We start from the raw sequence: 288,358 nt of genomic DNA, 5'->3' as shown, positions 1-288,358 counted from the left end.
CAAATCTTTAGAAAAAAAAATTGACATACTTGTCTGTGCTTGTCTTTACACTGATGTTGATTAACCCAACTGTAGTAGATCAGTAACTTCTCACTCATCTCTTGTCTTGTAAGTAGAGATCTTTGTAAGTATTTTTTCAAATTATACTTTCAGGTTGAAAGTGGTGAGAACTCCTTAGGGGGTCTTTAATCTCAAGATTATGGGTCTAGCTAAATATAATTAAAAGACTGCCTCCTCTATCTACTGCTGAATAATGATGGGAAACAATAGTGTAACTTCTTGAATGTTTGCTAACTATTTTCTCCACAGACCACTTTAGTCAGTGATAATAATATTGTAACGATATCTCCAAATTTAAAGAGCCAGGAAAGGAAAGTATTTGCATCTTGAGTTGATCCAATTAGACCAGCTCAGAAGGCTGTCCTGTATCTCTCTGGTCCAAAATGTTATTTTGTGGCTTTCAAATGTTTCTCAACTTCTGTACCCTTCTGATCATTATCCCACCAGGAGAAAAATTTTATCTCGGAAGCTCATTCAATGCAGAATTTTAAAATCTTGAAAATAAAAAAAAAATCAAGTTAAGCAAAAAGTATGATTTGTTCCCTCCTTGTATAAATTTCTGGCTTTTAATGATTGAAACTAAGTTTGGCTTTATAAAGCAAAATTTTATTATCTCCAGGCTCACTAGGGAGGCATTTCTCAGTAGTATATCAAAGCTTAAGCTAACCACAAGAGAATAAGTATATTTCCCTATCATATTAGTGCAATTTTGAAAAAAAATAAAAATATGTGCTAATTTGAATGAATTGAACACAGATTGAATAATCCATGTGGCCTGCCAGGTACTGTTCTTAGTGTTTTGGATTGAAAAATATCTGGCCCAAGACATCAATGAGCTCACAATTACATATTTTAGATCTCTGACTTAAAAGGCTTCCATAAGACCTTAATTTGAAGGATTCATCTGGTTCCAGCTTAAAACTGTGCAATTTAGATTCTATCTCCAGATAAAACCCTCATAACTTGTAACACAACACTTGCTTACTTTGACTTTGTAATCCATTGTTACATATGCCTGACTAGTGAGTTTTCATGTTGTTATGATTCTCACACTGTTTTTTTTTTTAACATCCCCCCCACCCCTGCTTATCACTATAGTTAAGAATTCATCCAACTGTCTCCAGTGGAACAAGATGAGATTTTTGTGTTTGATGCCCATCCAGTATTATAAAATACAGAGAAATTTTGTAAATCAATGGATGCCAAGATGTAGATGAGAAATATTGCTTTGCACAATAATGCTCTTGCTTGGGGCGCCTGGGTGGCTCTGTCGGTTAAGCGGCTGCCTTCAGCTTGGGTCATGATCCCAGGGTTTTGGAATCGAGCCCCGAACTGGGCTCCTTGCGCAGCAGGGAGCCTGCTTCTCCCTCTCCCTGCCGTTCCCCCTGCTTGTGCTCTCTCTCTCTGACAAATAAATAAATAAAATCTTTAAAAAAATAATGCTCTTGCTTTGTCAGATTTTTAAAAATGAAACATGATCCGCTGCTCTAGATGGCTTATATGATTCCTAAGGATTTTTCCCCATTTCCTCCGTTATTTTTTGTGCATTATGCAAATAAGTCATGATTCTGTAAAGAAATAAAACATAGGGGGTTTTGTTAGTGAACAGAACAAAATATCTGCCTCGTTCCCCCTTAGAAACTTTGTGAAAGAGGTGGAAAGAATAAAATGGGTATGGCATGAATCACGTGTGCTTTCCTGGAGAACTTGAAGGGGAAAAACTCAGAGATGAAAATCATGAATGTTAGATCAGCCCAGGTGAGCCCTGGAGTAGTTTATCTGTGTGTGCTCCCTGCCTGGGTGGTTTTGTGCAAGTCTGACTCATGAGACTGAGAGGCCTGGTAGACTCCTTGTGAAGAATACCTTGTGATCCAAGTGCTCAGACCTGCTGGGCTGGTGGCCCTGCTGTTCTTACGTGAAGTGTAGATCAGAATGATTATTATAGGAGCTGGGTCAGGTTGGGGGCCCTAGAACTCAAACAAAATGGAAAACTTGGAGAGACATCAGAGATTAATAATAACGGTGATTAATATAGGTTGGAAAACTGAGTGTTTATGAGAAAAACAGCAGAAGTGGCTGAGAGATGTGGAAGGCTATATGTATTTGAAGGGTTAGCATAGGAAGAATATTTACTAATTGTGCTCTCTCTACTGAAGGTAAAAATATTGTCACCCCTTCTTTAAAACCCTACAATGACTTCTGATTACACTTAGAATAAACACCTTACTCTAGCTTGCAAAGCCCAGCAGGATCTAAGCTCTCTGACCACCACACTAGACACACCTCATTTTGTCATATCCCGTCATCCTCCAGTAGAGTGACCAGCTGTCCCCATTTGTTCAGGATTCAGGTCCTTCTTAGGAGGTGGGACCTGTAATTTTAAAACCAAGACAGTGCCAGGTAAACAGATGGACAGTCATCCTATCCTCCTGGCATGTGGATTGTCTTTGTGGTTTTTAGTATTTCTCCTTCCAGCGTTCTTTTGCCTGAAATGCCTTTCTTCTGAGTGGCATTTAGGGCCAAATCTGAAATTTGTGTTGTGTATAAGAACTTAGTTATTTTACTTTTCAATTTCCTGTCATGTAATGATTGTCTTGGCAAAAACTCTTCGTAAATCAGAAGGAAGGACATGCCATAACGGTGGATTCCTTGGTACTTTCCTCTTCTTGCCACAGTATTGTTTGTGATCCAAGCAAGAAGCTTTACACTAATATTATAAGCAGCTTCAGTTCCTGGGAAACCCACAGCCCATGGAACATGTGTTTTGATTCAGCAATTCTTTACACTGGAATCTTATGAGAAGTGTGTGGGTAGGGTGCACATGTGCCCCAGGTGTTTACAAGGAGCTGGATATGGAAGGGGAGTGTCTCCATTTTGCTGTTTACTTAAATCAAATAAAAACGTATCTTGGGTTCCAAAATATCTCTCAAATACAGAAAAAAAATACTTTTGATTCTTCTTAGAAAGAGGTTATTGTCATTTTAGCAGAGATTGGTTATGGCAAGGATATAAATATTAAAAATTAAAATTGAATGTTTTAGAAATCTCTAGAGTTAGTAATGATTAGTAATGTAAGTTTTCAACCCTGAGCATCATAAGACTGAGCTTAGGTATCAATTTGATAGTGAGATACAGATCCTTTCCATCATGTCAGCCACTTTTAAAGACCATCAAGAAGTAAATTGTTCCAGCTTCCTGGTTAGAGATATCATCATTCACACTTTACATAATAGAAACTTGGTCCCAAAGAATAATAAGTAGCTTACCCAAGATAGCATGGTTTGTTACAATGTAAATACTATTTATACATGGAAAAATAATTGTCACATGTAAACACTGTCAATAAGATAATGATCTTTACCTGAAGGAGGAAATAAATCTAGAATTAATCAAATTCACTTACCAGAGTAGTTTCAGCTCATTTTTCTTTAAATCTGTGCTTTTATACCACAATGATAGTGTCATGTTTTTATTCTTTAAGAAACATACTGGCATAATCTCCCGAAGCTGACTATATCATGATTTAGTACACCAATGACAATAACAGGAAATGAGAAAATTAGTGGAATCTTGAGAAATACTATATTAAATTATTGTCTGCTATTTTACAACATGACAGTTTAATAGTTTTGAACACTGGTGATATCTCTGAATATGAAACTACCATGTTCCAAAGTAACATCTCAAAGGTTATTTTGTTTTGTTCTAAGAAAATGGCATTTATATCCCCCACCCCCAGGCCAGTCACTGGAGATACAAGTGTTATTTATCCAGCCATGATAATCTTTGAGAAATTCATTACTTATCTTCCAAATTCACCTGTTTTTTCCTGCAGCTTGACGACTGGAGTATAAAGCTGTTGACTATTACCAAAGTATATTGTAAGCCATTTTAATTATAAATGGCTTAACATTAAGGATAATACATATGATTGTTATTTCAGAATCAAAATACTCTGTTAGTGAGGATTAAAGATGTATTAGTTCTGCTAAACCTATTCAACCAGATCATTAATTATTTTTCCAGAGGATGTGAAGTTCATATTGAAAGCATACATTGTGAGAGCTAGAGGGCTTCTTTTTCATCATGCAGCCAGGCGTTTGTTTCTCTGGAGTGGAAGTTGTGTTGGTTACCTGCAGAAACATCATCGGAACTGGGGTCTTGTGACTCCTAGTTCATTTTTATCTTTCCCATACATTATTGAAATATACGTGGCCTTCAATCATTCTTCTCTTGTTGGCCTAGGCGTGATTTTACATGTTCTAAAACGTTTTCCACCAGGTACTTTGCAAGCCACCCGTGCTTTGATGGTGATCGGCATCCTGCTGGGCCTTATAGCCATCTTTGTGGCCACAATTGGCATGAAGTGTATGAAGTGCTTGGAAGACGATGAGGTGCAGAAGATGCGGATGGCTGTCATTGGGGGCGTGATATTTCTTATTGCAGGTAAGAGAGGCCCTGCCTCCTTCACCTCACTAATCTGTCTCTGGCATGGGTAAAGACCTAGGTTTGAGTTTCCTTAGATTTTGTTGGATTTGTTACACTTGGGTTGATTTTTTCAGTTCCTTTAAAATCTTGAAGACATAAAAACCTTAAGTCTAGTTGACTTTCACATTCTCAAATAGGATCCAAATGTAAATTTGATATCTGTGTTCCCGGTGGGCAGGTCTATTCATTGAGGTTCCAGGTGCCAGCTGATTTGCTAGAAGCAGTCTCCCAGGTGAAGAGAGATATTTTTTATTTAGCAAGCATTCAGGAACAATTCTATAAAATTCAAAAAATTTCTGGAGTGTCCCCATAGACATTATGTGGCAAAGATGGGTAGTTTTGACAGAGAACATAAAGAAGGTGTGAATCAAACAGGTCTATGAGGAACGGATGGAATTGGGATTCTTGGAGAAAAATGAGGACAGCATTCCGGACAGACAGATCTGATTCCAAATAAACAGGATGTACTATAGACAAGTGAAAAGAAAGGCCAAATGGAGTGGAGGTAGAGGTTGGAACGGCAGGAAATTAGGTTAGATGAGTTAAGAAAGAGAAAATCTTGATAAAGGAATGAAGTTATGTTTTCCATAGAAAATACATATGTGTTTGTTTCTTTATTCAAGTGTTGACTGAGGAGTTACATATGTGACCTTTGAGAAAATGAGTACCAGGAAAAGACATGGATGGTTCCATTATGAAACCCTATTATAAGGACTATATTAGATAAGGTAGTGTGTATGTGTGCAGATAAAATAGTATGTGTGTGTAAACACATAAAATAATAGACTACTATATGCATTATATATAACGTATATACAGTATATGCTATATGCAGTCTATTGTTTTTGAAAATGAGACCAGTGATACAATCTACCCCTGGGAAGAGGTAGAATTAGAATTTCTTTTCTCATTTTCTCTTTGGAAAAAGACTTTCTAGGAGCCTTTAGCCCAGCATCATATGTGGACTTAACCAATAATGAAGGAAAAGAGTCTGTGGCTTTGCTGAAGATTTGGTTAAAGGGATCAATCTTTCCGTTTATTCAAATTAGCTCCTGTCAGAAAAAGCATGAATGGCATTTTATTCCCAATGGTTTGATCCCAAAGGCTGTGAATAAACGTACTGCATAGCACCCTTCCTTTGCTTGCCTTCTTGTAACTCCTGTAAGTGACTGCAGCACCCCCACTTCCGTTTCAGGGACTTCCTAGGGAGTAAGGGTGTCAAGTTCCAGACCATTCTCATGGTGTATCTGAGCAGCCAAAAGCAGTAGTGTTTTCTGTCAAGTATTAGAGGCAATTAGATTGGACCAGTTTTTTTTTTGGTGGGGGGAGGGGAGAGAAAGAGGAAATAGCATGGAAATATTTAATCTGTTTATATTGATGGTTTTGTATAATTACTATACAAAGAAGTTATTTAATTTCCTTGGATAAGAAATATTGAGATATTTTACACTTCTTATAAATGATAGAAGTAATTATGTTGACTAGTTTCTGTGGTATTACTGAAATATGAAATCCGTGGGAAATTATGAGAGGTTGCTGTGCAAATTGATCTGGTTTGGCACCTCAGCAAATCTCCAGGCAGTACCTGGCATGTCTGGCCAGGGGGCTGGTAGGATTTCGGTGGTCTGGTCCGTACTGAGACAGGTCCTGCTCTTCTCTGCTATCTAGTTGTTTACTTCCCTTTTGATCCTGCAGAAATGTAAATTTTGAATTTTGGTTAAGAAAAATGTAGAAGGGTTTACATCTTCCCTTTTGTAAGTGACTCTGTGTATACTAATAAGGACATTGGTTTTATTAAAAGTAGTTTAGTACACTGCTGTGTAACAATATCTTTGAAGGAGCTCTTAATTGACATCAACCTGTTGAATTGTTTTGGAAAAAAGCATTATGTGTGCCCGTGACCTTGGACTGTAAGTGAATAAGGTGACATGAAGAGTATAAACCATGCCCAACTTCAACCTAATATTTTTGTCTGTCTTAATAGAATGTTTGGAATAAACCATGTCTGAATCTCTAATCTCCCTAAGTTAAAATTGTCTAAATTGAAACTGACTAAATTAAAAATGTCAACACTATTGATGGGATTTAATTCTTGTAAAATGCTTATAAATTTAATGGGCTGTATATTTATGCTCATTGTTCCATAGTGATTAACTGTCTTTTGTTTTGAATTTCTGTAGGTCTGGCTGTTTTAGTTGCCACAGCATGGTATGGCAATAGAATTGTTCAAGAATTTTATGACCCCATGACCCCGGTCAATGCCAGGTAATGCTATTCATGCGTAAAACTATTTTATTATTTATTTGTCAGAGAAAATACCCTATTTATCTCCTGCAAAGTTCAGCTAGTGCCATAACTTCTCAGATTTGCTTTGTAGAACTTTGTGAAATTTTAGTCAAACTTGAAAATAATCTGAAAGGCCTGTGACTCATGTTAAAATGAGTTTGATAATTGCTTTAACAGCCTATATTGATGACAAAATGCACTTAAAAGTAGAAAATTCTCAAGCTCTGTACTTTCAACTGTATACTGGACCTTTTTCCTGGTTCATTTTTTTAAATATCAATAAAGATGTTAACATATTTAAAATTTCCTTTTTGAGGTATGTCCCAATACTTCCAACACTTAATTAAGTGATTTTTTTGTAACTTAACACACGGTTTATGATTGATTGAAAAAAAAAATACTACTACTCTAGGGGTTAATGAATATAACTTCATTCCCAATAGTTTAATTTTATTTAGGAAAACATAATTTAACTTATTTATGAAAAAAAACAAGTTGAGATGCCACTTTTAAATTTTATGTTCCATCACAACTATAAAATTGGCTTTGCTAAAGTCATTTTTATTTATATTATGAGTTGTAGAAATAAAAGAGCTGATTCTGGGCTCTCATGTAACAACACTCTTTGATCAGGGTCAAGGCTCTTTTGTCTCACTGTGTTCGCATCATTAAAGCCTAACAACTTCATTCAGAGTCAGGACTTTAAGGCATAATTATTGTTTGTTGAGTGCTAGCATGAATGGATGCAGAATCTCCGTGGTCAGAGAGATAAGGTGTGCTTCTTTTCATATAATCACCCACACTAGGAGAACATTTACTGCAGTGATTGTGATCATGTTGGAGCCTTAGATCTATAAGACTTGTAACATAGGGACAGAAACTGCAAGAGGTCAATAGGCTAATTTTTTACCAGTAAAAATTATCAAGTGAAAGCACTTTATAAATTGCTTGGTACTGTTTATGTGTTATTTACATTGTCTCCCATGATCCTGAAAGCAATCCAGTGAGGCAGGTGGGATTATTGTGCTTTAAGAGAAGCAGAAATTTAAGGTTGGGAGGTGAAGTTACTAGCCAAGAGTGCAGCAGTAGAGAGTTTGCATCAGGACTCAACGCTAGGCCTGCTCTGCCCTATTGTCTGCCATCATTCACAAAGCCTCTCCCCAGAAGTTCGGCTCCATACACCAAGCTGTATCAGCTTAATCTGGAATGGTCCGTGGATTGTTTAGAAGTCTTTTTTACGAAACCATACGTTTCTGATTTCCGTGTACCTAGGATCAAGTATTGGAAATTCTAATAGTCTCCATCACTTGCCAGCAATTTTCTTTATAGGATATGGTTGCTACTTGGCAATAGCATAATTGTTAAGTTTTAGCCTGGGAATCATGGTCCAAACCCAACTTCTAAAATACAGAAACATGCTTCACAAGTCTCCTGCATGTGGTAAAGTCTTTGGAAATATTTGTGTGATTACCCTGGTGTTGCGGGCCATATTGCCTGAGTTACTATTGCAAAGTGTCTACAACTGCAACGTAAACATTCTGGTGTGTCTGTGTTCATGAACCTTAGAGTACTTCCTCCAGGGGATCAAGGGTTTTTTTTTTTTTTCCCCCCAGTGGAAAAAAATATATAATGTATACGATATTGATTTCCTTCCTTAATTATATTACAAAAGTTCCCAATGATTCATTGATGAAACAAATGCATTGTCTTTTCAGGTATGAATTTGGTCAGGCTCTCTTCACTGGCTGGGCTGCCGCCTCTCTCTGCCTTCTGGGAGGTGCCCTACTTTGCTGCTCCTGTCCCCGAAAAACAACATCTTACCCAACACCACGGCCCTATCCCAAACCTGCACCTTCCAGTGGGAAAGACTACGTGTGACACAAAAGCAAAAGGAGACAACACTGTTGAAATAAATAGAAAATGGACATTGAAATACTGTCATTGACATTAGGACCTTAGACTTTTGACTACTGGAGTCTGAACTGTGGTATTGCAAAAAACAACAACAGCAAACAAATGCAAAAACAAAAAAAAAAAACATATTTTTTTAAAATACGCTTTGCTAAAAATGGCTTAGTCTTATTTTATCTCCTTTCCTCAATAAGGGAGGGAAGCCTTTTCCATTTTTATTACTGCTTCCCACTGAGTAATCATCTCAAATGTGGGGAGAAGGGGTCCTTTAATTATATATATAGATATGTACATATATATGTTTTTCTATAAAAAGCTAGATAGCAAAAGCTCTTCTCATTATGTTGGTACCAGTATACTTAAAATATGTCTAAAAAAACGAAAAATATATTTAATTCTATATTGATTAAGAAAGCAGTTTATTTGGTATATTTTTCTTCTATATGGACACATGTATAATAGGTGGAATTTCATTTTCCCTCTTTCATGAGCTTTTAGTGTCTTTGACAAAAGACCTAATCTGCTTTACCACGTTTGAACTTTTTTCAGTTCTTCACATGTGCTCTTTTCATGTGCTTCTTTGATAGTATTTTGATTATGATCTTATAGCCTGTGCTTTCATCATCCTTTGTGCCTTCTTTTTTATGAGGCTGAGTTTAAATCTTGAATCTGATAACACATTTCATATGCCTACAATAAAATTCCTAGAGTCAGGAAGAATCTCTTACAAATCAGAACTTCGGGAGCATGTCTTTCTGCAAGACCAGATGATATATTCCTGTTGACCTTCCCACACGATTTCTGTACCCTGACCTACAACTCTCTTGTTTGCTTTGAAAATATTTGTCTGATACAGTTGCTGTATGCTGCTTTCCCAAGTGTTGTAACACAGATGTACTGATTGAATTTTTAAGCTACTTATTCACAGTTGTATATCCCCTCAAACTATCCATTTCTCCCTCTCAATTGTATTGTTTTCTCATATGTAATTATCGCATAGTTTACCTCTTTCTAGAGAAAAAATGGCTCATATATCTGTTTGTCTGAATGAAGTACAAGACTTCCTGTAGTGATAATATGATGACAGATATTCTCTCTCTAGCTGTAAGCAAGTCACTTAATCTTTCTCCTCTTTTCCCATCTGTCAAAATGAGATAATGATACTTAACCAGCTGGTAGAGGCAGTGTGAGTATTAATTAGTTGATATTATGCTCATTCTTTGAACATGAACTATGCCTAAGTAGTGTCTTTATTTGTTCAGTTGGCTGTTAAGTCACTGAATCAAACCTATGCACATGTTTTTATACGGGTCAGCACCTTCCTTTCTTCATGGCCCATTTCCTTTCTATGAGCTGTGTCTAGGATGCTATTGGTTCTCTGTTCCATTTTAACAATTGCTGTTAGTTTTCCTGTCTACAAAATTGCTACTTCACTTGAGCAAGATGATGTAATGGAAAGGTGTTGGCTTTGGTGTCTGAAGACCTGGTTTGAGTCTTGGTGCTATCAATTACTATGTGAGTTTGGGCAAGGCACTTGGCTGCCCTAGATTTAGTGCCTCATCTGTAAAAAGGTGATTGTAATTCCTGACCTGCCTACTTCACAGGGCTGTTGTGGGGATCCAGTAAGATGGGATACATGCAAATGTGGTTTTATAAGGTAAAAAAAAAAAATGTATACTGTACTTGGGAAAGAATTAAGGATTTAAATGCATTGGGTTTTGGATTACTTTTCAAATTCCTGAAAAGAGAGAGATTCTAAGAAATGGGTTTCTTGCCTTAATCTCTCACATGATGAGACACTAAAGTGAAATTCTACTTACTAAATGAAAAAGAGTCTAAGGAAGTCTTCGATTTCTTCAGTCAGTATGGCCTGATGCTTTTTGTGGCTAGGCTTTTCTCCTTTCAGTAATGCAGACTTGACCTAGGACAAGTTTGCAGATGTAATGGGTAAAACAGAAGTGTAAGCATCAGCAAAGCCAAAGTAGGAAAGGTTTTTTTGAATTATAATAATTTGCAAGGATATACAAGGTGAGTTTCTGTTAAGTGATGCTATCAGAGGTGTTGCTATTAGCTGGCAGCTAGCACTGCTCAAATAGGTAGTTTGGGAATGGTAATTCATAGTGAAACCACATCGGGGGAGTTATCCAAAGGACTGCATCATATGAAGTTATGAACCGGTAAAGTTTAGTATGTCTCCCAGACCTGAAACTCTATGTTCTTAGAAGGTATAATTCAAAGAGCCTTTGCTACATACAAAGGTTCTAATAATGTCTGAGTGTAAATGCATGGTGGTTACTAGTTGCTAAACTCTACAGAGAAATTGATAATCCAAAATGGCCAACAGAATTGGTACACCAGAATTTATCCAATTTTGATGTTTTTGTACTCTGCTTCTGTGCCTGGAAACAGACAAATATATATTTTGGAGTTTTGTAATGGGAATTTGTATAAAGCATTACTCTTTTTCAGTAAATTGTGTTTTTTTTAATAAAAAAATCCTTAGCTTGTTTTTCTAATTATTTATTTCAAGATCACCATGCTTAGAAGATGATATGGTTTGGGATAGGATCTGACTCACTGTCTGTTCCTGGGAAAGCGCTATTGTGCCTCTGGGCCAGCCGTCAAGTAGTTGAGTGGCTCTGCCCACTTGAATGTCCTATTTCTCTCAAACTGAGTTTCTTCCTCATCAAGGCTGGTGATAGAGGAGAATGCCAAGAGAAGTTACTTTATTTTCCTCATCCACAAACAGGGGATATGCTACAAAGAATGACTAAATGGTAAAAATAGCCAGATGGAAAGTATTGTCCAAGCTTAAGGTGGTTGTGCCCCTCAGAAGGTGGAAGAGTGACAGACGGTAGGCTAGAAATCCATTATCGTTTTTGTAATGATTATTATCAGAACTACCTCTGAGGAAAGCAAGTGATGAAACACATTCACTCACTATCTGAAAATATCAATAATTGATAAAGCCTTAATTGTAACCTCTCCCTGAGCAATTTTCATATTAAAGAGATAGGCTTGTCAACAAATGATTGCAGCTCTGTGTGGAATTTCAGGCATCAGCAGGTTGGGTGAGAGCCTAAGGCCAGTTTGATCTGAACTAATTAAGCAGGTGCATCAGAATCCGCACTCTTTCTGCAGAATTTAAATCTCTGGGGGTGTGGGCGCCTGGGTGGCTCAGATGGTTAAGCGTCTGCCTTCGGCTCAGGTCATGATCCCAGAGTCCTGGGATCGAGTCCCGCATCGGGCTCCCTGCTCCTTGGGAGCCTGCTTCTCCCTCTGCCTCTCTTTCTCTCTCTCTCTCCCCCTCTCTCTGTCTCTCATGAATAAATAAATAAAATTTAAAAAAAAAAAATAAAAAAATAAATCTCTGGGGGTGGGGTCCAGGCCCATGACGTTTGAGAGGAAATAAAATGCCTAGGTGCTCGTGACAAGAACTCTTAAGGGAAAAGCCCGGATTGTAAATCATACCAACTAGACATCCACTTCTGTGTGAGCTCATCCTTGTTGGATGCCATTATTCTGTGAACCATGCTGTTTCCGCTTTCCTCATGTAGCACTTCCCATGTGGATGTGTGCCCCAGGTTCAGGGAAAACTCCATGCCATTTTTATATTCCCCGTCTTTAAGCTTGTACCTAATCCTAATAAAATTTGGTAGTGAATTCTTTCCCTTCTTGCATGTAGCAGGGGGGTAAGATTTCCCAGTACCCTTCTTTCCCACCCCAGGCACACTCCATGTGCCCTCAGCCTGCCCTAAAATCTCTACAATTAGCTGGTACCATGGAAACTGATAGAAGGTCATTACAGATTCTAGGGTGATGTGGAGACAGCTTGTTGAGTCCAAAAATAAACAAAAACATTCTCAATGCTCTGAGCCTCTGCAACCCTCATGGTATTTTGTATACTTGACTTCCATAGATGGGTTTTTCCAACATGGCCAGTATTGGCAATTGGACATGAGATGGGAATTTATTCAATTAATATTTACTAAACGTCTATGATAGGCCCAGTGCCATTAAATGCAGACAAGGCTAAATGATGTAGGAAATGAGTGAGACCCTCATCCTGGGCCTGCACAAGGTGAATGATGTTGAGTGGGAAGAGAACTGAACTTGAAATCTAGCACTGGTTCTGCTATTGATCAGCCACAATGAGCTATGGAGATCTCCATCCATTGTTTTTTAATCTATAAAATGAGGAGCTTGGCCTCATGTGGTGGTTCTTATCCAAACAAAATCAGAATCACCTGTGAAGTTTTGAAACTTCTCAATTCTAGGGCCTTACCCCAGGTCACAGCAATCAGAACCTCTGAGAGGAAGGTCCCAGGTAGTAGCTTCCCAAGAGATTCCAGAATGCATGATCTGGACTATAAACCACTGGGCTATGTCATCCTTTAGGATCAATGATGCACAAAAATTTTTCTGGCTAAACACATACCCAAGTACTTCATAGATTACATTGTTGTCTAATTACCCTTTCTCTAATGCTATGGTTTTATTTTCTGGCTCTAAGGGTTTTTGTTGTTGTTTGTTTTGGTGAGGAGGGAGGGAGTTAAAGGGAGGTGGTTTTCAGAGACTATAGTCAACATTTTTAGTAGATAACCTCTTTTCTTGTCATTTTCTATAATTTTAAATTACCCCCCTCAAAAGTCATTAATACAAAGCAAATTCTGTTTTAAAAAACAGCCTTCTATTTAACAAATAATATTATCTTAAGAGCATAAGTGATTATAGAGCAGAGCCTGAGTTATTTTCCTTTGTTATATGAAATTTTCAGGAAAGTCCTTAGCCAAACCATAATCTTGAAACATTTATTTTTAATTAATTAGTGATTTTATTTCATTTATTTCATCATCTCTATGACATATTGTTTTGATTCTCTTCATCCCCCCAAAAAAGAAAAAGTGAACACACACAAACACACACACATACACACGCACACACACACCCCAGTTTGGGAAAGGTAAAATTTGAAAACTGGACAAGTATTTCTTAATTAAGTCGACCTGAACTAAAGCACTTTATTCTCCCAAAGGGGCTTTTTTTTTTTTTTAATTTAACACAAAAATTCATTCCATATAGGTTAAGGACTTGAATGTGAAAACCGAAACTCAAAAAATTTCAGGAGGAAAAAAAATAGGAGAACCGAGTCTTTACCATTAATTACAGAAATTTTTTATTAAATAAAACAAAAGCAAGCAATTTTCAAAAAAGTATATATACAACTCCATCAAAATGAAGAACTTCTGCTCACCAAGAACATAATAGGGACATACCAAGACAGTCCATAATCAGGAGAAGATATCATATCACCACACAGCATATAATAAAAATTTAATATCCAGAATATAAAAAGAACACCAATAAATCAATTTAAAATATGCAACTCAATAGAAAAATAAGCAAAGTTCATAAAAAGGCATTTCACAAAAGATGAATGATGTAAGGTCATTAAGATATGAAAATATGCCCAACTTCATTAATAACTTTAATAATAAAAACTTATCAATAAAATTAGTGAGATGCAAATTTAGACAATAGGCATACTTTAAGAACTCTGATAATATAAATGTGGAAGGGGATGTGGATCAATCGTGGTGGGTCTCTCAATTGGTCCAACAAAGTTTGAAATATTGCTGTATTATAAATTTAAACATCCAAACTCACATAAAAATGCATTACTGGAGAAACTCTTACATATATACCAGGACACATGAACACAAAGGACCACCATAGTAACTATAACACCAGGAAAACTAGAATACTTTCAAATGTTCATTGATGAGAGAATAATAAATTGTGGTGCATTCATACGATGGAATATCTTATAGCAGTGAAAATGAATAAACTACAGCTATACAGAAAATAAATTATTTTATTCAATGACTATGTTATTTAGAAATGTAATTTTGAGTGATAAGAAAAAAAAAAAAACAAGTCCCACAGGGGCACACTGAGCATAATGCCATCTTTATAAAATGCAAACTAAGTAATATATTATTAAGACATATAGATGTAAGAGATGAAACTATGGAAAAAGAAAAGCATGGGAATGATAAACACAAGACCCAACACTGTGTTACCCATGGAAGAAGACAGGTGATGGGAGAGGTGAAGAACCTAGAGGCGTATGGATGTTGTCGGCTATGTTCTAGCCCTGGGTTAGGTAGAGGGTTTACAGGTATTCATTATATATAATTATTATTCTTTAAAACTTGCATATGTTATATATTCTTTTGTTTGTATCCAATAGTATATTAGAAAAGACAATGAAGAAATACGTTATGAAACAAAGAAATGTCAGTAGGCTTTCACTTTTATGTCTCATTGGATAGAATGGTGTTCCCTTGGCCCCATTCCATAGCGAGTTGGGAAGTTGAGTAGCACAGATAAGCACACTGCTCCCATCAATATCAGATTTTGCTTGCCTCTTTACTTATATCACTTCAGCCAACTTACTAATGTGTCTCAGCCTCAGTAATAATTTGTGTGTGACTTAACCCACAGAGTTTTAGTAGAAATCAAATGACATCATATATGTGAATGTCCTTTATAAACCAACAACACTGAAGAAATATATGGAATTATGGTTCTCAGGAATAATTCTCTTGGTAAAATGAAAGCCACTACCTTGACAATTTCAAGTGCACAGTTGATTGGATAGGCTCTTTTCTCTGATTTCATATATTAACCTACCTCTGTGTCTGCCTTCCAGAATAATACACGGACTCAGAGAGTCCCATATTACAAAATTAAAAAGCCAGGTTACCATTTCAGGCACATTTCCTGATGATATGACTTTAAAAAGTTGATAAAACATAAAATGCTCATATAATAAAAATGTCACTTTACTATTTTACTTCTTCATGAGATGTTGGAAGGGAAGCGATTTTGTTGAAATGTTATCAGTGAAACTATCCTCTCCTCAGTTTAGTGCTTACTCTGTGCCAAATCCTGATCCAAACAGAAAGTATAGGGATGAGTAAAACATAGTCTTTGCCTCAGGGCCACCTTTTTTGCAAAAACCCAGAATGACACCATTCTCAAGGTGGTCTATATGAATGATGTTCCCCTAGAGATTGTGCAGGGATAGCCCAGAAGCCCACACCAAGGACCTCAAAAACAGAAATCATGAGAAAAATAAAAGTAAATCAATGAGGATACAAGTCAGGTTGTGAGAAAAACCTTGAATGACCACTAATAATCAGAGAAAGATAATTAATTTCCTATTCTTCAGAGTGGTAAAAGTCTTAAGACCTACAAATACCAAGTGTTGGCTAGGATATAAAGAAATGGGTTCTCATCCTCATTTACAAGTGTAAATTGGTACACCACTAACTATAGAGAATCAATTTCAAAATATCTAAGAAAATTGATCGTTTCACTGTGATCCGGTGATGCTAACTTGAGACAGAAATCCTTGAGTAGCAAACGTACGTGTATATCATGGTGGTGTGTATGGTAGAGGTGAAACTCTTGGTGTTGAGAGCTAAGGGAAGCCCAGAGGCAGGGAGCAGGTTAAGATCCTTACAGAGTCCGAGAAAGCTGATAGAGAGGGAAGCACCTGACCAAGGCATGGTCAGGAATCTACCAGGTGGACAAAAGAAAGAAAGGCAGTCCCAGTGGAGAGCAGGGTATGCAGACGTAAGGGGTTTACATAGTGCAGTGAACGAAATGCAGGAGTTATGCTAAGTGACCCAGAATACTCAAAGCAAAAGTGGAAAAGAAAGTGTAATAGGGGCGCCTGGGTGGCTCAGTCGTTAAGTGTCTGTTTTCAGCCCAGGTCATGGTCCCAGTGTCCTGGGATCGAGCCCCGCATCAGGCTCCCTGCTCAGCAGAAGCCTGCTTCTTCCTCTCCCTCTCCCCCTGCTTGTGTTCCCGCTCTCGCTGTCTCTCTCTGTCAAATAAATAAATAAAATCTTAAAAAAAAAAAGTGTAATAAAGATGAGGCATATGCAAAGATTCAAACTTCAGAAGAAGGAATTTGGGTAGGTGCTTCACTATCTACAAACATTAACTTTTTTTTTCTGAGAATTAATGGGAAGATATGATACAAGCTTTAGAGTTTAAGAGAATTTTACACTAGACACCTTTTTATACTAGTCATCTTTAGTGATTTTTTTTAAGGTCCAGTATTCACTCCCCCCTTCTAATAAGAGCACTATGGTTTGTTTCAGAGAAATATCCTACATTACCCTCTGTGAGTATGGTTCAGATGGCCTGTCCTACCACCCAGCAAGATAAGAACAGTGGTGTATAAACATTTGCAATTTTTGGAACATCCATGTATTCCATATTCTTGGCAGAGCCGTAATAATCATGATGAATGTTATTATAGAATATAGAGGAAAAATAGCCAAGACTCCCTTAGACAAGCATATCCAATTTTCCATCTCCATTTCATCCCTAGGAAGATTGGTATGTCTGGTGGATTCTTCTTATATTGTGATTCTTGGTCTTTGTCTTGAAGAAAGATATTTAATCTATTAGTGACCCCTGCCAACTCTACCTTCAAAATTCGTCCCGAATCAGACCGTTTCTCTCCATCTGCTACTGTAGTCCAAACCACAATCCTCTCCTACCGAGACCAGTGGGGTAACCTCCCAAATGATTCCCTGCTTCCAGTCCTGTGCCCTAGAGTCTATTCTCCAAATAGTAAAAAGATTGAACTTTTGAAAATGTAGGTTGGCAAATTCTCCTGTCTTTTCACAATACTCCAAAATTTCCAACTAATGTAAAATAAAATCTTACACTAGCTATCTTCCCATCCTTGTAATTTACCACTGAACTCCTAAATCATTCTGCTCCAACCTCTGGTCTCCTCGCCAGCCCTGCGACACAACAAGCAAGCCTCTTCAATTTATTGTTTCGTTCCCAGTTTCTCTTTTCTCCCAGAAGAATCACAAATATCACCATATCAGAAAAGTCGTGTCTAATCACCCTATATGAAAAAGTGTCCTATCACTCTCTAGTCCCTTGTCCTGCTTCATGTTTTCTAACATGACAAGAATGGCAGAGTATTATACTGTATATTTATTCATGTGTTAGTGTATTGCCTGCCCCTCCCTCTGATTAAATAGTTGATGAAAGCAGGGGATTTATATATTTATATACTTGTTCACAACCATATCACAGATGTCTAGGGCCATAGGGCTTATCCCATAGTAGATCTCAAGTAGTTATTAGTAAATAAATTAATTAAACAAGTGAATAGTGACTATTTTAAGGCAGAGCCTATGAACCAAGTTGGACCAATGAGACTTCATTCTTGTTTTAGTCTTTATTATAATTATTAGGAAAAAAAAAACCTCTCTTTTTCTAGAACTTGCTAGATGAAGAAAGAAAAACCTAGGGCCAAAATAATAATAATAAATAAAGCCCTCTCTATGAGAAAAGCAGCACTGCAGGATGAAGAGGAACAGTGCCTAATAACACAATTCCAGCCCATAGATGCAGCCCTACCTAAAGTTAGCTGTGACTCTGGACTTTTCAGTCATGGGCACTGGTAAATTTCTTATTTTCTTAATGCTTTTGACTTAAATTTCTGTCATTTGCTTCTGAAAGAGTCCTGTCTAATATAATCACCAACCTCTTCATATACAAATAGATCAAGGTGTGGGAAGCCCAGATGTAGGCTTAGAATGTTTGAGTCCAATTCCTGGTCTTTTTCCACTCTATTGCTTAGCTGGTTGCACAAATATGTTCAAACCTCCCCCCTTCATGATCTCAGGTTATTGGACATTTACAAAACAGCCTAGTATTTGGGCCAAGAATCCTAGGAAATTAAGTAGATTGAGATGAAGTTCCTTGTGTTATTTAATCTTTGAAAATTTAAACAGCTCCCTCACCATGGGGTAGTCTAGCTCAGAAAAAAGAAAAAAATTCCTTAAAAAAAATATCAGGATTAATCCTCTCAAACATAAGCTATAGGTTCTCTAAAGAAAGGAAAATCGCTTTTATAAAGATTTGCTTTTCCTCAGAAACTTGTAACATTCATGCTTTTTTTCTTCCCCTGGGTTTATTGCACGTCATAAATCTCTTAATTCCCTGCATCCGGATGAATGTAACTGAATCATTTTTTCTGTGCACTACTGTGGATTGGCCAACCCCCACAAGTTCAACCCTGGGATGGTCAGAGAATCTAAGAAAGTGTTCAGCTCAGTATCTGGCATGTAGTAGGCATTTGAGATCTTCTGTTCTTGAAAAATGAACATGAAGGTGTCTTTTCCATAGTAATGAGGAAGTTTGTAGGGCAGTTTTCTTAATTTTTGTAATTTTCAAGCTCTGAACCAATCACTTCTATTGGAGTCCTATGGTTTTAATATATATTAGAAGATGATTAAAATAAAGCTAGAAAAGAGCAATCCCCACATTATATTTTGATTTCACCGGAGAAGAGAAAACATGAAATTTTGTAGATTTTACATAGAATTATTTTGTAGAATTTTGATAGACTTTCTGTTTTAATCCTCATTACTTTCTTATTGAATTTTAAGACATTTTCAAAAACTCTACTTACCTCAATTTCTATAAATAATGCAGTTTCTGGTTTATATTCAAGTATTTAATATAGTAAGAGAAATGTAAGTAACACCTGAATCTGTCAGAACCAATGACTTGGTTGTTGGGATAAAATTAGGTTAAAGAATGTTGTTCTTCAGATGGACTTTAGAGTTGACTGTTTTAAAATAAGGCATAAAAGTCATGTTTATTAAATATATCATTTGTACAAATATACCAGTTTGTATGAAAATACCAATTTTTTAACTCTTGAAGGAGATTATTTAGTCAATTGTTTAAACAGGGTACACTGAGATGATTTTACTACTAATGGCTTTTTAAACTCTCTTTATCCAGAAAGCAAAAAATATTACTGAATTCTCATTCTGTATTGAGATTTTGTAGCTCACATATTCACTTTATTAATATACTGTGCTTTTATACTAATCAGCCTTTTATTCAACCAAAATTATAAATTAAGTGCCCACAACAAACTATATATGGTGTATATATATAGTTTGAACTCTTACCTCACTTACCTCACACTAATAACTCTGAACACTGAACACTTACCTCACACTAATAACTTAAATTATTATCATTTTTTAAATTAAGCTGTCTGCTCTGACATAGTCAGAAAACCAGAACTTCCCTATGTAAAGATTATGAGACATGATTTTAGATTTCAAGTAGCCTAGTGTTTTCAGTTAAAAAACAAAAAACAAAAAAACTGCCCTAGCTGAAAAATCCTCCGGAGTGGGATAAATCTGAACAGGAAACAACTCTCAAAACTACTCATCCTCTTTTGGTTTCTCCTTTATGATTTGCTGTCAATTCCCTCTCAACTAAAACCATTTGAAATTTAAGGGCGCCTGGGTGGCTCAGTTGGTTAAGCGACTGCCTTCGGCTCAGGTCATGATCCTGGAGTCCCGGGATCGAGTCCCGCATCGGGGTCCCCACTCAGCGGTGAGTCTGCTTCTCCCTCTGACCCTTCCCCCTCTCATGTGCTTTCTCTCTCTCTCTCATTCTCGCTCTCTCAAATAAATAAATAAAATCTTCAAAAAAAAATAAATAGAACCATTTGAAATTTAAGACTCCGGACTCAATTTGTCTCAAAAACTCCAAACTTGATGTACGACTACTTACTCAACATCTCCACCAGGAGTCTAATAGGAATCTCAAAACATGGGCAAAAACAAAGTCTTGATACCAAAGCAAACCAAATGAAAACTTGAGATGGTCTCTCCCTTTTCAGTTTAAGTGTGACGGCTTTTTCAGTGTTCTGGGCCAACGTCTTAACTCTACCTTTGACTTCATTCTTTTGCTCACACAGTATGTTTAATCCATTATTGAATCCTGTCAAAATCTATCTCAAATCTAACTACCTCTCACCACCTGACTCCAAGTCCCAAAGTCTCTCATGTGGACTACGGATGGTTCATTAGACATTTTCATTCCTCACTGGCTTCAATCCTCATCTTCTTGTGTCTACTTTCTAGGCAGCAGCATGATTATCTTGAAACCCAATTCATATCATGTCATTCTGCTCGAAACCCTCCACAGCTTTTACATCTTACTCAGAATAAAATTCCAATCCCATACCTTGATCCACTGACTGTGAGGCCCCATATATTATATGACCTCTGTTTCCCTCTCTGATATCATCTCCTCCCCCTGGCTCACTCTTTCTGAAACACAAATATCCCTCGCATAGGAAAACCATATTCCCAACTTAGGACATTTACATCTGCCATATCATCTGACAACATAGCTTCTTCCTCAAAGAGCCATATGGTTAATTCATCCCTCATTACACTTGGGTTTTTGCTCAAATGTCACCTTGTTCAAAAAGCCTTCCTGACCAATCTAAACACAACATTTAACCAAGACCCCCTTCACTGATTAACATCCTACCTGCTTTCTATCCAAAATTCTTATCACAAACAGATACATTATATACATACTCGTTGTGGGCATATCTTTCATCTCTCCAACAGAATACGAGCTACCTAAAAGTGGAGGATGTTTCTGTTTTGTTCACTGCTATAGTTCTGACTTCTCTGACTGTGCCTGGCCCAGAGCAGGTATTCAATAACTTCTTAATTAATTAGTAATTAATTTTTCTTCTTTTCCTTTAACATTGTCATATAGCTTGTTCCGTGGATTCTTAACAAAGAAGAACCGTAATAATTCTTTATGTCTGATTTTTTCCACACCCCTTGTTTAGGATGTAGTATTACATTTCTGTTTTAAGATACTCATTGTGAGATAATAGAGGTATGGAATAAAAGATGAAATATCCTGCTTAGTTACATGTTTGTAAAATTCCAGGGATAAACTGACTACCAGGAAGGGAACTTATGGAAATGACAATGATAAGGAGGAAGGCGATATGTTTTCTTTGGTCAAAATTCTCCTCTACCTAAGCCTGAATGAGATCTTAGAGTGCTAGAATCTAGACGAGGCTGAATCCTCCTTCCAGCCTCCTTACAAGTGATCATCCCTTTTACCTCCAAAGGCAAGAAACTCATGGAAGTGCAAGGCCATGGATGTTCTTTTTTTTTTTTAATTTTTTATTGTTATGTTAATCACCATATATTACATCATTTGTTTTGGTGTAGTGTTCCATGATTCATTGTTTGTTCATAACACCCAGTGCTCCATGCAGAATGTGCCCTCTTTAATACCCATCACCAGGCTAACCCATCCCCCTACCCTCCTCCCCTCTAGAAACCTCAGTTTGTTTTTCAGAGTCCATCATCTCTCCTGGTTCGTCTCCCCCTCTGACTTACTCCCCTTCATTCTTCCTCTCCTGCTATCTTCTTCTTTTTCTTTTTTCTTAAAATATGTTGCATTATTTGTTTCAGAAGTACAGATCAAGGCCATGGATGTTCTAAGTCAGAAACTTCTCCCAAGTAAGCTCTGCCTTCTGGAGTACCTTTTAGCACATTATGAGGTTATACTCTGTTTGTCACTAGAGATTTTTTCCTGCCCAGTTCCCCAAAATCTACCTTCCAGATCCTCTGTCAGTCTTGACCCTTAACCAAGTGTCAAAACTGTCAGCATTTCTGAAGCTCAACAACAGGCCCTTCTCTCTCCGCCCAGCCTCAAGGTCTTGCAGCAATGTTGTCAGGCTTTCTGTAACTGTGACTCAGCTCCTAGATCACAGGAAAGAGACACTGGTGTCTGAGAACCTCCTGGGAGAGACTCTTTTGTCATGAATGTACAGGGTTAGATCATGTGAGGCTTGTCAGTGCCAGTGGATAGTAATCCCAGGTGCAGTTCAAAGAATGAGGAGCCAGCTACTTGGACATGAGCATTCTTAACTCTCTCTAACCAGTTCTGGAATCCACAATGACACTTAAATAGCTTTATGATTAAGTCTCTTCTATTTACTACCCTGTGACCTTGGTGAGGTCTTATCAACCCTCTCAAAGCCTCAACTTCCTCAGCTTTCATTGCAAATTATGAGTACTTAATTTATTGAGTTGATGTTAGTATTAAATAATTATACTTCTTGCTCATAATAGTCACTCAGTATGGCATGGGGAAAATAGTATCCAGATTTACCTTCTAGTATTCTTTGCTATTGGTTCAGTGAAAGTTCCCACTTAAAACTAACTAAAAGTTAAGATTTGTCAGAAATTGTAAAAAAAAATTGAGTTATCGATCATTCAGATAGAATTTTTATATTTTGCAAATATATTGTTCTATTAAAAGGTAATCAAGTACTTGAGGACATTCCTCTTAATAAATATATCATAATCACAAAAGACATTTTATTCAATTATTTAAACAGTTTGATAACTTTCATTTACATTTATCCTTTCTTGGCATTATTAGCAACATTTACTCTCCATGGTAACACTGGGTCTCTCAGATATAATAAGGTTGGATTTTTGCAGACATGGGATGGTCCTGTCAATGTGTTACAGAAAATCATAAAAGTAAAGTCTTCTCCAGTTCTGCAGCACAATGACTCAAATTCATAGGTTTTCAAAGTTTGATGTTCAGTCTTTTGGGGGACCCTGAGACTTGTTCAGGGATTTCTGACGTCAAAACTAGGGTACCGTTTTTGGCGATGGTGCGAAATTTCCAGTGTGTGAAAGTGGATCAAGACTTCAACATCAAACTGTATTCATAGTCACTGTATTCTTCTCTGTCACATCAGTTTCATTGAGGAATATTCTTCAGGAAGTGCTAGGGATTATTGATTTTGTTAAACCTCCACCCTTGGCAATATGCCTAGTTAGCATTCTGTGTGATGAAATGAGAAGTATGCATAAAGCACCTTTACTGCATACCAAAGTATGATAGCTCTCTCAAGGAAAAGCTTTTGTATGATTATTTGAGTTGAAAACTGAACCAGCTGCTGTTTTCATGGAACACCACTTTTACTGGAAAGAATGAGTAAAAGTCAAACTATGGTTATTCGAACGTGAGTATTAGGCAAACATTTTCCTGAAAATAAGTGAAGTGAGACTGTCACTTCACAACAAACAACTAAGATTATTTGTTGCCAATGATAACATCTGCACTTTCAAATGAAACTGTATATCCATTTGCAATTTGTAAAATGTTTATCTGCCCCCAAGAGCTTGACAGCTTACCAATACTTAGACTTTCCTGATGAAATTGGTGGTATTAACCAAGATGAGTTGTCAGTATTGTGGAATGACATGTACCATCTCTTTAAGAAGATCTACATAACTTGGTGATCTTAGTTACCTACATAACCACCGTATTTCCCATCATGGCTGTGCCAATTTACATTCCCACCAACAGTGTGTCAGGGTTCTTTTTCTCCAATTTCTGGCCTAATTGCTGGGGTTAAGACTTCCAGTAGTATGTTAAATAGAAGCGATGAGAGTGGGCATTCATGTCTTGTTCCTGAATTAAAGGAAAAGTTTTCAACCTTTCACTATTGAGTATGATGTTCACTCTGGGCTTGTCGTTTATGGTCCTTACCATGTTAAGGTACATTCTTACTATACATAATTTGTTGAGAGGTAGTTTTTTTTTTAATCATGAAAGAGTGTTGAATTTTGCCAAATGTTTTTTTTTTTTTTTTTTTTGCATCTATTCAGATGATCATAAGATTTTTATCCTTCATTTTGTTAATGTGGTGGCCACATTTATGGATTTGTATATGTTGAATTATCCTTGCATCCCACAGATAAATCTTAGTTGCTCATAGTATATGACCATTTTAATGTGCTGTTGAATTTGGTTTGCTAGTATTTTATTGAGGATTTTTGCATTTATGTCTTTTCTGTTTTTTCTTGAAGGTGGTAATCTTATCCCTGTTCTACCTAGACGAGAAAAAAAATTAAGACATGTCCTAGTCCTCTAGTATAAATCAATATATCAGCTTTTTGCTGTAAAGTTTGATTATAAAATACCTAATCAAGAACATCTTGAGCCCAGAAGAACATCCTATTTCTACCCCATAGAATTGATTTATGCACCTAGTCAGAGGCTGTCGAGTTGAAAAATGTCAGGAATTCTCCGCAGAGGCAAGGCCTGTCCCAGGATGCTAACCCATAGGAGGATGCTAGAGAAAAGGATGTCTGAAGCCTGAGCCTTGGCCAGGACCCAGAAAAGAGAAAAGGCTGGATTGTACAGGAGCAGTGACCTCTTTTCCCCAAATCACCAATCAGATAAATTACCCGTCTCTCATGGGTAAGGATGAGTGAGGGAAATGGAGAGAAGGCACACTTTCCCCCTGCAAAATTCCAACATGATAGTTCTTTTATGAGCTGCTGCAGAAAAGCAAGCCAACAGAAAGAAAGATGTTTACCATAATATCGTCCAGAGTCTGTCTATGGACAAATGATTTTTTTCACTGCTCTTGCCAGAATATACCTTTAATTTAGTGTTCTGTTTATTTCATTCAACATCGATTGTATTACTATCTTTTCATGGTTCTGCTTAGTCTCCATAATCATAATTTTATCACCTAATATTGTCCATTAAAAATGAGACATATTTTACGTAAATATTCTCTTACAACTGTACATTTTAGTTGTTTCCCATTTTCAATTTGGTGATGATCTTCTTGTATATAGCCCATGTCCTACTTTTAAATATTCTTTGCTACATTCACATAAATGGGATTACTGACTATTTTTATAGTACTTCATATGTTTTACCAAACTGCTATCTAATGGATGATGCACAAATGCCAGACTTTGGCCTAAACATCACAAGGTAAAGGACTTCAAATTTGAAAATGATGGTTTTTCGAGACTTTTTAAATCCCCTTTCTACCTCGTAAATATTTACACCTTTCCTTCTCTTATCTTCCTCCTCCCACTGACAAGTTTGCCAAAGCTCTAAAACAGATGACATCCCTTAGCTTTTATGGAGTTGAATAGAGCTGAAAACCCAAGGCCAAAGTCAAGGAACTTTCCAGAGAAAGAGACATGACATTACTCTGAATCTGCTCAGAAGCCCACACTTTCCTCTTTTCCTCTCCTGCCTCACTGTCTAACAAATCCTTTTGATTTGAGGACGTGCTTCTTGCTTGCTTAGAACGTCAAAATTTCTGACTGGACTCTGATTGTAGGTATCAAGTATCTTGGACAAGTCCTGGTTCTATCTGTAAATCTTTTAATTATCTCCCAATGTAGCTCTATTGTTTTTGTACCTGTAGAATGAGAGTTAGATGTTAATACCATCCACAAAATCAAAGATCTCAATCTCAGTAGTTTGGTCAACTTGCCCTTCGTATATTTTCCATCAAGACATTTGTATCTGCTTTTCAGATTCCCAGCACTGACAAGTCACCTGATTTCCTAACTGGTTTTCAATTATTTTCCTTTAAAGATCATCCAATTATTTTTATTATTATTATTCCTGATAGAGAAATACATCTCCTATAATTATCTTGTTGGTCTTTAGAGATCCTCTGCAGGTCAGGATAGCATTTGGGGGTTTTTCTGACATGACTAACTGTTTAATATCTCTTTGTCTGTCTCAAATTTCTCATTCATTCTAGTTTGATAATATCCACATTAAAATTATCTATTCAAATCCTGCAACCTATATACCTATATTAACTTTTTCTGATTCAAAAATTCATAGAGTCATAATTTTTTTTCCCACGAATGTAGATGGAAGTTTCAGTATATATGAGATCTCAATATGTACCAGGAAGGTGAATTTGCTGGGAATTCAGTGTTATTAGAGCTAATAAATTTCATTACTAAAATTAAAAATGAAAGGATTTTGTTGTAACTGTGCTGAAATTTGCCCTACATTTCTCTGTAGTCCTTTCAGGAGCTAGCATAAAATGCTCTGCATAGGGTAAGCACTTAAATAACGTCCCCTTAGTGGGCCATAGAGATACTTTATCATTATATACTTGGATTATTATTAATAAAATTGCTTCGATTATTTTTTGCTCACATTGTTACTAAAGTTTAAAATTTATAAAATAATAGTAATGGAAGCATCTCATGTCAGGTTTCTGGCTCTCTGCTGAGGACTTAGCAGGCAACAGCTGCTGACAGTGAGTCTAGGGACTACTGAGCTCTCTTGTCCACTCCACTTCACCCCCCCTTAAATGCAGGAACAGCTGCATGAAACAAGTCTGCAGCCATTTGTGTTCTGATCTGTGAATTCCTTAGCCACACCTTAGTCTCCACCTTTGTTCTGACACCTTGAACTTAAAACCTTATTTTTGGACTGCCTAATTGGCTCTTTATAGAAATTCTCAAGGTACTTTCAAGTACTTAATACACACACACACACACTCTCTCTCTCTCTCTTTCTCTCCTGGCAATTACCGTAACTGCTTGCTATGGTATCCTTTTCATTTTTCTAGTGAGCTGGTCTTTTTAACTAGTAAAACAATACTGCTTTTCAGTCTAAAGAGATATCCAGGAGATGTATTATTCCACAAATCCTCCATTCCTCGGTTATATAACTTGCTGTTCTCTTCTGTGGCTCCTGATAACAATAACCAATGACAATAACCGTGGTAACCCCAGCAGTAGCCAATCTCCTTCTTTCTCTGTGGTCCAACCAAATGCTGACCACTTTTTCTTGTTTGTTAATAATTGGAGGAAAAATGTGGATAAGCACTCAGGGATTTTTTTTTTGAGTGGCAGCCTTATTATTCTGCAGAAACTACAAAACAAACCCAATCAATGAACATGGTTAAAGTATTTCACAACACTTTCTTCCCCCTTAATTCTCAATCTAGTCGGTCACTAAGTCATGCTTTTTTTCTTCTCATAAATATACCTCAAACCATCTATTTTTTTCCATTTCTCTGCCACTACCTTAGTCTAAGCCACTGAACTATTTAAATACCTCCAAATATGTGACCCCTCACCCGTCTGTTCCCACCTCCTTTGCCAATCCCCTTAGATCAGTCCCTCCCTCTTACCATGTACTGCTTGACATTGTAGGAGGCTGACCCTTGCAGACCGTGATAACTAGGCTACCTGTCAGCCGTCTTCCTACTGGTTCTGCCAATGGGAGATAGTGGCAGGAGACTGAAGGATGAAAGAAGGGAGAAACCAGCTATTTCTCTCTTCCTTCTCTACCATGGGCAGCCTCTCTGGCACTGTCTCTCTTCTGTGATCTAGTTCCCATTTCCCATGTTTCCAGCTTCTGCCAGGAGACCCTGGACCCTAGGCACCGGTTTAACTAACACCTCCTTCCTTGGTCCTTTCAGCCTTGGCGTGTTAGAGACTTCCAGCTGTTGCTAACTCTGGGTTACCTTGTTGTCACCCGTTGACTTTAAAAAAATTTTTTTTAATTATTATTATTTTTTTAGAGAGAGAGAGTGCATGAGCAGGGAGGGGCAGAGAGAAAGAGTCAATCTTAAGCAGGCTCCATGCCCAGCACACATGGGACTCCATCTCACAACCCTGACATCATGACCTAGCCAAAATCAAGAGCCTGTTGACTTTTAATCCACTCCATCAACTGTCAACTGTCAGCAGACTCTTCCCAGACTCGACCTGTCAGGAGAGAAAGCTGACAACTATAACCAAGGAATTTTAGGGTCTAGCACTGTTGTCCTACTTTTTAACTCCAGTGGCACAAAGTAACAAAGCTATTATCATGATATACATCAAGAGCCAAGACTACAAACCCACCCCTGAAACTGAATAAAGTCACCAGTTAGAAGGAAAAATCAACAACATACCAAAAAAAAAAAAAAAAAAAAAATCAAAACCTGACTTTGAACTGTTTACTCCCCACATAGACTGCTAATGATTGTTTATCATGTGGATTCTCTCTGGCATTTAACTCTTTCTTTTTGAATATGATGACTGGTGGGAGCATCTGCGTCTGGCTAGACAGACTACATGAAGGTAGATGCAGATGCAGCAGTACACCAATGGTGTTAAAATGAAAGTCTCTGGTGAGCAGGGTCTTTTTTGTTCTGTTGTTTGTACAATTACTGAGCAAAGAGTACCAGTATGGGCTTCATCTTTAATTGTCAGATTCCTCTGCAGTGCACACAATTACCTTTCTGCAACCTTAGCAGTTTCTCAGCAATGCTGGTGGTCAAAAAACCCTGTACCATTCAAACACTTCAGACCACTGCATAATTTTAAAATGTACACACTTTTATATTTATATCCCATGGAAATCATACTTTGAAACTGGCTAGGTCTTCTTTCCTCACAGACTTAATTTCTTATAAACTCATTGCGACGAAACTGGAGAGAAGCAAAAAGGCCTGAAACTATATTCAGTCAGATGCCATGTAATGTTTATAGTTTAATAATTATGAATGGGAAACATCATGGTCTCCTTCCACTGGGGTTCTGACTACATGACTACCTATCTTCAAGCTGAGTTTTTCAGAAAAATGAATATATAAATATTTGGAAGACACAGTCCAGTCCTTAAGAAGTTCAAAATTAGACAGTTTCACAAATGATGATGCCCAATTATTTTTTTGAATAAAGTTACACAAGAAACACAAGAAATGTGTTATGCGGGTGCAAATAATTGGAAGAGATCACATCTTGTTAGAAAATTTAGAAAAGACTTCATGGAGGAGCCTTGAAAGATAATTATGGTTTCATCATGAAAAGATAAAAACAGCAAGAGCAAAGACATCCCAGGAATGTCAAAGGTATTTGTGGGGAGCACAGAATAGTCTATTGTCTGAGACTTCTCCTGAGTAAAGGTAATCAGTAGCTAAAAGTGAGAAAGGGGTTGGGACCATTTTGTGAAAGTTTAGAACATCAGAATGAACAATGTACATCTTATCTGATAGCCAATAAAGAAATTTGCAAGGCAAGATAGCAGTGTTTATTATTGTATTTTTGTATTTGCCTTTTACTTTGCTACCTAGGTTCAAATTCTAGAATATTTAGACATGAAATATAGCAACACTCAAAATCCAAGAATAAGATCTAGCCAGTTCTTTTACTTAAAATATGAACATCTGGATTATTGCTTGAAGATTTAAGCAAATGGTGCTTTTTGTGCTTTAAATTTTGGGGGCACAAAAATAAATATATTTATACCTGTATGTTTGCATATTTGTTTAGTTTCATTACAAGCCATAAGACATGTCAGAATAGCTCAAGTCACATTCTCCTGCCTCTTGTAAACATAAAGAGTTTTAGTTCAATTCACTTGATAGAGAATTGGGAAATTCCTGTCTTTTTATGGAACATCAAGGAAGAAAAGATTGTGTTCTCTATTATGTGTTAGAACATTTGGGGAAGATAAATACCTATTTTTTAAATCAGCAATTGAAAATTTTATGAGGAGTATCATAAATCCAGCTGCTATAGTGAATCCCTGTGGAAACGGTCGATCATTTATAAACAACTGCTTTGCCAAAAACCAATACGGCATTTGCTGACCCACATTTGCAAAGACACTGCCCACGGTAACAATCTTTTCTTCATTCTACCTTTCCTCCCTCTTTCCAATCATTAAAGTAAAACAAATCTATTTTCCTTCTTGTCTCTCTCTTCCCTTGCTAATCTTACCAAGGATTAGCAGTTTTATTAATTTTTCCAACAACTAACATTTGATTATTTTTGGAATCTTCTCTACAGTATAACTGTTTCTTATTTCATTGATCTCTGTATTCTCTTTTGTTCTACTTCATTTGGATTTGTTATTTTTTAAGAAAAAACAACTTCTCGGGGTGCCAGGGTGGCTCAGTCGGTTAAGCAGCTGCCTTCGGCTTGGGTCATGACCCCAGGGTCTTGGAATCGAGCCCCACATCCGGCTCCCTGATCAGCAGGGAGTCTGCTTCTCCCTCTCCCTCTGCCTGCCACTCCCCCTGCTTGTGCTCTCTCTCTCTGTCAAATAAATAAATAAAATAAAATAAAAAAAGATAAACAACTTCTTAAGATAGATGAGTTAGGGTTCATTGATTTCCTGCTTTACTTCTTTTCTAATACATAAATTTAAAGATAAAAATATCCCTCTAAGCACAGCTTTCCCTGAATCATCTAGGTTTTGAAACATAGTATTTTTGTTATCATTCAGTTACATGTATGTTGTAACGTCCATTTTTATTTTATTGCTCCATGGGTTAATTTGAAGCTCTTTTTTTTGAGACCCATTATAACAAAAGTTTAATTGAGAAAAAAAAGTGTATAGGACACTATTTTTTTTAAAGATTTTATTTATTTATTTGAGAGAGAGAGAATGAGAGATAGAGAGCACGAGAGGGAAGAGGGTCAGAGGGAGAAGCAGACTCCCTGCTGAGCAGGGAGCCCGATGTGGAACTCGATCCCAGGACTCCAGGATCATGACCTGAGCCGAAGGCAGTCGCTTAACCAACTGAGCCACCCAGGCACCCCTATAGGACACTATTGTAACCTATAGTTACCATGCTATGCTTTAGATTTTCAGAAGGTGGTCATCCTGTATAACAGAAACTTTGTGCCCTTGACCAATGTCTCCCATTCCAGCTCCACCTTGTCTATCTCTAAGTATCATTCCTCTCTTTCTTCTGTAAATTTGGCTTTTTTAGATTCCACACACAAGTGAGATCATACAGTATTTGTCTTTCTGTGTCTGGCTTATTTAGCATAATGTACTCCAGGTCTATCCATGTGGTTGCAAATAGCAAGATTTCCTTCTTTTTTTTAGACTAAGCAGTATTTCCTCATATGTATATACCACATTTTCTTTATCCATTCATCTGTCAATGGGCACTTGGGTTGTTTCCACATCTGGTTATTGTGAATAGTGCTCCTGCAGGAACGCAGGTATCTCTTTAAGATCCTGATTGATTATTTTGAATAAAAACTCAAAAGTAAAATTGCTGGATCACGTGGTAGGTAGTTCTATTTTTAATGTTTTGAAATACTGTTCTCCATAATAGCCTTACCATGAAGTTCATTTTTAATTTTAAAAAATGTGACAATTTTTGTTTTAGCTATCTCCCTTTTAAATCATTAATTTTTATTTTAACTGCATTTTGGTCAAAGGACCATACACTGTAATGTCAGTCCATAGAAATTTGCTGAGATTTACTTTATGATATAGAATATGATCAATTATTATAAATGTTCTTTTGGTGATTAAAAAGAATGCACCTTTTGAAGTTTGGAGTATAGTATTTTATGCATGTTAATTAGATCAAGTTTTTATCTATATTTTTCAAGTATTCATAGAGGAATTTTTAGCATTTTGTTAAATAGTTTTTATTTTATCTTATGTAGTTTGAGTTTGTGTTTTTAGTACAATGTGTGTAACTTGCATATGAACTTAAATTTATTATATCTTCTTTGTGAATTAAATCTTTAATCATTTTGAAGTGACTGTTTCTATCTCTAAAAATGTTTTATTTTTTTGCCTTGCAAATCGAGTTGTCTGATATCACAATACCTACATCAACTTTCTTTTGGTTAATATTTGCACGGTGTATGTTTTCCATCCTTCGACTTTCATTCTTTCTATATCCTTATGTTTTGTGTCTCTTGTAAACAGTAAAAAGTTTTATTTATCCAGTTTAATAGGCATTCTCTTCTAGTTGTGATTTAGACTCCAATTAGGTTTAATTTAAATATAATTTTGCTTGTTATATCTGCCAAAGATTTTGAGTCTTTCAATATGATTGTCATTTTATGTAATTTTAATTTTTTCCTTATATGTCATTCTAATATCATTCTATTAATAAAGGTTCTGTCTATTTAGTGTGGATTAAATTTTTTTCAACATAAAATGATGATTTTGATCCAGTATAATTCTTTTTGCTTCAAATTGTCATCATTTTTATTATTATTATCACCTTCCACCTCCCCTTTCTCTTGTTTGCCTTTGTCTGATTTATTTATTATAATTTTCATCCTTTAATTTTTAACCTTTGTATAACATTTTGCTGTAAGTTGGTCTCTTGCATAGTTAGACTTTATTTTATTTTTAAGTCTTTGTTTTTTCATAAGGAATCTAACCTACTTATATTTTTTATTCTTGCAAAAGCACAATATTTCTGCATAATGCTAAATTATCAATGGACTAGGAAAAGTAATAAATGTTCTCAAATATCACCTGCTCCTTTCAAAATGGGAAAGGCTAAATTACTTGATATATAAGGATAAGTGCCATCTTATACACAATAATATTTCTATATATTCGCATAGTAATTCATAATTTATAATGTATTTGTATAAACATTATATTAATCATTGTATAGAAAGCATCCAGCAAAATGTTTGCTACATAAAACATGTTAATACATTTTGTATTAGCCAACTTCTTGTAACATTGCTTTGAGTCATATTGTAAGTTCTTCCCAAAATCTTGTGAAGTAAGCAGGACACATCTTCTTATCTGATTATTTAGAAGAAACTGGTCACAAAAATGGCATGATTTGTACAGGAATGCACATCTTTTAATAAGGAGGACTAGGATTCAAACCCAATTCCAAAAATTTCAAGTACATCGCTTTGACCTTGAACTCTAAGTTTCAGCTTCATTTTTGTAGTTTTTATTAATGCATTCTTTCTCAACTAGATGTCATTGCATAACAATATGCTGATCTAGTGTCATCATTCAAATAAAAAAAAAGATCTTTTCAATAACACTGTCTACTGTTAAGAGGCCCAGATAAAACACATACTGTTTGTTAAACTTCTATGAAGATAGATAAAATTAAGCTATATTATTTTCTTATTTTTATCCCTCTCAATTGAATGATTCTGCTGTATTCTGACATGTATAGAAGAGTGGCAATGAGTTCATAGAAGTCAGATGTCATTTTCTAAAAAAAGGACTTTCCTGACCTGCAGACTTAGTCAGGCATTTTAGGGGGGTGACTGACATCAGCCAGCTTATTCCATAGGGTTGAACAGGAGCTGGGCTTGGCTTTTCTGAAAGGATAGTAACAAGGTGGCAAGTTTACTAAGACACAGAAAGGATTTCCTAATTCCATTTAGTATAATTTTTATGGATGAGACATGCACAAAATCATTTTCTAAAAGTGATGAGGTAGAGAAAATTCTCAGTGTTATGGGTTTCAGCTAACTTCAGTACTACTCTTATGTTGAACATTATAAACAAGCAGATGTTTTGGTTGGAATATTTAAATACTGAAATGCATTGAAAGCCTCTTCCTTTTTAGTTTAGTGCTATTTTAAAAACCCAACTTCTCTGTGACAACTGGTCAGATATATGGAGAAAGAAATCTTAGCTATAAAAAGGATGGCAGAACTGGAAAATTTCAATGCATCATAATTGTTGTTAATTCTGAGTGCATGGTGCTTATAGCTCTGTTCTAAAAGTATTTTCTCAAAGGTCCTTGAGAAAAATGCTAATAGGTGTTCTTATAAAACAATGATGAGAGAAATACTTTCCTTTTATAATTTAATTTTATACCATATTAAAAAATAACAAAGATATTTTGTATCTTTTTTTCTTTTTTTAGGGAGAGAGGAAACAGGGGGTGGGGGGCAGAGGGAGAGGGAGAGAGAGAGAATTTTAAGGAGGCTCCACACTCAGCCTGTCACTGGGCTCAATCTCACAAACCTGAGATCATGACCTGAGCAGAAATCAAGAGTCGGATGCTCAACAAACTGAGCCACCCAGGTGCCCCTGTATTCTTTTAGTATTAGAAAATGCAATGTCTTTTATGTTTATGTTGAATACCTACATTATACAAAAATAGATTCTGTGGAGAAAACTTAAAAAAATCTTGAGGTCCTCAAACTGTGACCAAATAGAATAAGCAAAAATCAGATTTCCCCAAATTCAAATTAAACAACCAGAGACTTTGTTTTAAAAAAAAAGGATGATGCCCAGGGGGTGGGGGTGGGGGGTGGGGGAGGATGGTGGGGATAGTGATGGTCTTTCCAAGATATAAGTATTGACAATGTTTGAAAAAAACTTAATTCAAGTCTGTTAGCTTATTGCTAAGTACTTCATTTCTTTTCCTCTTTACTATGACGGATATGCTATACTCTATACTATGCTATACCTCTATACTGTGACGGAAAATAGGACTTTCATATTGAGCGGTACTTAAATAAATATAAAATAATTTGAATTCTCTATTTTCCTTTGTTATAAGGTTGAAGGGAACACATTTGAAAATAAATTTTTATCATTTATTCTAATAATTCGGTTGTGAAATCATTTTTAGTGTCTACTGTATTCAAAGGATTTATTCTAACTCCTGATTCTCTGTTGGGTTTCTATCAATACGCTATAGCATTAAAAGTATTTTTGTGGTCTGCTAAGTTAGGAAAATGTACCTAAAATGTTGGGAAGCATTTATATAGGAAAGAAAGAAAAAAAAAGTACATATATGTTTATGTATACACACACACACACACACTTTGGGTTGAGACAGTCCTAGACTTTAATTTTAGTTCTGCTATCTATGACTTTGGGCAAATATATTAGCTTACACAAGGACCGTTATTATTGCAAGGAACACAAAGATGCTACAAGTGGGAGCACTGCCATGGACTCAGCACTGGAAGGAACATCAAGACAACTCTTTCAATACTTGGATACTGAAAAATTTTTTATAACATCTACACTTCAAGCAATATTGCTTGAAGTTCACTGATAGACCAAGCATCTACCAACTGAAAGAGGTATAAAGAAGAAAATATCTATGTGTCACAGAGTAAGATAGCTATTCAATGTATTATCATATTATTCAACTTTCACAAAAATGATAATATATTATTATTATTATGGCTTTAGGCTCAAGAACACTAGATGACTTGACCTAAATCATAAAGGTGAGAGAGTGAATATATAAAGGGACAATATCCAGACCATATATAAAAACAGGCCTCCTGGTCCACAAGCTGCAGGAACTTGCCCAGGAAATCGACATCTTATCTACAATAAATAGCCCAGAAAGCCAGCCTGCTACAATGGAGACTTGTAGGAAGCCAGATTTTTATCTCTAGTAATAATCCAGGAAGCTAAACAATAACTCCTCTAATAATTGACCCCAAGTGACCAAGACTCCATATTAATTGACAACTTCCTTAATTTTTCCCACTTCTACCTTTCAACCAACCAGAGAAAGTCAAATATGCACCCCTAACCAATCACATAGGATGGCTTGCTTCTAGTTAGCTCACTTACGGCTTCCACAGGCCAATAACCTACAATCATGGTACACCTGAAACCTTCCATTTTTTTCCACCACAAAGTTTTCCCACTCTGCATGCCTTTGAGTCTCTATCAGAATGCAAGTGATTGACTTGCATGGTGGTTGACTCATTGACTCCCTTACTATAGCAAAGTCTCAGTAAATAGGTTTGCTTTTCTTATTTAGTTGCTCTTCATTTATTTGCACAAGAGTTAATAAAAAGTAGGATTTAAGAAATTATTGCATGCGTACTATAGGCTACATGTGTAAGAACATTCATTTTGACATAGTTTATAATAGACAAATGTCCATCAATAAAAGACAAATAAATTGTGGTAGAGTTATACATTGGAAAACCTTACAATAACGAAAAATGAACAAACTACAACTACAGACAGCAACATGGATGACTCTTTCTTTCAGGGAACAGGTATTTGTGATTATTAGGAAGACACATATAGGGGATTACAGCATGCCAGCATCTGCAATATATTGACTTGGCCGGAGGTTTCATGAGACTTCCTTCATTCGTAATCCAGACTCCTTGGCTAGAACATATTCCATTCCTAGGATAAAATTCACAATTATTTATTAAACTTGCAGTTTGGGTGCAAAAGGTATGGGACATTCCAACTACTGGGAGACAGGTTCTTGTTTTATGCTGAGAAAAAAATTTTTCCTAGGAGCACCAACTCCCTTTAAATTCTACTCCTAAATTCCTATCTCAAACCAAATTTGTGCATTTCCCACAGCCAGAGCTTTTTGCTCCACAGCTGTTGGGAAAGAATGATCACTTAGCAAACTTGCTCTGGAACTCAACTGGATTCCTAAAGGAATTCTAACGCATGTATGCAGCAGGCAAGGAGTGAGGAGTCATTTCTTAGACGGTGACTAGGTTTCTCTTTCTTATCTAGGCTCCTTCTTAACTCATCCCATTAGGAATGAGAAAAACAGCTCTGAAATTATATCATAGAATTTCAAAATTCTGTTATATAATTTCCCCCATAAAGACTTATGGGTGAAAGGACAGATAGCTCCTGGTGGGGTTTTGGTGAAGGTTTCATGGAGAGGTCACGCTGACTTGGGCCTTCAAGTCATATGAAGTTCCTTTGTTTAATCATTTTAACATGTCATATGGCCTTTTCTAGCCTTTTTCTTTTCTTTTTTCCCTTTTATTTTGAAATAATTTTAGACTTACAGGAAAGTTGCAAAGATACGGTGGAGATTTCCCACATATCTCCACCCAGCATCCCCTGATGTTAATATATATTGACCAAGCATGTACATACTCTATGTTTACATTTCTGTATCTGTGTGTGTATGAACACCAGGAGTACATGCTGGTATCTTTGATCTGACCACAAGTTTCATTCTAATCTAAAATGGTAAGATTTTGATGGCAGAGGATCTTTCTATATGAATGCAAACAAAAACATAAAGGTTAATAAAACCCTTAACTCTGCTGAAGGCATGGCCAGGTTTTGGGTGGATCTGGTGGCAAGAGGAGAGTCATAGTGTGAAAAGTGTTGCCAATAGATGTACTGATATAAGGTAGAGCCACACAATGAAACCCATATAAAACATTTGTTTCATTTATTATTGAACATGGGACTCCAACATAAATCTACATCCTAATGAGTACTTCTTGCCTTATTAGGAATTCTGTCTCCATCATGAAGAAATTCTCTCCTCCTCATGTATTTTCCTCGTCTCCCAAGTCTACATTCTTTGAACACTCAGAAATGCAATGATCTTGCTTCCTGAAAGTTAGAATCAGCTACTTTAAGATTCATTTCCTCTCTCATGATCTTGGCAGCATCTGGGATGTTCTCTGCCAAAATTCCAGGCAGCTGTGTAAAGCATGGTGCTTGGGAATGAACAGACATGTGAATTAAGTGTGTGGGTGCTATTGTTTGGTGAAAATTTATAGGTTTCCCTTTTGAGTTTCAGATTTATAAGCAGCAGGAATAATAATGTGCTTGGTACAAGGTTGTAATTTTATTAAAAAATGCACATCTAACACTGCAAAATATTATTATGCTTTTGTATTGTATAAGTGTCTTCTATGACTTATGCAATTATTACGCTTAAGAATATTCACTGATTCTGGTGATTAACTTAATTATACCAGTTTCTTTGTCCCTTTCTGTTGACTCAACACTAACACTTTAAAATCTTGTGAGCTTCCACTCTATTTTGGGCATAAGATAAATACAAAGTTCAATAAGATACAACACATATATGCCTCTTTCATAAAGACATTCATTCTACATCCAGCAACTTCTGTCTTCAGCTCTGACAATATAAAGAACTTGGAAGTCATCACTCCTGAACTTACAACAACAACAACAACAATAACAAAAAGATGGACAAATTGAAAACCAATTATTTTTCCTGGACTCATCAGAAAAGTGAGATCCCAGGAAAACTACCACCCTGGAAAGACAGATAAATTCAGAGAGAAGCAGCTGAGCCACTTACCTGAAGTTGAGGGTACTAAACTAGTAGGAACACTTAAATGCTGATTTAAATGAATTGCTAGAGGCTGAGTATAAACTAGCACGAGAATGAGAAAATCCTGGGGGCTGCAGTCTTAGGAAGATTCCCACATTTTTGTAGGTTTTACTTCCAGGGACCGCACCAGGTTCTTAAGTTGAAGATCCAAGCAAGATGCTCTTATGGCTCTGTCAGGGGGAGGGGAAGTATAGTCATTGTGAAATATACAAACATTCCCCAGTAACAAAGGCCTGCTCTCAAGGGAAAAAGACTACCAGAACCTTCTAGTTGAGGGAGGTCATTCTTCCCACTCCAGTCCCCTCTAGCCTTCCTGTATCACCTGAGTGGGGGAAAGCTATATCACTGAAGAAACTCTCATGAAGATCACGGCCAGAAACAAAGACCCATTAAAAGACTGAGATTTAAATCATAGGATTATAGAATGTTTCCCTTCCCCCACACTTTACCTCCAACAAATTCCAGCACAATAACAGTGGATTAGAGCTGAAATAGCTACAAGACACAGACTTTCTCTGAGGACGAGTACTTGGGGAAGCCCAAAGTCAAGACAGGAAACAAAACAAGGACAGCACAGGAATTGGAAGCCTCTGGCACTTACAACTGCAACAAGCATTAAAAACAGTCTAATTCCTAGGCAGGCTAACATAAATCCGTACACTAAAGCACTATTTATCTCACTTCCTATTATGTGATACATGATATTCAGCTTTAAACAAAAAATTATAAGATATACCAAAAGGCAAAATATATATATATATACAAGCTTACAAGCTAAAGAGGCAAAACAAGTATCAGAACCAGACTCCGATGTAATCCAGATGTTGAAAGTATCAAGGAATTTAAAATAATTATGATTAATATGTTAGACTTTAATGGAAAAAGTAGACAACATGAGAAAAACAGATAGGTAAGGTAATCAGAAATATGGAAATTCTAAAAAAGAATCAAAAGTAAATAATAGAAGTAAAAAATGCTGTTACAGAAATGAAGAATGCCCTCGATGGTCCTACCAGAGACTGGACATGGATGAGGAAAGAATCGGCGAGCTTGGAGATAGATCAATAGAAACTTCCCACTCTGAAAAGCAAAGAGAAAAAAAAGAAAGAAAGAAAGAATAAAATAACAACCCCCGAACATTCAAGAACTGAGAACAATTTCAAACAGTGTAACCTATGCATAATTGCAATACCTCAAGGAGAAGAGAGATGATGAGTAGTTTATGTCTGAGGAAAGATGTCAAGATCCACTTTGAGGGCATGGAGGAAGCCACAGAGCCTTAATGAAACAGAAACAAAATATAACAGGTCAGAAATAGGATAAAGAGATGTGATAAGATTTCTTTTTTTTCCGTCCATTCCAGAATTTGCATTTTTTTTTTCAGCTGAATGACTGTAGGGGCTGCTACAGTAAGAGTGCCAGACAGGTTGGGCCAAAGCTTTACAGCTTCGTTTGTGCAAACACCTGCCATCTACAGCATTCTGCTCTGTTTCCCCTTGTTTTTCCCTATCAAAGCAACCTTCTCCAGAGACAGGATCATAGCAGGGATGAGGAATAAAAGAAGCTACTGCAACAAATACCTTGTTTGGCCCCTTCTCAAGCACCTTTGACATCCTTTGCATATATAGTACAATCCTTAGTTATACAGTTGAGAGGAAAGCATGAGTTTTTCCAATATTATTATATCCCACATAAAAAATTTCCTTATCCAGATCCCTGGCCTGTCTTTCAAGGCCCACTCGACTAACTTATTATCTAGCATAAATTAAAGGCTTCTTAGCAGCCTTGTTGAGATTGGCTTTTTGGGAGATAAGCCTGGCAGCAGAACAAGCAGGAAATACAAAAGGAATTCCTATGAAGGTGAAGAGAGTCTGAACTAAGACAGTGGTGATGTTGAGGAAGAGTAGACCGATGAGGGAGAGAGGCCGTGGGGCCAGAATGAATGCTGGGCAAAGATAGAAAGAGAAGCTTGTAAATGAAATAATATTCCCTAAAAAAGACACATTAGTATTATTGTTTATAGGAAACAAGACTTACAAACATGAGTGGAACAATGATGGGAATCGAGTTTATATTTTAAAGAGTCAGAGAACAGTTTTCCAAAGGTAAGGGCAGCAGGTTATGAAAAGCCACACAGGTTTGATGTATTTGAACCTGATGCCACAGACAGGAAGGAGCCAGTGGAGATGCTTGAATGACATCAGGCAGCAATTTGAAGGATGAGTGGGAGGAGGGGAGGTTGAAAGTAGAGATAAAAAAGCCTTTGCGGGATCTCAGGCTTGGAGGGAGCAGCACTAAAACCAGGTAGATGGAAAAGGGAAGTTGGAGAAGACTCCAGAGTAATCAAAGGCACACAACAAATACCTGTAGAACTCAGTTTCTCGTCTCTAAAGGAAGAGTGGCAATCTAACTATCACATCATTACTGCAAAGCTCAGAGCAGCCGTACAGCAGAATAGATGTGAGTACACAGTAGAAACCAGACTTTGTGGATTAAAGTCCCAACTCTGCTACTTACTAGTTGAATATCCTTGTGCAAGTTGCTGATCCTCATGTGCCTCCATTTCCTCATTTGTAGAATGGAACTTAAAACAGTACCTACTCCATAGGCTTGTGAGAAGGTTTATGGAATGTGTATACACAAAGAACTCCATTCAGTGCATAGTAAATGCTACAATTATATATAGAGAGAGAGAGTACCTTGCTCAGTACCTAATGCCCTGCTCAATAAATAATATAGCTTATATTTTTAAAATATAATAGTTGGGGAAAAGTATAATAGGTGAGGACTTAAAGGCCACTAGTTCAATTCCACCTGAGACTCTGCCTCTAAGACTCCCCTTACAGCATCCTTGTATCACACCTGTCTAGCCTCTGCTTGAACAATTCCAATAGCAAGGAGCTCTGAAAGACATTTCACGGAAAGTGCCCAAACTCCAGGGTAAAATTTGCTCTCTGCCTCAACCTCTCTCCGGCTTCTGGTTAATAACCCTGAGTCATTGCCCAGTTACTCTCATTAGGGATCATAAAACCAAGGCAGACTGCAAAAGGACCCTGCCCTTCCGCCAGTGGTCGCAGCCCTATTTTCTTTAGTCTGTGCTTCTCCTATAGACTGAAAGGATCTGCCTCCTTTTTCCCTGTGCAGGTCTCTTGGACATTGAGTTGGATCCTCTGTCTTCTATCACAACCCTATGAAAAGTGTAGACTTCCATATCCTTGTCTAATTAAGCAACTTCCTGCTGTACTAAGTGGGGATGATATATGTAAAAAGCCTAGAACTTGATAATTAAAATAATTCAACCAATACTTATTGAGCATACACCAAATATTAGGCACTGACTTAGAAGATGAGACTAGGATTAAATCAAATGTCACTCATCTCTTTGGGCAGGGTAACTGGGACGACTGGAGCAGGGCCCTTGACCTGCTGCCAGCATGGAGTGACTCCTCTTTACCTCAAAGGGAGAGCTTCAGATTTTATAGAGCTTGATGCTGCTTTCTGCTACCAGATTGCACAGCCCCTTTATTTTAAGAGATCCTTGATGCTGTACTGAAAGTTAATGTGTATTCTTTTTTGTGGAATTTTCCAACTGGACCCATATGTTCTGCCGCAGACTGGTCATATTTTCTAGACCTGGGTTACTTCTTAACCCATGCTATTATATTCAATTAATAGCTTTATGCTGAGTTCTGTGTGTTAGGCCCAACGCCATTGTGTGCCACTAAAAATATAGAATTTAATAAGGCATAACCCCTGACTCGTGGGGAAAAGATGCACAACAGATACCCAATGAGTTTGTACAGATGAATGTAAAGTATTGATAAAACACAGAAGATAGAGATGAATTGCCTGAAGGTTTGTCAACAGAAATTGTATTTTCTTCAGATAAGCTCCCAGTCCTGGAGCTCTTGCTCCCTTTCCCCTCCCCCTCCCTGTCCACACGAAGCTGTAGCTGTCTGTGGGTATTAAGTGTTCCTCTACAGGTGCAAAGACGTCATTTTAGGAGTATGTTCCTGATCTTCTTGACTTGCCAGTTAATGTACCATCTGACTCATGGTGCCACAGGTATTTATTGCTCAACAAGCCAGGTGTGATAGCTCTGGCAGATCCAAGTCCCACAGCCATAATAAAAGCTAGAATTTTCATTTAGTAAACAACCTGGTCTGTAATTTTGGTTTTGTTTTCTTACTTGATTGAGCTGTTGCCTAAAAATACAGCCTTTTCAAAGCACGTATTTTACTATAAATTTATTTCTAGAAAGTCTGCCAGCTTAACTGCAAAATGTGGAATACATTTTCCTACGCTATTTTCTTGAAAGTCTAATTAGATGCAGTGTTTCTTAGAATCTTGTAATATCTGCATAGGAGTGAACCTTAAAATGAGCTAATCTGGGCCTCCTATCTGATTCTCGAATCAGCTCTTCATCATTTCTACCACATGGACATCTGGCCTTCCAGTCACTCAACAGTGGGTGGCATGTAACTAGACTTATGATCAGTCCTTACTACTCTCTTTATGAAATGACCTATAACTTATTTTGTGTGTTATGTTTTCTGGATTTTAGAGCAGACGCCTCATCATAGCAATCCTATTATCTTAATGTTGCACAATTTTCAAATTGCTCTCACTTGCATTTACTCATATGATTCCTACATTACTGTGAAGAGGACAGAACTAGTATTATCACCATATCGCCAGGAAAACAGCCACCCAGGTCCCCAGTCCTACTTTATGCATACGACCTCATACTATGATGACTGTCAAAATCTTTTTCAACATACCCACATGACTGTCTCAAGGACTTTTATCATCCCTCAGCTTGTGCTGTTACAGATTCCTCAGGGACAAATGTATCATGCCCCTATGCTTAAATTAACTTGATGTTCCTTAATGTGGTTTTATGGAATTGACTAGGGAAAAAAAGAATTATATACTCAGGCTACTGTGCTTCACCATCATTGTGAGAAAAAGAACACTATAATTTTTCACTTGGGAATACATGTGGATCCTTCAAGCGGTCAAACCTTTTAAAGTGTTGCCAGAGTTTAGGCCAGGAGTCACATCAAATAATAGCCACTGTTGGTTTAGTGCCTACTATGTGGCAGTCACTGCGCCAAGTTCTCTGTACACATTACCTACCTTCACCCTGAACTAATGACCACTCTGCATTGAGTGTCATTAATTCTATTTCACAGTTGAAAAAACTAAAGCTTAAACAGTTTGAAGAACTCACCCAATGATGGATAGCAAGGGACTTCAGGTTCTGGGATTTAAACCTAGATTTTTCTAACTTGAAATCCTGAACTCTTAGATGCTGTGTTGGCATTTCTTAAAATGTGCTGTTGAGACCATGTGCCTTGGATTTTCTGAGTTATCTGTCAATAAATCAAAGCTACCGAATGGGAATTTCTGGAGATATGGTCCAGGCATCTTCACTTGGAACACTACGGTTTGAGAACCATTACAGTCTGCGATCCTCCCTCTCAAACACCTTTATAAAGGGGAGGAAAGGGTGAGGGGAAGCTCTGGCTTCATTGTACATATGAGTGCTGCCACATTGTAATGATTGTGACCAGTGTTTACTGAGTTTATAGCCATCAAAGGGTTTGTACTTGGCTATTTTGACACTGCATAGGATGGCATGAATAAAGCATTTAGAATTGGAAAGCGGAGAGTTTTTGCTGCTTTCCAGCCATGTTTAGAGACAATGAGGATAGATGAAGACTTAAAATCTCAGAACATTCTGTTTTTTAGAAAGGCTGCACAAATTTTTAAATAGCATCTCTTCTTCCTATTCCAAAGTCTCTACAAGAATGTTGTTACCATCTTCCTGGGCTACTCCTGCCACAGCACTTTCTCCAAAAATGGGGGAAAGAATGAGTATACCTCACTGAACCATTGAAGAGTGTTTATTGAAAAGAGAGATGCCAGGAGAAGAAAATCGTCATTTGCATTTGTCAGGAAGATAGTACAATGTAGAGAACACAACCCAAAAACTCTATGAAATGTACAAAAGGAGATGTCTATGGGGTGACACATAGGATGCCACAGTGTCTTCAGGGTTTAGAAATGCATCCAATATTATATATTAGAAGCCTTCATAATTAAATTATCAGTGTGAGTTTACACATCAAGATTGCTCCTTCCTGCCTGACTCTTGTGTGTAGGTTCTGCTTCTTTTAAAAAAAAAAATTAAGATTTTATTTATTTATTTGAGAGACAGAGTGAGAGACAGAGAGAGAGAGAGAGCATGAACGGGGTGAGGGGCAGAAGGAGAAGCAGACTCCCTGCTGAGAAGGGAGCCCGAAGCAGGCTCAATCCCAGGACTAGATCCTGGGATTCTATCCCAGGACTCCGGCATCATGACCTGACCTGAAGGCAGACACTTCACCAACTGAGCCACACAGGCGACCCTGTAGGTTTTGCTTCTCCCGTGAGCCCATCTGCCATACTTCTTTGTGACTCCACCAAGCCCTAGTGCAGTGAAATACACCCATTTGGTGTTTTGCTAATGTTGATTATGACAACCCAATTGTACTTTGGGTACAGTGCACTTTTTTTTTATTATGTTCAGTTAGCCAACGTATAGTACATCATTAGTTTTTGATATAAAGTGGAGAATCTTGATTTTCAAAGTTGAAGTGAAAGTGAGATATTACTTTTCTGTATGAATACATGGATCTATCTATCTATCTGTCTATCTATCTATCTGATTAGCCAGTCCAGAGGGCTGCCTCATGTAGGCAGTATACACCTCATTTTTACTGATGAGAAAACATGGCTCTGAGAAATAAAGGTAAAGTGATAGAGCTAATGCCAGAGTCAAAACAGTAATTTAAGTCACTCCAGACTGAGGGCACTTTTGTCTTCAAGAAACTTCCATGGGAAAAAAAAAATTCTTCAAAGGGGGATGGAAAGTATAAATTACCATTGTTATTGCTGTACACTATTGATATTATTATGCCTCATGTTGATTTAGCTTCTCTCCTTCTCAAATGCTGATGCCTGTGCCAGGGACTTCATGATAATAAACTGTAAAAGATTTCCTGCTTCTGAATGTTTTGAGATTAAAAGTGCAAAACCTGCTTGCGGGGCTAGGCATTGTTTTCATTTCTTTCCCGTGTTGGGTGGTCTGCTGTGATTCCCAAGACCACCACTATTGCCGAGCTGGAACACTAGCTGATGGTGCACTAGAGAATTAGGAACTGTTGTTTTGTCTTCCAAATCAACAGCTGAGCTAGCCAAGCCCAGGTCAACATGCACACACACACACACACACACACACACACACACACACTGACACACAAACACACACACCTGCATAAAGAGATTAGCCTCCAGATTCAACTCCACCCACTCAATCCTTTCATCAAAAGGAGCTTCCCTCGCCTTTCCAAGACTCCCACTCCCATCTGTAGACATCTAGAAATGTATGCATGCTGATAAATCAAGACACCAGGGACAGGTCTACAAAAGGAACCCCTAATTCAGGGACCCAGATTTCTCAAACAGCAGCCTGAGTGTAGGGTCAGGGAATTTACATTTCTCAGGGTAGTTAGTTCTGCTATCTTGAAAATGCAGTTACTCCAGAACTGCATCTACCCCAATTTCTGCCTTTCTGTCCTGAGACTCCTTGTATGCATTAAGCACAAAAAACAATTCCGCCACCCATCATGATACGCTGCCATCTGGCTATTTGGCATGCATCAGGTGTACTCAGCAAATCAGACGCAGGCCTGGAATCTGCCCAGCCTCTGGACTCTAATTTTCATATTTCAGTTTACCGTCTGTGCAGCTCTTTAGAGAAAAGCTCTACCAGTAATTACCCATAGAACTTTTACAGTGTGCCACTTTAAAGCCATGCTTTTGGTAAATCATGTTGTACAGTCCCCAGAGGAGATGCCAAGTTACTGAGGGAGTTAGCCATATTTCAACTTTCCAAGTGAGGGAGAACTAACTCAAGATTGGTGGAAGTACCTCTGACATGCTGGTTTTAGACAAACTTAAATTGAAAAAATGCAGTTGTATTTTCACTTCTTTTGTTTGCCCCAGTGAACTTTTGTTCCATTAGAACTGTTCTTTCTTCAGAATCTGGCATCTGCTGTTCAAACCACCCCCTCATGCTCAGACATGTTTATGAACTTTTCTCAGAAAGTTCTGACGTTACCTCTCTGGGAAATTTTGTCAGAAGCTTTTCCATGCAGCCAGACTTTAATGAATTCACAATGACTCTTCTAGCCACCCAGGGCCTCCCTCAGAAGCTGCAGTGACTAGAGTCAAGGTGGTCAATTTCTACCTTTTACAGAGAGAAATGGAGGAACAATAATGATCTTCAAAGATTAGTCTGAAGCTCATTCCTAGGATCACTCTCCTGTGAAAGGTGCAGCTTGGGACCTATATAACCTCACCCTAGGTTCAGAAATTCCCCTGGGAATGGGGAGAAGAGATGAGTAGCCTCAAAAGGTCATAATAGAGGCTGAGGGAAAAGGTAAAGATAGAAAGGATCATAGCGGAGAGCCCTGGTGGCTTAGTCAGTTAAGTGTCTGACTCTTGATTTTGTCTCAAGTCATGATCTCAGGGTTGTGAGATCAAGCCCCGAATTGGGCTTCATTTTGGGCATGGAGCCTGCTTCAGATTCTCTCTCTCCCTTAAAAAAAAAAAAAAAGGATCATAGCAAAGAACAGAAGGGAGTGTTTTGGGAGAAAAGTCAGCAATGAGGGTAGCACTATACAAAAGGAAGAAAACTCATGCCGTTAAATAGGTATTATGACTTAGGTCCTTGGGAAAGCATTTAAAGTGAGCATCAAATCTAATCTAATTTCCATAAGGAAGATTGAGTTGTTTCATATCACCCATCCCCCAAGTCCATTTGTTGAAGTCCTAACCCCCAGTACCTCATAATGGGACCTCACTTGGAAATAGCGTTATTGCAGATGCAATTAGTTAAGATGAGGTCTTTTGGGTGGACCCTAATCCAGTATGACTGGTGTTCTTATATAAAGGAGAAATTTGGTCCCAGACACCCCAAGAAGGAAGACAACGTGAAGTGACACAGGGAGAGGACAACTATCTACAAGCTAAGGAGAGAGACTTGGAACAGATCCTTTCTTCATAACCCTCAAAAGAAACCAACCCTCCTGACACCTTGATTTTGGACTTCTTGTCTCCAGAACTATGAGGTGGTTTATCTCTGTTGTTAAAGCTGCTATTTGTGGTAGTTTGTTACTGCAAGCCTAGCACACTAATACAGAAGGTGTAGGGGCCAAGGGCAGGCCAACCCAAGATGAGCCACTTTGGCATGAAGATTATTTTGAGTTAAAAGCAGTCAAAACCCAGCAGATTTGGAAAAAGCTCTTCACCATCCCCACAACTGCCTAAAAGGAATTGAGATAGAGGACCTGCTCATTTTGCCTGACTGTCTTTGGAATTTCCACATCCGTGTGGATTCCTTGTACATGCAAAACTAAATCTGATTTTCTCCTGTTAATCAATTTCATGTCAATTTGATTCTTACTCCAACTAGAAGGACCTTGAAGTGCAGGGAAAATTCTTCCTCCCTTCCTCCCTGTTTACATTTCACACAAGAGGAAAATAAGGCTTGAAGAGGTTACTCAGGCTCACTCATAAGTGAGTTGGAGCTTGAGCACAGATCTGCTTGAAGCCAAAGTCCAGTACTTTTTCCTGCCACCAAATTAGAGCTTGTTGCTAGAATAAAATATGGCCCCCTTTGAAAAGAACATGATAATTCTGTAGTTTTCAAGCATTTTGTCTGGAGACGCCTTTGTTCAGTGTAATGAAGAAGTTCTGTGCACTAAATCTGCAGTGGGTAACTGATGTCAGCCTCCTATGACTGTCTCCAGTGACCTCAAGGAGAAATAAAAAACGGGAAGAACTGGAAAACCAGTTAAGCAGACAGAGAAGCAATATTTTTAAAAAATCAGAATGATAGAAACATAACGTTATGTTCAGATGACATAAGGGTCTTTCTCCTGCCTATGTGGTGGAACAAATTATTACAATGATAACAAATTAGATCTTGTGATGTGCAAGTATTTGGAAAACTGCTTGTAAACACATATACCCCTTTCCCTTTTCATATGTATAATCCCCTGTAGCTAACAAGCTTTGAAGCAGTTCTTCAGAGCAATCAGAAGGACTGTCTTCCTGGGCTATCATCCTCACTAAGACAACAAAGAAAGCATTTACTAACCTACTTTTGGGGTTGGTTTTCCTTCAGTCGGCAGTTTGCTATGTAAAGCAGATAATGGCAAAGATGTTCCAGCTGGAGTGGGGATGGTGCCTATGATCTGACCTAATCATCCCTCTCCCCGTCACCACATTGTGATGGTCCTTCAGAGGCCCATGAAACCCACTGTTCGAGAACACTGCTTGAAAACCACTATATAAAGGGATACCAGATGGGCACTGACATAGTACCTACATTAGGCATGCCAGAGGGGGAAGAAATGGTCATTATTAAATTTTATGAAATGCATCATATAAAATCAGACATTATACCCCTTCTTCCAGCATACATAAAGGATGTAAAGCCTTAAAAACATCTTCCCGTCAGGCTGATGGATTATGTCAGAGAAGAAAGAGCATTAGACGGGAGGAAACGTGTCCCTTAACTAGCCATGTGATGCAGAGCAAGCTCTTTCCTCTCTGACTCTCTGTTTCCCTGCCTGTAAGGACTAGGTTATTGTGTGTGACCCGTGTACCTCACACGCTCAGAGAAATGACTAATGACTTGAGAAGAACATGCAAATCGTGGAACAAAGTGCCCCAACATGATGAGGATTATTCTTTTGGTGAATTCTCTAAGCATAAAGAAATTCTGTAAAGGAAGATCAATACTCAGTTAATCATGCTGAGGAATCAGGGAGGGACCGTGGGGTGAAGGCTCCTGATTCCCAAGCCAAACCAGTACGAGTTGGGCTGAACACCATGTCTGGGAGAGTCAGCACACCATGAAATTATGAAGTGTGATCGTTAACCGGGCCATTCTGCACAGGCCTTCATCTCTGCATTCAGCATTCTCTTTGAAGTCCATGACCTTCTATGTGTCACTGAACTGCTGAATGACTACTCGGAACTGAATCAAGCATCCCAGCCCACCCTGTTGATGCAATCAGACAAGGTCCACCCCGCACAGCCAGAGTCCCTGGTCTGCATTCAGCCTAGCAATTCAACTGGAGTGCGTCTGGCGTATTAAAACGTGTAAGACCTGCATTCGGGCATAAGCCACCGACTTCAGGAATAAGAACGACTAACCTATGGTTCATTTTTGTTCTTCTAGTCCTGTTAGAAACTCTTGGAGAGTCATTTGTTTTTCATGGGGAGTTCAACTAATACTCAGCTGATAACAACGAAAGGGCACCATTTCACCTTACAGCTAGATCTCAAAAATTCCAGAATTTAAGAGGAAGGGAACTTAGAGGTCATTTGGCCCAACTCTCTCATTTTATAGCTGGTCGAACTAAGTGCCCTCAGTGGGTAAGCAGGAGAGCAAGTTTTAGAACTCACATCAATGATCTCCCAACTTCACGTCGTATTTACGGACTACCAAAAGAATGAGCGTATTAGCATTACGGGGCTGCTCGGGAGGTTGAGAAGGTGAGATCTCATTTGTACAACATATTTGGAGCCTCAACAACACAAATTTCATTAAGTGCCTAAGTGTGTGGCTCTGTACTGGGCAGAGAAATTGTAGGTTGTGTTAGCTAACAGTACTTGTGAAATAATGTTTTGAATATACATTTCGAGTGGATGCATATATCAATAAGCTTAAAGTAAAATATTACACAGCTCAATATCAGTACATACATTTTCATAAATTGCCACCTGATGACTTAGTTTGTGGTTTCCAAACTTTGGTAAATCACATAAGAACAGCTTCTAAGACATCACCGGCATTCTAAATGAATTATATAAAAACGCAGCTCCTCACTGGAATGAACAATAGCTTCTCTATGTAGGTATGTATTCTTTATGTAAGCATCCACGTATCTATAGAATACACCTCAGCATCACCCTAGGAAAATCTTTATAAAATAAAACTTCACTTCTTCACATTTTATTCCAAGAAACTGAGAAGGGAAAAGACACATCCAGTTCTCACACTTGCTCGCTACACAACTATGGGCAGATGCCTGAACTAGTCTGTGCCTTAATTTCCTCCATGGAAAATGGGGACAGTAGCTCTATCTGCCTCACAGGATTGTGTGTGAAATAATGTGTGTATAGCACTTATTAGGGATGAACTCCCTTTGTCACTGTGCGTTCAGTTCAGACAGAGCAGAAGTTGTGCGGCTAAGACAAGAATCTGTGGTTTCTGACTCCAGTTTCTCTGCCCTTCCATTCTTCTGCTTTTCCTTTTCATCTTTGTCCCCTTGAAATGTTTTAAATTCTCAGTATTGTGTGGATATGTCTACCCTTGGAGAATTTCTTCCCCTCACTTTGGGGCACAGATGCCTCCCCATTTCCATTTTATTTTAAAGTAGACTTCATTTTAGAAGTAATTTGAACTTTTCTAAATATCTAAATAATTAAATTTAGGTATGGCCAGCTTTCATTGTGCAGTTATAAACTGATAATCTGAAGGCTTTTTTTTTTGGAAGGAAATAATATTTTACTGTTTTAGAGTACATTACCAAGATAAGATGCTTTCATACCCATTATTTAATGTTATTTTCAAAAGAACCCTGTGAACTACATACAGCACACATTTGATGGTTGAGGACCTGAGACCCAGAAAAGTTAAACAACTGCAAAGTCTCAAACAATCGTAAGTGGCAGAGTGAAGACTAGAATCTAGTTCAAGTGCCAAGAACTCAAGTTCCTATAAAGTCTGGACGGGAGCAATACAACAGGGAATAGGGAAGTCTGTGGAAAAGCAGAGAGCTCCAAACACAGAAATGTTGGATCAATGTTCCTTGGCCTTCTGATTTTTAAAGGGAAGCCGGAAGTATTTTTATGTGAGATCCAATTTTTAAAACATTTTGAATTCCAAATAAAACATATCCCTGGGCCACCTGAATGCAATTCTTGATCTAGACTGATAAATTCCACATATGTGTCTTTCTCCTGCTCGGACTGAATTTATTTCAGAAGAGATTATGCTTATCAAAATGTTTCTTTTTCTCTCAGACTAGAACAAGCCACGTCAACTTTTTCTAAGCTCAAAACCCAGACTCGGACGTCTAACAACCAAGTCAAACTTAACGTAGCACTCCCTAGTCCTCTGAATGATCCCCCCGTCCACCTGGTTGCTCACACGGAGACCCTAGGAGTCATCTTTGATTTCTGTCCTACTCTCACATCTCACAAGCAACATATCAGAAACTTCTGTTATTTGTCTCTGGAAACAAGCCCTAGTCCAGCTCTGTCTTGTCGTGACACAGCTGTGAACTACGCTCCAGCTACACTTAGTTCTACTTGTCCTGCGACAGCAACATTCTAAGTGCTCACTTTACCTCAATTTGGCCCCTGAGATTCCATCTTCTGCACAGCAGAGCTACCAAACAAAAGGCAGATAACATCACACACACCCTAGCTTAAAACCTCTTCAAAGCTTCCTATTGCAAGGAGAATAAAGCCCTGCGCCCTACATCATCAGGTTCCAGCCTAGCTCTTTTTTTTTTTTTTTTAAGATTCTATTTATTTATTTGATAGAGAGCGCAAGCAGGCAGAGAGAGAGAGGGAGCAGCAGGCTCCCAGCTGAGCAGGTAGCCCGACTCGGGCCTCAATCCTAGGACCCTAGGATCATGATTTGATCTGAAGGCCAACGCTAAGTGACTGAGCCACCCAGGCGCCCCACCCTAGCTCTTTTGCTTCTTCTTCTCTCCCCCTTGGTCGCTCGGCATCAGCCACATTGACCTTCTTTTGGTCTCTCAAACACATCACACTCATTGTGTGCTAAGACCTCCATTACTTGTATTTCTTCTTCCTAGAATATACTACTGGCCCAGCTTACTGAGTGAAGCTGTGGCAGAAGAGTGCAGGCTCTGGTGCTGGGCTTCCTAGTTCAAATTCCAGCTCTGTCACATCGGGCAAGTGGTTTCATGTCTCTGTGCTTCAGTATGTTCATGTGTGTAATATGGAGATAATAGATAATAGTACCCCCCTCCTAAGGGTTGCCATAAAGCTTAAGTTAGCTAGTAAAAGTGGAGCACTCACAGTCCTTGCACACAGTAGGCAGCCTAATCTTCAGATGTTATCTCTGCGTCACTCACTGACTTCCTCTTACTCAGGTCTCAATTAAAATAGCACCTCCTCAAAGAAGCCTTCACCAATTGCCTCCTATAAGAGCCCCCCCGTCTCTTTCACATTCTTCTTTTTTTTAATAACACTTCTCAGTAGCTGACATTTTCATATTTACTTATGTATCTACATATTTATAGAATCTCTCTCCCCATTAGAATGTGTGTATGCCCCAAGAGGACAAGGTTCTCCTTTTTTTTTTTAAAGATTTTATTTTTAAGTAATTTCTACACCCAATGTGAGGCTCAAACTCACAACCCCGAGATCAAGAGTCACATCAGGAGACTTAGCCAGGCACCTAGGGATTCTGTTTTGATAAGCACCTGAAATGCTGAATTCAAAACACCCCCATATTAACAAGAATGCCTGGCACATGGTGGGTGCCTGACAAAGATGTGTCCTGGGTGTCCCCCCAACATCACTGACACGCAGGGGGTCCTTAATGAGGATTTGCTCAAATGAATGGCACTAAAATCCGTTTTAGCTTGCTTTCCCACTTAAGAGGAAACTGACACCTTCAGAACTTTAGAACAGCCTGTTCTTGATTCCCTAATAAAGTACCATCGCTCCATTAGAATTTTATCCTTCTTTCCATCATCAAGTCCGGAAGAAAACAAAATGCTAAGCTTTTTCACACATTAGACACAATTGCGCCCTGAGTGTTTTATGCTATGAAGAATTCTACATAAGAGATTTGCTTTAGGCTTTCCCACTTCAGGTTACAGGACTCTAGTTTTCCATAGACTTCAAAGAGAAATGCTACATTTTTCATTATTAAAATATTAGCAGTAGAAAATCTTTGTCAAATAAAACCTCTCCATCCACAATTGCTATTACCCAGAGATATTCTGAATTGTATTCGAGGGCAGTATCTTGCTTTTAAAAGTGCCAGTCACTGTATCTGGTTCTATTAACATTGTGTATGAGGATATTCAATACAGGATTACAGCAAGAAGGATGTTGGTCTAACCCCTCATTTAGCATAGGAGCAACTGAGTCCCGGAGAGGGCACCACTCAGAGTCAAGACCAGACTCAGGTGGTTTTGTTCCCATTCCAGAAGTTTCTCCACTATCTAAACTGAATTTACATATTCTATCCTTTTTTATCCTTTTTGCCACCCCATTTTTTACTATAAAAAATTTCAAGCAAATGAAAAAAGGAAAGAGAACAGTGTAATGAATACTTTTATTTCCATAATCTAGACTGGACAATTGTTAATATTTTGCTATATATACATCATCAATTTTTTTGACTAGAGTGGTTTAAAGTAAATTATCCATAGCACAGCATTTTGTCTCTATGATGTTTCTTTCTTTCTTTTTTTTTTAAATGTGGATGAGGCAAATCTTTTTTTTTTTTTTAAGATTTTATTTCTTTATTTGACAGACTGAGAGAAAAAGAGAGAGCACACAAGTAGGAGGATCAGCAGAGAGGGAGAAGCAGACTCCCCACTGAGCAGGGAGCCCGCTGCGGGGCTTGATCCCGGATCCTGGGATCATGACCTGAGCCGAAGGCAGACGCTTAACTGACTGAGCCGCCCAGGTGCCCCTCTGTGACATGTTTCTAAAAATAAAGATATTTCCTTGTGTAACCACAGCAACATTGTCATACCTAACAACATTTAGGATAATTCCTTAACATCATCTAATATCCAAATCATATTCAAATTCTTCCAAGTGCTGCCATAACTTCACTTATAGCTGATTTATCCAACTGGGATCCAATTAAGGCATCGCCTCTGATGGTTGTTTCTTAACTCTTTTTTAGTTTAAAATATTCTCCCTTTTAATGTCGTAACGTGATTTCAGTTTATTATTTTGATTTTCAAAATATTGACTTGTTGAAAAGACAGCCAAATTATTCTATAAAATGGTCCCCCTCCAGTGCCTGGGTAGCTCAGTTGATGAAGTGCTGCCTTCAGCTCAGGTCATAAGCCCAGGGTCCTGGGATCTAGCCAGCAGTGGGCTCCCTGCTCAGTGGGGAGTCTCCTCCATCTCCCTCTGCCCCTCCTCCCCACTCATGCTCTCTCTTTCACTTGCTCTCTCTCTCAAGTAAATAGATAAAATCTTTTAAAATTTTTTTAAAAAAGTTTTAATAATTTAAAAAATAATTTAAAAATAAATTTAATAATTTAACAGTTTAACAAATAAATAAATAAAAATAAAATGTTCACCCTCTCAGTTGGTAAAAATTCTCCCTTATTGGTGTTTGATTTGTTCTTCTATCCTCCATATTTCTTATGAATTGGAACTAAGATCTAAAGACTTGATTATATTAACATCAAAGTGCCTCTGTTTTTGAAGATATAAGTTAGCAGCCATATCTCTATTATAATTAATTGAATAAAATCCTGAATTGACTTACAAAGAATAACAGCAAAGGCCAGCAGGTGGTATGAGAAGGAGGAAAATATCCCAATTATACCACTGCTTTTGAGGGTCTGGTATTTAGCTGTGGTCCTCAGAACTTGGATGGATTTGAAGGGACACACAAAGGGAATGAAATGCAAACCATTTTGCATTTGCATGAACGTTACCTTTATGATTTGTACTGAGATATGTAAGCATTAAACCCACTGGAATATTCCATTGGTAAAACTAGTATATTTCCCCCTGTTGGCAGTGGTTTTGGAGCCTAATTGCCTATCAGAATCCTCTAAGACTCAAAAAAATATCACCACCCTAGATTCTGATTTAATTGGACTTGGAAGGCTGGGCATTGATATTTTTTTAAAACCTCCCAAGGTGGTTCAACAATGTTACCAGTGCTGGGAAACACTGCTGTAGGTAGGTCAGAAGCCAAATTGTTATCAGAAAGTTGTTTTGGAAACATAAAACCAGAATTCAGGGTGTTAGTGATATGAATAAAGAAAGTCTGAAGAGATAATACCAGTCAGTGGTATTCCAACATCTGTGCACATAAAAGTCATTGGAATATGCTTACATTAAAAACAAACAAACAAACAAACAAACAAAAAAAACCAGGAAAGCTGGATCCGTACTTTCCACTTCACTCTCATCTTCCCCATCCACTAGGGTGGGCCCCCAGATGCTGCTCTGGCAAACAACAAAGGTGATTCTGATGTAGGTAAGTAATGGTCCCCGCACTAAGGAATACTAGTCTGTATCCTCTGGGATACACTTGCTCTGAGGAGCAGATAAGACCAGTGTTGTTTTCAAACTTAAACTGCCTCAGAAGGAATTGCAAGGCATGTTGAAACACACCCCTTTCCCCTAGCTTCTGATTTAGTAGGTTTGGGGTGGAGCCCACAGTGTGCATTTCTAACAAATTTAAGGAAGTGGTTCCCAGTCAGGGAGATTCTGCCTTCCAGGGGGCCTTTGGCAGTAACTGGAAGCATTTTTTTAAGACTTAATTTTTTAGAGCAGCTTTAGGTTCACAACAAAACTGCGTAGAAGGTACAGAAATTTTTCCCTGTACCCGTGCCCCACGCATACATAACCTCCCCCATTATCAGCTACTCCACCAGCAATATTTTGTCATTTCAAGCTCCTCTTTCTGATTTTTTTCATCTATCCTTTAAATCTCAGGCTATTGGAGACCTCTTCAAAAACATCCCTCCATTTCTTCCTTTTTGGAATCCTTTACAGAGCTTTTACGTGTGAAGATATTTGTGTTTTCTGTACCTACTCTTGAAAGCCATCTCCCTTGTAAGTCCCGGTCGAGAAATAATTGCTAGTTTTGCTCAGAAGTGTTTGGAATGCTTTCATCTATATAGCAGTATAAAAAAGAACTTAAAATATAGTTATTTGGTAACAACAATAGTATTTATAATCGTACTTATTCTTTTAAAGATTTCCATGATTTTTTTTTTCATACACAACTTGTGCCAAAATACTGCTTTCTTAAAGATAAAAAAAAAATCTTAAAGTCTGGTGCATGTATCTATGTTATGTTAGAGCATGATATTAGGTTTCCTAAAATGAGAAAGGGTGGAACCTCTTTTTGAAGTGAAGAGCTCTTTTCAAGGAGGCTGGAGAACCAGTCTTGCAGGTTTGAAGACAGCCTCTGGGGTGCACAGGTAACCTCAAAGGACCACAGGGTTGGAGGGTTATAATCATGACATGCCTACTCCAAAGTGCAGGAGCGAGGCCTGATACTTCTTTTTTAACCTTGAGTCAGATATTCCCATTATGATTTGTTATTGTTTTGATTTACTGTTAATGCTGATTTATTGTTGCACCCACACTTTTCAGAATGGGTAAGAAATAGGTATTATAAGAGCTTGTAAAATCACACCAAGAAACACGCTCTAGTGAAGCAGACCAAGCGATGCCCGGTAGGAAAGACTGAACGTTATACAGGTAACTCCAAAACAGCAAGAAAACCCAAGGGCTCAAGTGGACACAAGCTATGACCTGTGGTTATATTTGACTTGAGTAATCAGAGGAGGCTTCATGAAGGAGTTGCCTTGAATGGTGCTGGGGTTTGAAAAGGTAGAGCTGGTAAAGAACACTTGAGGCTGAAAGAACACTCCAAGCGAAGATCTTTGGATATCTGAAGATAGAGAGTGCAACAGTGCAAGAGTTAAATGCATCTCGTAGAGCGGCTGGGGCTCCAGTGACGAATACAGAGGCTTAGTGGAGAATACAGTGGAATTTCTCATTGACATGAACTGAACAGAAACAGTCATCTGGCTATTAGTGTTCATTTTAAGAATGGCTCTGAGTTTGGCTACATAGTGAGGATCTTGGTGGGCATGTTGGTTTAAGGGTCTCTAGAAACTGTTGCTATTTTTTGTGCTGCATCCCTAGGGTAGATAGGAAGGGGGTGAGATATTGCAGGCCCCGGTGTCTCCGCCCTGGAAATCAAGTTGAGCTCACTCTTAAGGAACACAGTTAAAGCCTTACCTCTGGGTAGGACTACAGTTTGCACACTTGTTATGCCAGGCAGTATCAAAGCACAGTCTTAGTGTCTTCATTATTCGCTGGGGTTTGCACTTGGGGGTTGTTTTCTTCTTTAAATCTTTTGCTCACATATGCATATTGCGTTAAGTGGAATGTAGCGAACCCTCCAGTTCTCAGCTCTAAATAAATCACTGTTGCTGAAACTTTTAAACCGCTGCCTATTGCCTTGTGTCCCAAATATGTTTTCTGTGACAGGGTTGGGAATCTGTTCAGAAAGATAAAGCAGGTGGACATCCAGTCATATTTTTCAAGAACCTTTAGTAAGCTATTGAATTAGGCCTTCTGCTGAAGAAGACTATGCTCCAAGTAACCAACCTGAGGCGACCTAAAGAAGCCTAGTCAGCCACTGGGTTTGAGCAATCCCCGGGGTGGAGCCCTATAACAGTGGTATTCTGATGACAGAATCAGCCGAGAATGAACTCCCTGAAAGATCCCAGAAAGTCTGATGTCATTTAAGATCTCAATTATCCAAGTAAAAGAAGAAGAATGTGAAGTGGGAATTTCCCCTGGCAGCTCCTTGGCACAGACCCCAAAGGTCCGAATGTGCCACAAAGGAAGCAGTTCTTCCTCTAATTCTGTGATGTTTCCTTCATCAGGCAGGGTTATGTGAGTGGGGTACCTTAGATTTATTAGTGGATCTTTAAGTCAGAAAGGATTGCTGGAGGTCAGATCTGGTTTCAGCATAGGTCTTCATATGAAATATTCGGGAGCTCTCAGATGGAACAGAGAAGGTCTGTGACAGAAGAAGCACAGGCTTCAGAATCAGAAAGTTGATGTTGAAATCCCTCAGCCACCACTCCTGGCCATGTGACTCTGGCTTAACTTCTCTGAGTTTCACTGGAAAATGGGAGTTTGGGGAGGGCAAGGTATTGATGCTGTTTGTAACAGCATGGTCTCAAGAATCAAATGACATAATGTAATGGAAAGTGCTCCACGGGCTAGCGAGTCTCAAACTTTAGTATGCATGCAGATCACCCAGAATCTTGTTAAAATGCAGATTTTCATTCAGTAGGTCTAAGGGAGGGCTGGCAATCTGCATTTCTACCAAGTTCCCAGGTGAGGCTGGTCTAAAGGGCACATTTTGAAGAGCATTGTGGTAGAGAGTAGAGTGTCAGTTACGCAACTGGTTGTTTTTAGTCTATTTTAACAAGTTTTCTGAGAAGGATATTCTTTAGTCTTTACATTTTAACTTTTTCTCCTTCTTCACCAACTCCTGCGCCAGCCCTGTACATCAATCCACACACTAGTAATTATACAAATGCTCACTTAATATAGTGAATCTTGCTCAAAATGATAGCCAGCAGTTTCACTGAAGAGTAGGCTTAGGGGAAAACTGGTTTTACACAAGGTATTTATGTACAATAATTCACAGTTATCTCTGTGTACATCAAATAGTTGGGAATTATGATGAGGACAAAAACATTTTTTAACAAGTGCTTGATAGATTGCCAAAGAGACTTGGAGGGAATTTTATGAAGAGGATCCCTTGGAGATCATTCTATAATTTGTATATCATGTGTATTTGTATAATCTGTACATTTGTATAATATTTAATATAAAATTTGACCATTTTCAGGATACTTTCTCATATGTGGCCTCATTTATTCTTCACAAAATGTTAATATGGGCAGGTATCATTAGGTCCATTTTACAGATAACAAAACTAGAACTCCAAGAGATAAAGTGAGTTGCTCAAGGTTATACTCAGACAGTTGCTACAACACTAAGACAAAGTCCCTTTCTTCTGATTCTGAATCCAGGCCTCTCTCCTTTGTGTCCCTGTCCACAGCACTTCGCACCCTGACCCAGGAAAGTGACTGCTTGGTTTGTTGAACCCTGCTGATGAGTCAGGCTCTGGGGCACAGAACATGAAAGGTGTCGGACATCACAGATTTAGTCACTGCATGTGCACCCTCAGCAGGGAGCCCGGGAACATGGGTATCTTGCATGCGAACCACATGAGAACCTACTCCAACCCTGCATTTTCAGATGATTCATTTGCTTGTTTCATTTCCAGCCAAGAATGCAATGTCCTTTTCGTTTTGGAATGTTTACAGATGAGAGTCAGAGCCTGGGGGTGGAGGACAACTTGATTATTACAATCATCTTGAATGGTGCCTGGATTTCTACTCTTCCAAAATATTCTTCTTATGATATGCCTCTGACCACTCCAACTCATAGTGATCTCAAACTCTTTTTCCCTGTTTGTATGAACTCTGTTGTGAGTAACACCTATAAGGCACTTGGCATCGTATACTGATATTTTGTCTGTGGTGATGTTTTACTCACGGTGTGTGTGTGTGTGTGTGTGTGTGTGTGTGTGTGTGTGTGTGTTTCTATTTCCTTGCCAAATGAAACTGGGAGTTCTTTGAGAGCAGGGACAAACATTTTTCACGTTTCATCTTATATTGAATGATGGAAATAAGAAATGGAGCTACATGGTGAACACTGTATTGAATGTGGAGTCAGATCATCTAGGTCAACTGCTCATTAGCTGTGTAATGCTGAAAAAGACACCAAAACTCTGAGCTTTTGCTGCCTCTTGTAGAATGTGAGAATATTAGTACCTATCTCATACTATTGTCATGAAAAGTAGGTGAAATAATCTGTGTGAAAGTACTTCACCAACTCGTTAGGAGCTCTACAAATGTAAAGAATGTGTTTGTACTTACTTTTAGAAAAATGTGCATTAAATAGGAGGAGTCTGCTGGCACCACCAGCCATGTACAATGCATTTGCTTCCTCCCAGAGCACTTTACATTTTTACGTCCTGCTGTGCAAAGAAATATAGCCAAGTGGAAACAATATTATTAATTTGCTTTTGCAAAAGTGGGAAAGAAAAAAGATCTATGATTCAAAGAAAGCTGATATAATCCAGATACCAAAAATGTTCATTAAGAGCTGTCAACATTGCCGTTTCATGGAACCCAGAACCTAGAAGTTCAGCTTTCACTTAGGAAATTCCATTTTATTTTATTTTTCTTAGATTTATTTATTTATTTGTTTGTTTATTTATTTATTTATTTGCCAGAGGCGGGGGGGGGGAGAGAGAGAGAGTTAGTTTGTGAGCACGGGGAGGGGCAGCAGGAGAGGGAGAGAGAGAATCTCAAGCAGACTCCCTAATGAGCACGGAGCTTAATATGGGGCTTGATCTCAGGACCCTAAAATCATGACCTGAGCCAAAGTTGAGAGTCAGACACTTAACCAACTGAGCCACCCAGGGGCCCATGGAAATTCCCTTTTAAATTCCCAGTATTTTGTGGGAATATTAAGAGAAATGGCATAACTACCCAAACCTCTAAGGGGAGGAAAATGATTCACTCTCTAGAATGCGGATGCTAATATAAGCAGAACACATATACCTACCAGCTCCTCTGAAAGTGATTCTAAAAACCCAAACCCAAGTTTCCCTTCCTACTTATCCACTTTCTGTTGGTATCAAAATGCTTCCTGTTTCTGGCCCTGAGACCATTCCATAGCATTCCTTCTTCTCTCTTACCCCACCACACATGTAATGACGGTTGCCACATATTGAATACCTACTAGGTGTCATGAGCTACACTGATGATCTTCATATCTGAAATCTTCAAATATATCTTTCAGTAAGGTTTTCATTGTTCCCACGTTGTAGAAACCAAGTTCCCAAGAATCAAGTACCTCACTTAGAGTCCTTCGTGGATCAGGTAGGGCCAGAATTCCAACTGGGTCCCTGTGATACTTTGTCTTTGTTCTAACTCACCATATCCATGAATTCACAAATTTAGGACCATTTTTCCCTAATACTCACAAAACTTACAGCATAACTTAAAAATGTTTATCCCTGTACCCCAAATCCTATATATCATCAACTGTATACAAATCACACTTTGGGAAACACATTTTCCAAAGGCTACTGGTGCCCCACAAGCACACCTGTCCTCATAACCGAGAAGACAAAGGCGGCCTGTGAGGGAAAGTCCAGGGAGGATGAAGCCCGCACCCTGTCTGCCCTCGCTCTCCACCTCCCAATTTCCTTTCAACACCTGTGCTACTCACCAACTCTACCCATCTACTCCATTCTGGAAATTTCCAGTCTCACCTTTCAGAATCCTTTCCTGTGTTCTGTGTGTGGACAATTCCCTTTCATGTCCAAACACATCAAAGACAAAAAAGCACATGAAGTAGCAACTTTATTTATTTATTTTTGAGGTGTTTTTTTTTTTTTTTTTTTTTTTTCAGGGGGGGAGTAGTAACTTTAAGAAGCATAGGGTTTTAGTTGTGCCCAGTCCATAGTCTACTTGAAGAAGAAGATATTTTCTTTTTTTTAACTTTTTAAAATTTATTCATTTGATAGAGAAAAAGAGAGAGAACACAAGTAGGCAGAGCGGCAGGCAGAGGGAGCAGGAGAAGCAAGCTCCCTACTGAGCAGGGAGCCTGATGTGGGACTCAACCCCAGGACCCTGGGATCATGGCCTGAGCCAAAGGCAGACACTTAACCAACTGAGCCACCCAGGCGCTCCAAGAAGACACTTTCTTATGTGGACTGCATATTCTTCTTCTGGATGTCAGAACACCCTAAACTGTTCACCCTAGAAGTCATTGAAGTCATTCTGGCCTTGGGTCTCTTAGCAGCATGGTGTGGAACAAGACCTCATTTCCTCTTTCTGGTTCCTTGGTTGTACGAGCCAACAAACACTGAGCTGGTTGCAGTCCTAGCTCTACCACCAAGTGGCCCCATATCACGAACAAGTGATTTTGCAGCTCTATGCCCCAATTATTTATAGGTAAAATGGGGAAACAATTTTTACAAGTTGTTTTGTGATACTTCAATGGCATAACATGGGTAAAACACCTAGCATAGCATTTGGTACAGTTCTTATCGAATGTCATTTCCACCTTGAGTATCTGAAGCATAGTTACTATATGGCTATGCTTGCTGGTTCCACTCTGAACTAATACTTGTCTTCTTTAGTTACATCTAAACTATATTTCTTTCTATGCTCAGGGAGAGACACTGTCCCCATGAAGACCTCTCTACATTATGTCAGCTTCCTTGGCAAGACCTTCATGCCAAACACCTGACCTCTGAAGGACTTGCGATTGTGTTCTTGGTTTTGGCCTATAGGCAGCTAATTTAAAAGCAGAATTCATTTGACTTACCATGAGTGTTTAAGTCCTTTCTGGCTTAAAAAATCCATAATTCCTTTCTGATGACCTATTCAACTACTTACCTCCACTCACAAGAGATAAAATAATTCACATGTTCAGTAGTGATAACACCCACTCCAATATTCGGCAAAATGTTGATATTTATCAGCAGGAATATAAGGGACACATGGAGGTTCATGATACCGCTCTTTTCTGATGTAGGTTTGAAAATTTCCCTGGTAACATATAAAAGAATGATTTTCTTTTTTTTTTTCTTTTTTTTTTTATTTATTTATTTGAGAGAGAGAGAATGAGAGATAGAGAGCACGAGAGAGAAGAGGATCAGAGGGAGAAGCAGACTCCTCGCTGAGCAGGGAGCCCGATGCGGGACTCGATCCCGGGACTCCAGGATCATGACCTGAGCCGAAGGCAGTCGCTTAACTAACTGAGCCACCCAGGCGCCCTAAAAGAATGATTTTCTTTAAAAGTTTCTAAATTACCACCCGAATCCCTCTAAAACTACAAGTGTTTCTCCTGCCTCTTACCTCTGACTATCTCCAAAATACCTTGCTTTGCTCCAACTCCTATCCTTTATTCTGACCAGAACATTTATTTACCTTCCTACGTAAATGAAGCAGTTGATTTGTCTCTAGAGCTTACATATATTCTTTCTCTTTTGCATGGCATGTTGCCCACATTCCTGGCCAATGAGTGGAGCCTCTTTTCTTCTGAACACTGCTAATGGCTGTTTCTTCCATGAAGGGTTTCCACGGCATCCTATGGATTGATTCTATCTCTGTGTGGTCACGATGTATAAGGATGTGTGCAATGTTTCTATGACAACTTCTGCCTTCTTTGTTTTTCCAAAGGGGTCGGTTCCACCTTCATTTTAGTTTGAAATCCCTCAAGAACAAAAATGATGTTTTCCACTTCCTTAAGAATTTGCCACAAAATCAAATGCAGTATATTTGTCAGTGTGAGCCCTCAGGAGGTGTAAATTCAGAAATGTTTGTTTTCCTGTTCGGAGATCTGAAGAAATCTATGATTTTTCCAGGAAACCAAAGTGACAAATTTCCATATAATTAAGACCAGGGTAGAAGTGATGTTGGGAGTCTGATGTCTGGACAACTTATATAAGAAAGACCATTTTCTGACTTTATCTTTCCTTTTACTTTAAATGTGGGAATTTGTTTTTGATCCTATCCCTTCTTACCGATTTAATAGCTGTTAGTGGAGAAAAGAAAAGAAATATTTAATATAAAATGATAGTACCTTGAAGGTGCTTAGGAAGTATTTGCTGAGCAAAGAATTGAATTACCATCACCAGCACCCCACACAAAACTCTTCTTTTTTTCCTTTGAGGAAAGGTGAGTCTTGTGTAAGGGCACTGAGAGGTAAGCTAGTTTTAGTGTGTCGAACATACAGAGAAAAACACTCTCGAGAGAGAGGGCAAGAAGCAGTAGAGCTATAAAGGAAAGAAATAAATTGTTTTATCTCGGGGTCCTGCTACATGCCTAGTCAACTGGCAAAGTAAGATTTCTGATGAACCCGGAAATCCCTAAGACTTTGGTCCCAAAAATCCAGGCAGGAGAGACTAGAGTAGAATATCACAAGGATTCCTTCAAATATAAAACTCTGAGCCTCATATTTTAGCATAAAAATATATTTTGGCAATTTTTTTATTATTATGAAGGAAGAAGGGAGAGAGAAAGAAGGAATATTTGGAGAAACAAGGAAAGAAAAAACTGAAAGAGAAAGAAATAACCCAAGACTGGCAAAGAGAAATTGGTTTCTCTGTTAAAGAGAAAAAAGAATGAGAGAGAGAGGGAGAGAGAAATATATCTGCTTGGGGATGATTTAAGTTTAAATAAATAAATTAAGTAAGTAAGTCATTCTAAAAGTAATTCTAAATACATAAGTAATATAAGTAATTCTAAATATATATATAATATAAGTAATTCTAAATATATATATAAGTAATTCTAAATATATATATAATAAATTAAGTAATTCTAAAAGTAATTCTAAAAGTTATGTTCATGTGGCTCCACCTATAGGCATAAAGATTGTCTTTCAGATCCTTAGTCACTGTGGCTGTCAAGTGACAGTCTGATTTGTGACAGTTGACGCCTTGGAGCAGAGCTGAGGCGGTTATATTCTCCCAGGAAAATGTGTTACACACTGCCCTGAATAATGAGATGAACTACTTAGCTTAGAAATATTGAAGATCTGTGAAATCACTACTGATTTTATTTTTAAGAGCTACATTAAAAGACCTTGTATTATTGAGACATTGTAATAAAAATTTAACAAGACCACACACTCTAGAGGCCATATTAAAATACAATTTTTGTTATGATTTCTTTGGAGTCCATTTTCAGCCCTGCTGGAAATAACCAATAACCATGAATATTTATAACAAAATAACAACTTTTATAGAACGCAGATTTTATGAAGCCATTTTTTATTAGTTAACCCTTTGAATAGGGCAGAATTATAGCAATGCCATCCTTTCAAATGAATAAATGTCAAAACCAAGACACAAAGAGAGACCATTACACTAATTTGAATGCAAATTAGCGGCTGAGGTACTGACGCAGAGCTGAAGAACTCCCTGTTGAAGAATCAATCCCCTTAGTTGCATGAAAGTAGCTGAAATGTTTCTCTCCCATTTCTGCCTCTGAAAATTACAATGCTACATTAAGGCCCAGATCAATTACAGCCTTTCCATCATATTTTCCTGGTTTTCAGACTCAGGAAGTAACATTTTTTCGATTCTATACTCCTATCACGTTTTACTTATACCTCTTTTATGATCCATTTAACATTTACATGTGATGATTTTTGAATTTATATTTATTCTGTGATCTCCTTGTGGGCAAGAGCCACACGTTCTTATTTCTTGGCTGTCACAAATTTTCACCGGGATGAAAAGCAGTATCATTAACTAACTATAGGTTAGTTACTTCATTTACAAAAGCACTGCATAGCTGTCTCTCCTCTCCTTCATCTTTCAAGTCTTTGTTACATCGTTAGCCAACTTGACAATAAACTCATGTTTTACATTCTTTCCCTATCTACTGTATCAGTCAATGTTCTCTAGAGAAACATAGCCAATAAAATGTGTGTGTGTGTGTGTGTGTGTGTGTGTGTGTACATACATCTGGAGCTGGGGGAGGGGGGAAGAGAGCAGAAAAGGAATAGGGATTTAAAGGAGTTGTGTAATTTTAGGGGTTGGCAAGTTTGAAATTTGTAGAACAGTCCAGAAGGCTAGAAACTTAGTCTGGATTTCTATGTTATAGGCTCGAGGCAGAATTTCTTTGGGAAATCTCAGCTTTTGCTCCTAAGGCCTTTGAGTGATTGGATGAGCCCCACCCACAGGTAATCTCCCTTAAAGTCAACTGACCATAAAATTTACCCACAGCTACAAAATACCTTAAAAGCAACACCTAGACTAGTATTTGACCAAATAATTGGCACTATAGCCTACCCTAATTGACATAAAATTAGCCATCATATCTACCTTTTCTCAGACTGGTTTTAGAAGAACCCAGGCTCAGAATGTGGTAATTAATATAAAAAGAAACCCATTATCCTGGATTATGTGATTTTTCTCCAGCAATAGGAGGTCAAGGAACTGGCGGATGAGAGCCTCAAATGTCTCCTTGGCTACTGAAGGCCTCTAGAATAAGTCTTTATATTGAGAGACAGGATGCACGTTTTAGAGCATAGGCTCTGGAGCTAGACCATGGGGGTTCAAAGGCCAGGTTGCCACTTACAAGCTATGAGACTCATAGCAAGTGGTTACCTTCAATCCGAATGACTTTTTTTCTTTTCAAAACAGGGATATTAATGATGTCTGCCTCATTGGGTTTTGTCGGAACTGCATTAAAATATGTAAAATGCTTACAACAGTGTCTGTTATGTACTAAGTGCTACAGGTGTTTTCTGTGGCAGTAACGAAAATGAGCATGTGATAATGGTGATGATGATGATTGGCAGGGTAAGGGGAGAGAGCAATTCAGAAGATAGAGTTTTCAATGAACAAGGCCAGGAGATGACAGTTTTGTAGAAGCCTTGTGAATGACACAGACAGATGGTACGAGCCTGAGAGGAGCTGAACTTCTGAAGAAGGAAGAAGAAATCTTTTTTTTTTTAATTTTTTAAAGATCTTATTTATTTATTTGACAGAGAGAGACACAGCAAGAGAGGGAATACAAGCAGTGGGAGTGGGAGAGGGAGAAGCAGGCTTCCCGCCGAGCAGGGAGCCCGATGCGGGTCTCGATCCCGGGACCTGGAATCATGACCTGAGCCGAAGGCAGACGCCCAACGACTGAGCCAGTTACGGTTCTTAGGAGGAGGCAGGGAAAACACTTGTCTTCACGTGAACTTCCTAGAAAACATACCGAGGAAACACTTTAGTGTCGAGATAAACAGGAATGTGAGATATGTTGGAATTAGCCCAGATTATTTTTCAGAAAAAGAGATATTAGATCAAGTGTGTAGCATTCGGAGAACTTCAGAATGATTGCTCTTACTTAAAGCTTTCTCTGTGTTTGGGGTGTCTGGGCAGCTCAGTCAGTTACATGACTGACTCTTTAATTTCAGTTCAGGTCATGGTCTCAGGGTCATGAGATCGAGCCCCACCCCACCCCCACCTTGGACTCGGCTCAGGAGGAGCCTTCTTGAGATTCTCTCCCTCTGCCCCTCATTCTCACCCCACCCCCTCATGCTCTCTCTTTTAAAAAAACAATAAAATAAAATAAAACAAAGCTTCTTTTCTGTTGCAATTAAAGGAAGTGAAAACAGACGATAGGATGGTATAGGACCGGAAGTTAGTAAGTAATGTGTGTGTGTGTGTGTGTGTGTGTGCGTGTGCGTGTGTGTGCGCGCGCGCGCGCGCACATGTGTGTTAGGGAGTGAGAGGGCAAGCCACGTGTACAGGAGCATAAAGTAATGACTATGTCTCAAGTACATATTGTCATTATTATATTTTAAAAATGAAGTTGAAATAATATTTTCAATTTAAATCTTGCCTTTTTCATTTAATATTACATCTTGATAATTTTATTATGTCTTAAATATTCTTCAAATTTATTTTATTGAGGATGTTATATTATACCAAAGTTTCACAAGGTCTTTACGCCATTTAGATATTTTTTCCTATTTTAAATCATATAATTGATGATAGATAAATAAATTCTGATCACATTTAGAGGGCAATTTTCTTCAGTAGTTTAAATTGTTTCCAATGTTTTAGGTTAAAAAATATCTTGTTATTTTTATTGAGTTTTGATTATTAAGGAGATTGAAATTTTATTTCATTTGTTTAATTGATAAATCATACTTCTTTTTTGTGAGTTTGTGTCTTTTGCTTATTATTCAGTTGGAGAGCTAAAGTATTTTTTTTATATAAATGAGCTTTTTATGTGTTGATTATACGAACATTTCACCTGTCATATGTATTGCAAATATTCATTCTTAGCCTGTATTTTTCTTTTTAATATTATCTATGAAGTTTTGGTACCAGTCTTTCAATTGTCTGTCCAAATTGTCTATGATACTTTTGCATGCTGATTTAATTTATTACTTTCATTTTTAGTAGAGTCTTCTCTATCTTGTAAGGGTAAAGGCAGAATTAATTGTGAAAGATGAGTAAAGATAATTTTTAAGATGTATTTTAATGTTATAGTAATTAGAGTAGTGTGATATTTTTATAAGACCTTAACATAGCACTCAGACCTCAATCCGAACATCTGATTGATATGGAAGTAAGTGTGATTTCTGGTGTGTAACTGTCATTTATCAAGTTTTTTCCCCTAAATTTTCTGGCTTCTCCTGTTGGGTCATTTCTATTTGTGCAGGGGGTATATATTCCTGGAAAATGTGGAATTGATTATTATGTTTCAAATGAGTAATGCAGTCTCTTTTTTAAAGAAAAAGTATAATATTGCTTTTGAACTAGACCACACCTGTTGGTCCAGGGGTTCTATACTTTATTGAAGGTATAACGGTTCACCTTCTATTTATTTCTGTCTCTGAAAATACTACATTTCTGTCTGTGTCAACTTGAAATAAATGTGGAAAACACAGTATCAGGTGGGCACCTAGAACACTGTCTTAACATTGAACCTCATAAAGCTTTGTAGTTATTTCTTTATAACCCAGAAATGGCTTTATTGCTTCTATGCAGCCAACGTTCTCTGTCTCCAGAGAGGCAGGGAGAAGGGTACTGAAATTTCTTACCATTTTCTTACTTGACTTTGTTGTTTTGTTTTATTGACATCGTTTTAACTGCTGCTGCTATTGATATTCAATACCAAAAGCACTACAGAATTCAAACACAAGTAAAACTTTACTCTGCTTTTGTAAATTTCCATCTTGCTTTTACTTTGATAAATGTGTGCACACAAACAAATGCCATATCATAGAAACAGCCATTCTTCTTTTCCCTCTGACAAATAATATCTGTTGAGATGCCTCTCCCTGGTATTTTTTAAAAAGATTTATTTATTTATTTAATTGAGAGGGGCGGAGGGTAGGAGGAGGGGCAGAGGGAGAGGGAGAAAGAGAATCCCAAACAGACTCGCTGCTGAGTGCGGAGCCCAATGTGGGGCTCGATCTCACAACCCTGAGATCACGACCTGAGCCAAAATCAATACTCTTGACACTTGACCAACTGAGCCACCCAGGCGCCCCATCTCTCTGGTATTTAAAAAAAAAAAAAAATTCAGTAGCTATGGGCTACTTTATGTAATCTTTAAGAAACTTTCTATAATATGATTTAATAAATGATATCTAAGTTACTAAAGAAGCGATGCCCAGGGTCAGACTTCTTTTAAAATACCGATTAAATCTCAAATATCGTGATATTCTATTAGAAGAGCTACTCGTCATGTACTAAAGTCATCCATGGCTCTTCATGCTGCCAGATCAACACTTAACAACCTAATGGTCCCAGTGGCTGTGGCAGTGCATTTAGAAAGATACTTTCTGTCTGTGAGATTCTACTTCTCTATGTGTAAGCTGAGTCTGTCTACTCGTGGTTCTTCACCACAAAATGGGGAAGAAAAATGAGATAATGTCTTTAAGTGTGTTAAGTATCTAGAACTCACTGTCCAATAAGTATAGAAGAGATCATTAGGCATGCAAGATAAAATAAAAAAAAATATTAACATATAATATATTATTTGTTTTAGGGGGGGCAGGTCTCTGATTCATCAGTCTTATATAACACCCAGTGCTCATTACAGCACATACCCTCCCCAATGTCCATCACCCAAACACCACATCCCCCCCACCCCCCTCCATTCCAGCAAGTTTGTTTGCTGAGATTAAGAGTCACTTAGGGTTTGTCTCCCTCTCTGGTTTCCTCTTGTTTCATTTTTCCCTTCCTTCCCCTATGACCCTCTGTCTTGCTTTTTAATCAATGAGACAAAGGGGGCAGAGCATTTACTTCCATTCATTTATTCATTTATTCATTCATTCAAAATGTCATGGAGAGCCTACTCTAACCCAGGCAGTGCAGGGATTGCAAAGTTGAAAATGATATAGTCCTTTAAGGAACCATCTCGTGGGAGGAACTGATAGAGGTACAAATAGTTGTTAGCACCTGAGGTGATGAGATTGAAGTGGCTATCACCAGTACGGGATAGGAAAATATCAGCTGTATAAAGAGAAAAGGGGAGTAGGGGTTTGTTGCAACTGACTGTTATTATGTAAAGCTAGTGGCAATATTCTATAATATTTATGAACCGCTCTAAGAAAAAAGATTAAAAGATGATACCAGGGCTATAATATCAGAATCTGCTAGTATTTCTCTTCATTAATTTTTATCCACTTCAATTAATTTTCTTTAACTGACATATGGAATTTAACCAACATTTTAACCAATATTTAAGTATACAAAACTAGCCAACAGAATGTGAATCTCTTATTCCATGGCCCCCAGCCACTACTCCTCCATCCCCCCTCAGAGGTACCCACTATGGATGTCTTTGTGTAAATTCTTGTGGTCCCCCCTATGAATTGATGTGCATATACAAATACATTAAATACATCTTTCAAAGATAAGTGAGAAGCATTGCTAAGCAACTTGTGCTTTTTTTTCAATTATGATGATTTCTTGGAAATTTCTGCATCCTTTCATCATCTTTTAAAATCACTATTACATAGAATTCCACAATATGATTTATCTTTAGAATAAGGTATGGGTATGTGAGTACCCAGTGTTGCTCATAGATTTTCCAAGACTGTATGGGAATGGAGAAAGGAAACGATTTCCAGATCTTTGACTTTCAAATGAACTTTTCCCTAAAATTGATCTGCCTGAGAATGATCCTATTGTCTGAAAGTCTTCCTTTCCTGTCTCCACTTTTGCAATCAATCAATCAATCAATCAATCATTTACCTATTTAACAGCAGAGAAGCACACCTCTCACTAATTTTTATCATTCACTGTGATGCAATTGCCTCAAGATAGAAATGATTTTGGGGGGACACCTGGGTGGCTCAGTTGGTTAAGCGTCTGCCTTCGGCTCAGGTCATGATTTCAGGGTCCTGGGATCGAGCCCCACATCGGGCTCCCTGCTCGGCAGGAAGCCTGCTTCTCTCTCTCCCACTCCTCCTGCTTGTGTTCCCTCTCTCGCTGTGTCTCTGTCAAATAAATAAATAAAATCTTTAAAAAAAAGAAGAAATGATTTTTGGGTGCAAATCAAAAGACAGTTGGAGAATGCATAGCTTCTAGAGGGAAGGGGACAGGAGGAACAAGGCACAGAATGTTCTAACATATTGAGATATAATATCGATTTTATTAGGCAATTGGAATAGCTTAGAATTGGAAATGAGATGGTTGTCCCAGGTATTTATATGCTGTTTGAATTGAAAATGAAGTAAAATATTTTCGACACAAATATAAGAACTATCATTGCTATTTGGATTACGTGGCAGATACTTTTCATAAATTGAATGAGTGAATTTATAGCACCTAGATTGAGACGAAAATATATTTAAAGCATGTGTACCATATTAAAAACATCAGGAGAGATGATGGACTCTGAAAAACAAACTGAGGGTTCTAGAGGGGAGGAGGTAGGGGGATGGGTTAGCCTGGTGATGGGTATTGAGGAGGGCACGTTCTGCATGGAGCACTGGGTGTTATGAACAAACAATGAATCATGGAACACTGCACCAAAACAAATGATGTAATATATGGTGATTAACATAACAATAAAAAATTAAAAAAACATCAGAAATCATATATTTCTCAATAAAACATTATTTTCTTAAATATTTTATTTATTTGTTTGTTTGTTTGTTTGTTTGTTTTAGTGGGGTGGAAGAAGAGGGAAAGAGAATCACCAGCAGACTCCACCCTGAGCACCGACCCCAGGCTCAGTCTCAGGACCCTGAGATCATGACCTGAGCTGAACCCAAGAGTAAGATGCTTAACCCACTGAGCCACCCAGGCGCCCCACAATAAAACTTCATGATTAAAATAAAGTTGATGTCATAGTTTCTCAAAGGCCGTTTGAGGAACAGGTGAACAAAATTTTAAAGATCAGCATCTTATGATATTCTCTTATTGGTAGATTTCCATCATTCCTTCAATCAGCAGATCCTTACGGAACACCTACTGAGTGCCCAACAACCATTTTTAAGAGCTGGAGGTACATGAGTGAACAATAATAAACAGAATTCTCCAACTAACCCGACAAAAAACCCAGTTTAAAACAATGTTAGGGGAGGCAGAAAATAAATACACTAATTTGTGTAAATTTGTAAAGCATAAAATACACACTATGTCAAACGGTAATGACGAAGTGTGCGATTTTAAATAGGGTGGTCAGGAGAGGCTCAGTGAGAAGGTGACATTTAAGTAAAGGCTTGAAATAGGTCAGGGACCAACTGAAGACATACAGGCGGAGGGAACAGGAAGTGAATGGGCCCTATGCCAAGGTTCTATCTGGAGCTGGAAGATTTGGAAGGAGGGCCAAGTGTCTTGAGTAGGATGAGCCAGGACAGAGTGTTGGTTGGGGGGTGGGTGGAGAGGGCAGAAAGTCAAGGAGCGGGAGTGCTGGGAGGAGGAGAGATGATGTTGAGGTAAGATTTATAGGACTTTGTAAAAATTCTGGCTTTTACTGTGAGTGAAGTGGGAAGCCAGGGGAGAAGTCTAAGCAGGAGAGAAACAGTATCTGATTTTCATTTTATAAGAATCATTCTATCTGCTCTGTTAAAAGTAGACCACAGCGGGGCGTGGAACTCTGGAGACCAGTTAGGGGACTGTTTGAGTCATTCGGGTAGGAGATGGTAGTGGCTCAGGCCAGAGTCCTTCGAGTGGAGGAGGTGAGCGGTATTTGGAATCTTCCCATGTCTTTAGACTACAGACAAAGTAGGGCTGTATGAATTTCTGGCAAATTGAATAGGGGTTATGAGGGAAGGTGTCTCAAATATGGCTTCTAGAATTTTGGCCTGACCTCCTGGAATGATGAAATTTCTATTTACTGAGATCTAGGAGATGGAGGCAAGGACAGGTTTGGAAGAGAAGATCAAGAGTTTGTTCTCCAAGTTATGTGTGGGATGCACATAAGATACAGAAAAGGAGATGTCAGCAGGCATCTGGAGGTCAGGGGAGGAGTATCCATGCTAGAAGCATAAATTGTCAAGTGGAGAGTAGCAGATGTTGAATCAGAACCAAGAGGCCAGAGGAGGTCACCGAGGAAATGAGGATAGATGGAAAGGAGGTTTTAGGATCCAGTCCCGGGGAACCGTGATGCGAAGAGTCGGAAGAGATGAACAGGAATGAAGTCTTAGTGGCCATGGAGGAAGGGAGACAGCCAGGAGAGTACCAGGTTTTGGAAAGCAAGAGAAGTTAGTTTGCTTTACTATGTTTCCCATTTTTCACTACTATTTAAAAAAAAATGAAGCAATGAACATAAATCTTTGTGAACATATGTGACCATTTCCTGAGGATTCATTCCAGAAGTAGAACCGCTATGTCAAAAATATGTACATTTAGAAATTTTATAGATTCTGCCAAACTGCCTTCCAAATCGGCTTCACCAGTTGCTTACTCTTCTAGAGTGTTTGAGAGTGCTCATTTCCGCATGTTATTACACGCTCTTAGTATTTCCAAACTTTAAAAACAAGTAAAAAATACCTGATTTGGATTTGCATTTCTCTGATCCATGTTAAGTGTGAGCGTCTTTTTATCAGTTTATTGTCCATTTGTATTTCTTCAGTAAATTCTGGTCCAAATCATTTGCCCATTTTTTAATTGACTCGTTTCCTTATTGATGTGTACATGTAGAAGCACTTTTATATCCTGAATGTAATTTCCAGTCTGTCACTTGTTGTGTAACTTTGGGTATGCTGTCTGTCATCGAAGAGAAATTGAAAATTTTTATGTAGTTAAGTGTGTCAAACCTTTTCTGTATGGCTCTGAGGTTGTGTTTTGCTTGGATTTTCCCCCATCTGGTTATAAAAATTACCCCGCATTTTCTCCTTAACACCCTTATAGTTTTGTTTTTTTTTACATTTACCTCTCTAAGCCATAAGGAATTTATGCCAATATATGGCTTGAAGTTGAAAATAGCTATTTTTTTTTTTAAATGCACAACACATTTTGGCTACACCATTCATTGAATACTTGGTCTCTTTTTCCCACCGATTCAAAATGTCATGTTCATCATCAGCTTACTTTCAGTATTTTTCATGATTCTGTTTCTGGCCTCTGTGCTATTCAATTGGCCTACAGATCTATTTTTGCATAATTTTACATCTTTCAATAACTATTATTTTATGATACTTTTTACATTTTGTTGTCTTTTTAAATTTTTATTTATTTTTATTTTTAAAATTTAAGTTTAACATATAGTGTATTTACATTTTATTTTTATTTATTTTTAAAGATTTTATTTATTTATTTGACAGAGAGAGAGGGAGAGCAGGAACACAAGCAGGGGGAGTGGGAGAGGGAGAGGCAGGCTTCCGGCTGAGCAGGGAGCCAGAGGAAGGGCTCAATCCCAGGACCCTGGGATCACAACCTGAGCCGAGGGCAGCCGCTTAACCATCTGAGCCACCCAGGCGCCCCTGTGTTTTTACATTTTAAACAAGTTCTTTATCTTATCTTTTGGTGGAGGTTACTGTTTCACATTTGCCCTTTCATTTAAACATTAGAGCCAATTTGTAATGTTCCAATATACAAATAAATAAAAATCTTTTGGGAATATCCTGGAATTTTGTTTGATTTATAAATTTGGGAAAAGTGTGCCTATTTATAATAACGAATCTTCCTTCAATAAGCACAGCTTACCTTTCCATTCTTCCGTGTTCCTTGATAGGGTTCTAGAATTTTCTTCATGAATGTCTTATTCATTGAATGTTAGGCATATTTTTAGTTAATTTACAATTTCTCCTAGAATTTTATGAGGAGGAATATTTTGAAAAGGTGCCCAGTCTCAACTTTAAGAAGAGAGTCACTTCAGGTTTTCATATGTCAAGCCCTATTGACTGGCCTTCAATATTCACATAACATTTACAATAATTAAAACGTGTCTTTGGGTAAAATTTCTGGTTTTTCCAGTCCAGTACTTGTCAACTTAGAGCTGACAGTGTAAGAAAACAGACCACTAGATGGCAGAATAAGCCATCTTTCCCGAACTTGTGCAAACATTTTTAGACAAGAAACGGATTCACGCCCCCACTGAGAATAAATTATTTTACAGTCCACAATGCACCAGTATATACTGGTGATTTATAAAATAATCAATATAAAATAGATCAATAATCCCTGACTCCAAAACAACTGCCATAAATTATTAAAGTCCTCAAATAAACTGTTGTTGTTTTTTTCCCTTGAATTCATCTTTCTCACTCCACAGCAGAACTGTGGGTATTCTGTAGAGTTCAGTTTTTTACTTTCTGCTTCATTCTGTTTTTCTTTCTCCCTCCAAATAACATAACTATCACAGAGTCTCAGCCGTCATCTCTGTGCCCAGAACCCCCAAACTGCATTCATGACTCTGAGCGCACTTTCATCCTCAGGTGTCATAGTTTTAATAATGGACCAACATGTTTCAGAGGCTACTCCCGGCTTCTCTAGGACAGATAGGTTGCTAGTACTTATCTTCCTCCAGTGATCTCTTGGCCAATACTTTTCAAGCCGCAGGTTGTATCCCATTAGTAGGTTGGGAAATTAATTTAGTTAGCTGCATCTAGCAATATAAAAAATGGAATATAGTAGAGAAATATTAGAGTGTAATGACCATAGTAAGGGAAAATATTCCTTCTATCAGATATTTGTGTTAACTGAGTATACGCATCTATATGAGTATGTGTACCAGATGGTGATAAAAATGCATTTTTTACTGTGGGTCACAGTAAAAAATGAAGAAGAAAAAAAAAATCCTACTAGAATCTCTCAGACTTTACCTTCCCTAATATAATGGAGGAACCCAAGGTTCCACTTTCTGGACTGTAACAGGTCCCTTCATGTCTATCCCCTCAGTCTTGGCACAAATATTAAACTCCTGTACGATGCCTCTAGGTGCACAGGGCCATGAAATCTACCTAGAGGTCCTTCTGAAGTATGAGAGATCCTCGCCTCTCCATAGGTGCTCAGGTGTGTCAAGTTCTCCCGTCTGTCCTGACATAATTAGCTTCCGAGTTCCTCCAGGCTGGCCTCGAAGCACTGTCCTCGGCTATCTCCTTGCCTGTTTTGCAAGAGTAGGTCTAAACCCTATTCATGCTACAATCCCATTGGACATTCACTTCTATGTCTTACTTAAAAATGAACACATTTGAAACTTAACTCATTTTATTTGTCCCAGATCATCTCATATCTTGATTTTTACAGTATTAACAGCTTCATCTATCTGGTGATCACTTAGGCTTGAGATCTTAAAATGACTATTAGGTTAGATGTTAAGAACATCATCTTTGGATTCAGAAGAATCTGTCTTTGGGGCACCTGGCTGGCTGAACCGACTGACTCTTGATTTCGGCTCAGGTCATGATCTCTTTCAGGTGGTGGGATCCAGCCCCACCTCAGGCTCAGGGCTCCGAGCTCTGCATGGAGTCTGCTTGAGATTCTCTCCATCTCCCTCTGCCCTTCCCACCAATCAATCAATCAATCAATCAATCAGTATCTTTAAAGAATCTGCCTTTGAATATCAGTTCACCACTTTTTCTCTGCGTGTCTGTATGCAAGTTTCTTAGCAACCCTATTTCTCCCACATCCTCATTTATGCCCTGGCAATGATGATGGCGCTTATGTTAAGAGAGGTGTTGAGAAGACCGATGCTATAATGCTTTCAAAGCTCTTAACACTGTGTCTGGCAAATAGTGAGAACAGAGCAAATGTGAATTATTGTTTTTAATAGTAGTAGTAATGATAGTAGCAGCAGCAATCCCGAAAAAACTCAACAGAATCTTTCATTCATTTTGGTATGATCTGAATTCCCTTTTATATTAGAGAATTATTTTTTTCCTAAAAATGCCATTTATATTCTACAATTTTGTAGTAAATATTACGAGGTATTAGTGTTGTTCCTTTTTTAAGAAAGGAGAGATATATATATGCCTGGTGTTTATAGAGATATGATTAATTAAATCCACTTTTTCTCATTATGAAGTTCACATTTTAAATGGAAAATGAGGAGTCGAGCCTAAATGTTGGAAAACTAATCTCAAGTGACTTAGAAGTCTTTTTCCCCCCAATACTTGATGTATTTTGAAAAATTTAAATTAGCTGGTTCCTTGACATTCTCAAGATATTCTGGCAACAATATACCTTCATTGTCACAGAAAAAGAAATAAGATCTTTGGAGACACTTTGTTCCCTATGACATCCTGACTTCTAATCCAGTTCCTGGCATGGTGCTCAACAATATTTACTGAAGAAATGAGTAAATAAATAAAAGCAATCACATCCTGAACTTGCTAATTTATATCCTGACAGTAGTCAAGTTATTAATCTCTAAAACGCAATTCCATTCTTCCAAAAATGGGGAAAGGCTACCTTAAAGGTCTAGCACTGTGTAGAATGAGAACTGTATGAAAGTGTATGACAGATAGTAAACATAAGTTTTCTCCCTTCTCTTATTGATAGAATGATAAAACTAATGGCCAGGTTAGTCTTATTAATTGAGGTTTTATTGTTTTGGTAAGGTTATAAATGTATAGGATCAATTGTAATTAAAACTGCAGTTTAAGCACGGAGTACTACTGCTAGCTGTAGAAAGGATTTCAGGCCATCTAATCCTATTGCTTCATTTCATAGATGAGGGGACTGAGGCACAGAGAGGTGGGGGTATCTCTTTCCCAAATTCCCATAGTAAGTTAACGGCTTCAGTGGAACTACATTCCAGATATCTCAAGTCCCAGTACAACACGAGATAATCGTTTCCCTCAATCTTTCTCTCCTTCCTTCCTTCCCTCCTTCCCTCCTTCTCTCTCTCTCTCTCTCAACCCACCCCTTTCTCTCTCTCTCTGTTTCTCTCTCTCTTTCATTTCCCGATCCCTCCCTTTACCAGGCGGCTTTCCAATGTTGTGTCAGATGATCATCAGCCAAGAGGGACCCATGAGAAAAGCCTGTAAGACAGCAGGCAAAGTTAAGACGCAGCATCTGTTAATGTTTTATTCTCATGTTAAACATCAGCTAGAAACTTAGGAAGAGCTCTCTGGGGTGGCCAGAATTCTGCAGCTCACGTGCAACACATACCATCCACCCTGGCCTTTGAGACTCTGGAGCACTGATGAGAAGCTACAGGGAAATGCAATAGTGAACAGTTAATCAAAGGCTTCTCCATATGTTGCTGGCACCTGTGTTCAATAAATCTTTAGTCCTTGCATTCATGAAGTGCTTAGATATTTCATTAGCTGTTTTTTTTTTCAAAATATTTATTTACTTGTATTTCCGTCCATGATTTTAACTACATGTCCCCTATATTATATGTTAAAAATGTTTTTAGTCATAAAAAACAGTTTCTAAGAAATTAACTATTTCTGTTCATTTAAAACTTTATCTTTGTATAATTGCATTGATCTTTTAACTGAAATATATGTTGCTTATTTAACCATCTCCCTTCTTCATATTTAAAAAAAAAATCATTGGCTTCTGTAAAAAAGGTGTTTGTAAAAAAATATACTGGATATCATCTTTAAATTTAACTTTTCTATTCAAAAAAGATCAATAAATTATCATTAACTTTAATAACCAATGAGTAGGTAAAATCAGTACCGTCATTTTGAGAATTTTTAATTTCTTTAGGAACTGAAATTTGACCTACAAAAGTGGAATTAATTATATTTTTAAATGCCAGTCATTTAGTCACTATACTGTTTATTGAGCATTTCCTATTTCCCAGGCCCATGCTAGTGCATCTGTTACTGTATCACTTGTTAAAGAAAAGGCTTCATAGTAGGTATTATTGGCTCCATGTTCCAGATGAGTAAACTGACATTTTAAAAGGCCCAAATCACATGATTAATGAGAGGCAGGGTAAGATTCAAATCCAGGGTATTTGGGGCTTCTTTCATTGGCCCATGAAGTCTCAATCAACTAAAAGCATTCAGCATTTATTTATCAGTGGCCATGTGCTAGATATCATTGGAGGTATCCTCTTTCTCATACCACGTCACACAGAGCTAGGCATTATAACAATCTGAAACAGGATCTCAAAAAGCTCAAATTTCCTTTCTGTAGAGAGATGTTCATCTTTTGAATCTCAGTCTGATTCTAAATACTACATATTTGCTAGGAGTTCTTAGGGATGTGAGATAGAATTCAAAAGGTCCATTAACCTGGATGAGAAAATAGTCACCATTTTCATACTAATCTTTAATACAATTTAACACTGTCATCAACTATGAATGATGACCAAAAAAAAAAAAAATCATGGTATTATTGGATGTCCGAGGTAGCCAAAGGTGTCTAGCATGTAAAAATGATTAAGATTCCACAACTTCCATCCTGGCTTTTAAAAAAATCATTATGCCTCACGTTGGGCTTCATGAATCAACAGAAAAACTTACACAGTGAGCTCAGAGACTTGTGAAGGACACAGACGTGTGAACATTAAACATACACAGAGCACTTAGGAGCTGTAATGGAGGTGGTCAGACAAAGATAAAATCACCAACTTTACCCCAGACAGCTTCTCAGGAATAGAGGCAACCAGGAGGGATTTCTTTTTTTTCTTTCTTTTTTTTTTTTTTTAAGATTTTATTTATTTATTTGAGGGAGAGAGAGAGAGAGAGAGCACCAGCTTTTGAGGTGGGGGAGGGAGAGGAGCAGAGAGAGAGAGGGAGAAGCCGACTCCCCCCCCCACCCCACCCCCGCCCCGGAACATAGAGCCCTGCGTGGTGCTTGATGTGAGGATCCTGGAATCATATCTGAGCCGAGGGCAGATGCTTAACCAACTGAGCCACCCAGGTGCCTTCCAGGAGGCAGTTCTCAAAAGAAGGGTTTCTTGAGCGACATCTTTGAGAAGAATAGCAACTCACCTTCCAGCAACAATTCAGGCAATGAATGTGAAATCTTGGTAAAAAGAACAACCTGGATGCCTGAGTGGCTCAGCTGGTTAAGCGTTTGCCTTCGGCTCCAGTCATGATCCCAGGGTCCTGAGATCGAGTCCCACATCAGACTCCTTGCTCATCTGGGAGCCTGCTTCTCTCTCTCTCCCTCCGCTTTGTGCTGTATCTCTCTGACAAATTAATTAATTAATTAAAAAAAAAAAACAACAACTTGTGCAAAAGCACTAGCTGTGAGTGGCAAGGTGTGTTTGGAGAACTGAACACAGTGCAGGACTAGGTGGGCGGCAAGATGCATGTGAGGCTATAAAGCCAGGCAGGGCCTGGTCATTGCTGATCTCTCTGCCTTAATGCAGTACCGAGTTTCTGGAAGAGAGAAAAGCTTTGAGAAATTATTGTATGTTAATATGTTTAACAAATAAGTGATCAGGGCTGATCTCTGTAAGTCTTTATTATTCCCTGACTGTAAGCACTGCTTTGCTTCAAACCCACCTTGAGTTTCAGGTGCTTGATTTCTTAGAGGCACAGCAGAGACCACTGAGGTTGAGGAGATGCCCCTGAAAGAGAAAGAGAGAGCAGGGTCTTCTTAGTGTGGGGTCTTGGGCTCTGGAATGTTAACCAGATGTTCTGACAGAGCTCTGGTTTGTTTTCCTTCTGACCATAGTTCTCACTTTATCTGGGAACAGAGGCTGGAAATGAGGGGGTTTGCAGGAGTTCTAGGAGCCATGAAAGGAGGGAGATAAAAGCGTTGGCTCTTTAAATCTTGACTTCTATTCCAGATACTGGTGCAGATCCTCCTGCACTGCTCTGAAAGCAGTCCGCAGCTTCAGCTGGAAAAATAACATTTTCCAAAGCTTTTGAGCAGCACTGGTGGGACTCTTGTTGGAACGGAACGGGCTTGTGCACCAGTGGGGGCCAGAGATAAAATTTATTGCAGTAACAGCCCTTTCTGTGTGTCAAGCACTATGCTAAACATTTTACAAACATTAGGTCATTTTTTTTTCCCCCTCACAGTAATTCCATGAGGTAGGTATTCCTTTTCCTAGTTTGCTGATTAGAAAGCTGTGCTTTGAGAGGTTAAGTGGTTTCTCAGACTTCACCCTACAGTTTTCTGTGTAAGAGCCAAGATTAAGACTCAGGTCTGGCTGACTCCAAAACCCATGCTCTGTACCTAAAGAGGCAGTTTTACATAGTGGAAAGAGCACTTTTTAAGGAGTCAGTCTGGAACCAACCTCCTACTCTGACACTTAATTTGCTGTGAAATCTGGGTTAAGCCATTTACTCTGTCTCTTGGCTTCCTTATATGCAAAATGGGATTAATAATAATTTTATTTACCGCAGATACTTCTTGTGGAAATCAATTGAATTCATGTATATAAAAAAGCTTTTGATGTTGTCAAATTCTATGTAAAAAAAATTTACACATTTTTAATTTCTTTCAAAGCCTCAGTTTTCTTACCTATAAATTTGGGATAATACCAGTGCTGCATATCTCACATTATGCATGGTGGAAGAAACAGCCAAGACGATCTATGAGGAAGTACTTTATAAGCTGTAAAGTATTATACAAATGAGGTAATGTGCAAGCAATCACCTTATAATTCTAATAGGCTGTAAGGGATTATAGTGATTACTGTCAGTTCCTCTGAGATTAATAACATGTATCACTAGTTAATATTCGCTCACTTTTATTAAGTTCCTTCGATTGCTGTGGCATATATATGTTCCAAGTAACTTGGCATAGAAGTTCGTCCTACCCAATTCCCCCCTCCCAGCCGCTCCGCTGCTATAAAACAAGATGACGCCATTATTAATGCAGCAGCCTGTTCTTTGAACGACCTGCCCAACTCAGAGCTCCATGTATTACATATCCTAAGATCTGCACATGCATTACTACTATAAAAGAGGTTTTGTGCGAGAGACAAATACAAACACCATGAGGTCACTTCTTCCAGAGTATAACAGGATGCAGACTCTTGGAAGAAAAGAGTATAAATGTCCTTTTGGAAAATTTTGTCTCTGAGCTCAGAACACATTATAAATTTTTCCAGAACCCTCCAACATACAGTACATCAAACAGAGTGCCTTTTCTTTTCTTCCCTTTCTTTCTTTCTCTTTTTAAGTACTATTTTTCAGAGAACAGAGGAAAAGCTGAGAGGAGCTTTAGTGGCTAATGATTTCCAACATCAGTTTCTGCTCTTAGGGCCCCCATACTGTTTGCAGAGGGAACACTGTAATGGGTCCAGAATCAAGGTCCCAGGCCCACTTTTCCAGGTGGGTGAATAGTTCAATTTTTCAGCCCTCTTCATCTGCCAAGGAGGTCAGTATGACATGCCGTTAAGTAAATATTGAAGTGGAAATCAGGAGCGCTCACTCTATTAAATAATTCTACAAATAATTGTAGTATGACAAGATAACTATTTTTAATGAAGTCTGCTAAGTTCCTGACACCACTTGGCAGAAGCTTAATAAACAGTGTTGAATGACAAAAATATATATATATAATAATATAAAACACCCAGTAAGCAGTGTGCAAAATTTCAATACAGGCATTCTGACCACTGTACTTCTAGATTTCTGGCGGCCCTGGTAATAGCATACGGCTTGTTTTTGGAACAAGAGGAGGACTCTAGAGAAGGCGTAAGAGCCGTGAGTTGAACTCTGGCTGGTTACCTCCACTATGCTGTGCTGCCTCTATGGTGAGTGAATTACCCTCTCTGAACTTCAATATCCCCATCTATAAATGAATCTAGATACACTAATCTACATCCAGCTCTGGAAGATCACTTCCAGCTCTGAGTCTCCCTCTCCAGTACAACACATAACAATTCAACCCTAGACCTCGAATATTCAGCAAACACTCAAAGCTAAGTCCCCACTCCAGGGAGGGACATCAAACACACAAGAAGTTGTATAGTCTCTCCTGAGAGAGAATAGTGTCATCATTTCCTTTGGTGTCTTATTCAGGCATCTGGCCACTTGGTTAACTGTTGACTCCTTACCCAGAAACACTAAGTAGCAAGTTGACATATTTTGCTTTCATTTCACACCCTGAGTAATTAATTTTTATTAATTAGCATTAATAATCAATTATTATTATTTTCAATGAATAATTAATTATTAAATTTTATTAAAAGACTCAAAGACTGTAATTGTTGATCTTCAGTCTTTTCTCTCTAGACCAACTGTTTTCATTCATGATTTCACATTAATGTTATGCAGCTTTTAAAACAGATGGATTTTGAGGGGTTGCATCTGGGTGGTGCAGTCGGTTAAGATTCTTGGTTTCAGCTCAGTTCATGGTCTCAGGGTCCTGAGATCAAGCCCTATGTCAGGCTCCTTGCTCATTGTAGAGTCTGCTTGGGATTATAGTGATTACTGTTGGTTCCCTCTCTCTCCGCGCTCCCCCCCACTCTGCCCTCCCCACCCCCCGCCTCCGCTCATAGGCTCTCTCTCCCTCTTTCTCTCAAATAAATAAAATTAATTTAAAAAAAAAGAAGGATCTGGGGCCTATTCAGAGAGACTCTGATTTAATTGGTCTGATTTAATCAGGGTGGAATCCAGGCATTTTTTAAAAAACTATTCAAGTGATTCTACTAGGTACTCAGGGTTGAGAACTACTACACTAGAGCAGTGTCTCTTAAATTTTAGTGTACAAGGGAATCATTTGGCAATCTTGCTCAAGTGAAGATTCTGATTCTATAGGTATGAGGCAAAGTCTGAGATTCTATATTTATTTCTAATTCCCAGGTGATATTGATGCTTTGACCCTTGCCACTAGAAGTGTGGTCCATGGACCAGTAGCATTAACAGAATCTAGAAGGATGTTAGAACAGAATCTCAGGCCCCAAAACAGATCTACTGTTTTAGGTTTAGCCAGAGGATCAGAACCAAGAGGAGAAATAGACAGATAAAGAGATTTCTTTATAAGGAATTAGCTCATGTGACTTTGGAGGCTGAGAGTTCCCAAGACCTAGGAGAGCCAATGATGTAGTTCCAGTCTGAGTCTGCAGGCCTAAGACCCCGGAAAGGCTATCGGTATAGTTCTAGTCTGAAGGCCAGAGGCTAAGCCTTGGAGGAAAATGTTTCAGTTTTACTCAGAAGGCAGGAAAAACCAATGTCCCTCAAGGCAGTCAAGGTGGAAGAATTCCCTCTTACTCTAGGGAGAACCAGTCTTTTTGTTCTATTCAAACTTTCAAATGATTGGATGAAGCCACCCACATTAAGGGAGGGCAATCTACTTTACCTAGTCTAGGAATTCAAGTGCTAATCACATCCAGAAACACCTCACTGAAACACCCAGTATTATATTTGATCAAATACCTGTCCACCCTCTGGCCCCGTCAGGTTGCCACATAAAATTAGCCATCACATCTACTGAATCAGAGTATGTGTTTTAACATATTATGCATATGCATACATATAATGCACAAATGAAATATGAGAAACACTGCACTATAATAACAGTTCTCAACTTTTTGTTCCATTGACTCCTTTACACTCTTAAAATTTATTGTGGATCCCAAAGTACTTTTGTTTATATGGTTATATCTATTGATATTTCCTATATTAGAAATGAAAACCCAGTATTCTTGAAATTACCTATTTATTCATGAGTTTTAAATAACAACAACCTTTTATATGTTAACATAAATAACACATTTTAATGAAAAATGACCATATTTTTGAAAATCAAAAACTTGTGAGTAGAGTAGCATTGTTACACATTTTTGCAAATCTCTTTAATGTCTGGTTTAATAGAAAGCAGCTGGATACTTGTACTGGCTACTTGCTTCTGAATTTAATATGTGGCAATAGTGTACATTATGTAGACTCTGGAAAGCTGCAGTCTACTCCCATAAAATAATGAACGAAAAAGGACAGATAACACCTTAATATTATTGCAAAAATGGCTCTAATCTTGAATACTCCCTGAAAATTTCTCTGGGGTTTCCAGGGTTCCCAGGATGACACTGTGAGATGGCTGTTGTAGAGACAATCTAGAGAATCTATAGAATTCCTTCCAAAACAGTCAACCTTGGATCTCACCAGCAAACTTGCCACAATTCTACTGAAATTGGAGGCAATTACAGCATTTTCTGGAGGAAGCCAGCCCCTTTTTCCACCAGCAAATTACACAGTACTCTCAGCAGTCTCAAAGACCAACGATTAGAATGTCAGTTTTGCAAGTTTACTAACCCCTCATTGTACACAAAGTTTTCTCAACCTCTACGCTGTTGATATTTTGAGTCAAAATATTCTTTGCTGTTGGGGACTGTCCTATGTATTGTGGAATGTTTAGCAGCATCCATGGCCTCACCACCATTCCCCTATTGTGACAACCAAAAATGTCTCCAGACATCACCATATGTCCCCTGCACAGCAATATTAATGCCTACCTGAGAAGCACTGCATAGACTAAGGAAAACAGTGGGAGGGGTGAGGGTAGGAGACAATGTTTTGGGCTCTGATGTCCTCTGTGTGGATGGTGGAGCCTTGAACTGAAATAGGGATTAAAGGGGGAAGAAAAGTCTTGAGAGGAAAGACAACAAATACAAGTTTGTGGTGTTGATTTTGAAATATCTAAGGGCTCTGTCTGCATGGTTAGAACATGAATAGAATTATCAGAGGAACTGCTACCAAAAGCCTAGGAGCAGAGGTTCTCCAGAGTCACAATGTGACTTTCAGAGAACATCCTGTGACTGGGTATAAAAAAGAAATTCTTTTCATTTGTTTATCATGTTCTAAGCACTTCATAAGACCTCTTATAAGTAGCTATTATTCTAGCTACTGTGGCCCTTTTACTGATGAGAAACTGTGAATGAGAGAAATTGAGTAACTATTCAAAGTAAAAAACTCGTAAGTCTGATTCTGGAGGCTTAGGGCTTTCTATAACCCCTTTCTTTCCCCTCTCTCTCTCTCTTCTTTCTTTCATTCACCAAATATAAATGGTCGCCATGTTCCAGGAGATATGTATGCTTCTGGTATACCCTAGGGTAATGCAAAGATACAGTGTTTGTCCCTTATGGAGCTTTCAATCTAACAGCAAAGATAGAAAATTAAACAAAGGATACTAAAGTGTGTTCATTGCTATTGTCGAGAAGTCACAAGGCCATAGGACGCTGTGGCAAGACTGCTTAGTCCAGTCTCCAAAGGGGACAAAGTCAGAAAAGGCTCTGTATAGGAAGTAACGTTTAAGATAAAATCTTAATGATGAGTAAGAATTAGAAAAAGGGGAGGGGCATGTATATTTGAAACTGAGTGAATACTTTGGTGAACGATGCCTAATTTTTGCTTTTTTTTTAAGTCTAAATTCTTCTATTTTCTTTAATCTTTTAGCCCAATGACATTAATAGCATTTTGTTAATACATGACATTAAATATGTGGTTGTATTTATTGAAAGCACCTTCCTCTGAATTTCCATTAAATTATAACAGGAGAAGCAGTATAGAGTGGTGAAGTTTTGAAACCTCAAATCTCAGATCTGTAACATTGAGGCATTCAGTAAAACATTTCCCTCTGAAATTTTCACTTGTAAAATGGCAATGGGCTATTGTAAAGGCCGTACAAAATAATATATATGGAGATGCTTTTGCGAATGTAGGCTTTTATTAATAACTGGACTATTATTCTGCCAAGTCGAAGGATCAACATGAGGAAAGTTGTGAAATGTGAACACAAAGTCATGTTTGAGAAAAAGCAAATAACTCATATTAGCTGGAGCCTTGAGGTTTGATGCAAGAAAAGACTGAAAAGCAAGTTTAATCAGTCTGGTCGTGAGTCTTAAATATCAGTGGGCTTACTAAATTTAATAGGCAATTTATCCCATGTAGATTATCACTCTTTATTGCTTTGACACCGGAGCAAAGGCCAATATTCTCCGGGGCATTTTATTGCATCTGGCAGTATCGATAAAGCTTTTATAAATAACAATATATTATATGCTGTCATTTTCACAACTGATTCAGAAGCAGTGTAAATATTTCTTTAATTTCCAAGTATGCTTGATTTGAAGTTGGGCTCTAGAAAATTGCCTAGCAGATGCAATAACATTTCTAGGGTGCAGAAAGAGAAATATAAATAGTAGGCTAAATTTAGAAATATTTTAAGATTTTTCCAGACTGCAATACGTAGTTGTCCAGCCAAGCTGCTTCTGTGTGCCTGTGGGGCTGGGGGTGAGAGGGTCACTACCACCAGAGCCTCAAGGACCGAGAAAGTGGCCTCAGTGAAGCTGTACTGATATAAGGGAGGACACTGAGGTGAACACAGGCGAAGATCTAGAGAAAGCAGGGCGCCTGGGTGGCTCAGTTGGTTAAGCAACTGCCTTCGGCTCAGGTCATGATCCTGGAGTCCCAGGATCGAGTCCCACATCGGGCTCCCTGCTCAGCAGGGAGTCTGCTTCGCCCTCTGACCCTCTTCCCTCTCGTGCTATCTCTCATTCTCTCTCTCTCAAATAAATAAATAAAATCTTTAAAAAAAAAAAAGATCTAGAGAAAGCAGCTGTGACTCAAGAGGCCCCAGAGAGAGGACACCTAGAGGCCATAGAATGTTCTGGTCTCAGGCACAGAGAGAGGATCTCATTGAAAAAAAAAAACAAAAACTCTTAAAAAGATGTATAGTCCAGGAGGGAGGCATTGTCGTACATTCCAGGGGAAGTTCTGAGAAGTCACAGGAGACTAGGAATGCATCTGGTGTTGTATAAAGAATCCAGGTCCTGTAGGCAGAACACATGCTTCTGAGGCCCAGCTAGTAACTATGAGCTGAAATCTGCCACAAGTCAATTCACCACCCTGAGATTTATTTTCACCACCTGTAAAGTGGAACAAAGTTAGAGCCTTATCCACAAGGTTGTTGTGAGAAAGAAATAATATTACATCTTCAAAGACTTCCGTACATTTGAGGTATTATATAAAATATAAGCTGCAGACCGGAGAACTCAATAAACAATGTTATTAGAAACAGGAAATGATTAATTTCATTTTAACTTTTTTAATAGTATATATGTATTTTTGGTATTTGGAGCACATTGGTTTCTTAGGCTCTGAGCTACCCAAATTTTATCGTAAACACCTATAGTTCCTTTCCAACAAAATTAAAAGAAAATTGCCATTTGAAAAGTATAATAAATCTCAAATAAAAATATAATTTAGTAATTAAAAAGAGAGGAGCATGAATTGATGACCCACTACCTTGAGCCAAACGCAGGGTTAAAAATGTCCAACGTATAGTCTTTGCACAAAGTGTGGTTTAGACTTTAGATTTCTTTTTCTAATGAGAGAGAGAGGAAGAGCCTGAAGTTCAGAAAGTGTTTAAAACTAACTTTAAAAGGCCTTCCTATTCCAGGGATGTATGTTCATTGCTGCACCTCCTTCATTGTGAAATGAGTTTCTGGGACAGTCAGAACATGGAGCCATAATATTTTTCATCAAGAAGCTAAATGTCCGGAAGTGAATCTTCTAAGACATACAGTATGAGACATTTATTAAAGTCTTACATGCATAGTCATCCTGCTCACTAGAAAGCTTTGACTATTTTAAAGTCTCATTAGTCCTAGAGAATGTCCATTTCCTCACTGCCTTGTCAACATGGAACATTAAAAATCTTCCTTTAAATTTTAAAATTCTACTAGAGTATAAACAGATTCTTATTATATTTTGCATTTCTTTGAAAGTAAGTGGATTTTTAGTTTTAAGAATTTTGCTCAATGTTGTGAATAAAACTATTTGGTCGGTAGGTATTCACATTCTTCACTTAAAAGATATTTACAAATCTTTCCCCACCCTTTTGCAAATAATGTGAAAGTGTCTGTTTTCATGCATTCTGAGTATTATGTTTTCCCATCTTCACATCAAATCTTAAAAAAAGGAAATCTTAGGGATACCTGGGTGAATCAGTAGTTAAGCGTCTGCCTTCGGCTCAGGTCACAGTCCCAGGGTCCTGGGATTGAGCCCCGCGTTGGGCTCCCTGCTGGGCGGGAAGCCGGCTTCTCCCTCTCCCACTCCCCCTGCTTGTGTTCCCTCTCTTGCTGTGTCTCTCTCTGTCAAATAAATAAATAAAATCTTGAAAAAAATTTTAAAAAATTAAAAAAAAGAAAATCTTATAAGAAAAAATGGTTTAATTTCTTTCATTAGTAGTATTTGAATGAAATTTGGATAAACATTTCTAAAAGTTAACTATGAGAAATAAAAAGGGAAGGAATTAGACTATCTGCAGAATGAATTCATGCCTGGGACCGGTAGAATGAAGATAAATATAGACAGGCATTCAAGGTGAATTTAAAGGCCAGAACTTTTTTTCTTTTTCCACATCTTTAATATTCTTAGAGTAAATTTTTTATTGTTTTTTTATTATTATGTTCAGTTGAACCGAGATACAGATCATATAGCAAAACAAGAAGCAGAATTAAGGAAATACAAAGATACAGATCATATAGCAAAACAAGAAGCAGAATTAAGGAAATACAAAAATACATGCACGAGAATAGGAAAAACAATAAAATAAACCATCTACAATTTGTTCCATGTACTCGATGACCAATAAAAGAAAGGTACTAGATTCCAGGACCTTTTCTTCTTTCACCATCTGGTGCTATGCCACTTTCCATTCTGCACTTAACCCTTGATTTCGTTTCCATCCTGTGACCTCTCTTCTCCCCTTTGGACTTTGCATGGAAACTTGGATTCCTTGGCTTTGAACTTTGCTGAACACTGAAGACTTTGATTTATACCCATCTTTCCAATTCCATGCTCTTGGATTTCTTGGGTAATAACTTTGCCCTTATTTCAGACCACAAAGTTCATGTGCAGCACTCACACTGGGCTGCTGCAAGGGTGTATCTGGAGAGTTTGGGTAAAGGAAGTAGTGATAGGGAAAGGTATCCGCCTTGTTGATGGAAGAGATTACCTGAGCCTTGCATTTTTTCTTCATTTGTACGCATACATATAGATCACAATTACTCTTAATAGTAGTCATTATCTCTCATAATCCCCAAGCATGACTCTAAATCTCCATCACAGGGTATTCCAAATGCAAACAGAGGCTTTCAACCACACATTTACTCAACTAGACCCTTCAAGATATAGCTTAAATATTACCTCCTTTATGAAGCCTTCCTTGATTCACCCAGACTGTTCATTATTCTCTTCTTTGCCCTTCTACAGTTGTTTAAAGAAATGAATAGTAAGTGCCATGTTATTCTGTAATGTTTCCAATTAAATATGCCTCTCCACAGCAATACTACAAATTCCTTCTGCTTCACCAAACCTAGCAAACTGCCCTGCATACCATAAGCCCTAGGTAAATCCTTCCTAAATAAATATTGAGTGATGCCAGGGACAAAAGCAAAACAAGAACTATCACCTTCATTCCATAGTGGATGAAGTATTTGAGGTGTAAGAGACACAGAGGGCTGCCAAGGGTCACCCCACTAGGCAACATCAAATATGAGACTCAAGCCCAAAATCTCTGAAACTAATCTTAGGAATTTTTTTCCCTTCACAATATGATCTTCAAATAGAAATGGAATAATAGGACACTTAAACATAGTAGTCTTAAAGAACTAGTGGCCAAAAGCTTAGACATGCTGCATCAGGGCATGAAAAGTGCACTGTTTCTATTCCCAAGGCAAATGTTTTTAAGGTTAACATTTTACTTGCATTTAATTACATATGAGAAAATATTATATTTTCCCCTGAGCTTATGCTGAGGGATGAGGTAGTAAACATTCAGTTTGTAAAACTCAGGACTTGTGGCTTCAAAGAAGTTCCAGACTGGTGAAAAGATTCACAGATTAGGAAGCTTTCTTCTTTTTTTTTTAAGTTTGGCAAGTCTGTTGTTATGCATTTATGGCTACATTCAGTGTGTATAATGTTTTGTCTGTATTTTAAATGGAAATTCCTTAGGGAAGCTGTACAAAGAAGGTTAATCTAATATTTCTCCCCCTTCACAAATTAAGAAAAAAATGCCGAGGTTATAGAGCAACTCAGGGGCAGAGTCTTCATGTTCCGACCTTTCCTTGGCTCAGTGAACTGGATAATGGGACAAAGAGCTGTTTCATGACTACGCCTCTTCTTCAGTCCACGGCACTTTGCAGGCTCTTATTCTATGCAATGGAGAATATTCATGTCTGTGCAACATTCAGAGTGGAGCTGGTGCTCTCACAGCATGTCTCTGAAAAGCAACAGACCTCCAGCCTTCAAACAACATCCCCACATTGAGATTAAAGCTCTGTCATTGATCTCTCACCTACAACTGTCCACACCCTAACCCCCACAGCCATCCCCCTGCATCTCTTAAATTTCCTCTCAGTGAACCCATACCCATGGGCTGTCCCAAGGCCCAACTTAGATACCATCTTAGACTTATTACATCCAATATTACATCAATCCTGTTGCTTCTCAGCACTTAGGCTCTTGAAGCCATTCTTTATTCCTTCGCCTCTGTGACTTGGTTTAGGTCACAGTGCTTCTGTTGGGCCTCCCTGCCTCCACTCTTGTCCCAGTCCAGTCAGTTCTACACAGTGCAGCCATACTAAGAGAAATAAGACTGTGGCTATCTTGATGCTCTAAACCTCTTCAGCTCTTTCTGGCTGACACTCACCTCCTCTCCTCCTACCTCACCAGAATTTCTTTCACCCATCCTCTAGGATAAATTTCAGACACCTTAATATGGCTCAGGAGGACTTCATGATTTGTCCCTGTGTCTCATCACCTTCATTTTTCCACAGTCCTTTGTGTATTCTGTGCTCCATCCAGACCAAACGACTCACGGTCCCATGCAAGCACCTTGCTTCTATCCCGCCCTGTTCTCTGGCCTGTGTAAAAGCAACTTCCTCTACTTGGAACATCCTTTTATCTTATGCCTCACCCCGTCCCTTCTCCTTGCACCTTTAGCCTGAATAACTCCTACTTGTGCTTCTGGCCTCAGCTAATGTACCAATTCCTTTGGGAAGCCTGATAAGCCCTGGAAGCTGAGTTAGGGCTCATGTTCTGGGCCGGTTGACGACTGATGTTTATTCCTGGTAAATACAAATGGCATTGTCTTAAAATTACACATTGTTTCTTTTATTACACTGTTAGCAATTTGAGTCCAGAGACTGTGCCTTTTCTTTGGTAAGTCCACAGTAGTTAGCACGATCGCACATAGTAGGCCTTCAATAAATATTAGTTGAAAAAATAAAGAATCTAACCAGTGAATAAAGGATTGATATCAAGGATGTTTCATTAAATTGAAGTTATATTAAAGTTATGTATATCATCTAGGAGGATTAACAGATCTAGAAGGATTGACACCTCCCTAGCCCTTGCCTAGCACATATCAATATCACAAGATAGGGGAATTTGATCACATTGTAGAAGCTTTGCAAATGTTTATTTTTTCTGTTTTTCATTGGGAGTAGAGCTAAAGACCACAGTGGGACTGTGATGAACAAAGCAGCTTAAAAACAATTCTTGGCATTTTTCTCACTTTTACCAATGCTCAGGTTTTACTCTGACTTTGTCTTTAGATGTTATCAACCATTGGAACCCCTGGCCAAAGTGTTTTGGAACTGGTTAAATAACGAAATTTTTATTAAATGAAAAATGAGTCGGAGTCTATAAATTAGTTTCTGGTAATGGTTTAGGGACATGCTTCTCCAATTTCAGCATGCATGAGAATTCTGGAGAAGCCTGGAGATTCCCTAGTCCCCACACTCAAAGATACTTGGAATATGTCTCATGAATTTTTATTTCTAACAAGCTCTCAAGGGAAGCAGATGCTAGCAGTTCACAGACCATTGCCTAGAACTGGTTAGGCAACAATCAACAGTTATTTATTGAGGGCTTATAGTGTGAGAGACACAACAAGTAGGTCAAGATCCTGCCAAAATGGTATCAATCAATTCCACAAATATTTATTGAGTGTCTACTGTGCCACCAAGTGCTGGTTTACACACCAGGATTCAGACATAAATAAGAAGCCATCTCTGCTCTCCAAGGGCTCCTAGGGTAGTGACAGAAACTGACACTGGTTAATGAGATTCTGTTACAGACTATGGTTGTTGAGATAAGTAGTTTGGCTTCAGTAGAGCAGGGGCTAATGTATATGATGGGCAAAAATTGAAAAGGGAGTTTCAGACCAGAGCAGGAAGGGCTTCAGATTTCATCTTAAGGAACGTGTTCATGCTTTTGTTTGGCATGAGGAAAACAAGATCTTTTTTTTTTTTTTTAAGAAGGAATAATATTAATAGTTTCTTGGAACACTGACAGTAATTTCCAATAGCAATCTTGATGGTTATATGGATGGACTGAGGATAGAGACAGAGACCAGTGAGGAGAGTATTGCTATTGCTCCAGCAAGAAGTAATGAAAACATAAAGTGGGGAATGGTAGTAAAATTGCCATTTGGATACAAATATACAGCCCCCTTCAGGCACAATGATAGAACTCCTGGGGCTTTCTTACTCAATAATATTTCAGGCCCAATGAAGGCCTTATAAACCAATTTGTTGGCTCTTTCTTCATGCTAAAATAAAGGGAGAAATCAAATTCATTTTGTTTATTAACATATTCCCAGCACATAATAAAGCTCCTGGAGCGTACTGGTGCTAAATAAATATATACCGACTGATTGCCAAGCTGGAAAAAGCCCTGGGTGTCACCTAAAATTATCCATTTATTATTTGTTCATAAACAGTGAAACTGAGACCAAAAAAGAGGAATTGACTAAAATCATACATCTGATTACCAGTAAAAGCAGAACTAGAACCCACATGTCTCGACTTCTAGTCCAGTGATTTTAAACATCACACCAAGCACCAATCAGGCTTCTATTAAAATTGATACTGTGTTAGGGATAATGAGTTACTCCTGCATGACCTCATTGTTTTCTGTTTGTCTGCCACATGCTGTGGTCTGGCAGACAACAACTCATTTAAGTCATCTGCTTCCAGCCAATGGCATTCGTGACTAAAGCAATAAAATGTGTTTTTCTCCAATCTGTATCCCACTTCGAGTGCTTTGTTTTTCTCTACTCTGTATTTCACTACAAGTCACTGCAACTTAATTCCACAAACCTTTCAAACAGAGAAAATAAAGTGGTTTAACAAGCAAGAACTGCTGAGAGATATTAAATTCTCAAACCACATCTTCAGTTCAAAAATGTATCACATGGAAAATGCAGTGAAGTCTTTTGGCCAAACCTTGTAAATGCTTCTGTTGTGAAGGTCCTAGGCCATGTCCCCAGTAAAGCTCCTCAATAAACGTACTGCCCTCCCTCGCCATGTATGGTCTGGAGAGAATAAAGAGGAAGGGAGCAGTAATACTGGAATTCCCAAGGGAAAATTGGCCAGGTTCCTACCATTTGCAGTTCTCCATCTGTGCAATTCTGTGGTTATGTATATGCTTCACAGTAATAGAGAACTTCTCATACCTAAGATAAGAAAAAGCCCTGGGTTATAATTCCAAAGTCAGAGACATTGGTGACTACTCACAGAGTGTGTGGCCTCAAATGTACTTTAACTCTGAGTTCATTTTTTTTCATATGTCAAAGGAAACAATAATATCTCACTGATTCACTGAGAAGATTTTGGAAGAAAATGTGTATTAAATACTTGGGAAGTTTTGAAACAGTCATGTGTTTAAACATTTACTAAGAAAAATCAATATCCACCTGGATCATTTCTATGTGGTCTTATCATTGATGGCAGGGTATGAAGGTGGACGATCTTTTCAGTAATTTGTCCAAGGCTTTCTAGTATCACCAACTTATATGTTTATATTTCCTTTAAAATAGCTGTTTGTGCTATAAAATTCCCTTTATTATTTATTTATTTATTTTAAAGATTTTATTTATTTATTTGAGAGAGAGAATGAGAGATAGAGAGCACGAGAGGGAAGAGGGTCAGAGGGAGAAGCAGACTCCCTGCTGAGCAGGGAGCCCGATGTGGGACTTGATCCCGGGACTCCAGGATCATGACCTGAGCCAAAGGCAGTCGCTTAACCAACTGAGCCACCCAGGTGCCCTAAAATTCCCTTTAAATATTGCTTTAGTGGCATCCTGCAAATTTTGAGGATGTTTTTGTTTTTATTCAATTCAACATACTTTCTAATTTCCTTTTTTAAATCTTTGACTCCTATAGGCTATTTAGAAGTGTAGCATTTAGTTTCCAAATACGGGGGACGTTTGCAGATATCTTTCACTGATTAATATCTAATTTATTTCTATATTAAATTTAATTTTATTCCATATTTTTTAAGTTCTAAAAACTTGCTATTTTATTTTTTTATTATGTTATGTTAGTCATATTAACATACACTGTAAGGCCTGAATCCTTTTAAATTTGTTCATAGTTGTTTTATGACCCAGAATATAGTCTATCTTGGCAAATTTTTTTGTGTACAACACTTAAAGCATTCTGTCCTTTTTAGGTAGAGTGTTCTATAAATGTCAGATTAAGTTGGTTGATAGTGTTGTTCAAGTTTTACATACATTTACTGAATCTGTGTCTACTTATTCTATCAGTTATTGAAAGACAGGAATTAAAATCTTCCACTGAATGTGAATTTGTTGATTTCTCCTTACCTTTCTATCAGTTTTTTTTTCTTCTTTCATTTTGAAGCTATGTTTTTAGATGCCTAATGTATAGGATTGTTATGTCCTCTTGATTAATTGAACCCTTTGTCATTATGAAATGGTCTTCATTTTCCCTGGTAATATTCTTGGCTCTGAAATCTACTTTGTCTGGTATTAATATAGGCATTACAACTTTCTTTGGATTTGATATTAGCTTGTTATATATATTTCTGTCATTTTGTCTTTATATTTAAAGTTAATTGCAACTTATTTTTTATCCAGTTTGACAATCTCTGCCTTTTAATTGGTGTGTCTAGACTATTTACATTTAATGAGATTGTTAATATTTTCAGGCTTAAGTTTTGCATCTTGCTTTTTGTTCTCTATTTGTTTCATCTCTTCCTTGTTCTATTCCCTTCATTTTTCTGCCTTCTTTTGGTATTTATTATGATTCCATTTTCTTATTTGTCTTTGTTGTCTTATTAACTACAACCCTTGGTTTGTTATTCCAGTAGTTTCTTTATCTTATCCAATCTACACCTCCCAGTGATATTATACCATTTCATAGATGAGAACTTTATAAGAGTATACTTCCATTTCTCTTGGCCTTTATGTTATTGTTGCCATACACATTATTTATATACATATTATAAACACCAAGCTACATTGATGATATTTTTGTTTGAACAGCTAATTATCTTTTAACTAGAATTAAGAGATAATTTCACAAAATCACATGTATTTAACTCATATAGTTACCATTTCCAGGCTTCTTAATTCCTTTCTTTTCATCTAGTATCATTTTTTTTTCTTTTTGAAGAGCTTACTTTGACATTTCTTGTGCAAATCTATTGGCAATGATTTCTTTAGGGTTTTGTATGTCTCAAAATCTTTATTTTTTTTTAATTTAGATATTTTCACTAGTTATAAAATTTTAGGTTGATTTTTTTTCTCTCTAAATACATTCAAGATGCTACAACATTGTTGTCCTCTTTGCATTTTTCCCTACGAAAAATTTTCTGTTATCCTTCTTTCTTCCTTTGTATATAACCCGTCCTTTTCCTCTGTATTTTTTTTTCAAGATTTTATTTATTTATTTGTCAGAGAAAGAGACAGAGAGACAGAGCACAAGCGGGGGGGGGGGGCGGGGAGCAGCAGGCAGAGGGAAAAGCAGATTCCCTGCTGAACAAGGAGCCCAATGTGGGACTTGATCCTAGGACCCTGGGATCATGACCTGAGCTGAAGGCAGATGCTTAACCAACTGAACCACCCAGGTGTCCCTTTTCCTCTGGATTTTAAGAAAATTTTCTTTTGTTACTGGTTTGGAGCAATTTGATTATTACATGTCTTGGTGTAGCTGTCTTCATGATTCTTATGTTTGAGGTTTACTGAACTAATTGAATCTGTAAATTTATAGCTTTCATCAAATTTGAAAAAGTTTATTATGTCTGCAAATATTCTTTTTTGTCCCACCTTTTCCCTCTTTCAGGGCCTTGAGTTATATAATTCAATAGCCTGATAGTCTCCTACAGCCCACTGATCCTGTGTCCTTTTAAATTTTTTTTTCTTTTTTTGCATTTCATTTTGATATTGTCTATTCTTAGGCCTTGAATTCACTAATATTTCCTCTGCCATATGTAATCTGTCATTAATCTGTACAATGTATTTTTCATTGCAGACATTGTCATTTTATCTCTAGAAATTTAATTTGGGTCTTTTAAAAATAACTTCCATGACTCTACTTAATAAAATCAGGATTTCCTCTAGGTTTTGAACACATAAAACACAATTATAATTATTTTAATGTCCTTTTTAATAATTTTAAAACCTGTGTCAGTTCTGGTTTTGTTTTGACTGGTGAGTTTTTCTCTTCATTATAGATCATATTTTCTTATTTTGTTTTGTTTTGTTTTGCATGCCAGGTAATTTTTGACTGGATGTCAGACATTATAAATTTTACACTGTTGAGTGTGTGTTATGAGTTTGTGTTCCCCCCAAAAGATATGTTTAAGTTCTAACCCCCAGTACCTCAGGATGTGACCTTTTGTAGAAAAATATTTACAGAGGCATCAAGTTAAAATGAGGTCTTTAGGGTGAACCCTAATGCAGTATGACTGATGTCCTTAGAAAAAGAAGAAATTTGAACACAGAGACAGAAATGCACAGAGAGAAGACAATGTGAAGACACGCAGGGAGAACACCATATGAAGACAATGGGCTGAAGGGATGCATTGTCAAGCCAAAAAAACCCCAAGGCTACCAAAAGTGAAGAGAGAGGCGGAGAATAATTTCTTCTCTATTACCTTCAGAGAGAGCACAATCCTGCTGATGCCTTGATTTCAGACTTCTAGCCTCTAGAAGTGTGAGACAATAAATTTCTATTGTTTCAAGCCACACATTTTGGCACTTTGTTATGGAAGCTCTAGGAAATGAATATAGTGCTCAATATTTTTTGTCTCTTGAGCTTTGTTCTGGTATGCTAAGTTACTTGGAAATAGTTTGATTTTTTTGAGTCTTGCTTTTAAGCTTTTCTAAGAGATAGTAGAGCAGTATTTATTCTAGAGCTAATTTTCCCCTACTACTGAGATAAGACCTATTTTCTGAGCACCCCACCCAGTGCCCCATAAATTAGGAGTGTCCCTATTCTGGCTATGTGGATAATGGCACTCTTCTTGCCTTCTGTGAGCTCCAAGTACTATTATTGCTAATCCTTTCAGGTGTTGTTTCCCTGGCCTCAGGTCATTTTCTCATGACCATTCATTTTTTAGCACTCTGCTGAATACTTGAGGGAGACTCTTCGCAGATCTTTGGAGTTATCTGTGTATAGCTGTCACTGGCTCTCTGCCATGCAAACTCTACTGACAGTGTCTTCCCAGACTTTCAGCTTGGTCTCCTCAGTCATTCAGTCTGTGGGCTCCTATGTCAAGAAATTCTCTCAAGGCAATAAGCTGGGGCAGTTGTAATGCTCATTGGCTTCTCTCTCAGTGATTGCTGCTCCTTGTTGCCTGAAGTCCAGTGTGTTGAAGAAATCATTTCACATTTTTTTTTTGTCATTTTGTCCAGATGTTTAGTTATTTCAGATGTATGTGGTAGAGGGAGGAAAAGTAAATTTAGTCTTTGTAACTACACTTGCCAGAGGCAGAATGCAAGCTTTGCTCTAGCATGATTGATCAAACTTTGTTTTCATTATTGAGTTTTAAGAAATTTCTTTCAACTTTATAACTCAGTATTGTATATGTCAATACATAAGGACAATTCAAGGACATATCAGGCTTTTGAAATTGGCTGATATGTTGTACTAGGTTACATAATTGTATGATCAAGTAAGTACTATATTACATATACTGACTTATTGATGGAAAAATGTAAGAGATTTGTCAGAGGAACACTTTTTGCTTCAAGCCATTTTTCTGGGTCAAAGGCAATTTTGCATGCTGTTTCATCTGGAAGCTCCAGACTTGTCAGGGCAAAGTGAAGCAGAAATGCCAAGACATGATCCCATATGTTGGGATATATCACATGAATATTCACTCACAGATGTACTCGCTGCTGTAGTACTGCTACAGATTTACTCCACTCTACACAGATTATGTGACACATTCCATTTTTGCACAGTTCCTAAACAAATTTTTAAAGAAATATGATGTTTATAATCACATATCCTCTAATATTAGGTATATGTGTATATATGTGTGTGTATGTGTGTGTATTATAGTAACCTTAAAACTTTTTTTATTTTGTTTTTTGTTTTATTTTTATTTTTATTTACTTATTTTATTATATTAGTCACCATACAGTACATCATTGGTTTTTGATGTAGTGTTCCATGATTCATTGTTTGTGTATAACACACTGTGCTTATGTATATATTTTTATATTAGGTACATTTCTGCAAGGAGAGATTTCCTTCTGTTCGGGATTGATGAGAACTTAAATGTCTGTTGTATTTTGTACATCTGATGTCTGGAAGGTTTTCCTACCCACTATCTCCTGGATCAATGCACTTCAAAACTTGTTTTGCCTTCCACTAACCCATATGCCATGTGCTGGGTGTTACAGGATGCATTTTTAGGACAATATGAGCTCTGGTTCTGCATCTTTATTCTTCATTGCTGGATGGGTGGACATAATGGTTGTAGGAGTATGCCTGAAAATTATTCCAAGGGAAATATTAGCACTAGCTTGCTTTTTCTTTTAAAGATTTTAATTTGGAAACAGCTTTAAATTTACAGAGAAGTTTCAAAAATGCAAATTGTAAACAACTGTATTTACCCTATACCCAAATTCCCTTACTGTTAATATTTTACCCTGTTACTTTATTATTTTTCAGGCTTTCTCTCTTTTTCTCCAATTATTTACTTATTTATTATCATGTGAACTCATGAATTTATTGAGTCCACATTCCTATGTGTCCTTGTACATGACCCTATACCTTTTTTAGTATTTTACTTTCAGGACTAACAAATTATTCACCCAGCTCACTTTGACCTGCCCCAACGCTGGTCCATCCATAATTTTGACAGCCCCGATTTCTACCAGTGGAGATGGTGTTAAAGGCCAAGATCTGTGTGCTGGGTGTGCTCATTGCTAATGATGTGTAGCACTTAAACACTTTTAACTGAAGTAATTGCATGACACATAAATATATTCCATTGAACCCAAACTAAATGCATCCCCAACTCAAATTCACTGTGGCCACTCTAACGCCACACTTCATGAATGGATGTGTAACAGAAGGAAGTGGAGTGAAAATAAAATTTTGTAAACTTTGTAGCAACGTAAGACCATAGGGTTACAATGCATGGGCTCTTCCCAAGCTTCAGGAAGAGTCTATAGAAAGTTTACCTTCATAAACTCCAGGGTAAATCTGCCTTGATCTGATGAGAAGTTGATTTTATCCCTTATTATATAAGGAAGGAAGGAGTCAAAATAAGAAGGCTTGAAAAATCTATAAAATTAGATTTACCAATGGAGTTTTGTGAAGGATTTTTATTCCACATTTGTGGATTGCTCTAAGCTCTTCAGCGGCTTCTTATTGTTCATCTTATCTTTTCCCAATGGATTACTTTTCATCCAGTGTTTTATTGACTCTTGCATGCTCAAAATTACTAAGAGAAGACAAATAACTTGAAATTATTTCACATCAATCCCATTATGCAAAAATACGCTTTTATGTGGTTTATGGTGACAAGGGCACCGGCTTTGGGACCAAACAGGGCTTTGAACAATTGTTAAATAACTACAGCCTAGTTAAGTAGTTCAAGACCTAGGGTACATGACTAAGATGTCCACCACTTTGCTCTCTACAGCCTTCAGGATGAAAGGTATTGGCATTGTTATTCTGTCAAAATGCTGTGCAATGAATACAGGGGTTGAGAGCAAATGTTTAAAGACATTGCACAGCATTTTGACAGAGTGATTTCATTTCTTCTGGAGGTATGATAAAACATGGGCCCTATATTTTGTATATCTTTTTTTCTAGAAATTCATTTTGATTTTGTTTTTCTAAAAGTATCAGTATTTGACAAATGGGTGGTGGGTTGAAACAACCAAAAATGTGGTCCTTCCCACAGAAACACGGGGTCAAATTGGTCCCTAAAGAGCCATTTTTGTTGTAATATATTCTACCACTTTATGATTCTAAGAAGCTTCGTTATAAAAAACAGCAATTGTCCAACTCTCACTTCCCTCTCAACTAAGCAATTTTTAGGTGCACGGGAAAACACAGCTTTCGCCAAAGTTCTTGCCGTTTGCTAGCCAACTTTGATTATGAAAGGCTGTCTGGGCTCTAGTCATGTAGTAGCTAATTTGGACCTGTCCAGACAAAATCAGAAAAGGAATTATGAGGCTGGTTTTGGTACAAAGCAATGAATAGAACATGTGCTATGTTTCCAGTTATTTCAGGAGAAAACTTTCTTTAATTTTAATTCAGGAAGCAATGCCAAATTTCCAAAGGGATCTGCTCGTTAGTGTTTAATGCAGAAATAGTGGAAAGATATTCTTGACTAAATATGAGAGACCAAGTTGCTCACATGCTCTAGCATTCAAGAAATTTAAAATGTATGGATATTTATACCTTTATGATGCCTACTCTGAATTCCATTCAAAATAATCTTATTTTAGTGTGTAAATAATGTGTAGACTTCTAGTTGGCATAGGTATTACTTAACAGAAAAATCACCAGACTGAAATTTTAAAAAACAATTCTAGTTCCATTTCTGTCAACAATACTTAATCATTTACCTCTCCAGGATACAGAGGAAACATATGTTAAATGAGGGAATTAAATAGGTCAACCTAAAATGCCTCCATTTTTAATGATCTGTGTTCCAAAATTATCTTATTTTCTGTTTCTAAAAGGCAACATTTTATCCTAACTTTTTATTAGGCTTTAATAAGTAATTGACCCATATTGCCATTTGAAAATAAGCAATATAACAACAAAAATAGCTTAATTATTCTATTTTTAATTCTTTCTAAACTGAAGCCCCAGATAAAAATATCCCAAAGTGGCCCATTTTTGTGATTAATGATGATGTTACTAACTATTGCTTGTAGGTTGCAGGCTCATTCTCTTCTTTTTCTTTTTTTTAAGATTTATTTATTTATTTTAGAGAGGGGGGCAAGAGAGATTGTGTGAGTTGGGGGGAGTGGAAGAGGGAGAGAGAGAAGCAGGCTCCCCACAGAGCAGGGATCCCGACATGGGGCTTGATCCTACAACCCTAAGATCATGACCTGAACCACAAAATCAAGAGTTGGACACTCAACCAGCTGAGCCTCCCAGGCACCCCTGAATGCTCATTCTTATAGTAAATTCAAACAGATGTCAGAACAGGTGACAGCCAAGCACATAACTTGTCCCTGGAATTCTCCAGGAGGCCCGAAAAGGCCAGAGAGTCCACCACACACTGACGGCAGAGTCACTGGGTGCCATGCTCTCCGATCCTTTGGGGTCAGTTGAGCTACACCCACCTTCATCTAATTGGGCCTTGAATGACTGCTCTCTGCCGATTCCTATAAAGATGGGAGACCATATTTGGGTCATCATTCCCCTCAAAGGCTAGAAGGCATACAGGAATGTTTTTGAGACCACCTCAAAAACATGGCACTCCTTTCACTTGAATTAATGGAAGGGATTTAAAGAAGGACACTGAAAGAGCAAGTTGAGCCAAGCTGCTAAGTAATATGGTTACCATATTCCATGCTCCCAGACCAATCTACAATTAGAGAAATAAAACTTATTTTTAGATGAGGGCCCCAGAACCCAGAAAGGTGAAGCAAGTTTATAAATAACTCATGGGATTAAAAAAATGCCACTAAGGCAAGCTGAAAGACTCCTGACACCCAGAGTAGTGTTCTTTCTACAGTGTGGGGAGAGTAGTGGGCCAGGGAGGGGGAAAGAAAAAAATCTGCCTCAAAATGCCACTCCAAGAAGTCCTAATATCAATATCAAACAAGTGCTTTCAGGGTCCTTGATTGTTTATTACAAATCCTAAATTTTCCTGTGAAGGAGCCAATCTGTGTTGCTGCTCCAGCCAAGGTGACCCACCCTTTGGCAGAATCTTAAGGGTGCAGTTACAGAGGGCTCCTGTTTACAGTAGAACCATTCGAGAAATCTGGTTTTACTTTCACAAACAAATAAAACTCTTTTTGCCTAGAGAGTGTGGATTAAATATTTATTTATTTATTCATTATAAATGAGAAATAGTCAACAGAAAACTTTCTCTACTGGGTGAAGACCAACTTTGTGCTCTACTTTTCTGCTTATTTTGAGCCTCTATCTTGACCTCTCGCTGGGGTTGCCATGAGCAAGCTGATCTTCCCAACTCTGACCTTCAGTTCACCTCTGAACTTTTGAGGCTATATTTATAGTGTCTGACCTGGCAGTGAATCTATCTAAATACTGTCCATCATCCAGTAATGTATAGTATCTATTATTTGGATTCTTAACAATCCTTCCTCCAGATTAACATCAATTCAATCTATCTTCCATATCACTGATATTATTTTACTGAAATGTACCCTGTGCCCCACACTTCTTAGTAAGATACTCTTTACTAAGTAGCCCCAATTTCTAGGTCCATTTCCTGCCTTTTCCTTCTACAATCCATATGATTCAATAACACAATACTAAGCATTGTTATTAAAATGTCCTCATGTTTTATATCTCTATGCTTTTTTATTCACACATTTCTTCCTTTGCCTGCTATAAAAACTACTTTTCCTAGTGGCCAATCTAAAATGTTCCTATCTACACTGTAGTATTTTACTCCCCTTCCTTAGCAAAAATTAGTATCTCCTTCATATGTGTTTCCATAAGAGTTTATAATTACCTTTATAAGTGAGTGTGTTTGTGTTCTTTAGATACTGTGAACTCCTTGGGAGCATGAACTAAATCTTGTTGTCTTTCATATCCTCAGTGTCCTATATGGTATTCGATAAACTGAATTAATAAAATTCACCAATTATTGTGAAGAGCATCTTGTGGTTGATCTTTTTGTTTGCATATTTATTTTTGGTCGGTTTAAGATCAGTAAAGCAAAAGAAAATATAAACAACACCCATGAGCCTACCAAACTGATAATAATGTATCGTATATGCTTTGGATTTTTAAAAATAAAATATTACACATCAAGTTGTAATACCATCCCAAACCTCAAGTCTCTCTCCAGAGGCAGCTGTTTTTGTGGATTTGGTGTATATGCAATTTACACTTTCATATCTTTTCTAAATAAACATGTATCAATAAATGAAATATATTACTCTTCTGCATGTTTTTTAAAAGTATATATAAATACTACCATACTGTATGTATCCTCTTTTAACTTGCTTTTTCAATTATTACCTGTAAATGCCAATTGTTACAGTCAAAGTTGTTTATTTTGACATATGGTATTCCCTCACATAAATGTATCATAATTAATTTGGTAATTCTTCAGCCATTGGGACTATTTCTTAACTTTTCGCTTTTACAATCAACATTTCAATGAGCATCCTTGTAAATGTCTTCTTGTGGACATATGTATGAATTTCTCTAGGAGTTATACCTAGAAGTGGAATTCTTAGGTCATTTCTGACAGCCACTTGCTCCTCAAGGGAATTTTATAAACTAGCAGTATATGACATAGTTGTGTCACTATAATCTTGCCACGCCAATATTCGCCTTATTGTTGTTTTATTTATTTTTGGTCAGTATTATGGCTTATCTTCCCTTCTAAATACCCTGGCTCCTAAGCAGTAACTCCACGGATCAGATGCCATCATATCCCTCCCTGAGAACCACAACTCTCTGAGGTATTCTTTATTCACTGGGTCTCAACAAGTTTTGTTTTTGTTTTTGTCTTGGTAACTCTGAAGAACTATACTTTCCCATTTGCTGCTACTCCTCTTCTATTCCAGGCTAGCTATGGTTAGTCATCATATAGAATCCTTATAGTTCTACTCTTGTCTAGTAGCCTGAGATCAAACATCACCAGCAGCTATCCCTGGACTGAATTCTTTTTCTTCCCTCCCGAAATGTGACCAGATTCTTCTGATGCTCTCCCTAGTGCCTCATCTCCAGTTCCTGCTCTGCTTGCTCTCCCCACCAAGAGTACCATCGGATACCTATCTACATTCCTGTCACACTTCTTCTGTGCCCTAACAGGTCACTAGTCATTCTCTCACTTCTCCATTCCCTTGATGTTTCCTAGAGCCTCTTCCTGACCATAATCTGGCACTCCCACAATGATTAGCTGATTCATAATCTTTTCAATGTCTGGGTTTTTTTTTTTTTTTTTTTTGAGCCTCTGGGCCATGGCCCAGGAACAACAGGCTTTCCTCTGCTGTCTCCACCCACTTTTAGTCATCAACAGCAACCATGGCTTGGTGTATCCAGCCTACACAGGCTCCTGACACTTATGTCTTGGCAGTTTAAACCCCTATGACTTCCAGGGGTGTTGGCCTTTTAACACCTGGATAAAAAATGTAATGTGGGTGGAGTGCACATACTGTGGTTCATCTCAGACCAGGCACTCCCTAGGGATGACAAATACCTCTAGGAGACTTCAGTTACCTGCCCCACCCACAGTCTCTAGAAGGAGCAATCTTATATTTCACATATCCCAGCTTCTTCCCCCTTTCCTCCCCCCACCCCCACCACAGATGGATGTCTGCTCAAACAAGGCAAAGCCACTGGGTGGCCAGATACATATAATTTCCATGGCCTGGTTTCTAAATATTATCTAGGCCATTGGTTTACTACCCTGGCTGAACATTAGAATCACCTGGGAAATTTTATAAATTTATCAACGTCCAAATACCATTTCTAAAGATAAATGGTTAATGTCCCAATGTGGGATAAAGTATATATATTTAATAACCTCCCTCCTCCAAGTGATTCTAAAAACAACCAGCACTGAGAACTGAGAACAGAAAACCATCTAAAATATACAGTTTACTGTCCAATTAACATAACTTTAGGGAAGTCCAGCCCAGGAAGTTGAAGTTCCAGATAATTTTATTGTTTGTTTCAAGAACTATGCCCCAAATCCATTTACTTGAACAGCAGACTATTCAACTAGGTCTCCTTACTCTTTCTTAGGACAATAGGTAAATTCATTACATTTATCAGAAGATTGTTTATTCAAGACTCTTAGAAACCCTTGCCCCTCTATGTTTACCAACCCTAAACTGTTATTTCACAAACTTATCCAATCTCAAGTTAGGGTCCAGCATTGAAAGACTTACCTTAAATTAGACCTCCAAATCCTCATATATATCCCACCCTTGCCTTCTCTATGAGATGCTACTGAGACTGCCCAAATACCAGTTCCCCTTATCAGTTAAGCAATGAACACTGCTTTCTTTTTTCAAGAGGTTACTTTGGTGGTCAACAGGTTATCTTGGTATTTCCAGGGAGTTGACAGCAGATAGATCACTTTCTGGGGCAATTTATTTTCTCTTTAATCTAAGAGACCCAGAGACTATGGTCAACTGAAGGTAGGTGCTACACCTAAGAGGTACAGCCAAAGATCATGATCACAGCAGATTGTGTGCGAGATGAATACATCGAGGAAGCTGGTAACAAAGAGGAGAATTGAGCAAAAATATGCAGAGAGAAAAAGCAATGGGAAGAAGAGTGTGGTCCCTGAGAGATGCTCTTCTCAGTATTTGGCATTCTGCTGTGTGTGAGGCCTCACTTGGAAATCTGGTTAAGTGCTTGTGGTATTATGACAGGACAGGTAACTGCCCATGTATGCATTTACTGATTTTTGCTGCTTTACTAAGAAGTCCTAATTGTCAATTACTGATGTATCAAGAAGGGAAAAAAAATATATGTCACTCTCCCTTCCTCACAGATGACAAATAGTTTCAAGTTTCCGTATATCAAATAAGTGTGCCTATATCTGCTGAGTCAAGGGGTGAATATCTCTGAGCTGGACTGGAATACATTAGTTTATCCCAAGCTGAGAAAGGGGAGAGTGGTACCACCCCTTCCCACCACGAAGACTATTGTCCACCTACACCTTGATTTGACCTAGTTTTTGTTCCCTGCAATCAAAATCTATTATTAAAATAATAATCTTATTGTTATAGGGTAGGCAGAAATTTCCAAGGCACTTTATAAAGTTGACCTTAAGCTTGAAAATAACCCTAGGAAGTAAATGTAGTCATCTCCAATTTACCAATAATTAAATGGATGTCCCATTTTATAACTAAAGTTGAGCTTAAATAACTTGCACAAAGTCAGATAGCAAGGTGAAGGCAGAATAAGTCTAACCAATTCCCTAATCCCCACATTACCGTCCATACCTTCACAGGCTGCTCATCTCACTAGAACTGAAGTGGGTAGGATAGCAGTTCCACAAGAGCATATATCCAAAGCTCCAGCATGCCTCCCACAGCAGTTTGTAAAGCTGTGCTATGGGGAAGAATTCATGGAGAATTATGAAGGTTAATAGAACTTTATTTTTCATAGCTTAAAACATCCCAAAATTTGCAGATCTGATGAAGCTAAATAAATGGAATACTTTGGCTTAAAAAGAAAAAAAAGACAAATAAAAAAGTGAGAAATTTCTTCACTATTACTTTCTCTTAATGATTACTAATGTTTTTAGCAGCTGCCTCTACAACTGCAGAAAGGACCCATTTGAAAAAATATTCAGTTGTTTTTGAATGTCAAGGAAAGCATTTTTTTTTCTGTTAGGGTGCCTTTCAGTCCCAGTTAACTATACTAATATAATTAATTATATTCTTTTTAAAGATTTAATGTAATACTAGGACTTCTTTATGAATCAAACGAAAAAACTGATATAATTGCACTACATTCAAGTCTGTTGTAGTCTTTTATCCATAATCATTGTTAAGTACTACAAGGCAATTATAATTAAAGATTATTTCTAATTTTATAACTTTCAATGTTAATACTCAACAGTTTCATCATCTAGCTAATATGATCAATTGTGAATTTTCATTTTCTCTCGTTGAGGTTTAAAGCATAATGATCAGCTAGAATTATCTAACAGCAATGGGAGCCATGGTTACCTACATTTTTTACACTGATATTGTTTCAATAAATTACCCACATGGAATGATTATAAAGATATTTGCTTTTCTTTCTGAACAGAGCCTGGTATCATTAAACATCTAGTAGAATCCAATGTTTCTTTAGTCTGTTTTTGTTACAAATTCTTATGGCTTTAATAGGAAAATATTGGCGCAGCCATGTGTAAACTGTGCATACTTCTGTGCTCTTTTAGAGCTTTCAGAGACTTGTTTGCTATTCAGGCTTTATCCATTCATTCATCTACTTCAGCAAAGTTGATCATCTACTGACACTATTTATTTTTGAGTGTCTAGCCATCCTATCTGTCCTGTCCATTTGTTCATCCATCAAACATGCTCGGGAAACAAAAATAAATAGATCGAACTCCCTGGCTTGAAGAGTTAAAGGGGAAGACATGCACAGAAACACCTATTTGTAGGAACATGATACATGAATTTGGGAACACAAAGAGACAGAATTCATCTATGGTATTTTGGAAATACTGGGGAAGACATGCTTAATATTGACAGGATAAATTAAGGAAACCTTGTGAGGGAAATGTTAGTCAAGTTGAATTTTTCTTATTTTTTTTAGTGTCTTATTTTTTCACTGAGGTATAATTAGCATGTAACATTATATTAGTTTCATGTCTACAACAGAATGATTTGACTTTTGTATATATTGTAAATGATCACCAAAGTAAGTCTAGTAAACATCTGTCACCATACATAGTTAGAAAATTTTATTTTCTTGTGGTGAGAACTTTTGAGATCTCCTCTCTTCGCAACTTTTATGAACTACAGTCACCATGCTGTACGTGTCAGCCCCAGGACTTATTTTCTAGCTGGAAGTTGGAAAGAGAAATAATAACAGTTAACATTTACTGAGTTCTTAGGACAAGCCAGACATGTTTTAAGACTTAATATCTACTAACTCATTTAATCACCTCAACAACCTTATGATTTAAGTAGTAGTACAGTCTCATTACCTCATTTAATCTATATTTTAAATGTGGGAAGATTGCACAGTAGTTAAACAATTAGCCTTTGTCACTTGGCCAGGTAACACAGGAAATTAGGATGGGATTTTCCTTGCTTTATTTTGATGAAGGGGCCAATAATAACCGAAGTAGAAGACAAACCCCTTCCTATCAATTCATTTTATTTTTACATGAAATGATACCTGGGTTATGGAATCTCTTGGACAGAGAAAAAAAAAAACAGTGGGAGAGAAGGTGTGATCATGGGATTTGTAGAGACTCTTCTTTGGAAATAGGTTGTTATGCTCTAAATCTTTGGTGTAGGGAGGCTGTGAACTTCTTACTGCAAACATAGGGGGAGGGATTTCAAGACAATAAATAAAAGAGCTTTAGAATGTGTTCTCAAAAATAGGGCATTGCAAAGCACTGTGCCTGTCTCTGTCCTGAGAAAGCTTTATTAGGCTGTAAACTAGGAATTCTAAAGAACAAAAGCAGGCCTAGCTTTGGGGGTAGGGCCTGGAGAGGGCTTCTGCACTGTGATCCATCACTGCCCAATGGCTAAGGGATGCTTGAATTTTTCCAAGGGTCAGATAAGGGTCACGTGAAAGAAAGCCAGCAAAGAGTCTGTCCAAAGGGTCCTGTCCAAAAGGGTTGCCTGGAGGAGGGAGAGGCAAGAAACTATCTGTGTCACCCTGGATAACCAGGTGCAGAAGAAAGAATTACAGATAACCACCTGGAACAAAGGTGTCCAGGGAATTTAAGAGAGTGATCCGGCAAAGAATCTCCTCAGAATTCACAAAAACTTCATCAAGAGGAAGATTTAAATCTTATTATTCATATCCATAGAGCAGAAAACCACCCCATCAAGTAAAAAAAAATGTCCTGTTTGTCATCTTTCCTTTTTTTTCTTGCTTAGACTCCAGCAGGAAAAGAAACCTGGAAACAGCTAATAAGTGAAAAAGCCAGAGCAGAAGGACCTCATCACCTTCATTCCCTTCCCCACCACAGGCCTCCAGCCTGAAGTAGCCCAGAACTTGGCCAGGAGAGTAGTAATCAGCTGTTCTATCAGGTGCAGGAATTTGGCTAGTATTTTGGACAGACATTATAGCATCTAAATCCAGACTATGTTTATACTGAAAGTAACCATAAAACTATAACCTAAGAACTGAAGCCATGGGGCCTATGGATGTTCATTCAAGGCCTGGGAAGAGTTATGCCACTGATTAAAATTTAAACAATAGTGGGAGACCCACATGCAGTTATATTTCAAGCAAGGGATACTAGTAAAAGTTAAAGTCATTGTTTCCAACTGTCCTGGTCCCTGGAAAAGAGACAGGTCTCCAGATATTCATAAGGGCAACATCAAATGGTAACTCTTGATGAATTTCCATGTTTCTATAAGTCTGGCTTTTTTATCTAAAAATTCTTTTTATCAGAGAAGGAATTTTGAACACCGAACTAGGATTAGACCATTTCAGTTAAGCCTCTTGTACATCTTGTGAATAATTTAACATCTCATCTGTAAAGTAGGACAAAAATCGCTGTCTTGCCTACCTTATAGGATTATTTTGAAGAGCAAACAAAAATAAAGTTTGGTAGTTTACACAATGCAATGATGTGTGTGTGTATACCCATATGGACAAAACTTAAAACAGAATTTGAAATAAAAATAAAAGGTAGACTGCATTAAAAACTAATGATGTAATGTATGGTGATTAACATAACATAATAAAATTAAATTTTAAAAAAAGGTAGAAAAATATGCAAATATAAAATTATATGCAAATTAAAATACCCCCGACACAAAAGAACACTATCTATGTATTGTTCATGGAGACATATGTGCATATACATAAATGTGCATACATTCAAGACACATGTGTGAATGTGGATGAGGAACATAGCCAAAGAGAACTTAATTTTAGCCAGAGGGTATTCATTCCTTTTTTATAAAAATGACAAATGTTAACAGTTATTAATACCAGGCTGTGAGAACTCAGAAATTTATGTTTTTCTTTGTACTTTTTTGCATTTTTTGGAAACTTTTTTTTTTTTAAATAAAATCCAGAATCACAAAAATACACATGAAGAATGAATTAGGAAACAGATGTGACAGTGGTGGGCAAACTGTAAAAAACTTTAAAAACCTAAAGTAATGTTCCAAATATATTGTAACTTAAAAAAACACTTTTATTATTTATGTAAGTATAGTTGACATACAATGTTATATTAGTTTCAGGTGCATAATGTAGTGATCTGATAATTCTATATGATACACAGTGCTCACTGTGATAAGTATAGTCACCTTCTGTCATCATGCAATGTTATTACTATATTATTGACTATATTCCCTATGCTGCGCTTCTCATCTCCATATCATAAGTTTTAATTTTGAGAGTTAAGCAGTGTCTAAGGCTCTTTTTACATTCCATTATAAGAAATAATAAATAATAGGAAAAACCCTGAAATATATGCTTTAAGTGACTAGTCGACAATTTGAGTGAAAAGTATTTTAATTGCAAAGGTTAATATATCACCTGTGATTTAATCAAGCCTGGGAGTCTGTGCCATGCAAATATTAGTCCAAATGTCTAAGCATGGGCCTTTATTTTTGAAAGCTCTTTTCTGAGCTCAAATCATGAAAAAAATTTCAAATTTTATAATTAAATAGCATGCCCTTTCTTCTGTTTGTAAGAATAATACAAGATTGGTGGAAGATTCATAAAACACAGGAGCAAAGTTTTAAAAAATTAAAACAACTTATAATTCACTTTCCAGAAATAATAATTTCCTTCAAGTATTTTTTCTATAAATATACAGTTATTATTAGTGTCTCAGACATGCTTATTATGTGTTTTGTTCTTACCTCGGCTCTGACACCTCTCATTCCATTTCCTCAAAAGCATGCTCCTACTATGGTTTTCCAGTGTATGTTGACACCATCATTTATCTGACATACTCCTCTTGATGAACAGACAGGTTATGTTCAATTTCTTAATATTAGGTATAACATTCCAATGAATATCCTTACCTATAAATAATTTTGCATGTTATTGGCCACTTCTCCTTAGAATAAGCTCCTAAGTGTATTATTATTAAGGAAAGGTAAAACCTTTCTAAGATATTAGAAATAATCTGACAAATTGTTCCTTTCCCAAATATTGAAGTCCAGGTCCACAATCCCTTGTCCATAGAGTTATATGTTTTGGAATTTAGAAATTTGGGGATTTTAGAATGATAATAGGTTATAGTAACCATATGGTAGGTAACATCCTTCCTCAGGTATAGAGAACTACATCCAATCAAATACATTAATATTTCCTTAGCAAAATGCATTTATTCTCATTAAGTAAAATAAATAAAAACTATAAGTAGCCTCTTTTCAGTTCCAGTCTGTTTTGCTACCAAAAAGCTCCAAAAACTTTTTAAACTTTGGGGAAGTGTAGGTAAGGGATGGCAGATCCATACCAATTTATACTCCTTTCCGTGTGGATGAGAATGCTAATTCATAGAATTTTTAGCCACTATTATTTTAAAATTTACAATTTGATAAGCAAAAAGAGACTATTTTAAACATTTCAACACTTTTTAAAATGTTATTCATTTGCATTGTCTTTCTTTTGGTATCTTTATTATGTCTTTTGGTCTTTTACAGTTAAAGCATTCATCTTATTGATTTATAAGAACTCTTTATATTAAAGATAATAATACTTTGTATGTGATATACATTGAGATTTTTCCACAGTTGATTATTTATATTTAATTTTAATATTTAAAAATATGTAGTTAAATCTACTAATCTCTTTGTAACTTAGTTGCTTTTAGATTTCTGAAATTTCTCCCCACTTATAGATCAAATACTGACTTTTATTTTTTCTTGTTCCTCTTTTGGCTATAGATTTTATTTTTAACTTTGATTCTGTTGGAATTTTATTTGGTATATGTTTGATAAAAGGGAGGGATTTTACATTCCTATTAAAAATGGAGCTATTTCAGAAGATCTTTGGAATTCAATCTTAGGCTATATTGTTATGTGTGTAAACCAGAGCCCTCAGCTGTTTGATTTTTAATCGGTTTAATGGAAAAAGAATGTTCAACAACAAAACTTGAATGAACAGGTGTAAAATATTTGCAGATGTAAATTCTCACAATTTGGCATCATTTAAAATATTTATGTGTTTTAATTCAAATTATACTTTATGTTTTGCATGGATATGATTCAACTAAGTATGGATAATAATAAAAATTCTCACTCCACACAAAATGTCAAAAATCAATGTTGATCCTTTCCTTCCAATGCCTACTCTCAGTTTGCCCTAATTTTTGTGTTTTCTATTATTATTAATATCATCTGACTTAGGTTGAGTTCTCAGAATCAATGATGTGAGTACAAGTAGCATATTTGAGAGGTGATTCCAGGAAGAACAGGAAGGGAAGAGGGGAAGGGAAACAGTAAACAGAAGTAAGCCAGTGAAGGATGTGTTCTGGAACATATCACTGCGGTGGCCAGTTGAGGCTCATTTCTACTGGAGACCTCTCATAGAATGGAGAACATACTTGAGTTTTATCACAACCAAGAGCTAATTTTGCTCTTCTTTCCTTTCCTTCACCACATCCTACTTTTGGCCTGTAGTACCATTTTTTTTCAATTAATTTTTTTTTTTTTTTTTTTTTTGTAGTACCATTTTCTAAGCAATTGCAGAAACTATCTCAGGAATATCTCCTCTTCCAGGAGTCCAGGGTCTCCTTACTTCATACAATTGTTTTTATGTTCCAGTCTAATCTTTTAAATGCACAACTGCCATGTGCAAGGGCTTCAATTGATGGCCATTCTCTATCAATAGAATATAAACCTTGAGAATCAATGGCCTCCAAACATTACTGTCATCTCTCCTTTTTAGCTATGTCTTACTGTTTCTCATAACATATGGTCCAAGAAAACTGGGCTCCTTTCTATTTCCAAAGTATGCTCCATGTTTTCTAAAAATATACATCTTGTCATCTTCTTTTATCTCCCTAGAACGCTGTTATCTCTCCCTAATATCACTGTATTGAAATCCTAACCTATCCTACATAGTTCAGCCCAAATATTCCCTCTTTCATGAAGTTCTCTGGTCCTCCTAAGCTAGAAATAATACGGTCTTTTGGAGTTTCTTAAACACAAGTCATCTTTTACTTAAACTGTGTTTGCTTTTATGACTCCTAGGTTGTCTTTTTTTGGGGACAGGGTCTATTATTTATTCTTTCATTCTCCATTAAGTCAAGTAAGTCCCTGGAGCATAACAGACACGTAAGAGATATGTATTAAATCCATGTAGTTGCTATGAATCTTGCTAAAGACAACTCAGAAATAAGAACTGTTTTCAAATATCATCAGGATATCAAGCAAATGGACTTAACTTTTTTCTTTTGTTACAGGGATGATGAAAAAAACTGATAGAAGTTGCAGGGGCCATGGATATTGAAAAAGGGGCCTTTCTGGAGTTTTTTAGGGTATATATCAAATGAATATTTGTTACCTTTTTATTGATTGATTGATTGGCTCCTTCAATTAATTAGTCAATTGACAGCATTGATATATGTTAAGCACTGTTCTAGTTTCTGGGTATATAGTGGTAAGCAAAATATCTGATTCCTGCCTTTGGGGAGCTTGTAATTTACTAAAGGAGAAACATGAAAACCAAACAAAAGCATGTACATTGTAGTCAGTGCCATGAAGAAAAATAGCAGTGTGCTGTACAATAATGACACGGATTTAGTATTAAAAAGGGGATGGGGTGACTGGGTGGTGGGCATTGGGAAGGGCACATGATGTGATGAGCACTGGGTGTTGTGCCCAACTGATGAATCATTGAATACTACATCAAAAACTAATGATGTACTGTATGTTGGCTAATTGAATTTAAATTAAAAAAATAACTAAGGTAAATTTTATTGTGAGAAAAAAGAATACATTCTGGCAAATGGAAAAAAAAGGAAACAAAAATCCATCTAAGAATGTAACATTTAAGTTAATAACTGAGGACTGGGGGAAAATTCCAAAGAGAGAGAGAATTATGGGGAAAGCATCTAAGATCTGGACAAGGTTAAGAAAGTAAAAGGTGTTCCGTAAAAATAGAATAGTAAGTAGGAAAAAATTTTGCAAGAGGTAAGGCTGAGTTTGGCATTGGCTAGATCATACATTACCTTGTAGAAAAATCAAGGATTTTGTATTTTATCTCAACTACAGTGGGAAATCATTGAAGAATATTAAGTTGAGGAATGACATGATCATATTTACATTATTTTAAAAGATCATTTGAGCTGTTGTATGGAGAACAAATTGGAGATGGACAATCATGAAAGCTGGAGACCAGAAAGAAGGCCATTGCAATTTACCAAGCGAGAGATGATGGTGGTTTGTTCTAGAGTGGTGGCCTGGACTAAAGAGAAAAGGGGTGAATTAAAGATATGTTTTTAATTTTGAATGGACAAAGCTGAATAATTAGCTACTGAGTATGAAGAAAAGTAGATTTCACGAATAATTTTAAGTATTTTGGTTTGAGCAATTAGGTGCATATTGGTGGATTTAATGATAGAAGATGAGAGAAGCCAAAGAGATTGAGAGGAGAGGCTTGAGATAAAGAGATACTTCCTCTTGTCTCTGGGGTTTCAAAAACAATTCAGTCAGATCCACCCAGTGGCTCTGTCTTTGTTTTCTCAAGTTTCTCCAATTTGCCTTCTGGGTATAAAACTTTGTTCAGAGTCCATCCCTGACCCTTTGTTGAATTTCCACTGTGTTTAGATCCATCTTCAGACTCTATAGGCCTGCTGGATTCAGATTCAGATCCTTTGCTCATCTTGATCTGTAGCCTAAAAGTAAGCAATATCTTCTTCCACGGAAATCTGAGCATACCAAAAATGAAATGGAAAGTAAAAGCAAAGCAACTTCCAACATCTTGAGCAGTTGCATGATACTGATATTTTCAAATTTGAACCTTGAGAAATTTTGTATATGTTTTCTTTGTCCTCAGGAACGTCTTCTGCCCGCATCTTTGCTGGACTTTCATGAGGCTATATTGGTTGAAAGTGTGGCATATTTGAAGTTAAGGTTTTTCAAAATTTCAAAGCTGCAGTATTTTTTTTTTTCCTAATGCTTTATGTGCAAATAAACTCCAAGAGCTCTGGCTGAAGTGGTAGCAGGGGTTCTAAAAGGTCTCAGGGATTGTACAGCACCTGTAAAGATTTCACAGTTTGCAGTTCAATGATACTTTTAAGGAAATCAACAAGGAAAAGTTCAAAAGTCCGCATTGATAAGGTAATGTGCCCCAGAAAAACAGCCTTGTCTACAAAAGTGTTGTTTTCATGCTAGTTCATTCACTGAATCACTGTATGTTTGTATACTAACATGTCACTTTTCAATCTAGGCCTAGAGGTCTTCAGCAGAATCAGGGATCTGCACTAGAGGATTTTAAAACGTTCTCTCATTCTAGAACATCCTGTGCATTTAACTACGCAAGTTTGTCTCTGGTCCATGCTCATGATATCCTCTTCAACTTTCCCTGAGTGTAAGTCAGTGTGTGGTTGCAAGGGGAAGGGGAGGTAGTGGGAAGTTTGTATATGCATGGTAGTAGGAGGCTGTGCGATTTGGCTCACCACATCAGAAAGCTAGGCACCGAAATCTCATTCACTGACTTAGTTCCGGGTTTACTGTGGGATTGAGGATAAGGCAAATCCTCGGCTCTTGATCTGTTTCTTTATCAGTAAAATTTAAGAAGTTTTGATCTACATTCATGGGAAAAAGAACAGAGATTATGAGTAAATACATAACTTGTCCTCATTGTTCTGTCCTTAGAATGTCAGATGAGAAGCCCTCGGAAGAAGAATGTCACTGTAGAAAAAAATGAATAAATGAAAAAATTATCCCTGGCCCTTAATATCCTCAAGGTTTGTCAAAAAGCCTTAGTATTGGGCGCCTGGGTGGCTCAGTCGGTTTAAGCGACTGCCTTCGGCTCAGGTCATGATCCTGGAGTCCCGGGATTGAGTCCCACATCGGGCTCGCTGCTCAGCAGGGAGTCTGCTTCTCCCTCTGGCCCTCTTCCCTCTCGTGCTCTCTATCTCTCGTTCTCTCTCTCTCAAATAAATAAATAAAATCTTAAAAAAAAAAAGCCTTAGTATTATGGCATAATTTTTCAAGGAAAAGGATATAGGTTTTGCCAATTAAATGAGGCAGCAAATGTAATACAAGGATTAACTCCTGTTTTTCATCCGATATCCGACAATAATACAGAAGCAGATGCCTAGAGAATTTCAAATTTTGTGTGATAGAATCTGAGGTCTGGCAGTCTTTTCAATGGAGAGTGTAGAAGTTAGTTGGTCTTGTTTTCCTGTGGGTATATGAGGAATGAAGTGAGGGGAAAAATAGAGGAAAGGGACATTCGACAGAAACTCTTTCTTATATCCCCAAATTTGAGAGTCACTTTGGTTAAGTTTATCTCTTAAAGTGCAGGAATACTTCTAGAAAGTTAAATATATTGTTTTAATCAAACTGTTTCCCTACTCGCTAAAGTTTTCCATACTGAGGGATATCAGATGGGATTGTGGAAAAAGGGGAGGGACTGATAAGTTTGAAATATCTAGTCCCTGGGTATGGGTGAGCAGGGCTGTCTTTGGTTTGCTGAAGTCTGTTCTGGGGGTGAGTGAGATCTTGAATCTTCCACTTGGCAGTATAAGCCAAAGCCCTTGTATAGGGAATGTCCAGGAGTCCAGACCAGGTGGGGAGATAATCTCTATCATCCTATATGTGTGGAAGGGCTTTTAAAATGATGAAGTGCTATAAAAATTAAAGTGATGTTATTTTCTGAAAAACAGTGATTATTGTCTATGAAATGACCACTCTTTTTTTCTAAGGACTTTTTTTAAAAGATTTTACTTATTTCTCAGAGAGAGAGAGCACAAGCAGGGGGAGCAGCAGGCAGAAGGAGAAGCAGGCTCCCTGCTGAGCAAGGAGTCCGATGCGGGACTCTATCCCAGGACCCTGGGATCATGACCTGAGCTGAAGGCAGATGCTTAACTGACTGAGCCGCCCAGGCGTCCCTGAAATGACCACTCTTGAATTAAAAGGAACACTTCTAACTCCTTAGAAGATCAGCTTCAGTCACTGCAATATTTTTAATGAGGAGGATTCTTTATCTTTTGAGAGTACACTTGACTTCAGGAAGCATCTATGCCACCTGAAGTTGATTCCAGGAAGTAGGTTAAGGAAGGTTCTTTTTTGGTAAAAATTCAGTTTTGATTATAAAATAATATGCAAAATATCTCTGCAAGTCCTTCCCAAAGCATTGGTGTCAAAATGGGATCAGCATGTGGCATCCCAGGGTGTCTCCTTTGAAGGAAGTTGCCTATACAATAATTTTTAGGTTTACTTTAACAAATTGACCTATGATTACAGTTTGTGTGGTAGAGCCCGAGGTCTGACAGTCTTTCAGAGGCCAAATGCAAGTTAGTGGCCCACGTTTTCTTGTGGCTATATTAAGATCGAGGTGGGGAAAAAAATGGAGATTTTATTTATACAACTTGCATCATCAGGTAAGAGGAAGGAGCTATCTAAAATGTTTTTAAGCATATACATGTATATTTTTACTGTACCTTAAAAGTAATTATTAGAAGTTTGAGAGCAGTTTGAAGATAATGTTAATTTTTAAATATAAATTGTCCCATCCTCTGAAAGCAAATCGGTCCAGGTCAGTTTACTACTTACATTCTGAACTCTACACGGTGGTAAAGGAGTCAGATTCAGTAAAAGAGGATTTAAGATATCAGTTTGACTGGTTATTTATTTTGTTTTTGTTTTTGCTTTTGTTTTTTCCTTGAGGCACTTCATCACTGCATGTGTGCCTTACCTTCTCCGTTTATCAAGTGGATTTGGAGAGTAGGGTAGAGGTCCTTATATTTCTTTATTTTCCCTCAACCCTGGATTCTCTTCATGATGGGTAAAGACATACGACAGAAGGAGGATACACATGCTGGACAGACTGAGCGGGAGGTTCCCCAGGGAGCTGGGCATATGGATCAACTCTGTAGTGCCTGGAATCGTTACTACGCTACGGGTTGTCTCAAAACATTAACACCAGTCTCCTGCTCTACTCGCTGAGGTTGGCTGATATTTCTAGGCAAAATCAACAAGCTCTCAGTAAGCTGAGACTTTTAATTACCCCCAGGGAGCTTGGAAATTTGCTTGGGAACCAACGTTTAACTTTCTCCCAGAAATAGATGTGGGGAGAGGGGAAGTAATGCTTTCGGGGACTATGAGAAATGTGATGACATTGTATTTTTACAGTGAAAGAAGCAGAGCACACTTAGAGCTGAAAGGGATTTCAGAGGTCTCGTTCTATACCTTCCTTCACTGTGGGGTATAAAAGAGGCCCACGATATCATACTTAGTTCACGGCCGAGCCCTAACGAGATGGCGGGGGCGGGGGGGCATTCTGATTTCCTATGCAGGGTTATTTTATATGCATGTCTCTTTTGAAATACAAATTCACTCATTTTGTTCACTCATCCAAATAGCATTTTCTGAAACACAGACATGGTGTTGAGATCTAGTAAATCTCTTTCTGCCCAGGAGACTAAGAGGATGATGATCAGGAGATATCTCTTGGAGTATATTTCCATTTGGGCAATCTGAACATGGTCAGCTACTGCAGATGAAAGGTAATTTGGAAGCGAACACAGCAGGAGTGGACTGGAGATGGGACAGCGTGGTTAAAGAAACCACAGGCAGGCACCCAGCCAGGCTGGTGAGGAGGAACAGGTGGTCAGATAATCAGGAAGCTGGAATCTATTTTCAGGGGAGTTAAAATGAGTAGTGAAGTCAGAATCTAAAGTATTTAGGCATGATGAGTGACAAGTTCTCCAGCAGAGGCACATTGTTGATTTTAAAAGGGTACTGCCGGTGTTCCTGAAGGAATTCCTTAAAATCATGATGATAAGCAAAATAATCAATTTTAAGATATACTTTTGGTATTTTAGCTTTGATAATTTTATTTTGATTACCAGGTTTTTTTGAAGAATTTGAAAGTTTCTGTGGAGAACAATTTCTTTGTTCAAAAATAAAGCAAAACTATTTTTCTTTCTAACCTTTTTCTCAAATACATATGTATGAGAAAATATACACATATACATATATACATATATTATGCAGTTTTCTCTGTATCTAATTTCCTTTTACGCTATAGGTGATAGTAAATCACATGGGTTGTTAATCTCTGTATCTACAAATGAGATTTTGGTAAAAGATGCACTAATTTGTATATATATTTAAACTAAACAATGTATATATGATATCCTTTTTTTACCTCACAAGGATTTATCCTAGGTGTGCCAAGGCAAGGCTGTTAATGAGATGCTGAGATTTCTGGGGCTAAGGTGGGAAAGGACTATATATCTTCTTGAGACTTAGAGAGGCCTTATGCTACAGCAGGTTGGATGGGTTGCTTGTACCTATCGGATCCTAGAGAACAGAACAGAAGAGGCTCAACAGTCCTGGTGGAGGCACATCTAGATGTTACCCAGAGAAGTGGGGATGCTAGCATGCAGGTACCACAGATCTGACCAGTCAAGATGCAGACATTGTTAGAAATGTCCTAAAAGAAGGAAATAGTGATGTGGACAAAAAAGACTAGAAAATGAGAGAGATGGGCACCTAGCTCTAGAATTAGGGACTTTTAATAGCTCAGGCTGTATTGCCCTAATATTTGGCTCTTTTTATTTCCCTGTGATCCCAACAGAAGATGATCTGGAGGCTACCAGAAGGTTGGAGAAGTTGGCTAGAACAAAGCTTCTGTTGGCAGGGCTAAAAAGAATTCATGTCTGGAAACTCTTAACAGGAAAAGAAAGGGTTCATGAGGATGGTGGGCTCTGGACTCAGATTCAAATCCTGCCTCTGTAACTTATTTCCTCTGTGGACTTTTTTTTCTTTATTTTAACAAACAAATGAAAACAACAAAAAGCCAACTTTTTCTACCCAAATTTGTTTGTATAGTTCTTATAATATCATATCCTTAGCTTCTCCCCATCTCCTAGCCCCAAGGATCAAATAAAACCACAAAATGTACCCAGCTCAGAAACCTCAACTGGTATTAGTTGAACCCAAATGGAAGTCTAATGCTATTAAGGGAATTTAGTGATCCTTTATAAACTTTCCATCTATTTTCACGGCAGCCTATGTTTTTGCTGGAAATGGGTACAAGCTATGATTCAATGTGAAGTGGTCTTGTCCATCCTTTCCCCCATGAAGCTGAGGCCGGACAGACGAGAACACCAACAGCTCTGCTGTAAGCCAGGATGGGCCCCAGTGCAGAGCGTGTACTTGGAGGCCACTGAGAGCAAGGTAGACCAGATCTGGAAGGAAGGTCCCGACAACTGGTCAGAAGCACTTTGGTGGACCAGAATTAGGGACAAAGAATCAGCAAGCAAGAGATGAAACTCAGCCAGGTGACCATCATCAGGGGTAGCTATATGACGAGACAGAGGGTGCCACAGAGGAGCAAAGAAGCTCACTCCCCAGGATTCTGTCAACAAGAACCAAGTCCTGGTTTAGGCAGGTGACTAGCATTAGTGATGTGTGACAGCTGGAAACAGGGGCTTGGTTTAGGAAGAATCTCAGTTACAGAGAGCAGGAGCAAGGTGGGGCCCCATTTCAGAGGAACGGGGCTGATCACTGTTCTGTTTAGATAAGTAGAATGTCGGAGGGGAGTCCCTATTTCCCTCACCTGTCTTGCTACAGGCACTTCTAGAGTAGTGCTTCAGAAGTTCCCTAGCTGAGAGTAGGCAGGTAGGTTTGATTTGAGGGTGTGGGTGGCAAAAGTAACAGAAAGACCATTTACTGCATACTAAAACCCACAGTCTCCAAACCTGCTTTTCAGCGATAAAAGTTAATATTTGGGTCTTTATTGCTTCCACTTCTGCATCTACTCAAGTGGTTCTAAAGTTGAAGTTGGAGAATTGATTAATCATCAACCCTAATACCCCAACAGCAGAGGACATGGCTTCAGTTTCTAAACTAGATTTCAAGGGCCCAGCAGGCCAGCAGGAGAAAGCGGGGCTGACTTTTTCACGGGAGAACCTCCTTGGATTACTGCATGACTGGGCCCCGATTCAGTCTCAAGAGCTTACAGCAGGGCTGAGCCTGAAATGTGGGATCAGGGAGCCCCCGCTCGGAGAACTCAGAGAAGGAGATGGGCAGGGGGTCTCAAAGATAGGCAGGGCATGAGGCTAATCTCAGAATAATGGATCGCCCATATGTACAGAGTAATCTCTCCCAGAATTTCTCACGAGTAAGTTTTTCTTTGGGTGCCTGCACAGTGATCTGGCCTCTCTTCCATAGGAATGAATTAAGACCTATCTACTCTCATAGTCATGACTGTTGCTACATGCATTGTTGTCGCCTGTCAGGTCGAGTTCAGGGTCATATTCAGCCTCTAATACATACAGTTTTTTCTTTCTTTTTATTAACATATCATGTATTATTTGTTTCAGGGGTACAGGTCTGTAGTTTTATATACACACACAAACGCACACACACCCTATGTCCATATTTATTTTGCAAAAAAAAAAAAGTGTATTGAGTTTGTGACTCTAGCTGAATGAGGAACATACAACAAAATTTGTGACTAAAGAAAAAATGTGCTTTGTACAAGTTTAACCAAAGCAGAATTTTGACAGGAGCTATGAAGACTTTTGAGTAACAGGGAGAGGCAACACAATACAGCAGGAGAGACAGTAGATAGGCTTCAGCCCTGGCCGTGTAACTTGTAAGCTGGCGGCCTTTGGCAAACCGTCCTTCTTTTATAAGTCTCATTTTTCTCACTGGTAAAATTATAATACGAATGTCTTACTCAAAAAGAGCCCGGAAAGTGACATGTCTAAATATTTGTGAAAAGAACTGGCGTAACACCCAGAAACACAGGATATACCCAATTCTCTTGATTTCACTCTGAATTGTGTTTTTAGCTTAAATTATTTTGGGAATAATTAGCATTCTTATTTCACTTTTTTCTTGTTCAACTAAAATGCGAGTCTCCCAAGGAATGAGTTTAGACTGTCTCCATGACAGGAGTGCAGGGACTGTTTTCAGTGTTTTGTTTGATTTGGAATTACAGAGCTCAATTAGGAATTAAGGTAAGCACAGGGACAGAGCTATTAAGGAAATTAGAAGGGAACAGTCCTGGAATGTGGCAACTCCTGTTTGATTTTAAGTGTAAGTTAAATATTAATTTTTCTAAAAAAAAAACCCTCTTTCACCATGGAGGTCTTTTTTTTTTCTTACGATAGATTGTTGGTGGCTTGCCTCTCACACTAACTTATTTGGAGGAAAAAAAAAGTCTTCAGATGATCCTATTTGCGTAAGAAAAAAGTCTTCCAAATAGCTCTCTTGTTGCCAGCATTAACAGCAGCTGAACAGGGTTGGGTTGTTGCATAGTGAGAATTATTCCTTTCATTCTAAAGGAATCAAAGATATTTGGGGCAAGCAAGAGCCCTGGTTACACATGATCAAAATAAGTAAATATTAGATTTGCTTATGGAAAGTGTTGATTAAGTCTCCTGCTGAAGTCTGAGGACACTTTTTATTGTTCCCATCGTGATTTTGAAGAGAGAAGTCAGCTTTGAAAAACCATGCTGATTTGGAGAAAATAAGAAGCATCTGAGGATCTCCTCTTTTCTGAATTCCTTTCTGCTGTTGGAGGTTCCCTGAAGCAAGTGGGTATGATGATGCTGTCAACTTGCAAACAGAAGTCAAAAGGAAATTCAAGCTTCTGTCAAGATTCATTCCAAATATAATAAAAAAGGAAGTGATTGAATCCCTTTTAAAGCTTTTGGATGGATTCTCTTGTGCTTTGGCTGTTCTCTGACTTTGTAAGGAATGGGGAACAAAAGCAAAATTGCACTCTCCCAGTTCATACCCATCTTAGCAGACACTCCAATATCTGCCACTTCCAGTGGCTCCCTTTTCCACATCATCTTTTTTTTTCTCTTACTTTCCTGCATTTTTCTTTCTTTTCCCTTTCTTAAAAAATTCACAAAGCTACCAGCATCCGGTGCTCCGTGACATGAAGCATGCATGCTTTACATTTCAGTACATAAAATGAATCATGCTACTCCTGCCACTGCCTATCTGTGTGACCTGTGGGCCTCAGCTTCCTCCTTTGCAATATAAGGACATTGAATAAAATCTGCAGTGCTTAAGCTATGTTCTATCACAGCGTTTCTCAACTTGGGCAACTGTTGATACTTTAGGCTGGATAATTGTTGTAGGAGACTCTCCTGTTCATTGTGGGATGGTTAGCATCAAGCTCAGCCTTTACCCATTAGGTGCCAGTAGTACAACTATACTTCTCTTCCCTAGTTGTGGCAACCAATAAGGTCTCCTGTGGGGCAGGGGTGGGGGGATTCGCTAACTAAAGCGGTGGTTCTCAAACTTTAGTGAATATAGAACTCCTGGAGAATGTGGTAGAAACATGAAGGCCCATACATGATTCGACTTCAAGAAGCCAGGGCCTCTGTGTCTTTTACTAGTATTTGGATACACAACAAAATTAGAGAACCACTGTTCATGAGGAATCATATTGATGAAGTGAATCTCAAACTATGATTTCACACAAAGAACCTCAGGAACTTGTTAGAGTTCAAGGAAGGAAGGAAAGAACTAATCATCAAGGGATTTGTTAGAAATGCACATTTTTAGGCTCAATTCTAGACTCAGTGAGTCAAAAATGCTGAGATGCTACCCGGTTGTCTAAGAATGGCTCAGGTAAAGAAAAAGTACATTCTTGGTACATCCAGCAAGATGTACAGAAGTATGAGACATCCAAAGAGGATTGATTTTTTCAACACAGGTTGATGTAATTGGACAGAGCATCGTCTGGAATCAACTTCTCCATCCTGCATGGCTCTTACCGCCTTATGGTAATGAACATGTGTTCTGATCCAGCCTTACAAGGCAGATCAGATTGTCCTCTTTGGGGAGCAGGTATCTGAGGGATGACATATCTCAGACTCATCAATCCTCCATAGCACCTGAGGTCCTGACCCATAGACTTACTCTTGGGGCTATGGTATTCAGTCTAGACTGGTGGTTCTCAATCTTGGTTTCATCTTAGAGTTACGTAGGGAACTTAAACAAACAAACCCAAAACTCAGTGATGAGGCCATACCCTAAACCAATTAAATCAGAATCTCTCTGAGAGCCAGAGAGCAGTATTTTTGCCCTCTGCAGATGATTCCAATGTTCAAGCAATTTTGAGGTGTCAACGAAATGCTTCTTATAAAGTCATGTAGGATTTGTATAGAGGAAAATAAGGAAGAAAAATATGTAAAAGGTTTGAAAACACATGGCCAGTTTTGGGGACCAGTAGGATGTTTGGTATGGCTAAAGACTCTAAGTTTTTGATTCTGTGCCAGTATTAGCGCTTCCCCTGAGTTTTCCCGGATCCTTCCACTAGAAGCTAGCTTTGCAGGTTCTACATTTCTATAGTACTTTGAATCTAATCTAACCTGTACCACATTCTACTGTTGCAGGGTTGCAGGGTTCTTGTCTCACAGATTTGAAGAATGAATTTCATGAACACAAAAGGGTAAAGTGAAGTGAAAGCTTATTAAGTGAGGGTGAGAACAGAAAAGAAAGGCAAAAAAGCTCTTGAGTTAGAGGGGTGTTGGAAGGCTTGCACTGAGGGCTTTCACGGTTCCTTTTATAGAAAACTGAACAGGGAACCTGGTAAGTTTCTTGTCAATATCACGGTAGATTTATGAATGAGAGTACCCTGCCTATATTTAGAACCAACAGGGTGGACTTGTAACTATCATGAGAACAAACAAGGTGTTCCCTTCTCTTTGGTTACTATCTTGTGTATAACATTTCTCCACATCTGGGATTTGTGAGCCTCCTTAAGTAGCCCCCTGCAGGAGCCCAGTCATGTAGCCCTCCCTGTCTCTCCTTGCCTCGCCTTGCCTGTCCCTTACTCACTACCTTGTATTATAGTTCCATATACGAAGTTTGTCTCCTATACAACATTGTGAGCTTCCAGGGATAAGAACCATGGCTTATTCATCTCCTCCTTCCCCTAGAATACCTAATTGAGAGTAGGCATCCAAAGATAGGAATGTAATTGACATTTATAAAATGATGTGGAAATGACACAGAATGTAGAATCTATAGCAGAGCCTCCCGGCACTTTATCCCCAATCACACAGGAGGACTTCCTAGCCTAGTGTGCTTCCAGAACCTTCCACAAGTGCACTGATGACTCTGGACTCTTGAGTCTTATCTGAAAAGAGAGACAATCCCTAGAGAAAAAGTCTGGGTGGATGACCCAAGTGCAAATTCTGACATACTGAACATTCAAAGCATTCAGTACACACTCAGCTCCAAATTGGAGCTTTTCCACCAGTGAGATGAGCCAGAATGAGTGACGTTTGGTGGAGAAAAATAATAACAGCATGATTCTTTGGTGTCCCTTGGAATTACAAAGCCAAGGCTGTTCATGGTCAGAGTGGTCAAACCCAACAAAATGAACGAAGGAATGAGCATAAAACTCCGGCAACCTCCTCAGCATAGTGGGGATTCCACACGAAAGACTTTTTTTGAACATTATATCAACTACATGAGAGGTGTGGCTCTTTCCCATCCCCCTTCCCCCTTGCTCACCATCCCAGTGGCCAAGGAGACTTTGGGGAAATTGCCACAGGCACTAGAACACAGGAATGCCTTCAGGAGGCAGGTTGGAGGAGTCAAGGATCCAGTGAGTAAGCTCTCCGGAATCTCTGTGAGAGTTTGGAGCCAAGAACAGGAAAGAGGGGAACACTGTGGCTCAGTTATGAAAGAGGAGAAGCAGGGCAACAGGAAAGCCTCCAGCGAAAGTTGTGCTGGAGTCTGGTAGCCTTTTCTTTCAGCATTCTCATCCCTCTTTATTTGCCTTTTTAACTCTTAAAATAAGAATTTATATATGAAGGGCGCCTGGGTGGCTCAGTTGAAGCGACTGCCTTCGGCTCAGGTCATGATCCTGGAGTCCCGGAATCGAGTCCCGCATCCGGCTCCCTGCTCAGCAGGGAGTCCGCTTCTCCCTCTGACCCAACCCCTCTCATGCTCTCTCTCTCCCTCTGTCTCAAATAAATAAATAAAATCTTTTAAAAAAAGAATTTACATATGAAAACATTTGATGTGTTGGGACCTTTGTCTGTTGTAGGAATGCGGAAACGGGAGGCTCAGCTGCACAAGGTCACACAGTCGGTACACTAACAGGCAGACTGTAAAGACAGTCTCACCTTCTTCCAAAGGTTCTCTAGGTCCTGTGATACGACCTGTGCACAGAAAGGTGGGCTATTTTGCTTCGCTCTTGCCCCTACCCCTGCTCCAATGCAGACACACACTCCTGCAACGTGGGGTGCGAAGGCAAGGGAGGGACCCTTCCTATGGGAAGGAGCAGCAAGCTTTTGATTCCATAGGCCCAGGACTGAGTAGTTCCCTTTGCCTTTTCACAGTTCTATACACTTGAACTCACCTCTCGCCTTTCTCCTCAAGTCTCCGCACCTGGGCCAATTGGTCCCCTGGTGCTTTCCTCCCAGCCTGAGATGGCGCTTCAGTGCTTCCTCTGAAGGTGAAAGACTGCAAACTGCGGTCATGCACGAATTCCAGAAAATGATTAGAATCTTAACCTCACTAAGCCGGGTTTCCCTCCTCTCTATAAAGGGAGTATTCCCAACCATTCTGCCACGCGCAAGGGAGCCCACGTGGAAAGCTCTCGCCCCAGGCTGGCCTCAAGCGGCGCCCGCTCTCTGGCTGGCACTGGGCGGTGCGGCGCCTGGCGTGCGGGCGGCGAGGTCCAGGCCTGCAGGGCGCGCGCTGAACGCCGGCGAGCGGCTCGCGGAGGCTCGGGCAGCAGGAGGAGCGTGTGAGCTGTGGGCGTCCCTTTAAGAGCGGCCGGCCGACCGACCCGGCCTCCGCCTCTCAGTCCGCTGAGCGCCGGCGGTCACCTGGGGCTCGCGGGGCAGCCGGATCGCGGCGGGGCCGGCGCTCTCACCGCGGAGGTGGGAGACGGGGCCCTGACGCCAGGTGCCGGGAGCCGTCTTGGTGCGTGGCCGTCCCGCGCCTCTCCGCGCCGGAGGATGCGGGAGCGCATCTGGGCGCCGCTGCCGCCGCTGCTGCTGCTGCTGTTGCTCCCGCCGCCACTGTGGGGCGGCCCCCCGGACAGCCCGCGCCCGGAGCTGCCGCGCGAGCCCGGGCCTCTGCAGCCCTTCGACCTGCTCTACGCTAGCGGCGTGGCCGCCTACTACAGCGAGGACTACGAGCAAGCGGTGCGCGACTTGGAAGCGGCGCTGCGCAGCCACTGGCGCCTGCGGGAGGTCCGAGCGCGCTGCGCCCGCCACTGCGCCGCGCGCCGCCCGCTCGCGCCCCCCGGCGCCGGCCCCGCGGCCGAGCTTCCTTTCTTCCGCGCGCTGCTGCAGCGGGCGCGCTGCTACCGCAGCTGCCAGACCCAGCGCCTCGGGGGCCCCGCGTCCCGCCACCGCGTCAGCGAGGATGTGCGCAGCGACTTCCAGCGCAGAGTGCCCTACAACTACCTGCAGCGGGCCTACATCAAGGTACGCAGAGCGCACAGCTAACGCCCCCTGAGACTCCGGGACGCGCTCTCGAGCCCTCCCCACCGCCCCAGTCCCTGAGCCGGCGCTCTGCTCATTACCCTTTCAGTGTGGGTCTCCTTGAACCTGTCCCGTGTTTGTGCATGTAGGTATCTGGTGGCCCAGGCTCTGTAACAAACACTAGGTGGAACCTGCGTAAGCCATTAGCTCCTTGGGCATCAACTTGTTTCATGAAGAGGACTGCATTGGTAAGATGATGCTTAAGGTGCCCATTCAGCACTAATTTTTGAGGCTTTGCCGGAGCTGGGTCTAGTATAAGGTCTTCTCTCGCTCCATTTCTTGGTCTAAGCTCATCCCCGTTTCTCTTCCTTCTCCACTCCCTCATCCCTCCTACACTCCAGTCTGCACCTTTATTCTGAAGTTTACAAGAGAACATCCTCATAAAGCAGAGTTAAAAGTTGACTTGCTCTGGAACAAATTTGTTATTCTCTGTTCTCCCCTGCACCTACAGAACAGTAAAGATCAAAAGTTAAAGAGAACGTGTAGTGGGAGAGGTGAATCTGTGTGAGGCAAACTCTCTGCAGGTATCTACCCAAGTGCTGACTTTGCCTCCTTTAGTAGAGGGCTTCTGATTTCTGGAGGTAAGTATTGGAGTGAGTTATTTGACATCAGATGCCCGGTACTGTCCTTTGGGTTTTATTTTGTGTGTGGCGGGGAGGGGACTCAACCCACCTGAAGTTAGTGTCAGGAGGTACACGGTGTATATTGGTATTTTTGCAACTTCGGAGATCTATCTGGATGCTTCACAGAGGGAATTTAGTCTGTGTTTCTGGAAAACCCCCTCTCCCAGTCCATGTTGCTCTGAACTTTTACTTTCTCCCCCAACCCCCACTTTCTGGCTTTTTATGTCAATAGATCAGTGTCTCGTCTACATCTGCTGAATTGGCAGCTTTGTGGGGTGCCCCCCCCTTAGCTTTAGCCAATAGACCAGGCTGTATTTCTAGGGTAGCAAAAATACACACCATGTACAGATCCATGTGCACACCATCCTACAAAGTCTGTGCTCTGGTGGGAAGGAGACTGGACATGTGCAGTCTTTTGTGGAGTTCAGGAAATCACAACTGAGACTAACTCTTAAGTCCCAGTAATAGGGCTGAGGGGCTGGGGCTCACTAGACTAATATCTTGGGTAAGAAATAAGGATCAAGCCTGAATCCTTTCCAGGATTTGTCTCCTGCTTGTTTTTGCCTCTTGATGAATTTGCTAAACCATGCATTAAGTATAAATCTGATCTTTTTTGGTTGAATGGCCTAATTTTTGGTGGTCTTAGAGAAATCATTCAATAGCAGAGAGGGTGGAGACCTTAAGTACCTGACAGCAGAATATATCCTGAGCCAGTTCCCGGGATAGAACAAGGGTGGTCGAGTTTGGTCCCAATAGCCCAGTCTTCCCCGGAGTCTCAGATGTGAGGTTGGCAGTCCTGCTGATAGTTCTGTCACACATCTTGGAGAGATTTTCATTTCTCATTCTTCTCCAATCTTATAAATAACTATGAGGTAACTCTTATAATGTGGGTTTCTTTAGTTCTGTAATTAAGCTCGCATCGCTGTTAATGCTACGTTGATCAGTCATTCTGCTTCAGTCCCCCGGTCAGAGGTCAAAGAAGGTGAAGATACACGTTTTAGATGCCTCAGAGTTTTACAGTGAATTGGTTATAGGAATTAGTCACTCATGGGCACCTCTGTGGGTGAACTGTTAGGTATGATCTCATAAACCAACATAGTTTAAGAAGTTCTCCCCAAAATATGTGAACCCATGTGCTAATTTCTGTTTGACCAGCAGTGTTTCTAAGAACAGAGCAAGTCTCTTCTAATAAGCAGAGCTTCTTGCATCTACATAATTGATAATCTCTTAAGGAGGAGATATTTGTATTTCTTTGGAAATTCATTTCTGATGATTGAGTGTGTAGGAGTGTCTCCGTGAACACGTAAGAAGGTGTACCATGGTTCTTCCCTCCCCTCTCCCAAGAACTCCACAGTTTCAGTCTCTGCTTGGCTTCCTGGGAATTTTAATCATAAACACATGCACGTACGCACGCACCCATGCATGCAGATACCGTCCTTTGAGAGTAAAACCAAATTCTCAAATAACAACAGAGTACTGTCAGGCTCTGACAAGTATGGATTCAGAAGTGTTTGCTCCCTGGTGATAGAATGTGGAGTTCCCTGGACATGCTCAGATATGAGCATGGCCCCTCATGTTGTTGAATTACTTTGGACCTCAGCGATCCATTTGCTCTTGAAAAGGATAATCCTGGGCCACGTTGAATTCAATGAGGAGTTTGCAGCCAGAATTCAAGCACTGTGAATCCTATGATACAGTCGGAACTAGTGGGCTTCCTAGAGATAAGGAAGCACAGTTATTCTCATGTTAGGATTTACCAGCTGTAGAGGCTTTCCGGAGCTGCGCTTCCCCCACCAGATCCCAGTTAATGAGCCACTGATGGAAGCAGATCCTTTCTACTGGTGTGTTGGAGAGGAAGATGTATCGAGAATTATGAAATCTGAGTCCCGACAAGTTCCATTTCTCATTTCACTGATGAGGAAAGGGAGAGCTGGAGAGGGAAAGGGGCTCATTCAGTGTTGCGTATTTAAGGGCAGAGCCAACGTGATTTGATGAAATGAGCCCAGGAGTGATAGTTGGGAGTCTGGCCTTTGTCAGTAACTGACGCCCGTGGCTGTGCTGTGCCCACTGCCCCCACTGGGTCGCCTCAGGTCCCAGGGAATGCTGCAGTCCCCAGGGCTATGCTTCAGCCGGATTTGGACAGCTCCAGGGATGAGTAGGTCCTTGTCCTGTGGTGTGATAGACACTCACTGTGTTTATCTTAAGTTCTGCTCTGTAGAATATTCCTTGAGAAATGGCACGTTGGGAATTTGTCTGGACAGCTATGGGGCAGTGGTCCTCCTTGGTTCCTAGCCCTGCCTTTCTGTTTAAACACAGGGTGAGACTCTTAAAACGTCGATTTTTATCATTTCAGATTGTACGATATAACTCATGCATGATTCATAGCCCAAAGCCCAAGATAGAATTTTCATCATCATATTCTCTGCTCAGAAACCTTCAGTGGTTTCTCCTTGCTGCCTTATAAAGCCCACATAGCCGAATGCAGCATCCACAGCCTGGCTCCCCCTTGGCTTTCATGGTGCTGTCTCCCTGACTTGCCACACTCCCGCCAGAGGGAACACGACTGCTTGGTCTTCTGTACCTGATACTTTTGCCTACCTGGGTTTTGTTTATTCTCTGGGAGGCAGGTGGGCTCTGGCATGAAATTTACCTCCTCAGGCTCTGGCTGTGTGACCGTGAACACATTACATGAACTTTCTGTGGTTTGCTTCCTCCATGTGCAACATGGGGAGATAATAGGACTTACTTGACTGGCTTAGGTGAGATTTAAGAGAAGACTTATGTAAGGTACTCAGGACAGGGCCTAGTTCCCAAAAAACAATGGAGACCTGTTTCTTCTTCTTACTAGTTACAGCAGTAGATTTTTCCTTCTCTTGCTGTACATGTTCAAATGGTAACTGTCCTAACACAAATATACCTGTCTCTGTGAGGCCCTCCTTCACGCCCTCTGCAACTCCCACAAGAACACCCTTTCTGCCTCCTTTGAATGTCCACAGCAAGGAATCTCTTCCTCTCGTAACATGTTTCATTTTTAACTTTGTTTTTTGAGAATTCATGTATTTGCCTATCACTTACGTGAGCTCCTTGACATTAAAGAATTTACTCACTTTTTTATCTCCCAAAGTGGGAGTTTCCAGATGGGGATGATTATTAGATGGCTATTATTAGTCATCTGGGCATGAAAAATATGATTTAAAATTAGAGATTTAGGTACCATAGGTCTGAGTTGGTCCTCAGCATCTATACTCCCCCCAGATATCTAAAACAGAGAGCAGTAGCAGTAAAAGGTCAGTGTATGTTTGTTGAATGAGTAATAGCTTGGTTTCTTGTGTCTAAAATATTATGGAGAAAGGTCTCTGAGTGGTGGCAGGAGGTGTTCTCACCCTAGTTATTCGGTTTCCTGGCTGATCAGACACAGGAGAAAGTTAAAGAAAGACTAGATTCCTTGACTTCTCACTCTTCTACTTGTAAGTTCTGGCTAATGTTGTAGAACTCTGTTCCTTTCCCCTCCATCTTTCTTTCCAATTTAATTATTATTTAACACTGTGCTTCAGAAAACCCTGGACGCATTGTGCCTGCTTTATGTACATTTGTTGAATTTAAACAAATGTAAAAAGAGAGTTTTTTCCCTTATCTCTGTGCTTGATCACCAGGAATACTTGGACAGTGACTGTTTTTCTCCCACTGTTCCCAGCCATTCAATAAAAAAACAAAACAAAACAAAAAGCGAAAAACAACTGGCGCTTATTTATTTTTTTTACTTAAAACCGGTTTGCCCCTGCCTGTTTTGTTTCTGAGTTGGTGCTTTGGGCCATTTGACCTTTGTTTTTCTTCTCAGGATTAAAGGGGGGGGGGAGGAGAGGAAATAGCAATTAAGTTAGGCAATCCTATCTCCCTCCTGAAATCATCTCCCTAAACTCCCTTTTTCTTGACCATAATCTATTTTATTAGTGGTTTCTAGAAAAGAAAAGTAAACTCAAGGAACTTTCTCACTTTTAATCTGTTTTATCAACTTCTTTTTCTTTCTAGATGAATGCCTTAACAAAACAAAAAATGGAAACCCTAGGTCACAACTGTTAGTTCAGAGTAAAAACCTTTTTTGTATCCCATTTTCCAGTCTCTTTTTTTAATCTATATGTGGACTATGTACATTTTATCCCCAAATTATATCAAATAAGAAGTTGACTTTATGTCTTCTTGAAATAGCTGAAATAGCTGTTCTGAAATTATCCGAGGGATTATTTCCTCAGGGATGAGGCTTCCCCCCGCCCCCCACAATTGAGACTTTTTTTATGCTTGAGTCATCAAATTCTACTAGTACCATCTTTCTGTCCCATTTCTTGGGACGGGAACATGGGAGATTGTTTGTCTAGCAGCTTTTAGGTCCTCTGAGCCAAGGAATCAGAATCTTAGTCATCTCCCGGAGGGGGCTGGCTATTTGGAGGCCCTGTCAGCTCGTAAACGTTCATCCATTGAGATTACAAATAGTACGTGCCACAGGAGCTTTAAAATTCAATTTGATGAGAGTAGCAAGTGCTTATAAATTTTCTCCGTAGTCGGGTGAATCAGAGATTCCCTATAGGTTTTAATAAAAGAAAGCAATAAATTGTCTCTCTTCACAGATCCCATCTCTGAGCATCCAGTGTATTCTGTCGCTATTGTTATTTGCTCACTGATAAACTCCAAAGGGATAGCTGTGTGGAATTCTTTTGGGAACGTTTAATAAAATGTCGGCTTGCTTCATGGGGGAATCTTGACACGTTCTGGAAGGTGGGTGGGTTCACCTAAAATGAAAATTTGCTATAATGTTCCTTTGTATTGCCAAGGAATTGAGTAAACTGGATTTCTTAGAATCACTTACACATCTTAGAGCTGGGAGAGAGGGTAAGTATTGTGGTGTAGCAAGGGCGACAAGTAGTATTGATTGGAACTATATAATGCTACAGCTTGAAGGACCCTTAGTGATCATGAAGTCTGTCCCTGTCACCTAATACCTGATGACACTGGCCTCAGGTTCCATGCCAAATCAAGAAGGGTCAGTAGGTGGAGCTGAGTGCAGAAGGTAAGTGTTCTAATTTATGGCCAGTGTTCTTTCCAGACTCTATGCAATGGGCATGGCTACCTCCCGAAGGGCGGTCTGGTGAATCCGTGGTGTAGCCGAGACCTGCAGTGGACCTGTTGCCTTCAGAGATGGAGCAGACACAAGACAGAGCAGACACTGGACTGCCCTGCCCACCCTGCATTTTCATTCACATGATACATAGGCCACTCAGCCAAGAGTCATAGTTGTCTGGTGGAAAATTTTGCATTTCTCATTAGGAAAAGTAATTTCTCCTGTCTTTTTTTTCCATTCAGCTTTTCTCCTGTAATTCTTTCTCTGTCCTTTTATCCATCCCTCCTTTGCTGCTGTCTGACTTCCTAGCCATGTAATTTCCATGAGAGCTAACCCTCACTTGCCAAATGGCCCAAACACATCTTTAAAAAAGTGATTTGGTATGCTTTTGTGCTGAGTGTATGATTTTTGGTTTTCAGGATTGAGGAGGGTTGCAGACTGTTGTTGGAAGAAGCTGGCTTCACTTGACCACACCCCTTTCTGCTTTACTTTGTTTTCTATACTTATTTCTCTTTCTGCCTCTCTTCCCTGATTCCTTGTCCTGTCAGTGATCCACACAGTGCAGTCACATCTGAAAAGGAGAAGGTTGAGGGGGTTGATAGAGGAGAGAGAAAGGCGGGTAGTGGGAGAGGTAATAGCAGGTTTCTGGCACTAATTAAATGAAGGCCATTGAGCCTCTTGTTTAATTTGATACACAGACATTGGCATCTAGTTCTATGAAACTTTTTAAATGTCTCTTTCCCCCATATGTCTTATGCAAGACTTGGGCATATGTTGGGAAGATGTACCTCTCCCCTCCAAGCTCCCCATCTTTCTGCAGCTGCTCACTGCCACATTCATGGAACATCAGTGTTCCAACCATCCCATTTTACAGATGGGAAAATAGAGCCTAAAGGAGAATCAAGTCGTCCAAATTTATCCAGCAATTTAATGGAAGAGCCAGGATTAGAACCCAAGAACCCTGAGTCCCACCTCTGTGACACTGCTGATGACCACTGTTTATATGTAAGACTCACAGTGAAAACATTAACTCAACCAAATTAAAGGGAAACACATCGTTTGCTAAATGGAATAAACCCGGAAAATAAAAGCTCCCTTATGCAGTGTTATTCCTTGAACTATTATTCTGCCTACTTCTGAGAAAAAACTCAGGAATAGGAACCTGGGTTAATGCTCTTCCCCAATAAGCCTAATGCAGATGAATGAGGCGAACACTCTTCTTTGGAAGGGAAATGAATAAGTGTGAGAGAGAGAGAGAGACCCAAAATGTCAGATTTTCCAGGAGTTCAGGGGTATCAGAATGATCCTACTGGAATTCATTATCTGCAAAGAGTGGATTCAGTTTTTGTGCAAGGGATGGGATACTGTTGAGGATTGCAGTGTAATTAGACTGGAACTCAGGAAGGGTCTGGAGAAAAGCAAGAGATGCAATGGAGTAAATAAATCCAAAGCAAAACAGAGAAACTGTTAACAAACCTTCAGTCACAGAAACGTTAAGTGAGCCAATTTTGATTACTTTTTCCTGCTTGAATGCTAAATTTTTAGCTCTTACTCTGCCAAGATCAATAGGCTTGTGTGAAGAAATCAACACATAATTAGGACTCCAGACACAGTGAATTACCTTAAAACCAGATTTGGCTGTCTTTAAAAGAATGACCTCAAGTTATGGTATCAAAGACTAACCCAGAAGACCATACTAATTATTTCCCCACTGAAGCAAGAGCTATTTCTTAATAATATTTTTTTACATTAAATCCAGGATCAACAATCAGTATCTGATTCTAGTATATGGCATTTAGAAATGGCACCAGGGACAGAGACCTTCACAGTCAATCATTGTTTCTATAGGATTGCCAAGGACTCACTAATGCCATGGAGTCTGCAGGGTTTCAGTAGACATTTAAGCTGGAGTTTCCAAATCTTGGCTTATTGATATTTTGGGATGAATAATTCTTTATTGTGATGGGCTGTCCTGTGCTTTTTGGGATGGCAGCATCCATGGTTTTTGCCTACTAGAGAGCAGTAGCAACACACTCAAGCCCTCCCAGGTGTGACAAAAAAAATGTCTTCATACATTGCAAAATACCTCATGGGGGTCAAAATCACTGCACACCTAGAACCGCTGATTTAAATATTTAGCCATATTTTAGGTAACTGGACATTAAGGTGAGATAAGTCTAAATCAAGTTTTTGACAATACAGGCTAGATAGCAATGTGCTCACTGTCCAGGATATTTATGAAAATGACAATGTTTGGCTATAATTTGACACCTTTTATGAGGGGAAACCCATTGGAAATAAAGCTGCTTTCTCCGAGATGCAAATCACTTGGCTTATATCCTATAGCTGGCCCTCCCCTGTGGGTGCACTAATTCAGCTTGTATCCTGTATCACTGAACGTGATAGGACAGGTTGCTTTAGCAATACAAACTAACACTTTTTAGTTCTAAACTCCAGACTCCAGAATTAACTTACCTCTCTTTCTACTTGGAGTGTACCCAAACTTAATCATTTAAAAGTAATTCACTGCAACTCTTAGTTTTCTTGGGGTTAGCTGTGTGTCACACGTACTCTTAGAGAACAGCTTGACTCAAACCCTAAACAGAAGTCTGGAAAGTGGGGAATATAAATAAGAGGGTGTCAGAGAAAAGAAGAAATGACATAGAGATTGAGACAGAGAGAGAGTCAGAGGGTGTCTCAGTCTGTTCAGGCTGCTGTAAGAGAACACCACAAGCTGGGTGGCTTTTAAACAGCAAACATTTCTCTCTCCCGGTTCTGGAGGCTGCGACGCCAACATCCTGGCACCCGTGGATTCAATGTCTGGTGAGAGTCCTGCTTTGCTGTAACCTCACATGGTGGAAGGGGCCAGGAAGATTCCTAGGATCACTAATATAAGGTCACTAATCATACATGAGGACTCTGCCTTCATGACCTAATCACCTCCCAAATGCCCTCCTCCTGATACCATCACCTTGGGGACTAGGTTTCAACATAGGAGTTTCAGGAGGACACAAACATTCAGACCCCACCAAAGGGAGATACAGAGATAAAGGGAGAAAGATGGAGAGAGGGTAGAAACAGTTAAGTAAGGGAAAACAAGAACAATGAAATCAAAAGTCCAGGCAGAGTCCCCCATGTGAAAGGATGCTGTATGAAGCAACATGTGGGTGTCACACGCTGACATCCATGCTGTCCTAGAACTAGTCATTTGGAAACATATTGGTTGTTCTTCAGTCCTGCGATGCTATAGGCCCCATTCTCAGTAAAGACGTTTCTGCTTTGAGCCTAGGGTAGAAGGGCCACTGGGTTTCCTCAGTGACACACAGAAAGAAGGCATCCCTTTGGGGGAGATTCTACATGCACAGCACTGAATAATCACCAAATGATATGATCCCTTTCAAATAAGTAAATGCCACAGGAAACCAAACGAGAGAGAGTCTTATTAAAAATGTTCACTTTAAAAAAAAAAGTTCACTTTTAATTTACGTGAAACTACGCTGGTTTCCCAATCAGCAATTAAATAATTTTCCAAGCTCTCTGAGGAGATGTGAAGATGAAGAAAACATCTTCTGTACCTTCAAGTAGGTCATAGTTCATTGAGGGAAATTAGTGTGTATCCAGTTACAGTGTGAATCCCTCAGAGGAGAAACATGGTATTCCTGTGTGATTATGTGGGAGCAGTTCGGGGGTGTTCTGTATCAGAACGATGGAATAGATAGGAAGAAGACAGAATTTAAAGATTTGTGGCATGTGAGGAATACCATTTAGGAGAGACTGGTAATTTAAACTTTGAGATAAGAAAACAGGACTACGAAAGAAAAACTGTTGGAAGCAGAGTTGGTAGAAAAGCTGGAGAATTAATTGAATCCAGAGTACTGGTTGTTTTAAGAATACATTTGATTGATCATAGGTTTTAAAAGAATGTGTACTGGTCTGAGGCTTGAAAAAATCAATATATGGTAGTATACAAAATGCTACCTTTTAGGAAATTTTGCTAATAATTACAGTTATAAAATACACTGCCTCAAGGCTAAGTACAGTGAATTGCGGTTTCAGTGACTTTCTAAGTTTGTTAAGGGCAACATCATTTTTCCACTTGAGGTTTCTTTGAAATCCTAGGATAACTCAACCTTCCATTTTACGCTGTGCCAAGTTACTCACCGTCTTTATGATTCCATGTCTATCTCTGTGGAAAGCTAATAAAATTATCTTAAAAAACCCCACCAAAACCAAACATTGGACTTAGCTTTGAGACAGTATATTTTATAGCTATGATTCTTAGTAATAATAGATATTATTGATTTACTGTTACTTTGTTTCAGGTATTATGCTAAAAGTTTTACAAAATTTTTCCCATCCAATTCTCATAATAACCCTAATACAGATCTTAGTAAGGTTGACTCTTGAACAACATGGGGGTTAAGTGCACCGACCCCCACATGGTTGAAAATCCTCATACAACTTTTGACCCCCCCAATAACTTAACTACTGATAGTTTACTGTTGTCCTGAAGACTTATCAATAGCTTAGTCAATTAGCACAGATCTTGTATGTTACCTGCATTATATACTGTATTCTTAAAGTAAGCTAGAGAAAATATTATTAAGAAAATCATAAGGAAGAAGGGTGAGTTAAGTGGTGGCTCAGTAGGTTAAGCGTCTGACTCTTGGTTTCTGCTCAGGTCATGATCTCAGGGTCCTGAGATTGAGCCTGGGTGGGGCTTCCTGCTCAGTGGGGAGTCTACTCAGGATTCTCCCTCTCCCTCTGCCCCCCTCCAGTGTGCTCTCTCTCTCCCTCTAATAAATCTTTAAAAAAAAGAAAATAAGGAAGAGAAAATATACTGTGCTGTATAGTTCTATGCTGTATTTACTGGAAAAAAAAATCTTTGTGTGTAAGTGGACTTGTGCAGCTCAAACCTATGTTGTTCAGTAGTTAAGTGTATAATTGTCATTTTGCTACAGGGACAGTGAAGCTAAAAGGTTAAATAATATGTCTGAGAACATACAGCTAGTACAATGTAACAGAGTCAGAATCTGAACGCAGGTTGTTCTGATGACAAAATCTGAGTTCTCATGTACTTCTCAATGGCTGGCGTTTTGGCATCAAATGGACCTATGTTCAAAAAGTCCTGCCTTTTATGCGTTGTGTGACCCTGGGAAAGCTCACCTAGATGAACCTGAGTTTCTTATCTGGAAAATGGAATAGTCATACCTACTTTACTGGGCTCTCATGAGAAGTTATTAATGAAAAGTTTGTGGGCTCACCTAGGTTGGCACGGACACAAAAGTACTTATTCTTTGCCTCTTGGCATCTGGGCAGAAGGCAAACTTGTGAGGGAAGGTGAAAGACAAAAGAAAAGTTAAGCCAATATATCATGATAAACTGAGAGGATAATTACACATACAGTAGGTTCAGAAAACCTTGAGGCACAAAAAACCAGAACCTGACCTGCTCAGTTTGAGCTACAGGCTTCAAGTTCAATTCTCTGTACAGTGGAGCATAGCCTCCTTTCACCACTGGGCTAAAACAAAAATCATCCTCTGACTGGGCACTTGGGACTGTGTTGCAAAAAGTCCTTTTGCTCTCTTCCCCACTGCATTTTCTGACCCTTTGATTTCACAATTTCCTTGAGATTATGGCCTCTTCTTTGTATTTTTCCAAAAAAATTGACTCTGTTCAAACGCATTCCAAACCTTCTCTGTTTCCTATTAGGAGATAAATTCTCTTCCCACAGTCCAACACATCTTGGGAATTTTAAGCCCCTGTAAGCCTCTTCCCTACGCTGATCTTGAGTACCCCTGGGGGATGGCCTAGGTTTGGGAATCCAAAAGAACATCTCTTTATCACAGACACCAAAATGTGACTGCCTCTTATATAACAGGTACGTAGGCAAGTAGCTCAAATAACAATGGGGAGGGTGATTAGTCTAGGATCAAGCAATTTAGGCTCTATCTCTAGTTTATATTTTTTAAGATTTTATTTAAAATCTTAAAATTTAAGTGAGAGGGGTGCCTGGGTGGCTTAGTCGTTAAGCATCTGCCTTCAGCTCAGGTCATGATCCTAGGGTCCTGAGATCGAGCCCCATATCAGGCTCCCTTCCCCAAGAAGGGAAGCCTGCTTCTCCCTCTCCCACTCCCCCTGCTTGTGTTCCTTCTCTCACTGTGTCTCTCTGTCAAATAAATAAATAAAATCTTTAAAAAAAATAAAATTTAAGTGAGAGAGAGAGGTGGGGGGGGGAGGAGAGAGAGAGGGAGCACAAGCCGGAGGAGGGGCAGAGACTCCCTGCTGAGCAGAGCCCCATATGGGGCTCAGATCCCAGGACCCCGAGATCATGACCTGAGCTGAAGTCAGATGCTCAGCTGACTGTGCCACCTAGGTGCCCTGGCTCTATCTCTAGTTTTGTCACTAATGTTTCTCTCTAGGCCTCGAGGTGTCCTTTTGGACAAGGCCAACATTGGACCAGATGGCTCATAAGAGCTGGTTTCTCTCTGCCAGCCAGAGATTCTAAAATACTTCAGTGGACTGACACAGTGATACCAGCTACGTGTGGAAAAGAAGAGAGTGATGAGATTCGAATGGAATATAATGTAGAACGAGATACCAGGAGTTTGAAAGGTCACAGGAAAGTAAGTCCTTCCAGTGTGTCTGATGCTAGTCTTCATCTTTAGATGGTCAATCACTGCAAAGCAGAACCTGAGAGAAAGTCATGCTAGTATTAATGTGGTGGTACTTTAAGAGTTGGTAGAGTATGTCCAGGAAGGACAAAGATAAAAGACTCAAAACTGTGTTTTATAAGAGGAAGGTTGAAATAGGGATGAAAAGGCTAAAGAAAAAAGGTTTTAAAAAGATCATTATCTGAGACCATTATTATTGATCTTTATGGCACCGAGGAACCGAAGAACTAGACCCATGTAACAGAAGTTACAGAGAACTAGATCTTGGCTCAAACACAGAAGACTTTCCTAACACTAAGAGCTAGCCAGGTATAATTGGGAGCCCCAGGAGAAGGTGTTCGAATACAAGTCTGACAAATGCTTCATAGGGTGGCCACATTTAAGGGTCAAGCACTGAAGTGATATTGAGATAGATAAGACTTCACATTTTTTTTCCAATCCAGAGTGAATAAGACTCCATGATCTTATGAAATGAAAATTTGTCTTATACCCACAGATGGGTGATCAATTAAATACTTTTTCATTAGAGAAGTCCTACATCCCTTCTTCTGTCCTGCTTCTTATTTCTGGTTAATGTAATCTTAGACTAGGATCACCAGCACATTCCCTATAAATAACATATAATGTGAAAAAGGAAAGAGAAAAAACAAAACCAAACATTACCAAGCCTTAAAACACCCATGGGAACACACACTCATGGACTATTTAGTAGTAACAATATCCACGTGTATATTCCACATCAGTCCTCTGATTTTGGGCTCAAGTGTCTCTGCGGTAACATCTAAAGAGGATTGAGTTGCAGTTACAGAGTACCACTGAAAGTTTTCAAATTGTATGTGTAACAATGGATCACAGCATCCATGCTGAAGAACTGAAGGTGGGTACTCCTGTCTTAGCACGTGCCTCACAGTATACTCAGAAAACCCAGTTTCATTTATAGAGCTTTTGCAGTGCTATTCTGATTTGCTTCACTTGCATGCTATCCAAAAACCTGTCTGAAAACCTGGCCATATTCCACACTGTACTCCCAGTTCCCAAACCTTTGCCAGCGTTACTTCTCATCAGTTTCCTATGTCAGTTGCTAGGGGGTCTGCCCAGGACTGCCTATTTAAGAATACTTAAGGATATGATAAGTGTTCTTAAATATTTATAGAAGCCCTCTGTCTGCCTCCCTCCTCCCTGAAATGTCTCCCTTACTCTCTAGATGGGAGAGGAAGTCATGCCTGTTACTCCTGGGGAAGAGGGGAGTGGAAGTCCAGGCTCTCTGTTCAACCAGCTGACCAGTTGCGTTGGGGGGGGGGGCATGTTCTTTTCCCCTTGTGTTTGGCTGGAGTAGAACACTTACTGTCACAAACATTTCTATTCTGTTATGCCTAACATTTTTAGTCCTTTAATTAGAGCATGCTTTTGGGGGCTTTTTTATCTGCCCGCATTGGCATTTCCAGGTTGCAGGCTTCTCCAGAGTCCAATCTGGGATATTTGGAAGACAAAAAGAAAATCCATAAAATTCACTATTATGTTCAAGTGCTATGTCCCTAGCCAGTCCACCTTCTTCGTCCCACCTTTCAGTCTTCCTGTGTTGGTTCGTTACAGTATGCCCAGAATTTTTAGGTGTAATTAAGGGGAGATCAATGGAGAAATGAGTTTATTCCATCTTGTTCAGAACCAGATGTCTCCATGCAGACTCTTTAAGCGATCTTTAAATTATCGTGATGATGGTGAAAACAATTTGGAATGGGCCTGATTTCAAGACTTTGGCCGAGCTGTTACCAATGCTTTACTGCAGGAAACCACAGAAGTCTTCCTGATCTCTGACAAAAGGCTTTAGTCAACCTTCTTCCACCAACACTAAATCAAACCTAAGTAAATCAACTCGACTGTGCCACTGTTCATTGTTAGGAGTATTCTTTCCTACTCCTGCTTTCAAAAGTCCTGCTCATAAAAAAGTCCCAGCACTTTTGGTGAGTTGCCACTAGCCTGCCCTTTCACTTATTTATAGGTCCCTAGAGCAGACCCCTCTGGAACACCATGATTTTACTGTTCACAAGTATGTAAATATTTGATCATCCTGGTCTATTCTCCCAATAGTATACATAATAAAGATTTGCCTAATAGGTTATATATGGGAAAGCAATTTGCATGGGACTTAAAACAAGAAAAGAAAATGCTCCTAAGTGACAATCTCCTCTTCTCTTTCCCCTTGTCCCAGAGTAAATATTACATTACCATAATTAATACCTCCCTTGTTCTACAGATTGTTACATGTGAGTCTTTGACCTAGATGTTGACGCATAGCTGATATTACTGCTTGCTTCTTTGTACTTGGTCCAACTTTATACATCAATTTAAGATTAATGACATGAAGAAACAAAATTTATAGCATGAAGCTGGGTGTGATGCTTTGGAAACAGTACTAGAGGATGGATTCGGAATGCTGTGGCTCTAATTATAAGATGCCACATGGCTATATGATGATGACTTCCCCTTTCTTGCCCTCAGTTTCCTCATTTATAAAATGAGCTGATTGAAATGTATAACCTTGAAATCTCTGCCAGCTTTAGTATATTTTAGTGTTTGGCAGGATATTTCCTCTGATAAACAAACTCATTACATGTCACTAAATTGTGGAACTTCCAGCAATTAATTGTTTGCTCCTTGATTTGGTCTTAATAAATCCTAGCATCTTACTCTCAACATGAAAAACTTTGGTATTTAATTAAAATGGCAGGCTTAGGCAATATAAAATACTTAATATTAGAAAGTCAAGTGGGCAAGCCCTTTGAAATCATAGAAATAAGCCTTTGTAGTAGAATCAGCATCCTGAAGAAATATTTTGACCCAACACTCAGTTCCAAAAACTGTATCTCTTTTCTCTAACTCCAATATTAGAAAAAATGTTGTATTTGCTATACAGTTCTATAGACTCCCCTCTGAAATTCTGTAAGCTAATAGTTAAGATTCAATTTTATTTAACATTTTCAGTTGATCAGTAGCCCAAGATTAACTCGACCCTGGTATCATTTAAAACCTTAAATGGCACACAGTCTGATTATAAACAATAGATTAATTCCATAGATCCCTGAAAAAGACTTTAACGTTCTTTGAAACTCAGTTTCCCTTTCTGTAAAATGAGGATACTACTAATGTTCTGTCTGTGGAACAGATTTACTCTTAGGGTTGAGGAAAGTATTTTGAAAATGTTCAAATTTTATACAAATGTATAAGCAAGGTCATTTTTTTTAAAGATTTTATTTATTTATTTGAGAGAGAGAGAGAGACAGTGACAGAGATAGAGAGAGAACAAGCAGGGAGGAGAGCGAGAAACAGGCTCCCGCCGAGCGGGGAGTCTGATGCAGGGCTTGATCCCAGGACCCTGGGATCACAACCTGAGCCGAAGGCAGCCGCCCAACCGACCGAGCCACCCAGGTGCCCACAAGGTCACTTTTTATTTTTTTTTTACATTTTTTTCTTTTTAAGCTTTTACTTATTTGTCAGAGAGAGAGAGAGAGAGAGAGAGCACAAGCAGGGGGAGTGGCAGACAGAGGGAGAGGGATGAGCAGGGAGCCTGATGTGGGACTTGATCCCAGGACCCTGGGATCATGACCTGAGCCGAAGGCAGACGCTTAACCGACTGAGCCACCCAGGCATCCTGGTCATTTTTTATTCTTAAAAGAGTATGTGCAGTTTATAAAATTGTTTTACCTTGTAAAATTGCTATTGCTATATTAATAAAAGTTTTGTTTATTACCACACCGAATTCTCACTGTTACTTGGAAAATGGCAATATCCATCCTGGCCATAAAGCTCGATAATATGGCCTAAAAGTATTTTTTCAAATGCTTTTAAGCTTATATAAATCAAATATGGATAGTGCATCCATAAGAGAGCATATGTAGAGATTTCTTTTTGTCCTCAAAATTTTTAAGATCTCTGACGTCCTTTAATACATTCCAGACCCATGCATGCTTTTATCCCTGGGGGGTGGGGAGGGGGGGTGGACACTTTTGCTTAAAACAATACTTGGAGCAGGAATTGTTTGATAAGGCCAGTGGTTAGAATATTTGCAGCTTTTTGTTTTGAAATCCTATGATAACATCAGCTCCCAAAGATTATCTGGCAATTGGTGGGAAATCTAGCAGCAATAAAAATTGGGCCTTCAAGTAAGACTTCTAGATATGATACATGAGATAGAAAGAAAGGAAAGAATGTGGACCTGTGAGGGTGGTCTGGTTGGCCCCAGAGTTTAGTAAGTGTGTGTGTGTATGTGTGTGTGGAGGGGGGGGTGTCTCATTAATTTTCAAGTCATACCTGGCATGATCCTAGAGCTGAAGTTATGTCAGTGCTGTGCTTTCTTAGGGTTTTTTGTTTGCTTTTGTTTTTTGTTTTTTTTTTTAATAGCTTGTTTGTTTTTTGAGTCTGTAGATGAGAAGCCAGCACCATTAGCAGAGCAATTCGTTGCTTGAAGGCATGCAGCATATCCATGACAGAGTCAAGTCCCAAGGCTTAGCTTGCTGAACTGGTTGTCATGGCTGTTGAATGGTGGGAATTACCATGGAAATGAAGAGAATCCCGTCTCATGTTTGCATCATGCCTGGAAATTTGTGAAGTCCATTCACACACATGTCTTCACTTCCTCGCGGGCGGGAGCCGTGTGAGAAAGCGGAATGCTTGGGTTTGTCCAGTCAGACACTGAGAGAATAGCAGTGTGATTCAGTGGAGGTTGTCTCACTCCTACACCAGTGTTCCTGCCAACATATCACAGCTGTTCTCTCTTCAGATTTGAAGCATTCTTTGTAGCCACAAAGCTATAAACTCTAATTAAAGTTTCCATTTCAAGGCTCTCATGATGCCATTCTTCTGTGTCTTTATCTTTTCTGATATGTGGTATTTCCAAGCTAAAGAGACTATAATTCAGTCATCTCTCTTTCTTCTGAATATATGGGAGCTTTTGGCCCCGCTGGGTGTCTGGGCTCACTGATCTATGACAGCATGACAGGGGCTGGGTGTGAGAAGGCTATTTCCAGCCAGCAGCCAACATGATGGCACAGATGAATGTGGGATCACCAAAAGTTTTTCCCATCGGAGGTGGAATCCATACCTGTCCTCTTTCTTAATCTTGAGCCCTCTGGGTAATACTCCCAATTGTCCATTTCACATAAATGAAATGGCCTTTACATAGACCTAGATTATGTGACCAGTTCTTGGGGTATGTTTGTGTTCCTTTTCTAAAATCGAAAGGAACATTCTCTTTGTGTTTGGTATAAGCACCGATAGTGCTAGATCTCCTCTGATCAGCTAAAGGACTATAGGATTTTCAGAATCTAAGGGTAATACATTGAAAGAGATGGTTTACAATTACACGTTTTTTTGTTTTGGTTTCGCTTTTGCCTTTTATTCTATATTTACATGTCTTTCCCTTGACTTGCAGAGTTAGAATTACGACTTGTTTTTGCTTTTCAGTTTTCCCCTAAGTTGACATATCTTCATGGACTTAGCCCTCTCTTGTTGTTGCCACTTTCAATTTAAATCTCCACTCTTAAACTTTTGGATGGAATTTGTTCTTTCATGTTGGGGAATTATGAGCAAAATGTTGAATACTGTATCATTCTGAGGAATAATTCTTCATATTTTATGGACTTTAAGAGAGTTTATCTTTGAGACACGTTATTATTTTTTATTTATTATTATTATTATTTTAAGTAATCTCTACATCCAGCTTAGGGTTCAAACTCATGACCCCAAGATCAAGAGTCTCACGCTCTACCAACTGAGCCAGCCAGGTGCCCTGAGACATAGTTCAACTTCAAGCTCCTGTGTATATCTCTGTAGCTTTGGGCAAGTTATTTAATATATTTATGAATCAGTTTTATCATCTGGCAAATGAGCATAATAATAAATCTGGGTTGTTTTGTCTGTAGAATGAGCAGCTTCTAGAAATATTATGAATATTAAGTGAGCTAATTCATATAAAGTACTTAAATATGTCCAGCAAGTCATAAGCATGAAGTACACATTAACTTTTTATTATATTTATTCATTTATTTATTTGACAGAGACAGCGAGAGAGGGAACACAAGCAGGGGAAGTGGGAGAGGGAGAAGCAGGCTTCCTGCTGAGCCAGGAGCCAGATGTGGGGCTCGATCCCAGGACCCCGGGATCATGACCTGAGCCGAAGGCAGACGCTTAACCATCTGAGCCACCCAGGCACCCTACACATTAACTTTTTAAATTTTTTTTATTATTACATTATGTTAATCACCATACATTACATCATTAGTTTTTGATGTAGTGTTCCATGATTCATTATTTGCGTATAACACCCAGTGCTCCGTACAGAACGTGCCCTCTTTAATACCTACCACCAGGCTAACCCATCCTCCCACCCCCTCCCCTCTAGAACTTCTTAAACTCAACACCCGAAGAACAAATAATCCAATCAAGAAATAGGCAGAAGACATGAACGGACATTTTTCCAAAGAAGACATCCAAATGGCCAACAGACACATGAAAAAGTGCTCAACATCGCTCAGCATCAGGGAAATCCAAATCAAAACCTCAATGAGATACCACCTCACATCAGTCAGAATGGCTAAAATTAACAAGTCAGGAAATGACAGATGTTGGCGGGGATGCGGAGAAAGGGGAACCCTCCTACACTGTTGGTGGGAATGCAAGCTGGTGCAGCCACTCTGGAAAACAGTATGGAGGTTCTTCAAAAATTTGAAAATAGAGCTACCATACGATCCAGCAATTGCACTACTGGGTATTTACACTTTAACTTTTATGTTAAAACTAATGGATCACACTTTGGGAAATACTGATTCTATTCTCTTAGTAAGTTTTCAAACTTATGATATTGATTAGGTTTGGGACAGCTAGTAGAATTGTCCTGATAAAACCAAGCAATAGTGGTGGGTGTATTGTACTCAAGTGCAACCAAACTGTTTGTTACATCAGGGCTGGTGACCTTGAGTCAGCCTTTCTGAGGCCACCATTGTCCCAATGCGTATGGAACTGTGCCTGGGTCCCATGGATATTGCAGGGAAAATGTGAATCAGTAGGCTGTTTTGCTTGGCTGCTAAATTTGGTTTACTGTTTCATAAATTAGGACATATCTGTCTAGAATGGTTCTTGTTGCCACCAGCAACCAGGGTCACAGAATTGAAGGACATCAGATATGCAAGAGAAACGGAAAATAATTTCCCAAAGTAATGCTTTCTGTAAGAATCCCAAGGCTAGTTGCAGTGCTGAGGAGAGCTAAACAGGAAATGTAGCCTGAGGCTTGAGATTTCCTGCTTGTAACTAAAAACGGACGTGGAAACAGACATGAGGATGTGGTCCATGATTTTCCTTCCTGGGTGGAAGGAATAGCATCAGTATTAGGTTGCTGATTAGCATTTTTTGCAATGTATGTAGCCCCACAGGTGTAGGCAGTAGAACAGAGATTAATTTTCCAGATCAGCTCATTCTCAAGTCTGGTTATAAAGCATACCAGATTGTTAGCCATTGCTCTGTATCAATGTTTGTGAAATTCTCAGAATACATCGAAATTATTTTGGCTTATGCTACACAGTACCACTTGTCTTCTTGGAAGTAGAGATGAAAATGGAGAAAGAATGTGAGGTTTTTGTCATGGAAAAGGAAACATAAATAACTTCACTGGAATCGTTCGGTAAACAATACATAAGCTTACAACGTTTGATCTTCAATTTTCCTGGAATTTTCATTAAAGATCATTATGGTGAGTTTTGCCAAACTTAAACAAAGGCCATGAGCTTTTCAATCATTTCCAATGTATCTACTGTTAATCCTGGTGACAACAATATTAAATCAAACCAGAACAAAGCAGACAAACACTCCTTTTGGTACAGTCACTTATTCTAACTCTTAGCCCCTGTCACATTCTCCCCAGTGCCACTACTGATCCCTCTCCTGGTCCCCGGACACCTTCCTTGAAGACTTCAGTTTTGGGCTTGTGAAGCTTCAGCTTCAGCATGGTCCTGGCTTTGTGTCTGCTCTCCAACTCCCAACCTCTATGAATTCAGCAATGATGAAGACATTGCTTTGATAGGTTTCCTTTAATATGCCCAGATTTCATTATCTGCTTTTGCCCTTACTAGTCATCTAGTATTTCAGAACTTCTCTTGATGCCTTCACCTCCTATCTTTATTTACCATTCTGTCCAAACCATCTTCCTGGCTAGCCTCTTTAACTATTCACCGGTATAGAGGCAGATGGGCGTTTGCATTGCAATAAAGATGGACTGTCTCTTTTTTCCTTAACCCTCTCTCGTATCAAGCTTTTGAAGTAGTTAAGCCCTGAACATTACAGACGAGCGTCACACAGCCATGCCTTTGGGATCTAACACTTATTGTCACCATGCGCTCACTGGTAGGACTTCAGTGTTGTTTGGGAGCTTTCTGCTGTTCCTCAATATTTTTTCTCAGAGTTGATGTTCAGAATCATTTTGAGTCCCCGAATCTGCAATTCTTCATTCTTTGCATGACTTTTTTTCCTACATTATTAAGGCAAGTTTTAATAAGGGACAGAATTTAGGATGGTATGTTGGGAAAGGACAAGAGAGGGCATGTGTATGAGTTCCTAAGAAGGTGAGAGCAATAGGCGTTCGTATCTATTTTTATGGATAAGAAAGTAAAGGTAAAGGAGGAGGATCCAAATTGACCCAGCAGTTTGGAGCTTAAGTGACTGATGAATTGTGATTCATGAACAAAAACAAGAAATATCGGAAAGAAAGTGGGGAGAAGGATGTGATTTTCCTTGCCATTTCTGTTCCTCTTTGCCCTTTAAAAAGTCTAATTATTTGTGTTTAATTACCTTAAATAAAACAGAAAAAAAATATTGCTTGAAATGAATGAGCTTTTAAAATAAAAGGGCACATACCAGAGACCAAACAGAGTTCAGGCCAGAAAGAATAATCCTCTTAGTAAGTCAGGTTTAAGCCCGCTAATGTTAGATAACTAGAACGGTATCCTGCCTTTGGAAAAATGCCATAAGTCCTTTGCCCTTCCTTAAAAAAAAAAAAAAAAGGAAAAAGAAAAAAAAAAGCCATGTGAGAGAGATGCAGCTCTTAATGGGACTACTTTCTAGATTTTCTATCTTGTCATAAGCACCAGCTATTTTGCTAAACTGACTGTCTCCTCCCAGGGTTTTGTTTTTTAGCAAGTCAGAGATTGACAGAGTTGGTGAGGAAGTGACACATGGCACTGGGGTTATTTTCGTAGCAACTTGGCCATAATATCTATGTGGCCCTTGTGTATGATTTCAACTGAAACATTTCCTCTTTGATAGAAATACAGTTTGGCTAAGACCTCCTGGAAAACATGACTGCACGTCCTTAGTGATACATTAGGAGCGCGAGGGATCCAGGTGGTTCCTACCATAAAGCTCAGGTTTGGTTCTCTCTCCCTTTTCTCTAGTGTTTTCCTTAATATTCCAGCCTTTTTGTATCTCTCATCTTCCTCACTTCACAGAGTATGTCAGAACATAAGAAATAGATACTGAGTTTCCAACATCTCTTTGCTCTCATAATGTCAGAATGCTGTTTTTCTATGCCAGCCTATAGATTCTCTAAAAATTTCCTTTGGCATCACTGATTTCAGTATTATCCAAGTAGTCTGTTTGTTAGGGGGCTGGCTTCTGCCATTGTTCCTTTTAAACTTTTATAGATTGATATTAAAAAAAAAAAAACTTTCTGGCATATGGAACATAGGGTACATGTACTAGTGCCAAATACCTGTGTAATGTGCATCTTTTCCTAACCAAGTTGTCCGTGGATATGCACACATGTTATAATTGCATTTCCTTTCTTTTCTTAAACTAGGAATTAGCCTGGGACAGCCTATTATATTATTGCATGAACTGTGAATTAGGGAGAAGCATGAAGGTGAGAGTATATGTTCGTTAAATTAAATCACTGTTATGATCACTTTGTGTTTCCACATGGCACCTGTGACTCCTAGAAACTTGAGGAGTTCCATCAACCTGAAAACTTTATTTCAGACCAGAAGGCATTCAGCAGACTTAAGCTTAATGTTGTCTCTGATTTACCTAGTAGGTAGATTTGTGTCTTCAAATCAGAATTAATATGAAAGTGACCAGGCATAATTTTGAATTACTTCTTTTTTAATTTATGTGTGGCCAGTATCCTTCTTCATTTGTATTATAAAAACTTGCTTCAATGGTTAATTCATTTGTAGAACAAACATCATATACTAAACATGACAGAATCCCTGTCTTCAAGGTTCATAGTTTTGGGAGAGGGTGGGCAGACACATATGTCAAGTTTTAAATATAGTCTGTGAAAAGGACCATGAAAACACTGATTGGAGAGAGAACAACTCAGGGTGAATTGAGGAAAACTTCTCCAGGAGGTTGACGTTGAAGTTGTGCCTTTCAAATGAATAAGAGTCGCCCAGACAGAGGAAGCAGGGCTGGGTTCTCCAAATCAGAGGAGTAACCTGGTTAAAGACTTGGTGGTGGTTAAGAGCTTGGTGAGGAATTCTACTGGGTGTAAGGTCCATCTTCCGAGGTAATAGTTCATAAGGTTGAGTCTATAATCTGCTCAGTGAATTGTACAAATAGATCTATAATAGAAGATTTGCCTGTTTCCCAGATCAATATTTTGTTTTCAGTAAGCACTTTACCCAACATAATTTTTTAAAGATTTTATATTTTTATTTTAGAGAGAGAGAGCAAGCAAGGGGAGGAGCAAGGGTGGGGGAGGGAGAGGAAGAGAGAAAATCTCCAGCAGACTCTGCACTGAGCTGGGAGCTGGTCCAGGAGCTGGATCCCACGACCCTGAGATCATGACCTGAGCCAAAAATCAAGAGTTGGAGGCTTAACAAACTAAGCCACCCAGGCGCCCCTTTACTCAACATATTTTTTTTTTAGTGCTTATGATCTAGGAGACCCCAGAAGGGAAAAGAAAAAGAAATAAATGCTATCTTCTAAAAAAATACCTAATTATTTGAGGACATAGCCGTGTTTATTTAAGTGAGAAACTTGTTTGACCTGATGCATAATGAGAAATGAAAAGATGCTGTTGGGCACAGAGGAGGGAGCAGTTCTCAAGACTTACCACAGGGCCCCAGATCATCTACCTACAGAGAGGATTCATTGACTTCACATTCTTTCCACTTTATGGCACAGACACCAGACCGCAAACTTTACCTCACCAACCACTGAGACCCTGCCAGGCCCAGAAAGCCTTCCCCACAAAGGCCCCCATTCATCATTTCTTCACTCTGTGATTGAAATGTGATGTGGTATCAGGCAATACTAGAGCTAAATATGGGATCAAAAACCCAAATTGCACTGGGGTGGTAGCTTTGTGGTTTCCAAGTCTTTTTTAACAGACCTCACAAATTGGACACCCATCTTGTTCTGCTCAGATGATTATGATTCCATGGGCTGGGAAGGCCTAGCATGACAACCAGCACTTGTCTCCCAGTTTCTGACGTGCTTCCCCTCACATGTCTCAGAGCCTCCATGGCGTATTCCTATAAATACTGCATCCCTGTACTGATAAGATACATAAGGCAGGTAGAGGATGGGGACTAAGGTGAGCATTCATGACGTCTTTCTAGAGTCAGGAGAGACCATCCACTGTGTCCTGCCTCTGGTTAGGAGGACAGAAGCAGAAGGTCACAAGGAAGGAGAGATTAAGCAGTTCTTAATAATCTCGTCTCAGGACTTGGAGGCCCATCCTGTACTGCTCTTGTTTCAAATGGCTACTTTGGAATTTTTAATGAACTTCAATATCTGATTCACTCTGTTGGAGGCTTACTTGGTCATTTTGTATGAATGGTGGTGGCAAGGGTCCTGGAAGATAAAGAGACAGAGCTTGTGGTGTGATTGTGGGACTCCCAATATCTACCTAGGGACACTGCAGGGGCTGTAGAGAAGAATTGTAACTAAATTAAGTGTAATTCTTGCTCCCTCTGGCTCTTGTGCATGCTGAGTACTCAGGGTATTGTATGTAGGGGACCTGAAGTGTGGTAAGGATGAGAGCCAAATTTTGCGCATTCCATGGGTGGAAGGAGGTTCATTCCTGAACATTCCCCAATATTACAGGGGCTGTTTTCATGGCAGTCATAGATATAAAAATATTATGTAAAATTTTTCATTTTAAGAAAAGTTTTAGTTTCTTATTTTTTTAGAAGAGAAAATATTCAAGCCCAGGAATTTTTCCTTGGATCAGTATTTGATGTTCTTACAGGTCCATAGCTGTTACCCAGGGAAGAAAAACCAGTTTCTCTTTACCCCTCTTCTGATCTGGTCTCTTACATTGTATTGATTTTTACCCCCAAACTGCAGCTACCAAGTATGAGCCAAGATAAAGATATGTCATTAGATATAATTTTTATCCTTCCATTCCAACTCTGACTCATTTTGTTTATAATCCAGGCACAAGGGAGACCCACATACTTTTATTTTTGGCATCAGCAGTATACAAAGAAGCAGAGACTTCATTCACACCACTTTTCAGATCAACAAAGAAATATGGAAATTCTGAGCTAGGTTAATAGTGCTCCTTCTCACTCTTCCTCCTAAGACATCTCAGAAGTTTTCAGTGTGCTCCAAGACTGTTATTTCACTGCATATTGCTAAAGGATTTTACCCCATAGCATGATGTCATATTAGGTACACTTATATTCTAAGGAAATAGCATTTTTTTGTGATTCCAAAAATTTTTGAAGGAAATATTCATTTTAAGGGACCTAACAAAGAGCTTTTTTAAAAATGGCATTAAGTTTTATGTTCATCAATTAGTGAGACTTTAGATCTATTGAAATGAAGATTATTTCCGTGTGTCCCATAGGAAATTTTGTGTTTGGTCTCTGTTAACCTTACCTTGAATAAAGTAAAATTGACTTTCACAGTATAATTCATGTGTTGAGGAGTCAGAAAACATTCACTTTAAGAACTTGTTAAAAACTTGGACTGATACCTGTATTGCTAATATTTGTTAAATGTGTGAAATATAATAAGGCATCTTTCAGGTTAGTTATCTGTGAAACTGTGGGGTGGTCAACTCTGTCTTTAATTTACTATAATCCAGACAATTTTTGTCTTTGTCTTCTTTCTTTTACTCCCCTGCCCTTTCTTCCTACTTTCTCCCTACCCACAAATCATCACAAAAAACAAAGTTAACAAAACCCACAAAAATTGGGAGGATTATGGAAGTTAATAGGTGTGAATTTGGAATTACTAATCTATTTTTCATCAAATATTGAGTTCCTTCAATGTACTAAAGTCTTTAATTTATATTAAAGAAGAGTATAGATTGATAAAACATGGACCTTTCCATGAAGGACCTTACATTGTAACAGGTGATAGAAATGTTTAAACAGCAATTATCGAATTTGAAAAGTATTTGTATAGAGGTAAATAAAAGTGTTGTAGAACATGCAGAGGAAGGAATTTGTTCCACCTGGTGGCATTCATAGGGCTGTGACCTCATAAGAGATAACTTTAACTGGATCTGGGTAGATGGCTAAGAGTTTGCAGAGTTTTCAAGAGAGTCAGTAACATGGGTTATCATATAGGGGTTGCAGATTTATTTACTACTACTCATATGCACAAATAAGTTAAAGCTTACGTTCCACAGATCTAACCTTCCTCATAAACATCTATCCTACCGAATAGTGGGCCAGGGGCTGGACTGTGGAGCAGGACTTTAACTTGTTAATCAATTACATTTTATCCCCTTCTGTTTTTTTCTGTTTTGAATGGCTCAATCTCTTTGGGAAAATTCTCAGTCTTTCAGATTTCCTCTCTCTTCCCCATGCTTCTTTCCATGACAATAGAATTTCTTTCTAGATATTTGAGAGAGCTTATGTGACTTCCTGGTAGCAGGGGAGAAGATTTGTCCAGATTCTCATGGAGTCTTCTATATCCAGCCCCTGGACTGGCATTTACTGTGGTACAGTTTGTCCCACTTGACTTTGTGCAGAGAACAGTTGGGATTCATAGTTTCCCTGGTCCTAAACATTTAGGAAACTGTGGAATGTTTGTCTTCTGCAGTCTTGTTCCGTGACTGCATGGCTCTACACAACTATGACTGTGTCAGTTCTGAAGTTTCTTCTGTGCAAGCAGGACTACTAGATCCCTTTCAGGCTGTACGCTGATGGAGGCAAGCAAGAGCTCTGTTGCACGTTAGGAGGTAGAAGGACTGCTGGATATCTGGAGGCTGGCAGTGTACCCTGGTGACACCCAGGGAAACTAACACCTCATATTGTGGTACTTAGGTTCTTTCATAGATATCTGGTTCTTTCTCCGAGAGTTCCAGTGGGCTGTCCATCTTCTTTGCTCTTTTAGGGAGAGACTATTCAGCGACACCATGTCAGAGATAATTAAGTCCTAAAATAAGACAGGGATTTTGAGGAATAAGAGGAAACAGTGAGTTCAGTTTTCAGTAAGGTTAGAGTCAAACTGATTTTGTTTGAATTTGGGGGATGAGTAGTTCAAGATGACCTCAACATTTGTTGCTTGGGTGATGGTGTAGTGTTGCTGTTGGTCAAAATAAACAGTATACTCTAAGGAGTTTGGGAATTAAGTTAGTGAGGCTAATTTTGGTAATTGTCTTAGTCTGTTTGGGCTCTTCTAACAGAATGCTACAGATTAGGTGGCTTATAAACAACAGACATTTATTTCTGACAGTTTTGGAGGGTGAGGAAGTCCAAGGTCGAGGCACCGAGGTATTATGAGTCTGGTGGGAGCCCACTTCTTGGTTCTTAGATGGCGGTCTTCTTGCTGTGTCCTCACATGGTAGCAGCAACAAGGGAGTTTTCTGGAGTCTCTTTTATAAGGCACTAATCCCATTGATGAGGGGCTCCACCCTCATGACCTAATCACCTTCCAAAGGCCCCACCCCCAAAAATACCATCGTATTGGAAATTAGGTTCCACTGAAGGGATTTTTTGGCAGGAAGGGGCACAAACATTAAGAATAAGCAGTAATGGGGGCGCCTGGGTGGTTCAGTCAGTTAAGTGTCTGCCTTTGGCTGAGGTCATGATCCCAGGGTCCTGAGATCGAGCCCTGTGTCAGGCTCCCTGCTCAACGGGGAGCCTGCTTCTCCCTCTCCCTCTGCCTGCTGCTCCCCCTGCTTGTGCTCTCTCTCTCTCTCAAATAAATAAAATCTTTAAAAAAAAGCAGTAATGAATAACAAATTTTCTTTAAATCTTTTCAGTATACTTTGCTGTACTCAACAGAACATTCTCATCTCTCTTTGCCTGTCCAGTGAAAAGTATTACCCTGGAAATTTAAAGACCATTACTATTACCAGTATTGATTTTGTAAAATTCCTGGGAATATATAAAAGTGTGGATTTTTAAAATTTAAGATGAAAATAAGGTAAAGAGGACGTTAACAGCAACGTAAAAGTACACTGCATTTATGTAATCTATTTAGTCTATTGGAATGAATGCAGGGAGGACATTCACAAACATATCAAATATGCCAATAATTCAAAAGTTAATTTCGCACATAAACATCATTATTTTCTCTATCTAGGTTTTCTAACCTGTTTCAAACAAAGGGTTAAAAGTAATTGCTATTAAACAATGAAAAATATGTTACAACAGGTAAAAATGTAGTCAACTCCAGTAAGAGTAATCATTTTACAGAGGCATTCATTGGCAAGGAGCATGTATAATCTGTTAGATGGTGTGGAGCTGCAAATGGTTAGATTAATTTGTGCAAGCACCTGTCTAGTAGTTGGGAAATTAATCATCTTCCTGCTGTGGCAACACTTGCATTCTCCATTCAAAAGCCTGTGTATTTAACCATATATATCCAGAGACCTGTAGCATCTTAGGGCGTTAGCTATCTTTAAGGATGTCTGTATCAACAAGCATAGGAGTATGTCCTCATTTTGGCCCTCTTGATTAATGTCATGCTTACACTAAAAACCCTCAATCAAAACAGCAGACAGCACAAATGACTGCATCGTTAGACGGTGCTGTGCAGAAAGAGCATGGGGTTGTAGCTCTCTCTCCTCCCCCTGACTTACTGTGACCCAGCAGAAAGCACCCTTCTTCTCTGGGCCTCAGTTGTTACATCTGTGAAATGAGGGAATTTCACCAGGAGCAACATAAGAATAATCCAATATCTACTCGAAGGGCAAGTCTTTATCTATCTATCTATCATTTATTTATTTGAGAGAGAGAAAGCGCACACTCAGGGTTGCCTGCCAGAGCTGGGAGCAGGGAGGAATGGCAGAGGGAGGGGGCGAAGCCGACTTCCCGCTGAGCAGGGAGCGCAACGCTGAGCTCAATCCCAGGACCCTGAGATCATGACCTGAGCCCAAGGCAGACACTTAACTGACTGAGCCACCCAGGTGCCCCAAGAACAAGTCTTTAAACCAAGTCCACATATACTCTCTAATTCCACATTTGGGGTTAATATAATCCTAATTTTTTTTCTCCAAAAATTATGTTGTTGTTGTTGCTGTTGTTACTGTTTTAATCTCAATTAAAGCTGTGAGAGGGGCGCCTGGGTGGCTCAGTTGTTAAGCGTCTGCCTTCGGCTCAGGTCATGATCCCGGGGTCCTGGGATCGAGCCCCGCATCGGGCTCCCTGCTTGGCGGGAAGCCTGCTTCTCCCTCTCCCACTCCTCCTGTTTGTGTTCCTGCTCTCGCTATCTCTCTCTGTCAAATAAATAAATAAAATCTTAAACAAAAATAAAGCTGTGAGAGATATTACTTCTGTTCTAGGACTGAGGAGACTGTGACTCAGAAAGTTCAACTGAGAAAAGATTAGAGCTGAGGTCTGTTTGATCCCAAAGCTTGTGTGCTTTGCATTGTTTCATATTGTGTCGTAGAAAGAAAAATAAAGAAATGGAATAAAGGCATTTCATGGAGTTGGCATATTTTTATATATTCATATATTTTTAACATTTAATGAGATTTTGAAGCTGCAAGACCATTGGTCAGAATAGCAATTTTACTTTTAGCATCAGTAACTGTTCATTTATTCAGTTGACATTTGGATTTTATAGTCTTCACAGTGGGGCTTCTCCTCCTTTCCAGTATGCTTTTAGGACTTATAAATAATGTGACTAGGACTCTAGGTACGTCTTCTGGCCAAGAGAGGGAGAAAATTAAGACAGCTTTCTGAATAATTTAGACACAAAATAATTTAGACACATAATAGTTTAGATACAAATTATGTAAAATGTAGTTTAAACATTGTTTTAAATGATGGGGAAGTTTGGTTAGAAACTCATGAGATTAATTGCCTTTCTGATTCCCTTTTGGTAGCAGAGACTTCTTACTTATGTCCTCTTTCTATTCTGAAGCTTGTTGGCTGCAAACACATGGTGGAGGTCTTGGCGCAGGATGAAGAGGAGAGTGGCGAGGGATTATTCAGGAATTCTAGCCATATACCCAGGATGCATAGTATACACAATCAGCTCATTTGAGTCCTGACCTTGTCATGGATTGATTCAAATGCCAACTCTGCTCTTTAAGAGCTGTTTGACCTGGGCTAAGTCATTGAGGGGATACAACTCTCTTTAAATCTCCTTTTCATTAACAACTCAAGTTGCTTTGACAAATACCTATTGAGTTGGGGACAAATTCTTTTTTCAAAATAATGAGCATGGAGTACATTAAATAGGCCCTTAACCTATCAATTGTAACTATAACAAAAGCATCCACATTTTCATTATAAAAACCTAGCCATGTTTGTAGTTATTGTGTATTTGTTCATTTTTAAACAAGCTAGTTAGCAATTTTGTCTGAACATTGCTACAGGCCCAGTGGGAGCCGCAAGGCAGGATTCTCTTGTGCAGAGCCCAGGGTTGCTCTTGGGTGCAATTGGCAAAGGGGAAGAAAGGTTTGATGTTAATCCAAAATGTTTCTGAAAGGCTATACGTGATTTGAGAATGGATTAGATCCCTATGGATGCCTAGGGAATTTTTATTCTCAGTTAATTTTAGAAAGAACTTTTATTTAGAGCTGCTTTTATGCCTGCGATGGGGCAGGCCACACCACAATTACACATTTTTAGAAGGGTGGATCCTTTGATGACAGATATAATTTCTACCCCCTCATTTTTCCCCAGTTGAAAGATTACCATTTAAAAATCCTTTGAAAAAATGGTTGGATCCTTTTTGCACATGCAGATTTTTTTTTTTTCAGTCTTGAGAAGATTTGTGTAGGCTGTAGTTTTTAGTCAAAAAGAACACACCAGGGAGTTGAATCCTTTCCTTATCCAAAATAGAAAGGGCGTGGGTTTTCTTTCTTTGATGTGGATGAGGCACACCTCCTCACTAACACTTCTGATGATTTTAGTGTTTCCTGCTGTTGTGATTTTACCCTGAGCATCCCATCTTTTCTCCCTGTCTCCCCCTTAAAATACGTCAGATGTTTTTGTATGACTCATGGCAAATATGATCTCGGGAAAATTATGCTGAAGAAGCAAGGCTGCAAAATTATTTTCATAATTGGGTTTTCATATTTTCAGAAGATCAATTTTATCATAACAGAAAGACCTGGACGTCCTTATTCACTAGTTGGTTTTTATGACTTTAGGTGATTGTGGGTGAGTTCCGTGATTCTCTACGCTATAGGATTCTGGTTATATATACATATTCACTTACTTAAACTTGGAATATTGTGTTCTTTACCAAAATACGATGACAATAAAACTTCAGTTTTTGTTAAATGTGTATGCATGTAATCTTTCCTCAAAAGTGATTCTCCATTTATCCTAATGATGTATTGATATTAGTAATGGTAATTAATTGTTCTTGAGTATTCATTTTGTTTCTAAGCACTCTGCCAAGCACATCTCCTGTATAAACTCATTTATTCCTCACAAGAATCCTGATGTAGGCATTATTATTCTTATTATCATCTTTTTAGAGATGAGGAAACCAAGACTACCTTCTGCATATTCATATAGTTAGGAGAAGGCAAATTCAAGATTTATATCCAGGTTCAGGGCGCCTGGGTGGCTCAGTTGGTTAAGCGACTGCCTTCAGCTCAGGTCATGATCCTGGAGTCCCGGGATCGAGTCCCATATCGGGCTCCCTGCTCGGCAGGGAGTCTGCTTCTCCCTCTGACCCTCTTCCCTCTCGTGTTCTCTATCTCTCATTCTCTCTCTCTCAAATAAATAAATAAAATCTTTAAAAAAAAAAAAAAAAAAAAAGATTTATATCCAGGTTCATAACACAAGGTCAGTGTTTCGGCCATTAATTTGTTTAGCCTTTCGGCTGAATGCCTTGAATTGGATGTCTGGAAAGCCTTAGCAATTCAGATTACTTTTGTACCCCATGAATTGTAATTTTGTTAGAATGAGTGAGTGGCTGACTATTGTTACATTATTCTTTCTACTGCCCTGGTCCTGTCATTAACTTTGAGTCACTTCAATTTTTGTGCATTTCACATTGTAACTTAGTTTATGTTCTCAAATAGAGTTGGCTTAAATTTTCCTTTCAAGATTTTGAGGCAAAGAACTCAGGGCAGGGCGATGGTACCTTGGGCAGGTATATGGCCGATGTTTCATAGTGTCTTTCCTCCAGACTAGACTCGTGGCTTGGGGAAGGGTCCCTTGTTCTTGGAGGCCTGAAGAGGAGAGAATGGTCAAACTAGGTGATAGTTCACTTCAGCAATCAGACTCATTTCCCTGAAAAAAAATTTGAGGTCCTTTCCGTTTCTTCAGATCATTTTTTTTCATTCTATTTGTGTTCAGTTTCAGTTTTGTAAAGATATACAACTTAGTGTAGGAAGCCCTTATAGCCACTTATTTTGGGGTCAATGATAACATGAAGATATATTTTTTTACATATTAGTTATATACTAAAGTAAGAAAAATATATCAGATAAAATCTTATTCTATTTCAGTGTATATTACTGTAATGTCTATTTTTAGTCTTTTATCTGTCAGAGTACTTTAAAGACATGAACTTAAAATACTAATAAACGATGCCATAAAACATAGAAAAGTTTTATGATTTACAGATTGATTTTTATTCATCATATTATTTGATAATTTCTATAGCTTTATGAAAAAGATGTAGGAATGCTTGCCCTTTTACTGTTAGGCAGATGGAGAAACTGAGGCACAAAAGTGCCAGCTATTTGTTTGGAGACACTGGAAGCAGTAGATAGTCTAACTGGGTGTGAGTGTTAGCCAGAGCTGTAAGCATGGTAATCTAAACCCTAAACTTCTTTTGAAGCAAATTATTGTTTGTGTGGGGATGAAACACCGGCATGTTTCTTCTTACTTAAGAGGTTCTAGAAGGTGTCTTTGAGTTCAGCAGATGGGGAGGCCATTAATTTTATTCCATCACAGAAGTTGACTGGATAAGTGTTTTATTTTGTTTTGTTTTTAATGATTTTCCCCTTAAGTTTTACAGAGATCACCTAGAGTAGGTTAGAAAAGTTGCCCAAATCTCAGTCTCTTTCAGCTTTGCCAACAAGATCATATGGGAACAATGAGATAAAGACTAAAACTCTTACCGTGATACCCAAAGTCCTTCGCGCAATGTAGGCTTGCTTACTTGTAGCCCCATTGCCCACTACTGACGCCCTGTATCTTCGCCAGCTCTAACCAAAATGTGGGCATTGCCCGAATTCATTCTGCTCACTTGTGTGTCTGTGGTTTTATTTGAGCCCTTCTCTTTTTGCCTGGCAAGTCCCATCCCACCCCCTACTGCCCGAAACCGTCTGTGCCTGTGAATTCTCTTACTATTTGTTTTGTCTGCCTTTACTAGTAATGTATAAACTGCTTTTCCCTACCATGTTGTAATCACTGTGAAGTTGTTTACTGAATAGTTTTATAGTCTCAGCACCATACTAATTACTTTCATGCATTATCTCATGGCCTATCATATATCTCTGAAATTGCTATTAACACCCTCTGCCATAGATGAGAAAACTGAGCACTGGCAGGTTGACTCTCTAGGTCGCACAGTTAGTAAATAACAGACAATATTTTGAATTCACATCTATCTGCTTTAAAGCCAAGGCTTTTTACCATTAAAACATACTGCTTCAAGTCAGTGAATTAAAGAAGTTCAATGTCTTATTTACTTCTCTGTACCAATTCCTAGCCCCGTGTATGATGTTGGTGGATAGTCAGTTAAGCAGGTGGAAAGTGTGATACAAACCGGGGGAGTGTCTTTCTGTGTCTTTTTTTTTTTTTTTTTTCCCCAAAGAAAGCGTGTGTGTGAGCAGGGAGGAACAGAGGGAGAGAGAGAACCTCAAGCAAACTTCACACCTAGCGTGGAGCCTGATGTGGGGCTCAATCTCATGACCCTAAGATCATGACCTGAGCCAAAATCAAGAGTCAGTCGCTTAACTGACAGAACCACCCAGGTGCCCCGAGTCTTTCTGTGTCTTTGGGACATTAGTGGACTCTCAATCTCAGGAAGATCAGTTATTAAGGAAGTAAGGTATTATGAACTGTGGGCATATATCTAAAGGGATGCTGCCAAACCATATTCTACTAAAAATAAAACTTAAACGTGTTTATTGTTCATTAGGTGCTTATTTATTGTTCAATTTCTGGTTCATTATGTATTAACTCAGTTCTCCAAATAATCCCTTGTGGCAGGTACTGTTATGTCCTGCTTTATAGATGTGTATTTTTGAGGCACAGAGGGGTTAAGGTGATGTCCATGGTTACATAGATAGTGAGTGACTGAGCTAGGAATGGAGCATGGTGGACATTCAGGCTCCAAAGCCCATGCCCCCCACCCCTGTGCATACAGCTTCCAAGCAAACAGTCTTCCCACCCCCTGCAACTCCCAGCAAAGGGCCCATGGGAGCTGTCTGACCATTCTTGCACCTTTTGACTAAAAAAACCCAAAAAACAAACAAACAAAAAAACCCCAAAAAGTGTGTACCTACTGGTTTCTTTGCAGCTTGCCTAGAAAAGCAGAGTCTTGGTTTGCAGGAAGGAAGTGATGATCTTATTGAGAATAAATAAAAATAAACAAGTGAAAAGTTTGGGCATGTGCTCAGAGTAGAAGGAATTGAGCCCATTTTTTTTTCTTTTCTGTGAAATTAAGAGTGAGGAGAGTAACACTTGAAATTGCTATAGCCCTTTCTAGTTTGTGAAAATGTATGTCATTTGGTCTTAAAATATATTTCCTTGTCAGAGGGTCTATTATTGCTCTTCGCTCTCCTTTGCTAGATTGTAAAGCTCCTTGTATATAATTCCCCCTAACCACTTACCTTTAATATGTGATAATGAATGATGGTTGTATTGGATAGTAGAGAAAAAAACACCTTCCATTTATTGAGATCTTACAAGTGCCAAATGACTGACACATATTTTCTGGTTTTTGTATTAGTGGTAATCATATTAGTTTGTCAAACATAAATGTAGCAGTTTGATAGCCCTAAGACTTTTTCCATCTTTCAACAAATGTTTATTGAAAGGTTACCAAATACTAGAGCCTGCTCTTAACAGTGAAGACAAAATGATAACTAAAAAAAGCTAAAACGAAGCAAATACATAAACAAACAAAAGAACCCGTGATCTCTGGATTTATGGAGCTAGCTTACCATCCAGGGACTTCGAGAGCTAAATTCTTCTCCCCCTTCAGGTTCCTCCGCTTGGCCTACCTCCAAACTCCAGTTATACTTTATTATGTCTTGAGGAAGAGGATTGGAAGGGTTTAGAGGAGTTCCCCATCCGTTCTTACACAACGGAGGCAGTTGGAAGGGCCCTTGATTGATTTGCCTTGGGCCAACAGGAGCAGTTTTAAGTCATCCGAAAATTGTTAGATTTAATGACGTTTTGGTTTTCCTGGTCTCATCTTTCTGTAAGTTGCAGTCAGTACTTGAAATTTGGATGAAGAGTGGGTAAATTCTAATCATGTTATGACTGGAGTTTGGTCTTCAGTGAATGATCACTGGTTTTTCCAGGTTTCCTCTTTGTTTTTGTTTCTAAATGTGTGTCTAACGCGCATTTCCTCTACTTATTGTTAAAATTAATACTGTTAATGTAATAACTAAAATCTTTATCGTTTCAAAACCGTTTATCATTCATTACATCTTTTGAGCCTCACAATAACGATGTGAGGTGGATATTTGCCATCCCCTTTCACGTGATGAGGTATCCAAAGAGGTGAAGCAGTATTCTTAAGTTCACCTCTAGGCAAGGAACATTCCATGTTTTTTTGTACTAAACGATACTGCCATCACTCAGAGTAGATTTCAAGACCATTCTGTTTGCTAGTGTGTGTGTGAGAGAGAGAGAGAAAGAGAAAGAGAGAGAGACAAACAGAAAAGAGAAGGGAGAAAAGGGGGGGAGAGAAAGAGAGAGAGAGAGACCTAGGATGGGAGAGGAGAAATTCAATCTCAGCTGATTTTCCAGATCTAGATCCAGACCTCAGACCCCTTTGCTGGCATAGAAGGCTTTTCTTCCGTCTGGACAGGGGATGAGAGAAGGACAACCATGAAAAAGAGCCAATTGCTACAGATGACTAGGCAGAGAAAATGTTGAGAGTTGCTAGGAGACCAGTTGTGCTGTCAGGCTCAGGAATGAGAACATGTCGGATGGAGGGCACTGGGCTGGAATTCGTGTCATACACAAAACGTTCAATCACGCATGCCAGTGGTACTGAGTCAGAATCAACCAGAGCTAAAAACAGTCAAGAAAGTTTTCCTACCTCTTTTTTCTTTTTCTCTTTTTTATATTTGTATATTTTTCAGATACAGACTCCTAGTTAAAGATCCCACAATAGCTATGGGATGCTTAGCAAATGTTAGCGCCTCTCTGTGGTAGATGGTACGGTGTTTCAAACCGCCATTCAGAATGAGAAAACTTTTCTCCGAAAACGGGAGTGTTAGCTTGCTTGTCCTCAGAGTTTCTCTGAGGTAGTTGCAATTATTGATCAAGTGAATCATCACTGTTGAGCTAAAGTCAAGGCAGCTCATACTGTTTACAGGAGGAGCCAACGTGGTGTGTCCTTACCTGTACTTGGAAGACTTCATTGCTGACTTCTGTGCTCGCACCAAGCAGCTGGTGCAGCCCTGAGCTTGTCATCTTTTCTCTGTGGCTTTCCTTCCTCCTCAGATAAATGAGGACAGAATTGTTCAGGACAACACCTTATGACATACTCAGCTTTATTTGATTCCGGGACCACAGATACATGTCAGCCACTTGGAACAACTTATGTTCCTCCCACGTACCTGGGTCACAAGGTCACCTTGGAACGGGAGTATATGTGGATCTGTGAGTGGACACTCACTTTCTAAGAGTATACCCCTCATAGTGCATTTATTCTTTTCTACCTTCATGGCAGTAGCTTCTTTCATGTTCTAGTTCCTGTTGCTGGAATTATGATAGCTGCCTCATCTTTGCACAGTTAAGGGAGCACATCACTATAGTTTAGAATCACCCAGCATTCCATTTCCTAGAGCCAGGAAAGAACTTCAGGGAATATTCCAGCTTTTGATAGTTTATAGTCAAACACATCCTCTTTTTTGTCAAGATTCCAGGAAGCAGGGAGCACTTGGCTCTTGAAATCCAGAGTGTGCTCCTGCCAAAGCACATAAATATCTCAAAATTAAGGACACTTGTCCTTAATTACTTCAGTTTTAACATATATATATATATATATATATATAAAATACCATACCTTAAAATCGGGCTGGATGCCACTGCTTGCTGGCATTGAGGGTTAAGCCCAGGAAGAGTAAACCCAAAGTTGTCCAAGAAATATGAACTGAATAGATGAAATAAAATCTGCTCAATTCACATCTAATACCATGCAGAGCAACAGTTTATGTGACCACGAGCAGTACAAGACCAAGCTGGGATTAAATATCCCTGGGGGATTTTCTCTGAAACATAGCTGATACAACTTCAGAAGAAATACTTTATTTTGGGGAATTTTAACTATGAATCATCACAAAGTACAGATTCAATCATATTGGTCCTCTCATACAAAATCTGTAACGATCCCTCTACAGTATAAAGAGCCTGCCTACCTTAGTCTGGAATTCAAGGCTCTTGAGGTTTGTCTGACCCGTCCTATCATTCAGCCCAATCTTCCACTACTTCTTTTCAGGGACCCTAAGTGCCAACCCAAACTCACTCCTATTTGTCTCTCTTCCTTGGTACCTCTCCCTTTTATCTCCACATGTGTACATCCTAGTCTTTTTTTTGGAGCCCTTCAGGGAGCTTTTCCTGACCCCTGCAGTTTGGAAGGATGCTTTCCTTCTGTGTGTTCCTCTCAGTGCCTTTATCCTTTCCTAACCTGGAGGACTGTAACTTGTTTTGTGTTCTGGTTGTCACTCCTGGGCTGTGAGCTCCTTGAGAAAAGAGCTCCCTGTTTTCCCTATGCATCCATCAAAGGATCGCCCACATTAGGTACTAATAAGTGATAGTGGAGTGGGTGAGAGCACTATCTGGAGGAAGGGCTATTTGTCAAGTGTCCTTTAGGGTGAGTGGAGAGCAGCTTGTGCAAAGCTGGAGGAAGGGAGTTTTAGAAAGAAGTGACTGTAGTCAGAGCCATTCTGATTGTCTAAGAGTTGGAGCATCTGTGTACGTTCCTCTCTCTAACATGCTTGCCAGTTTTTTCCTTTCTTCATTTTCGAGGGGTCCTATGAGGGTGCATGAGAAAGGGAGAGAAAAAGACATGAAACAATAGTTGACAATCGAAAGAGATGCTGGGTAAGGAGACACTAGCTTGCCTTGTTCCCTGGTGCCCCACCCTCTCTGTCTTGTTATGTTTCCCCTGTTATGTTTCCCCAAGGAGCTGGGATTGGTTCTATAATACTCATACAAACACAGCTTTTGTAAATGTGAGAGTGAAATTGTGTTTGGAAAAGTGAGACGTCTCTTTTCTCTTTACAGAGAAGCCTTAACTATGAGATTATACATTTAAGAATCATAGTGCTTAGATTTAGATTTGGACTCACTGGAATAAATGAGATTTTAGGATGAAGCAGTCCAATTATGCTTTAATGAGTAGATTGAAGTAATACAAGATGGAATGTTTTAGTTAGAGTCATAATAGCTTTTTTTATGGAGACTCAAGAGTAAACCCAAGAGTGAACCTGACTTGTAGGTTAAGTGTCCTGTCTTCTGTTTGTGCAGTAGTATTTCTTAATTTATTGATAAGTCATTCATTTTATAGTCTTCTTCAATAGCCAGTCTATCCACAAAAAATAAACTGTGCTCAAAAATATTCTTTGTAAGTTCTGTGTGTCATGTTAAAAATTCGGGCATGGTTCATACAGCTGCAGACATGATTCACCGCACAGTCTTGTTTGTAGCTCAGGGTGACGTATGGGCTTAGTTCAAAATGAGCAACAGTTTTTGGTTGCGCTTACATGGTCCCTTTCCATTATCACAAGCATCTTTTCCTTCGGCTCTCATTTGTGGGGCGTCCATACACCCCTGGCTTTGAAGGAGAAATTCAGCTTGCCGGGTATCAGCCCAGATGTAGGCATTCTGGCCCCACTCTTTGCATTTGTCCTCCTTCTGTTGGCTGCACTGCAGTGTCTGGGAACGCTGCTGTCATTGTCCTTCAGTCCTGGGCCACCAGAGCTGTACGGGCCGCTGCCATTCTCAGACCAGACGAAGGAGTGCATGTGGGCTCTCTGTGCCTGAAGACTCTCTCGCCATCTACACTCATGCAGGCCTGCAGTCGATTAGCTCAGCCTTGCCTGGAAGTTGAAGAAAGGCAGATTGTGGTTCCTTTTGAAAAATAAGGTTTTATCAAAACTGTCTGGCAGTGGAATGACATCCAATTCATTGTGGCCTCTCTGTTAGGCCCTGAAGAAGCACAGAGAGGCTAGAGCGAATGACCCCATGGGCTTCCTTCTAGCTCTGCTGCAGGTCTGTACTGAGAAACCCAGCATTCATTGACTGCAGTCATTTTTCATCTTTTTCATTGAAGCATCACATGCACGCAGAGAAGCGCACAGTTCTTCAGTCACAATGTATGTGTCCATTTAACCAAGACCACTTACCATCACCCGCAGTCCATTCAGAACTCATTAGATCTCTCGGCCCATGAGTGCCAAATTCTGATCATCAGTACTTTTACAGGGCTGATTACAAGCTCCTGTTTATATTATTTCCATGTTTTTGATGTGATTTTGTTTTTGCTATTTGCAGAGTGATATAAGTGCGTTTTAAAAATAGTACAGGAAAACAGTAACTCTTATATGAGACTGTTACAGTAGTAGTTCAGGAATAATATTTACTTTTTCTGAAATAATACATGTTCATTGCAGACCATTTGCCAAATACAGAGAAGCGAAGTACAGATAAGAAATTAAGCAATCAGGGCGCCTGGGTGGCTCAGTTGTTTAAGCGACTGCCTTCGGCTCAGGTCATGATCCTGGAGTCCCGGGATCGAGTCCCACATCGGGCTCCCTGCTCAGCAGGGAGTCTGCTTCTCCCTCTGACCCTCTTCCCTCTCGTGCTTTCTATCTCTCATTCTCTCTCTCTCTCAAATAAATAAATAAAATCTTTAAAAAAAAAAAAAAGAAAGAAATTAAGCAATCAGTGCTCACTCAACAATGTCTCCCAGACATTGTTAACCATTCATAACTAGCCATTCATAACTCTTTAACGTGCACCATTTCAGATACACCCCTGCTAGATATACATGTCTATTTAAACAAAACTTGAATTGTATGGTGCATATTGTTCTGTAATTTTTATTAATTAAGAATGTAGAAAATGAAATCTTTTACATTTTTAAATAGCTGTTGTGTTAACTCTCATATGAATATATTTCAATCTATTTAACAAACACGTGCTCTACTTCTTTGAGCTGGGTATGGTTTTGTGCTCTCATCAAGATTACTGGATGCTATCACTTTATTGAGATCTTCATTTCCCCTCATTTCCTTAAGGCATTCCTAGGAGTAGACTTGCTAAATCAAATAGTATGCACACTTTAAGACATTTGAAATATATTGCCACATCATCCTTGAGAAAGTTGGCCTCACTTAATACTCTAAACAGAGGCAGCTGAGAATCAAACATGTTTTCTAGGACCACTGCCAGCTTTTGAGATTATACTTAAGTAAAGGAAACTGTGATAATTTGATGGATACAAAATTCATCGTGTCTTAACATGCTTTTTTTTATTATCAGTATGAAAAATCTTTAAAATATGTTTATTGATCATTGTTAATGTCTTTTGTCCATTTTATCGAGGTATTGATTATTTTTCTTATTGCTATATAGGATTTATTTTATGGGTAAGGATATTAATCCTGCACATATTTTTCCTAATTCACCATTGTTCTTGAATTATTGCCCAAACTTAGACCTGAGATCAGAAGACTTACCCAGAACTAATCTGAAATAAATATTAAATACTAGAAAATTAAGTTATCTTTGTAATTACTCTCAGATGACTTTTTCAAGTTTACAACTTTTTGGTTGGTTGGTTGGTTGGTTGTTTCAACATGTGTGTGCCTAGAAAGATCAGTGAATACTACAAGAAGATAATGACTATAATCTTTCCTGGAATGGAAAGTAGTAAAATAGCCCAGCAGTGCTTTTAAAATTCTCACTGGGATAATTTGGAATAAATTACATTGTTCTATATTTGACCTTTCTAATAAAAATTCATAGTGGCCATCAACCAACATTTACACATTGATTAGTATAATGCAGGATTAATTAGGAATTATAGAAGCAGACTGAACTTACATGTCCCTAGAACTGCAAGCAGATTTAACTGGTTTGCCAGGAAAAAAAAAAAAAAACAACTTATTGAATATTTTAAGTTTAATTCAATATTTCTAGGTGTCAGTTTCCTTTTAGGGACTAGTACTAAAAAAGCCTTTTTTGTGGTTTATAATAGGAAACTTCAAAATTAATATAAGACTTTCAAAGGATTCTTATTTCAGCATTTACTAGTAAACATTTGGATTCTGTCTGGATGCCTAAAACAAATCATGATAGCTAAAGTCAGTGTCATGGGATTTTGCTGAGTTCATGAATTTCAGTGCAAATATGTCATTCTGGAACATGTTGGAATTTGTTGAGGAAATTAGGTACTTAGATTTGATGTATCTCTTGGAAGCTAGTGGAAAAAAAAGTTCTAGAATCCAGAATTAAAGCCAAAATGATCTTACTTTCTAAAATCTCTCTATAAATTATTTTCCTTGATTTAATTTATTCAGCTTTTAAATCACTTAAAAAGACCTTGTGTAGTCTCTGCATAATTTGATTGTGATGTTCTTTTCTGGCCAGTTTAACGATGAGCATTTTAGACTTCATTAACAGAAGTTAAAGAAGTGAGGGCAACATTTAAGCATGAAACATTAAGCTATAGCAAAATGGTGGAATTTGAAGCAAGTTTGAGGTAATGGAAATCCCACTTCAGGCAGACAATGTGGTTTTACTAAAGATAATTTTTTGAGAAGTCTGGCTGTTAGTGTGGCTTGTTAGAAGTAAGAATGTTTAATATGGGAAGGAGAAATGGCTATGAGTATAACCAAGCTTTACTGTCCTATAAACTCTTGCTTCCTTGCTGTAGCTGTGAGTCCTCCCTCCTTGGTTACAGTTCCTGATTATGCTGGAGAGGAAAAGGGAGGCAGCTTGACTCAGGCAAGTCCTGCATACTCCTTCAGAGGACACGTTCAATGTTTGTGCCTTCAGGAACTCCCTTGACATTCCTAGAATTTAGTTAGCCCAAATGCAAGATGAAAAACACTGAACCAGATAATTTCTAAATCCCCTTCTACAACTTGTCCTGTATTATGACTTCTAAGAAAATGGGATAGATGTCATCAGATGAGAACAATCTCACAGTCTCACCCTCAATTCCTCCAGTCCACCAGCTTCTGAAGATATATAGATACGCAGCTGTTTCCCTTCTATCTCAATAACAGCAATAATAATGTGAAAGAAATACAATAAAGTTAAATAAAGCTGTGTAAAGATCAATATGATATTAAAATTTTTGGCTAGTACTTTGGGTCTAGCTTATTTCCTGTAGCTTTCCAAAGGAGTTCATGCTTGCAGTTCTTCTCTGCCTCCTCCTTTTTTTTTTTAACTCCTGCATCATCAGTGTCTCTATAGCTCCTGGATGATTGCCATCAGCTCACAAACCTACATTAAAGCACCTATCTTAAAACAAATAAACCTCCTTTGACCTCACTTTTTCTCCAGAAACTTGTCTGGACTTGCTGTCTCTTCCACCTCTTCCCCCATTTTCTCCACAACTCATGCTAACTGGGTTTCTGTCTCGACCACAGCACTGCAATGGCGCTCATAAATGTCCTCAGTGGTGCACAGCCTGCTAGAGCCGATGGTCAGTTATCTGCCTCCAGCTTTCTTGACCTCCCAGCCATATTTCACTCTCCCCCATTGCATCTGGAACCCTTCCTTCTCTAGGCTTCCCTTCTTTTAATAGGCTGTTTTCTGTCTCCTTCGTGGGCTCTTCCTTTTTTACTAGACCTCTGAGTGCAGTGCCACACCATTTCAGTCACTGAAGAGAGAAGCAGAATTTTAACACACAGAGATGAAGACTGGGAAAGCAGGAAAGGTGAATTGGTTATGAATTTTACAGGGAAGAAGTTCTGTCTGGTTGGACCTTAGGATAGGTGAAGAGGAGATTTATTTATGGAAGGAGCCCAAAATGTCCCGTATACAATATCTACGTTGAGATTAGGAACAGATTTCTAGGGACTGTGAACCCTCCATTTTTTCCGGCCTTGACATCGGTAAAAAGTCAAAGGGTGCTAACTCAGTGATGTTGGCAAGCTAATTAGGCCCCCTATTGAAGGTGGCCATGTCCTTTTATTGGAAACCAAAGTCTTAGCAGTGTCCCAGGAGAAGCCAAGAGTGTGTCACCATAGACTTTCTTGTTCTTCTTGGTATACTTTCTCCAGAGGATACTATTTTAGGGTCTGGGGCCAATCCACATGGCAGCTGATATTCATTCCTTAATTCCCCAAATATTTATTGAGCTTCTATTATACGGAAGGCACAGATGGGTGAGGCTGTCTTAGATAAATATACCAGAGAATAGAATTTTTGTTGGAACTAATTATAGTTCCACCTATGAAACTACTGACCTCTTTACTATGAAGTACCTTTTTCTATGGTTTCTCAGGATATCACTGGGCATGGGATGGTATATATAGCAAGAATTTAGAAGTCATAATAGGGGATTAAATCAATGGATTTTTTTAATTGCCACTTTTTTGATAAAAGTCTTAGAAATTATACTTTATTTTCAATTTTTGGATGTGAAAACATCAATAAGTAGGAGAACTGAAAATTACTGCAAAAGAAAAAATATACATTATTCAGATCAGCAAATAGCAGACTGAGCAAAATAGGTGATCCTTTTACGTGATAAACCTTCTCATTCAGGAAATTGCAATTTTGGCTTTTATAAAACTGCCCTGTCTGTGCCTCATCTTCTTCCAGGCATATTGCATTGATCAAGCAATAGTTTTCCAAAGAAAACAAATCTCCTACATAGTATTACTCTATGTGGCTTTGCCAGGTCTTGAGAAATGTTAAAATAGGAAACAGTTCAGTTTTGTCATCAGTTAGTTTAGAATGAGCCCAGGTTACCAAATCTGGCATTTCTAAGACCCAACAGCTTTTGTGAAAGAAAAAGATGGAGCTAACTTCTCACCAACATCTATGTGTGTCCAGCAGGGCCAGACCACCGCAGTGTGACCAGATCACCCCAGTGTGGCCAGACTACCAGGAAACCTACAGAGTGACCAGTGGGATTGGTTGTGGTATCTGGAGTTTCATAATGTTACAGAAGATGAGACAAGGTTGTCACCTTTCTTTCCAGTTCTTGTTATTTAGCTATTGCTTTAGTTCTAATTGTTTATTGCAGTTCCACTAGGTTAATTTCCTTAAAATCCTTTCAGAATGTTTACTGAGAGTATACTCTCTTTAAAGTTCTGAGAAAGGATTTTATTTTATTTTTTTCCTTTTTTATTGTTATATTAATCACTATACATTCCATCATTATTTTTTGATGTTGTGTTCCATGATTCATTGTTTGCATATAACACACAGTGCTCCATGCAGAGCATGCCCTCTTTAATACCCATCACCAGGCTAACCCATCCCCCCACCCCCCGCCCCTCTAGAACCCTCAGTTTTGTTTTTCAGAGTCCATCATCTCTCATGGTTCATCTCCCCCTCCAATTTCCCCCGCTTGGTTCTTCCCCTCCTGTTATCTTTTATAAGTGATTTATAGAACTTATCTTCACTTTCATAAATAATTTTGAAAAAACCCTATCAAATCCTTATGGGTGAGAAGCATCATAAGCATATGCTTATGGTAGGTAAATGTGTCAACCCCGCATGTAAACTAACATTAAGTACTGGTGAGTAACACAAAACCATTACTTATCCAAAAGAAAAACCCTTCAGAGAATGGTGGAAAGGGCCTGAGGATCTGTCATTGGGAGTTTTTGTGTCACTATTTCTTTTTTATTTATATGTGTAGGTGAGAGAAATGATTAGTGAAAGGGATACGGAAATCACACAAGGATTTTTGTCTTTGCTTCTAAGGAAGAGACATGGAGCTCAAGTTTCTAGAGTGAAGAAGAAAGTCTCACAATAATTTGTATTTCTTCTTCCTCCTTGTCTTTTCTCTTCCTTTATATTTTGTTCAATAAATATTTCTTGAATGCCATATGTTAGGAATTGGACTAGGTAAAAAGATGGATCAGATTTCAATCATATCTGCTAAGAACTAAGAATCTGATAGTGGAGATATCTACCAACACACACACACACACACGCACGCACGCACGCACAAATTATAGTTAAAAGTAAAGTAAACCACTTGTGAATATCGTGGAAAGAATTACTACTATTCAGCTAGTGACTATCAGAGAGCTTTATCCAGAAAGTGACATGTGAACTGAAAGGTAAGAAGGGAAAGCATTCAGAAGACATTCTAGACAGGAGGAACACCAGGAACAGAAGCACAGCTGGGAGATGGCAGGGGGAGGGGCTCTCTAGCTTTTTTTTTTTTTTTTTTAGAGAAGCTCTGTGTAGACAAAGCCAGAGATGTAGGTTGGAGTCAGATTGGGAATGAACTTGAATGGCAGGCATATTAAGAAATTTATACTGTAGATGGTAAGTCTTAAATAATTTTAAAAAAACAGAGGAATTTCATTGTCAGATTTGTTTCATAAAATTATGTAGACAACAGATTGCAGGAGGACAGACTGATGGAAGACGGACAGAGGCTATTGTAGCAGCCCGAAAGGCTTTCTCATAGCATGGTGACAAAGGCATACATGACAACCCTATATTGCACTTCATATAAAATTAAGGAAATGGCAGTATAGACCAAACTTAATATTTCTTTTCAAATGTTATGTTGGCCAAGATTTTGACTGAAAAGAGAGAAGGAGAGAGAGCAAGAAGGAGCAAGCCATCAATTAGAATGGCAAAGGTACAGAAAAAAAATCTCTGTGTCTCTATTACTATAACTCTGGCTGTTGTAAAAGAGAAACCCCTAAATCTCAGTGGTTTAAAACAATAAGACTTATTCTCACATATAAAGTCCCAAGTGGTGGTGGGTGGTGGTGGGGAGTACCGTTCCTCTGCCATCTTCAACAAATGGCTTTTGAGGTCACCTCAGGTGTTGGCATCTGTTGGCCGGTTGGTAAAAAGGGAGGAGAAAGAGTACAGGATTACATGGGAGGCTTCTCTGGGTCAGGCCTGGAAATGGCATACAACACCTGCATCCATATTTCATTGCCTAACTCAGTCTTGTGGCCACAGTTAATACAGTGGAGCTGAGAAATAGACTCTAGCTCTGTGCCCAGATCGAAAGGAAGCGGGTTTAGTGAACAACTGGACAGTCTCAGAAATACTGACATTACCTGAGCTGACCCTGGGAGAACCTGGATTCTATCCTGGAGGCCATAAAACTCTTCTGGTGACCCTGGACATCTTGCATTCTGGGGCAAGGGGTTTTGAGGCACAGACATCCTGTTACTTCCTCCTGCCAGGAACATGCTCAAGATACCATTTTATTTCTGGGGGGAGGGGGGGCCGATTTACAAAACTGTACAGAATTTCATCTTTTTAAACTGTGGACAGTTTTGCTCCACACCTATTCCCGGTGCCTTTCAGAGTGCCTCACACGCTCTGCATCTCAATAAAAAGAGGTCAAATAAATACATATGTGAATGCACAAAGATGAGAAATATACACGAGCTGTTCACTGTATTTATATCAAGCTGCAAAACACATCCTTGCTTGGGACTGTCCATTCCAGTCTCTGAATCTCCGTATCCTGATGTGATTCACTTGCCCATCCTGCATTCCCTTGTCTCATGACTCACTCCTCAGAAAGAATCAGAAACAACATGACCTAATTGTGTCCCAGAATTTTTTTATTGAGAGTGTTTATTCTAAAATTATTTTGTTTTAATGTTGAGTTAGGGTTGGTTTAAACTTAACTTTTAAATAGATAGGTCGTTGAATATAAGCAGTCTCAAATCTAATTCATCACAAAAAAAGAGTGCGGGGTCCTCAGTTTCCTTCCTTGTGGAAAATAGTTAAGCCTTCTTTTTTTTTTTTTAAGATTTTATTTATTTATTTGAGAGAGACTGAGAGATAAAGAGCACGAGAGGGAAGAGGGTCAGAGGGAGAAGCAGACTCCCTGCTGAGCAGGGAGCCCGATGTGGGACTCGATCCCGGGACTCCAGGATCATGACCTGAGCCGAAGGCAGTCGCTTAACCAACTGAGCCACCCAGGCGCCCAGTTAAGCCTTCTTTAAGACCTCTGCTTCTCTCTCTCCAATACTTTGCCTACAGATCCTTGGGTGACAGTTTGAGTTTCAGAGGCAGCTCAGAGGGTCTCCGCTGGTCGCCACGCAAGCTTCATTCACTCCAAAGATAATATTAACTTTATAAAAACAATCATGACAATGGGTGGGAGGAGACTTGGACACATTTATATGTCACTGAACATCAAAGTTGGAAACTTTAATAGAACCTTATTATTTGAATCTAATAAAACAAATACCTGGTATTTAAAAGAACATTAAATTTGTAATCAGAGCCTTTCAAGCTAAAAAATGCAAAACAGAAGTCTGGAAGTAACTGCAGATATGACTTCTAAAAATAACTTTTTTTTTTTTTGACAGGCAGTGTCTGATATGGTTGTCCTATTTAAAGAGAGCCATTAATACTACAATCTCTCCTTAATATAATAGCCAAATGCATTGAACACAGCAAGCATTTAGCAAAACGCCTTTGTCCCCAAAACACTTGCTTTTGCCTTGGCATCCTGGGAAGTAGGATCCTGGGCTCAGGTGTGGAAATGATTAATTCTGAGTTTCTCATGTCAGGATTACTGTTTAACATTTTAATAATCCACAGCTCATGCTATCTGCAGACTATCTGTCACTAACTAGAAGCAGCCAGTCCTTTACCAGTAGCTTGCATTCCACACATGGCACATTTTTCATAGGTTATGAAGCAATTTGTTAAGTTAGCACTCTTAGCTTTAAAATAAGGCATCTCAGGACCCATTTATTGGAGAACATGGTTTGGTCCCATTACATTACCTTAATAGAATAGCTTGGCATAACTTCTTTAAACAAATAAAGATCATGGTAATGGAAGCTCAGAATTAAACATAAAACTGCAATAGGATTTGCACATGGCTTTCAACCACTGCCTACCTTCACACTCCTATTCTTGCCCCTGCATCTGCTATTCTTCCATGCTGGTGTTCTCTTCTCACTAGTTCATGGGTCTTGCTCCCCACTGAAGTCATTGGTGATGGTCGGGGTGGAGGATGGGGTTTGCAGATGAAATAGATGTTTGTATTAATAAATGAAATAAGGACTCACCTGGAAGGAAGATACTATTATTAGCTCCATTTTATAAATTATAAAACCAAGGTACAGAGTGATCAAGTAACTTGTCCAGGTCACATAGCTAGTAAGCAGAAGAGCTGGGATTTCAACACAGAGCGAGTCTAGCTTCGCTTTAAATTGCAGTGCTCACACATGATACTGGTACGATGGTTATTATTAATCAGTAAGTATTGACTGGAAACCTACTAAGTCCATGACATATAAGTATACATATCCTACATAGAGTGATAGAGCAATGAGTGATGTATGGCTTATGGGGTTTCAGTTATTAGAGCTAGTTCTTGAGAGTGAGAAATCATTTTATGTATTCATTTGATTTTGTTAAATGGGTTATTCCATGCAAAACATTTTGAGACTAGAGAGTTAAATAAAGTGATGTAGTAAGGTTAGCGGCAGAAGGGGATATGATATGTCATCTACATATGTTTATAGCAGAAGGCGCAGAATTAGGAAGTGCCAAAAGGCAGATAAATCTAAGAAGCTATGAGATTCACAGGGAAAGATTAGGATTCAAGGAAATAAGGAAGGATTCCAGAATAAAGAGATAGTATTTCAGTTGAATTTTGAAGGATGGGCAGCATTTGAATACAAGTGATACAGGATGTCTGTGATGAAGGATGGAGGGCATGCCAGGCAGCTGGGGAGCATTTTGGAGGAAAGAACATCATTTTGTTTGACTCTGCACATCAAGAAGTGAAAGTATGCTGAGATTGGAAAAGTAAATTGGTATATGGTGGAAGACCTTGAGGGAAAAGAAAGTCCATCTGCCATTTATTGAGTACCTAATATACGCCAGACATTTGACATGTTTGTTTTTTTTTTTGTCACGTAATCCTCACAACAACCATGAATAGTTGTTGTTTTCTGAATTCTGCCAAGTCTAGAGAGACCAAGAATCTTGCTCCAGGTCAATTGGTAATATGTTAGGATTCAAATCCAGGCTTGCATGAATCTTAACACATGTCGTTTTCATTCCATCGTATGCTGTTTCTTCTGAAGGCGATGAGGAATTCTTAAAGATTTCTTAAGAGAAGAATACATGAGTATATTTACTCCTTAGACACTAATTTGCCTAATGATCGGGAAGGAGACAAAACTAAGAGGTACTGGTGGCCTCCAGTAGGAGAATGGGGACTAAGAAATGGTCTGCGGGGCATGTTGGAATTAAACTCTGCAAGGCCTAGTATTGTTTAGATACAGTAGGAGGGGTTGGTAAACATAAACTGGGTGATCTATTTCTGTCTCTGAGTTTTGGGGTTAAACCTATATTCTTATCCTTCTGCTGCTGATCTTTGTAATCCCTGACCTTTCATTGAGCCTTTGCCTCCCTTGCAGCTTATCACCAGAGTGTTTCATTAAAAATCATAGAACCGTATTGCACTAAGTAAAATCTACCCCTAAGCTCCTTGCATCAACCTTTCAGTGGAATATGTGTTCTTATGGGACATCAGTTCTCCCTCAGTTGAAATTAGTACACAGTAAAGTCCCCAACGTGGCATACTATGTGAGTATTGTCGTGAGGCCCAGGGAAAAGAAACTGGATAAGGGATTGTCAGGCAATTGTGGGGAAGTAAGAAGGAAGGAGAAAGAACAGGGAAAGAAGATGTTTTAGTTTTGTTTTTGATTTCAGCTCAATTCCTTTATGAAGGCCCCATGGTCAGAAACAATGGCACTGGATGAGCTAAGAGTCCTACCATCAGGAATGAAGCCATCTCTCACTGTAGCATCGGGTAATTGAGATTTAAAGCAAGCCAGGTAATCATTCCTGCCGTCCCTACTCTCCCCTTCCCTCCATTGTTAGCATGTTAATAGGTGGATTTGGGCTTATAATCCACTCTGAGAAAACGCTAAAGTTTTTATAATGGAATTCATCCATTTATGAGACCGTGGAACAAAATAGCACAAATTATAGTTTGATGTGTGAAATCTTTGCTTTGCCCCTTAAGAATGTATTTCATCTCAGGAAGTAGAGGTCATAGCCTAAATTAGGCTATGGTGACTAAGGTACATTATATCATTCAGTTACTTAACAACAGAGAAATGATGACTTGACCAAAAGCACGCACAACTACTGAAAAAAAAATACCAGCTAGAATTAGAGCAAGTAAGAGGGAAATACTTCCATGACTCACTGACTGTTTAAATATCCAGGAAATTTTTTTGTTAAGTCTGATTTGGCATTCATGGTACCTCTAATTCCCACAAAATTAGTGTGTGAGCTTGAATAGATTTTGTGTTCACTTGTAACTTTCAGAAACTTGGCAGTTTTGGCTGTTGAATGACTTACACATTAGATATGAACTTCCTTATACATCTTAAGCCTAATTTAAAAATAGATGCCTTAGGTTAGGATTTAGCTATATAGCTTATTAGTGGTGGTAGTTACTGTATTTTTAAAATAGCTACTTTTTTCCCTTAACCTACAGGCATTTTGGGAACCTCTAAAACAGTGAATTTCGTGAATTTGGGACCTCCCTCAAAGGCTGCTTAAGGGCAAACATTTCCAGCTATTTGTTACAAAATCCAGGTATTTCTCAGGCATTGGATTTTATTTAAGCAAAACAGTCTCATCAAACTCTTAAGTTAAACAAATTTAAACTCTTAAGTTAAATTATATATAGCTAGTTTTTAAAAAGAAAATTATTGATTTTGGCCGAAGCCTTAATGTCTGAGTAGTCCAAGATTATTACTTTGATTTTTTTCTTCATTAATCTGTCATAACTGGTAAAAAAAAAAATTATCTTTGCTCTTAAAAATGGACTCATGCCATGCTGGGGCACCTGGGTTACTACAAAGACTGTTGGCTCAGTTGGTTGAGCATCCAACTCTCGGTTTCGGCTCAGGTCATGATCTCAAGGGCACGAGATAGGAGCCCTACCTCAGGCTCTGCACTCAATGGGGTGTCTTCTTGAAGATTCTCTCCCTCTGCTGCTCCCCACCCACACACTCTCTCTCTCTTTCTCTTTTAAATAATACATCTTTAAAAAATAATGGAACCATGCTTCTTAGGGTTTCCCAGTGTAACTTACTTAGAATCATGATGGTACTCCTTGGCCTTACAAAATTTGACTATGAGCAGAAACCTTCACTTTCATAGTGTGAAAAACAAGAAGCCAGTCAGGCATGTGAACAAGAGTATGCAATAAAGAGAGCGTGGTTAGGGCTCTTGCAAGATACTCAAGGAAGCTCAAGAAAGTCTTTCACATCCTCAAGTGCCAGGCGGACAAGGAGGCCAGCACTAGTGGAGTGTGCGCTACTGGGTAGTTGCTGGAGGGAAGGATCCCGTGTCGGTGAACTGTCCTGGGAGTGCAGTGGAGCAGTGAAGGAAGGATATAATGATGAATAAGAAAATGTCACTTTTTCCAATTCTGACAATTCATGGCTTTCTCCTTCCTTGGTCTTTGCTTCTTTCATGAGGACACCATGGCTGGAGATACAAGGGAGGGAAACGGCCTTCATGACTGAGAACAGTGATCTTTCCAATTTTCCATTCTCCAGTGTTGGGTGACAGTATGTGCTTTTGGTGCTGCCTGGTATGGCTCTGCTGGGAGTCCCTGACCCACGGAGATCATCCTTACATGATACATTTGCCAAACACATACTGAGCACTTAGTATGTGCACCAGCTTTGTGAAAGTGTAGAGGACACAGACTTGCTGCTCAAAGGACACACAATGAGTGGGGAGGGCAGACACAATGACAGGTAATTATGCTAGTGTGGTGCGCTGGGGGGGTAATAGAGGCATGCCTACAGAAGCACGGGGCAGGAAGCCATTGCAGCCTCTCCAGTGGCTGGGGAGCAGGTGCTACCGGCCTGGGCCTGCTTCCTCACTGGCAGCCTTTGTCCCAGGGAAGTGGTGGGTAGCAGGAGGCAATCCAGAAAGGTGGTTATCAAAGCAGAACTTCCACAACTGGACGTGCATTGTTGGGAGCTAATCAGAATGCCCTCCTTCCCCAATCCATTAAGCTAATAACACAGCAGGAGAAGACGAAAGCTACAGTATGTTACTACAAAGACTGTTGGCAAAAGCCTGCCTTTGTTTGGTGAGTTTCCTTTGTATGTGTGCCTTCTCTGGTCTTTTCCCAACATCCTTTTATTATCAGGGAAGAACACTGTGACCCTCTGCACAGGTTAAAATAACAGAAGTAGCTCAAATGAAGGTTAAATTTTGCTGATCTTTTTACATCCTCCCTATCACTTGCTGTCTGTATCAGCAAAGTGGTGGGGGTGGGGGGCCCTTCTCCCAGCTTCCAGCATGTTGTTGAAGCTGTCAAGGCAATTAAAGTCTCTTTTGCTCTTTTAAGTTGATGTAAACATATCACCCTTTCCACTCCCGGCCATTCCCCTTCTTCCCCTCATCCCTACTCTGTTGCCAAGTTGTTTCTAATATTCTTGGGATCATTTACTACCCGTTTCTTCTCAGAACTTTGACCCATGTGTGGAACTCCAAAAGTCTGTCCCTTACAGTTCCTGTGGATCCCTGCAGTTTTTCCTCTGTTCAGAGCATACTTTTACCTTCCTGGGGTGGTGGTGGTGGGGGGGGGTTAGGGTCATCAGTACCCATGATCTTCACTGTGAGGTTAAAAACAAAAAAATCCCTAAGAAATTTGATACATGCTACTTATTTAGACACAGGAGAATATCGCTTACCACCATCTTATGAATGGAAAAAGACTAGGTCTTCAACAAGCTGACTGACAGACATGGGCTAAAATCTTCTATGTCCAAGGCATTATGCTGGCCCCTTTAGGGTACGTGTAGAAGAATATGCATTCTCCTAAATGGTATTAAGCCAGGAACTGCTGAGGTGATCTTGGAAATTTCCGTGTTCTTTCCTGTACTCTTTTGGGGGGGTGGGTAGGGTGGAGAGGAGGCTGAAGGGAGGGCTTTTCATTCTGTTTTTGACCTGCCCCAGCTGCTGCTTTGTCTCTACTACCCCCATCCTTCCACAACCAGATCCCGAATTCTTTTCTCATTTGTCAGTATTTCAGGTTGAAGGTCAGCTGTGCATTAGTGCTGAGAGCCACTGAGAAGGAGAAGGGAGGAGGGGAGAACAGCACCTGTGGGTGACCCTCGGCATCTTCCTCGCGCTCTGAAACTACGTCTATACCACCCAGTACTTTCCTAGTTCATTTTCCTCTTCGCTCCCCTGTTTCTAAGGGAAAAATGATCCTAACAGTCAAAGTTTGTTTTTTCACTGAAATGTAAATGGATTAAAAATTCTGCCTAAAACAAAGAGCTCACACCACACCATCTCTAGTTGGCCCCCCTTTCAGCAACTTTGAATTTTGTCTCCTAGAGGAGAGACCTGTGGGGTAAAGTGTGGCAGCTTCTTTCTTCTCCTCAGTGTCCACATCCTTAGTCTAGATGGACACCTATAGGAAATCCCTAAGGGGACAAGTGCTCTCTTGAGAGGGAGGAAGGATGCAGCCGCGTTGTGTCCCCAGGGGGTTCTGTCCCCAGGGGAAATGGGAGGGGGGCCTCAGGAGAGAGCTGTGAGAGGGGGCCAAGGCCTTCTCAGGGCCTGACTTGTGGCTTTCAGATATGTCCCCGGGGATCTGGCCTCCCCTAGCTCTCCCTGAACCCTGACAACCGGTGCTTCTCAAACTTTCCTGTGCATGCAAATCATCTGGGCAGTTGTGTTCAAATGTGGTTTCAATTCAGGAGCTCTGGGGTGGAGCCTGAGATGAGCATTTCTAACACGTTCCCAAATGATGTTTTGCTTCTGGTCTAAGGATCACTTCACACTCTTTGAGTAGTAAGACTGGGACGGACTCCCCATCTGTAAAAGGAAGCAGGATAAGAGGATACTTAAAGTCAAACTTTCGAAACTGATTTATAGGTGGTGCCGAAGAATTCCATCTCTTTCTGCTCCAGTTCCTTTACCGCCCCCCCCCCTTGTCTGAAGGCTGGCAGCAGCTCCATCAGGGCCTCTCTTCTATAAATGAACCCAAGTTACCCAGAGATGAGGTCACATTTTCCAAAGACATGTTTCTAGTCTGTGGTGGAGGGTGGGGGGGTTCTGTCTGAGCAGTTGAGGCCTGAGAAGTGTAGCCTGTGTAAGACAGAGCAGGGTCTGGACAGAGCTTGGATTTGAGGACATTCCCCAGGCAGAGAAAGTAGGGGGCCTGAGCAGCTGCATGGGCTTTTCTAATCCAGCCTCCTGGACGTGTGGAAATAGACTCTGTGCTGGCATGTTTCAGGCATCCCAGCGGCCTATAGCTAGCAAAAAGTCTCTGTCATTTCAGTTGGCACCTACAAGCTTAGAGTTTATATTTCTTAGAGAGGGATGAATTAGCCAGATGTTCATCCACACCTTGAAATTATGCTCCCCATAGATGGCCTTTCAGAGTGTAATATTGTGATTTATAAGAAATATATATTTGGTCATTCTGATGGCCAAAATATATTTCTCATCTATATTTGGTCTTTGTCTAAGGTTCCTGGCTCACAGCTCCTAAAACCTTGGAATTTCCTGTGATAAGAGCCAAAAAGGTCTTCTGTTATGTTAATGAGATGACTTTTGGAAGCCCTTAGGTAACCTAAGGATGGGGGCTGGTTGCCAGGAGAATCTACTAAGTGATTAGAGGGTTGGAACTTCAAATCTCACCTCCCCGGGAGGGGAGAGGGACTGGAGACTGAGTTCAGTTGCCAAGGCCGATAATTTAATCAGTCATGTGTATGTAATGCCAAAATGGACTGGGTTTCTAGAGCTTCTGGGCTGGTGAACACATGGATATGTGGGGTGAGCAGCATGCCTGGGGAGAGCATAAAAGCTCTGTGCCCATTCCCAAGTACCTTGCTCTATGCCTCTCTTCCTTCTGGCTATACTTGTATCCTTTTATAATAAATTGGCAATCTAGCAAGTAAACAAGCTTCCTGAGTTCAGTGAGCCACTCTAGCAAGTTACTCATACTCAAGGAGGGGATTGTTGGAACCTCCAATCCGTAGCCAGTAGGTCAGAAGCACCAGTAAACCTGGACTTGAGATTGGTGCCTGAAGTGGGAGGGACATGGTGGTGGTGGGGTCTTGTGGGACTGAGCTCTTAACCTGTCGATTTGGATGCTATCTTTGGGTAGATACTGTCAGAATTGAGTTGAACTGTAGGACGCCAAGTGGGTGTCCAAAGAATTGCTTGTTGGTATGGGGGAGCCCCCCCAGCCCAATGTTGGAATTGGTCTCAGAACCAATAGAGCAACCTGAGTCCCGATATCACATATTCTCAACACAGTGAGAATATTTAAAAATTTCCCAAAATTCATTTGAGAAGAATCTGGTTAAAGTTACATAAGTTTTTTGTAGATATTTACTGAGCATTGCTATGTGGAATCTCTGTGTTGAGTACTTGGGAATACAGTTGTTAACCAAATGAGGTGGTAGCTGCCCTCATGGGACTGCCTGTAGTTTAGTTGGGGAGACCGCCATTAAACAATTGATATTAATCTATTGGGGTGTGGGGGGCTGTCATAACAAAATACCACAGACTGGTGGCTTAAACAATGGCCATTGGTTTTATCATAGTTCTCGATCCTAGAAGTCAAAGATCAAGGTTTCAACTCATTCAGTTTCTGATGAGAACCCTCTCCCTGGCTTGTAAATAGCTACCTTGTCTTGGTTCTCACATGATCTTTCCTCAGCGCCTGTACAAAGGGAGAGAGAGAAATAAAGATAGAGATAGGAGAGAGAGAGAGAGAAAGAATCCTCTGGATCAGGCCCCACTCTCATGATCTCATTTAACTATAATTTCTTTCCTAGAGGCCCTATCTCTATATTTGGCCACCACACTGGGGTTAGGGCCTCAACATATGCATTTTGGGGAGTACACAAACATTTAGTCTATAATAAAAACACACAAATAATACCTAATTACAAACTATGGTATATGCCAAGAAGGAAAAAGTAGCTTTTATCCACCAAAAATATAAATATAAATCAGTAAAGCTAGGAGGATAAAATTGAGAATGGTAGTATATTTTGTATTCATTTTTGGAAACCTGAGTCTATTTTATTCCTAGTTGCTTCAATGTCTACATAATAATTTTTGTCTTCCTTTAAGAGAATATGATTGTTCTGTGAAATATAACTATGACCATTGCCTGACTCTTGAAATGTAATTAATAGATGCCTTACATATCTAAGTACTGGGCATTGTAGTATTTAGTGAAACTGGGGAAAGGGAAACATAACATTTCATATCTGGCAAGAGTACCTATCCCAAAGTTTTGCTTACATTTTGTTTAGCATCTAAAGGTCCTGGTTACATGAATTGAAAACCTTTTTGTTATCATAGCTGTTATCTAAGTAAAAAGGTATAATTAAAAACATATTGTGAATTCCAGTTTTTCAGACTTAGTTTTACAAAAATTAAATATAGCATCACTTTTTGGCCGAAGAAAAATCAACTTGAGAAATTTCTAGTTTTTATCCAAGCCAAAACAAACTTGGATGAGTAAGAAGGAGACTACTGAACATAAGACTGTATATTATGTGTACCTTGTTATTATTCCTAACTCTAAAATGCACTATTAAGGCCTGTTTATAAGCACAGAGGTCAGTGTTCTTTTTACCATGCAATGCCCAGGTCACACATCCTCTTTCTGTTGGGGAACATGGAGAGTCCCCTGATTGATTGAGGCCCCTCTTTCAGAGAACAGGGAAGGTATGTATCCCACCCCTACTGCTGAGGAAGGGGAGAGGGCTTGGGGAAGCCTAAAGAACATAAGATTTGACTTTCTTACTGTACTTTTCAGGAGACCACTCTTAGAGAATTGTGTTCAGCTTTTGGATAACCATTTAAGGTAAATACTGAAGACAGAGAACTATTCAAGATGGAGAATGAGATAGTAAGGGAGCATACAACTCTATAAGGTGAAGAAGGGAGACTATTAAGCTTAGTTCCCTTGGTTCTTACCCATAGTGCTTAGAGGGGTGGGGAAATTAGAACAGTACCTGAGAGTGTCTCCACATGCCTGATGGCCAAGTAGAATCCTTGTGGGGATACAAAACTTAGATTAATAGGTGAAAATTTCAAGATCATAGAAATTTCACAATGCAAGAAAGAGCTTTGAAGCAGTGAGAACTGTTCATAGATGAATGGGCAGTTTTGGGTAGAGGAGGGAGTGATGTTGGCCTCTCTATAGGGATCCCAGTCAAAGCCTGATAGAAGTGAAGATAGTATACATGATAAAGAAGATCCTACTACAACAGCCAAGCTACAAGTTAGTAGTATATCTCCCAGTGCTGAGATTTTATGATTTTTCTTCCATCCTCATACACACGCTCCAACAATAAGACAAAGCCAGCCAGATGTCCCTTCTGAGATGAGCTCTCAGGTCAGCCTGAGTAGCAGGTGATGATTTCACCAGATCCTCAGAGACCAGGCCAGCCTACTTTTAGATTATGCATAACATAGGTACTTCTGACTATGATCTTCTGTAGACCACCCTAATTACATAAGCCAGATTCTTTCATTGCCTAAATAGCTTTATTGATGATAAATTAGGCATTTAGAAACTAAAGTATGGATGGGGATGAGGGACTCTTATTAGGCATTATTTCAATGACCTCACTGTTGAACCAGTGACCTCAGAGTGTAATGTAGTATCAGTGGTTAAGATCATAATAGAATAAAGCCCCCTTATAGCCCTTTACATACATGGTCAGTTGATTTTCAGTTAAGATATCATGGCAATTCAATGGAGAAAGGAGAATTTTTTCAGCAAATGGTGCTAGATAGCCATATGCAAAAAAACGAGAATCAATATTTATCTCATATCATATACAAAATTTAACTCAAATGGATTGTAGACCAAAGTATAAGAATTACAAGGGCCAAATTTCTCTAAGAAAATATAGGAGCAAAATCCTTAGTAGTTTTGGATTTGGGGATTATTTCTTAAATAGGGAATGAAATGCACAAACTGTAAAATAAAAAAATCAAGAAATTGGACCCCATCAAAATTTAGAAGGATTTCTCCTCAAAAGACACTTATAAAAGTAAAAAGTCAGCATGGACTGGAGGAAGGCATTTGCAAAATATTATCTGACAAAGGATATGTATCTACAACATAAAAAGAACCCTTAAAAGGCAGTAAAAAGACAACCCCATTTAAAAAAACAGGAAAAGATTTGAACTGACACTTCACCAAAGATGATGTATAGGTGAGAAATAAGTATATGACACGATGCTTGCTGTCATCAGAGAAATTAAAGACTTTTATATGAATGTTTTCAGCAGCTTTATTTGTAATTGCTAAAAATTAGAAACAAATGTCCATTAACAAGTATATGGTGAAACAAATTATAGTATTGACATACAATGGACTACTACCTAGCAATACAAAGGAATAAACTACTGATGTGTGCAACAACATAGGTGAATCTCAAACTATATTTGCTGAGTGAAAGAAAACAGATAAAAAAGTTTATGCTGTTTAATTCATTTTATATAATTCTTTGAAAATATTCAAACAAACATAAAAAGATAGAAAGCAGATTAGTGGTTGCCTCTGAATGAACAGAGGGAAAGAGATGGATTACAAAGCGGTGCAAGGAAGCTTTTAGTGGCGATGGCTTCATTATCTTGATGGCTTCATGATCTTGATTGTGGTATGCTTTCATAAATGAACACATATGTCAAAACTCATCACATTGTGTTCTTTAATTGTGCAGCTTATCGGTCATCAATTATATCTTAGTAAAAAGATTTATGTATCTGCATGCATATGCACACATGCACACACATATACGGACACACACACTCACATTACGAGTACACATTCACACATGCACAACCATATGTTCTTAGTCAAGTTAATAACCTCTCTGCCCTCAGTTGGATTTTGTGTAAAATGGTGATATATTACTTCCGTCATGGAAAACAACAGTGCTGAGCACAGAGCAAGAGCTCAATAAACGTTAGCTAAAATTATTACCCTGTGGTGATCATTTTAAGCCTATTGATTTTATTCTGCCTCTCTGTTTTTACTTTATTTTTGAGAGCATCAGTTACCAGGAACAAGATTGTGCTTCTTCAAGCACTATTTTCTGGAGTTTTTCACTTATTTGTTTGTTTTGGTTTTTGTTTGTTTGCTTGTTTGGTTGCAAAATCTGACTCTTAGGGAAGCCTGAATAGAACAGATGGGTGAAGAAGCCTTTCAAATGCCATTCACAGGCCTGAGAAGGGAAAACCTTGTGCTCAGAAACTTTCCATCATCCTCCACAGCTGAAATGCCTCCCTTGGCTGAAATGCCTCCCTCAGCATTTCTGTTTTGAACACCCTTTCTTGAGGGATCCTAACCCAGCTGCAGGAATTCACTGTGGGCTGAAACCTGGCAGATTAAATCTTGGGGAAGGAAAGTGATTTGAAAGTAATATTTGTTCTTAAAATGACAAACAAGTATTGCACATTTTTATTATTTTCTGTGTTCCAATTAAATTGTTGGGGATTTTGCCTATAGTGACAATTAGACACTTGGATTTGCCAAATGGCAGATTTTTTTTACTTCTTTTAAGTTTTTGAAAGAAAAGAGACTAAGCTGTAGCTTTTCAAAATCAGCTCTTTTTTAACATCTTATTATTGCAGCTACCAAATGCTCAGGGTTTATATCTATCCGTTATTTTTTTTTTTTAACTGAATCTAGTTACAGAAGGTCGAGCAAATTATTTAACCTATTTTATGTTCAGTTTTGCATTATTTGAGCAAATACTGAAATGGCATTGTTCGTTTTAATGCCACAAAATTCTATGTCCTTTTTCCTCCATTCCCATTTTGTTACAGAGAAAGAAAACAGAAACCTTGCTATGTACTGGTTGCCTCTCATTGAGACTATGGTGATTGTTGTCTTTGGTTGTATCCTTGCTCTCTGTCGTTCAGAGTGGCCTCTCAGCTACTTCAGGTCCCAAACTGCACCTCCATTAGTTTTGATTAACATCGTCCTGTACCTGCAACATCCATAATATATCACATCACATGATGGTACTATTACTGATGCCATAGGTGGTGGTGGATTAACATAAATGGTGTTATCCACAACTATGAGACTGCCTGCTTGAGTTTGCAGGTCAGGAAATTGCTGCCAATTAATATCTTAATTTCAAAAGACATTTGACAGTGTTTTTCATTAGATTCTAAGATTCATGGCCAGCTAGAGAAATGTTTTCTGATTGGTATTTTTTGGGTTTATAACTGCTTGAAAGGAGTCAAATAATGAATCAGTACTAAACCGGAAGAAGGACTCTAGTAGTAACCTTGCTTGCGGTAGCTTAAAGTGATAACATTTGCATAAGACTGAGATAGCTTTGTAAGATGACAGAGGAGAGCCAACTTATTGTACAGAAATCTCTGTGATGGAGGGCAAATGGAACTCAGTGGACTTGTTCTCCTAACATTTTTCAAAAAAACTCACATATACACCACACGTAGCTACACAGCTTCGGAGAAAGACTCAGAAGTTTTAGTAAAGTAATGGGAATCAGTGATAAGACATGTCCACCAGACAAAAACTAATGGGATCTAGGACTGCATTTGAAGAAGCAAAACCAAATTTCTTTGCTCATTTTGGGTACCTTATCTTTAAAAAAAAAAAAAAAAAAGATACTATTTTTAAGTAATCTCTACGCCCAGCATGGGGCTGGAACTTACAACCCAGAGATAAAGAGTCACATGCTCTACTGACTGACCCATCCAGGCACTCTCCTGGGTACCTTCTCTTAAAGCAGACATACAAATAGAGAGAATTACAACACATAATTTGACAGATTCATTTAAAAACTGGAGTTTTTTTTTTTTTCTTCTGCAAAATAGAAGACTCTGTGGGAATATAATTGTTGCCTTCAAATATCTGAAGAGCTATCACAGGAAAAAAGGATTACATTACTCTTTTTTTTATTCCTCCAGAGTATAGAATCAGAAGTAATGGTAATAGTGATAGGGAAGTAGATGATGGTTCAATGTTAGGAAAACTGTGTTTTGACTTAGATCTTCCATAGGACAGAACGGACTTCTTTGGAAAGTAGTGATTTTCTTTACCCAAGGAAATTCAACCAGAGACTGTAAAAACACTTTGGGTTCATCTAGATTAGCATTTCTCACAACATGTCCTGCAGATCATTACCCTCATGAAATATTCTACAAGAGGAGTCAACTAGCTTTGAGAGATACAGCACGGAATATTGCTCACACAAATATTCACAATGTATTTCAGCATATTAGAGGTTCTGAAATTCCCACAATAATGACACCTATTTAACTTTGTGTAACCCAGCGTGTCTCAAATTTATTTAAGTCCTAACAATGTCCACATGTTGTGGACTTCAAGAAACACATTGAGGAATACAATTAAAGCAGGTGGATCTGATGGCTTTGATTCCATGAAACCATTTTCTTCATATTTACTTACACATTCATGTGTTAATATGTGTGTGTGTCCATGTATCAGAGGGTGGATTTTAAGGTATGTTTATATGTAACTGACAATTTTGAAACATAGTTTTCATCAGGGTTGATAAATTAATGGCATGATGAATAAATAATCCTTCAAGGATCCCAAATGCCTCAAGAAAACTATAATTCTTAACTTTCCTTCAGAGACGTCATGAAAGCCAAATATATTCAGCACACATCATCAACTGCTCATCAACAGAAAAGTAAGGCCATAACCCCAGAACTGTTTTTTTTTCCTTCTCCCCTACCCTCCCCTGCTGTTTAGGCAAAAAGCCAATTTCTTGAAAGTGGTGAGGGAGGGCAGGGATGGATGTGAGAGAAGACAGGGTTGAATCACTTCTGAAACATCTGGTTTTATTTTTGTGCAAGCACCATGCACAGAACTTAATTAATGTGACTGAAAATAACCGTGTGTCTGTTGAAGCATGAGGTAGACCTTGTGTATGCGTCCTTCTCTTTCCTAAGCTCTGACCCTGTGCTCCTCATCACTCCGTCAGGTTTTAGTTAGGAGCAGGAGTTAGAAACGTACACAGCACTTTCTTTTTCTCTTCTCTTTTCTGACTTTCTGTTTTTCTTTTCCTGTAGTTTTCTTTCTAGAAACTACTACTTTGGCAAGGGTTGAGGACTGAGTCATGGACGTGCCCTTACTCACGTCTTCTGTAATTTGAAGCCAGAATCTGAAGCAAATTCCGATACAGCTGTGACAGGCAGCCATTGGGCTCTTGAAATGCTATCCACACACATATGCACACACCTGCCAAGCTATTTTTCGTATCCTCTGGAAGCTTCTAGGACTGGGAGGACATGTAGATATGAAGCAGCTAGGAGAATCCCTTTCCTGTCGCTACAGAATTTTTGTTTGTTTTAACTTGTGAATGGTATGATGCTGATCAAGAAGAAGCGTTGTTTCCAGAATATAGAACACATTGCAGTTGATCTCCAACTTTTATCCCCATAGTCCAGTCAGACACTATGAGTCTTCAAATCTGATAAGCTGCTCCAGGAGAATAATAGTGTGAATATTTTCTGTGAATATTACATATACATACCTCAATACAGTTAGCCAAAGAGATGAAAATTAATAGCTTTGAAATAGGTCAAAGACATGGTATCAAGCTGAAATTTTAGATTTTCCTGTCTCTGTCTCTCTTTTTTTTTAATGTACTTAGTTATTAATGTCAGAGTCCCTCAATAATCTACCAGGTAAAAAGGATCTTGAATAAAATGAAACAAAATCTAGTGTTATCTTCAAACCATTTTTCTTAAATTAACAGAATCCATTTTTCAAATGAAATCTTTTGAATGATTGTGATTTTAAAGATTTATTTATTTATTTCAGAGAGAGAGGGAAAGAGAAAGAGTGTGTGTGCAGGGTGGGGAGGGGCAGAGGGAGAGGGAGAGAGAAACTTAAGCAGGCTCTTCGCTGAGTGGAGTGCTGGACTCGAGTCCATCTGAGATCATCACCTGAACCAAAACCAAGAGTCTGACACTACCAACTGTGCCATGCAGCCGTGTGCCCCCACCCCGTTTTTTAAAAAAGACTTATTTATTTATTTTAGAAAGAGAGAGAGAGGAATGGAAGAAAGAGGAAGGAAGGAAAGAGAGAGAGAGAGAAAGGAATGGAAGAGGAAAGAAGGAAAGAGAGAGAAAAAGAAAAGAGCAGTAAATGGAGAGAGCTGTGGGGGTGAAACTATGCCTCTTCTGTGTCTATAGTCCTAGATTCACCTCTGAGGTACCTCCAGGAATTTGGTGTGGAAACCACTGATCTAGAATATGGGAAATCAGAAGGCCTATATGCATTAGGAAGGATGAAATGAGCTGTGTGTGATGAAGTATAAGGCAAATCTAGATCAAGGACCAAAAAAAAAAAAAAAAAAAAAAAAAAAACCTCTTGTTTTTTAATAATATGGCCTAGCATGTATTTTGTTTTTCTTAATGTTATTAGAACCCAAACCAGTGAAACGTAAAAGTGTATTCTTAGGCTAGATTTCCCAAGCAGCGCTATGCTTCAGGATAATCTAGAGCATTTTAAAACACAGGTTTCTGGCTCACAGTCCCAGAGGTTCTGAATTGGTAGATCTCAAGGGGGGTTTGGCATCTGTATCCACCAAATTAAAATTAATTAATTAATAAAAACTCTGGAGGTGAGTCTTTTGTACCCCTAGGTTTAGAAACTACTGCTCTAGGTTACCTTTTTTTCCCTCCCCACCAAAAGACAGAATTGTACAGTCACTGAATCTTTAGTCTGAAATAGTACTTTTGATTACCAGCATGGTGCTGATACTAGAGAATAAAGATTGAAGGTCTAGTCTGTCATTTTATTCCTAATTTATTACTATTTTTTTCACATTCTAGATGCTGTCAATTCTGTCCACTGCTTATATCTACTATAAGAAAAAATACAAGATTAAAAAAATGAATAAGGCAAAATCTTGCTCTAAAGAGGAAGATGTATTCATCTCTCTAAAACAAAAAGCAGGCTATCTTAAAGTACCATAGTAGAGTGAAAACACAACTGGGTGAGAACTCAGTGGGGTAGACTATGTCTAGAAGTATTACATGAACATGGGTTAAGTGATGTGAGTCCTTCCTTGGAATGAGTAGATTTCTTTGCTGTGTCAAAGGGAGTATATATAGAAAGGAGTCTAAAGCAGAGGAAGCCTAATGAATATGATAGAGATTCATAGCATGTTAGGAGGATAATGAGTAGGCTGATGTAGATCAAGTCACAGAAGAAGCAGAGAAGATCCGTAAGAGTGACGGTCAAGTGGTCAAGTTTGGGTTCTTCTTGAAAGTCTCAGGCAGAAGCACCATGTACAGATGGTGAATGTTTGTGAATGATGGTATACCAATAAGCAAAGAAGAGGAATGGGATGTAGCTATGTTAGACATGATAGGAGGAAGATTTGTATTCATGTTGAAGGAGTCTGGGAACATGAAGAGTAGATGCAGTTGGGATAAGGACACTCAACTGACACCGGGCTGGTGACACTGGCAATTTGGGAAGACTGAAGATGCTATGGGTATGAGAACGTGTGTGGTAAGCATGGGCTTGGCCTGATGGTTCTGATGGACCAGAACATGGCTGGATGTGTGATAAAGACATAACTACTTACTCTCAGCCATAATGATTTTTACCTTCAAAGACTGCATATTTGTTTTAAAATGAAAGATATATTTTTTGACTATTTGGTTCTTAAAATAACTTGAGCAGTTTTTACTTTTCTAAGGAATAATATGCATTCATTGCCAAAGGGGGGGAAAAAAACCTAGAAGATAAAGATAAGTAAAATGAAAAAAGTGAAATCATTAGATGATCTTAAGCTCAAGGATAATAACTGATAGCATGATGAGGTACCTTTTCAATCTTTTTTTCCTATGCTTATGAGCATTTGTTTCAAAACTGGTATCACTCCCCTACTATTGTTTGTAACCTATTTTTTGTACCTCCAATATATCATAAAGTTTTTCAGTATTCTTAAATATTCTTCTATATTACTAATTAGAATGGCTTAATATGGTTTCATGACATAATTAACCAAATATTTCCTTAATTCATCCTAATGCTAGACATTTGATTAGTTTAATTCTTTTTATTTAATTATAAATTTTATTGAGGGACATCCCTTTATATCAATTTTTATATTAATACCTTATTGTTTCTGTAAATTCTCATCTATACAGTTATTATGTTGAAATGTTTATATTGAATTGTTTGCCATTTTTGGTGACTATGGTAAGCTATCCCGGCAATAGCATCTGTGATTACAGTGGCCCAGTCATCTAAAATGGGTGAGGGCTCTGGAGTTCTGATCATGTTGCCATCATCATCTACCATGGGTTCCCTTGTCCAGAACCATGGAATTATACCTGATCTGACTGTTCTTCATTTCCCCATCTTCCAGATAATTAAATCTATATTTTGTGGTCGCAGAAGTGAAGGAGTTATGTTTATCATTACCTCATTACCTTTTGGTGTTTGGCACAGATTATCTTTAAGATATTACTTCAAAATAAGTGTGACATCTTATTCAGTCAGGTTCAACCAGAAAAATAGAACCAGATATATATAAAGAGATCTTTATTGCAAAGAAATGGCTTCTGTGATTGGGGGGCTGTCTTGAAAAGTCTGAAATCCTTAGGACAGACCATCAGGAAGGGCAGACTTGAATTTTGGCCATGAGCTGAAGCTGCTATCTACAGAAGGAATTTATTTTTCCGTAAGGAACAAGAAATTATCTTCGGAAGGCTTTTCAAATGATTGAATCAGGCACAGTTGGATTATCTAGGATAATCTACTTAAACTGTTATGGACTTTAATCACATCTACAAAATACCTTAATGGCTACATCAAGGTGACTGGGGACTGTAGCCTCGCTCAGTTGACACATGAAACTGACCATCACACCTCTGCATTTAGTTTTCATGATCTCTCTGTCTCTGTCTCTCTTTTTCTCCACTGTAATTAGAACCAGAATGTATGAAGGAATTTGGGGGCAGGGTGAGGGGAAGATAAAATCCAGTAAACAGGAAAGTAAGATACTGGGAAGAAAATTTGAGTTGACTTTTTTTTTTTTTTCCTCTCCAGATGCCTTTTCTTACAATGACAGCCTTATTTTTCCTTGTTGAAGAAGAAGCAGGTTTAGAGATTTTGGCTTCCAGGAGGCTCAGATCTAATTATGAAGTCCAGTTGCATTAATTTTCTCATCATTTAGAAATAAATCCAAGTTTCTTACCTTGGCCAAATGCCTTCGCTGATCAGGGCCTTGCTTGCTTACGCTTGCTTACCCAGGCTTACCATATATTATCGGGTTCCAGAAAAACCAGCAGAGTTTTTTTCTTCCTCAAAGATGTCCAAGGGCTTGTTTTCCTTTTGCCTTGACTACTTTCTCCAAGTCGTCTTTCTCTAGGCCTTGTTATTGCGGTCCCACCTCAAATATTAGTTTCTCTAAGAGCCTTTCCTGGCCACCCTAAGGAGTCCTCTCTTCCCCAAATTACTTTATCTTACTATCCAATTTTAATTTTTATTTTGAAGAGTTATATCTATAATCATCTTAGTGATTTCACAGTTTTCTTAGTGATTACATAACTCTATCTGCATCTTTTTGAAAACAGAGACTCTTTTTTTTTTTCCCCACTAAATCACAATGACTTGGGCCTCATCTGACATTTAGTTATGCTTTATACCATACATGCAGAAGGAATAGATGCATCCCAATTTCCTTTTCAGGTATAATCATTCCCTCATCCTTGTATATTCTTTTTTCTTTGTCCTTCCTTCTGACACTGAATTTTCTCGTTATGTATATTTTTATTGGAAGCTACCTTATAATATTATTTTTGGAAGTTGTATGTATATGATCTGTTGATAAATGTGTGATTTTGCAGAATTAATCAAGTGTCCCTGGTGAGGTGTCTTGCACTCAAGTCCTGAGTAGAATCTAATATATCAATGCCTTAGAATTCTTATAGGGACCACAAGGGAGACAAATGTCAGAACTGTAATCTGTGTGTGATGAGTTCTAAGAAGAGGTGTGGCAACTGTTAGGGAATTGGGAGCCGAGAGAATGTGCCTTGGCTGAAATTTTCTGTATCATTCCACCACACTGACTTTTCTGTACTGTAAAATTTCTCCCTTTTGGCATCTGGTTGGGCTGAAACTAATGTGTCATATGTTAGGATTATGAAGTGTGGTGAGAAAGCAATGAGTACTGGGGAATAAATTCTACTTCTGCCTAATTCTGAAGAAGTATTAGCTGATAATTTTCAAAATCTTGAGAATGGAATTGGGCACCTTTTCATTCCTTTGTTGGTACTTTTGTTCTACTTTTATTTTGTAAACACTTGTTTAACCCTGCATATCTTTTAACAGATGTGCAAATGCTAACTAAAAATAAAATAAAATATAAACTTTTTTTTATTTTATAGTTATTTGCAAAATGTTTGCTATTAACTGGGAAGTATAGTAAAGCAAGATATTTCTGTTGTTCCAATTTGATTTCTCTCTGGAATTCATCCAGACAACATTCCAAAAGTTCTGTTTTAGTAGCAAAGACCTGATTTTAAGGCAGATTTGCTAAGAAAAAAAAATTAAGGTTTTTTTTTTTTTTTTGCCCCACTATGTGTGTATTCCAAATGTAACACTATTTTATGGGCAGATAATAATTTCAAAATTGAATATCATAGCTAGCAGATATTTTATGAAAAATTTTGCACTGTTCTCTCTAGTGCCTGTATTGTTTTCTAGCAGGAAGAACAGGAGGAACATGAACTTACTTGGATTATCAGGATATCATTAGGGCAAATTTTGATAATGGATTAATGATTATGTCTTCTCTAAGAATATTTCTGAATTGGAAATGCACTGCATAAGACCTCACCAACTCTTATGCTGATAGACATAAGAAGATGTACAACAAGCCAGGCAGTGGAAACCCAAGTACAACAAAACTCAAAAAAACAAAAACAAAAAACAAAAAACCACCTCATATTTTCCATGATTATCAAAAAATTATGCTTGTGATTTAAGATTTCTCTTCTGCAGATGTGCATATTCTATTTTCAGAGGAGAAAGTTTCCCCAAAGGTCATTTGCTTTTATGAAGTCACTGTTGTAAGAATAACATTTTCTGTCTATATCTCAATGCAGTAAGACCACCTATATTGTCAGTATTATTTGAATTATGAAATAATTCAGTTGACTGAGTTTTGTTTCTTTCTGGAAAATTTCACCCAGCATAGATAAAGGCAGGCAACTCATATTTATTTTCATATGCTTACTACCTAAGTGGTTGACCTTGACCCACAGTCAGTAGCTTTGCTAATGCTTATAAATTACAAAAGGAATGTCTTCTCTAGCTGAAGTTGGTTTAGTAAGCATAAATCTAAAACAGTAAAGGAGAGGAATTCTGCAAATGGAGATCCAAATGCAAGCATGTTATTTATACAAATTTTTGAATTACCTTTGGGCAGGATAAAAAATTGTCATCTAGTGACTAGCCCCAGGTGTCCCATCTCATTGGTTAAATGGGATGCTGAATTGGCTTTGTGTTATCATGGCAGGTTCTGGACCTACAAAAGACACTAAACATGGACCATAATGGTTGCCAAAGGGGGAAAAAAAGAACGAATTCATTTTGTTGTAAGAAATGGGAAAGTTGAACTTGGAGGGATGATGATATGGTTTGAGAACTGTCTTTGATTTCTGGAATGACTGTAAGGTAGAAATGACATGGGATTTCTTAGAAATGGCTGGGGAAGTCAGAACCAGTACAAATGAAAGGATTTTATTTTATTTTATTTTTTAAAGATTTTATTTATTTATTTGACAAAGAGAGGGAGAGAGAGAGAGAGAGAGAGAAACAAAAGCAGAGGGAGTGGGAGAGGGAGAAGCAGGCTCCCCGCAGAGCAGGGTGCCCGATGCCGGGCTTGATCCCGGGATTCCAGGATCATGACCTGAGCTGAAGGCAGAGGCTTAACCGATTGAGCCACCCAGGCGCCTCTGAATGAGAGGATTTTACAGGATTGAAGTGCAACACAGTCTGATCTCCTCCATGAACCCCTCATCCCTGGAGGAGTTCCCATGGAGCCTGGAAAGGCCAGTGGCAGTAGAGATAGAAACAGGCATGAGGAAATTGATGGGAGTATTTCTAAAGCCATAGATTTAAGGCTTCACATCTTCTCCAGGTACTGCCATTTCCTGAGTATTTACCAAAAACAAAATGCCCAAGAAACTAGGAACAGAATACATGCATGTGTTATATTTTATTTAAACTTTAGATGAGCAAGTAAGGATTATAGCGGCTTAGTATTTTGCCCAATAGTTGATAGAACTGGGATTCATTGTGAGATCTTGTTGGCTTCAAAGCTTATTTTGTTTTAATTTGTTTTTGTTATTTCCTCTTCCTTCAAAATGAACTTGCTGCCTTAGCTGTCTAATTAATTAGATTTCCTTAACTCCTTCCTCTTCTGCAGTTTCTGGAGATCTAAAGGGGGACTTTGAGAGCAGCGGAAAGAATGGTTTGCTAAACGTTTAAACCTGAGTTTTTGCTGTAATTCTGCTATTGATCCTCAAGAACCTTGAACCAACTTCCCACCCTCACACCATTCATCCCTGAGCTGCAGTGTCCCCATGAGAAGGTTGGTCTTCTGTGGCCTCTGGGCTGCCTTTCAGCCCAGGCACTTTGCCTCCTGCAGCTCTGGGATCCTCCACCTGACTCGGGGAGACATGACTGGCCGAGGATTTGTGGAAGCCTGTCCGGATTGGTTATCATTATTCTCATTATCATTCTAAATCATGGTATATGAGCACCTCCTTGATATCAAGAACAGGATGAGGGCTTGAGAGAAGCACTGTATTTTCCTAATAAAAGTCAATAGGAGGGGCGCCTGGGTGGCTCAGTGGTTCAGCGTCTGCCTTTGGCTCAGGTCATGATCCCAGGGTCCTGGGATTGAGCCCCACATCGGGCTCCCTGCTCAGCGGGAAGCCTGCTTCTCCCTCTCCCACTCCCCCTGCTTGTGTTCCCTCTCTTGCTGTGTCTTTCTCTATCAAATACATAAATACATAAATACATAAGTAAAATCTTTAAAAAAATCAATAGGCAATTCCTGCATAACAAAATTGTGCCAAGCTCTTGCAGGCTTCCTGCCCCCTGCCCTCTTCCCTTCCACCAACATCCAGTACTAACTCAAGGAGAGCTGTGAATTACCCATAGCAAATCAGCACCCCTTCACTCATCAGTGTGTTCCACATGGCCTTCTGGACAATAGAGAGCCTGCTTCCTTCATTTTGATTCGCTGCTTTAGTTCTTAGAGGATGAAAACGGCCTCCATTTCATGAAAGCCTGCAAGAAGCTTCAGATGAAATTTTACTGGAGGTAATAGAAACGTGGTAAATGTAATGCATCGTAACATGCACACGCATATGCACACAAATACACACATATATACACACACACACATTTTTATTCTTCTATAATAGTGATGATATAAAAATGGTTTTGGAGGGGTGCCTGGGGGGCTCAGTCGGTTAAACATCCGACTCTCGATTTCAGCTCAGGTCACGGTCTCAGGGAACCCCACAGCAAGCTTGCAGAGTCTGCTTGAGATTCTCTCTCTCTCTCTCTCTCTCTCTGCCCTCCCCCCCATCCCACTCACTCTTTCTTTCTCTCAAATAAATAAATAAATAAATATGGTTTTGGAACTCTGTTTCATTCTGCATATTTCCAAGCACTTCCCTATGCTTACTTTATCACAACCTTTCACTCATAGGCCATGTATCCAGTTCTGTTCTCTTACTAACAATTATTTTAGGAAGAAAAAAAAATGACCATCTCTAATGGTTACATTTCCAATGAAAATACCTATCTGCCTTCATTTTCAGTGTTACAGTGGAACAGCCTTCTTTCCTGCTCTGGCTCCTTACCAAAGTGTTACTATATTTGAGTGAAAAACAAACACAAGGGTTCACCAACTTTCTCCAGAATGTGGAGCTCTGGGGACACATTTTCACAGCTTCTTGTTACTAAGACAGTCAGTATGTTGGAATCCCCGTTACCTTTAAAAGGGAACAGTAACTGCACTAGTGTAAAATAAGAACCATTCCTTTGAATTCAGGCCAAAGGGTTTAGTGTAGGGACTGCAAATGGTGCAAAATAGAAAATACAGCATTTTATCCATACTGTTATTCTGAAGGAAGATGTTAAATTAATTGTTAAAATCTTCTCTCACAAATCTAAATAATCTCTTACATTGCTAGTAGCTTCGAAGTTGGTAGACTACTTTGATATACTTTGATATATCTATCCCACAATAGTCCTATGAGATAGATGGCCAGCATAGTTATAGTTTATAACTACATAGATATATATATAGATATATATTTTAACCTTGCTGGGCTTCCCGACCAAGGACATACAGAGTGAATGAGTAAAAATTTTTGTAATGATATCATCTGATTTCAAATACTATGCTATTTCTGCTGTCTACACTGCAATGTCATGGAAACTTGCAACAGACAATTGACTGGATCAGTTAAAAAAAAAAAAATCAAATGTGCCAATGACCCCCAGCCACCAACACACTGTAGAACCTGAGATTCCTATTCCTGTCTATCAGGTCAGTAGTACGTACACCAGGGGATCCTACTCCAGATAGCTCTTCAACAAAATAAATAAATTTCTTCCACACCCTCTCTACTCCTCCACCGTTGCATTCAGATAATAAGGGCCAGCTTAGATTTAAAGCAGTTAATTGTCAGATAACATCCAGGCAATTATAGAATTTAATCATTAAGGTATTTCCCTCTGGGAAATTGTGTGTGTGTGTGTGTGTGTGTGTGTGTGTGTGTGTGTGTGTGTGTGAGAGAGAGAGAGAGAGAGAGAGAGAGATTTCAAACTAGGTAAGAAAAATGAAGTAATTGCTTTCTTATATGTTGGGAAATATCAAAAAGTCGAACTTCCCATGACCATGAATTTTTAAGTTCTGTTTACAGTACTGCTTTCCACTTAACAATTAAAAATTTTCCTTGCAGCCAATAAAGGCAGTCTGTCCCTCTCCCTGTCCTTGGGGACATCTAAAGCCATATAACAGCAATTGGGAGAAATTATTTAAGTTTTAAAATGTTAATGGAGGGCAAACAATGGCCAGACCAGATGTTGAGCTGTTGACCGGGTCTTTGGGGCCTTTCAGGTTGCAGGATAGCTATTACTGGCTTTCAGCATTTGCAAGTCAGGCATGGAAACTTTTAAGCAGGCTCTGACAAAAGGACTGGTTTTAATTCTGTAATTGCTCTAAGTTGAAGCCAGCTGTGAGCCTCTCAGGACCCCTTATTGGACTGAGACTTTAAACATTTTGCTGATTAGGCAGTACAATTTTCTTCTCTTCACTCCCACCCTCTTTGTGAAAATGTACTCTTAAAAAGCTTAAAGGAAACAGGATATGAAAATAAGAAATGATGAACTTGTGTTGAGTACAGACTTTAGTGTTTACCTAAAGGTCACACAACCCACCATATGGAGCTTAATTTATGACTATTACATATTAGCTTTGTAGTAGATGCTCAATAAATATTTGTTGAATGGATCACATGTTGGTCAGCCTAGTTTTTGTGTATAGTCTAATAGAAATGTATCCAGTCTATCTACAAGACCAGTAGCTTTCCACAAATAATAAATCAGTTTGTCCTAAATCAGTTCCACTTTATGTAAGGACAACAAATTAAAAGATGTGGATGACTTAAGTCAAAACCATCACCACTCCTAGAAAAATACTACTTTGCATATTAATGATCAGGAAGATGAAAGCATGGACCCTTCATAAGCGATTGATATAATTTTTTTTAGTCCATGCACTGATGACCATTCAGATCAGATTCCACTTGTGATATTGTGATTTATAAGAAATGTATATTTCTTAAATATTTGGTCTTAATCTATGGTTCTTGTCTCATGGCTCCCAAAACCCTTGGAATTTCCTGACTGATAAGAGCAATGGGAGCATCTTTTAGAATATTTGGTCTGTTTTCCTCAGTTCCTGTAATCACTTCAGATGCATAAAGGTGAAATGGGTGTCTTGTTTTTTCATAACAAGCCCCTTTCCACCAAAACTGAGTTTATGTTAATGAAATGACTTTTGGAAAACACCTAAGGACAGGGGCCAGTTGCCAGGAGAATCAGCCTTGATTAGAGGTTTGGAACCTTTAGTCCTACCCCCTGATTTCTGGGAAGAGAGAGGGGTTAAAGGTTGAATCAGTCCTTCATCGGTGGCCAGTGACTTAATTAATCATGCCTGTCTAATAGAGCCTCCATAAAAACCCAAAGGATGGAGTTTGGAGATCTGGGTTGATGAACACATGGAGATTTGGGGGAGAGGGGAGCAGTCCCAAGAGTGCTTGGGAGCTCCACACCTTATCCTATGCATCTCTGCCATCTGGCTCTTTCTGAATTATATCCTTTTATAATAAACTGGTAATCTAGTAAGTAATTTTTTTTCTTCTGAGTTCTGTGAGCCACTCTAGCAAATTAATTGAACCTGAGGAGGGGGTCTTTGGAACGTCTGGTCTGTAGCCAGAAGGGTCAGAAGCACAGGTGACAACTGCAACTTGGACTTGACATCTGAAATGGGGGACAGTGAGGGCAGTCTTGTGGGACTGAGCCCTTAACCTGTGGGATTCATTTGAATTGTAGGACACCCAGCTGGTGTCAGAGCATTGCTTGTTGGTGTGGGGAAACCTCTTCACTCCCCCACCACACATAGTAGAACCGGAATCAGAATCTTTCCCATGTCTTACGAAACCGTGGTCCACAATATGTCTTAACTCTGATTTTCCAAAATTATTCTACAAGTGCCAGATTCAGGAACCATTAGTTGACATTCTGTTTTACAAGTCTGAAGTAACTCCTTCATGCGTACAGGTTTGAGCAACATAATCGTTTAGAGACCCAATAAAAACTATTTAAAGTTCTGGCAATGTTTTGCAAACAGCCCCATCCCAGATCTTTCAAATCTTCCCTGAAATCTATGCTGCCAAATGTGCAGTTGTCCTGTAACTAGTGGTCTCCTTACACATAAAGTCTAAGACAAATTTCTGCAGTGCCAGTTACAATGGACATTATGACACATATGTTGAGTCATTATGTGGAAAGAATTAAAAGGCTAAATATCCCTTTAAGAAATATGTAATACAACTATAGTCAGTGTTCTCATCTCTCAATCGTTCTCAGTGAGTTTCTGTTCCTGTTCCTTATTTCTAGAGTGTATGCTAATCATTTTAGCTACATCAAATGTAGGGAGCAGACAACTTAATGCCTTCACTTTATTTACTACTTTCAACCAACATGTGCTGAATACCTATAGAATGGTCTAGGCTCTGAGAGGAATAAGAATGTCTGTCCTTGACAAGTTTCCTAATTTTGCTCTCCTGTAAGTTCCATGCTATTTTGGAAGTCTTTTGGGGGATTTACCGCAGTCTACCTGACATGAGATTCTTATGTGTTTTACTTTCATGCTCTTTGGTAGACTTAGAACATCTGGAAGGCGAAGACTGTGTCTTCCTTATCTTTGTATCTCTTGTTACCACTGTAGTTCTTAGTACATACTATGAGCTTAACATATTTCTAAACTGAATGAATGATCCAATGGTTTTGCCACCAACAATCTGTAAGACTTTTAGCTAATAGTCTAGTATCTCTGGGTCCCATTTCCTCATCTGTAAGTGAGGATAATATATGCCACGTCTTATAAAGTTATGATATCAGAATTAAATGCACCCAATTTTGCAAACTACGAAGCACTATATGAATATGCAAAATCACTCTTATTAAAATAGAGCATGTGCTTGCTTTTAACTGTGAGTTGTCATTGAACTACAATTGACAGTGATGTTTGAAGAAATCTGAGAAGCCTTGTTATTAGTAGGGAACTCAACCATAATATGTCCCATACAATTTTCCTTCCTTATAATGCATCGTTTGTTAAAAAATAAATTAAAAAAATAGGTTCTAAAGAAACACACTGTCTAGTTTATTTTTCAAAACTTTTAACCTCTGTCTTGTCTATAAAGTGTGAATTATTGTGGCATATGGTTCTATTCAGGGTATGATAAATACTGTGTGTACTTTGGGAGGGAAACTATAAGGTATATTTCTGGCCTGTCTTGAGGAAAAAATAAATGGCCTATTCAGTTATTTCCATTTCTGGTTTCAGTGATTAACGCATCCTAGAGGAACAACTTTTTTTAGGCTACAATGCCAGTTATTATCCTTATTTCATCCCCGGAGTTTCAGATGGAATATAAACTGACAAACATTTAGCTTTTACTTTAGGTGACTTTTTTTCCTTCTATTCCTGCTTGTTTCTTTTTCTTTTTCTTCCTTCCTTCCTTCCTTCCTTCCTTCCTTCCTTCCTTCCTTCCTTCCTTCCTTCCCTCCTTCCTTTTCTTTCTTTCCTTTCTTTCTTTCTTTCTTTCTTTCTTTCTTTCTTTCTTTCTTTCTTTCTTTCTTTTTCTTTCTTTCTTTCTTTCTTTTTCTTTCTTTCTTTCTTTCTTTCTTTCTTTCTTTCTTTCTTTCTTTCTCTTTCTTTCTTTCTTCCTTTCTTTTCTTCTTTCTTTCTTTCTTTCTTTCTTTCTTTCTTTCTTTCTTTCTTTCTTTCTCTTTCTTTCTTTCTTTCTTTCTTTCTTTCTTTCTTTCTTTCTCTCTCTCTCTCTCTCTCTCTCTCTCTCTCTTTCTTTCTTTTCTTTCTTTCTTTCTTCTCCCCATTCTAGAGTGAGTTCTGTTTATATCCAGGTTTTTATCGAGGAAGACAGCAGGGGTGATTGAAATACTGCAGGACCATGCCTAGGATTTGGGGGTGGAATGGATGCTCAGGAGGCCAAGAGAGGCCTCAGCAGCTCCTGTACCACCAGGTTCTCTGTGTCTTACTGTGTTGCTCATCATAGCCTCCGAGAGGCTTGGAGCCAGTCAGGATTCCATGCTGGTGCCAGGTCTTGTGGGTAGAGGGGATGAGCATCTTATGAAACTTTGTGTTTGTATTCTTCCATGAGATGGTTAGTCAGGTAAAGCCACAAGGAGGGACAAGGGAGAGGTTCAGGAAAACAAAGTGTTATATTCACAGGTTCTAGAGATAGAGTCACCACATGTAATGAGAGGGCCATTAGCAGGGAGCAGCAAGGGAGCTGGCTCAACTAAGCAGTTGGGGAGAGGAGAGGGAGAGAGTGAGGACCCATGGGCAAGTGTCTTTGTTGGGAGTCAGGGGGAAGTACATAAGTAGAAGGCAGGAAAGCATTTCCTTGGTGTATTTGAATGTCACTATATCACAATCAGGGGAGGGCAAGAAGGGGAATTTGTGGCAAAGACAGTCTTATCACACTGGTGAACCTGGCCACCTGGGTAGGTAGGTGTTCACATCCTCTTTGTGGGGATGTTGAAGCAGCAGGAAAATGTGAATTTTTTTAATTTAAATTCAATTTAATTAACATATAGTATATCATTAGTTTCAGAGGTAGAGTTCAGTGATTCATCAGTTGCATATAACACCCAGCGCTCATTCCACCAAGTGCCCTACCCAATGCCCATCACCCAATTACCCCATCCCCCCCATCCACCTCCCCTCCAGCAACCCTCAGTTTGTTTCCTAGAGTTAAGAGCCTCTTATGTCTTGTTTCCCTCTCTGTTTTCCTCTTATTTAATTTAGGAAAATATAAAGTTTTAAAGTTCATAATATGGAATGTTTGTCCACAAAAGTTTGCTCTGATTTGCTCTTGCATTTAGACATAGCTCAATACCAACTTTGATTCAGTTTTATTTTTCTTATTTCCCAAAGGGTAGTTTCCGTCATCAGTGTAAACTAGCTATTCTCAGGCATGTTCTTAGATTGGAGGTCTTTGAGATCAGTGGAGAAGTATAAATTTAGCACACACTGGAAGATGGTCTTGTTATGAAAATAAATGGTAACAACTTATGGATCATATTATTTGAATCCACACATTGATGCACACACTGCTATGGGAATGACCCATTGTGTTAATTTTTAAGAAAAATCATAATTTCATTTAACAAACATTGAGTGTCTGTAATATGTGACACTAAAATAGATGCAAAAAAATGTAGACATAGTATCCATAATTCAATTGCTTATGATTTGGTCTTATCAAAATGTCTCACCATAAAATCAGCATTTTTATTTAATCACATTTTTATTTATCACATTTATTTCAAATGTGCATCAGCCATCTAAAATAACTTTTAAAAGCATGCTGAGGGCGCCTGGGTGGCTCAGTTGGTTAAGCGACTGCCTTCGGCTCAGGTCATGATCCTGGAGTCCCAGGATCGAGTCCCACATCGGGCTCCCTGCTCAGCAGGGAGTCTGCTTCTCCCTCTGACCCTCTTCCCTCTCGTGCTTTCTATCTCTCATTCTCTCTCTCTCAAATAAATAAATAAAATCTTAAAAAAAAAAAAAAACAAAGAGTCCTAAAAAAAAAAAAAAAAAAAAAAAAGCATGCTGATTAATAACTGCATGAAGAAAGCAGTATCATGCAAATAGGATGCATGGGTGTGGGAGACTGAGGGATTGAGACTGAGGGATGAAGATTGATAGAGAGTGAAGAAGTCCATTTGCTAAAATCTGAGATCATGATATTTTATTATTTTCTGCAATCTCTATTCAAAGTAGTGATTCTTCCTTGGAGTCCATATTTTTTTTGTTGAGGCCCAGTGGTCTGTGGAGCCCTCAAAATTATATGCAGAATTCTGTATATATCAGCATCTTTCTGGGGAGGAATCTAAAGCTTACACTAAATTCTAAAAGTAATAATCCAGTAATATTAAAATTCACTAATACAGATTTTGACTTATAATTTGCTTCTCTTTTAGGGAAGGCAGTGTTTGGTGGAAGGATCCTAGAATTGGGATGGAAAGGCACAAATTACGGCCCTTAATTCTTTCCATTCTAACAGTGTGACCTCACATGTGTGTGACCTACAATATTTTTATCTCTAAAATGGGTAGATATTCCCTTCCCTTCTGAGAGTCAGATGGTGTTGTCTTAAATTGTTTGGGCTTCTACAATGGCTAATCTGTGGTAACATTGCTTTGTTAGTTGAAAATTTTATTCTGTTACCAAGTAATATACCCTTCCTATCTTGCCAGTGTGGTCAACTTAGTTTTTCAAAGATTGTTATTCAGTTCATAGATTTTCGATGCCTTGGAGGCCTTTGTTTTTTATTATTTTATTTTATTTTATTTTATTTTATTTTTTAAGATTTTATTCATTTATGTGAGAGAGCGAGAATGAGAGAGAGAGAGAGAGAGAGAGAGAGCATGAGGGGGGGAGGGTCAGAGGGAGAAGCAGACTCCCCGCTGAGCAAGGAGTCTGATGCGGGACTCGATCCTGGGACCCCAGGATCATACCCTGAGCCGAAGGCAGTTGCCCAGCCAACTGAGCCACCCAGGTGCCCCCTGGAGGGCCTTTGTTTTTAAATGAATCAGTTTAAGTATCTAAAAAACCATGGTCATTGCCTGGTCTACATAGTGGGGATGGTGGGGGCAGGTGGACCACTGCACTGGGGCAGAGCAGAGGGTGTCCCTGGCCTGTGTCAGAGGCTACAGAGGGAATTTGGGAGAACTAATTTCATTTTCTTTGAATAAAGGTCAAGTGTAGGTTTGGAGAATGAGATTGAGGAAGAAGTAGAAAAGAACAGAAATGAATGTGATTTGACATGAGATTATGAGTTGAATTCCCTGTCTTGTCTCTAGGCAACCATGCAGCTATTCTTTCTGAGACTCAATGTTACTATTTTGTAAATGGACATAAAGAAGAATAATCTCATAAGATTATATTAAGCATGAAATAATTATATCTCTAAGATGCAGCTTGTCAACTACAAAGTGATATACCACTTTAAATTAAGGTATAATCATTTCAACATAATTCCAAAGTGCAAAATAATTGGATCACTCCCTTGGAGTTTGTTCTGATGGGATAGCACTAGTATTTTATTATTCAAACATATATAATATATATATATATATATATATACACATATTCAAATATGTATATATATATATTCTATCTGTATGCATCATTTCCTATTTGTTTGGGGACCTGTGAAATATGTAGCATGCATCATTAGTTAAGAGCAAATTTCTCAAATGAGAAATCAGAGACAAAATAAAAAGTGAGAAAGAATTTGGAAGCAAAAGAATCATGGGTCAAAAGACAGAAACTAGCAGGAAGATTAGAGAGCAGCATAATGGAGGGGAGTGGAAGCAACCAGGACTTCCAGAAGTACTTTTGTTCTGAATGTGGAAAAGTGGAAGCCAAGCTGATTCAGAATTAGAACAGTGCAGACAGTGATTGCAATAGAATAAAATAATTAACAGGAAAACATTTCATGCAACTGGTAGTTTCAGGGACTCTTTACCACAGCTTCCTATTATGACTTAAATGAAACTACCAAACAGTTGGGCACATATCCTGATTGTACCTCTTGGTACCTGCCCCCACTCCAAATCTCACTGCTAATCTAGCAGCACATGTTAAGGAAAAAGTCCAGTAAGACATTCCCAAGTGAGATCTGGGTTTTGCTTCAATTCCCCCAAATCCCCTCAAGCTCCACAGATGGTTCTTGGGTCATTTGCCTTTTGTTCAAAAGGGAATAACTTTGAGTTATCAATAGCTCAATACTCCCACCCTGCTGTATGTTAGTGTAAATTAAGGCAAAGGGCCTGATAACAGTATCAGTAAAATTGCAGAAGTGAAAGGGAAACCTCATAGGAACCTTGATGTGTGACAGAGAATTGATATATAGATCACAGCTAGTGGATCAAAAGGGAACAATAAATAGAATGTCTGCATATTGAATCAAGGGTTCAAAACAGAAAACAATTTCTTTAAAGATTTAAGATTCTGTAGTCTTGGGGTGCCTGGGTGGCTCAGTTGGTTAAGCATCTGCCTTTGGCTCAGGTCATGATCCCAGGGTCCGGGGATTGAGCCCCACATCGGGCTCCTGCTCAGCGGGGAGCCTTCTTCTCCCTCTCCCTCTGCCCTACTGCTCTGCCTACTTGTGCTCTCTATCTCTCTGTGAAGTAAATAAATTAAATCTTAAAAAAAAAGATTCTGTAGTCTTTAGAGAGTTTAAACTTTTTATGTCTCTTTAATAAACTTTACATTCATACAAAATTTGATAATTTTAATGTTATGTATGCTTGGATGTTGTATACATTAATTCACTCAATTCCGAAATATAGTGGGGTGAGTAGAGTGTCAATCATCCTCATACCTATTTTATATATAATGACCCAGAGAAGTTAAAATGTTTTCTTTCTTTTTTTTTTTTTTAAGATTTATTTATTTATTTGAGAGAAAGGGAGTGTGTCAGTGGGGCAGGGGCAGAGGGAGAGGGAGAGACAGTCTCAAGCAGATTCTGCACTGAGGGCCGAGCCTGACATGGGGCTCAATCTCATGACCCTGAGATCATTATCTGAACCAAAACCAGAGTTGGATGTTTAACAGGCTTCGCCACCCAGGTGCCCCTAAATTATTTTCTTAAATTCATGCAACGAGTAATATAGGAGTCAGGGCTCAAATGTTGGTCTGCTCGTGCCAAGTCCTTTGTTTTACCAGTTATTCTTAATTGTCAAAGAACCACATTAAAAACAAGGGAGAGGGCGCCTGGGTGGCTCAGTTGGTTAAGCGACTGCCTTCGGCTCAGGTCATGATCCTGGAGTCCCGGGATCGAGTCCCGCATCGGGCTCCCTGCTCGGCAGGGAGTCTGCTTCTCCCTCTGACCCTCTTCCCTCTTGTGCTCTCTGTCTCTCATTCTCTCCTTCTCAAATAAATAATAAAATCTTAAAAAAAAAAAAAAAAAAAAAAAAAAAAAAAAAAACAAGGGAGAAATAGTTATTCTGACAGATATTTTCAAATATTTCAAATATATTCATTTTTAATTTGCATGCAGTAAATATGCATCTTGTGGTGTAGAGTTCTGTTACTTTTGACAAGTGCAAAGAGTCATGTGACCACCACCAAAACTAAGATACAGAGCAGTTCCATCACCCCCTCAAAATTTCCTTATGCTACCCTTTTATACCTCTTTTTATACCCTTTTTATATCTCTTGCCCCTAGCCCTTTACAACCATTGATCTCTTCTTTGTTTCTCAAGTTTTGCCAATTCCAGAATGTCTATAAAGGCAATCAAACAGTATGAAGTTTTTTTGAGTCTGGCTTCTTTCTGTTTTCAAATATTTTATGTGAGTGATTGGAATCACATGGAGAATATGTGATTATTCCCTATTTTTTAAAATTTGTATCTGGAACTGTGCAGTCTTCTAGAAACTGCTGAATTCCTGTGTTTATTGTGAAACCTGATGTCCAAAATCTGAGGCAAATCATTTTTCAAATTATACCACTTAATGGCTGTACGTAACATGTCTAAAGGAATACCAGCACCAAGAATGCTAGTCTGACTCTCACTTTGAGTGTCTCTCCATCATTATCAAATCAGACTTTCAATTGAGATTATGAGGATAATTATTGATATGTGATTTGGTGTATCACCTCCCTCTTTAATCAGCCTTCTGCACTACTTTATTTATAAGAGAGTTCCATGCAATTATTTTCAGATGCCTTTACATCATGCTAAGTCTTGTGTTGCCACTTGGTAAGAGACCACATTAAAGCTTTTTAGAACATCATGTTCACTTTGAATATTGTTTTAGAAAGTGCTTTAGAAAATGGGCTTGAAATTGTAGGGACACCAATGTCAGGAAAGTAAATGTATATCCCAAAGCAGAAAATATGAGCTTCCCTCATTGTTGAGGCATTGTACGCAAATTTCTGTTTGTTGAGTATTTGACTATAAACTAATAAAACTGTTGAGAGGGAGAGAACCTCTTCATCTTGAGTGATAGAATATGAATATTGCTCCTTTCTGCTTGGAAAACTAATAAAAAACATGGAATTTCAAGCTAGATGGCTTCTGCAGTCTTTGGTAAATTGCTTAAACCATGGGGACTAAAAAGCAGGAAAACCAGGTGCAGGAAATTTGATAAGAATAGTTTTTCTTCCTTGGGAACTTTCAGAATTAGAGCCAAGTGCCACATCCAAATACCATGGACTGGGAAAGGGATGGTTTGCAGATGAAAACTGAAATGTTCCTTCCAGAACAAGAATGGATGCAGGTAATGTAGTAGACATACACTAAAAGTACCACAGCAACTAGTGAGATATAGCATCTAAGATTTTCTCTTTGTGGCCATAAATAGCAAAAAGGCTAAAACAACAACAACAACAACAACAAATGATATGCTGTCAAGGGGTATGAGAAAAGTACCAAATTGAACTAGGTATTTACTTTCTTTAATAGATTCCTCTGTATGCCTTTACAAGTTTAATATTAATTTTTAATTAGGATTTACATTTTGGTTGTTTTAATGAATAAAAGGCAAACACCTCAATATTTCTAGCTTGGTTAAGTCACATCTACAAAAAAAAGGCCAAAACTTAATAGTCTGTCTTGGTAATTAGGTGCCCTCTGTAATCTAGTGACAATTAATCTAGTTGTAGACAATGTTTCTAGGAGGAAATAAGAAAGCCTAAAATTTTGATCTTGCAAATCCAAAGTTCCAAACATACCATGTAAATGTTAATGTTATGCTACTCCTTTCCCCATGACTCTGAGTCAGTGTCCAACGTTGTCAATGTATGTTTGAGCCAGCGTTCTTCTCTTCTTCCCTTCCTTTCTGCTTCCCTCCCTCTCCTTCCCCCCCTTCCTTCCTTCCTCTTCTTTTTTGTTTTGCATTGTTACTAAACATTTAATATTGAATTTTTATTCTGAACTTCTTGAAGCTAAATCACAGAAATTATGGAACTGAAACCTTCACATGTTGCTTGAGGACAAAGAATTTAGAATCCCCTCAGAATCTTAAGGCAATCCGCATATTATATTTGGTACTTGAGCAGATGAGTCAGCATTTTGACACCAGATCACAGAATTATAGTGACTCAAAAGAATTATTTTTCCTTAAGAATAAACTATGTGGACCAGGGAGTTCTACATAAACATTTCTAGAGTTTAAGAGATAATGATTTATACAAATCCACCTCAGAATAGAATATGGAAAGAAGTACATCTGCCATCACTTAGGGCATAGCTGTCTGGGATATTAGCTAAAGTCAATTAATCACCTTTTACTTCCTCAAGAATAGGGAACTTGTCTTAACCATTCTCTGTATCTCTAGATGTAGAAGTAGGTCGGGCCTTTAATAGGCACTCTGTGAATGTTTTTGAACAAACTAAAAGAAGGCAGCAAAGAAAAAGCATAGATGTGAAAAAAATGAAAGGGGAAATATGGTAATAATATATTAGATATTAGATAATATATTAGATAAACACAAGATATTTAGGTTCCTGTCTGATCACACTAACTCCCTCTGAGATTCAGTATATCACCACTGAATTTAAGAGCTTTCTTATCTGAAAAGAGTTTTTTAAAAAATATTTCTTCTATATTTTGGTAAATTTTTTTATGATTTTGTTAACTGATAACATTTTATCTTAATATTTGATCTGTTCGATTGAGTGTGTTTCTCCTGTTCAACTAAATGATGTCCTCTCTTGACCTATAAAGATGATGGCACTCTGTTGATAGAGCCTCTTATGTTCTAGAAAAGTAATAAGTTTGCATTAGTACTTCTTAGAGTCTAGAAATTGTGGGATGCCTGGGTGGCTCAGTCGTTTAAGCATCTGCCTTCGGCCCAGGTCATGATCTCAGGGTCCTGGGATCGAGCCCCACATCGGGCTCCCTGCTCAGTGGGGGAAGTCTGCTTCTCCTTCTGCGCCTCTGTCTGCTCATGCTCTTTCTCTCTCAAATAAATAAATAAATAAATAATAAAATCTGTGTCACAAATTTTAGCTGAAACTGTAAATATTCATACCAGTCTGCATTTGTTCCTTTGTGAATTATCTGATCATATCTATTAGTTATTGCTTAAAAGTTACAAAAGCCCCTTGTATATTAAGATAACATAAATTACACTTGTTTAAGAATATTTTTGCCATCATGAGTATTGTCATTTGATATATGTAAGGGTTATTTGGTTTTATTTTCTTACTTTATGTGTGTTTCCATTGACAAACTTCCCTTGTGATGTCCTCTATTGTTTTAGACATAAGAAATTCTCTCTTATCTAGAAATCAGAAATATTGCATTCTAGTTGTTTTATAGTTTGATTATTTTAAGGCATTTAGTATTTAATTAATCTGTAGTTTACTTGTGTCTTCCATCACTTCTAAGCATGAGAAATAATCTTTACACAGGTATCAGAAATAGTCACATGTATTTTATTCTAGTTTTTATTAAAATATGTAATTTGAAAAAACATTTTAGTGCATGTAACTCTTTAACCCATTTGTAGTTTATTAGTAGTAAAATACTGAGCTAAGATCAAAGTGATATTTTCTAAAACCAATTTTTTCTAACATCATTTATTGATTTCATGTGCTGTTCTCACTTTTTTAGAACATTTTGCCTCACCTTTCCTATATGAAGTCTTTTCTATTTTAAGATCTGTTTATGGGTTATCTAGTTAGTTCCACTGATATTCTGTCCAGTTTTCCCTCATTAATTATTTTAATTACTATGGTTTTACTATAGCAAACTCACTCTTACTACTTTTGATTTTCAAAATGTTCTCTGTTCTGCCTTTTCATTTTTCCATGTGAACATTAGAATCATTCAGTGAAGTTCTAAGAGAACCTTGTTTTTCTAATTACTTAGATCTTTTCTCTTAGTGAAATTTTATAGTTTTCTTCATGCAGCTATAATATATAACTTATAATGGTCAGTTTTAAAGTTTTGTCCATGGAATCTGCAGACATTTTATTTGCCCATTATACATTTAAAATGTTTATTAAAGTAATAAAAGAAAACTACACATTTTTATATAATTATCTATTTTTATACAGCTACTTAATTGAACTCTTAATAGTCTAATAATTCAAATTTTCTTGGTTTTATCAAATAATGATAAATTTTGTCTCTCCTTTTCTATAATTTTTTGTTGTATCTTGTTTTATTGGTCAAATTTCTAGAACAGGGTTAAATAACACTGTGGATAAGGATGTCTCTAATATTTTGTCATGATTTTGAGTTGGAAGCTATATTGAATGTACAGCACAGATCAGGTACTTTAATGAAAAAAAGAGAAAAAAGGAAGTCACCAGTTTCCTTTTGCCTACTGGCATTTCTAGAGGATTATCAGTTGTGAGAGACTGACCTCAACTTGGCACGTTAATACATAGTCCTCACCAAATGAAATTGCCAAGTTGGGGTTATTTTAGAATAAATACAGGCAACAGTATGCAGTTTTTAAAAATCCCTGGATTTCTGTGATCTAAGACTTTACTTCTTGTAATTAACAGTAAGAGATTAAATAACAGGTCTACCTTGATATAAGAACTTCATAGTGAATCGAATCTTAGCTGCGGGGATTATGAGCTTCTATTCAGATATGGAGAACTCCATTAAATCAGATAATAACGTACAAGAGATACCTGCAGTATGCCACATTTACCATAGACATTCAATAAATATTAACTACCCCCACTCCAGCTCTTAAGAGATAATCAAATATTTACTTAAGAAACACAGGCCAGCCCCTTAGGAGTTGGCAAGAGCCTAAGAAATTAAAAAGGCCTTTGAATGACTTTGTGAGTCAGTGATAATTTCGGGCTTTCTACCTCCCTCTTGGCTTCCTGGAAATTTCTCCCTTGCTTCCCTCCCTCTCCTCTCCCTTAGTCGAGGTCCAGATACATCATCATTTTCTTCTCTCATATCAGCGGAGATATGTTTGACCTTTTAAAGAATAGACTTTGTAAGGAAACTAAAAGAAATACAAACCAAAATAAAAATAACAATACAATCACAATAGAACACAGTGTTCCCGTTCTAAGAATCATAGAATTTCAGTTAATTCTGGTGGTATTATTCACTGAATACCAAACCCTATGCAGGGCCCCACAAAGATCAGGCCAAGACACCTATAGAGATTAGGTCGAAAAGACCACTGGTCTGAGCTGTGGCGGCTGTGAGAACATTCTCGACGTGGAAACACGTAGCAGAGAAACATTCCTCCTTCAAGTGTGTCAGCTGCAAAGAAGGAATGGAGGAGTTCTGGATTGCTGTGCTGGAAAAGCTCTTCAGATGGCAATTTCCCTGTTCCTCCAAATCCTGACTTTGCATTAAGTCGTTCACCCTGACTTTTCATTCTGTGAGAATAGTCAAAGGGAATCCCAGTCACCTGTGTTTGCTTTGGGGTGTCCTGGGTGAGATGGCTTTCCAATTCCTCTTGCTAAATAGTATAATTATCCCTTTGAGGATAAGGGTCACATTTATCATTTGTCTCTTATTAGGCATGGTACGGTAAAGTTGGCTTCCAGATCATAGAAATTGTGAGAATTATGAGTCATGCTTCTAGAAATGTGTGCAAATAGATGGAACTTGTTGACAGGAATAGAAAAGGCACCTCAAATGAAAGGCCAAAGAATAGATAGAGTACAGAGGGCTCACGGAGCAATGTAGGGAGAGAGGGTGGCGGAAGCCTGGTCTTAGAACCGTTTTCTGTGATGGCAGAGGAGGAGGGATGCCCAGACCCAGCACAGAGGACGTCCTGTGTGCAAAACACATGGGCCAGCATGGGGGTGAGGATCACACTGGGAGGCGGGGAGAGCAGCACAGTAAAATCCTGAGAAGGATGATGAATGGAATTAATAGTAGATAGTCTATTATGCATTTAAGATTCACTAAATATTAACAGTATGTACTGTATTTAGAGATCTATTTTATTTTAGTGAAAATATCACTAATACTTATAAACACTTTTACGAGTCAACTAATGACCTCCTTCCCTATAACCTGATGTTACATTATAAGGTCAGAATGAATTCTTTTATTCTAATCCTTTTCAGGTACCCAAGATTACAGTATTTTACACAGGGGTGGAATTAGCTGGTTGTGATATCCTTTTTCTGGTTGCCCTTCTGGGAGAATACAGAAGGATAATACCACGAGGCATGTTTATTTCATCCCAACCTCATTGTAAGGTATTATCTATTTGGAAGTTTCTCTTTCCAGAGCTAAGTAGCTAGAATTTAGTTAGGCATCATATCTTAAAAATCACATGCCTCCAAGCCAGACTGCCTGCGTTTGAGTTATAGTCTGTTATTTCTAACCCCATTTGTCGGGTTTGGCCAGCAAACCTTGAGAGGGTGAATAAAAGGATTACTCCTGACACTTTAGTAGGAGAAAGGAGAGACCTGGGGACCAGACACTCTAGTGACAAAAGGCTTTGAGCTATGCTCTGTCTCTGTTTTTATTGAGTTTAATCAATACACCACGTGCAAAGCAAGGAGTTCATGAAGTACCTGACCATTACAGGTGCCTGTATTTTAAACATCTACTCCTTAGATGAGAGCCTTGAGCCACAGTAAGAATCTGGCAGCTTTCAGCCAAGAAACTTCAAAGGAGGCCCATTGTCTGGGCACTTCTCCTTTGCTTTTCAATTAGTCTCATCCAGGGAGGCATATACAAGTCATGTTTTACCTATCCAGGCACTATGAATCCCTATACGCATTAGCTTGGTAAATTTCTTTTTAGTGCTCAGCACCTCAGTTTCCCCAAATAGATATGACAATATATTGACAGTATTACTTGCTGGCAATAGTACCTATAAGATTCTTATGTGGATTAAATGAGTTAGTGCTTGTAAATCACCTAAAACTCTGCTTGGCTTGTAGAAAGTACTGATGTTTGAAATAAAAGACATAGAGATTCTCTTCTTACCTAAACTTTTTCATTTTACCACTCCGAATACCCAGCGCTTATTCATTCAGCTTCTGATAAGGACATGCATTTCACTAATTGAAAAACCATACCCAGATAATAGAATAATTAATATCTATATGATCCGTTCAGTTTACAAAATTCTTTTCATTTCAGTACAACAATACTGTGAGGGAAGAATTGTAAGAACTGTCAAGAATAACAATAATAATAATAATAATAAAGAACCTCATTTTTAAGTAAATAGGCTAAGAGAAAGGAAGTCAATGAACAGTTGGATTTATGAATGGATACATGGGTGGATAGATGGATGGGCAGACAGATGGACAGCCAGGTGGATAGGCGTTTGTTGGAATGAATATTACAGATTTGTATAATTTGAGCTTTAAGTATGGGCTTTATTTTAAAAAACTGGATGGGAAAGAGTTTATATGATCTAGGAACAATACATTTACAGAGAAGAGAAAGCTACTCTTAAAAAAAGGAAATTATGAAAGAAAGAAATGTGTTTTCTTTGGATGTGTGCATTTTAACAGTGTCGAAAATCTAATTGTTATAAAACAAAAAAAATAAAAAGGAAGACTTGAAAAACAAGGTGAAATAGGCCAATTTAATTTCACTTTTCCAGGTTTAAGAAATGCCAAAAAATAAACAGAGACAGAGGCAAATTATTATTATTTCATGAGCTACAAAGATGCATAAGAAAATAAATCACATTTGTACTTTCTGATGGTTTATTTTTCCACCAGATTAAAGCATTTACAAAAATGCTGTGAAATCTCTGAAATCACCCAAAAGTTTTTTGTTCTTTGTTATGTTAACTTTTTAATTCAAATTTCTGATTATTTGGAAACATTTCATGTTGGGTGTTGTGCAAGCATGGGTTTCCAGATGCCGGTAGTTTGGCATTATTTTAGGCTAACCATTTGGAGGACTCCAGCCTGGTGTAAGGCAAAGATCGCTGGTTAGGGTCTTGAGGACTGGTGTTTCCCAAGTGACTTTAGGAACATCATTCTCCCTTTCTGGGTCTCAGTTTCTTCTTTATAAAATTGAGGAATTTGGACTAAATGATGTCCATAAACTCCTTGCAGCCTTATAACCAGCCAATTTTCACTCCAGCCTTTTAAACTGGGATTTTGTAGACATTGCTTCCTTTTTGTTTTGCATTTTTGAAGCAGTCCACTCCCCTTGGAAAATGACTCCTTGGAAGTCTTTTCTGAAAGACCAGCTAGGCTTCAGGCACTTCAGCGGGCTTAAAATAATCATCATGTGTCTGTAGTAACTGCCCTGCCAGACCACGCGCAGGAAAAATCACCCCACCCCTGGATGGGCTTCACACTGAAGACCCATACTTAACTGTGACCTTATTTATCTTTGCTGTGTATCTGAGACCCATCAGACATAGCAGGCTTTCATGAAAGGGGAAAGCTCTGACTTTTAAGATGAGACCTGAGGTCAGACTTAGTCAGCCATGAAAAAGATGCTTATGAGGGAAAGTCCTTGAAGGACTCATCAGGGCTTCTTTGGAGTTACTCCTGTTACTATATTTGGGAATCCAGTAAGCTGCTTAAAAAAAAAAAAAAAAAAAAAGGTTGGATTAAGATAAAGAAGAGGAGGCACACTTAATTAGGAAAGTTTTCCAGGGCTCCCCCCACCACCAAAGAATATTTTAATTGAGTTTACTTTTTCCTAAATCGCTTTGACTTTCACATTATTAAGATGACACATTTGTGGGCTGATTTCATGTCCAGTGCTGTCAAGATACCTGATGCAGTTTTTCTTAAATCACACCCTTTGTCTTCACCAGAAACCTGGCTTTGAATGTCATAGCCTTCCTGGAGGTGGCAGCCACCACAGCTAATGGAAAAGACTTGGAACTGATTTGGTAGCTTTTTACTTTGTTATAGAAGTAGACCAACTGCGAACCTTTCTAATCAAAAGTCTTCAGGTCATGACTGGAACTAGCGGGAGAATTGTGTCCACAGGCAAGGCGTGGCAAATTCCATTTTCATCATTGTCTTTGACATGGCTGAATGTCTACCCTTCCTAAACACTCAAGGTAACAAGAAAGATATGAAAGGTTCTTGTCATCACAGAGGAGAAGACAGACTTCAATAGAAATAATTATAGCAACATCAATTGCGTGTGTGTGTGTGCGTGTGTGTGTGCGTGCGTGCACACGTTCTAAGTAATATCACATAGATATTTTCCATGTGTTCCTTACAGCAACTTCTTGAGGTAGGCCATGCAGGGATCATCACTGCTACTTCATTAAGGGGGTTACTAGAACTAAGAGGCCAGTGCAGCAACTTGGCTGAGGTTCTGCAAATGGAAGACAGACTCAGGTCATTTGTCTGCTTACTGTTGCAAAGTGCCAAATTAAAAGTATTGGAAATGGGGGCGCCTGGGTGGCTCAGTCCCTAAGCATCTGCCTTCGGCTCAGGTCATGATCCCAGGGTCCTGGGATCGAGCCCCGCCATCGGGCTCCCCTGCTTGAGGGGAGCCTGCTTCTATCTCTCCCACTCCCCCTGCTTGTGATCCTTCTCTCACTGAATCTCTGTGTCAAATAAAAAAATAAAATCTTAAAAAAAAATAAATAAAAGTATTGGAAATGACTGTAAGCATCCTGACATGTATGGATGTGGGAATAGAAGTACATTCTCACGTAAGAGTAAGTCAATAAATTGTTGAACCAATACCAATGAGAATTTTTTGACAATTTTTCAGTTCTGGAAATTCAACTTCACCTCTCCAAGTATTCTGAATATGAAATCCTCACATTGTACTTCTGGACTAGAAAGAAATACCTGTATTTTGGCATAAAAATTTCTTCCAGGGGAAAATGTGGTTAAAAGGAACATCAGTATCATTCATCTTTGTTGCCTGAGAGAAGTCTGTGTTCATAGACACTGGGAGGGCCAGTCCCCCGGGGTTTTCCTCTCCTCTGTTTGTCTAGCTAGCCTTTCCTTAAATGACTGTACTGAATCTTCCCAGTTATTGAAATGAATGGCAGTTATCTTGGCTTTCTTAAGGGAGGCCTCAGTCAAACTGGATTCCAGGTCTCCTATGTGTGTTTTGGATCTGGATGAGTGGTATAGAATACCGTAGTTTCTTCCTACATAAGTCACAGAGGCACTAAGGTTTATGCATCTATTTTTATAATAGTCTGGCCCATGACCACGTAAGAAGTTTGCAGACGTATTAGAGGGAAAGTTAGAAATATTTACTCTGTCCTAAAATAATGAACAATTTAAAGAGGGGAATGCAACAATCCCCAATAGGCGGACATGTATCCATAACCACTTAGAGTTCATTCCCTCCTTATGCCTATATGAAAATAAACTGGCAATGGGAAGGAATAGAGTTAGAAAGTCCTGAAATACTTGTCTAAGCTTTGGTTTTCTCATCCAAAATGAGATTATTAGCACCTGCCTTGGCGTGATGTTAGGAAGACTAAATAGGACAACGTATTTAAAGTGCTGAGCACAGGGTTACAATACATGGTGACCTCTAGTATTATCATTGTAACTTTGCAGAAATGTGCATCTGTATGCAAGTGATATTGAACTAAGAAAGTGTGAATAGTTAGTTCAGTAAGACAGACCACAATGTCTAAGAGCATAACTTAATGTAGCTGCCGTTTTATTAGAAATTCTTTGTTGAGTAGAACACCTCTCATAGTTTCATATAATTCTTGAACGCTACCTGTAAAAGCTTTCATAATAAGGGGATCAATTCATAAATATCTGTAGAACTGACCACTGTATATTCACACACCTGACAACACATGGCAAAGATAAGCTAAACACATTTATTTTCACTGACTTGTCGCAATCTGTTATACTTAGGTTAATGTGTGTGTGTATATGGGGGTGCATGTATCTATGACATTAGCAAGTTTTCTCGGACATTAAAGCCCTTTTCTGCTCTCCTGGGGCCAATCTGCACCATTCCAATGTCCTGAGTCATTTGGCTTTAATCACAAAGACAAGATCATTCAAGTCAAAGAGAGAAAGCTTACAGGAAATAGGCTGTCGAGAGATATAATGTTCAATTGTTTGCTTGTGAATGCACAAACAAAACTTACCTTCGGTTCCAAGACTAACAGGGCCTGCAGCCCCCATGGGACTCAGCATCTCATACCCCACCAGCACAGTGCATCGTGGCATTAGAGGGGTGGCTCCACAACAAACACAGAACTGTGTACTACTGGCAGCAAATGTGCTAAGGAGAAATCCAGAGGATAATTTTTTCCTTTAAAATTTATTTCCCATTATCCAAGCTGTGTGACGGACTCATTTTGGTTATTGTCAGGAGTCAGATACATTTACCATGCTGCTGCTGCTGGCTCCACAGAATCAACAAATCTTTCGCATCCCATGTGTGTGCTATTTAGCCTCTGGAAATAATGCCTCTTTTTGGAATATTTTTTGGGATGATCCCCAAGCTTTTGTAACTAAAGAACCAACAGTAAAATTTTTTTTTTCTTTCCTGAGAGAGCAGCTGAGGTGGCTTAAATTTATACTACTAAGTAGAATTTCACTGCTTCAGTCATGGCTGTCTGATTTATGAAGGAACAAGAAATGTCATTGCCATATGATACACTGCTTCCTTGAACAAAATCCCTTAGATGATGGAGAGGCCATTCCTGACTGACAGGACAGCTGGAAAGGATCTAAAGAATGAATGCAAGGGAACAGAGAGAGAAGATGGGGTAGATGCCATGAGAGAGAGTGCAGCCACCTTATCTGCCTTCAGATCTAAGAGTCTGTGGCCCATGATAAAACAGTTCTTAAAGGAACAACATTTTCTACTGAAAGGACTCATTGATTCAGTGTTCCCGTGTTGGAAGACCTATTTGAAGTTGTCATGACCATGATGAGTGGATTGAAGAACAGTTGCTACAAACTCTACAACACATTCTAGTCAGTATAAGAAAGGGCATTGGAAAGGCTAGATCTGCCCAAAGCTAGAATGGGCTCCTCTGGAAGATAGTGAGTTTCCTGCCACTGAAGTAGTCAATAAGAAGTCACATGACCATTGATGGAAACTTGAAGAGGATTCAAGCACCAGAAGAGAGGGTGGAGGTTTGGCCAAGTGACTCTTAAGGTCTTTTTGGTCTCTGAGATTGAATGGAAAAAGCAGTGGGAATATAGTAAATATATGTTAGATTTGTAATTTACAAACTTGTCATTCTTTCTATAAATTACATTCCAGATTAAAAAATAAAATATAAATAATAACCATTGTTATTCCTATTGTACATATGAGGCAGTTAAATTAAGACATATTAGGATTTATCACATACGCAAGCCAGCAGTAGAATAGGAAATCCCCCAATGATCTGTTGTGGATTTCTTCTCCCCTCAGGATAAATGAGCCATAGATGTAGTGACTGAGTGATTGATGCAGAGGATTGAAAGGGCATCAAACTAAAGAGCAGGGCATTTCACAGAGACCTACCATCACACCTGAACTCTAAGGAAGAATATTCCGTCAAGAAGCACAGAAAGCAAATGCCCCTTCTACCCTCACCACACACACACACACACACACACACACACACACACACTTCTCTAAATTTTTCTAATTGCTTACTTCAAATGGACATATCTTTAGCCTTATCCTTGGGGCAGAGTTTCAAGCCAGGCAAGAATTAGCAACCATAATCTTGCCCAAAGGGATTTCCAAAGGTTCTGGTTGAACCCTAGCTCATTCCAGGAAAACCCAAAAGAGACTGAAGTGTTGACTTCTAGATCACTGCTGTTTCTATTGTAGAACACAATCTCTTATTGGCATGGGAGGAAGATCCTGGGATGGGAATGAATTATTCTTCAGTGAGTGAAGCAAGATAGGGACAGCCAAAGGGTCCCTGGGTAAGGCTTATTATATACTGAAGCACCCTTGAAAAAATTTTCAATTTAGTATCTAAAATGAGTTAACTTGATTATACTATTTATGCCTTTCATTCTTAGAATTTATATAATCTAGATATGTAAACAGAGCAAGCTAGAATCACCTTAAAGATCATCTTGTCCAGCAGAGGAAGTAGCAGATCCAGGGATACAGATTGTCTTGCTTAAGGTTACTCAGCAAGCTGCTAGCCGAGCCAGAACTAGGATCCATGGCTCTTGCCTCACATTTCCCTCATTATGTGAGTGGCTCCTTCCTCGTATGTTTAGTAAATAATTTTCTGCACCTCTTGGGGTGCCTGGGTGGCTCAATTGATTATGCATCTGTCTTTGGCTCGGGTCATGATCCTGGGGTCCTGGGATCAAGCCCCATGTCTGGCTCCCTGCTCAGTGGGGATTCTGCGTCTCCATCTGCCCCTCCTCTACTCAAGCTCTTTCTCTCTCTCTCAAATAAATAAATAAAATCTTGAAAAAAAATTTTCTGCAGCTCTGAAGACATCGACTTGAGGGCATGATGTTGTCTATTGGAAAGAGTAGTATAGATCAGAATGATAAAGAAGGCTCCCATACTACGACAAAGGCCTTGGAGATGCCATTAGACCCCAAGAAATGGCAGAGAAGACGGTGAGCCCCTTATTTTGACTCAAGCCATGGAAGATGTTGTGGGTCAGTGTTGGTGTCTATGTTCATTTAAGTATGTTCACGATGTAAACCTCTCCTTTAGCCCAATTTCCCATTTTCCCATCATCAGCCTCAGCCACAGCCAACTGAAACTCCTTTCCCAATGCATAGCATGCTACTTTCAGTTACAGTAACCTCACCTAGAACACCTTTTTCTATCCATCCTCAGCTGTCAACCCCTATCCATCTGTCAAGGTTCATACCAAATATCCCCTCCTTTATGGAGTCTTACTTCTCTTTTCCCAATGATAAGCTTTCTCACATAGCCATACCTCTTGGTCCCCGGTCTGCTTTCTTCGCAGAGAGAATAAAAATTATTTGGATAAAAATTAGAGAAAGTAATTTCAATGACAAGGAAGTACAAGGAATTGTCTAACTTCATGAACATTAAATAGGTATTCATGTATTCACTCATTCTTTCTTTCAGTTTAACCTTTTCTGAGTGAGCACCCACTCCTCATATCCAAATCACATCTCTTTTACAAAGACCAGCACAACTATTCTAGTCTTCATGAATCCCGCCCTAATTCCTCACCTGTAAGTAAGAAATGTTTCTCATAAATCAGCTATGTATTGTCTATATTTTGCCACCAAACATCCCCCCCAGTAAAGAGTAAATTCTCAGAGTAGTCTTTTTCTTGGAGAAAAATATGAAGAAAAGATACATCATTTTTTGCTATTTTTTAATGGGATCAAATCAGATTTACTGATACCTTACACCAAATTCTTGGTCTCAGTACAATATTTCATAAGCAAAAATTATGAGGTGATGATTTAATTGACTCTTATTTTTTTTTTTCTTCATGAAGGATTTCAAGCCATCAGCATTTGGCAGCCAGAACCATTCCATTTACCTTCTGGTTCTGGAAAAGATATTTGAAAATGCAGCAGCATGCAAAGCCAGGGTTGTTAAAACCATCAATTCCCTAAAGGATGTCAGAAATCCTAAGGGGAAATATTTATAGGGAGAATCTGTTTTTTTTGGGAATTTACAGATTTTATTTGTCTATTTTTCTCTTCTAATGTGTCTTACCCTGGCCCCATCCCACGTGGCTAGAAGACAGAGCTACTTGTCTTTCCACTGATGAATCCATCCTTCCCGTAGCTGGCCAGTCTGCCTCCTTAAGTAGATGTCTTTCAGTTAATCAAAGTTTGCTAACAGAGCGAACAGAACCTCAACATTATCATTAGTTCATTTTTATTTTTAAAAATGCTTTAGAATGATCTAGTTCCAATTTAATCAGACTCTTTGAAAAATAGTTGTCTGGAGAGTGTTATATTTTTTCACCAGCTACCAGAATTTTAACAACTTGGCGACCTAATAAATGCCACCCAATTTGAATTAAGCGTTCTTTCTGTGTTACCACATCACTCTCTTTTGCACTTAACTCACTGTCTGGTTTTTGTCTGCTTACTTACTTATTGTAGCCCTCACAACGCTAGAATCTCTAATTATATTGATGTATATTGAGAGACACACTCATGCCCTATGTGCCTATTATGTACAACCCATGGCTAGCCCCCAGTGACAGTAAGTGTTCCGTGACTGAAGAACTACATGAACAGTTTTGCATCAAGTTCTTATTGAGAACCTAAAATGTGCCCAGGAGGGTTAATTGCCAGGAATACAATAACCAATCAGAGAGACAGAAACACAGCTCTTTGTGAGTTGAGTGTACCTTGAAATTAAAAAAAAAAAAAAGAGAAGATGTTTCTCTTTTGTTTTTCTACAAATGAGTTCTGTTCTTTTTTCCTCCCTCCCTTCCCCTTCCTTCCTTCCTTCCTTTCCCTCTCTTCCTCTTCCTCCCTCCCTCCCTCCCTTTTTCTTTCTTTCTTTCTTTTTCTTTCTTTCTTTCTTTCTTTCTTTCTTTCTTTCTTTCTTTCTTTCTTTCTTTCTTTCTTTCTTTCTCTTTCTTTCTCTCTTTCTTTCTTCTTCTTCTAATTCTTCTTCTTCTCCTTCCTTCCTTCCTTTCTTCCTTCCTCTCTCCCTCTCTCCCTCCCTCCCTTTCTTTCTTTCTTTTTCTTTGTATGCTGATAAATCTCTTAATCTTTTGTATGCTGATAAAAAAAAAAAATGTCTTTAGAACTGTCTCCAGAGAACCAATGGAGAATTCAGGTATGTCAGTGGGTGATTGTAATAATATGAGGGAAGTACTATGAGAAGTTCAGGTTCTAACTGGCATGTGAGATTTGGTTGTTCATGGCAGACACAGTAGAGGAAACAATGTCTAAGCAAACTACTAAAGATAAATAAGAAACAATCAGGGAGAGGTTTGAAAGGAGAGTTTCCCAAGAAAAGGAACACTATAAACTCAAAGAGAAGAGAGTGAATAGAACTGAGACAAAATGTAACGAGACCACATTTAGAAAGTAACAGAATAGTGAGAAGTGAGTCTGGGCAAGTAAACCAGGACCAGTCAGGCAGGAGTTGGTGACTCATTTAAGGAATTTGAACTTTCTCCTCATACCAGGGGGGAGCCTTTGAAAGTTTAAATCAGAGAGGGATAAGATCAGGTTTGTATTTTAGAAAGATCATTCTGGCTTCAGTGTGGCAAAGAGATTAAAGGGAGCAGGAGTTCACCAGAAAGTTCCCCACAGCCATTTTCCTTTGTGCATTTAGATGTTAGGCCTTTCATGCATACATTGCACATGCGCGTACACACACACAACAGAGCTTTTTCAGAACTTCACTTATTTAAATTGTATAAATCAAATTCACTTGTGTCATTAACAGAACTTCTTCCAAGATTAAGCCCTTCCTTGATAGGAGTATCTCTTTATTTAGAAAATCATGGTAAACCTAGACTTTTGCTTACTTTCTCATTCTGCTTCCATTTGTTTCTTCAAAACACACGCATACCATATGTTTGTTTTTGAGAATTAGAAAACAAGATAAAAAAAAATCACAATTATTAAGTCCTAAAATAAGTCCCCTGACTGTGCTTTGAACACAGCTAATATGAACATTTGGTGCATACCATTTTTCTTGTGAATTTCTGTTGTATAAATGGATTCATACCATACATAGTATTATGCAGTCTGCTTTTTTTCTTTCAAGAGTGTATTATGAACATCTTTGCATGTCTTATTATTCTCTGTGAGCGTATAATATCCTACCATATGATTGTGCTGTAATTTAGTCCATCCCTGTTGTTAGAAACGTCACTTTTAATTTGATCAGATCAGTTTATGTAGAATCTTAGAAAGTCTGCTTCACAAAATTAAGATGACATTTCCCAGGCAGACTTCTCTGGTGTTATGGGTTTTTAGCATTTTTCAGGAACTTTACTAGCTAATTAAAATAATACTAGGAAAGTATCTTCCCTTTGGGACTTTTCCGTGTTATGAAAACTTTTTACTTACAATAAAAATGAAAGGAGATGCTTAGAGGAAGAGAGTCTTGATCAAACTCCTTTGCAGAATAAACCAAAATGGGAGGTTTAAGTACCATAAATAAAAACAGATGTGCCACTCCAGAATGCCTAGAAGAGAAGATTCATTTACCCTGAAGTTTTTAGTCGTATCCTAAGAATAAAAAGGAAAGCAGGTATTTTAATTTTCACTTGGAACTCTATTTTTCTTAATCTTGTTTCCCATCCTGTTTTAATGTCAAAGGGTCTACTGAGATAATGTCAGTGGAGTGAACTTGACTTAAAAGTTAGAGCGTCCTAGTTAAGTTGCCAGCACTGTCTTGATCAGTTTATCACTTGAGAGAATAGAACAGACAGATTAAGGGCCTGAGTTCTGGTATAAGACATCATTGGGTTTAGAGTCAGATTCAATTACTTACAGTTTTTCAGTTTTCTCAATTGTAAATGAAGTTATTAACTTCTACCTCACGGTTAATTTTATTTTCAAAATGTGCTGTATTCGTTTGCTAAGACTGCTATAAAAAAAAAAATACCACAAACTGGGTGGCTTAAACAACAGGCATTTATTTTTTCACAGTTCTGGAAGCTAGAAGTTCAAGATCAACGTGTCTGCAGGATTGTTTTTTTCGCTCCTTGGTTTGCAGATGGTTGCCTCCTGGCTGTGTCCTCACATGGTCTTTTCCTCCATGTGCCAGTGAACTTGGTGTCTCTCTCTCTCTCTGTCCTAATACCCTTTTCTTATAAAGACATTAGATTGGATTAGGGCCCACACTAAGGGTCTCATTTTAACTTAATTACCTCTTGAAAGGCCCTAGCTCCAAATACAGTCACATCCTGAGGTACTTGGGGTTAGGGTTTCAGCGCCTGAATTTTAGGGAATACAGTTCAGCCCATAACATGTGGTGATATATGTAAGACATTTATTTCAGGTCTCTGGCATACTGTATGCTCAATAATGGCATAAACTCTCAGTATTTAGCTTCTCTGAGCTTCCTTTTTGTCATGATAAAATTGGGATATTAATATTTGCCCAGTCCATATATGGTGATGACCTGAGATAATTTATGTTAACTTTCTTTGTAAAATAACTAGTAGAGGACTGTTGTTTGTTTTAGATACACACATACACACTTACCTTCTTCCCTTTGAGAATATATGCACATTGCCCTTAGCATTTGCTCATGGCTTCTTTTCTGTGAGAGCTGGGAGTAGGAACAGTAGGATTTAGCCTCCCATGGGTCTCCCTTTTCTTCTTATTTTTTTATTTTTTTAAGATTTATTTATTTGAGAGGGAATGTGAGAGCAAGCGAGAGCACAAGAGAAGGGGAAGGAGAAGAAGACTCCCCACTGAGCAGGGAGCCTGAAACACAGCTCAATCCCAGGATGCTGAATCCCAGGAGGCTGGGATCATGACCTGAGCCAAAGGCAGCTGCTTAACCTGAGTCACCCAGGTGCCCCAAATCTTCCTTTTATTCTTATAGGTCTCATCATCCTCGGTTCCTGAATAGGAAAGCACACGGTTAATAACTGTCAGTTCATATAATCATTCTCATAGAGACTTCTCACATGAGGGAAGGGGCAAAGATGAATGGAAGTATAACAGACTCTCTCTGCCTTGCTGTCTGCAGGTAGAGGCAAGTAAGAATTCTTCTAGTGCCTCATGGGAGTGTTTTCAAATGAAAAGAATGAAAACTGCTTAGATTATTTTGTAATAGGACCACATGTTCCTTTGGGTAGAAAGAGTAGAGGTGGCAACTCCCAGATGGAAGGCTATGTTCATTTTAATGACTTGGCTGAGATTTCTTTCTGGTTGAAAACTGGACTTGCTATGGAGTCTGTAAAACATAAAAGGCTTTAGATTAACAGAAAGTGGGTCTTCCAGAAATGAGATATGTGGCAGTTCAGCATTTTATTGGCATGCCTAACCAACTACCCTGGGCATGTGAGTATGTGGCCTCGTTCCATAATGCTCAGGATCCAAGACCAGTTGGGGATTAGACTACAGGGAGTAGAGTATACTGGCACCTGCAGCTCAGCAGGATTGATTTAATCTATCTGTCTCACTCCAGACCATCCTATGTTACTAGTATAACTTAGTAATGTAGACTTCCTCCTCTACAGTGACACAGTGATGTTTCTGGAAGGTAGTTTCAAAAGATTCAGCTTACTCCAGTCCTCTGAAATTTTCAAGGCTCCCCCAATACCCCAATATGTGCTTAGTTCCAAGCCAACAGGAGTTTGGTCTCAGCCTGCTTTTTAAATATTCTCGGCTACTCTAAACCCCACTCTCAACACTTGTACTCCCAACAAACTAATCCTTACCCACGGATGACACGTTTTTGGTATGATATTCCTGGCACCTATGCCTGTTGAAATCCCATCCATCCTTCAGGCTCCATTACAAATGCCATATTTATAAGATCTCCATAAAGACTTTCTAGATCCAAAACCACCTATTTAGATGTGTTTTTTCCTACTTTGAATCTTTACACTGTTTGGTTTTACTTCTTTTGTGGTCCCTTACCCTGCCCTGAATTATAGGTATTTTTCTGATTTCCCACCCCTTCCCCCAGATTAGCTACTAAAAAGCAAGAACTTATCTCAGTTTTCTCTCTACCATTCCTACCTACCCAGTACCCAGCACAGGACCCTCACTGAATGTTGATCAGGTTTAACTGAAAGAGAGTAGCCTGAGACTCAGAATTCCTAGATATACAAAGCTTATAGTACCCTCTGCACACAAAGTGGGAACATTGGACTTCATTTATAGAAGATCATAGTGGTACTCTTTTCTTAGTACAGACCAAACATCCAGCTGCTAAACTACAATATAACATCTCCAGGGAAGGAAGCCAATGTAAATTCACAGTATGTGTAAAGTCAAAATCAGAAAGCCTGAGTTTTTGAAACCACTGAATATAATTTTACATTCTATTTGATATGATTTTTGTAGGCTGTGTTTCAATTCAAACCAGTCTCTTCATTTGAACACAGTCTCACAGTTCTCTTCTGTCTATACTCATTAGCAGCCATTTTGCCGCATTAATTTGCCTTATTCTGGGAGGCATGGAGAAAGGTATTCCTTTATGACTTTTGGAGGGATGTATTTTGGGTGTGTGTTTTTTATATGCACTTGTCCAAAATGGTACAGTCTTTATTTTCCTGCTGAATGTAGAGGATTGGCCACTTAGTCTTAAACACAATGAAGTGTACTAGAAAAATCAGTAACTTTGGAATTAGAAGACCAGGTTGTGGGTTCCAGCACTTCTTTAGGATCCATGTGGCCCTAAGAAAAATTTCTCAGTCTATATTTTAGTTATCTTATTTACATAAGTGTAACAGAGGAGGGAGTCTTATACCAAATTATGTCTAAGGACAATTTCAGTCAGCATTTTGGGATTCTGGGATCATTTAGGTGATGATTTTACAACTAAAGCCATTCTTCCATCAAAGTTAATGCAGTTTACCCAAAGTGTGTGTGTGGGTATATATGTGTATATATAACAAAGCAAAGTCTCAGAGAGGTGATTAGTCTATTAAGCCGCTCTGAAGCAGGTCAAAAAAGTTTGAAAAATGTAGAATACAATATCTGATTCATGGGAATTAACTATCATAGTAATTGGAAGTCTAAAAAGTCTTACCCTAAATAGATATGCTTAACTTTTATCTTATACTTAATTCACGTAAAAACTTTTTTTTCTTTTAGTAAGTCTTATGACCATCCAGGGGAAGTTACTTACAATCCCAAAGACATTTTCCCTGTCCTTCTCAGTTATTTTGAGCCAATTAGAATAATTGTTCATGCTCTCACTCTGGAAAGTCTGGAAGTCTCGCTTTCTGTGGGCCAAAGACCTCAGGTGTGCCTCAGGTGTAGACTTTGCCTAACACTTAATCCATTAGCTCTCCAGTCAAGGTTCTTCACTGCTAAAAAGATGTACTCTTTTGCATGCCTTCCCATTATATCAAAAGTAACCTAGTTCAAAATGAAACAATTATTTTCTCTATCACAGTAAATATCAGAGAAAGATCCCTTCATGCTTCCTGCAAGAGAAGGGGAAAAGGAACCATTGTGAAGTAGGCCAGACTGTTCTTAATAAGACTTGCCCTGAGAAACTAGTTAACCAGAGCTTAACTTACTGGAATATTTTCAGAGCGTAACCAGCCTGGAGGAAGGGAAATATCCAACTCCAGTTAGTTCTACCCTTGCATGTGGGAGAAAGGAAATATCCAATTCTAGCCCAGACTAGCCATTGTCTCCCACCTAGGAGGGGAGAAAAAGAAAACTGAGAAAGAGTTGTGATGTTCATAGTCCAGAGGCATAGGCTCATTGAAAGACCAAGACCTAATTATAGGACTATAGAATCCTTCCTCTCTTCTTACACTTCTCAAACACATCACTAGAGGTTTGTTTACAGCAGTTCCTTTTACCTGGTATATAATGTCTTGTCTCCATTATCAAGAAAAAATTACAAAGAAACAACTAAAAAAAAACCACAGTTTGAAGAGACAGCATAAGAATCAGAACCATTCATAGCAGAGATATTGGAATTACTGGATTGGGGTTTTAAATAACTGTGATTAAGGGCGCCTGGGTGGCTCAGTCAGTTAAGTGTCTGCCTTCAGCTCAGGTCATGATCCTGGGGTCCTGGGATCGAACCCCCTAGTAGGCTCCCTGCTAAGTGGGGAGTCTGCTTCTCCCTCTCCCTCTGCCCCTGCTCTCTCTCTCTCAAATAAATAAATAAATAAAATATTAAAAAAAACTGAGATTAATGTGCCAAGGGTTTTAAGATAAAGTAGGCACCATATAAGAACAGATGGACAATGTAAGCAGAAACATAGAAATCCTAAGAAAGAAGTAAAAACTAAATGAGATCAAAAATGTTGTAACAACAATGAAAAGTGACTTTAAGGATATTAGTAGATTGGAAATGGTTGAGGAAAGAATATCTGAGCTTGAGGTTATCTCAGTAGGAACCCCCAGACTTGAAAATAAAAGAGAACAAGGGCTGAGAAAAAGAAAAAAAGACAAATGTCCAAGGACTGTGGGACACTACAAAATGTATACCATACATATATTCAGAACACACCAGAAGAATAAAGAGAGAAAGGGACAGAAGAAATATTTGGAACATTAATGACTAAGAATTTCCCCAAATAACTGAGACACTAAAGCACAGATCCTGGAAGCTCAGAGAACAATGAACAGGGTAAATTCAAACAAAACAACAAAACAAATTATACCTAAGGATATCATTTCCAGATTACAGAAAATTAAAGATAAAGAACATATCTTGAAAGAACGAAAGGAAAAAAACACCTTACCTATAGAGTAACAAAGATGAACATTACATCCAACATCTCCTCAGAACCTGTATAAGCAAGAAGAGAATGAAGTGAAATATTTTAAATGTTGAGAGATAAAAATGTAAAATTCTGTACTTTGCAAAATTAGCCGTCAAAAGTGAGAAGAAATCCTTTACCAGAAAAACAGAATTTGAGAGAATTTGTTGCCAATAAACCTGCCTTGCAAGAGATGTTTAAAAAAGTTCTTTAGAGAGAAGGAATATCATATGTGTCTGAAACTCAGGTCTACATAAAGTAAGGAAGATTGCCAAAGAAGGAATAAGTGAAGGTAAAATAAAAACTTTTATTTTCTTATTCATAATTGATCGACCAAATAACATTTTGTTCACAATAGCAATAGTGACAATGCATCTGATTATGTATGCTTATGTATATATTACACATATATGTGTGTGGTTCGGGATGCTTATATATAAGTGAAATGATGACAGTGATAATACAAGGAACAGAAGGAAAGAATTAGGATTATTTTGTTTTTATAAGGTACTAACATTTGTTGTTAGTAGCACAGTGTTTTTGAAACTGGACTTGAACTTTTTATAAATGTATATTGTAAACTTTAGGGCATCCACTAAAAACATATCTTAACTGATATGTTAAAAAAGAGAGAAAATGAAATCACATAAAATACTCAAAGCCACAAAAGGCAGAATAAAAAGAATGGAAACAAAATTGGGAACAAAGAACAAGGGCAACAAATATGATGGATATTCTTCAACTTATATCAATAGTCACTTTCAATTTTAATGGTCCAAATGCACCAATTAAAAGACAGAGATTGATAGAGTGAGTAAAAAAGCAGGAACCAACTATATATTGTCTATAAGAAATCCACTTTAAATTTAGAGACACATGTAGATTAAAAGTAAATGGCTGGAGAAAAGTATATCATGTAGCATTAATCAAAAGAAAGTAGGATTGATTCCTAGGTATCTTATGGTTTGGGGTGCAATTGTAAATGGGATTGACTCCTTAACTTCACTTTCTGGAAAACAGTATGGAGTTTCCTCAAATAGTTGAACATAGAGCTACTGTACGATCCAGCAATTACACTACTGGGTATTTACCCCAAATATACGAATGTAGGGATCTGAAGGGGTACGTGCACCCCAATGTTTATAGCAGCAATGTCCACAGTAGCCAAACTATGGAAAGAGCCAAGATGTCCACCGACAGATGAATGGATAAAGAAGATGTGGTGTAGATGGAATATTATGCAGCCATCAAAAGGAATGAAAGCTTGCCATTTACAATGACATGGATGGAACAGGAGGGTATTATGCTGAGTGAAATAAGTCAATCACAGAAAGACATGTATCATATGATCTCACTGATATGAGGAATTCTTAATCTCAGGAAACAAACTGAGGGTTGCTGGAGTGGTGGGGGTGGGAGGGATGGGGTGGCTGGGTGATAGACATTGGGGAGGGTATGTCTTATGGTGAGCGCTGTGAATTGTGTGAGACTGTTGAATCATAGACCTGTACCTCTGAAACAACACATTATATGTTAAAAAAAAAAAAAGAAGAAGATAGCAGGAAGGGAAAAATGAAGGGGGTAAAATCGGAGTGGGAGACAAACCATGAGAGACTGTGGACTCTGAGAAACAAACTGAGGGTTCTGGAGGGGAGAGGCATGGGGGGATGGGTTTGCCTGATGATGGGTATTAAAAAGAGCACGTACTGAATGGAGCACTGGGTGTTACATGCAAGCAATGAATCATGGAACACTACATCAAAAACTAATGATGTAATTAATGTATGGTGATTAACATAACATAATAAAATAAAAAAAAAGTAGGAGAAGACATATTAGGTTCAAGCAGAGCAGACTTCAAAGCAAGAAAAGTTATCAAGGATTTTAAAAAAGGGCATCACATAATTCACCAAGATAGACCATATTCTGGGACATAAATGATACCTTAATCATTTACCCAAGTGGGATTTATTTCAGGTATGAAACACCAGTTCAACAATCAAAAATCAATTAATATAATCTATCACATTAACAGGCTAAAAAAGAAAAATCACATGATCTTATAATAGATAAAATCCAATACCCATTCATTATAAAAATTCTCAGTAAATTAAGAGAGAGGAACTTCTGTGATTTGCTAAAGTATATCTACCAAAACCCTACAGCTAACATCATTTTTTTTTAAAGATTTTTTATTTATTTTTTGACAGAGAGAGAGAGCGAGGGAACACAAGCAGAGGGAGTGGGAGAGGGAGAGGGAGAAGCAGGCTTCCCACTGAACAAGGAGCCCGATGTGGGCTCGATCCCAGAACCCTGGGATCATGACCTGAGCCGAAGGGAGACGCCCATTGACTGAGCCATCCAGGCGCCCCTAACATCATTCTTAATAGTGAGAAATTTGAAGCTTCCCCACCAAGATCAGGTACACAGGCAAGGATGCCCCCTCTTACTAGTTATTTTTAACTTCTTACTGGAAGTTCTTGCTAATGCAATAAGACAAGGAAAGGAAATAAAATGTATATGATCAGGAAAGGAGATCAAACTGTTCACAGATGACATGATCATCTATGTAGAAAACAAGAAAGAACTGGAAAAAAAATTCCTGTAACTAATAATGATTATAGAAAGGTTGCAGGATATGAAGTTAATATACAGAAATCAATCACTTTCCTATATACCAGCAATGAATAAGTGATATTTGAAATTTAAAAGCAGAGTAACATTTACATTAGCACCCCACAAAATGAAATACTTTGGTGTAATTATGACAAAATGTGTGCAAGATATGGATGAGGAGAAGTACAAAACTCTGATGAATGAAATCAAAGAACTAAATAAGTAGAGATTCCATGTTCCTAGGAAAGGAAAACTCACTACTGGCAGTCAGTTGGGAAGATGTCAGTTCTATAGCTTCAGTATAATCCCAGTCAAAATCTTAGAAGTTTATTTCACAGATACCCACAGATACTCACAGATTCTAAAGTTTATATGGAGGTGGGGAGAGACTCAAAAGAGCCAACACAATATTGATGGAGAAGAACAAAATTGGAAGACTAACATTATCCAACTTCAAGACTTACTATAAAGTTACAGTATCCAAGACAATGCAGTATGGCAAAGGAGTAAACATAGAGATCAATAGAACAAAATAAAAAGCCCAGAAATAGATTCATATACAAATAGTCCATTGATCTTTGACAAAGGACCAAAGGAAGTACAATGGAACAATGTCTCCAAGTGGTGCAGGAACAACTGGACGTTCACATGAAAAAAGTGAGCCTAGATAGAGAACTTCTATCCTTCACAAATAATAACTCAAAATTGATCATAGACCTAAATGCAAAACTGTAAAACTTGTAGAAGATAGTGTAGATGAACTTGGGTATGACAGTAGATTTTGGATACAACATCAAAGGCACCATCCATGAAAGAAATAATTGAAGACTGGACTAAATTAAAAATTTCTCTTCTGCAAAAGACAATATCAAGAACATTAGAAGACAAAGAAGGAAACAGTCTAGGAAAAAATATTTACAAAAGACACATTTGAGATAGAGTTGTTATCCAATATGTAAAGAATTATTAAAATTCAAAAATAAGAAACAACCCAATTAAAAAATGGGCCAAAGATCTTAACAGACATATCACCAAAGAAGTTGATAAGTAAGTATATGAAAAGAATCCTCCACATCATATGTCATTAGGGAAATGGAAATTAAAACAACACTGCAACACATCTTTTATAATGACCCAAGTCCAGAATGCTGAGAACATCAATGCTGGTGAGGACATGGAGCAGTGAGCACTTTTCATTCACTGCTGGTGAGAATGCAAAATGGTGAGGCCACTCCAGAAGACAGTTTGGCGGTTTATTACAAAATTACACTGCTCTTACTATACCCATCTAGCAATCTTGCTCCTTGGTATTTACTCAAAGGAAAATACCAAGGAAAACTTGGGTACCCACAAAAAGCTACACATGGATGCTTATAGCAGCTCTTTTTCAACAGTTATGGAAACTTTGAAGCAACCAAGGTGTCCCTCAGTAGGTGAATGGATAAACTGTGGTACATCCAGATGATGGACTGTTATTTAATGTTAAAAAGAAATGAGCTTTCAAGCCATGAAAAGACATGGAGGAACTTTAAATGTATATTACTAAGTGAAAGACACCAATCTGAAAAGACACACTACTGTATGGATTGCAACTATATGACATTCTGGAAAAGACAAGACTATGGAGAAAGTAAATAAATTAGGGGTTGGAGCAGGGAGGAAGAAGTAGATGGAGATCAGAGGATTTTAGGGCACAAAAATGCTCTGTATGATACTGATATATGCCTGTCATTATACATTATACATTATACACTCCACAGAGCATACAATATCAAGAGTGAAACCTATGGACTTCGGGTGGTTATGATGTGTCAATGCAGTTGACCACTCTGGGTGGGGATCTTGATAATGAGAGAGACTACATCCATGTGGGGGTAAGGGAGATACAGGAAATCTCCATTCTTTCCTTTCAATTTTGCTGTGAACCTAAACTTACCCTAAAAAAAAAATAAAGTCTGAAGAAAAAGGTTATCCATAGCTTCCTCAAATATTGTAGTTTGTATTTCTCAAATCCCTTTTGGCATGAGGCAGGGGAGATTTTCATGACTACACTCACGTACATACACACATAGATGTACCTGTTTCTCTTTTTCCAAGAATAAAAACACCTTGGTTTAGTGTTCAAAGAGCCGCATAGTATATCCCTGTTCATCCTTCTTCCCCATTACTCTGTAATCTAGACCTTGCATATGAGCCAGGTTAGCCAAATGACTTCTATAAAAACATGAATCATTCTCATTTCTTGCTGCTCACCCAATTCTGCATCTGAGACATCCACATGTTTTTTCATTCTTCATGACCTGGTCTCAGTCCCACTTTCTCAGTGAGACCTTCCCTGAACCTCCAAGGTTACTGTGATTTCAAATTTCACTCAATTTCTATAGCATTGTATTGCCTGTTACCCACTTACTCTGCCCTCTAATCTGGTAGAAACTTAGTTCTCAATATTAATAGTTTGTGTATGTCTCCTTGACCTACTGGACTGTGTTTCATAAAAGATCAAGGACCATATTGTAAATATTTTATATCCTCACAGAACACCTATCATAGTTCTTTCTATGGCAGAGGTGATCAGCAAACAATTGTCACATGGACCAGATATACATGAGTTCACCTCAACTTTGAAATAACAGGGATTAAAATCCCAAATGTGTGTGAACATTTTAATAAAAGACTTAGATTTTAACCACAGCCTTGCCATTAATTTTCTGTGCTCATCCTTTTTCCACTTGAGGCCGTGGTACTAAATAACTGAAAGAGCTTTTCTAGCCCTGGTTATCTATGGCTAATGGAAATTAGTATTCACAGACCAATGCAGGTGTCACAAAAGTAACCCAAGATTTGATGCTACCTGATAAGTTTCTCCAAGCTTTAACCTCCTCAGATATTCAATGGACTGGAACTTCTTTCCAGTACAGGCTCTTGGCTGAGGTACAGAGAAAATGCTTCTGTTTATATTTAACTTGTGTATATTGCAGGCACCTTGAATTTACAATACAGCCTGAAGGTTATTGCTGTGGCTGAATGCTTTAAAAAGTGCAGGTGTGATGCCAGGGGAGCTTATGGAACGCTGAAAGAACTCGATCATCAAAACCACCTCTTTAATAAGACCATGTGGCCTGTCAGGTTAGGAACACCCACTAGTCAGCTTGATAGGTTGAATACCTAAAGGGACTCTTTAGTCTCTTCTTGAAGTCCCCTTAAAGTCCCCTCCAAGAAGGGTCTTTGGAGTGAAACTCCCTTTGGCTTGCAGCCATGGTACATTCCTTGATGTGAGATGAAGTAAATGTTTTGAAATACATTTTGAAGTAAATCTCCCCACCCTTACTGGGGCTAGAGAAAGTTTGTACTTCAAAGAGGAATGTGGCATATTTATACCAAAAAGGTACAAGTGGAAAAGCTTTTGATTTGCCTGTTTGCTTTTCTTACATTGCTTACAGTGGAGTGTTTTGGGTGGAATGTTAAATTTGTTTCAAAAACACAAAGTAGAAGGGAGATGTTGGAAATTACAATGACAGCAATTTTTCTGTATGGTCACTAAACTCTAAAGCTCTCCCCCAAATCATCAATTTTGCCAGGCTATTTCCAGTGTCACCCTAGCACTTTTAACACTTTTTAACAAGGCAAGGCCCAATTTATTACTTCTTTTCCCTGACTGTGTGCCCCCAGCCGCAATCCACTCAGGAAACGTGGGCGCTTAGGAGAGAAACAGGAAGTAAACCTGCCCTTTGAGTCTCAATCCTGGGGCTCCCGTTCCTTCTTGCCCATGACAAGCATCTTATACCCATCACTTTGTTATTTCACAAAACAATGTTGCAGGCACACAAGGCTTTGAAATTCTTTCTTTTCTTTTTTTTTTTTTAATATTCTCAAGAGCAGAAAAATCAGTGCCAAGTCTGTATTAAGCTATTTCACTGTTGATTTTTAAAGGATCGCTTAGAAGTTAGAAAGCCCAAGACCATGGTTAATTGCATTTTGCAATCATATTTGACAAATTATGTCAAACGATTGGAAGTTTATACAGTTCGGGGAGGGGGCAATGTGTTCTGGCTGCCAATGACTGCAGAGACATCACTCTGGGAGTGAGCAATTAGGGAGCTGGCTGCTGGCTCCAGGGAAGTCATGACCAGCTAGAACTTTTTTTAATGGGTCACTAGGGAAAGACAACATTCATCTCCATTTATCATAATGAAAACCAGGCAGAAGCAAAGCATGAGTGAACTGTTATAACAACAAAATTTGTTTTCATACCGGGAAGTTCATTAAGGGCCACTCTGTCTATCCCAGCACTAGCTTCTCCATGGTGCTACGGCTCACTGTTTGTATCATAATGTGCCCTTGTAAAATAATGGTCAAGTCCTTCTGCACTGCGCCCGAGGTGAGGTAGGGGATTCATCCTCTAGCTTTTTGAAGAATTTCAAAATAAGAAATGAGTAGTCACTCAATAAATGATCGTTATTGCTTTTACTTTGCTTAGTTGTATTGTGAAGTGCTTTGCAAACTATACAACAGTACAGAGGGTAGATTCTGCTTAACCTCACAAACAAGATCATGCTCATCAACATGGGGGTCACAAAGGAGAGGAAAACAGTTCTGAGCTCACAAAAGGGGGACATTGGATTTCTGTTTATTTTTTATAATCAGACACGTGTAAGATTCTTTACCAGTTAAAGGGATGACTACTAAAATAGTCATGGGATGCTGGCAAAACCGTAATACAAAATGAGGGACATCGGCCCTTCAAAGAAATTTCTGAAGAAGATTAAAGCTGTGTTTCCAAAAACAGTAGCAGGAAGCAAATGTCAGATAGATCTTGGCCCGAACCTTCTTTTCGGTAACCATTAGTCATCCTCTGACACCTCAAGGGAGCCTTCTGGACAATACTGCAGAGGTTTAGATGCCTGCCCAGTTATTCAATCTTATCCTATCCTCATGTTTAGAACCAAAAACAACAGTAACATACCAATAAGCCACACATGCTAGTTTCATTGGCTCTGTGGCAGAGATGACTTACCCACATTCCATCACTAAGACAGTATACTCTCTCCTTACCAGGGAGCATCCAAGTTTTGGCTGTCCTCTTGTTAGGAAGTTAGACAATACAGTCCACAGATGGCTCAGGGGATTTTGTCCAATTAAGCACACACGTATTTTTTGGCTAATATTCTGAGGTTTTCTTCTTTTTCAGAAACTTCAAGGACTTTTTTGTTTTAAATAGTCTCTAATCTGACATGGTATGTTTAACAGTCCTGCTTCTTCACTTTAGTGTTTTCCTGACCCTGGAAGATGGTTTTTATTTAGATAAGAAACCTTCCAGCAAAGTCAGCTGATAGGATCTGTTGTTGCACTGAGCTCATGAGGTTAACCTCATTTGACAGTGGCTACTCACCATTAGTGTTTAACATTAAGTTGTAAACATCAACTTGAAACTTACCAGTGTTTACAAAGAGCAAGAGTCTATTAATCCGACCCAGAACCATAAGTGATTGAAGGAAAGAGTATAAGCAGTTTGGCAAAAGAAAATGCTTTAAAAATACATATTTTTCCTTTCCAGCTTACTCCACAGAGAAAACGTTACTCTTTAGAAATGTCATTTCCCATCTAATCCTTACCAAATAGCATTTGGAAAGCTATAAATATTTACTTATATCCATGACTACATTTAAGACTAACATTCCATAAATGCAAAGATAAGTTCATTTTCTACATTAACACAAGCACCTAACTTGTGAATTAATGTGTATTCTTTAAAGCTAGAAATTTTAAATACTCTACATTAAGATGTAGGAAAGAATTTAATTACTAGAAATGTCCCTTACTACAAGGGTTTATCTTGTGAATAAATTATACCTCTCCTGTGTCCAAAAGGACTTTGAATTACTGAGCAAAAGCAATTATTTGTATCATTAGATTTTTGAAATGGAATAAAAAACAAAGTCAAAGAAAAAGAGAAATATACCATCTTTAGTTTGATATACTAAAAACCCAGCATAATACAGTTACCGTATTTGAGAATAAAATTTAGCTCTGAGCTTCTTAGACGAAAAGGGCAATGCACTATATTATGTAGTCCTAAATGTCTGGTAAAATTAATTTTATAAATTTGTCAAGAGAAACAAGCAATTGCTTTCTATAACTTAATTATACAAAGAATTCCATGTATGGGTCTTTTTACAAGTTATAGTAATAACATTAAGGGAAAGTAACATCTCCAGAGATTGTGAAATAAGAATGCAAAGTTGTTTTTCATATAGCTATTTTTTGACTCTCTCAAAATCTGACTACATTATATGGAAATGTGTAGGAATTTTCTAAAATAAAATTGAATTCTCATTAACAGCCTGGTCTTTACATTTGAAGCACTGTAATTCATAGGATTTAGTTTAATCCAGTAGTTTAAACATTGCTTTCAAATTTTGTTTCAAAACTTAATAGATCTCTTTTTGAAGATTTTATTTTATTTATTAGTCAGAGAGAGCGACAGAGAGAGAGAGAGCGAGTGTGCACAAGCAGGGGGAGCGACAAGCAGAGGGAGAGGTAGGCTCCCCACTGAGCAGGGAGCCTGATGTGGGACTCAATCCCAGGACCCTGGGATCATGACCTGAGCCGAAGGCAGATGCTTAACCAACTGAGCCACCCAGGCATCCCTGGGTGAATTCTTTAATGTATTAAACAAACAAATCACCAAAAGACAAAAATCCTTTCTGCTCCATAAAAGAACATTTAGTTTTTAGCCCATGAATTTTCAGTGTTTAGCCTGATGTACATGCCATAATCTAGTGACTTCCTTTTCCTCCAGCTAGTGTGTTTATGTTGCTAACTAAAACTTAAAAATTCTGCTGTGGCCTAGAAACAGGATGTCTTTAGTGTTTACTTACTTGCTTTTCAGTCGGTAAGAGACCTCATATGGGGTTAAAAATTCTCTAAAGTTGCTATATTGTAAAATTTAAGTAAAGAGCCAAGGCAAAAAAATACAGCACTTCATCAAAATGTAATGCATGATGTTGGATGAATTCTGTAAGTTAGGGTGGTGAAAGCAGAGAGAGAATTCCCTTCTTTCTTGAAAATGTGGATGTTTGAGTAGAAGAGAATGGAAATTACTTATTTTGGGCTTGATGGCTTACCTTGACTATATAAAACGACTTCAGAAGCTAGAAGGTGATCCTAAATAATCTGTCTCAGAAGTGCAGTGTTCTTTATATTTTTAAATGTGCTTTAGAATCTGCTTTCTTGCATATGTCTTACAAGCTGTCCTACATTTCATATTCAGAATATTTGAGCTTCATATTTCTCTTATTTCAGAAGACAGGGAACTTGCATATTTTCCCTAAACTATGTTTGGAAATTTTAGAACTGTTTTCTTGTGTACTATGTGTCTGAACTGAGAAACATCACTATAGCAAGAATCGGAAAATGGGGAGAAAGAGAAAGGAATGGAAGAGAGAGGGGGGAAAAGGCAGGGTACTGACCCATGCTTGTCCTGTTTTTAATTTGAAAGTAAAAGCATTATCTCTCATCTGAGTTACTACCGTGCTCTCTTGCCTTCTAATAAAGATCTGTTCTCCACATAGCAGTCTGAATGGTCATTTTATTGATTTATTTATTTATTTTAATATTTTATTTATTTGAGAGAGAGGGAAAGAGCAGGGGAGGGACAGAGGGAGAAGAAGACTCCCGCTGAGCAGGGAGCCCAGTGTGGGACTTGATCCCAGGACAGGGAGACCATGACCTGAGCTGAAGGCAGACGCTTAACCTTATTCATTTATTTTAAAGATTTATTTATTTTATTTTATGTTAGAAAGAGAGCACATGCAAGTGGAGGGAGGGCCAGAGGGAGAAGGAGAGACAGAATCCCATGCAGGCTCTGACACACAGGCCAATCCCACGACCCCAAAACCAGGAACTAAGCTGAAATCAAGGGTTGGATGCTTAACCAACGGAGCCACCCAGGCGCCCCTGGACTGTCATTTTAAAATGTGTATCAGATATTGTTTAAAATTCTTTAAAGGTTTCCTCTTGCACTTAGGAGAAACTCTACCATAGCCTACGAGTGGTTGATCTTTCTCCAGCTCTTCAAATATCTCTCTTTAGTCTCTGCTCTTCTTTAAAACATGTCAAGGCTTTTTCCACTTGACTTTTTTTTTGCCAGGAAAGGGTCCTTTCACTTGACTTTCTTTTGGCTGGAATGTTCTCCCTCCCATTCTGCTCATGACTGGCTTCTCAATATTTAGGTCTCAGCGGAAAAATACCATAGCCAAGGGACCTTCTTTGACTAATTTACCTAATAGAGTCCTGCTTCCATTCCCACCCCAGTCAGCTCTTACAGTGTTGTTAGTTCATTTATTTCTTTATAGCATTCAGCACAATCTGAAATTAATTTAATTAATGACTGACTTACTTTAGACTTGTCCCCTTCGATGAGGTTGTAAGGATCTAGAAAGCAGGGTCTTTGCTTTTGCCATGTAGGTATTCTTCTCAACTATCACAGTGTGTGGCACCAATTCAGTACAAAATAAATATTTGCTGAATAAGTGAATGAGTGAAATGAAGAATTTGGGTATGACTGGAGCTCTGGGCCTAATGTGTATTTTCTTGAACAAGAAGGTGGTAAATTATAAAACATCTAGAAATTCTTCTAGGAGTGCATGGGTGGCTCTATCAGTTAAGTATCTGACTCTTGATTTTGTCTCAGGTCATGATCTCAGGGTCATGGGATCCAACCCTGCATCTGGCTCCCTGCTCAGCGTGGAGTCGTTTGTCCCTCTTCCTCCGCTCCCTTCCCCCTACCCCCCAGTGCTCGTGCTCTCTTTCTCTCTCAAATAAATAAGTAAAACCTTAAAAAAAAAAGAGAGAGACGTTCTTCTAGAAACTTTCTGGGAAGAGTTTGCATAATGGCAGAGATGAGGAAGTTCTGCTAGAAAGTGAGTTGAGGCCAAATCCTGGAGGCTGTGAATGTCATAGTACATAATTTCTGGAATCTCTTTTGTGGTCAATGGATAGCTACTGGAGGTTTCTAAACAGTCAATGTGTCCTTTTGAAATGCTTCTTAATAAAGAAGCTATGGGGAAAACTATTAGTGTGTCAAAAGAATTTCATTCACTCACCAGCGGAAAGAGTAACTTGTGAATGTCAGCAGGGTATTGATTTAATCAGCATTCATTTCTTTTTCCATGCAGTATGACTGCCACGTACAATCCTGCTTCTCGTCTGGCGGGAGAAAATGTTTGCCTTAGTTCTTCACAGCCTGAAATGAAATGACCCAGTGCATCTTGAAGGCATTTCTGGCCAGTATTTCTCGTATCTCAACAGACCAGTCGGCTCCCTTCAAAGTTTGATACCATCTTGTCCTCAAATCATTCCCCTTTCCTCAGTTGCTCTTTATTTTGCAAAGTATTTTTCTAATGTATAGAGTTACCCTCTCCTGTGGTTTATTTTATTTTGGTCTTAAAGGAAGTCCAGTGAGGAGCCTTTCAGGGCAGTTTGCTTTTTGTTTGTTTCAGTGAAGTGGTGGGTAGATCCTTCCTTCACTGAAAACTAGTACTTACAAGGCCTTATAATACTCTCCATCCCCAAATATGGCATTATATGCAGCATACACGTGTTCACCTGGCCTTTTCCTACCACTTCAAATATGTCTATCTGATTTCTAAAATAGAGTACAAAGATATCAAGATTCCAGTTAAAATAATGGCTTGTTTTATCAACTTTGGCAGCCAATTCTAGTTTCCTAAACTGGCTCACAGTGATTTAAAAGCCATGACCAGTTCATGAATAAGTTTTATGGTTTAACTTTAAATCATGGAATCTTCTTATTATTTATATTGGGGAAGATGATAGGACGCTCAATACTGGGTTATAAATGGAGAAAACAAAAAAAAAAAAATGGGGAAAACATCAAATATGCAAAAAGAAACAAAAACAAAACAAAACACCAAACCAAAAACCCAACAACTGTGGTAAAATTTAAGAAAAGGAACCTTGTCAACTTGTCAGTGGAGGTTGACAGTTTTCAAGAGTTATTGAAACATAGTCTTCGTTGATAATCAGTATTGGAAGCTCTCAGTGTGAATGGTGACTTTGGAGATGTTGTTATTAAACTGACTATCCTTTTAGTCTAGTAGAGCTTATGAAGCACACTCACATGTAATACACTTTTTGATTTGTGTGCAAAAGCTTTACTTGTTAGAAGTTCTTTTTTCCAGGGCTCCTGGGTGGCTCAGATGGTAAAGAGTCTGCCTTCAGCTCAGGTCATGATCTCCAGGTCCTGGGATCGAGCCCCACGTCGGGCTCCCTGCTCAGCGGGGAGTCTGCTTCTCCCTCTCCCTCTGCCTCTCCCCACTGCTCCTATTCTCTCTCTCTCTCTCTCTGTATCTCTCTGTCTCAAATGAATAAAAAATTCTTTTAAAAAAGTTCTTTTTTCCTCTTTTTTCAGACATATCATAGACATCATCTATATGTAAAGTAGGTGGAAAACAAAGAGACAAAAAAAGTCATCTCATCCCTATTCTCATAGAGCTCTCCTAGAAAAAACGAATATACTCAGGGAGATACAATGCACAGCAGAGTATGATAAGTGCTCATAGAGGAATAAGGATACAATGGTATTGCTATACTTGAATGTAGCTATGGTGCTGAGAAAGGATCTCATAGAGTGGCAGGATTTAGGCTTGGCTTTATGGGATATGTTAGGTTTCAACAAGAGAAAACCAAAGGACAGAGGCTCTCTCAATCAGTGGAACAGGCTGAGTAAAAGATGAAGGTAAGAAAGTGAAAAACATAAGTTTATGTTCTATCAATTTTAATGACTTGCGCTATAGAACCAGAGTGTATCAGTGCTAATCTGTTTTGTTCAAAATTTATAGTTCTGCTCTTAACAAAAGACAGTTTCCACCAACCACAAAGACCTTACTATGTCCTCATAAATTATGTGTCCAGGGGAGTTATAGATTATACCATCATCATTTTTTTCCTTTTTTTTTTAAATTAGTTTCAGAGGTAGAATTTGTGATTCATCAGTTGCATATAACACTCAGTGCTCATTACATCAAGTGCCCTCTTTAATACTCATCACCCAGTTACCCCATCCTCCACCCACTTCTCCGCCAGCAACCTTCAGTTTTTTCCTAGAGTTCAGTGTCTCTTGTGGTTTGCCTCCCTCTCAATTTTCATCTTATTTTATTTGTTCCTTCCCTTCCCCTATGTTCATCTGTTTTGTGTCTTAAATTCCACATGAGTGAAATCATATGGTATTGTCTTTCTCTGACTGACTTATTTCACTTACATAATTCCCTCTAGTTCCATCCACATTGTTGTAAATGGCAAGATTTCATTTCTTTTGATGGCTGAGTAATATTCCATTGTGTATGTATATATACACCACATCTTCATTATCCATTCATCTTATACTATCGTTATTTACATCTTTGAAATGGATAGATCATTTATAAATTGTATTCTTTTGTATTATATTGTTTATTTTTTAAGGATTTTAGTGATTTCTGAAGCACAGTTGTATATTTTACATAATTAAATCCTTCTGAAATCCTATGCAGTAGATGGTAGTGTGGGGTTTTTATGAGCATTTTTTTTTTCTTAAAGGAGAACTGAGCCATAAATGTTTAAATGACTTTTTTCAGGTTTACTTGATCAGTAAGTGTAGACACACACCTAGTTTAGAACCTGTTGTTTTTCTTCTATACCTATATACTCATCACTGTGTAGATGTCCATACAATTCATATTGAGTGAGTGAGAAGTTGAGAAAATGTAAATTAAGAAAGAAACCACATCCAAAATTAGTGATTTTGCCAGCCACAATCGTTCTGGGAGCACAGAATTGAGGACCTAGGTAAAAATGGCAGGGAAAGCTGACAAGGCAAGATTTAATGGAAGGAAGACCAGTAGCTAAGAGTATGCAAATTCAAGGGGAAAAGGGAAGGTTTTACTATTATTAGAAAAAGTTAAGGATCTCAGGTTGGGGAACTCAAGTACTTCTATTTCTTACTAATACCTGAGTGGCGAGACTGTCAAAAACAGACTCTGTTGAATCTGATATGCTGTTCCATGATTTTATGTTTACTTTTTAATAACGAGTTTTCATGTCTTCATACTCCAAAATAGATCAAACGTAATTTGGATTTTACCATGAAAAAGATTATTAATATGAATATTCACTTTTCTGATATGGGGCAAACAGATCTGTCTGTAAACATTCTCTATGTCTAAAGCACAGAGCACAATGTCCTAAATCGAATAAATTTAATTCTATTTTGTTAAAAAATGCATCATTGCATTTACAGAGAACAGTGTATTGTGTGGTTTAGGAGAAGATTTTGTCATGTCTATGTAATGGTTATTAAAAATTCTTCCTTTTGTATTAATGAGCATCAACATTGTAAGTCTGGAATCAAACATTTCAATCAAAGGAGTGTGGTAAAGCATTTTATGTGTTGTATCCAGCATTTCTTATGCATTGGAACAGTTTAATCCTTTTAGTTTGGTATTCTTCACATTCTAAAGCCTGATAAATGTAGTGGAGTGGGAGGTAGGCTCATTCCCGTCCTTTGGAAAGGCATAGGTTTGTTTATACTGCCATTGTCAGGATCAAAGGCAAAAGGAACAAAAAGAAAAGAGAAAATAAAAGAAATGTCAAAAATATGAATTAGAGGTGGCACAGCTTTGGCAGCTTTATGTTTTGATTAATCATGAAACAAACAGAAGCAGAAAGATTCAATTTCCCAGAAATGTAGATGGCTCAAAAAAGAGTGGGAGAAGAATGAACTTGGAATAGAGCACATGTAGCTATTTTCACCAGAACCTGAATATCCACATATCATTATAGGAGCCCTGTTTATTAACCTCCCACTTTATAGTATGGAGATTGCACATAGTGAATGGAAGCTGGAAGCTGGCCCTGCCACTATAGCCATTAGCCCTTGGACTAGTACTGAGCCAGGTTAGAAATGTTTGCCTTCATTCGGTCCTCTTCTTTTCTCCCTAGCTTAACCAGCTGGAAAAGGCAGTGGAAGCAGCCCACACATTTTTCATGGCCAACCCTGAGCACATGGAAATGCAGCAGAACATCGAGAATTACAGAACGATGGCAGGCGTTGAAGCACTCCAGTTGGTAGATCTAGAAGCCAAACCGCATCTGGTGAGTGCTGGGGACCCTTCCTTGCCCTAACCAGAAGGAGCTAGGTGATTCTAAGTTTCACTGGACTCAAAGCAGATTCCTGTGAATGGGTGTCTTAGGTTTATTCTTGATTTCTAATATGGGAACAGTTGTATGCTTTTGGAGTTCTCAGATGAAATATTGTCAATATCAGGGTTGAAAAAATTGAGAGAAGGTGAAAATGCCCTTAGAAAAGCAGTATGATATGGTGAAAAGGAGAACATGATATAAACATCTGTCACCCCCTCCAAACCTCAGAGCTACCTCCAACCCTTTAATTTTTATACATGGGAGTTGAAGCCAGTATGAATTGCTCAGGTCACGCTGTGGTTTCCCAGATCCCAGTCCATTGGTTTTCCATTGTACCTGTACTTTTCAAATTCTGGTATTTTAAAGCTACATAATTTACATAATTTTTCACTTAAATGAAAGCTTACTTGAAATCACAATAAGTTGGAAGGGCTTTTTTTTTTTTTTTTCAATTGGAGATATCCCCATTCCCGACATGTGACTTCCAAGATGATTGAAGAACAGGATAAGAGAAGATTTTCAATAGAAACCTTATTATTATTATTATTATTATTATTATTAAATTGGGCCAGGACTGGAAAATGGATGTGTCATGGCCACCCACATCAATTTACCTGGGTTTTGGTGCATGCCCATACCTATATTCAGATGGGGTTAGAAAATATTGTCTTGCATGTTTGTATTCAGGAAGAATATGAAATTGACTGGTGCCACAGCATTCAGCTTGCTTGGTAACTCCTTTCTTATTTATAATTCCTTGAAGCCAGAGAAGTTACTTTTTATCTCCCAGTAAAACCCTTCATTATTTTTCCACAACGCAAGAGCCCAGTGCCCCCCTGCCCAAATGATCCTGAGTCTGCCTGAATCCTGCTATTCAAGTGCCCCACAGGTGCTCTTTGGAAAAAATAAATACATATGTATATATATATATATATATATTTTTTTTTTTCTGCTTCTTTGCAGGAGAGTTACAGTGCAGGAGTTAAACATTATGAGGCTGATGACTTTGAGCTTGCTATCAAGTACTTTGAGCAAGCTCTCAGAGAATATTTCAATGAAGATACAGAGTGCAGAGCCCTGTGTGAGGGGCCTCATAGATTTGAAGAGTATGAGTACTTAGGGTACAAAGCTGGTCTCTATGAAGCCATTGCAGGTAAAGCTGATTTTTTTCCTTTATTTGTTTCCTGCTCATAGGAAATGCAGTCTGTAAAACTATTCCAACAACACAGAAGTTTAAATTCTAAAAACTGAAAGATATATGTAACCCATCCTATCTCCTGTAAATAAATCTACGTATTTTAAGTTTTGGTGACTGTGCTCCTAAACGTTTTCAGATGCATATGTAAATGTTTCTGTATTTACTTATAGTTATTATTTCTTTTTTTATAAAAATGAGACAGTACTGTGAATACTGATTTTGAGCATATTTTTGTTTTTGTTTTATTTTATGCTTAACAATATAATGTGGACTTCTTTTCATGTAAGTAATACATGTAGATCTACCTTATTGTATTAAATGGTTGTGTGATGTTCCAGTATATGGGGAAAGCATAATTAATTTGACAAGTCCCTTTACTGATGAATGTTAAAGAAGTTACAGGTTTCCATTATTATAAACAATGTAGTAATGAATACTTTTGTATAGTTTTCTTCAGTTACTTAAAAGAGGATTTTATTATCTATGAGAACTTAATATATTACAAAATGTCATTTAAAATAGTAGGTAATGTGAATTATACATTAATTGGGGAGATTAGCTACTTAACCATTTATGGTGGGAAGCATATGAAAAACATACAAAAATAAATTCTATTTATGTTAATAATATAGGTGTGAAAATAAAACTGTTAGAAGAAAATGCAAGAGGGGTGCCTGGGTGGCTCAGTTGGTAGGGTCTGACAAATGATTTTTGGCTCAGGTCATGATCTCAGCAGATTCTCTCCCTCCCTCTGCTCCTCCCCGACCTGTGCATGCACTTGTGTTCCCACTCTCTCTCTCACTCTCTCTTTAAAATGGAGACGAACCATGAGAGACTATGGACTCTGAGAAACAAACTGAGGGTTCTAGAGGGGAGGGGGGTGGGGGGATGGGTTAGCCTGGTGATGGGTATTAAAGAGGGCACGTTCTGCATGGAGCACTGGGTGTTATATGCAAACCATGAATCATGGAACACTACATCAAAAACCAATGATTAACATAACATAAAAAAATTAAAACACAGTAAAAAAATAAAAGAAATGAATAAATCTTTTTAAAAAATGAAGAAGAAAATTCAAGAAAATATGTGTATAATGGGAGGAGAGGAAAACTAGTTCTTAGCATGACAAAAGACAAGAAATATGAGGAAAAAGATAGATTTTACATAAGATTTAAAATACAAAAAATACAAATGACAAGTGGAAAACTTGCAAAACTTTTACAGGCAAAGAGTTAATATCCATAATATTTAAGCAGAACTTGTAAATTATTGTTATTAGTAGTAATTTATTTCTGATTTATTGGTAGTCATAATAATAACCAACATATATATAGCAGTTTCAATATACAAAGCATTTTACATATTTATATATCTTTTAATCCTCTGAACAACTTCTGGTAGGTAGATGGTATTGTTATCCACTGTCTTCTCCTTTTTTTTGATGAGGAATTTATATCTCAGAGCAATGTGATTAAGGTGAAGCTGGGAATCAAATCGATGCTTTTCTCAGTCTAGGGTGCATATTTTAAGGTCTACATAAGTGAAAAATGGGCAAAGGATAACCTATTCAGTAATAAATGTTTCACAAATATCTGCTGAGTGCATATTGAGTTCTAAGTTATAAATATAAAAACAAAAAACAAAAAACAATGTTCAACTTCACCTATAGGTAGGTGTAGAATGGCAAATTAAGGAAGTGAGTTTGCTCTCCCCAAATGCCAGTGTTTTCGGTCTCCGTGAAAATCACCCCTCACCTAGCAGTTCAAACCAAGTCCTAAAAAATTATCTTCCAATCCAACATTTCCCTTAATTCCTATTCTCCTCTGATTCGTTACCAAACTCTGATAGGTACATCCTGAGAGCCTGTAAGATTCCCTGGTTCTCTCCATCCTTTTTGCTACCACCCTGGTTCAAATCCACAGTATATTTTAACAAAGCCACTGTGATAGTCTCCTAGCTGGTCCTCCTGTCCTGATGAGGTTTTACTCTGTAGGCAGACAAAACGGTCTAAAAAAAAAGAAAGTATGTTCACAGAACACCCCCCCCACCAAAGGCTTCCATTGCACTTGGAATAAAACTCAAGACCTTTCATAAAGACTTTCAGGATTATGCACTTGTGTATATTTTCATCCCCTTTCTATTCTCTTCCAGCAACCAACATGCTCTGGTGACCTCGAGCAAATCACTAAATGACATTTGATGAACAGTACTCACACAAATGCAGGGAAATGACTCTGCCAGAGGTCTAGCAAAACAAAACCTTTGGCAAAAAAAGTCCTCAATAATTCAGATATTGGTATTGATTTTAGGTGAAGTAAGTTGGTTTTGTAATTGAGTACGTGGCAACATGGATGACAACTAGGTCATCCAACAAATTGATTTTCAGTCTACTTCTTAATCTAAATTTTGAAAGATGTTTTCTAATTGTCCCTCTCAAAGACCTTAACAATTTATGACCTATATTTTTTTAATAATTTTTATTGTTATGTTAATCACCATACATTACATCATTCGTTTTTGATTATGACCTATATTTTTAAAACAGTGAGTATTATTAATCCTTTTAATCTGAAATGTGATTGATGGATACCAATGTCATTTTTATGTGTGTTTCACATTTCAGCTGTTAAGTATTTCTTTACACTTAATCTTTTATTTGGGAATGCTTTTCCTTTATTATAGTTTATTATCTTGTAGTTGTGTAAGGATATGTGCCCTGTCTCTACCCCCTGCATCTCCTCTACACTTGCCTCTACCAACGGCCACCAAACAGCTTTGGCAAGTGTCCTACATCTGCTTTAGGAAAACTAACTGACAGATTCCCCCAGAATAACATTTAGCAATCTGCTTGAGGTCATCAGAGCATGTTGGTTGCTGGAAAAGAATAGAGATCTCCTAACTAAAGGCTCTTAATACTTAATACAACTATCACCACCATACCCCCACTTCCAATAAAGAAAAGTGATTTTAAAAAAGTCATGGCTCCTGAAGCTCAATCAAATACTATATATTACAGAAATATGGCAAGTCTTCTTGAGAATTTGACAGATACCCAATTTATTATGAGAAGGAAATTTTATTTTATTTTTTTTAAGATTTTATTTATTTATTTGAGAGAGAGAGAGAATGAGAGATAGAAAGCACAAGAGGGAATAGGGTCAGAGGGAGAAGCAGACTCCCTGCTGAGCAGGTAGCCCGATGCGGGACTCGATCCCGGGACTCCAGGATCATGACCTGAGCCGAAGGCAGTCGCTTAACCAACTGAGCCACCCAGGCGCCCGAGAAGGAAATTTTAAAAAGTATTCCCACACAAGTGTCTTGGATCTCAAACTTATTAAATCACAGTAATTCCACAATAACATTTGATATAGAAAGGAGACAAGAAATACAACTTATAAAATGTGTTATCATAACTCTGTAAATGCTTGTCTGGTTCTAAACTGTTCTAAGGGGCATCTGGCTAGCTCAATCAGTTAAGCCTCTGCCATTCGGCTCAGGTCATGATCCCAGGGTCCTGGGATTGAGCCCCACATCTGGCTCCCTGCTCAGCAGGGAGCCTGCTTCTCCTCCCTCTGCTCCTCCCCCTGCTTCTGCTCTCTCTCTGTCAAATAAATAAATAAAATAGTAAGAAGAAAACCCCCCAAAACCCCACAAAACCCCCCACAAAACTGTTCTAAATTAAAAGTGAAATTGGCTTTGGGGCTCGTGGGTGGCTCATTCGGTTAAGCGTCTGCCTTCGGCTCAGGTCATGATCCCGGGGTCCTGGGATCGAGTCCCGCATTGGGCTCATTGCTCAGCGGGGAGCCTGCTTCTCCCTCTGCCTGCCGCTCCCCCTGCTTGTATGCTCTCTCTCTCTCTCTGTCTGTAACAAATAAATAAATAAAATCTTTAAAAATTAATGAAAAAATAAAATATGGAATGTATTTAGGAAGCCAGAATATTTGAATTTTAGAGTTAGATGAACATTAAAAATAGAAATGGCTTCTCAATGCAGTTATTTATTACCGGCTGTGCTCGTTGAAGCCCTAAAGAATATCATTTTGTGACTCTCATTTTGTTACTCTTTGTATATCTTCTGTTGAAAAATATCTTCATTCAGATTTTGGATTCTTATTGGGTGTGTTTTCCACCTCTTCCTTTTGCTTGCCATTTGGAATTAGGAGGAGTGTGTGTTAAAAGGTAAAGAGGAATGCCAATGGCCAGCTAAGTAGGAGAAAACAGTTGAAGGTTGTTTGTCGTTTTCATAAGAAATAAAACAGCTATTTATTGGCTATTTATATAGTTGTTTATTTCTACATGTTAAACAAATAAACAGAACTCTTTCTTCCCCTCCCATCCTCCAGCTGCAGTTAAGAACCAATGGATTGTAAGGATTCTGTTAGCTGTGCTGCATTGGGTTGAGTTAGCCAGGTCATGCAAAAACTGGCCCATTTGCCTACACACCAGAAAACACACATGCCCTTTCTGTTGTGCTCTCGGATCCCTCTTCAAGTCATCAAGAGGCAAGCCAAACTCTGCTTAACAGAGAACCTTTGAGAGGAGGCAGTTGTGGTAAATTAAAGTGTAAAGTCATTAAGTCAGATGGTTTTATCATCATTCTCAAGAAAGTCTGCTCTGCACAAGCATGAATAAAATCTTCTCTTTCTGGAGAAGACTATCTCCATCTTCCTTGTAAAAATCAATGTTGGAGCAAAATGTAGGATGTGTTTGCTTCTCTGGGACATTAGCTACTTTAGTTTCCTCAGCTCATTTGTGGATGAGCAAGAGCCCAGAGCTAAAGGGAGTGTGACAACCCTACACTTGAGAATCCTCACCTGTTTACAGTGAAAAGGATGGGGACAAAGAAAAGGGAACAAAGAGAAAGAGGCAGAATGTGTATCTAAATTCTTGAGCTTTCCTCCATATCCTATTTTAGTCCTACAGTATTAGAATTTCCAATGTTCAGGGGATGGACTATTTTGTAATTGGGTAGAATAGGTTCCTGATAAATAGATGTGTATATATATAGTTTCTATTTCCCTTTTAGGAAAAGTTCTTGAAAATGTTAACAAGGAGAAAAAGCTCCCCGTATGCATGGCAGTCCTTTCTCTCAGCTGCTCCTTAGCATAACCAGGATCTGAAATTCTGATCCCAAGCCAGGTCACTTCAAGCCACCCAACGTACCCAAAGGGAGGCCCCGGAATTCTTCAATAGGAAAGGCATCTATTCAGATGGGCATGGGTGGGCTGAGATGGCCTGTGTCATTTTCAGGAAATGTAGAAAAAGGGGAACAGCAGCCAAAAGTGCTGCCTGGAGGAAAGGCCAGGGGCCACAAGGTTGGGAATCTACTATTAAGTATTCTAGCGATCACTGATCAGGAAGCCTTGGCAAGTCACTTACTTCCTTTGTGAAGGTTTCTGCTCATGAAGTGAAGTTAATGAGATGGCACTAAGAGTGTGGCGAGGTGAGGAATGCCCTGTGTCCCTGGGGCTCTGACCTTGAAGTCCAGACACTCCAGCAGACGGGAGGGACCCACCTCTCACTCTTGTCTTCCAGATCACTATATGCAGGTGCTGGTCTGTCAGCACGAATGCGTGAGGGAGCTTGCAACTCGCCCTGGTCGCCTCTCTCCGATTGAGAACTTTCTTCCCCTGCATTATGACTACCTACAGTTTGCCTACTATCGAGGTAAAGTGTGGATTGTCCCGGAAGACCTTTGGGGAAGGGGTGTCGTTCATCATTACAGACATTGAATTTTCCTCTGCATTTCCACTTTACCACTGAGGCAATAGGGGTTTAGGGTTTTTTTTTTTTTTTTTCTTCTCTCTCATTTCACATCACCGCAACTCAGGCCAAGGAGAGCAGGTGAAAACCACAAGTGGGCAAATGCTGTGATAATGTCCTGAAAGTTTTATTAGACTGACATTTTACATGATTTTTCAACTTAATTTTAAAAGGTCATATATTCACAAGTTCAAAGACCAAATATCATGAAAGCATCCCTCTCTTGCTTTTTTCTGCAACCCAATTTCATGTCCTTCAACCCAGTTTCCGATTTATGTTTATTTAAAACACACACACACACCCCAACTTATTTCGCCTTCTTATACACAGAAGGTAGCATATTATTTACACTGTTCTTTACATTGCTTTCTTCACTTAATAATACATATGAGTGGGGAAGGGGCACCTGTGTGGCACAGTTGGTTAAACATCCGGTTCTTGATATCAGCTCAGGTCATGATCTCAGGGTCGTGAGATTGAGCTCCACATCAGGTTCTGTGCTGGGCATTGAGCCTACTTAAGATTCTCTTTCTCTAATAATAATAATAATAATAAATAATAATAATAATATATCGGGTGTCTGGCTGGCTCAGTCGGTAGAGCTTCTTCTCTTGATCACGGAGTTGTGGGTTCGAACCCTATGTTGGGTGTAGAGATTACTTAAAAATAAAATTTTGAAAAATATTTTTTTAGTAGGTTGGACCTATGAAATGACTATTTGCTTAGGTCAGTAAAGGCCAAATTTTGACAGTTTTGTATGGTTTAACCTTGTATTGGTACATGGAGATCTTCCTCATTAATTTTTCTTTACATCCACATATCGTTGTACTATAATTTATTTTATGTGTCTCCTTACTCATGGGCATTGTGTTATTAGTCGCTGGTTGGTATTTCAGTCAAGGATCAAATGAGTAATATTTTATGTAAGTTAGTTCACGTCCACACATGAATATCTATAGGATGAATTTCTAGAAGTATGATTGCTGTGTGGAATCATTTATTCATTTAAAATTTTGATAGATGTTACCCAATTTTCTTCCATGTATAGTACATTTTTCATTGCTCATCAACAATATATTGTGAAAATTTTAGATATTCCCCAATCCATTAGGTGAAAATTTTTATCTCAGTAGAGTTTTAATTTCTATTTATCTAATTGAGAAAGAGAGATTGAGCATCTTTCCTTATGTTTAAAAGCAATTAATAGGATTGGGATTGCTGAAATCAGTTTTCGATATCATGTTGTCAAACTCAGTATAAAAACAGAATTAACTCCCAAAATTCTGCTCTGCTCATCTGTATTAAATAATGTAAGTTGTCAACAAACATCTTCAGGTGGAAACTTTTAATAATTGATGCAAAACATCTAGCACCAAAGCAGACCAAAGATAGTACCTTTTAAACACCTGAAATCATGTCCTTCCTTTTGTCTGGCTATTTTTTTGAAATATAATTAACACAGAGTGTTATATTAGTTTCAGGTGTACAACATAATGGTTCAACAATCCTGTATATCACTCAGGGTTCATCATGATAAGTGTAGTCACCACCTGTCACCAAACAACATTATTACAATCTTATTGACTGTATTCCCCATGCTATAGGTGACTTAGCTCTGTGACTTATTTATCTTATAACTGGAAGTTTGTACTTCTAGATCCCCTTAATTTCCCCCATCCCCTCACTCACCTCCCCTCATCAGTTTGTTCTCCGTATTTGAGAATCTGTTTTTACCTGTGACTATTTTTGTGTATGCTATTTGGCTCACCTTATCTTCCCTCTTATTCATGCTTAATGCTGACCTCCCACAGACATGTTAAAGTATTTCTTAAAAATCCTCTATGGGGGACGCCTGGGTTGCTCAGTTGGTTAAGCATCCACCTTTGGCTCAAGTCATGATCCCAGGGTTCTGGGATTGAGCCCCACATCAGGCTCCCTGCTCATCAAGAAGCCTGCTTCTCCCTCTCGCTCTGCCTGCCACTTCCCCTGCTTGTGCTCTCTCTCTCTCTCAAATAAATAAATAAAATCTTTAAAAAATCAGTTAAAAAAATCCCCTAGATGGACCTCGCCTGACTCTAATACTACAACTCCTTGGTCTTTCAGTTGGTGAATATGTGAAAGCCTTGGAGTGTGCCAAGGCCTATCTTCTCCTCCATCCAGATGATGAGGATGTCCTAGACAATGTGGATTACTATGAGAGTCTCCTAGATGACACCAGTGACCCAGCATCCATTGAGGCCAGAGAGGTGAGACCAAGGTCCTGAGAAGAAACTGCATTCTGCTAGATGCTCTGGGCAGAATTGGTAAAAATGTAGCACTGCTCTTAAAGATATTTAGCCATTGAGTCAAGGTTCTAGAATGCAGTTCTTTTGTACTTTAATTATTAATTCCAGAAGCATATTTTTTTCCTACATGAGAGCTTGTGAAAATCTGTTGAGATGGAGACTTTTTTGCAGCAGTGAATATTTTTTAGCTCATTTGTCACTGTCTATTGAAAAATATTTCCACTCAAACATTTATTATATTTCTTAACTGTTATTTAAATATAAATTTTCATTCGTTTTTTTTCCTCTAGGATTTGGCAATGTTCGTGAAGCGTCATAAAATGGAATCAGAACTAATAAAATCAGTTGCAGAGGGTCTGGGATTTTCATACACAGAACCGGTAAGAGCAATGATGGAAGAGGAAATGTATTTTAAAAGAATACTCAGTGGACTTCTTATTTATGATTTTATTTCCCAGCTTGATTTATTGAAGATTCTTTTTTTAATTCCATTTGCCAGTTTTATTTATTTATTATTTTTTAAAACAATTATGTTCAGTTAGCGAACATATAGTTTACTGAAAAGCCTTATCTCCTGCCTTGTATTAACAAAACCCGGGGAAGTGGGGGTGGGTATTTACTCAATATATGATAAACATTAAAAGACTTTAATAGATCTCCATATCACTGAGATCCAAAGTCAAAAGCAAATATATCTGGGGGGAAGAGAAGTGTTTTGTACCTGATGCATTTGCCTCACAATTGTTTTATGTCTTAAATACTGGATACAACATTTTGTATTTCTCTTACATGTTTTAAAAACTAAAAAGACTTCATACAAAACAAAATCAGTCTCAATTGTACTATTCATCATGCTGACTTTTCTCCACTTGTCTATGGAGGCTTTTAGTCATTCCTCATATGAAGACACACCTTTTGCCCAACTAGTACTATGGTATAGATAGATTTCTATTCTGATTTTTATTTAAGGTATCATAAGCGATTTCTACATTTTTACAGCTTTTAAAATGATTTTTAGCTACATATATAGAATTGTTGTGCAATAAATAAACTCTTTTCCTGACACTGAATATTTGATTTGTTTCTGATTTTTTCTACCATATTTAATGCATGAAGCATTTTCCTTTGTATTGAACTATGCCCTTTGAATAAATTACCAGGAATGGGATTATTCTGCCATCAAAGGATATGAGAAGTTCTAAAAAGTTCTTGAAATTGCTTTTCTAAGGGAGTTTTCGGATACCTTCACTGGTTCTGGAAATGCATAAAAGTACCAGTTGACAATAAACATCTCAGCAATGAGAAATAACATTAAAAAATCATTCATATTTCTTATGTACAAAATGGTATATCGTTGTTTTAATTTTGTATTCCTTTGATGACCAACAAAAATAAACTTTTCACATGTTGTCATTAATTACTTTTCCTGTGATTTGAATTATCTGGACCTGCCTTTTTTTCATTTATCTGTTAGTTAACTATGTGTTCTTCATATATGTACCTATCATATGTTTATAAAAAGCACTGTTTGTAATGTATCTTATTTATAACATTTTTTCATTTCTGTCTTAGTTATGTCATGTTTTTATTGGCATATTTTAAAAATTAGGATAATTTTTAAGTATACTAATTCTCAGTAACATTTCTAATATGCTTATACCCAGCCCTACTTATTATTTTTTTAATTGCATTCTCCCAGGAAACTTCAGAAAAAGTTACTTTATGATCCTACACAGATGATTAATCAAGCTGAACTTTTTTGTTTGTTTTATTCACAAAACATAAGGGAGTTGGACTGAATGATCTTTTAAGTGTCCTCCTGACACCAAATTCCAAATCACTTCTTGGACAAAAAATATAAATACTTAAGCTAATTCCATGCTATTTTTGAAAACCCATTTGTGCATCATTTCTTCTTTGCCAAAATTGCATTGGCTTTAGCTCTTCTTTTTATTAATTAAAAAAGTATTGTTTCTTGACACAGTATGCAAGTTTCCTAATGTTTTAGGTCTTCTGAGTGTTTTAAATGTATATTTTCTTTCTGTGCATTATGTTTTAGTGACAAAGCTACTGAGTTTGTTTGTTTGTTTTTAATTTAAAACAGAATTATTGGATCCGATGTGGAGGACGCCACGATGAGAATCGGTGAGTCCTTCATTCAGAATACAATCTGTTTACTTCTAATGAGAAGAAGTACTTAGAGTCATACCCACTAGCAGGACCTTAGCTCTACGAAATAGGTAAAAACAGATAGTTAAATGAGTTCCACACTGGGAATTAGGAACTCAGCCTTCTGGTCCCCACTCTTCCTATATACTTCTGTGTGACCTTGAGTGCCTTGTCATCCTTTCCAATCTTACGTTTTTCCTCCAAGTAAGGGGTTGGATCAGGTGATCTCTAAAGGTGACACATTCTGTGGACTCTGTTTTTGATTAATAGAATAGAGCTTAGTTTTTTCTTGTTAATGCTGAATTCCCTTACTACATTTGGAAGCAGGAAGCTCAAAGAGTTTCACTGCAAGCTAAAATATCAGGTGTCATTAACTCAATCAGAAAGGAAGAGACCTCATTTTTTAGAATGATAGAAGTAAAAAATCAATTTGCATGTTATGAGCAGTTTGAGGAATCATAGAATGTCGGAGTTACATGTTTGAGCTGACCTGGTCTAGCCTGTACATTTTCAAATTCAGAAAGTGAGCTTCTGACAAGGCAAAGGACTCTTTTAGAGTGTCACCACAAGGGACTGGTGGATCAAGATCTTCCTCTTCAAAATCTTATGGTCTTTCACTAGACATCAGGGCCTCATCCCTGGGTGGCCTAAATTTATTACAAGAGAGCCAAGAGTGGACACGCACAGTTGGATTTGTTCACTCTGTGTGTATTGAACGGATATCATGCTGTGATTTGTATGTTTGCCAAGTTTGAAACTTGTGTCTTCTTTCTTGGAATAGTAAAGAAACACTACCCGAGGTCATGGGTTATTTCAGTTCAGTCATTGTTTGGGATGCACTCTATGCTCAAGACAAAAATACAACACTGAGCGTTATAAAGATGCACATGATAATTTTTTTCTGCTCTTTGGAGACTTAATTTCTAATCTCAGTGGGGTGAAGTTATGGATACAATTAACTGTAAAAAAAAGGTGCTAAGAAGACTACCTGAGTAAGGTGTCCTTTGTCTTTGAACATCCTCATTCAGTGAGAAATTCCATTTCAACTGTTTTTAATGGGCAGGGTCCCTTCAGGAGTGAACGTGGAAGGGGCAGAAGTTCATGGACTGTCAATGGGGAAAAGGTCATCACCCAAGATAGATCGAGACTTAAGAGAGGGTAAGTATCTGTGCACTTTTACTTAAAGGAGGGAAAAGAGGAGGTGGGAGTTGGCTAGTTGTTATTTAAATTAAGGAAGAGCTCACTTTCTCTGGAAACTAAAGAATAAGATTAAGTAACTACATTTCGTAACGTTTTGAAAGCAAGGCTTAAAAACAGTATCTCAGATTTGTTTATCATCGCCTTTGGTTTCCAACAAGAGTGCTTCCAAATTCGCTCCCTCATCTGTTTCCCACAGGAGTTCTGTGAACCAGGCAGGGACTGAATGATCAGTTGAGTACCTGAGGTTTGGAGAGGTCACGGGGCTTCTGTCACCTAGTGAGTGAGTGCTAGCTAGTGCGGAATAGATTGCACATCAGAGGAACTTGAAGAGATAGGTCACATGGATATTAGATGAGTTCATCTACAGTGCTTGAGGCACATATATCTGAGCAGGACTCTGAGGGATAAGTAGAATTTAAATTGAATTGACAGAGGTGTGGAGGGACCCATCTTAGTGGATAAAACAATGGAACAAAGGCACAGAGATGGAGAGAGCAGAACATGATATACTTACGTCAGATCAAAATTCGCGGAAACATATGTCGAACGTTGTCAAAAGTAGTTTCTAAATACAGCTAAACATTGTTGTAATAATAAATTATTAGCAGTAGTGGTACTAACTCAGTAGTGATCCTTAACGATTATTATGGTATCTGTATATTTTATAATTCCTCAGGCAAATCTACACACACTCCATTTGAATACTGGAAGCATCATGCGAGACAAGTGCCTCCACTTCACAGGCAAGAAAACTGAGGCTCACAGAGATATAGTGACATGTCCGGTGTCTCATAGCTCATAACGGGTTGAGCAGGCATTCGAACCTAGGCTTTTGAATCCAGATCCCATTTTCTCCTACTCACCTGGAGATGGAACATAAAAGTGTCTAGAGATCCAAAGTGTACCCTTTATTGATTAAATAATGGCAAGATAAGAAGGTTTTAGAAACCTGCATTGAGAAGGAGTACAGTACTCCTTTCCCCGACAAGAGAGTGTGTCAGCACATTCCTCCAGCTGATTTGAAAACTTCTGGTTCTCTACAGCTCTCACATTTCCCAGCCCTTTCCTTCCTCAGCTTCTAAGTCAGTTTGAGGCAGTAAACAGGATAAAATGCTCATCTAATCTGACCTGGACCTCAGTTTGTAGCCACAAAGCCCAAGCTGTTTTACAAAGGCCAGAGAGTTTCATGGTCAGCCAGAGTTCGTGTTGCTTTTTAAGCTGAGAAATCACCTAGAAAGTACGTGCCAATAAGCCAGCACTTTGCTGTAAAGGTTTGGGAAACTCCAGGATGGTTGCCAGATGTCAAAGCTTTTTTTTTTTTTTTCCCCTGGCTCCCTGGGACTCTGATATACAGCAGCTGACTAAGAAGACTAATATGAAGAATAGAGTAGGAGACTACACAGGATAGGGAGAGACTGTGATTGGCTGGGCACCAAGGTCTATCATTTCTGTAGAATTTGCTTAGTTGAATGGGTGACTGCATCTTAGGATGTTCTCTGGAAACCACTGGAAAGCCTTCTGTGGAGTCACGAGAGATCTGAATAGTTTCTAAATTAAGAACAGTGGTAGACAGAGCCAAATTTCCAACCAGAAAACACTTTTTTATCTTAGTCTGGCTGAAAGCAGATGTCAGGGAGGCAAGAAAGGGTGCATGCTTCACAGAGTAGAATATATTTCAGCTTTTGTGCTCTTCCACAAAGGGATTGTCATCTACTCTGGTTACCTAACAGTAATTAGTAGTATTCACACTGGACGGCTCAGAAGCATTACGGGAGTGACCCAAGACCACGTCCCAGACGGACTCCAATCCACGGAATAAGCATATCCTCAAACCAAAAACACCCATCACTTATCCATTCTCTTTTCAACTGCCAGTTTCCAAAGGTACTTCTCCATAATCATCCCAGTCAGTATAGTAGAAATCACATTGAACTTGGAATCAGGAATCTGAGTTTCCAGGATTGTTAGTCTGATGTACTTGATGTGATGGACACCTGGAGACGTGAGGTCTCTGGGCTCTGTGAGCCTCAGCTGTAAAAGAAGGACAGCGACCTTTTGCTGAGGAACGGTGTGAAAAGTCTTCTGTAGACCATTATGGGCTGTGCTCACATAAGGACTTGTTACTTAGCACATGCCTGTTGTGACTTGTGTCACTCTGTAATATTTATGGTAAAATGCTGCTTCTTGCCAGGTGAGCCACAGGCGGTGAGCACAAAGGAGTATTTTCCTAGACGATCGCTCTTTATTGCAACTGGAGAGTCCGAGCCAGGCACATACTTTATGAATGAGAGAAGAGTTAAGTTGTTTAGCTAAATCTCCTTGAGCTGTGGTTAGGAGTTGGCCGAAGCCATCAGATCAGGCCCCAGGAACCACAACTTATTGGACTACAGTTTTATTTTTATTTTAATGTTTTCCTCTGTCTGGTGTGCTGCTAGTCATTTGTAGGCTGGTAGAGGTGAGTGTTTCAATGGCAGGGTTTGTTTTTCCTCCCCCTCCTCCTCCTCCTCCTCCTCCTCCTTCTCCTTCTTCTTCTTCTTCTTTTTTCCTTTTGGTTGGTGGGTGGGTAGTTGGCTGTGGTTTGTGAAATGCATGTGTGGGAAACCTCTGTATAAAAGTCTATGCTCAGTGGTGATTGTGTTAACTACATGAAAGGCAGGTTTCTTGCAGATTCTGCCTGAAGCTGTGAGTGGGTAGGTAGTTAGGCTCGTGTTGCACTCCGTCCCTTCCCCTGATCTTAGTACGTTCCATGTGGTGTGACTGGAGGAATTGGCAATATCCCAGTAGCCTTTTTTAAAATATACTCCTTTATGCTTATTAAGATGCTTCACTCAGAACTTAACCCAATAGACCAGGCATATGTTACTATAATACTAAATAATCAACATAGTAATAGCAAATACTTATACAGAACGGTAGGCATTTTTCTAAATGTTTTGGTTGTAGTAACTGTTAAAGTTGTCTTTTGAAAATAGGGTAATTATATTTGAAGTTCATATACTCTCAAGAGAGGAAAGGAAAAAATATGACATAGTAGAAACCGACCCAGTTTACTAAACCCTTGGTCTGTCATCCATTTCTATTTGACTTTTATATTAGAAAATGCTTTTCAGTGAACCAACAAGTATTTTGTCTTTCTTGTTGAAGGAACATCTCTTTTACTTTTCTAAGTGGGAATGGAATACGCAGTTTACTTTTCCAAATATTTGAGAAACTGCCTTAATTTGGCTATGGCTCTTAATCAGCTATATAGATTAGAGCAACCTTTCCAAATAACCTGTGTTTTATGTTAAGAGGTCCTGTTGGGGAGAGGGCGAGTCTACTGTTTTTTTATTGCTACCAAAAAAAAAAAAAAAAAAAGGAGCACAAATGTAGCAGCTTACAATAACATACATTCACTATCACCCAGTTTCTGGGGGTCAGGAATTTCGGGGTAGCTTGATGGGGTCCCTTGCTTCAGGGTCTGTGACAGGCTTCCTTCAAATTGTTGATCAGGGCTGAGGTCTCTTCCAAGGCTTGACTGTGGAACTATCTTCTTCCAAGCTCATATGATAGAATTTGGTTCATAAAGTCTTAGTGGACAGTGGTCCTCAGTTCCTAGTTGATCGTTGCCTGGAGGAGGCCTCATTCTTTGCTGCATGAGTCTGTCTAATGCAGCAACATATTGCAATGCAAGCTGAGAAGGCAATAGACTGAGTCTGCTAGCAAGATGGAGGTGGCAATCTCATGTAATACAATCACAGAAGTCATATCCCATCACCTTTGCCATATTCTATTGTTGGAAGCAAGTTCCAGGCCCCATTCACGCTTGAGGAAAGCAAATTACGCAAGCCCATGAATCCCAGGAGGCAGTGATCATTAGGGGGCCATCTTAGAGTCTCTCTGTCATAGGAAAGAAGGAAGGAAGAAAGGAAGGAAGGAAAGAAGGAAGGAAGGAAGGAAGGAAGGAAGGAAGGAAGGAAGGAAGGAAGGAAGGAAGGAAGGAAGGAAGGAAGGAAGGAAAGAAGGAAGGAAGGAGGAAGGGAGGTTGGTTTTATGCTCGATTAAGGGTGAGAACTGCTTCATACTGTCTCAATACTCAGGATATTCTTAATGCCTATTTACATATTAAAAGTTCTAAGAAGTCCTCTTAAATTTTGTGTAACCTAGTACTTCCCAAACACATTTGATCAAGAAACTCTTTTTTCATCAAAAACTTTCTGCGGAATAAAGGCTGAGAAACATTGAATTGTGTGTGTGTGTGTGTATTTTTTTTCTATTCATCCAAAAGATTGGTACTGAAACTATACCATGGGGTTATAGTCCTGGAATCCAAGAAATTCTGTATTTATAGATTTTGATGACAATCTAAAAAAAAAATTAATAGGCGCAACTAGTGGGTCATGTAAATAACCACCTGATAGTCAAGTCCCGCCATGAGATTTCATACCATGTTGGGTGAGGCTACTATCCCGTTGGTACCAGTTAGTGATACTTCGGGGGCTGAAGACTAACAAGAAATGAAGTCAAACAAACTTATAAATAATGTATCAGGAGCAGATAAAGGCCCAAATTTATCATGGTACACTATGACTTCATAGTAATTTCAGTAGAGAAAAGTTGCAGTGCAATGAGTCATTACACACCAAAAATACTATAAAGAATGCTGGCTCAAAAGAATCTGGGCTAGATCAGTGAGTAGAACATTCATGTGGAATGTAGCTTTTTGTTTCTGCAAAATAACATTAACCATTTCATTAATATTAACTTGAATTTAGTTTTATGGTCTTGCTTTTATTTAATCTTGTAAATTGCTTTGGGTATTATAGTTATATGAAACTCTAAAGATAAATAAATACAATGATCATAGTTTTATAATTGCAAGTATGGAAATAAAATTGTGATAAAGTAATGTGTCGGCACTGCCTCTCCTTAGGGAACTTTTCCTTTAACAGATAACCATCTATTATTAAAGATTGGGAAACACTGTATTTTTATCTTAATAGTCCACTAATTGTGGGCTGTAGTGAATCTTTCATCCTAACTAGACTATTAATAAACTTGATGCTGTTCTTTAGTTTCACTAATTCATTTTAAAGAACTAGAGGGGACATCGATTTCAGTTGGTTTCTTCCTTCTTCACTGATGTGTTTTAGGGTAGTGTGTTGGGGACCATTGCTTGACTAGGGGAAGAAGGGAGCAGCTAAGCCCTCCCCCTGCCTCCCTCCAGGGCGAACTGTTGTTATTAATAGGCACACGTCAGGTCCCTTAGGAGTCTTATAAAGAGCAGAAAAGCTTTCTTCCTCTCTTCAGTTTTTTAGTTCAAGCTGGTTGCACTGTGTTACAGCTGGAGATTTCCTCGCCAACAGAGGCTTTGTCCTTCAGTCCTATCCTCTGTGAGGAAAGAGCCTGGTCAGGTCTAGATTTTGTAATTAACCACCTAAAGCATGACCCCAAAGCATTACCTTCTGAAAAGCCTACACGGGCTAATTTCATAAAGTTGTGGGCTCCATCCAGGGAGAGAGCAGGTGCCTATAGGAAACCTTCCCGTGCAAAGAAAGCGATATAAAGATTTGCCCAGAGACCATAGAAAAATAAATATTCCATAAATAAGACTTTCTAGAGTCAGTTAGTTGGTTGGAAGAAGACTAGGAAGGAGGTGGCTGGCTTGGGTGTGATTGTCCCGATGGTGCATTTACCCGCGGAGTTTTCTAGTGAAGATATTTCTCTCCATACCAGTGAGAATGTGGTGTGTATGTCACATGTGGGGGCACAAACACGTGATCCAGTAATGTGATGTTGTAGCAGAGTTAGGAACCAAAGGTTGTGGAGAAGGTTGTGTGCAGTTGCCGAGAGAATTCTGGAAGGTCTTCTCCAGGCAGCATCCTGTGAGAGTCCCAGTCTGCTTTGCAGGATCATCCCTGGAATCAAATGAAAAGATAGTGTATCAAACCCACAATACTACACAAATGTGATACCTTATTGTGATGTTATGGAGAAACAGCTTCAGGTATCTGGTCTTCAGACATCTGTCTTTTCCCTGAATCCATATTGTACTTAGCAAGCTTCCAATGTGTCTTTGCATTCTTAAGTATTCATGAGCAAACTGATTCTCATGAATTTCTCATTAAAAACCAGTAGGTGTTCTGTGCTTCCCTCCTTGGGAACAGAGGTAACAGAGAAGGTGATGTGTTCTGTCTCTTCAGGTGGCCCTCTGCTCTATGAGAACATCACATTTGTCTATAACTCGGAGCAACTGAATGGGACTCAGCGGGTTCTCCTGGATAACGTCTTGTCAGAAGAACAGTGCCGGGAGCTCCACAGCGTGGCCAGTGTGAGGACCCAAGAGGTGGCGTGGGGGAGGACGGAGCCTGAGGGGGCCAGGCTGGTGGGAGCCCTGGAGCTCTCTGGTCCTAGTCTCACTTGGAGTCAGGAAGCCAGGCCTGAAATGTCACTTTCTTTAGGACAAGGACCTCAGTGTGGGGGCATTTTCCTAGCCTGGTTTGGGCTGATTTGAATTTTGTCTAGATCTGGACACAGCTCATGGATCTGGAATAGTTAGTGGCTTAATACGTAGGACGATGGCCATTCAGCATGAGCCCTGCCCACCATATGAGGTCACTGGGAAATCTCTTTATTTTAATTGATAATTAACTAATATTTTAATCATTTATAGCCTACCTATTTCTATAAAAACTGGTATTTCATGATGAACATGTAGAATGAAGTTTAAATGAAGATATCTCTTTTGATTGGAAGGATTAATGATACCAGGATCCTGATACAAAACAGGGATGATTCTGAGTATTGACTGTGGTCCTTAGCTTCCTGTCAGTCAAGGCAAAAAGGGAAAGCTGATGAAGTCATCGCTATCATTAATAAAGCATCTTTTTATATTTTGCTGCCAGGGAATCATGCTTGTTGGTGATGGATACAGAGGAAAAACTTCACCCCATACACCCAATGAGAAGTTTGAAGGTGCAACCGTCCTGAAAGCACTCAAGGTAAAGTCGTAGCTTCTTTTGGGTTTGGGTTCCTAAGCGTCATCAGATGCCGTCTGTGCATTGCAGGTACAGGAAAGAGGAGAGTCCAGACTGTAGACCTGTCAGGAGAGATGAAGGGAGCAAGTATGAAATGACATCTCCATTGTTTTAAATCATTCCTCGATTCCTTCACTGAGTCATCAACTGATCAAACTTTTTATCTCCTAAATTCATATCTGACAAATAATACATAGTCCCCCCTATCCTCAAGGAGCTCCTGGTGCAATGGCGAAAACATACTGAACCACATGATGATTCTGCACCACACCAAGGGTTGTTGGGGAGGTAGCTTTCAGTGTTCTCATTGTGATTAGGAAGGATGAATTTCAATGGCCTATTTTACTAACCAAAATCCTCGAGCATGTGGTCGTATTTCCACTGGTCAATGCAGACTTGACCATCCTTATATTGCCTTAATGAAACCTAGTGTCTTTTTCTCAAGCCTTCCGATCAACCCAGTGCAATCTCATGTTCTTCTTTGTCTTCAGTTTGGTTACGAAGGCCGAGTCCCACTGAAGAGTGCCCGTCTGTTTTATGACATCAGCGAGAAGGCTCGAAAGATTGTAGAATCCTATTTCATGCTGAACTCAACCCTGTATTTTTCCTATACACACATGGTCTGCCGAACTGCTCTGTCTGGTAAGATTCCAGAGTCTGAACTTGTTCCCTCCTACCCAGGGTGAAATGAGAAAGAAAACAATGTAAAACAAAGTTCTGTTACATTTTAGACTCATGGTTTAGCAAAGTTCTAAATTCCTAAAACAGAAAAAGCTTGCTCACTGTTACCTCCCCCTTCCCTCTTCTCTTTTTGGCCCCCTCAAATTCCAGAAGGCCATTGCTCTGCCTGTCTTTCTTTCAAAACTATTTCCCCTACTTGCTTAAAGTCACACAGAGAAGGACTTTCCTGCTTTAGGTTTTACTTTCCAGGGAACCAGGAACCTGAAGATTACAGTCCCCCGTCACGCCCCCAAAGCATTAAGTGGTCGCTTAGAAGATGAAGGGATTGTTGAAAGAAATGTTCTTAAAAAGGCAGAGACTGCCTCACTCCTGCCTGTCATGATTTCTCCCCTAGATCTTCTCTTGCACACTCTGTTGAGTAGGAGGGGAGGAAGGATGTCATGGGACGAGACTTTGACACATGAACTTTCACCTGAATCAGCCTTTTCTTTTTACATTTTCTTTCCACCCCTCTCATTTGCCTGCCCCACATGAGGTCCAGCCCATGGAATGCATGGAATTTCTACTATGTATCTTCATATCAAGAAACTGTTACAGCCAACCAGGCAGGCGTGGTTTGTCCATGGTTTTACATCAAGTTTGCACCAAAGCAGGACCCATCTCTTGACTGCTTAGTCGGTTTGTTCATCTCTGTGGGTCAATCTTGTGTCTCAAATTTGCAAAGGGCAGCAGCGATGAGAGAATGCAGGTTGTCAGCTTTGCTGTTGGAGGTTCCTGCTCTCCTGTCATCCTCACCGGTTCCCTTTTCCGGCAGGTCAGCAGGATAGAAGAACTGACCTCAGTCACCCCATCCATGCCGACAACTGCCTGTTGGATCCTGAGGCCAACGAATGCTGGAAGGAGCCTCCTGCTTACACGTTCCGGGACTATAGGTACAACCAGCCCTGCCTTCACAACCAAGCTTTTGTCCAACAGTTGCCAGATACCCATGGAAACTAGAAAACTGATCTGTGTGGCTTGTCCTCATATTCATCTCGATGAAGCAGAGATTCTCAAATACCCTCCTGAAGCAGCTGACACAACCAGGAAGCGACTTGATCATCTTAGATTAAAGCCAAGCACATTCTGTTGCATTTGAATCCACAAAATGCCCATTTTGTTTTCATATAAAAAGTAAAGCCTTCTTTTTTGAACATTTGGCTTTCACTGAAATGTATGCCTTGTGGGTTGTGTATCTCAGTCTGAGAACTCAAGGATATGCTGTCCCAATGCACACAGGGATCTTACAGTATCACTCACCTATGTCTGCCTTTTATAAACAAGAAACTGGAAACTCGAAGGAAAAATTAGATGGTATTTTAGTGTCCAAAGAGAAGTCACCATGTATATAATAGTGGTTAATTACTACTGCAGCATGCACCATACAAAATCATTTATTGAACAACCCTATCTACCAGGCAAGACTACACCTCTTGGAGCTCTCTAGCTACTTTGGGAGGAAATAACGTTCTTTAGAGTTACAAGTATAAGAGGGAAGAAGAGAATGATAAGTAGCATGTGCAGGTTCGAAGGGGTAGATTAAATCCAAGTTTTCTTGGGATAAAGTGAAATGTGAGATGAAATTTGAAATATGATAAAAATGTTAGCATAAGTGAAACAAATAAATACTTCAGGGGTATGATCCAAACTATATCTGATCTTACTTTTTAGGGTTAGGAGGGTCAGTAATTTCAATGTCCAGTTCAAAGGAAACTTAACCAATCAGACTGGTCAGTTTATTACATCTCTGGTATTCTCTGATGAAGCTGTTGTAAGCACATAATAGTACAAATGGTTTTCTCTTTTTTTTCTTATAGTGCTCTCCTGTATATGAATGATGACTTTGAAGGAGGAGAGTTCATTTTCACTGAGATGGATGCCAAGACTGTGACCGTAAGTAAACCTATACAGGCAAGTTTTTGTAGCATTTCTTCATCTCAAGCTTGCTGTTTTCCAAGGATTCACAGATTATTGGACTTCCAATATCTGAGCTTGAGAATTCAAGCGGTGCACAGGGGCCCAGCAAATGTATGCATCATAAAATGTTAGAGGAGGCGGAGCAAGATGGCGGAGGAGTAGGAGACCTAGATTTCGTCTGGTCTCAGGAATTCAGCTGAATAGGGATCAAACCATTCTGAACACCTACGAACTCAACAGGAGATCGAACAGGAGAGTAGCAACAACTCTCTGAACAGAGAAGCGACCACTTACTGGAAGGTAGGACGTGCGGAGAAGTGAATCCGAGGCGATATTCGGGAGGATAGACGGCGGGGGAGGGGCCTCCGCCGGCCGCTTCTGGCAAGTGCTAGAGCCGCGGAGCACAAAATCGGACCTTTTAGAAGTCGGCTCGGCGGAGGGAAGTCGCGGCAGTGGCTAAGCGGGGGGTGGAATCCTCCCGGGACAGTGTGGTCTCAGGACCCTTGGGGTCACAGAGAGACCGGGGTGCCTGAGTGCAGCAGAGCTCCCAGGTATCAGAGCAGGGAAACCGGCTGCAGAGACGGAGCAGAGTCGCGGGCTCTCAGCTCGGGGTTGCCATAAACTGTGATCTGCGGCCCAGTCGGGGCACGGCTCCCCCAGCAGGGACCCAACAAGCAGCAGATCCGGGGAGACTCCCTTTCCTTCCCGGGGAGGAGCGGTGCGGGAACGCACTGCAGGGATCTGCTGGGTTTGGAGACTCCGCGCGGGGTCGGGTGCCAGAGAGAGCAACGCTCGGTCACAGGCCGGGTGAGCACGGAGTGCGGCCGGAGACCGGGGACACGGAAGTGACTGCTTTTCTCTGGGGGCACACTGAGGAGCGGGGCCCCGAGTTCTCAGCTCCTTCAAGTGGAGATTGGGAGGCCACCATTTCTGCCCTGGGCCTCCAAAGCTGTACCGAGAGCTTGCAGGGAACAAAAGCTCCTGAGAGCAAACCGGAGCAGCTTCCTTAGCCCGGACCGACAAGGGCGGGGCAATTCCGCCTCCGGCAAAGACATTTGGGAACCACGGCAACAGGCCCCTCCCCCAGAAGATCAGCACAAACAGCCAGCAAGCCAAGACCAAGTTGATCGATCAAGGAGAATAGGAGAACTCCAGCGCTAGGGGAATACTGCACATAGATTCATGGCTTTTTTTTTTTTTTTTTTTTTTACCATGATTCATTATTTCATCAAAGTTAATTTTTGTTGACTGTTTTTTTTTATTTTTCTTTTTCCCTTTTTCAACCAACATCTTATAAATCCCTTTTAAAAAAAAAAAAAAAACATTTTTTATTTTTCATTTTTAGAGTCATATTTTATCCCTTCATAGTAGTTACCCTTATTTTTGGCATATATATATAAGTTGTTCTCTCTTTAAAATTTTGAGGTACAGTTTCTTCTAACAGATCAAAATATACCCTAAATCACTAGTGTATGGCTTTGTTCTAGTCTCCTGCCTGATCACATTCTCTCCCTTTTTCCTTTTTTTTTTTTCTTATATCTTCTTTCTTTTTTCAAACAACTTATCTTACCAAGTCCTTTTATAAAATCTTTTATAATTTTCATCTTTACAGTCATCTTCCATCCCTTCATTGTATCAACCCTTATTTTGTACATATATGTCTTTCTTCCTTTAAAATTTTAGGAGGCACTTTTTTCTAACAGACCAAAATACGCCCAAAATCTAGTGTGTGGCACTGATCTATGCACTAGCCTGATCATATTTGATCATATTCTGCCTTTTTTGTATTGTTTTGTTTTAGTTTTTATCTTTTTTTTTTCTTTTTTTTTTTTCTTTTTCTCTTTCTTTTTTCTTTCTTTCCCTTTCTTTTCCCCTGGTGTCAGGTCTTTTCTGATTTGTATACAGTATATTTGCTGGGGACGTTGTTAACCTGTTAGCATTTTGTTCTCACATTCATCTATTCTCCTCTGGACAAAATGACAAGACGAAAGAAATCACCTCAGCAAAAAGAACAAGAGGTAGTACCGTCAGCCAGGGACCTACTCAATACCGATATTAGTACGATGTCGGACCTAGAGTTCAGAATCATGATTTTAAAGATACTAGCTGGGCTTGAAAAAAGCGTGGAAGTTATTAGAGAAACCCTTTCTGGAGAAATAAAAGAACTAAAATCTAACCAAATCGAAATCAAAAAGGCTATTGATGAGGTGCAATCAAAAATGGGGGCACTAAATGCTAGGATAAATGAGGCAGAAGAGAGAATCAGCGATATAGAAGACCAAATGATGGAAAATAAAGAGGCTGAGAAAAAGAGAGAGAAACAACTACAGGATCACGAGGGCAGAATTCGAGAGATAAGTGATATGATAAGACGAAACAACATTAGAATAATTGGGATCCCAGAAGAAGAAGAGAGAGAGAGAGGGGCAGAAGGTATATTGGAGCAAATTATAGCAGAGAACTTCCCTAATGTGAGGAAGGAAACAGGCATTAAAATCCAGGAGGCACAAAGAACCCCTCTCAAAATCAATAATAATAGGTCAACACCCCGACATCTAATAGTAAAACTTACGAGTCTCAGAGACAAAGAGAAAATCCTGAAAGCAGCTCGGGAGAAGAGATATGTAACCTACAATGGTAGAAACATTAGATTGGCAACAGACCTATCCACAGAGACCTGGCAGGCCAGAAAGGACTGGCAAGATATCTTCAGAGCACTAAACGAGAAAAAAATGCAGCCAAGAATACTATATCCAGCTAGGCTGTCATTGAAAATAGAAGGAGAGATAAAAAGCTTCCAGAACAAACAAAAACTAAAGGAATTTGCAAACACGAAACCAGCCCTCCAAGAAATATTGAGAGGGGTCCTCTAAGCAAAGAAAGAACCTAAAAGCAGCAAAGAGCAGAAACGAACACAGACAACAGACAGTTAACAGTCACCTTACAGGTAATACAATGACACTAAATTCATACCTTTCAATAGTTACCCTGAATGTAAATGGGCTAAATGCCCCAATCAAAAGACACAGGCTATCAGATTGGATTAAAAAACAAGACCCATCAATATGCTGTCTGCAAGAGACTCATTTTAGACCCAAAGACACCCCCAGATTGAAAGTGAGGGGGTGGAAAACCATTTACCATGCTAATGGACACCAAAAGAAAGCTGGGGTGGCAATCCTTATATCAGACAAACTAGATTTTAAAACAAAGACTGTAATAAGAGATGAGGAAGGACACTATATCCTACTTAAAGGGTCTATCCAACAAGAAGATCTAACAATTGTAAATATCTATGCCCCGAACATGGGAGCAGCCAATTATATAAGGCAATTAATAACAAAAGCGAAGAAACACATTGACAACAATACAATAATAGTGGGGGACTTTAACACCCCCCTGACTGAAATGGACAGATCATCTAAGCAAAAGATCAACAAGGAAATAAAGACTTTAAATGACACACTGGACCAAATGGACTTCACAGACATATTCAGAACATTCCATCCCAAAGCAAAGGAATACACATTCTTCTCTAGTGCCCATGGAACATTCTCCAGAATTGATCACATCCTAGGTCACAAATCAGGTCTCAATCGGTACCAAAAGATTGGGATCATTCCCTGCATATTTTCAGACCACAATGCTTTGAAACTAGAACTCAACCACAAGAGGAAAGTCGGAAAGAACTCAAATACATGGAGGCTAAAGAGCATCCTACTAAAGAATGAATGGGTCAACCAAGAAATCAAAGAAGAATTAAAAAAATTTCTGGAAACCAATGAAAATGAAAACACAAGTGTTCAAAATCTTTGGGATACAGCAAAGGCAGTCCTGAGAGGAAAGTATATAGCAATACAAGCCTTTCTCAAGAAACAAGAGAGGTCTCAAATACACAACCTAACCCTACACCTAAAGGAGCTGGAGAAAGAACAGCAAATAAAGCCTAAACCCAGCAGGAGAAGAGAAATCATAAAGATCAGAGCAGAAATCAATGAACTAGAAACCAAAAGAACAGTAGAACAGATCAACGAAACTAGGAGCTGGTTCTTTGAAAGAATTAACAAGATTGATAAACCCCTAGCCAGACTGATCAAAAAGAAAAGAGAAATGACCCAAATCAACAAAATCATGAATGAAAGAGGAGAGATCACAACCAACACCAAAGAAATACAAACAATTCTAAGAAAATATTATGAGCAACTCTATGCCAACAAATTAGATAACCTGGAAGAAATGGGTGCATTCCTAGAGATGTATCAACTACCAAAATTGAACCAGGAAGAAATAGAAAACCTGAACAGACCTATAACCACTAATGAAATTGAAGCAGTCATCAAAAATCTCCCAAGAAACAAAAGCCCAGGGCCAGATGGCTTCCCAGGGGAATTCTATCAGACATTTAAAGAAGAATTAATACCTATTCTCCTGAAACTGTTCCAAAAAATAGAAATGGAAGGGAAACTTCCAAACTCATTTTATGAGGCCAGCATTACCTTGATCCCAAAACCAGACAAAGACCCCATCAAAAAAGAGAATTACAGACCAATATCCTTGATGAACATGGATGCAAAAATTCTCACCAAAATACTAGCCAATAGGATCCAACAGTACATTAAAAGGATTATTCACCAGGACCAAGTGGGATTTATTCCTGGGCTGCAAGGCTGGTTCAACATCCGCAAATCAATCAATGTGATACAATACATTAACAAAAGAAAGAGCAAGAATCATATGATCCTCGCAATAGATGCAGAAAAAGCATTTGACAAAATACAACATCCTTTCTTGATCAAAACTCTTCAGAGTATAGGGATAGAGAGTACATACCTCAATATCATAAAAGCCATCTATGAAAAACCTACAGCGAATATCATTCTCAATGGGGAAAGGCTGAGAGCTTTTCCCCTAAGGTCAGGAACGCGGCAGGGATGTCCACTATCACCACTGCTATTCAACATAGTATTAGAAGTCCTAGCCACAGCAATCAGACAACAAAAAGAAATCAAAGGCATCCAAATCGGCAGAGAGGAAGTCAAACTCTCACTCTTTGCAGATGATATGATACTGTATGTGGAAAACCCAAAAGACTCCACCCCAAAACTGCTAGAACTCATACAGGAATTCAGTAAAGTAGCAGGATATAAAATCAATGCACAGAAATCAGTGGCATTCCTATACACCAACAACAAGACAGAAGAGAGACAAATCAAGGAGTCGATCCCATTTACAATTGCACCCAAAACCATTAGATACCTAGGAATAAATCTAACCAAAGAGGCAAAGGATCTGTACTCAGAAAACTATAAAATACTCATGAAAGAAATTGAAGAAGACACAAAGAAATGGAAAAACGTTCCATGCTCATGGATTGGGAGAATCAACATTGTGAAGATGTCAATGCTACCTAGAGCAATCTACACATTCAATGCAATCCCCATCAAAATACCATCCACTTTTTTCAAAGAAATGGAACAAATAATCCTAAAATTTGTATGGAACCAGAAGAGACCCAGAATAGCCAAAGGAATACTGAAAAAGAAAAGCAAAGCTGGCGGCATCACAATTCCGGACTTCCAGCTCTATTACAAAGCTGTCATCATCAAGACAGTATGGTACTGGCACAAAAACAGACACATCGATCAATGGAACAGAATCGAGAGCCCAGAAATGGACCCTCAACTCTATGGTCAACTTATCTTTGACAAAGCAGGAAAGAATGTCCAATGGCAAAAAGACAGTCTCTTCAACAAATGGTGTTGGGAAAATTGGACAGCCACATGCAGAAGAATGAAACTGGACCATTTCCTTACACCACACACAAAAATAGACTCCAAATGGTTGAAAGACCTAAACGTGAGACAGGAGTCCATCAAAATCCTAAAGGAGAACACAGGTAGCAACCTTTTCGACCTTAACCGCAGCAACTTCTTCCTAGAAACATCGCCAAAAGCACGGGAAGCCAGGGCAAAAATGAACTATTGGGATTTCATCAAGATAAAAAGCTTTTGCACAGCAAAAGAAACAGTCCACAAAACCAAAAGACAACCAACAGAATGGGAGAAAATATTTGCAAATGACATATCAGATAAAGGGCTAGTATCCAAAATCTATAAAGAACTTATCAAACTCAACACCCAAAGAACAAATAATCCAATCAAGAAATGGGCAGAAGACATGAACAGACATTTCTCCAAAGAAGACATCCAAATGGCCAACAGGCACATGAAAAAGTGCTCAACATCGCTCGGCATCAGGGAAATCCAAATCAAAACCTCAATGAGATACCACCTCACACCCGTTAGAATGGCTAAAATTAACAAGTCAGGGAACGACAGATGTTGGCGGGGATGTGGAGAAAGGGGAACCCTCCTACACTGTTGGTGGGAATGCAAGCTGGTGCAACCCCTCTGGAAAACAGTATGGAGGTTCCTCAAACAGTTGAAATTAGAGCTACCGTTCGATCCAGCAATTGCACTACTGGGTATTTACCACAAAGACACAAATGTAGGGACCCGAAGGGGTACGTGTACCCCAATGTTTATAGCGGCAATGTCCACCATAGCCAAACTGTGGAAAGAGCCAAGATGCCCATCGACAGATGAATGGATAAAGAAGATGTGGTATATATACACAATGGAATATTATGCAGCCATCAAAAGGAATGAGATCTTGCCATTTGCAACGAAGTGGATGGAACTGGAGGGTGTTATGCTGAGTGAAATAAGTCAATCAGAGAAAGACATGTATCACATGACCTCACTGATATGAGGAATTCTTAATCTCAGGAAAGAAACTGAGTGTTACTGGAGTGGTTGGGGGTGGGAGGGATGGGGTGGCTGGGGTGATAGACATTGGGGAGGGTATGTGCTACGGTGAGCGCTGTGAATTGTGCAAGACTGTTGAATCACAGTTCTGTACTTCTGAAACAAATAACGCAACATATTTTAAGAAAAAAGAAAAAGAAGAAGATAACAGGAGAGGAAGAAAAGGGGAGTATGTCAGAGGGGGAGACGAACCATGAGAGATGATGGACTCTGAAAAACAAACTGAGGGTTCTAGAGGGGAGGGGGGTAGGGGGATGGGTTAGCCTGGTGATGGGTATTGAGGAGGGCACGTTCTGCATGGAGCACTGGGTGTTATGAACAAACAATGAATCATGGAACACTGCACCAAAAACTAATGATGTAATATATGGTGATTAACATAACAATAAAAAATAAATAAATAAAAAAAAAGAAAAAAAAAATAAAAAATAAAATGTTAGAGATGGACTCATCAATAAAATCTTCCAGTCTATTTTACAGATGGGTAGTTTAAAGAATAGATATATGAAGCATTTGCTCATGATTACATAGCTAGTTAGTGTTAGACCTGCAACCAGAACTTAGGTCTTCTGATTCTTTGTCAGGTAGTCTGATGGAAACATAAAAGCACCTCTTTCTAAGTCATCCATGCCTAGGACTAGAGAAATGGATTCTATAGGATAGTTTTCGAGCAACCTGGTGTTCTCCATGCTTATACTGAGTATTGGGCGCTAGACCCCTAGTTATCAAAATTACTATATATGTGTGTATGGATATATATGCTTATGGCTGTAAGTAAACCTGTACATGAAAACTGATATATACACATTACACACACACACACACACACACACACACACACACACACACTATAGATGAGATTCTAAACACACCTTTGTAGGTAAATTTCAGCAGTTAATTTCAACTACCGTCTTCCTAGGTAAACCAGTGCCTTTGGAAAACCAGTCTACTGGGTTATAGACCATATAGCCAGCATCCTTTGGACTTTAAGCCAAAGAGCATATGCCATGGTAGAAAAATCTATTTTCCAATTGAGGATATAACTGAATTGTAAATAGATTATGAGATGTATCTTTCCTCCATATCTAAATAGTTGAGGCATGTATCTGACAAACTTCAAGGATTTTGTCTTATACATACTATTTTCACTACTTTTTCTGAGTGTTATGTTTTCCCTCTCCTATTTTGTAGGAGACACCCATATGTCATTTATGACATATGGTCATGGTGGGGTATAAGCAGATGATATAAAAAATTCTGTACTACTGGATTTAAAGGGAACCCTATGGAGATTCTGGTTAAAATTGTCCAGAAACATTGGAATAATTAAGGAAAAATATTTCATACCATTTTATGCAATAATGTGTATCTAAAAGGTTATGATGCCTCACGCTTTGTTGTAAAAGCTTAAGCATCAACAGATTCATTATCTGGAAAACTAAATCAAGACTGATGATCTGGGTTGCTTCTAATCCCGACACAAAATTATCATTTTTTTTAAAGTCTCTGTGCAGAAAGCTCTGAGCTCTGCTAACACTAGAACAGATTTTAAAATGCTTGCAGCTCACACAGTTGGAAAGAAAATCAGACAGGTGGTTGAAAAGATTTCTTTGCTTCTACTCCATCTAGTGGCCATATTTGGAAAGGCTTAATGTTTGAAAGTAAATGATGCCTGGAATACTATGTAAGAATCAGTAATTAATTCATTGTTGAATGCAAGTTAACTGTAATTCTGCTGTTTAAAGATGTGAAAGCAGATAATACTGCTTTCATATAGCTGTACTTTTAAGAGAAGGGTGTAACTATTTTAAAACATACTGAATCTAATCCTCACCACCACCCCTAAAAAAGTAATAGAAAAATTGATTTAAACAGTGTTTTGATTGAAAAGCTCCAAGTTGATAGATTCATTTTCCCAAGTTAGCTCTACTTCATATTAATACATAAGTGGAGTTTTTAGAGGATTTTGTAAAAATTAAAATTCTTAGGTAATCAGTCCCAATAACAAAGAGAAATGGATAGTTTTATTTTTCAGCTTTCCTTTCTTTGACATAAGGGACAAATGAAGCAGAGAAATGGCCCAACTTGGGGCTACACAAGGAAAAAAGTCCTCTAAGTTCTTTACTTTGGAAAAATCTGGGAATTACACAATTAACTGAATGGTGGCTAAAGATTTACATTCATTCAAGACGAGTAGGGCACAAAGAATTCCCTGACTTTGAATTATCAGTTAGATGGAAAGCAAAAGGAATTTTTTATCATAATTGGAAGATACATAGATTATGTTCAACAGCAGCATATTTGTGAAACATGAGTATTTTGGGATTTGGCTTTCACTGTACAAGTTTGAGAGAGATGAAATTTAATAATTTCTATTTGTGGGGCGCCTGGGTGGCTCAGTCAAGTGTCTGCCTTCGGCTCAGGTCATGGTCCCAGGGTCCTGGGATCGAACCCCGCATCGGGCTCCCTGCTCTGCGGGGAGCCTGCTTCTCCCTCTCCCTCTCCCCCTGCTTATGTTCCTTCTCTCGCTGTCTCTCTTTCTGTCAAATAAATAAATAAAACCTTAAAAAAATAATTTCTATTTGCTTCACAAAAAATTAAATTCAATATAGAACTGTGCTCCAGAAGTATGTTTACAATCATCTAAACTTCAGGACATATTTTTCTATAGAAGTTATGTCATACATGAAGTTTGTTTATTCCTTTCTGTGGCTGATATATAACAGGCGATGCTCTCCATTTGATAAGATTGGTCATAGAGACTTTTGTGAACCTACATACCTATGATCAATTCCAAATGCTTCAGGTAGCTGATAGCTTCTTCTCCTAAACTTTCCCAAGTTCTTCATGTATAAAAATACTTTGAATTCATCCAGTTACATCGGAGATAAAGCATCAACTTGTCCCCACACCCTGTCTTTAATATTGTAAAATGTTACTGCTGACACTCGATAATCACATAGAAGCAACAGTACCTACATGTGGTTGAGTGAACCTTGACCAGCACCTGGGAATGAGCTGCCCAGAAAACTCAAAACTGGATCTTAAAGCTGCAAGTAGACCAAGGCTTTCCTACCTACTTCATATGTTTCAAGCATCATTTATTTTTTTGTTTCCATGTGGAAACTTACAACAAATTCCTTCTCCAGGAAAATGAAATCAGATCGATACCCAGGACACCCTTAAGGAGTGAATTCTCTAGATTTGCATCCGAAAAGTCACCTTGACAAAGCTGCATAAGTAAAGAACTCCCTCCAGCAAAGACAAATTACTTCTCAATTATTGTGAATAGAAGAGTAACCAGAAGCTGACTGCTTTTCTCTGCTCATCACACACACACACACACACACACACACAGGTTTCAGACTTCTTGACTCCTCCATCTCCCTCCGACCTTCCATGTGTATCTTACAGTCTAGGGGCCCCTGTGTTAGGTAGCATCCAAGGACCTCAGGAAATTTTCCAAATATTGCTCCTGAAGCCGGCAGTGGAAACACATAGCCATCCCCTTTTATGGTGAAGGAAACCAAAGGTTTTTCTAATGGGCATGTATCATGTATCATGTATCAATCCAAGTCAATGCAGAAGATAACTAGTTAAAATGAGCCCTGGGCACCTGGGTGGCTCAGTCAGTTAAGCGTCTGCCTTGGGCTCAGGTCATGATCCCAGCGTCCTGGCATCGAGTCCCACATCGGGCTCCTTGCTCAGCGGGGAGTCGACAGGCTACCTCTCCCCCTGGTTTGTGCTCTCTCACTCACTCTCTCTCTCTGTCTCTCAAAATAAATAAAATCTTAAAAAAAATAAAATGAGCCCATCTCATCAAATGGTAGAATGGTACCACTTTTTTTTTTTTTTTACTTTACTTTTCTAAGCTCTGCTATGGAATGAGTAATGTGTCTGTGTTTCTCAAGAAAGAAAAATGAACTCTACCGACACCAGACACTTCTTAAATATAGATGTCAGGCCCCTTATATTCTGTTGCTTCAGTTCCCCCGTTCGGAGAGCCCGCTTATGTGATCTCCCACCTAGCGGCGCTTCTTTTCTCTCTGCTGTCTTCTACTGAGTATTAGTGAGCAGTTCCACCTGAGCACTGCACAAGGTTGGCAGGACCGTATTAATCATTTCAGAGCCTGGAGGCCATGGACTAGGTCTCCCCAAGGAGGGGAGTGTTCTCATCACTGGAGGTATTAAAGCATTCACTGAGGACCATTGGGCAGGAATACTGTAGTGGGAATTAAAGTAGCGTATGACATTAGACTTGGCTTTTAAAAATCTCTGTGCTATGAAAGGCTCACAAGCCAAACACGTACGATTCAGGCATGGGAAAGGGTGCACCCATAGGGCCACTACCTAGATCAATAATGAAAATGTACCAGCACTCTTGCGCTCCTTGATTTGTTTTTGTCATTCTACAAATATTAAATGGGCCTCTGCCATAGGCCAGATACTGTGCTAGGGCTCAAGGCCGGGAGCCAGCCATTTTACCTGAACACTTTTATGTCTGAATCACACATTGTTCTGAACTTACCTTTGTTCAACGGGTGAGAAAATTGAACCAATCTATCTGCCCCAGCCCCAGGATTCCATTATTCTTTGATTCAAAATCTGACCTAAAAAATCCCGTAGAAGGGTAGAGAAAGGGGTCGTAGAAATGCTCATAATATGGAAAGGAGAGTCTAATTTTCACGTTCTTCCTTAGGCCTCTATCAAACCAAAGTGTGGCCGTATGATCAGCTTCTCGTCTGGGGGAGAGAACCCGCATGGAGTGAAGGCGGTAACCAAGGGCCAGAGGTGTGCCGTGGCTCTGTGGTTTACCTTGGACCCACTTTATAGAGAATTGGTGAGTCTGTGGCCCACCCAGAAGGCCAGTTAGATGTTCCAAAGACCTGCTTTGTGAACTGATTTAGCTGAAAAGTCCTTGAATTGATCCATAACCCTTCAGGGATCTTAGAGATCATAAGAATCAATCAGTCAATCAATCAAACTATTACAGAGTCCTTTCTTTCTGGTTTCCAACACTGGCTGTGTTTTCTAAGCAAGAATAGATTTTCCTGTTCAGATCCACGATGAAGCAATTAACACATCTGCTGTGTGTAGTGTGAGTTTGAGAGAACGAAGAAGGGCTAGGAAGGCAACTCTTGATCAGATGGGTTCTAATAAGGGAATGTTTGTGGAAATAGAAATTGAAGTGCTGTCTGGCAGTCTCTAGTTAGTTTTGAGCTTCTTACCAAACTGTGACATCAGGAGAGAGGAACCACTTTCTACTGGGCACCAGGAAGACTGTTTTATTTTCTCAGTAAATCATTAAAAAGAGCACTGAATCATTTATGAGACACATGTAGGAGATGGTGAGTCAACGTGAAAGTTTGTTATTACATACTATTATTAACTTAAACATTGCATAATAACATATTGTTATTATCATATTGGAAGTAGACTCTTAACCTGGATCCCATCCCCCTGGATGCCCCTGGCCAGAGCTTATGGTCTCTCTCTATGAGGCTGCAGAGGGAGGAGTTAAGACCAATGGGTATAAGCCCGTGGAAGGAAAATGTCAGCCCAACATAGGAATGACTTGCAAATTGTCACCAATGCTTGGTGGCATCGTCCGCCTCAGAAGTAGCAAGTTCATTGTCACTCCCGTCAAAGCCTCGGCAACAGCTTGGCATGGGATGCTGATGTTGAAACTGAAACTTCACGGCAGGGGCTAAACTGGGGTCTTCAGTATTCTCCAGCCCCGGAAATTGACGAGCTATGAAAATCTAGTCTTTATAATGGTATTCAAGCCAGTTTTCTCTTTGGATACCTAAATTGGATCCAATTTAGTCAGAAACTGTTTAAAATTCATTCCTCTGTCTCATGCTTTTTGCCATCGGATCTAGCTCACACAGATTTCAGGCCGCATTCCGTAAGCATTCTTTCACATACTTTGCAGATGTTTATGGAAGATCTCTGTGCCTGGGCAACTCTGCTAGGTAGGCCCTGGGGGTACAAGGGTGACAAAGCACAGTCCCTGACCGTGAGGAACTTGGAGAGGTCAACAAGGGCATAGATCTAGGACAGCAATGTGCATTTTGTAGGGGGCATCAAGGAAGACTGACTGATAGAGGCTCGCTCCCCACCAAGGAGACAGCCAGGCACCTGAATGGGCAAGAGTGTCCTCCTGATCCTGGCCGGAGGTGAGGGGGCTGCTGGTAGAGCACGCAGTTCTGAAGACTTCAAGGAGCACTGAACAGTCTCCCTCAGCTGTGATTCCTTTCTTTCCTTGTGCTTGTCCACTCTAAAACACCAGCATCCCCCCTTCCCCAACCCAGAACTGTGCTCTTGCACCAGAGAATCTAGGCAAACGAGCTGATGGGGAAGATAACAAATTCTTGGAACATCACTACACTCTTTTCTCTTTGGTGTTCAATTCAGCAAACACTGAGTCCGTTTCATTCCTCAGGATCCCAACCCTCTCTTCCAAGATATTTTCCATCAAATAAAGGAACACAGAGTAAATTCTCTTGGCTCATTCCTAATCCAAAGTGTCGGGAAACTTCTCCAGAATCCAGGCAGTAGCGGCATCTAGTGGTCACAGGTGGGAATGACCAGAACCTCTTCCGCAACTACTAGAAAATTTAGCCTATGGGATTCCCAGACTTCGCTCCGCATTGTAATAAGCTAGGGAGTTTTACAAACTGCTGACATCTGTCTCCATCCTCAAACATTCTGGCTAAATTGATAAGGAGTGTGACCTGGGTATGGAGAGCTTTAAAAGCTCCCCAGGTAATTCGAATGTGCAACAAACTTTGGGAGTCCTGAGTTAGGCACCTCTTCTCAGAGTGAATCCCTGAGCAAGCCTATGGAGGAGTCAACAGAGCTGGCAGATTTCCCTGCTTGTTCTAGATTGTTTTAAAGGTTATCAGTTCTCAAAGAGTAGTTAGCATTGTAAACTCTGAAGGATGCACACTACAGAAGCTTCAGTTCCTTGGACGTGGAGTTCCAGCTCAGGAACTTCTTCCCTTTCGGGAGAGACATGATTGCAAGGGTCTCTTGCAGCAGTCAGATCTGAGAGTTTGTATCAGTTTGGTACATCAGTTTGTTAAGCAGCAAGTTGTCGTTCCCGTGTTCATAAAGTAGTCCTCAGGCATCTTACTTTGCATGACATCAATTTAGCTTTCTTATTTAGTATATTTAGTCCCTTTGGTTGCCTTTATAGAGGCATCATTTTCAATGACAGGTCTTGAGTGGAAGGGCTTGTTTGCAAGTGATAAAACAGTTTTTCCATAACTTGCTGCACTGGGCATTGTGCTAGAGACTAGTGATAGGGGCTGCGGACTACATAAAACATACCCCTATTTTCAAGGAGCTTGAGGTCAAAATAGAGACATAAGGTGAGGGCTAAAGTATTTAAAACACCAGGTAAAATTCAGTAAGATGCGACAAACTGGTTAAGAAACACCAATTCTATTCTAACTGGGGCAAGAAAGCCATGCACCCTCCCCAGCTCCCCCCCATTCTGGGAAGTTACAGATGGGACAGACAATACGGTACCTCTAGTACGTACAGGATAGGAAGCTTCATCTAGACTACATGTCATGGACGAGAGTAGTGAGAGAGAAGGTGAAAGAACATGGAAAGTTGGAGATGCCATTTGGAGGTAGATCAACTGGGCCGGCTGATGGTTTGATGTAGGGGGAAGGGAAAGCACTGGATATATAATGGTAACATTTAGAAGGACCTTTAACCTAGACTAGGGCTAAGGATTTCTTTGAGAGTAAGGGGCCTTGAGGTAAGTCGGTAAGTTACAGTATAAGGTGAGGTGAGAAAAGAAGGCAAAGGGGAACCAAAGAAGAGAGAAGGGTCTAAATCAGGCAACTCCTTATAGGCACACTGAGGAGACTGGGCCTGGAACCTCAAACAACAGGAACCCATGCAAGGGTTGTGAGCATGAACCCGACAGTGACGTGGTCGGGACTGAAATGCAGAGGACCCCTTAGAAGCATGTGCGAGCCGGGTGTGCAGCGGGGGTATGATTTGGAAGCTGTAGCAGTTGAGCTAAGAGATGGTGAGAGCCCATACCTGTGGTTCTCTAGTGGGAGCGATTGTGCTTCCTAGGGCACGTTTGGCAAGGTCTAGGGACGTTTTTAGTTGTCAAAACTTGGAGGGAGGTGCAACCAGGTCCCTGGAGTGGGCAGAGGTCAGGGCTGTTGCTAAAAATTCTACTAGGTGCAGGACCGCCCCCAACAACAAAGAATTCTCTGGTCCAAAATGTCAGGAGTGCCACAGTCGAGAAATCTGCCCTAAACTAAGACAACAGTCATGGGCCTGTAAAGGGGTGGAAACAGGAGGTAGAACAGACAGGACTTGGTGATTTATCAGATGGGCTGGGCTTTGAGGGCAAATGGGTGAGCAGAGGCGGTCTTTGCCGAGAGAATTGGCGAGCCGGACCGGTCTAGGTGTGTGGGGGAGAAAACGCTGACTCCAGCTGGAACGCCGATTGGAGCACTGAGTCGGAGATGCCTATTGAACCACAACATAGAAAGGGTGTTCATCAGTTGAATACACAAGACTTCCAGGCAAGAGAGAAATCTTGGAAAGTTATTGCTTAGGACATAACGAAGTCAGGAGAAGCCACCACTGGAGGGACGGGGATGAGGGTCAATCCTGAACTGGATCTAGCATCCATCTCTGCACAGATCGATGCCCGGAAGTATTTGAAGCACCTGCTGCGGGGGCTGACCATGATTCCTGTAACAGAAATGTATCCATTACCTGTTTTGCAGGAGCGAATACAGGCCGATGAAGTGATCGCCATCCTGGATCAGGAACAGCAAGGGAAGCATGAACTGAATATCAACCCCAAAGATGAGCTATAAAGATGAGGGAAAGAAAAGTTCTATCAGATATTTATTTAAATTGTTAATCTTATGAGAACCCTTTTATTTTTGTACAGAGCCACGGTATAAATTAACAGGCTAATCCGAGTCGCCAGATGCCCCTTCCGTTCCTGAGGATGCTTGCTTTGCCTCCCTCAGCCTGTCCGTCTTGGTTTCTCATCAGGTCATCTCTCCCCTTCCCCTCCGTGCACAGTCACACGTGCACGCATGCGTGTTGTTTGCTACAGATCCGAAATCTCAAGCAGAGAGAATAAGTTTATTCTTGGCGAAACTACACCTCTCCTGCGTGCTCCAGTTCTAAAGTTAGCATGTGATTTGGACTCAGAAGCCTTTCTGGCCCCGTGCCCTTCAGCAACACCCTTTCCCAGTGCAGGGGGGGCCATGAGCTGGAGTTCCAGGATCCCCCAGCAGGGTCTGCACTGCCTTGCGTGTCCCTGGATCCACTCGGAAGAACGCTGCAGGAGACGGAGGGGCCCAGCCTCGCCAGGGCCTTGGTGGACTTACTGGCCCTGGGATTTTCACCTGAGGACAAATTTACACTGGAAGCTTTGATTCCTCCTCCACAGTGCTCCAGAAAGGACTGCCCGAAGACTTGTGTCTTTAAAAAATGTTGTTCAAGGGGTTGAAGTAGAAAGACTCTTCACCCCAGTGCCTTTGGAAGAAAATCTTCAATCCCACATGACTCAGAGCATCACCGACACGTTGCCTGAGTGTGGGGCCCATTGATGAGTAGGGGCATTTTGTACGAAAAATGGATTTTGGACTGATTCCCATCCTCAGCACATGTATTTTGGTCTCCCCTCATCTTGGCTGCTATCCAGTTCACAGATCGTGCTTGGGTCTGATTGTTTAATACAGGGAGCCTGATCCTAACATCTGGCATTTATTTGTTTTTCTTCTCCCAAACATTTGGTGTATCCTCAGGTAATGGTTTTTGACTTTGGGGCAGCCCAGGGACAACACTGGGCTCTGACTTGTTTGGCTGGCAGCTGCTTCAGGGCCACAAAGAAAGTGGAAACAGTGCTTTTGAAGGCATGAAAATGGTTAACAGAGGTGTTCGTCCAGAGAACATCTGGTCCTAGGCCAGAATTCTAAGGAAGCCCTGCAGAGACATTATTCGGGGTGGGGCTGGGGTTGTTCTAGTCTCGGGAAGCCTGCTAACCGGTGGGAGATTATTTGCCTCTGTGAGGGGCTCTAGTAGGGGTAGTATTTCTTAAGAAAATCAGCAGTTCTAAACATTCTCTGAAAAAATCACATTTATTGGTTGTCATTTATGATCTTGGTTGATGCTTAAGCACATTCATCCTTTGAGACTGAAAAATTGACTCACAGTGAGTTATGTGATTTCCCTCTGATTTCCACCCAACCTTCAACTGGGAGAAGGGAAGGAGCATTAGGCTGTAACCCCAGCTGGATCCAGTATGCCCTGCTGTGTGACCTGGAGCTACTGTCTCTCCCTTTCTGGGCTTCAATTTCCTTATCCAAAAATGACATAACAGGTTAAATTGCTCCCAAAAGCCCTTCTGCCTCTTGCTTTAAATACAACACAAACAATGAATCATGGAACACTACATCAAAAACTGATGATGTACTGTATGGTGACTAACATAACATAATAAAATAAAATAAAATTTAAAAATTAATAAATAAATAAATAGCGACGCAAAGCAAATCAAAGACAAAAACAAGGCCGATTTTAGAAATAGGCACCGATTCAACCAAATTTACTTCGGCAAACATTTTGAGACTTGTGAATGGGTTCCCCGTGTGTCTCTGTGATTTTTAAAACTTTAAGCCCAATTTTAGGGCTAAAACTCCCTGAGCTTTGAAAAGGTAGATCTCTGTTTGTTTGCCGTCTCACCGAGAAGTGTTTGCTGGCACGCAGATTTGCTGATAGGAGAATCTGGGCAAGATCTAATTTCTGTTTTCTGGCAACGAGGCATCAACAAAGAAAACAAGTTTGGCTCCGTGTATTCCCACTTCCTGGGTGCCGTGGGAGCTCCAGCAGAGGCAGGGACTCCGACACAGATGTGGAGATTCTGCCCCACATAAAGTGGGCGACAGCCTCCAGAGCTGTGGCGCGGGTCGGCATCTTGTGCCATGTGCTGATTGCACAGAGCAGTGATTCCTGTTTTTCAGGTTGCCCGTGTTGTTGTACCCCTGGGATAGCGTGTATCCACTAGGGCATTTACCTTTTAATCTGCTCCCCATCAAACCATACGTAATTGTATTCAGATAGGTAGGGAGTGTCTGCAGAGGACTTGAGACCAATCTGAGCCGGAGCTGCTGAAGGGAGTTATGTGAGAAGGCCCGACCAGGGGCGTGGGGGC

At 38.9% G+C, this 288,358-nt stretch overlaps 2 protein-coding genes across 2 annotated transcripts in view; both read left to right on the top strand.

Moving 5' to 3' along the window:
• The window catches only part of CLDN1 (claudin 1), a 16,017-nt gene extending 4,764 nt beyond the window's left edge, over positions 1 to 11,253 (top strand). The window contains exons 2-4 of the mRNA XM_027586346.1: positions 4,342 to 4,506; positions 6,729 to 6,813; positions 8,550 to 11,253. Coding sequence (XP_027442147.1) covers positions 4,342 to 4,506; positions 6,729 to 6,813; positions 8,550 to 8,712 — 413 coding nt within the window. The 3' untranslated portion in view covers positions 8,713 to 11,253. The remainder of the gene's footprint in view (positions 1 to 4,341; positions 4,507 to 6,728; positions 6,814 to 8,549) is intronic.
• A 116,954-nt stretch (positions 11,254 to 128,207) lies between these two features.
• P3H2 (prolyl 3-hydroxylase 2) lies at positions 128,208 to 287,639 on the top strand. The gene is made up of 15 exons (XM_027586902.2): positions 128,208 to 128,836; positions 247,851 to 248,003; positions 249,015 to 249,204; positions 254,785 to 254,916; positions 257,116 to 257,258; positions 257,588 to 257,677; positions 259,402 to 259,442; positions 260,530 to 260,624; positions 266,849 to 266,976; positions 267,551 to 267,646; positions 268,174 to 268,324; positions 269,178 to 269,295; positions 270,220 to 270,295; positions 281,846 to 281,986; positions 285,915 to 287,639. The coding sequence occupies exons 1-15, from the start codon at positions 128,363 to 128,365 to the stop codon at positions 286,005 to 286,007; spliced, it is 2,121 nt and encodes a 706-aa protein (XP_027442703.1). The 5' UTR covers positions 128,208 to 128,362; the 3' UTR covers positions 286,008 to 287,639.
• The last annotated feature ends 719 nt before the right edge of the window (positions 287,640 to 288,358 follow it).

Source organism: Zalophus californianus, chromosome 1, assembly GCF_009762305.2.
Source record: "Zalophus californianus isolate mZalCal1 chromosome 1, mZalCal1.pri.v2, whole genome shotgun sequence".
Taxonomy (NCBI): domain Eukaryota; kingdom Metazoa; phylum Chordata; class Mammalia; order Carnivora; family Otariidae; genus Zalophus; species Zalophus californianus.
The sequence above is the reverse complement of the archived record's forward strand: the minus strand, read 5'-3'. Positions and strand labels throughout refer to the sequence as shown.

Excerpts from the sequence above, each read along its gene's own strand:
- P3H2 (XM_027586902.2), top strand. The coding sequence starts at position 128,363 with ATGCGGGAGCGCATCTGGGCGCCGCTGCCGCCGCTGCTGCTGCTGCTG. Across the intron at positions 257,259-257,587 it reads CATCCATTGAGGCCAGAGAG|GATTTGGCAATGTTCGTGAA; the intron begins GTGAGACCAAGG and ends TTTTTCCTCTAG. Across the intron at positions 281,987-285,914 it reads ACCCACTTTATAGAGAATTG|GAGCGAATACAGGCCGATGA; the intron begins GTGAGTCTGTGG and ends CCTGTTTTGCAG.